Below are 286,648 nucleotides of genomic sequence, written 5' to 3'. Positions count from 1 at the left end.
ACCTGGGGGAGTCCTTTAGTTTTAGGGGTGCTGTGCGCATGTGTAAGAGGTACATGGGGGTGGACATGAGAGGATGGGGGCACAAAAGCCCTGGTCCAACAGGTTTGACATGATAGCATGCTTGGCTCCTTTCCCAAGGCAGCTTGCGCAGCTTGGACATGGAAAACAATGTAAAGTCCAGGAGTGAAATCATGAGAATAATAATTAGTTGTTAGATAAAGAAACCTCCACAGTGCTTCTACTCAAGTGACCCAATGTGGCCAAAACCAAAACAAAACAAAAATGGTCTCACTGTTAAGTGGTTGCAGCCCAGGAAGCAGAAGGAAGAAATGCTTACGGGGAGCCTGGAGGAATAATATTAACGTAACAATAATACTATTAGCTGGAGGAATAATATTAATGTAACAATAATACTATTAGCAGCATCCACGGGACTCATCATTTCAGGCCCCTCATCTACCAATACCTCAATCTTTGTTAAGATCATAAATCAAGCCAGGCAGTGGTGGCACACGCCTTTAATTCCAGCACTTGGGAGGCATAGGCGGGTGGATCTCTGTGAGTTCGAGGCTAGCTTGGTCTACAAAGAGCTAGTTCCAGGACATTCAGGACATACATAGAAACAGTAAAACCCTGTCTCAAAAAACCATAAAAAAAAAAGATTATAAGTCAAGTGGTCTGGTTTTATTTTATTTTTTTCTCTGTGTAGCCCCCTGTTTTACTTTTTTATTTTTTTTTTATTGATATTTATTGAGCTCTACATTTTTTGGTCTGACTTTATGATGTGATATTAGCTACAGCCTGTTGTTCAGAGGACTGGCATTCCTCCCTAGGCAATGACTCCACCCTTCAGTAACCTCGCGAGAAGGTTCTAACACTGGTGACTTGTTCAAAGCCTCGCTTGACCACACTTTGGCACTGTACCGAGGTTGAACTGGTTCACCAATCCTTGCTGAAATTCCTATAGCTTTATAGAGCCTGAAGCTAATAATTCAAAGAGTTCACAGTGGTACCTGTTTGGTTCAAAGCGTCACCCCAGCTGCTAAAATCCATATACCCAAAGAGTCTGGAATGTTTGGGTGGAGATTCCGTTCCAAGTCCCCTCCCCTGGGAGTTGCCTCAGTCCAGACTCCACCTCTGAGAAAGCCCATCAAACAGTGACCCCTCTTCAGAGATACTCAAGATCACTCCCACAGAGTATTTAAACTGCCTTCCAGAGAACAAACACGTGGTTTCCCAGTCTTCCTTCCCCATCTCCTCTCTGAGGGTCTGGAGGGCCACCCGGGAACCTGGCATCCATTAAACCTGGGCTTTTTCTAACTATCGACTGCAGAATCTTTTCAGTACCTTCAAACAGCTCAGAGTTCTAGAGCTGTACTGAAGAGTTTGGTGTCTAAGTGTGGATATGGTTTTTATTTTAAACAAGTAGTTTTATTTTTATTCTCTCTGTGTGTACCAGGTGTTAAGTAAAAATAATAAGAAAAGGGCAGCTCCGCCTACGCAAGAAATCCAATTAGGTCAAATCAAACCAAATCAAAATGTCCAATGTTTTATTAAGAATGACGCTCTCACTTACATAGATATAATCTACATGGGAAGTAGAAAGTGGAAAAAGACAAGATCTCCTGAGTAAATTGTGAGCATGGGGACCTTGGGGGAGGATTGAAGAGGGGAGGGGAGAGGCATGGAGGGGAGCAGAGAAAAATGTAGAGCTCAATAAATATCAATTAAATACACACATACATACATACATACATACATACATACATAAATGACAATCTCAGGTGGCCAAGTGCATGGCAGGGAGACAGGACACAGGGAACCCATACAGACCCGAAAACCACGTGTTTCTCCTCTGGGAGTCCACTTAAATACCCTGTGGGATTGGTCCTGCCCGCCCCACAAGAGGGGTTAGGACCTGGCCTGCTGGGATTTGGAGTCCTTAGCAATGCAACTCCCAGTCCAGGGAGGCTGGGATGGATGCCAGGGGCTGGGGGTTATGCTCCCAATTTAACAGCTTAACACCAGGTGTGTCTGAGAGGATCAGAAAACACTGGGTCCCCTGGAGCTGGAGTTATTGCTGGTTGTAACTCCCGACATGGGTGCTGGTACCTGAGCTGTTCCTCTGGAAGAGAAGGAAGTGCTTTGACTGGCTGAGTCATCTCTCTAGTCCCTGGCTGTGACTTTGTACCAGAAAGGCCACAGGCAAGAGTGACATCATTAGCTATAATGTTTAAAGATCAATCTTTAACATCTGACTCTATTTAACCTATTGGTTGAAATATTCTTGAACTCTGTGTGATTAGATTGCTATTTGAATAAAATAAGACCCATCAAAAGTCCAGGTGGTGGTGGCACACGCCTTTAATCCCTGGCACTCGAGGCAGAGGCAAGAGGATATCTGTGAGTTCAAGGCCAGCCTGGTCTACAGGGCAAGTGCCAGGACAGGCTACAAAGATACACAGAGAAACCCTGCCTCAAAAAACAGACAAACAAACAAATAAATAAATACCCATCACCCACATGGCAGCTTCCTACCATCTGCAACTCCAGTTCTAAGGGATCCACTGATCTTTTCTGACCTCTGAGGGCCCAGGCCTGCAAGTGGCATCCATAGGTACATGCAGGCAAAACAGAATAGTAGATTTAATTTTTAAAAAATTCACAAAACATAAACCAAATCCTTGAAGAACCCAACACAGCTTGGTACACACCTGCTAAGACAGGCTCTATAGAGACCAACCGGAAAGTAGTCCTGAGTCTCAGTAGTTTGCCCCAAGGTTTCAAGAAAGACCACTAACTGAGACCACCCAGGCACCACTCAGGAACAAACCATTCGAATGAAATTCCTGTCATTCCAACTTTTGTAGATAGGATCACTTGATGTCCCTTAACCTAGCATATACCCATCCCCTTTTCAGCAGGGCACCCCAATCTTTGCTACTATAAAAACTCCATTATGCCCAGTTAACAAACCCATTTTAGAGAACCTCTTCAATGTCCCATCTGCCCCTCCCCCTTTTATTGTGGACAAGGTCTTACCCTGGCTGGTCTAGAACTCTCTATGTAAAGCAGACTGGCCTCAAACTCACATAGATCTGTCTGTCTCCATGTTCTCCCAGCTTTTACCTCTTTAAAAAAATATTAGAAGCCAGGTAGTAGTAGTGCATGCCTTTAATCCCAACAGTTGGGAGGCAGAGGCAGATGGATCCCTGTGAGTTCGAGGCCAGCTGGGTCTACAAGAGCTAGTTCCAGGACAGACTACAAAGCTACCGAGAAACCCTGTCTCAAAAAAAACAAAAATAAATAAATGAAATTTAAAAAAATTAGAATGTATTTACATATGTGTATGGGCTCCAGTATACTAGGGTGTGTGCGTGTAGGGGTCAGAAAACAGTTTACAGGAGTTGGCTTTCTTATTCCACCACGTGAGTCTCAGGGATCAAAATCACGTCATCATGTTTGATGGCATCTCAAGGGTCTAGTCTCATTTCCTAGTGCCTCATAATGAAAGTTAAATTTCAACAAGTAATTTAAAGAGGGCAATCTGCATTCAAGCCATCGGAATATACGCTGGTTGACTTTTTTTCTTTTCCTTTCTTTTTTCTTTTCTTTTTTTCTGGCTGTGTTTGTTTGTTTGAGACAGAGTTTCCAGGGTTTTCTGTGTAATAGCCCTGGCTGTCCTGGAACTCCCTCTGTATACCAGGCTGGACTTGGACTCTGACTCTGCCTTGGAGTGCTGGGATTAACAGTGTGCATCACCATGCCCAGCTTTTTTTTTTAAGAGGAGAAAAAAACATATTTAATTTTGGGAGTACCACAAAAAGGGACCTGTCTCCAATGGACTTCATGCACTTAAATGGGGCATGTCTCAACTATGTGACATGTTATGCTGCTATCCTCGGGTTTAAGATAAAGATTCTGAAGCCGTTTGTCCAAATCACACTGTTAGCAGTAATAAAGCCTGGGTCTGCAGCCTGGCCGCCCACCATCCACAGAAGAGGCTCATTCCTAAAGCTGCTGTGTTAGGAGCATGCCGGAAGGTAGAGCCTGGAACGTGAGGTGGCTTTGGGGAGGTCAGTACTCCAGGGGAAGTAGTGCGTCCAGCTGTCTGTCTGTCCAACCATCAGGCAGGTTTCCATACAGATAGCTGGGAAGAATCGGTTGTCATGGTGGGCATAAAGGTGACATAGACGGAGAAGTGACTTGAAACCTTCACACACCACTAACAAACACAGGTCAAAATTTTGCTTCAAACTTGCTACAAGGTGGGAGGTATTCTTAAAAAAAAAAGAGGGGGATAAAACAATTTTAAAATAAGTAAACATAAACCTAAGCAAAGGTCCTGAGTGATAGCTCAGCCCTGAGAGTGCTAGCTGCTTCTGTAGAGGACCTGGGTCTCTTCCCAGCAGGCCACATCAAGCTGCCCTCAACTGCACCTAACCCCAGTTCCTAGGGCACTGACAGCCTCCTTTGGCTTCTGTAAGCACCTGAATGAATCAGCATACTCATAAATATAATATATATGTATATATAATGTATAAAACAAACAACAACAACAAAACCAAACAACTAAGGCAAAGATTTGTCTCTGGGCAGAAATGTTTTGTTTCTTTCTTTACTTTGTGAGTTGGTATCGTTGTAGCCCAGGCTGGTCTAGAACCCACTAAATGTAGCCAAGAATGACCTTGAATTTTAGATCCTCCTGCCTCTAACTCCCAGGTGCTGGGATTATAGGCATAAGCTATCACACCCAGCGGATGAGCTGCTGGGAAGGATCGCACGGTTTCTCGCGTGCTAAGGAAGCACTCCAGCAATGGAGCAAGATCCCCAGCCCCGAGGAGACACATTTTAAAGGAGAAAGTATAAGGCAGTTTTGAATTGTGAAGACTGAATTGGCCAAAGCTTAAAATAGCACATAAATGGCTTCATACTGTTTGCATGTTGACCTGATACTATTTGTAATATTTTTATTTAATTAAAATATGTTTTCAAATGGAATTACTGTGGGGTCCTTAGCTCACTCCAAAGGGCCAGAAGACACCTGATTGGTAATTGCAGAAAACAGCTTTATTCCCAAAAAACCCAGCATGCTTTGAACCCGAGGGGGAGGGTAAGGCAGACCCAGTTAAGCATGCTTAAGGGAATTCCAGCTGTGGTTAAGTGTACTTTGATTAGGTATAGACCCTTCCTGATACAGGAATCATTTCATGATTGGCTCACAGCGCCTGGCCAGCTACTGTGATTGCTGTGTCAGGAGTATGTCCGCAGTGTAGGGGATCTGTCTGATGTGTCAGGGGTCTGTCTACTGTGTCTGGGGTATGTCTGCTATGTCGGGGGTCTGTCTGCGGTGTTGGGGATCTGTCTGCTGTCAGGGGTCTGTCTGCTGTCAGGGGTCTGTCTGCAGTGACAGGGGTCTGTCTGCTGTGTCGGGGATCTGTCTGCAGTGTTGGGGGTCTGTCTGCAGTGTTGGGGTCTGTCTGTCTGCTGTGTCAGGGGTCTGTCTGCTGTGTCAGGGGTCTGTTTGTGGTGTCGGGGGTCTGTCTGAGGTGTCGGGGGTCTGTCTGTGGTGTCGGGGGTCTGTCTGCTGTGTCGGGGGTCTGTCTGCGGTGTCCAAGGTTTGTTTGACTGAAAATAACAAAAACAGTTCCTACTTGTGACAGGATAGGATCCTGATTGGTTGTCAGACTGGACGTACTTCCTGAGGGTCTGGTCGAAGCCAGATGGGAGTCAACAGAGGATGATGGGGTAATAACAGGGGCAGAGGTCTTAGCAAACTGGCCCCAGGGGGGAAAAAACAACTGGCCCTGGGCCTTTCAATTACAACTGTTTAAATTTTATCTTTCAAGTGTAGAGCCACTACAGGTGGATTTCTGAGTTCGAGACCTGCTTGGTCTACAGAGGGAGTTCCAGAACAGCTAAGGTTACACAGAGAAACCATGTCTTGAAAAAATAAGGACAAAAGAAGAGGGCCACTCACAGATATAGAGAACCTATATCTGTGATTCATGTTACTATGTCTACTGGACAGTGCTGGTTAGAGAATCACTGTGGGCTAGAGACACTTTTAAAAAATAGCCAAGGGATGTCTAGTTAAAAGTTACCCAAAGCTTTCTAGGCCTGGTCAAAGGTCCTTGGATTTCTCCCAGTACCACAGTTGGCCAAGGGAGTATCCCCATAAAGGCCTTCTTCAGCCTCTCAATGCCTGTTAAAATCTAGCCATAGTATTACATACCTGTAATACCTGTAATGCCAGAGACAGGAGGATGGCAAATTCAAGGCTATCCTGTGCTACGTGGTGAGACCCTGTTTCAAAACAAAACAACAGTCTAGCAGAAAATTGCTCAAGCCTTTCACTAGAAGACGAGGGTCCCATTCAGACCACAGAGTTCCACTCTGGTTGGGATTTGGGACAGTCTCTGGTAAATCTGTTGCCAATGGTTATGGAAGGCCCAGAGATAAAGCATTTTTAATTTTACTTCCCACTGGGGCTTGACCTGCTGCTTCTCTGAGGTGCAGAAGCATTGCCCTAAATGTCTCTTGCAGTTGGGCCTGGTGTGAGTGAGCTCTTGGGAAGTGGGGGCAGAAGGATCAGGAATTCAAAGTCATCCTAGACCCTGTTGTCAGTTTGAAACCAGCTTGGGCCAGATGTTAATGGCCTGTGCTTTTAATCCCAGCAGGAGACAGAGGTGGTTGGTGTAAATTCAAGGCCAGCCTGGTCTACAAAAGTAAATTCCAGGACAATCAGATTGGTTACACAGAGAAACCTTGTCTCGAAAAACCAGAAAAACAAAACAAAAGCCTAAACTTCTTGGGTTACACAAGGTTCTGTCTCAAAAAGGAACAAAAAGGGACAGAGGATCAGGGCTGGAGAGATGGCTCAGCAGTTAAGAGCATTTGAGGTTCTGAGTTCAAGTCCCAGGAACCATACGGTGGCTCACAATCATTTGTAATGAGATCTGGTGCCCTCTTCTGGCATGTAGAGATACGTGCAGGCAGAACACTATACATCATAAAGAAATAAATATTTTTTAAAAAGGAAGAGAAAAAAAAATGCTTGCTTAGGCTTTTAACCTTGGTGACAGGAGGCAGAGATGTGCCCAGAAAGGACTCTGAAATGCCCTTTGAGCCATGTGCTTAGGGAATGCCACTGGGGAAGCGGGGTCAGGTTCAGGCTTGGTGTGAGGCCAGGGCCCAGCATGCTCCCCGGGGACTCTGGGAACTCTCATTGCTTCAGCCCTCTTCCTTGTGTTAATGAGTTTAGCTCAGTGACCCATTGGGTAGACCTCTATGCTTGCTGTTTACCTGTCCTTTAAGAGAATTTGGGATGGGGGGGGGATGAAAAATAACATACCTTTTCTGGCACTTTACGTTAACATTTAGAACTTTAAATCATCAATCTAGAGAATTACAGATATGGGGCTACTGCTCTTCCAGGAGACCCAGGTTCGAGTCCCAGAGCCCACATGGTGGCTTACAACCTTTTGTCACTCCAGTTCCAGGGACTCGGATGTCTTCTTCTGGCCTTCCAGGGCACTGGGCACTCATGTGGTCCATAGACATACATTCAGGCAAACACATCCCTAAAACAAAAATTTTAAATCTTTGAAAAAAACAAAACTGCATAGCATAGAGTCTCACTTCCGGTTCATCTTGATGTCCTATATACTCTTGCTGCGCCCGCAATTGCTTGCAGCTGGAGGGGGAGGCAGAGATGGCTGGCGTCGCAGATGAGCTTCCTGTGACTCTCCCTTCTCTGCTTCTAATAGGAACGTGTCAGTGGCTCTGTTAGACTAAGCTATCGCTGTATTTGTACTGCTCAAGTAGTTGCCATGACTACTTGCCATGGTAATCTCCGCAGCAAAACAGCGTTGTGTCCTGAGGACAAAAGCCGTACTATGAAAACAAGGTACAGGATTCCACCCTCCCAGCCTCTCCAGTCTGTTCTATAGCCGACCTTGGCCCAGAGGAAAAAGAAAATGGGCTTTCGGCACAGACACATTGGGGCTTGAATCCCCCGCAGTGGCAAATAGCGCTGAACTTGGGAAATAAACCTCTTGGAACCATACTTCCTTTTCCACCAACCAAGGCCAACAACTGCCATCTTAGGGCTCTTGAGAGGATCACATGGGATAAACCAGTGAAATGAACTGGACAGCATCTGGCGTACGACAGACCTCCAATTACTCCTGACCTTCCACGGTACATAGGTAATTATTAAGCTGGCTTCCTGCGATAGCGATTGTGAAGGAAACGAGCAAGACTCAGCAGGTGAAGTGGGTTTACGCGGCTGCCGCCGAGGCAGAGCCTCACGCCGGGAGGGAGGATGCTTTGCACTGCTCTGCGGGAAGGTCAATGGGTTGTTACAAGTTGTGAACTATACCAACCCAGGCCAGTTAAAGTTGAGTTTCATGTTTATTCAGCATCTGGGATGCCGGTGTTGAGGTCAGGCCACCCTGTCCTGGGTTACTTCATGATGTGTAAAGCAGTGTTTTGTCAGACCGTCTACTTTATCAAATTTTGACTACATTTTGAGGATGGAGAATGAAATGAATAACATTGTTTGTCAACTTGACAGGGTCTAGAACCAGCTGGGAGCTGTGGGCCTCTGCACATGCCTATGGGGGGAATATCTTTTTTTCTTTTTCTTTTTTTTTTTCCAAGACAGGGTTTCTCCGTGTAACAGTCCTGGCTGGCCTCGAACTCACTGAGATCTGCCTGCCTCTGCCTCCCATGTGCTGGGATTAAAGGTGTGTGCCACCACTGCCCAGCAAGGGGGATTATCGTGATAACATTAATTGAGGCCAGAAGCCCTGCCCATTGTGGGGGTCACCACTTCCTGGCTGGGGTCCTGGGCTGTCTAAGAGGAGAAAAGGAGCAGTCATGTGGTGGTTCAGCACTCTGCCTCTGATTATAGATGGGATGCGACTAGCAGCTGCTTCGATCTCCTGTTGCCTTCTCTGCCCTCGTGGGCTGTATCCTTGAATCCTGAGACTGAACAAAACCTTTCCCTTAAGCTGTTTGGTCAAATTATTTTTATCCCAACAAAAAGAAAAGAAACTTAGGACAGATGATATCTGTGAGCCTGAGTGGCATCCCCCAGTGGTACAGACTGATAGATGATTATTCTTGGAAGTAGAGAGGGTGCCATCTTAGAAATGTATTGGGGTGGGGCTTAGCGGGTAAGAGCACTGACTGCTCTTGCAGAGGACCCAGGTTCAAGTCTCAGCAGCCACATGGTAGCTCACAACTGTCTATAACTCCAAGATCTGACATCCTCACTTATACATGCTGGCAAAACACCAATGCACATAAAATAAAAATAAATAAGTAAGGATATTAAAAACATTTATTGGGGTGAATTGGGACTGTAGGGGTGCATAAGTATCTCAAGATTAAAAGCATCTCAAAAAAACCAAGCCTGCTAGGGCATTTGTCAGACACATCAGTCTTAAGAAAGATCACTCCCTTCCCTGGCCCCCATAAAGAGGTGGACACCTAGTCCAGCAATGGCAGTCAGGCCCCCTGACCTGCCATCTGGCCACCTGGTGCATGTATCAAGGGACCAACTGGAAGAGACTCCTGACTGTCCCCGGAGCTTCAGCTCAGCTTGGTCCTGTTGTTGACGTGAGATTTGACTCTTATCTCTGTTTAACTCTGTCTAGTTGATTGCCACTGGCCTCATCAACATTTCTCCAAGTCACCCCTTCCATCCAACATCCAACGTCCATCTCATGTGTATTATTCAATGTTTATTAAAAAAAAAAAACAAGCTGGGAGGTGGTGGACACCTTTAATCCCAGCACTTGGGAGGCAGAGGCAGGCGGATCTCTGTGAGTTTGAGGCCAGCCTGGTCTACAAGAGCTAGTGCCAGGACAGGCTCCAAAGCTGCAGAGAAACCCTGTCCCGAAAAACCAAAAAAAAAAAAAAAAAAAAAAAAAAAAAAAGAGAAAAAGAAAAGAAAACAAACAAACAAAAGACAGGATTTTTTTTTTAAATTTAGAATAGCAGTCTTTTTGTTTGTTTGATTGATTGTTTTTTAAAGGGAATTAGGCCTCACGATCATAGGGGCTGAAGGTTCACTAATAGGCTGTTTGCAGGCCGGAGAATCAGAGAAGCGAGGAGCATGACCCAGTCCAAGGCCAGGGGCTGCAGAACCAGCAGCCAGCAGTGCACCCCCCAGCCTAAAGCCCATGGCTGAGAAGCTGGAATCTGGAAGTGTCACAGGTCGTTCCAGATGGCAGTGCCAGAGTTTCCCCTTTTCCTTTCCTGTTCTGCATGGTCATGGCAGTTGGGTCACGGTGCCTGTCCTCACTAAACTAATCCACGCACTGGTCTCTGGAAACACTCTCGCCGACACACCAGGCACTCATCAACCCAGGCAAGCATGCACCCCAAACTAACCATCACACCTCGGCCGGCTTAATACTCTGCTGCCGTTTCACCGCCTTATGTGATGAATGTAACCATTTAAAAGACAATAAGCACGTATTTCAGTTGTTTCTGTAGGTGTCTGCCTGAGCTTCTTAGCTGGGTGGCTCAGGCTCAGACTGCTTTCAGTGTTGTGGTTGCGCCATCAGTGAGGACAACAGTCGTTTTCAGAGTCTGCCTCCAAGCCTGTGCGTTCTTCTTGCTGGCTATTGGCTGCAGATTTCAGTCAGTTTTACCATAAATTACCTTACGGCAGGTGGATTCTCCCCAATCACGGTGTGTGTGTGTGTGTGTGTGTGTGTGTGTGTGCGCGCGTGTGTGTGCGTGTGTGTGTGTGCGCGTGCATGCACACACATGAAAAAAGAGAGAGGGGGAGGTCTTTTTTTTAATTAAATTTATTTATTTATTAAAGATTTCTGTCTCTTCCCCCCACCGCCTCCCATTTGGGAGGTCTTTTTTTGTTTGTTTGTTTTTTTGAGACATGGTTTCTCTGTTACCTGGAATTTGCTCTGTAGATCAGGCTGGCCTTGAATTCAGAGATCCCCACCCTCTGCCTCTGCCTCCCTCCCCAGTGCTGGGATTACAGATGTGATGACAAGGTCTTTGTTTTAAGTTGTTCACCTCATATATTTTGTCGGAGCTGACTAAGAGAATGATAAATCTCAGTAACACAACAGTCAGTCCGGCGTCGTGGGATGTTTGTACACTGTGGGAAGGTGCATTGCTGTGATTGGTGTAATAAAAAGCTGAATGGTCAATAGCTAGGCAGGAGGTGTGGTTGGGGCTTCTGGTCAGAGAGAGAACTCTGGGAAGAAGAAAGGGCAGAGTTGCCAGCCAGAGAAAGCAGGGTGTGCAGGTGGACAGGTCACAGCCACGAGGCTTGTGGCAGGATACAGAAGAACAGAAATGAGTTCATTTAAGCTCTAAGAGGTAGTTGGGAACACGTCTAAGCTTTAGGCTGAACTTTTATAATTAATAAGAACTCTTCATGTCACTATTTGCGAGTTGGCTGGCTGGACAGCCTTAGCGGTAGAGTCAAGGAAGAGTAGATAATTAAACTGGCGCACACCTTTAATCCCAGCACTCGGGAGGCAGAGGCAGGCAGATCTCTGTGAGTTCGAGACCAGCCTGGTCTACAAGAGCTAGTTCCAGGACAGGCTCCAAAGTCACAGAGAAACCCTGTCTCAAAAAACCAAAAAAAAAAAAAAAATTAAACTGAAAACACAGAGACACTAGGAAATATTTGATGGTGCTTCTAGAGAGGATCAGAGAAGGGGGGTGAATGGAAGGGACCGGGGAGAGGGCTCATCAACGGTAAGCGCTTGCTGTGCAGGCATAAGTTTGGATCCCAGCACCCATGTAACAACCATGTTACAACCATGTAATAAGCCATGTGGCCCATGCACGCCTGCCAGCCCGGCTCCACAGGTGATAGAGATGAGGGTCACTGGAGCTTTCTGGCTGCCAGCCTGGTTGAGAAAACCCAATCCTCAGGTTCAGGGAGAGAGAGACCCTACCTCAAAGGAATAGATGGATCTGATAGAGGAGGGCTCTTGACACCCTCTTCTGGTTTCCTCACATGCACACAGGCTCACACAAGAGCAAGCACATGTTTATACACTCTTGCACAGATACATACAAATAAATAAGCAAACAAATTGGGGAAAAAAGAAACTTCAGTGGAACTCAGGAGTGGGTGGTATACACCTGGGATTTCAGAACGCCGAAGGCTGAGGCAGGAGGATAATGAGGTCAGGAGGAAGAGGAGGAGAAGGAGCTGATGAAGCAAGCCGACCCCAGATGAAGGTGATTCCTGTGGGAAGCAGAGGCCAAAGCTGGAGATACATAGACTCTAAACTAATCTAAGCCTACAGCAAAGTAATCTAATTAACCCAAGGCAGCTAAGCCTGTCTGTAAAACATTCACTTATATTAGCCAGTAAATAAACCTCCTTTTTTTCTATGCAGGACTGAAGTGAGCCAAGTGCCTTGTGCATTCTGCCAAACACTATCACTGAGCTGTATTTCCACCTAACACATAAACCGGATCATGTTATTTTCTTACACAACACCTTGCGGCTTCTATGAAGCTCCCTTCGGTAGAGCCCAGGGTCTGTAGCATGCCCTAATTAGAGTCACAGTGATCTCTGCCTCCCATTTCTTTTTACCTTGTTTCTGGTTTTGAGTTTATTATACCTTCTATCCTTGCCCAGTGTGGTGGTGCACACCTTTAACCACAGCGGTTGGGAGGCATAGGGAGGCAGATCTCTGTAGGTTCCAGGTCAGTCAGGGCTACGTAGTGAGACCCATCTTAAAAAACACACTAACAGCCAGGTGGTGGTGGCACATGCCTTTAATCCCAGCACTCAGGAGGCAGAGGCAGGTGAATCTCTGTAAGTTTTAGGCCAATTTGGTCTACAAAAGCTAGTTCCAGGACAGGCTCCAAAGCTATAAAGAAACCCTGTCTCAAAAACAAAAAACTAACAAACAAACAAGAGGGACATTGACAGTGAGTTTGTGAGGTTTAGTTACCCATAAAACAGTAGAAGCCACGAGCAAGATGACCATACTCAACCTCATCAGGACAGCCTAGACACCTAAGACCTAGGTGCAGAGGTTGGACCAGTTTTATCTGCTAATGAGATCCAGGCCTCTGGCTGTTATGGGTGTTTTGTCTGCACGTACTGTGTGCGTCATATACATGCAGTACCCGTAGTGGCCAGGTGGGGGAGGCAGATCCCTTGGAACTAGAATTATAGACAATTGTGAACCACCATGTAGGTGCTGAGACTTGAACCCTGGCCCTCTGTAAAAGCAGCAAAGGCTTTTAACCACTGAGCCAGCTCTCTAGGCCCTTACTTTGTTTTTGAGACAGTCTCACTACGTAGCCCAGGCTGATCCGGTACATTCTATGTTGCCAAGGCTGGCTTTGAGCCTGCACCAATCCTCTGGTCTTTTCACGAGTACTGGGATTGCACACCTGCTCCAGCCTGCCCAGCTTTAGTAAGCCATTTCTTCTGGAGTAAATGTAGCTCATGAGTGGATATTCTGACTTATTAATGGATACGGTAAATGAATGAAAAAAAATAGAATAAAAAGGAAAGGAAAGGACATGACCGCTCCTAGATATGGTGGAGGAGAAAGTTTATCGTAGATAGGTGGGAGAGCATAGTCAGAGGTGGGGACATCTGGGAGAGTCTAGAGTGGACATGCCCAGACTGAACTGTGCCACGGGGTGGGGGAGAGGAGAGGGAGGGGACCAGGTACGGCAGTTAGGTGCTCAAAGGTGCAAAAGGGGCAGGTAACCAAAATGTCTGGATTCTTTAGGGAGTCTCTGGGAAAAAGACAGCCCAGCCCCTGGGCTGGAGAGTTCAGGGTAGAGGGTGAGGTATGCCATCCAAACACTGTAACAGGTAGGGACTGAGGGATGCCGGGAGAACCTGGTGGCCAGGTCCTCTTTGCTAGTTAAATAGGCACCTCAGTCATTTGTCGCTGATCCTGGAAACCCTGTCAAGGAAAGAAGGATTGAGAACTGGGCCCCGGGCTGGCAGGTCTGCAGTGGTCACACTAGGAGCTAGATCAGGCACTGCTATCCGAAGCTTCCTTCTTGATATCAAAGATGGCATTAATTCAGCAGGTATCAATCCCGGTGTTGATCAGAAAGGCGAGCAGAGGAGGATAGAGGGTTGATCTGGAGGACGGCTCTTTGGATAAACAGTTCACTGAGTGCATTGCAGAGGGGCATGCAATGGGGCAGTAGCTACAGTACTGTCTGCAGCACAGGAAAATGGGGCTGGAGTTAAATGTGTAATTTGATATTTGTATTAGACATCCACTTAAAACTCAGTTTCAATGAGGAACCATTTACACACAATAAAATGTACCAATTCATATCGAGAATTTCATGCGTGCTTAAATGTTCGGATCAAATTCACCCCCAATTCCTTCCCCTTTCATCTCCAATTCCTTCAACATCCTGCCATTTTTCTTCATATGAACTCTATCTCTATATCTGTATATGTATATATATATATACACACACACATACATACACATATCCATATATATACAGACACATATATGTGCATACACTATCTATATATTGCTCTCTCCCTCTTTCCCTCCCCCCTCCCCATTATGTCCACTTAGTGCGGTCTGCATGTGCCTGTAGTGTGTGTGAGGCTGTCCACAGGAGCGTGGGAGCCACTTCAGGAGCTGCATTCCTGAAGAAAACTTCTTCTTTCTCCTTCAGCAGCCATCGATTACCAATCACTTCTCTCTCTCTCTCTCTCTCTCTCTCTCTCTCTCTCTCTCTCTCTCTCTCTCTCTTTATTTTTAAGCTTTATTTATTTATTTTTATCTTATGTGCATTGGCATTTTGCCTGCATGTGTGAGGGTGCCAGATCACCCAGAACTGAAGTTACTGTCTGTAAAGACAGTTGTGAACGCCATGTGCTTGTTGGGAATTGAACTCAGGCCCTCTGGAAGAAGTCAGTGTTCTTAATTGCTGAGCAATCAATCCCCAGCCCACCAAATCACTTCTCAGCTAGGGGATATTTTGGGAGTTTTATTTTGTTCTGTTTTTATTATAAAACAGAGTCCTGCTGGGCGGTGGTGGCGCACGCCTTTAATCTCAGCAGTCCGGAGGCAGAGGCAGGCAGATCTCTGTGAGTTCGAGGCCAGCCTGGTCTACAAGAGCTAGTTCCAGGACAGGCTCCAAAGACACAGAGAAACCCTGTCTCGAAAAACAAACAAACAAACAAACAAAAAAAGACAGAGTCCCAGGCTGGAGAGATGGGTCAGTGGTTACGAGTACTGGCTGCTCTTCCAGAGGTCCTGAGTTCAATTCCCAGCACCCACATGGTGACTCACAACCATCTGTAATGTTATCTTGTGCCCTCTTCTGCTCTTCTGGCCCACAGGGCAAGGACTTGGGAGCCTCGTTTCTCCTGGCAGCCCTGAGCAGGGGCTTTATAAGCACAAGCATCACAAATTTGTTGCCAGGTTACAGTTACAATGCTCACCCATCAGAAGTCAAAGATTAGGGACTTTTCTTGTGTGTCCATCGTTATCAATGGACACAAAATGGAGCTTTTCAGTCCAACCAATCAGATACTTGTTCTTTCTGTTGTTAGGAGCAGCCACAGTGTTTTAAAGAACTAAGGAGCATAACAGACTATTTCTATTGCCTAAGGAGGAGGTTGGTCAGCTACTGGAAAGTTCCCAGCTCCCCTAGGTTTGGGCACCTGAACTGTGTTTCACCCCTCAGATAAAATGGATTCTGAAGTCAAAATGACAGTAATTAGGCCAAGGTGCTTTTGTATGCTCCCTTCGTGTCCCATGTTCATGTGGTGCCCAAGGGGGAGTTACAGACAACTCTAAACCCCATATGGGTGCTGGGATTCAACTATGGACCCTGGGTCTTAAGTCCTTTGGAAGCGCAGCCTTTGCTCTTAACCACTAAGCCAGCGTGTCTCCAGCCCCTGCTGTAAGGGGTTTGATTCCCCTTGGAGCAACTCCTTGAGCAACTTCTTTCAGACCCACAGGCTTGGCTTTACTTCAAGGCTCCACCACCTGCCGGCTGTGTGACTCCGAGCTTTGGGTTCAGCGTTTCTTTAAGGGGAGGTTATTAATTAGTGTCAGGGAGTTGTGCAAGGGCCAATCTAGCACTTCAAGCCCTATGCCATCCCATAGTATGATGAATGGCAGTTTTTATGAAATAGGATGATGGTTATCAAGATGCCACTGAATTTCGCAATTAGGTGGAAGGTGAACTTAGAGACCAGTTTCAGTGGGAAGGAGGGGAGGAAGTAGCAGGAGGTGAAAGAGAGCTTGAAAGAGTGGCATTCCAGAGAGTAAAGACCCCACGAACCGCCCTGATACATAGGAAAAAGAAGTTTTTTGACATCAAGCTTTAGAATGAAAACTATGCGTATTTGAAAGGTCAGATTAAAGTGGTTGTGGACAGAGTGGGACTTGAAGATCAAAACAGGCAGGTGTGTGTCAAAAATCAAAGCCTTAGCCAGACCTGGCGGTGCAAGCCTGCAAGTCCCAGTCCCTGGGAAGCAGAAGGAGGAAATGTAGGTGATCCTGGGTTGTGGGGCAAGAATGAAGGGAGCCTGGGCTCCGTGAGAGCCTGTTTCAAATCCCAGGCTGGGGAGATGACTCAGCATGTAAAAAGGCTTGCCATGCACGCCTGACAAGTGAGCTGGAAGCTTGAACCCACAGCGGAAGAGAACCAGCTCTGAAAGCTGTCCTCTGAGCTCCACGCGTGCGTTATGGCGTCCGCATGCTTGCATACACACACACACATACACACACATGCACAATTATTTTAAAAATAACAATAAAATAAAGTAGAATAGAAGCCTTTAGAGCTGGGCTTGGTAGTAGACACCTGTAATTCCAGCCTTTGAGAGGCTGGACTGGGAGGACTGTGAACTTGAGGCTAGTTTGGGGAATTCTTTCTATAAATGAAAAACAAAATAAAAAGCAAACAAAACCCCCTCACAACCGGGCGGTGGTGGCACACGCCTTTAATCCCAGCACTTGGGAGGCAGAGGCAGGCGGATCTCTGTGAGTTCGAGACCAGCCTGGTCTACAAGAGCTAGTTCCAGGACAGGCTCCAAAACCACAGAGAAACCCTGTCTCGAAAAACCAAAAAAAACAAAAACAAAAACAAAAAAACCCTCACACCTTGGGAAGATATTAAGCTCTTTAAGGCAGCTGAGCAGCAGCAAGACACAAGCATTTGAATACTTTCCAACAGGTCCTATGACCACCCCACTTCTTTTTTTTTCTTTTTTTTAAATATTTATTTTATTTATTTATTATGTATACAATATTCTGTCTGTGTGTATGCCTGTGTAGGCCGGAAGAGGGCACCAGACCTCTTTACAGATGGTTGTAAGCCACCATGTGGTTTCTGGGAATTGAACTCAAGACCTTTGGAAGAGCAGGCAATGCTCTTAACCACTGAGCCATCTCTCCAGCCCCACCCCACTTCTTGTTTTTCCCTCCCATGTTGGACTAGGGCTGAGCTGTGTGAATGGCATATGAGAAAAACTATTTCTTATGAACCGTATTGTGTTCTTACAAAAAGTGTATGCTCAAATCCTCCCCTCTAGTGCCTCAGAATGAGACCTTATGTAGAAATAGGGTCATTACAGAGACTGCTGAGTTAAAATGAAGTCATTAGGGTGAACCCTGGTCCAATAAAACTGGTACCCTTTTTAAAGGGGAGAGGACTTGAAACACAAAGACAAACATGCACAGAAGGAAAACGACATGATAGCCTTTAGGAAAGAGCAAGTCATTTGCTTGGAATGCTTACATCTACAATCCAGGAGTACTAAGGCTTGCCAACAAATGCCAGAAGCTAGGAAGAGGCAAGGGAAGGCCCTCCCTAGAGCTGTCATAGGGGAAAGACCCTCCAGACACTCTGAGTTTTAACTTGAAGTCTCCCAAAACTGCAAAATACTAAATCTTTGTTGTTTGATTCACAGTGCTGGTGCCCTAGGAAAAGGAATATGCCACGTTATAGTGCATGAAGGCGCTGTTTCTGGAATTAGAATATGGTGACTGTAGCTCCCATCTCAGATGCGCTGTCTCTTAGAATGCTCCCTCCGGGGACAGTCAGCCACCACAGAGTGGAGACACTCGGGCAACTTACAGCAGGGTCCCACAAGGAAGAGAATTGACTGGCAGTGAATGACCAGCAAGGGACAGAGGAGAGGTGCAGGAATATTCTGAAGGAGCTCTGAAGGAGGTTTCATTCTAGTTGAGAAAATGAATGAGACCACTTCAAGCCAGAACCCGCGAGTCACTTCTGACTTCCTGATTCCTAGGCAGAGGAGGGACATGGTAGAACAGCTGATGAGATGTAACACAGGAGTGGACCAGACAAGGCAAACTGAAGTCACGAGAGCCCTAATCGGGTGACAATTAATTTTTGCAGACCTGAGAGCTAGCGACTCCTGAGTCTGGTTCCCTGGGGAAGGTAATCTGCATCTGGCATGTGTCCAAACGAGTCTTTTAAATGAGAGTAAAGAGTGGAAAAGAAGGAGAAGCTAAGGCAAGAGCTGGAGTTGGTGTTGGCTTAGAAGTGTAGCTCATTTGCTTGAGTATTTGCCTAGCACGCAGGAAGCTCTGGGTCTGAGCCCTAGCACTGAATAAACCAAGAATAAAACCGACAAATGCCTGTAATCCCAGTGGCAGGAGAATTATAAATTCAAGAACAGACTAGAGAGCTGGTTCCATCTTTAAAGACTAGATTCATAACCAAAATGTCAAGAAATTCAAGGTCATCTTTGAATCACGGAGTGCCAGGCCAGCCGGGACATGAGGGACATGAGATCCCGTTCCTCAAATCAATCAATTGGTGTAGATTCATATCAAAAATTGACACCAGACACTATGCACGGCTCTGCCAAGATTTTTTAAGTATTGTCAACAATTTCTGAATTAGTGGGAATTGTTGCTTTCTATCCCTGCTTAAGAAGATATTTTCTTTAAAAAAAAAAGAAGAAGATATTTTCTTTTTTGGGTCTGTTTTGTGTTGTTTTTGTTTGTTTGTTTTTGAGACAGTTTTCTCTGTGAAACAGTCCTGGCTGTCCTAGAATTTGCTCTGTAGACCAAGCTGGCCTCAGACCCACAGAGATCCGCCTGCCTCTACCTCCCAAATGCAGGGATTAAAGGCTCATGCCACTGCCACGCTAAACTAGGAAGCTACTTTCAGGCTCCCTAATGTTAAACTCTGTAGTTTACACCCATACGCATTTGTGTCTCTCTGTGTTTCTCCTTCAGTCTCATGCCTTTAGCGATCTTCTGCTTGTTTTATTTCTTGCCGCCATCCAGACTTCTCCAGCCTTGGTGATAGGGACACTGAAAATTTGTCTGCACTGCTTGAGATCCCTGGGGCCCCTTTAGTGCACAGGAAGAGATCATGTGCCGGTCCGGTCCTGTAGCTGCTTTTGTGACCAGGGCCTAGGAAGGGAAGTCAGGAATCGAGAGATTGTAGGGCAGAAAGATCGTTTTCTGCTGTCACACGTTAGAGCACCTCTGAGGGAGACAGGAGGTGCGGAGACAGTTTGGAATGTCTTTCACATGGTGGCTTCTGCGTAACGGCTCCTGAGACATCAGCTGTCGGTGTCTGGAGGGCTGGAGAGAAGTACATAAACATCCTGAGTAGAAGGTGTTTTCAGCATTACAGTGGTTCCCTATGATTGTCCTAATCAGGCCTCAAGCGAACCCGAGTGAGGCGGCAAGACAGAAGCAGACGATGAAGTTTAGGCAGATCACAGTTGAGTGTAATAGTTGTCCAAGTCTTACTAGCAAATAGTGCTCCTCGTCAGAGCATATAAATCAACATTTCTGCCAGTAAGGATCCAGGCAGCAGGATGCTAGAAGCGCAGCACAGACGACGCCATCTGAGAACGTGAACATCACAGAATGTACTTACACACACCTAGATGTACGAACATGTGTGTGGGCCGCTGCAGGTGACATGGTATGCAGTTACACAGTGTGCCAGTTAGCTTTTGTCCCCTTGAACAAACGAAAGTCATTTGGCAAGAGGAAACCTCTATTGAGGAGATGCTTCCATCTGATTGGGCTGTAGGCAAGTCTGCAGGGTATTGTCTTAATGGTTGGTATGGGAGGGCTAAGCCCTCTGTAGGCAGTACCACCCCTGGGCAGGTGGTTCTGGGCTGTATAAGAAAGCCGACTGAGCAAGGCCTGGAGAGCAAGCCTGTAAGCAGCTCTCCGCCATGGTCTCTGCCTCAGCTCCTGCCCCGACTTCCTTTCGTGATGGACTGTTAGGTTGTAGGCTGAAATAAACCCTTACTTCCCAAGTTTTTGGTAGTGTTTTATTACATTAATAGAAAGCAAACTAAGACACACAGTAAAGTATCTTTAAAAAAAAAGTAAGTCACTGGGTGGTGATAGCGCAGGCCTTTAATCCCAGCATTTGGGAGGCAGAGGCAGGCGAATCTCCTTGAGCTCAAGGCCAGCCTGGGCTATAGAGCAAATTCTAGGACAGGTTCCAAAGCTACACAGAGAAACCCTGTCTCAAAACAACAACAACAAAAAAAAAAAAACAAAAAAAGTTGAGGTATTCTCTTAACCAACAATACTAAATACCTAGTCCTATATTTCCATGATCAAGTACTGTATACTGTACGGTACTGCAGGGCAGGCTTGTTTACTCCAGCATCGCCACGAGCACGTGGGGAATGCCTTGGGAAGAGATGCTGTCCCGGCTAGTACACCTCACTAGGCAATAGGAATTTTCAGCTTCTGTTGTGTGATGTTTCTTGGGTCAAGAAATAGAAACATTTGTTTACCTAAGAGAGAGGGATCCAGGGGACAAAGAAAGGAGCTCACTCAGTTCCAGCTTGGTGAACCAATGAGCTTGCTGGAGTTACTTACAGGAGCATGTGTGATTCAGAGGCAGGTGCAACCCGAAAGCCTCCTCCCCGGTGAGCGGGGTCTTGTGAGCAACCTTCATCCCTCCACTTAGGAGTGTAAATAGGCCTGGTCCTCCGAGAGTCTCCTTGTCAACAATTGCTCTTATTCGAGATGGCAATGTCCAACCCAAAGAGACAACTTTATCATATAGAAAGGGCCACCCTCAAATACTGTAGTCTACAGTTGACAGAAACAAAATGTTTGTATTCTATGACTCTAGTGCCATGGATATTTACGGGTATTTTAAATACTATGTAGTTTTTTTCTTTTTGGCTTTTTGAGACAGTTTCTCTGTAGCTTTGGAGCCTGTCCTGGAACTCTCTCTGTAGACCAGGCCGGCCTCGAACTCACAGAGATCTGCCTGCCTCTGCCTCCCAAGTGCTGAGATTAAAGGCATGCACCTCGTAGGTATTTTTAATTAAAAAAATATTTAACAAGAGAAAGATAAGCTTGTAGGGGTGAATCTGAGTCAGAAACAGACGTTTTTATTTCTCTCTCTTTTTCCTTCTTTTTTTTTTTTCAAACGGTCTCACTATGTAATTCTGGCTGACTCTGAACTCACTATGTAGAGCAGGGTATCCTTGAACTCACAGATACTTGACACCTCGGGCTCAGAAGTGCTGGATTAAAGGGGTGTGCTACTATACCCAGTCACCGTTTCATTTTTGACACAGGGTCTCATTCATTTTGTAGCCCAGGCTGAACTCTAACGCTTGCCAATCCTCTTGTTTCAGCCTCCCAAGGTGTGGGGGTTACAGGCAAAACCCAGGATTTCAACATCCCAAAGAAATTATTTCAGGATAATTATTCTTTTGAGAAGTCATTTGGGCTAGAGGGATGGCTCAGTGGTTGAAAACATGTACTGCTCTTCCGTAGGACCCAAGTTTGATTTTCTGCCCCATTGGGCAGCTCACAGCTGCCTATAACTGCAGCTTCAGGGGATCTAATGCCACTGGCCTCCAAGTGTCCTTGTACTCCTGTGCACAATACCTACACATATACTTTTAATTAAAAATAATGAAATAAAGAAAAACTTTTGGAACAAAATCTGGAAGAAAGTTAACGAAACTTTTTGTTGTTTTGTTTTGACACAGGTTCTCACTATGTAGCCCTGGCTGGCCTGGAACCTGTTATGTAAACTAGGGTGTCTTCAAACTCAGAGAGACTCGCCTGCCTCCAGAGTGCTGGGATTAAGGGCATGTACCACCACAACCATCTTGACATTTTTTTTTTTACTGTCAGAAATTTTAAGAGTTTGGTTATATTGAGGAAACTGTCAAAAAACAAAACAAATAAAATAGACTATCTGTTCAGAGTGAATAGTGTCCTCAGGAATGTATGAGACAAGAAGAAAAACAGTAGACACTTGATTGCACATGATCACGGATATATTGAAGCAAAAATAGTGGAAATGTACACAATTCTACAGAAAAAAAACTCTTGTCACACCAAAATTATGTGCCGAAGGTTGGTGCAGATCTTGAAAGTAGAACTGCGCTTACAGAAGAAACTTAGATGCTTAGTAATGTTACTCCTTTGAAAGTTAGGAGTAAAGATTTAAAAATATTACATCTATCTTTTTTCTTTTTAGATGTATTAACAATTTATTGCATCACAGGGCAGTAGTGGTGCACACCTTTAATCCCAGCACTCAGGAGACAGAGGCAGGCAGATCTCTGAGAGTTTGAGGCCAGCCTGGTCTTCAAGAGCTAGTTCTAGGAGTCAGGCTCCAAAGCTACAGAGAAACCCTGCCTAAAAAAAAAAGCCCAAACCAAAACAAAACAAAAAACAAACAAAAAGAAAAGAAACAAAAAGAAAAAGAAAAAAGAAACCATGCTTAGTCACCATGCTTAGCTACTTTATCAACTCCCTACAGCTTCAGGGAGGGTGTGACCTGATTTCTGGGAAGAGAGAGGCAGCTAGCAGGTGTGATGCAAGGACAATAAACTTGCTCTGACTTCATGATCTTTGCATCTTTTTCCCTCTACTAGAAAAGTTATTTGCTTGGATGTCTTTAGGAAGGGTGCCCATGCACCTAATAGAATGACTTGGGAGAAGAATGTTCATACAAATACGGGTCTGTAAGGAGTTGTCCTCCTTCCCCAGGCATTTCTGGAATGGTATATGTTTTTAGTGTGTGGTGTACATGCATGTGTATGGGGCAGAGGTTAAACTCAAGTGTCTTTCTCAATCACTCTCTGTAGTAATATGGGCGGTGGGGCTGCGTCCCCAACACCCCAGCTGCCTGCTCGGTTAGCTTATGCCCCGAAATAATTACACAGACACTGTATTCATTTAATCACTGCTTGGCCCTTAGCTCTAGCCCTTACTGGCTAATTCTGATATCCCAATAAACCCACCTCTAATAGTCTGTGAGCACCGGTCTTACCGGGAAGATTCTAGGTCGGAGCTTCATTGTGTGTGTCTGCCTGGGAGCGGGGCATGGCGTCTCTCTGAGGCGTCTGCTCTGGAGAGGAGAGCTGTGGAATCTGACCTCACTTCCTCTTCCTCCCGGCATTCTGTTCTGTTTACTCCACCTACCTATGTCCTAACCAATAAAATGGGCCAAGGCAGTTCCTTTATTAGCCAATGACCTTCCTCCATCAACTCTCCAAATTCTGTATTAGGGCAGGGTCTTTCACTTGGTCTCTGAACTCACTGATTCTGCTAGTCCAGCTAGCCTGCTTGCTTCAGGGACGGCATGCTGGGGTTGCAGGTGACCTGCCATGTTGGACTGACACTTCACTTAAGTAGGTGCTGGGATTTGAACTCCTGTCCTGATTGCACAGCATCCCTCTTAGCCACTAAGCTCTCTCTAGTAAGCTTTAAAAATTTTATTTGATAAATATATATCTTGTTTTAAATTCACACCATAGATCACTGTGAGTTTTATTTATTTTTTAATTTTGTTTTGTTATTTGAGACAGGGTTTCTCTGTGTATCTCTGGAACTCACTCTGTAGACCAGGCTGGCCTTGAATTCACAGAGACCCGCCTGCCTCTGCCTCCTTGCGTGCTGGGATTAAAGGTGTGTGCCACCACCACTATAAGCTATAAATTTTTTATGGACCCTCTGATGCTGCTTTTATTTGCATCCCTAACTGACTTGACAAGCTTATCCCCTGTGAACCAGTCAAGGTCCCAGGTGCTCTGAGGTCAGAACTAGGGCTGTGCTTCAGCTTCCTAACTACTAATTATCTCCTTGAAACCCTAGCCGACAATCTGTGACCCTATTCTAGGGACATCTTAAAACTTGAGATGATGCTTGGTGTTACAGAAATAACACTAAAGAAAAGTAGCCTTCTCACTACAATGGCTTTTTTTTTTTTTTGCCAACGTTTCTAGATCTCCTGACCTTACTGGGGGAGGCAGAACGGAGTTAAGGATGTGGAGGGCTTCACTCTGGAACCACATTTTCCATTTTATGTGTTATACAGAAAGGACTGGATAATGGCCAGTTGGATTGAGAAAACAACTTGAAATCTGTTCCAGCAAGTCGGAGCCCAAGAGTGGTACTAAGTTCGGTGCAGGAGCGTTACTATCCACAGTCACTTCACTACCTCATCATGTAAAATCCCTTCGTTAGTGGAAAAACAATTCAGTTCCTTAGCTTTAGAACGAAAGCCCAAATTGAAAGAGGAATTCACTTGAGACTCAAGGAACACTCCCTCCTTGAAGCACATTGGGAAGAACAATTTGCAGGCCTGGTAGTTCAGGTTTGTAATCCTAGCACACTGAAGGCAGAGACACATGGACCTCAGTGAGTTCAAGGCTAGCCAGGGGTGCTTAAGGAGACGGTGTGTGTAAATAAATTTGTAATTTTTTTTTGGTTTCTCTGTAGCTTTGGAGCTTGTCCTGGAACTAGTTCTTGTAGACCAAGCTGGTTTCGAACCCACAGAGATCCACCTGCCTCTGCCTCCTGAGTGCTGGGATTAAAGGCGTGCGCCACAGCTGCCCAGCCAGTAAATGAACTTTTTAAAAAAAAAAAACGGGTGTTTTTGTAAAGCCTGGGTTTCTTTTACCTGGTTAAAAAACAAAAAATCTAAGAGAGCTGTGTCATGGTGACTTTTTGGGGGCCACTCACTGCCCCCACCACCCACAGACCGCCCGCTGCCGTCGACTGGGGGAGGGGCCACCGTGAGGAAGCCCCGCCCCTCGGGGGGACTTCCGGCTCTGCGGTAACTTCCGTTCTCGGCTCCGACTGGGCGTGCCGCCCCTGGAAGTGACGCAAGGACGTTCCTTCCATTTTGTGCACCGCCCGAGCCGCTAAGTGCGTCAGTTGTGGAGAGACGTAGACGAGAGGAGGTCTGGTCTGTAGGGAGGCAGCCGGCTCCGTCGCAGACTACGGACCGCCCCGGGTCCCAGCCGCCAAAGACCCCGTCCGGTAGGTGAGTGGCTCTCTTGGAGGGCAAGGCTTCTCGGATCGAGGCTTCTTCATGGCCGCTCGGGTCGCGAGCGTCCGGGGCTTCGCTCTGTGCGGAGGACGGCGTCTAGAGAGCGCAGTTGATTGAGGTGGGCGCCGGGGCACGACTCCCTCTTGGTGGTGCTTGAGGGGGCCACAAGGCGGAAGGGAGGGCGTTCGGGGGAGGGCGTTTTAGGGGGAACCGGGGCGCTTCTCCCCGCCACCCTTCGGTGCTCCTCCTCCGGCTTGGGACGCCCGGACGCCGGGAGCCGGCCTCGCCCGGGGCCGCTAGGGGCTCCCTTTCGGTCGGCAGGCTCGGCGCTCGGAGGCCCTGCTCTTCTGAGGCCGAGGACGGAGCTCGTCCGGCTCGCTCCTCCCCCGCCGCGGACCCCCGCCGCCGCCATTTTGTGCTGCGAACGCGCCCGTCGCCGACTGCGCATGCTCGGCTGTGGCGTCGCGAGATTCCGGCTTGTGACGCTCGGGGAGGCCGCGGCGCGTGCGCGGCCAGCTGCGATTGGACGGGGCCCTGTGGAGGGCGGGGCCGGCTTCGCCCGCATTTCTCGGCCTTTCCGAACTGCGGCAGATGGGAGGGGGCCGGGAGCCGGCCTCGGAGCGCGGCTGCGCAGCCTAGAGAGGTGGCAAGTGGGCGTTGCGGTCGGCCGCGGTGTGGAACCTGGGGGAGAGGGGGTCGTTTGGGGAGTGGAGTTTTAATTTGAATTTTGAATGCGAAAGGGGCCTGAACTCTTGCCACAGCCGTTGGTAAACGTCTTGAGGCTCTGTATGTATGTTTGACTGCTTGACTGATCCTTCCCCTGTGCCCTTATTGATAGGGTCTCGATTGATTTACTTGCCTAACAGGAAACACTAGCCGGGCATCATGAGTGGCTGTCGGGTGTTCATCGGGAGACTAAATCCTGCAGCGAGGGAGAAAGATGTGGAAAGATTCTTCAAGGGTTATGGACGGATCAGAGATATTGATCTGAAAAGAGGTTTCGGGTTTGTGGTAAGTGTTGCGAACTGAGTTCATTAACTGTCGAGAAGTGGGTAAACGGGCGGTGGTGGCAGCTTGGGAAGGGGAGGCAACGGATCTCTTGAGTTTAAGGATAGCCAGGGCTACACAGAAACCCTCTCTCGAAAAACAAAACAAAAAAGTAGTTAGAACTTTTGTGATGAGCACTGGTTTTTAAATGGATTGAGTCTTTTTTTAAAAAAATATTTATTTATTATGTATATAATAGTCTTGTCTGCAGGCCAGAAGAGGGCACCAGACCTCATTACAGATGGTTGTGAGCCACCATGTGGTTGCTGGGAATTGAACTCAGGACCTTTGGAAGAGCAGGCAATGCTCTTAATCACTGAGCCATCTCTCTAGCCTCCTGGATTGAGTGTTTGTGTAACGTTTTTTCCAGAAAAAATGTTAGTTGCAGTCTTGAGACAGTGAATTCCCTTAGGTAGTATTAAAAATAATGGCGGAATGGGGCTTGTTCACAATCACCCCTTTCTATGTATTGAAGATATACCTCATTCTGAAACTTGTCACGATTTTAAAAGGCTGTAGAGTACGTGTCTAAATGCTGTTTAGTGTCTTACTGTAATGTAAATTTTAGGAATTTGAGGACCCAAGGGATGCAGATGATGCTGTGTATGAACTTGATGGAAAAGAACTTTGCAGTGAAAGGTAGTGAAAATCAGTTTCTATCTACTTCCCCCAGGATAACAGAGGAAACTGTTGGGAGTGTCGGGTAAGCAGTCATAGGCTCTTTGATGTCTTCATAGGGTTACTATTGAACATGCTCGGGCTCGGTCTCGAGGCGGGCGAGGAAGAGGACGATACTCCGACCGCTTTAGTAGTCGCAGACCACGAAATGATAGACGGTAGGTGGTGCGCAAAATAGTCTTAATTAAGCATAGGAACCGTTAGCAAATGGTTGTGAGGCTTGAAGTCTTAGTCCACATCCCGGGAACCCTGAATCTTGGTGGGAGTGCTTGCTTGCTCGAGTCACTGTCAGTAGAATGTTCTGGCACAGACCATCTGACAGTGCTTGTTCTCCTCCTCAGAAATGCTCCACCTGTAAGGACAGAAAATCGCCTTATAGTTGAGAATTTATCCTCAAGAGTCAGCTGGCAGGTTTGTTGAAATACAGTTTTGAGTTATTTTAATGTGGCATTTAAAAGTGTTAATGGGTAGTTAATGTTTTATTAATATTAAAAGTTTTAAATTAATGGATTTAATTGAACTATACTTTTAAACTTTAATTAAATGTAACTGGGGGATGTTTCAGATATTAATATTAGTGATCAATGTAATTGTTTTGAGGTTATTTTTTCCATGTTTTTAAAAATCAATTTTAACCAAATATTAAACCCTTTATTTGCCAGCCTATCTGTGTCGTTGGCCTTATGACGAGGAGTGCCTGTGGGTTATCCTAATCGTTGTCTTGGTCACTCTTGGTTGGGCCTGGTTGACTTTGCCAGTCAGCTCCTACAGTGATCAGTTGGCCACCTCTAGATCTGTGTTTGCCGGTCTAGACGTAATCGATGCACTTACTTGAAGTGCCGGGTTGCAGCGATCCCAGAACGTTGATAACGTGATCTGATCCCTAAGTTGAGAGCTGTCTTCCTGTAACGCTTCCGAATAAGAGGTCCTGGTCGAAAGAGTTGAAAGATACGCAATTAGTTGGTCGTTGGAATCCTGATCGCAGTAAAGTGGTCCTTGGTAACTGCACAAGAGTAAAACATGTCTGCATCGCCAGTAGTCTGCTAATAGGGAGGGCTGTGCGATTAAAGGCTTCCATCGATTGGGTAGTATCCTTCAAGTGGGTGGCGAAGAGCCAGTCGGGCCTATGTCATGAAGGTTTCTCCGACCGCTTAATGGTTTGCTGCTTGACTAGCCTAGGGAAATGTTAATAAAGGTAAAGTAAATTTTTTTAATGACATATGGGGCACAAAATAACTGGTGTCTTTGTAAATGTTTTTTTTTTTTAAATATAAAACTAGTCTTTAAAACATGTACTGTTCCTTTTTGGTTTTTTTTTGTTGTTTGTTTTGTTTTTTGTTTGTTTTCCCCCTCTTGTACTGAGCTCAGTTAGACTAATACTACTATAATGTTAAAAATCGGAATTTCCCTCTAGCATTTTGCTTAAAAGCAATATGCTATTTGCTTATTTCGTGCCCTGGCATAATTTTTGAACTCTGATAGAATACAAGTGTGGTATACGCCATGTTTGTACTTTATCTAACAACTTCTCTTTCAGTAGTCTTGTTTTTATACCGTGTGGTTGTTTGTGTGTCACTTTGCCCTTTCTCTCCTTAACATGATTGTCTTGTGTTAAGGACCTCAAAGATTTCATGAGACAAGCTGGGGAAGTAACCTTTGCGGATGCACATCGACCTAAACTAAATGAAGGGTGAGTATGCACTGGAGTTGAGCCTTTCAGTTATCTGGGACTTTCATGGTGGCATTGCTAGGATCTAAAGTATGCATGTGCTTGATTGTGGTCGTTTTGCATTTGGCAGCTTTGGGAGAAAGTTTTTTGTCAGGGGATTGTTGTTGGTACTGCCATTTAGTAGGGATCTGGCATCCTGCACATCTGACAGATAGTACATGGTAAGACACCTGCAAGCAGTTGTCTGCCTCAGCACTCACAATAATGGAGTGAGCAGGGAATCTTCTGAATGCTTGTCTTGATCTGTGTAGACGCATCTGCATGGCTGTTGGAGATACAAGCTTTAAAGACATTTCTTTCCCTCCCATTTTCAGGGTAGTTGAGTTTGCCTCTTATGGTGACTTAAAGAATGCTATTGAAAAGCTTTCTGGAAAGGAAATTAACGGGAGAAAAATCAAATTAATTGAAGGCAGCAAACGTCACAGGTATTCTTTTGTTAATATTTTTAAACCAAAAACTTTATGTAACTAACTTTTAGAGCTTTATCATACAGGTTGATTTCCCCTTCTTTCTTTCCTCCCCATTTTTCATAGCAGGTCAAGAAGCAGGTCACGATCTCGGACCAGGAGTTCCTCTAGGTCCCGCAGCCGATCTCGTTCCCGTAGGAGCAAGTCTTACAGTCGCTCAAGGAGCAGGAGCCGGAGTCGGAGCAAGTCCCGTTCTGGTAGTAGGTCTCCTGTGCCTGAGAAGAGCCAGAAACGTGGTTCTTCAAGTAGATCTAAGTCTCCAGCATCTGTGGATCGCCAGAGATCCCGGTCCCGGTCCAGGTCCAGATCAGTTGACAGTGGCAATTAAACTGTAAATAACCTGCCCTGGGGACCTTTTTTAAAAAAAACAAATTCCCAAACCATACTTGCTAAAAATTCTGGTAAGTATGTGCTTTTCTGTGGGGAGGGATTTGGAGGGGGTTGGGCTGGATTTCTTTGTAGATGTGGACCACCGAGGGGTTGTTGAAAACTAATTGTATTAAATGTCTTTTGATAAGCCTTCTGCTCACACTTTTGTGACTGTCTGAAGTATATAGTTTGTGTATATTGACAGAGCTCTTTTATAACTAAAGCATTTAATTTTTTGTACTAGAAAAACTTTTGAACATTTTAGTTCATTGTTCAGATATGTTAACTCAAGATTAGTTTAATTACTCAATTAAACTAATAGCTTTGGACACTTTAAAAGAGCTCTAAATTTGCGTGTATATAAAGGCTTAATATGAGTTTTCTTTGTTAGGGTCGTGGGTGTCTTCTCACCCGTTAACAGCTGTAGGACAGACATTAAAGCAGCTGTTTGTTATTGATAATAAAATATATTAAGTATTATACAACTGCTTTTGGTGTTTTCCTCTCAAGAAGTCTTGTGTGTTTATTCTGTTCCATTTTGTGTTAAAAACACAACACATGTAGAACCCTGAAGTAGTGTGTGGGCTTGTTTTTCTATTTGAAGCTAGTGAAAGAGGGCCCCAGGAGCCAGTGAACTGTTGAAAGCTGACAGCTGAGTGGAATGGCAGTTAACATTATTTCTGTTCCTCCCCTGCTGTCTTGTTGTCACCTGACTTGTGTCGTCAATGGGTTACATATCCTCAGAGCACAAAGGGAAGTGCTTTGGTAACACATACCATCCAGTGCTGGTGTTGGCTTGGCTTCTTGATGATAAAAAACAGTTGGCTTGATCGTAATTTCCTAGTGGTCGATCTTAAGGAATTTTTATGTGCTGGTTTGGTTTTAGTTTTGAGATAAGCAACTATAATCATGTTTTCATTAGGTTTTTCAAGTCAAGTTTCTCTGTGTAGCCCTGGCTATCCTGGAACTCTCTTTGTAGATCAGGCTGGCCTCTGCTTTCGATTACTGGGATTAAAGGCATGTGCCATCACTGACTGGCTCTGGCTAATACGTGATTCTATGTTAGTGAGAAAATAAGAAAAATACTGTATAGATGACTGTCTTAACTGCATGTATGTGTGTATACCACTTGGATTCCTAGTGCTCAAGGAAGCCAGCAGGTGGTGCAGGATTCTTTGGAAATGGAGTTAGATATAGGAGCAGCTGTGTGGATGCTGGGAATCAGATTAACTCCAGTCCAGATCATGTGGGATCTGGGAGAGCATTAAGTCGTCTTTAATTGCTGAGCCATCTCTCTAGCTCGGTTTTAATGGGTACTCATTTAGGTCTACTCCCATGTCATTTAATAAGTATCCCTGTGAGAGTGAGAGCCACCCTAGAAGTGTAGGAAATGATTTATATTCATCTTGAAAGCCTAGTTGCCAGGCTTGGTGTGTTTGATAGCAGAACATCTTACTTCAGCTGCATTACCACTTAGGAAATTTAGGGGCTTTTCAAAGGACAAGTTAAGGGCAGCTGTTAGGGATCCAGGATTTCAGGTTCTAACGATCCCAGGTCTATAGACAGGCAACACTCACGCCTGCCTTGTGGACTAGAAGTAGAAAAAATGACCTTGTTTGCCTCCTCAAAGTGGGCCTTTGGGAGTGAGAGTTGTCATTTGGGAGCGCTTGTTAGGAAGGCTGGTGACTTTCTAGTCCAGGAAGAGAGTGGCCATGAAGTACAGCTAATTCTTAGAACATTTCAGTGTGCTTGCTTACTTAGGGACCTGTTGTCATAACACTGGCAGAACACAGCCATCTCTCTTTATTGGCCACCTCGCCTGCCCTTCATGGGAACTGCATTAGGTTGAAGTTTTACATTGAGCACAGACCTGAGGTTTGAGAAGTTATGATCAGTGAGATTCTTTTGAGGCAAGGTTTCACTTTGCCTGTGGGCCTGGCTGATCTGGGACTTGCTATGTGCTGGCTTTAAACTCAGATGTACCTGCTCACTGTCTCTTGTGCTGTGATTCAGTGTGCCAGTCTTAGAATTCTAAGGGAGGTTTTAGTACTAGTTTTTTGGTGTGTGTGTGTTTTTTTTTTTGTTCTTTCACCTATTTCTAAGGATACTGTGAAGTCCCAGTTCAGTCTTTCCTAAATGCTAGATTCTTACATAAGTTAACACATCTTGCAGTGTTAGGACATCATTGATCAGATGAACCCAAAATGTAAGAAAAAGGTTAAGTATTTTGTGGTAAGAGTTGATGCTAGCGTATACCCTAGACTGACATTCACTTTACTATGTAGCCTCAGTTGGTCATTCTTCTATGCTCTCCCAAATTGGTGGTGTTGGACTGCCCCAACATGTATGTAACCTTTCTTTGGTTTGAGATTTGGGATTGCTATGTAGCTGTGCCTTGCTTCGTACACTATAGCTATGTAGCCCAGGCTGGCCTTAAACCTGAGGCAAACCTCCCACTGCTTTAGCAGGCATGTGAGCGTGTACTTTAAAGGGCTATGGCACCATGTTTTTTTGTTTTTTGTTTTAAATTAATAACAGCCCAAATGGTCAGTCGTTTCTTCCTGTTCTGATCCCAGGAATGCTTGTTGGTCTTGCAGCTTTGTCAAATAAGTGCCTTAATGTGGCTGCGGTTGCACCTGATCACTGTTAAGAAAAACAAAAGTAGCTATGTTCAGCTGTATGCAGTGGGGAGTTTGTTCATCTTTCAGTTCTTTTTGGCATCCAAGTAAAAAGTGCAAAATGTTTAGGTATAGAGGAAATATGAGGGTGCAAATATTTTTCTGTGTAATAGTCTCCCCAAGTTTTTGGAGTGCCTGATGCCACTGACAGGCAAGCTGATAGAGTAGTTATGAAGTCATTGTGCTGGCTTGTTTCTTGGCTTCTTAGGAATTTATCTTGCTTCTGATATTTGAAGCCCTTTCATGTGGTGGTGGGTGGCAGTTTTGTCTTGCTTTTTATGTGTTTAGTTTTGTTTTTTTTTTTTTTTTTGAGAAAGGGTTTCTCAGTAAGTAACAGCTCTGGCTGTCCTGGTGTTGTAACACTTTGTAGACCAGGCTGGCCTGGAACTTCTGGGTGCTGGGACTAAAGATGTGTGCCACCACTGCCAAAACACTTTTCTTGAACTTGAACGCAAGTCATGTGCCACAGAAAAATAACAGAAATTTTTTAAGTTAGAACCCTTGTGTTATAGTTTATTTCCTCTTGAACAACATACCCACCAACGGGAAAGTAAATAGTGAAACCAGTATAAGTCAGATACTGCTGTAGAGGGCAGGTGAGTGCCTTCTTCATAAGCATTCATAGCTACTGAAGAGTATGTTTGGCTTGACGGTCTTTCTTCATACTTTAAGGTCGACATTTCAGTTACTGAGCATTGGGATTATAAACATGAACCACTTTGCCCAGTTCTTGTTTATTTTTTGGACAAATAGCAGATTCCATGTTGAATGGGTAAGGGTTCCTGGGTAGGTTTCCCATTGTTATGGCTTCATGATTGTGCTGACAAATTTCCTGGAAGTGCTATACAAACATTCGGGCAAGCCTGGTGGTCCTTTTGTTGCTGCATCTGATCTTCTACAAGGCATTTTAAATTGCCACCTGACCAGAATCCAGGCCATTGGGGGAAGGGCTAGGTTGTGTAGAAGGAACATTCCCATTGTGGGTACCTTTTTCTGGAGCTTCTGGAATAGTATCTTGAGTGGCAGCAGCCTTGTAGGTCACCTTGGTTTCATCTGTGAAGGTAAGATGGAGACTGAGTAATAATGTGAAGGTTTATAAGAATGGCTGCTATAGGCCTGTAGTTGATGCTTGGTTTCCATTGGAGGAAAGATTAGACTGGGTGGCCTTGTTGGGTGTGTCAGTGGGGGTGGGCTGTTGAGATTTCAAAAGCCTTAATGCAGCACCATTCCTGGTTAGCCTTTCTCTGCCTGTTTGTGGTTCAAGATGTAAGGTGTCAGTTTCTGCTCCAGTGCAGTGCCTGCTGCCATGCTGCCTGCCATGATGATTGTGAACTCTTTGAAACTGACCTCCTGTAAACGCTTCTATAAGTTGCCTTTGCCTGGTGTCCAGTATCGTAGTAATAGAAAAGTAACTAAGGCAAACACAAAACTTACTCAGCTACAAATAAAGGAACTTGAGAGGGTATGCTCTTCTCCCATCCCATCCCTGGTGTGTTAGCACCTCAGATGCTTTCACTCGAGCCACTCATAAAGCAAAGTCGTAGAGGAAAGGTGGGTAAATGATAATGACTTCAGTTCTGAAGGAAGGGAAGGCAGGAAGAAGTTTAGGGGAATCTTGACGTTTCAGGCTGCCAACCTCTACCTTCCTCAATCTTTTTTCTTCCCTTCTATGCAGAGTGGTGAGGAACTTAGAAGTCAGACAAGGCAGGGTCTATCCTCCCTGCTCTCACACTTTAGAAGTGGTGGGTCAACTGTTAGCACAGTTTTGGTACTGGGATTTTCAAAATTGGCCTTTTAAAGTAAGGTCTTAATTGCAAATCTATAGAGTGTCACACTGAAGGCTATTACAGGTCTTCTGGAACCGTCTCTGGAATCTGTTGGCTCTAGAGGTGCCATTTATTATACTGCATATTGAAAGGGTAACTACTAGGTAGTGAATGACTTGAGTTGTTTAGATGAGACTCAGACTTAGGCTTTTTCTTCCCCCAGCTGGTTTAGAGCTAAGGCAAGGTTTTAGTGTCCTGTAGTGTACTCTTGGCTTTCCTTTTTGGCTTCTTGATAACCAGGATTACATCTTAATTGCCAAGGGAACGTTGGTGTTTGTAATGGGACTTCCACCAGGCAGAGTTTTCTGTATGTGTTGAGGTACAAACCACAGCTTCTGGGTTCTAGGAAGAATCTCAGCCTTGGTTTTACTGGCAATACGATGCAGAAGAAATTGGGTGATTAGGCAAAATGTTAGGAAATACATGTTACAAAGTATGTTGAGCTTTTTGCTTAAAAGATTGATGAGGGGTCTGGGGGTGTGACTTGGGAATGCTTTCCTAGCATGCCAAGTCCTGAGTTTGATTTCCACTACTGATGACAAGTCTGGACATGGTACATAATGTTTCATTTGATGAATCTCCAGTTTGAGGCTAACCTGAGCTACAGAAAACAAGGTCAAGGGTCTTTGCTTTTGTACATATGAACTACTCCAGTGCTCAGTACCACAAAAACAATGGTTAGAGGATTCGGATGGCAAGGACTCTCAGCAGGTAAAGGTGATCACTGCTAAGCTATCTGACTACATGGGTCTTTGTGCGTGTAAACATGTAAACAAGTACTTTCAAAAGGCCGATTTGTTTATATGTATATGGCTATTTCGATGCATGTCTCTGCACCGCATTCATTATCAATGTAGGCCAGAAGAGGGCATCTCCTAGGACTGGATTGTGAGCTGCCTTGTGGATCCTGTGGAAGAGCAGCCATGTGTTCTTAAATTGTTGAAAGTGCTCTTGACTATCCAGCTGCCTCCAACCACTCAGAAGCACTTTAAGGGGAGGGATTCTAATCTATCTAGGCTTACATTTTGAATGTTCTCTAAGCCACTTGGCAATGGAACGAACACACCTTTAGTCCCAGAATGCGAGAGGCAGGTGGATCTCTTGAGTTTGAGGCCAGCAAGCCTACTCTACAGAGCAAGTTCAGGACAGTCAGGGCTACACAGAGAAACTGGTTAAAAAAAAAAAAACCAAAAAAGCTCTACTCTAGTAATATGTACAAACCATACCAGTTATGTATTTAAGAAGCTTTATTTTAATATTAAATTACTGTGTAACCAGAATGGAATCTCTGGATTCTTTTTTTTTTTTTTAATTTTCGAGACAGGGTTTCTCCGTAGCTTTTTTGGTTCCTGTCCTGGAACTAGCTCTTGTAGACCAGGCTGGCCTCGAACTCGCAGAGATCCGTCTGCCTCTGCCTCCCAAGTGCTGGGATTAAAGGCGTGTGCCACCACCGCCCGGCTGAATCTCTGGATTCTGTTGTATTAGGGCTATCCTGTGTTTTCCCTATGGGGGTGGTAGGGTTCTGACCTCGTTACAGAAAACTGAATACTGTAAGATTGCTGACGCTTCCCAAACAAAAACCCTAGAAATAGCGTAGGTCCAAAGTAGTTTTTCCTATTACAGTGGGGAATGGTCTCATAGTGAAGGTGCTCTTGCTTAGACATAGCAGCCTCATACTGTCTTAATCCTTTGAGGAATATTCTACATGGTGATTTTTCTCAACTACTGAGTACTATTGGTGGAAATGACCCTTTTAAAGTCTTGCATACTCGGTGCTATCCTGGTTTCCTGCTGAACCCTGGTAGCTCAGGTCCAATGTGGCAGTACTCACCCTCGGGAGGCTTGAATTTCTCATAGCACCGAAAGACAATAATCAAGAGAATTCCTTCTGCAAGTTGGAAAATCATATACAGAAGAGGAAAGAAGAAAAGTGGTCCAATGACTTCAGGGGGAAAGGTCACGTTGAGGATGGTAGAACAGAGTTGAACGTTTTGGAATCCTGTTTCCATGCTGATGGTGCGGCTGCAGCTGTGAGGGAGGGAAAATTACTTAACAGGAGGCATTTGGCTGCTGCTGTGCCTGCCCTTCCTGTTTGTGAGCCATTAGACCTAAGCACCCAGCATAGGAAGGTGTTTCCTCCAACAGGCGGTTTGTTGATGTTGAATTGCGTGGAAATTTTGTTTGGTCCTCCTTTATAGAACTAAGTTAAAACTTGAAAGGGACTGGCAGATAATTGAACCTGGGAGCCAGTATCACTCATTAGTTTGTTATGTTAGTCTTACATGATGACAGTTGCACTTTTGCCTATAGACAGCAGGAGATTGTTACATAGCTCTAGCTCCAGAACTTGTCATTAAAAGCAAATGTCAGCCCCACTGTGTATCTTTGAAAGTTTTTCTTTCCTAATTTTGCCTTTCATTTTGTGGATGTTTAAATTTAATGAATACATATTGTTGTTGTTTTGTTTTCTGTTTTTTCGAGACAGGGTTTCTCTGTGGTTTTGGAGCCTGTCCTGGAACTAGCTCTTGTAGACCAGGCTGGTCTCGAACTCATAGAGATCCGCCTGCCTCTGCCTCCCAAGTGCTGGGATTAAAGGCGTGCGCCACCACCGCCCGGCTGAATACATATTCCAAGTGTGTTAATTTACTAGCTTTAGTGCATTTTGAGAGGACTGAGATGACCTTTGATCTGGATCTCCCAGAACTAGTAATACTGCAGCACTGTGGTCATAGGGAGGCCGCCTTTTTGCCTTGTGTGGAATATGCACAGTAATTTGGTCTTTATCAACAAGTTTGTAATAGTGGGTTTTGTGTATGTTTAGAAACAAGTTCCTCGCTGGGTGGTGGTGGCGCACACCTTTAATCCCAGCACTCAGGAGGCAGAGGCAGGTGGATCTCTGAGTTTGAGGCCAGCCTGGTCTACAAGAGCTAGTTCCAGGACAGGCTCCAAAACCACAGAGAAACTTGTCTCGAAAAACCAAAAAAAAAAAAAAAAAGTGGGGAAAATTGTAAGGCGGTGGTTCTTAACTTGGGGGTTGGGGGTTGAAATGACTCTTTCACAGAGGTCACCTAACACAACACCATTGGAAAACAGACTTATGAAGTAGCAATGAGGTAATGTTATGATTGGTCGTCACCACATGAGGTGGTGTGTTAAAGGGTCGCAGCATTATTAGGAAGGTTAAGAACCACTGTGTTTTAAACTCAACAAAAGTTTATTTAGGGTAACGGGCCTCTGGTGTTCCCATAGACCCTCAGGTTGACGACTGTATTTGTGAGTTGGGTTGCACTGTAAAGACCTGAGTTTTGGAGTACCACTTAGCATATAACTTCCATCCTGTATTCTTTCTTGTCAGAAGAGCAAGAAGAGTGGGCAGGGAGGAATATTAGCAGCGGCATTGAAGCTACCCCAGTGCCATCAGTTGCGAGGCAGCTCCAGGAAGCACTATCTCGACAGTGAGAGAGCAGGCTTTGCTGTTCAACCCCCACCCCCACCCCCAGTATCTCAGTTGGCGCCTTTGACCATTTGCCAGGATATGCTTAGCCCTTAAAGGCCCTGAGGAAAATGGAGCTTCAGGAACCTACCGTGGATTGAGCTGGAAGAGGGCAGAGAGGATGTAGCCCAGAAGGAAGCCAGCGAAAGGCATCAGGGAAGAGGTGGCCAGCAGTGGTGGTGTCATGGCGAACACAATGCTGTTGCCCACATTGATGACAGACAGGACTGTGACAGCCACACTGAGGCAGAAAGTGATGATCAGCCCTCCCTGGATATGGGGACAAGAAAAAACTTTTAGAAGGATGGGAGACGGGAGTTGGTACCAGAGGTCATTTTTATTATAACAGGAAAGATAATCTTTACCTCCCATCTTTTTTTTTTGGTTTCTTATGTAAATGTAAACATTTTGCTAGTGTTTTTATGAGTAAACATCAGCCAAGCATAGCCAGACTGCTGGGAAATTTTCAATGATCTTCTGTGGAGGGATGAGATTTCCTGGTCCTATGAAGCTGCTATTTATAAATGACATTTTCAGTCTGTAAACATTCGCATAAGACCCCCTAAAAACACTTTGGAGCTTTTCCTCAGGCTACATTATAGGGAGGGACTTCATTGTTTAGGGTAACAGTTCTCAACTTATGGGTTGTACTCTTTGTGTGTTTGTGTGTGTGTGTGGGGGGGGGTTATCAACTATATGCTCAGCTTGACTCTAGTGTCTATTCCTGTGTGTGGCGTTTACTTGTTCTTTGGAGACAGGGTCTTGGCCTTGTGCTCCTAGCTGGCCATCTAGAACTGTTGTTGTGTACAGGAGGCTGAGAAGGTTGGAGGGTATGGGTAACTTGACCAGTTTCTCATTCTTCTAAGGGCAAGCAATGATGGGTGCCCTGTCTGTGCAGTGTTTCTGTGAAATGCTGGAAGTGTTTGTTTCCTCTTAGTCTCGTAGCTAAAGTTAGCCAAGTTTGCCCTGTTAACTTCTGTTCTCTAGTTGGCCTCTCTCCAGGCTTTTGTAAATCCTAGGCTGTGTGTCTGGCTCAATCCCCATTCAGGCCTTCAGCAGTCTTAAAAGACCACCAGGCTTGTTTGCTTGCTGTTGTTGGACTCTTATTTTGCATGTTACTTTACCTTCAAATATGACAAACTAAAGACAGCAAGCCCTCAGTGGCATCAAAGAGGGATTATAAATTTAATTATACTATAATTAATGTATACTGTGTTCACTTTCTCTTGATGCTTCAAAAGTATTTGTTCCTATTATAATCCCATGAGGTACTATAGAATAGACTTTATTTTACTTGTATAAGGAAAACCTGATGTGTGTGATCTTCACCCACCTCCCACATGTCTTTTGATTAAAGGCAGATCCCTGGGGTGACGCCACTAGGAAGTACTGTGGGCCTCTCTGCTCATCTTGGGATGTGAGTGCCCATCTGACATGAGTTGATGCTGTGATGAACTGCTGTTGCCAAGTGACCCAGCATCCAATCAGAGCACCTAGTGAGCGAGTCAAAGAAGAAAGAGCTCTCCTAAGTAGCCTGTGGTGGTAATGGCTCAGTCACAATGCTTTATTTAATTAAGTAGGGCCCTGAGTTTTCTTACCTTGATGATGTAGGGAACATATTGTGGCTTTTTGGTTTTGAGGAAGATTCCTATGCTACAAGGAATGAGAACCATGACCAGCGATATCATAATGCCTTTGTAGGGCACCTTGTCCTTAAGATCCCCGTCATAGATCCCTTTGGTGTAGATGTACAAGAGAAGAGGCATCATGCCCAAGGCAGTGAAGGAGGAGCAGGTGGTCATCACAATGCTGAGTGGAAGATAACAGGGAGAACAAAGAAAAACCAATTAGATGTTTGAGTACCTTCTGTATGCCAGACACTGTTGGGCTGCATACCTTATCCCATTTTCTTTGCCAGCAAACATGGAGCCTTTTTTTTCCCCAAAAGAGTTTTGACTTAAATTGCACATAGTAACTGTTAGAATAGAAAGCAGACCCCTTGTGCTTTATTGAAGAAGATGCCATTTCAATTTAAATAAAACTACTTTTTTTTTTTGATTGGTGATTGATGTTGGGGGGCCCATCTCATTGTGCATGTCATCCCTGGGCAGGTGGTCTTGAGCAAGGCATGAGGAATAACTTAGGAAACAGCATCCCTCTATGGTCTTTGCTTAAGAAAATGGACTGATAGAAAAGACAGCCACATTGATTGACCAATACGATAGAGTTTGGATAAAAGCCCAACCATGTTTGACTAATAAGAGGTGGTACTAAATAGTATTGGGAGAAAAAAAATGAATGGTTCTAAAAATATTCACATGGAAATGTAAGATTAGCAAGTTCCAGGACAGCAAGAGCTGTTATAAAACAACAAAACAATTCCATGTGAAAGGCTGTTTTTGTTGTTGTTTTGTTTTTTTTCGAGACATGGTTTCACTGTAGCTTTGGAGCCTGTCCTGGAACTAGCTCTTGTAGACCAGATTGGCCTCGAACTCAGAGATCCGCCTGCCTCAGCCTCCCAAGTGCTGGGATTAAAGCTGTGTGCTATTGCCCGGCTGAAAGGTAATTTTCTTCTTTTTTTTTAACCACCTAGTAGTTGTGTAAAGGTAATTTTTTAAAAAAGAAAACATAGGACATATTTATTAAACCTCTGACTAGTCAAGACAAAGCAGTATAGAGTTCAGCATATACGTGGAAGTCCCACGCTGTGAGGAGATAACATTCAAATCACTTTGCAAATCAGTAAAGTTCTTTGAGAATAACCCTGTAGAAGCACAGCCCATCCCATTTCCAGATGAGGACACCCAAGTGACTAGTTAACCTGGAAAAGGTGCTAGGCCTCGCATGACATCCATTGGAAATGTGGTTTGCTACAACTGACCGGTTGGAAAAAATGACAAAGCCCGACAATTCCAAATAAAAAGATGCGGAAAACAATTCCTATGTTGAAGTGTGAAGTCGAACAACTGGGAGCTTCCTTGCTGACGGGAATCCCATGATTTCCAATTCCTGCTTTTCCTATCCATACTTTGACCTGGGAAAAAGAGACCCATGCAACAGGGCTGTCTATAGAAGCAGGCCGTGGAGTCAGGAATGTGTCCCAAAAGGTAAGCGCAGCAAACCACGCGACAGTTCAAATACACACAGTAGGTATTCTATTGACAAGCCTAACTGCTGGCTAGTTTTTGCGTCAACTTGACACAAAGTAGTGTCATCTGGGAAGAAGGAATCTTGATTGGAGAAAATGCCTCCATAGAATTAATTGGCTCGTTGATAAGCCTGTAGGACATTTGTCTTGATTGAGGATGGGGGAAGGGCCCAGCTCACTGTGTGGTGCCCCCTGTGGGCTGGTGGTGCTGGGTGCTGTCAGAAAGCAGGCTGAGGAATCCATGAGGAGCAAGCCAGTGAACGGCTCTGCTCTGTGGGCTGTGCATCAGCTCCTGTCTTGAATTCCTGCCCTGACTTCCCTGGATGATGAACTAGCTGTAAGGTAAAATAAACCCCTTTCTCTCCATGTTGCTTTTGGTCAGGAAGCTAAGGCACTGGCTCTCAGAGCAAATTGCCAAATATATGATCCAACTATATGATACCAAATTGAAAACATGCAAATTCAGTAGATTATCTGTAATAGTTTGAAAATACCTTGTATGTATAGTGATAGTTTTTAAAGAGAACTGAGGGGTGGGGAGAGATGGTCAGGGGTTAAGAACACTAATTGCTCTTCCAGAGGTGATGAGTTCAATTCCCAGCAACCACTATAATGGGGTCTGATGCCCTCTTCTGGTGTGTTTGAAGTACAAAGCACTCTTGTACATAAAATAACATAAACCTTAAAAAAAATATAAAGGGAGAGAACTAAGGCCTGGAAAAATGGTTTAGCACTTAAGAGTGCTAGCTGTTCTTTCAGAGAACCCAGGTTCATTTCCCAGTACCACACTGGGTGGCTTAGCCCCCTGTAGCTCCAGGAGTTCTGACAACCTCTTCTGGCCTCAGCAGGTACATGCATACCCACGGCACACACGTACATTTAAACTTAAACAAAGAGCCAGGAATGATGGCGTCTGGTAATCTCAGCAGTCAGCAGAGGGTTGGAAATCAGAAGTTCAAGGTCATGTTTGACTACACAGTGAGTTCCAAACTAGCCTGGGCTATGCTAGATTCTGTCACAAACAGCAACCTAAAACAAAAGTTTAAAAATGCCCTTGGTGGGGGTGGGGGGTTGCTGGAGAGATGGCTCAGAGGTTATGAGCACTGGCTATTCTTCCAGAGGTCCTGAGTTCTATTCCCAGCAATCACATGATGGCTCACAACCATCTGTAATGAGATATGGTACCCTCTTCTGGCCTGTAGACATAAAACAATGTATACATAATAAATAGATGTTTTAAAAAATGTCCTTGGAGTTGCTGGAGCCAATTCAGAGGTATTCCCTCTGAGGTGTGCTGGAGGGAATGAGATTGAGAAGTGTATGGGTGCTTCTCTGCAAGCTGTTGGTCTCTTGGTAGAAGACTAACTTACAAGTCATGTGCTTGTCCTCCTGTCCAGAGAAATGCTTACTTTGGCTTTGTGTCAGGAGTTCTAGACTGTGTTCTGGGACTTTGTGTGCGTATGTCCCCTTAGATGTGTAGAGCCATGTTTCCAGAACCTCGGGCATTTTCCTCCACAATCATAGATACTGGGGGCTGTCAGAGGTATCACATCCCCAACCTACCGGCACCTGTGACTTGCTATCCTCAGTTTACCCTAAAGGACCCGGATGGGAGGTGACCTCCAGATTCTAGCTCCTAAGATTGGGACCGTTGCAACACTGGGGACCTTGTTTCTGGTTACAGTGGGATAGCATGTTTATGTTTTCATTCTTCCTATATATGATCTTTGTTTTTGCTTTTTCAGACAGGGTCTTATGTAACCTACAACTCCCTGTGTAGTGGAGGGTGACCTTGAACTCCTGATGCCTTCTGTCTTTGCCTTCGTGCTGGCGTTACTGGCGTTACAGGCCGGTGCCACCATACCAGGCTTACTTCCAAGTTCTTTTATTTTGAGATGGACTTAAGCTTTCACCTACCTCAGTCACCCGGGTAGCTGGGTATGCACCGCTGTACCCAGCCCCTTCTTGCTTAAGAATAATCACGTTGCATAGGCCCTGCTTTTTTGTTGTTGTTTTTTAATCTCTAAACTTGATTAGAAAGATGAGAGGTACAAGCTGAGGCCACTGTGAAGTGACCATCCAGTCTCTATGGTGAGGTGGGAAAGGTATAGGAATTCCAGTGGCTTCCCAAGTCATAGTGGGGAACTTGTTGGAATCATGGAGTGATATCCAGGCCTTTTGTCTCCCCGAGGCACTGGCTCTGGGCTCTTTGGGGACCAGCAGGTTACAGGGAGCAGGGGAGTTTGAGGATGGCAAGAGTAGTCAGGGTTGTTCCAAACAAGCTCACTTCTTATAGGTGTTTTTCTCTTCCTGTGTCTTTGAGGAAGGAACTACCCTGTCTGGCTGTCTGGTGTCCCCCCTCAGACTTAATCCATTTGGAAGACAGAATAACTGGGAGAGAGGGCTCTAGCCTGCTCTGGACACAACTTTTGCTCAGCTCTTAAGAGACCGTTGGCAGGTTTCCTGACTTCTGATTCCTAGTGGGTAAAACGGGAGTACTAGGAGTCTCACCATTTACTTCTAACTCTTAAGTGGGACTTAGTGAGCTTAAAGAGAGGCTTCAAAGTAGACCTTGGAGCCACATCTGACCCTTAGACACTGCTTGGTTTGCACAGCCTTTTAGGTACATTCGTATGACTTTTTGATGTTTGAAGTTTTGGAGATTTTACCTAAAGTTGGAGGTTCAATTTTCTTTTGAGAAGCAGAAAACTTAGGGCTGCAGAGATGGTTCAGCCCAGGGTTCAACTCTTAGCACCCACACAGTGACTCACAACCATCTATGGCTTCAGTTTCAGGGGATTCAGTGCAGTCTGCTGGCCTCTATGGACACTAGGACATGTACACAGTGCCCTTACATACACACAGAAAAAACACTCATATAAAATAGAAATAAATATCTTTTAAAAAGAAAAGCAGAAAACTGTGACTATGGATTCCCCTCCTGTACAATACGCATGACTGATCAGTGGGACCAGGGCCTTTGAGCCTGGCAGGCAGCCTCTATTCACTCTGCAGTGAACAGGCTAGCTCGCAAAGCAGCCAGCCAGCCAGCCAGCCCCCGGCCAAAGGTGTTATGCCCTATGACTGTTTCCTCATCTGTCAATGTGGTCAGTTATGGTACTCCCTGCTGTATGCACCTGTCTGCGCCAGCCACCGAAACAAGGATCAGTGCAGGAGTATACTGTGGACAACAGGGTATTAAGAGAATAAGATAGGCTGGGTGGTGGTGGCGCACGCCTTTAATTCCAGCGCTTGGGGGGCAGAGGCAGGCGGATCTCTGTGAGTTCAAGGCCAGCCTGGTTGGTCTACAAGAGATAGTTCCAGGACAGGCACCAAAGCTACAGAGAAACCCTGTCTCGAAAAAACATAAGCAAGAAAGCAAACAAACAACAACAAAAAAGAATAAAATAGTACTTTTGGGGGAGGGGCGCTGGAGAGGGCTCAGTGGTTAAGAGCACTAGCTGCTCTTCCAGAGGATCTGGGTTTGATTCCTGGCACCCACACTGCATCCCATAACCATCTGTAACTCCCGTTCCAGGAGAATTCAGCGCCCTCTTCTGGCCTCTTTGGGCACTAGGCACACAGGCAGTGCAGAGAGCCATACACGCAGGCAAACCCCCACATGCATAAAACAAGTTTAAAATTGACTGTGTTGAAAAGAATATTTAGTACCCACTGTCATTGCTATAGCGCATGTCGCAACTTTTCAGGACAACTGGGATTCAAAGTCTGGCAGGGCAGGAGAATAATTCCCACTCAGCCAGTGGGATTCAAGGCATGGTTAATGTGTATAAGTAGGTCAGTTTGCTTGGGAGGAAGGGACTTTGACAGAAGGTGGCCACAGCAACACCTGTGGCAGAGTCTGGAACTTGGAACCAGAGGCTGGGCAAGCAGCAGCACACAGGGGCTCTGTTCTTGATCTCACCACAAGCTGGGGGTAATGGGAGGCCTTCCACCTTACAGAGCAGCTGATACTGGAGAGGTCTCCTTAGCAGTCACCAGGTGGGGAGAATGGGGCACTTGATTACGCTTTAAAGCTCGCCCTTTGTCCTTCATATGGTCCCCAACCCCATTCGTGTTCTGCGGCTTCCACAGACAACAGGTTCCCTCAGAGTCCCTTCTCTAACTAGTGTGACTCAAATTCCTTCTGCCTCGGAGCTGAGTCTTAACCTGGGGTTCTTGGGACACATAAGATACGACAAACCTTGCCCCTCCCCGTAGTTACACTAGTGTTGCCTCGCCGCAGTGGGAGAGGCTTCTTGGTTGGGTTTCTTTGTAAAGTTCAGCCACAGGCGGGATGCACATGGACCCAAGTTGATAGATAGCTCTAGGTTCCCGGCTTCACCTGACACTGAACATCTCCATTCAGGACAGACCTAGAGGAGACTGGCTTAAGTCTGAGGCTTTGCTTCTGTTAGTGAGTTCAGCTATGGCATGGATGAACCAAGCAGTCAAGAGGGCCTCCTCTGGTAGGCAAGAGTCACACCTGTGTGAAGGACAGATAACCCCACCAAGCCCGAGGAGTCAGGCTGTTCAGGAGAGGGACCTTGCTGGTTTCTGATCAGGATGTTTTGAGCTCAGGCTGCTGTTGGCTTGCTCTCTGATTGTTAGACTAACCTGGGCAAGTGCTGGGACCTCAACTCTACCTGAGGTGTCTTCAGAGGGCTCTCTCCCTACATCTGTCAACTGACTGATGGGTCTCAGCATACCTTGGATGCCCATATACTTGAAGAGAACCTTTGGAGTCTCTTCTCTGCAGGAATTTGGGATGCTCATTTGGTCCAAGTCACCCTGGTCTCCCTGGAATGTTCAGAACCCATATTGCCCCTTCTAGTTTTTCAGCTTCAGAGCCAATACCATGCCACAGTTAGGTGACTTCAGTTCTCGGGGACCCTGGTTGAAATCTGTGCTCCTTTACAACAATCCTTGAGACACTTCTGTGAGTTCCGGGGTGTCTAAGATGCCTCTTGACCAGCTTGACATCTTTCACTTGGTACTTAAAGAGACTCCAGAGCCTGTCCTGACTTAGCATAAGCCTTTGACTATCAGTGCCAACCTTAATCCAACTCCTACTTTCAACTTCCCCCTTTCCTGGTCCCCAGCCCAGACTTCCCCCAGATGATGATGTCTCTGCCTCACCCCATCCCACCCCACTCCCTCCTAACCCTCAGTCCTACCTGAGGTTCATGTCCCCCTTCATGGCCAGGGTGAAGAGGTTGGACAGGTTCCCTCCAGGAGAGCAGCCACAGATGAGGATGGCCAATGCCTCGATTGGGTTTAGACGGAAGACCTTGCCCAGGACAAAGGCAGTGAGGGGCATGATGCCATATTGTGACAACATGGCAATGATCACCCCTTTGGGCTTTAAGAAGTGAGCCTTGATCTTGCTCAACTCCATGGTGCAGCCCAAGGAGAACATGATGAATAGCAGCATGAACACCAGGATGATGCTCAGTGCCATGTCTGTGGCGCGGTGGCCAAAGCCAGGCGGCAGAGAGAAATTGAAGGGGACCGATACATTGTGCACCTCCATCCTCTGGCACGGCGAAGACCACCCTTGTTCTCCGCTGCTGGCCTTCCTTGCCCAGTGCTTGCTGGATGTTTTCTTTAGTTCCCTTTCAGGACAGAGTTTCTGGACAAAACGTAGCTGTGGGCAAATAAAAGATGACGCAACCAGCAGAGCCAGGGCTCAGGTTGTGGCTCCACTCCACGGGGAGGAGAGTCACAGCCTTATCTCCCCGGATTCCCTACCTTGCTCAAGTTTCCCGACCTCTGTGCCTGCTGGGTGCCACTCACACCCAGCACAGCGCTGGTTCATTCCTCTGCCCCCAATTGAGCAAGCTTCTCTAGCGTCTCTGAGACCCACCCAAGGACCTACAACAAACCAGGTCTACTTTTTCCTCTTCTTTTTAGCTCCCGCTTTCAGCCCAGTCCCTGATGCCTCAGGTTGTTTGCCTGGGAAGGTGCCTGCCCCAAGCCCAGTGAATCACCATTTGTGCCCAAGTGAAAGGGCCCACGCTGCCTTTGGTTCCCTCACACAGGCATGGCCCCAGGGCAGTGGGACAGTAGAGGGGCTTGCAGGAGAGGATGTGTTCACTGCTTTGCCCCTGTGAGACCTCGTTTTGTGCCCAAAGGTGTCCTGTGGGGGTGGGAGGGGGCACACAATGAACCCCTGAAAGGCTTACTTACCTCCAGAGGGAAGAACTTTCTGGAGTGCGGTCGGATTCTTGGAAGACTATGCAAAGCACCACTCAGAAGAAACTCTTGTGGAGGCTAGCTGTGCCCGAGGCACCTGTGGCTTGAGAAACTTGTGAGGAGGGAGGGAGGATGAGCAATCTTTTCTTGCTGAGCTCCTGAGGGCTCTACTTTTGCATGTTGAACCTGTGTGTCTCAGGCTGCCAGGTTTGAGGCATGCAATATCAGCAGCACCAAAGAGGCAGATGTGACTGAACTGTACCATACTCCTTCCATCCCTGCCAGGTGTGGGAAACAGTGGCTCTTTTAGAAGCACACTTTTCGAGGGCTTGAGGAAACAAGCTAAACCAGGAGCAGAAGCCAGGAGCAAATCCAGTCCTGGAAGCCAACCCAGTCGGGGCCACTGGCAGATCAGGATTGAGCCAGCGACCAGATCCAGAGTAAGTGATCTCCACCAGAACAGTTCCAACTCCAAGCCAGGGACTTCTGCAGGAGGGGATCCAGACCAGGATTTACAGAAACAGAGCAAAGCTGGCAACCTAGGCCAAAGTAGGCCTGAGACAGCAAACTGCAAGGGAGCAGAGCAAAGCACAGGAGCGCTGAGCTATCTCCAGGAACACCAAGTAACTAACGGGGTAACTAGAACTGTGACACTGACTGTACCCCGAGGAACAACCACCTGAATTTTGGATTCACTGGCACCTAGAAGATGATTCAACAGAATCTCAGACAGCCCCAAACACACCTATTAGATAAAAAGATGAACAGAAAAAGTGAGACCATATGCTACACCACAAAGAGCAACACAACACCAGTAAAACCTAAAGACCCTACAACAGCAAGACATGGACAGCCAAATATGGATGAACCAGAAGAAAATGACCTACAAGAGAATGTTTGAAATTTTTATAGATGAAATGAGAAATTCTCTTAAAGAAATTGAGGAAAAGACAAACACAAAATTGGAAGATACCAGCAAATCTCTTAAAGAAAACCAAGAAAAAGAAATCAAACCTATGAAAGAAACTATTCAGGACTTGAAAACTGAAATAGAAACAATAAAGAAAACACAAGTTGAAGGAATTATAGAAACAGAAATCATGAGAAAAAGATCAGGAACCACAAACGCAAGCATGAATAGCAGAATAGAAGAGTTGGAAGAGAGAATCTCAAGTGCTGAAGATACAATAGAGGAAATAGACTCATGAGTCAAAGAAAACATTAAATCTAACAAAAGCTTAACCCAAAATATCCAAATGTTGAACATTCAGGGCAGTTCCTGAAAGCAGGCAAGACCCACAGGCCAACGTGCTTGGAAAAGGCTCTCAGAGGAAAGGCTAGGATTCTAAGGCCATGCCTATTCTGCTACATATTTTTTCCTCTATAAATCCCATAAATAGACAGGATCTCAGCATATATGTGGCTTAAAGTTAAAAAAAATAAGGTGTACAGTGAAAAGCCAGGCATCCCCTTGTGCTCTGGCCAATCAGTTCCTTCCAAAGATACTCAGCATGTAGTTTCCCCTTATGCTTCTAAGAAAATCTCCACATGCAGACTTATTCTAATATGTCCCAAAGAATGGGATTCTTACTTCAAGAGAGGGAGCATAGAGCAGCAAAAATAGCAGCTTGTATGAGGGCTCAGAACAACTCTGGGAGAAGTGGCGCTTCTTTTCATCAGGAGAGGAGGGGTAATTTGAAACAAATGCAATGAGAATAGAGAATGTAAGTTAAACCCAGAGAATTTAAAGTATCCCATTTACCTAAACTGATTAACAAAAACCTTAGCAAGGACCTTGACTCACAATAAGAGAAGCTTGCTATATGTTTAAGGTTCTTAACAAAAACAGTTCAGTCTAATCCAAAACAGACCAGATTATTTCAGCAATATAACAAAAGTAAACTTGGTATAAAATTATTTTGTGTTTATCTATGACAGTCATTCAAGGTAGCAAGCTGGAATACAACAGGTTCAGCATCAAGACAGACCCGGGTTCAGGAAAAATAAAGAGGCTTTAGAATAAAGGGTCAGAAAACAACAGGCAAAGCCACTTTGAGGCATCAATGGTACACATGCAAAATGTTCTTTAGTCCAAAGAGGGAATGTGGCCACAGGAAAGATAAAGTATAGGCCTTCAGTGAAGCCTGAAGTTCACAGGAAAGGGAAGACCATCCAGGGAAACCAAAGCCCACAAAGCAGATGAAACACCCAGTAACTCCTGGCCAGGAGGCTAACAAGCTATCCTTCAGATTTTCTTGGGAAATTCCTCACACAAAGAGGGAATTTCAAGCTTTGTTCTTAACCCTGGGGAATACAATGAACTCATATGATTAGGCAATATTACTTAATTTTTAAGAGGGCTAGAAAGCCAGACGACTTACAGGGGAAAAGATTCATTCTCCTAGCTGCTGTCTCTGAACTCTATCATCTCCCACACATACTTAGGGCCCTAGTGTTAAATGGCTTGTCTCCTCTGAGACTTTCTCAAAAGGAACACTCAGCTCCATAAATTTCAAGTAAAGCAATATCTGAAACTGTCTTGTCCCATGCTAAGTACATGACAGATATTGATAATTCTTTGTATACTTTCACATAGCAAAGTAAACCCTCAGAGGAAAAGGTTGGCCTATCAGAAGGCTGTGTCTCCAGGGGAAGCTAACATAACATACTGTGAGCATTCAGTGACCTTCTAGCCAGGCAGCACTGGGAATATAAGTTAGATCCAGCTGAAGTTTCTGCTTCAGGTTCACCTTGGCCTCACACATGCCTCAAACGTCAACAAGAACCCAAAAGCCTTTCTAAATGTCCTGCTTTTGTTGTTCTTGTGCCCAGTCTTTCAGGAAAGAGATAAATTATAGAAAATTTTTATAACAGCTCAACAAGCAAAATTAAAACTCCAGGAAGGGCCTCAGGGTAAACAGAACAAATACTTGAACCCTTTCAGACAAGTAGGAAGCTATAGAAAGTAGGGGTATGCAGCCAGACCCCAGACTCTAAGGGATTAGAGGTGGGAAGGGCCAGCAAACATTTAAATATCCAGCGTGTTTTCAAAAGACTAAACAAAAGAGGTTTCTGGCTTGTAGAGATGAAGCAAACAGGCCTGCTTTTTGTCCCGCCTGGCTCCAGCATGGCTAGCTTAGTCCCGGAAATAATAACACGGAAACTGTATTTGAAACACTGCTTGGCCCATTAGCTTCAGCCTCTTATTGGCTAATTCTCACATCTTGATTAACCCATTTCTTTTTTTTTTTTTGATTAAACCATTTCTATTAATATGTGTAGCACCACGAGGTGGTGGCTTACCAGGAAGATTCTAACCTGCATCCGTCTCGGAGAGGAGAGCTATGGCATGTGCCTGTCTCTGCTTCTTTCTCCCAGCATTCTGTTCTGTCTATTCTACCTATCTAAATCCTGCTCTATCAGAAAGCCAAGGCAGATTCTTTATTAACCAATGAAAGTAACACATAAACAGAGGACCCTCCCACATCACTGGCTAACAGCTACCAAGAAAATATTACACTATAAAACACAGGAGCCTCAGGTTTAACAAACTGCGTTGTGTTTAAGTGTTCACTGGAGGTCTGCAGTAACACAGTTTCACACTAAAATGTGTTAGCATTCGGGATACAAATGAGCACAAAGAAACAGGTGTTTAGAGGACTGGAGAGATGGCTCAGCAGTTAAGAGCAATGACTGATCTTCCAGAAAACCAGGGTTCCTTTCCTAGCAGTGCATGGGGTATCTCACAATCCTTTATAACTCCAATTTCAAGGGATTCAATGCCTTCTTCTGGCCTCTACAGATGTTTTATGCATGTGATGTACGGACTACAAGCAGGCAGAACACTCATACACATAAAATAAAAAATAAATCTTAAAAAAAAGTGTTTAATTTGAAGGAAGATGGCCAGAGAGAAGCTCTTCTGGGGATGACAGTCGGGGAGGGGAAGAGAAAGAGGTCCCGGGCCCAAGTCTTAGTAATCACTGGAGCAGGGCTGGGGTAGTACTGTAAATGCCCTATTGAGCTATAGTTACAGAAAACAATTAGAAGTAACAAGAAAGAACATAACAGTATGAATAGAACCTAGGGTCTAAATTCCTTGGCCTGTTAGCAGCATGACCTTCTTCCTCCCCTTCCACTTTACACCTGTCTCTCTTTTTCCTCGCTACCCCCAGGAGAAAAGAGCTGTTTATCATGTTTTCCCTTCCTTGCTACAGGCTCAAATGACTGTGGGCTGAAACAGTGAACCATTGTCTCCATTTAAGTTGCTTTTCTCAAGGACTTTGTCACAATAACTGAAAGCTAACAACAGGGCTAGGAAAGGCTTAAGTTAAAGGTCAGCAGAGTCTTAGTGAAAGGAGTTCTTGGCTAAATATTGGAAGATAGGTTTGTGGACCCCCCCCCCCAAAAATAAACCAGCAAAGATCTATATGATGAGCATGAGACATGATCACGTGTGGTGGCCACACTCCTATAACTCCACCATCAGGAGGCTGAAGCAGGAGGATTCTGAGTTCAAGAGGACAGCCTAGACTATACAGTGAGATGTTGCCTCCCCCACCCCTGCAAAAAAAAAAGCAGTCATGCAAAAACTCAGCATTTCGCACAAAGGACCCTTTAAGGTTATTTAGAAGAGGACTATCTATTCACTTGTAAAACTCTTTCTTCATATGTAAAGGTTCAGTTTCTACTTCCAGTTTATTAGCAGTAGAGCCAGAGAAAAGACAAGGGGATTATGGAAAGTAAAGCTGTTCAAATATGTTGTGTAGCACGAATAATAAAAACCCAGAGACAGATATTGTGGCTCAAGCTGAAGATCAGAAAAGCAAAGCAACCAGCCACTGGTTCTTACCTCTACCTCAGATCAAAATAAGCAATCCTGTCTCCATGAATCCTCAGAGCGAGACTGAGACTTGTCTCCTTCCTCCCATCTTACACTCCTTTCTAGTGCTGGGATTAAAGGTGTGCGTCACCATTGCCCACCCTCTATGGCTAACTAGTATGACTGCTGGGATGAAAGGTGTGTGCAAACAATGCCTGGTCTGTATAGTTGACTAGTGTGGCTGCTTTGCACTCTGATCTTCAGGCAACCTTTATTTATTAAAATATAAACAGTACAGTTTGGGCATGAGTGAACCTGGGACCTCCGAGGGAATAGGCAGGAACAAGACATCTCACAGCTCAGCAGGGCCAGGTGTGAGTCTGGGTCCTCAGAGGGAGTAGGCATGAGCCAGGACCTCTGTGGGTCTGGTCATTTGTCTGGGACATCAAAGGTGATAGGCAGGGACCTGGAACCTCTATGGGTCCAAGCATGAGTCTGGGACCTCTGAGGGAATAAGCAGGACCTCTGCGGGTCCGGGAACACCCGAGCCTGGGACCTCCAAGGCAGTAGACCAGAGCCAGAAACCTTTACAGGTCCAACTCCAAGCCAGGGACTTCTGCAGGAGGGGATCCAGACCAGGATTTACAGAAATGGGGCAAAGCTGGCAACCTAGGCCAAAGTAGGCCTGAGACAGCAAACTGCAAGGGAGCAGAGCAAAGCACAGGAGCGCTGAGCTATGTCCAGGAACACCAAGTAACTAATGGGGTAACTAGAACTGTGACACTGACTGTACCATGAGGAACAACCACCTGAGCTTTGGATTCACTGGCACCTAGAAGATTATTTTACTATCAAAAAAAAAAAAAGTTAAAAAAAAAAAGCCGGGCGGTGGTGGCGCACGCCTTTAATCCCAGCACTCGGGAGGCAGAGGCAGGCGGATCTCTGTGAGTTCGAGGCCAGCCTGGTCTACAAGAGCTAGTTCCAGGACAGGAACCAAAAGCTACAGAGAAACCCTGTCTCGAAAAATCAAAAAAAAAAAAAAAAGTTAAGATTATTTTACTGAATCTCAGACAGCCCCAAACACACCTATTAGATAAAAAGATGAGCAGAAAAAGTGAGATCACATGCTACACCACAAAGAGCAACACAACACCAGTAAAACCTAAAGACCCTACAACAGCAAGACATGGACAGCCAAATATGGATGAACCAGAAGAAAATGACCTAAACAATACCTTCAAGAGAATGTTTGAAATTTTTATAGATGAAATGAGAAATTCTCTTAAAGAAATTGAGGAAAAGACAAACACAAAATTGGAAGATACCAGCAAATCTCTTAAAGAAAACCAAGAAAAAGAAATCAAACCTATAAAAGAAACTATTCAGGACTTGAAAATTGAAATAGAAACAAGAAAGAAATCACAAGTTGAAGGAATTATAGAAACAGAAATCATGAGAAAAAGATCAGGAACCACAAACACAAGCATGAACAGCAGAATACAAGAGTTGGAAGAGAGAATCTCAAGTGCTGAAGATACAATAGAGGAAATAGACTCATCAGTTAAAGAAAACATTAAATCTAACAAAAGCTTAAACCAAAATATCCAGGAAATATGGGACACCATTAAAAGGTCAAATCTTAGAATAATAGGTATAGAAGAAAGAGAAGAAGTTCAACTGAAAGGCACAGAAAATTTATTTAACAAAATCATAGAAGAAAACTTTCCCAACCTAAAGAAAGATATGCCTATGAATATACAAAAAGCTTACAGGACACCAAATATACTGGATAAAAAAAGTCCTCTTGTCACTTAATAATCAAAAACACTAAATATACAGAGTAAAGAAAGAATATTAAGAGCTGCAAAGGAAAAAGGCCAAGTAACATATAAAGGTAGGCCTATCAGAATTACACCTGACTTCTCATTGGAGATGATGAAAACAAGAAGGTCATGGTCAAGAATTATGCAGACAATGTAGTAATATGGGCGCGCGGCGGCGGGGTTGCGTCCCCAAACACCCCAGCCGCCTGCCCGGCTCGGCTAGCTTATGCCCCAAATAATTACACGGAACACTGTATTCTTTTAAACACTGCTTGGCCCATTCTCTTCTAGGCTAATTCTCACACCTGGACTAGCCCATTTCTAATCATCTGTGTAGCGCCCCTAGGTGCGCTTACCGGGAGGATTCTAGCCTAAGTCCATCCTGGGTTGGAGCTTCATAGCGTGCGTCTTCCCTGGAGCAGGTAGCATGGCGTCTCTCTTGCGTCGTCTGCTCTGGAGAGGAGAGCTGTCGAGTCTGAGCTCACTTCCTCTTCCTCCCGGCATTCTGTTCTGTCTACTCCTCCCACCTATCTTCTGACCAATGAAATGGGCCAAGGCAGTTCCTTTATTGCTTAGATATATGACACTCCCACATCACTTCCCCTTTTTCTGTTTAAACAAAAAAAGGAAGGCTTTAACCTTAACATAGCAAAATTACATATAACAAAACAGTTATCAAGTAAAAGTTACATCAGAAACATTTATACATATAACAAAATTGACCTTAAATCTCTATCAATGCAAATTATTCATACCTATATCATTTCCCCCTTTAAATGTAAAAGAACATTTATAAACAATATTTGGGAACATGGGCGCAGTTTTTTCTCTCCAAACTGCTTCCTGCTGAATGGGGGCGCTGTTAATCAGATTATTTAGGGTGTAACCTGTGTGCCAGGTTTATCTCAGTTGGCAGTTGAGCAAAGCAATTTTCTGAAGATGTTCACAGCAACCCTTCAGGAGGACGTGGTCCATCATACCAAATCGGAATAGAAGAAATGAACAGGGTCTCATCCTCTGTGAAAACAAAAGAAGAAACTCCTTTCCAAAGCATCATGTCCTTAGATCCAAATTCTGAAATCATACGCTCATGATATCCGTTCTGGTTACACTTGGCAGCCCATATAATGAAATGTCTCTCTGTACTTAGCTCCTTCACAGTCAAAAATTTTAAAGAAAACACAATGTACATAATCCAGACTCTCTGTGAATTTTCCATCTTTACGCGGCTTATTTTTATTTATATCTATAACTATCTGTACTCTGTCTCTTTAAAGACTTTACTTTTACTTTTTTCTTTTTAAACCATTAACTTTATTCTCTATATTCTTTTTCTTCTCTCTCCCAAGCCTACGTATATTCATCCAACAGTGTGACTCATTTAGTGGTCTGAATCTGTCCTATTGTGAATCTGCAATTTTTTACTATCCAGGAGCACTTTTGATTTACGCCTTTAAATCACTAGACGCTTAAGAATCTAAGCTGTGACATTCCTAGGTTAACTTTTTGCTTTTTGAGCATACATCTGTAGACCTGGAATAACCCTGTAGACCAGGCTGTCTTTGAACTCTCAGAGATCCGCCTGTCTCTGCCTCCCAGGCATTGGGATTAAAGGTGTTTGCAACTACACCTTGAACTCACAGAGATCTGTTTGTCTCTGCCTTTTAGGCACTGGGATTAAAGGCGTGTGCTACCACACCTTGAAGTCACAGAGGTCTATCTCCCTCTGCCTTCCAAGTGTTGGGATTAAAGGTGTGTACTAGGACACAAAACAACTCTCTTCCTTTTTTTTTTTTTTAAGAACTTCAACTTTTAGCTTGCATATATTTTTAACACACAGTAAACCATTTAGAAATTTTCTTTGTCTCTGAATCTCTCTTTACTGTATCTCTGTCTTTTTCTGACCACAAGAGCCTTTAATTTACCAAGCAATATCAGTAGGACTAAAGGCGTGGCTTTGCCGGCTGGATCCAGCCCATTCCTTAGCTTTCCAGCCTCATGGCTGATGTACAGGCTGCAGCCATGTTTATAGCCACAACTGGCATTTCAAGGTCCCTCCAGCCAGAGAGCTACAACAGACAACACTCAAGTCCTCTCTCGGTAGCCAGCCCTCCTGCCTCAAACAGTCAGAGTTTGCCCTGGCAGGATGGCCCAGAAAGCCGGCATTTTAAAACAACACAGGTTTGTTCCTGCTGCTGAGTCAGGAAAATTTCAAAATGGAGGACGTACCATTTTGTGCTAGCTCTGGGGCCACCAGGTAGGAGCGGCACTCAGCACTTTAATTCTGAGACTGAGCGTGCAGCACAGAAATTCTTTTCATCAAGTAACATCCAAATCTGACACGCAGAGCACTGCGCAGTCAGAAAACACGTCTCTGTATGGCGGCAGGAATCCGCCATGCTCTTCCGCCTGCCTAAGCCTGATTCTGCCTTCTGCCCAGGAGCAGGCGGGGAGCTCTGAGTCATTGTCAGGGTCTCAGAGCACTCTCCTTCCGACCCCAAGCGGGAACACAAACATAAAGCCAGAGTTTGCACTGGCGGCACAGCCCCAGGAAGCAGCGCTTTAAGATAAGGCAGCTTTTTTTCTGCTGCTGTTGCCGAATCAGGAAATCTCTCTACAGCACGCCACCAACAAACAGCAAAAATCTGTGTTAAACTCTCTCTCCCTTATTTTTAAGACTTCTCAGGTTTTTTAAGTGGGTTTAGTTAGCCCCACGTCTGGGCGTCATTTGTAGTAATATGGGCGCGCGGCGGCGGGGTTGCGTCCCCAAACACCCCAGCCGCCTGCCCGGCTCGGCTAGCTTATGCCCCAAATAATTACACGGAACACTGTATTCTTTTAAACACTGCTTGGCCCATTCTCTTCTAGGCTAATTCTCACACCTGGACTAGCCCATTTCTAATCATCTGTGTAGCGCCCCTAGGTGCGCTTACCGGGAGGATTCTAGCCTAAGTCCATCCTGGGTTGGAGCTTCATAGCGTGCGTCTTCCCTGGAGCAGGTAGCATGGCGTCTCTCTTGCGTCGTCTGCTCTGGAGAGGAGAGCTGTCGAGTCTGAGCTCACTTCCTCTTCCTCCCGGCATTCTGTTCTGTCTACTCCTCCCACCTATCTTCTGACCAATGAAATGGGCCAAGGCAGTTCCTTTATTGCTTAGATATATGACACTCCCACATCAAGACAAGACGGGCGATGGTGGCACACGCCTTTAATCCCAGCACTCGGGAGGCAGAGGCAGGCGGATCTCTGTGAGTTAGAGAGCAGCCTGATCTACAGAGCTTGTTCCAGGACAGGCTCCAAAGCCACAGAGAAACCCTGTCTCGAAAAACAAAACAAAACAAAACAAAAAAAAGAATTATGCAGACATTAAGAAACCACGGATGCCAGCTCAGACTCCTATACCCAGAAAACCTTTCAGTCACCATAGAAGGACAAAACAAGATATTCCATGACAAATCTAGATGTCACTAATACCTAGCCACAAATCCAACCATACAAAAAAAATTTCCAATTGATGTCCTTAGAAGTTAAAGGACTAGCAAATGCTAACAACTGAAGACTGCATCAGGAAAATGCCAGTGGAGGAACTGCCCAGCACTATGTAACTGAATTTTAACAATGATCACACTTTAATTTAGACCCAAATCAAAGAATAGAAAAGAAAGTCATCATATTGCAGCCTTTTAATGCAATAATTGATGAAAGTGAACATTGCCAATTGATGCTAAAACCCTCATGGGGAAATGTGGTTGGTGATTAGAAGGTTCACATGGGACAGGGTCTCACCCTACAGATTAGTCATCAATTACAGTGGGAAGGCATGTATTGAGACACTGGGTAGTTACTCACCATAACCAGTAACCGGTTCAAATTAGGAATTACTCTATTGAAATAGATTCTTGTTACATGACTCCTAGCACATAAAATATAAGATGTCATTATAGGCACAATGTTGGATTCAAGCCTAACCAGTCTTTAGACCTTGCTGGAAAGGTAAATGCTAGAAAAGGGAGAGAGATGAAATGTAAAGAAACAATGAGACAACTTTAGGACATTTAATAAAAACAATTGGAGGCTGGGCTGTGGTGACACACGCCTTTATTCTCAGTACTTGGGTGGTAGAGACAGGTGGATCTCTGTGAGTCTGAAGCCAGCCTGGTCTCCAGAGCAAGTTCCAGGACAGTCAAGAGTTATACAGAGTAGCTCTGTCTCAAAAACTCAAACCAAACTAACCAACCAACCAAACAAAAAGTTGTCACGTACTTTTTAAGAAAGTAAAATCAATTCACTTATTATTTGTGTGTGTGCACATTGCACATGTGTGGAGTCCAGAGGACAGCTTTGGGGAGCCAGGCCTCTCCCTTCACCTCTATGTGGTTTCCAAGGTCAAACTCAGGCCACAAAGCTTGCACATTAAATGCCTTTACCTACTGACTTCACCTGCCCTTAGCATGTGTTCTTGAATACAATCTGTGAGTGATTATTGAATTGAAAAAAATATCTAAAAACCATTTTCAGGGTAGCTGCAGATACACGAATGGATTGTGTATTAGCTGGTTTGGGTATAATTCTTGTTATGTAAGTATTCATGTTAGTGCTGCTAGTTTCTAAATGTTTCTGTCCTCCCAAAATTTGCATGCTGAAATCTAGCCGCCAGTGTTACAGAAAGGTGGCCTTAAAGTCATCCCTTCATGGGTAGGATTTGTGGCCTTACCCTGGAACCGTATAGGGTTGTCTTGGTCCCCGCCCCCAGCCATGTGAGCAGCCCTTACCAAATGCCAAACACACTAGGTCTTGGATGTCTCATTCTCTGGAAACTGGACCCATGGCCTCGTCCATGAGCCCCACCACTGGGCTACACCTCCAATCCCAAGAAAAAACATGTTTAAACTGTGGGCGAAGTGTTATTGACTAACACTGGGTAAAAGAGGAAAGAAAAGAAGAAGAAGAAGAAATGCACAGAAGTTTTCCTTGTTCATTGTGAGGAACAAACAGATAACTGCTTAATCATAGAAAAATAGAGATAGTAGTTTAATTACAAAAGTAGTAAGTAGAACTCCATGAGCTGGGAGTGGACATAGTTCAACAGTAGGATACTGGTCAGTGTTCAAGAGGCTCCCGGTGGCGTCCTTCGCATGTTGGACTCGACACAAGCTGGAGTGAGGAGAAAGGAGGGATGCTTAAGTAAGGAAATGGCCCCCATAAGACATAAGATCTAGCTCTAAAGCATTGCCTTCCTCTGCCTCCCCAATGCTGGGATTAAAGGCTTGTGCCACCACCACCCAGCATAAAGCATTTAATTAGTGATTGACAACGGAGGACCCAGGTCTAGGTTCTATAGGAAAGCAGGCTGAACAAGCCACGAGGAGCAAGCCAGTAAGTAGTAGTCCTCCATGGCCTCAGCATCAGCTCCTCCTCCAGGTTCCTTCTCTGCTTGAGTTCCTGTCCTGGCTTCTTTCAAGGTAGAAGTGTAAGTTACATAAACCCCTTCCTCTCCAACTTGATTTTTGGTCATGGTTTTTCATCACAGTAATAGTAACCCTAACTAAAGACACTCTGTACCACCAAACAGCCAACCAACCAATCAAAACCCACTAAAAACAGCAACCAGAAAAACCCTTCTGAAAATTGAGAATTACTTACAGAAGCAAAGATAATAGACCACATAGTGTTAGCTTCTTCAAAGTTACAAAAACAGAAGGAGTCGCATATTAATGTGACAAAATTAGGTCGAAGGTGTCTGTCCTGTCAATAGATGTTGATGTAGGTTTAACTCACCTGTCAAGAGAAAACAGATATACAGACTGTATCTAAGTAATACTCCCCTTTATACTGGGATCAAGCAATTGACCAGGTAGGAGAAGGTGTTTTCAAAAAAATTGCTTGTGGGTTGGTGGGTGAGTGCAAGCATGCATGTGTGTATGTGCCTGTGTGCATGCATGAGTGCGTGTGTGTGTGTGTGTGTGGTGAAGTCCAGTTTTTTTTTGAGATAAGAGTCTTGTGATGTAGCCCCAGATAGCCTAGAACTCACTATGTAGTGCAGGTTAGCCTTGAAGTCACTGCCTGCCTCTGCCTCTTACCTGTTTGGATTAAAGGCATGGGTCACCATGCTTGGTCAAAAAAATTGTTTGGTGCTGGGAATTGAAGCCAGGGTTTCTCATATGCTAAGCACGTATTGTGCTATTTAACTACACTCCCAGCTCTGATCACAATTTTATTATCCTCTAAAGTGGAGATGAAGGAAGGCTATTTATAATGCAGTGAGCAATAATTGGATAAATGGTCATCTGCGCATAAAGAGCAAAGTGCAAAATTTACAAAGTCAGAATTATAGGAGACGCAGAGAGGCAAACGCATAGCAGGTGACTTTCGTTGAACTCTTTGATCAATGAGAGATCACTGGGAAAATGAGCTGGCATAGAGGGTCTGAACATATTTGCAGAAACAGAGAGCCTTGTCTCTCTCCTAAAGAACCTCACAACCTTCTCTTTTTTAAAAGTTAATAATATACTATAGTTAAAAAACAGCTTTAAAAGGAAGTATATATTTTTAAAATTTAAGTACTTGTTGTTGTGGTTTCTGTCCTGCCCAGTTCCTTCAATCGTTAAGTCCCAAAGAAATCACACAGAGGTCTACATTAGTTATAAACTGATTGCCCACTAGCTCAGGCTTTTTATTAACTCTTATAACTTATATTAACCCATTATTTTTGTCTATGCTAGCCACATGGCTCAGTACCTTTTTCAGCGAGGCAGTCACATCTTGTTCCTTCTGTGGCGGGGCTGGGACTGCATCCTCCTTCCCAGAATTCTCCTGTTCTCATTGACCCGCCTCTACTTCCTGTCTGATTGTCCTGCCTGTACTTACTGCCTGGCTACTGACCAATCAGTGTTTATTTAAAATATAATTGACAGAATACAGACCATGGTCCCACACTAAGTACTGAGTGCCTGTCTGCATGATTTGTTTGCACTAATGTGTACAGGTACCCTTGGAGGTCAGAGGAGGGTGTTGTATCCTCTGGAACTGGAGTTAGCAGCAGTTAGGAGCAGTCGTGTGGGTGATGGCAACTGAACCTGGGTCCTCTGCAAGTGTACATTTTTGGGAGCTAAGTTATCTCTGCAGGTCCCACAGTTCCCCAAGGCAAGGAAGGTGACATAGTAAACACACTGTATATTATTTGGGTGCAATTGTATGTTTTTTTTTCTGTGTAGCTCAGGCGTGTGTTCTTTCTGCTACCATGCCCTCCAGGTGTCACCATGCCTGGACAGGACTGTCCTTGCTGTGAACGCTGTGGGCTGAATGGAGGCTTCAAAAATCACCAGAAAACGTTTAGTTTCAGAACACTTTCAACTCAGGACTTGAGGCAAAGCAGGAAGACAGCCCTATTTTTTTTCACATACAGGAAAAATCCTAGCCTAGAACTCTCTAGAACACTGTGGAAATGGCCATCTCTGGGTCTGGGGTGTATGGGGGAGAGGGTCAAAGTGAGGTGACCATTTTTGCAGGCCTCACACTTCAAGTGGGGAGCTGGACAGGAGGACTCCAGAGTCATCTTCCAAGCTGAGGGGATAGGGTGTGACTAGCTGGGAAAAGGCAGCCAGAGAAGAGGGCTGAACACAAGGAAGGCTTCCGGTAACTCTAAGCACCATCTCTTAGTTCTCTGGCTGTCAAAAGGAGCTCAGGCCTCTACTGTGTGAGTGGGGCATGTTGGTGAGGGTGACAGGGAAGGAACTTTTCATGAACTCAGCAAGAAAACCATCCTAAAACAAGCTGTACTGAATGGTGATCACGAGAGAGGCTTTGAATTTCGACGGGCATTACTGGGCATTGCACCAAGGACCTCGCACATCTTACACCCTAAACCTTGGCCCCGGTCCTAAGACAGCTAGCTTGTCTTGTTTCCCATGGTTGGACACACTGCTTTTGCTCTCAGGGCACTTCTGAACTCTGTCCCACAAAATATACATACAAATGCCAGACTCTAGATCCAGAAAGCCAGGCCAATGCCAGTTCAGGTGATAGAGGCAGTGCTATTAATCACAAAGGACATGCCCAGTCTCTGAAAGCTGACAGTCCAGTAGATTCTGACAAGGCACAGAGGAGGTGGGTGGCGGGCAGAGGGGGTTGGGTGGTGGTGGTGGATGGGGACACCAGATGTTGCCTGATTTGATGATTTCCAGCTAGAAGAGAGTCCTTTGGTGCCCGTTAGTACTCTGTGCCATGAGTTAGTGTCCTCTTTCCCAGGCATGGGGCTTCCTCATGGCTATGGGCTTTTCTTTAATTTCATCCATCCATCCATCCATCCATCCATCCATCCATCCATCCATCCATCCATTGCTGAATTACCTAGTTAATTCATTAGTGCCAAGGCTTAAACCCAAGACATTGGACATGCCAAACACATGCTCTTTCACGGAGCTTATCCCTTTGTAAAAGTTTCCAGTCTCTTTGGAAAGAAAGAATTAGTACGTTCACTGGGCAAGTTCTTTCTGTTTTTCTGGAATTGCCCCAGCAGGGCTTATTGCCACACTCCAATCCTCCACTATTTAGCCTTCAGGATGACCCTTTTCTTATCACCTCCTGAGTGCTGAGGCTTACACAGGTATGCACCACTGTGCCCAACTGGAGAGGAGTCAAGACAGCTTTCCATACCCCGCGTCTAAGCTGAGGACAGTATGCCAGAAATCCCAGGACTTGGGAGACAGAGGCAGGAGGCCCGGGAGTACAAAGTGTGTGCTCATGTGCCGTTCACGAGGCTGTCTCAGCAGAGGAGAGCTTCACCCCAAAGAGCTTTGACCCTCTTGCAAATTTCAGTGAGTACTTCACGGTCTGGCGGGAGCAGAGGTCATGGGGGTGGGTGTTAGACAGCAGCGAGACCCGGGGGTCAGAAGTCCTCTCCAAACATTGATTTTTCTCCCCTGACTTACATAAAATGAGGTGATTTACAAGGGCTCACTTCAGAGGTGGCAGAAGACAAACAAACATGACATGCAGAACATAAACCTTGCTGCTCAGAACCTCGTCTGCGCTTGGTGCTTCCACCTTGGACTTTTAGGAGCACTGGGGCTCTGTGAAGGGCCTTCTGAGACTCTGCAAATGCAGCTTAGTATTTAATTAAAAAAGTGAAGATTTAGACTGTCTAAACCACTCTAAGTAGTTGATCGGGACGGAGCAGCAATTTCGTAGAGATTATGAGCACGTGTGTCTCTCAGTCTGTCTCAAGTCTCCTCGTGGTGTTCACTTGCAACTGTCAACGTACTGGGTCAGAAGGCTGGAGCCTCCCAGTGCCCAGTCCTGCCTGGAGGCTCAGGATCTGCTCTTCTAGACGTGTTACATAGTAAATTCAATCCAGGCTGGGCTACATAAAAATGAACCGGGCGGTGGAGGCACATGCCTTTAATCTCAGCAGGGGCAGGTGACTTTCTGTGAGTTCAAAGTCAGCCTGGTCTACACACACCCACACCCACAGACACCACATGAGAGAGAGAGAGAGAGAGAGAGAGAGAGAGAGAGAGAGAGAGAGAGAGAGAGAGAGAGAGAGTTTCAGTATAGCTAGGGCTACACAGAGAAACTCTGTTTAGGAAAACCAAAAAACAAACAAAACAAAAAGAAAAAGAACAAAACAGACATTTCTTGGCCAAGGGGAGGAGGTTGGGGCCTAGAGGCAGGAGGATCATCTTGAGTTCAAAGCTAGTCTACATAGTAATTTCTAGGCCAGACTGGATTACAGAATGAAACTCTGTCTCAAACAGAACAGAATAAAGGAACACGATTGTAGTAAAAGGAGCAGTGAGCCGCTTCCTGCCGCCCGGCTCTCTGGCTAGTTTACACCTGAAATAATTACATGGAAACTGTATTCATTTAAACACTGCCTGGCCCATTCGTTCCAGCCTCTTATTGGCTAACTCTCACATCTTGATTAACCCATTTCTAATAATCTGTGTACCATCACGAAGTGGTGGCTTACCAGGAAGATTCTAACCACCATCTGTCTTGGGTAGGAGAAGCATGGCGTCTGCCTGACTCTGCTTTCTTCCTCCCACAATTCTGTTCTCTCTTTCCCACCTACCTATGTTCTGACCAAGCAGTTTTCTTTATTAATTAACCAATGAAAGCAACAGATAGATAGAAGATCCCCCTACATCATTGGAGCTGGGCGGGATGAAAAGCAGGCCTGCTCGCCTCATCTCTACAGAATGGTGCCCAATGTGGGGCTCGAACCCACGACCCTGAGATTAAGAGTCTCATGCTCTATCGACTGAGCTAGCCGGACAGGACGAAAAGCAGGCCTGCTCGCCTCATCACTACACATGAAGAGGGTTTAAACAATGGTCTCAGAACCATGACCAGTCAAGGGAGAGTAAAAAAATCAGATGAAGAGGAAATAAGGTCTCTGCTTCTGTTCCCACTTTCCCACTTGGATTGGGGACAGTCACCTGAGTATAGAGGACGTGTTCTCTCAGGTGTGGCCCAGGAACATTGTTTGAAATCCCAGACCTTCAGTGGTAGGTCCTAGTCATGTAGAGATGGCAGGGTGGTACATATGGGCAGAGAGGTCCCCCCTGCAGCCTCCAGGGCATGCCCTTGGCTGGCTGGCTGGGAAGAAGATAAGAAGGTTCTGTGGCTGAGGGGAAGAGTCATTGTGGAGGGTGAGGGCTGGGGTTCCTCACCTAGCTTGAGGACAGTGAAGTGGGTAAGGCTTGGAAGCAGCGGAGGGCAGAAGAGTAAGTGACAGGGAAGGAAATGGAGAAGAGACGAGATTTTATTCTCAGAGTCATGAGAAGCAGGGAAGATTCTGAACAACGGAAGTGACATCATCTAACTGTTTGACTCTGGCTGCCGGCGTTCAAATTCTTCAGGAGCTTCAGTGTCCCCCATGGCCCAGGATCACAGTGGGAAGGAGAACCCCACATGGAAAGTTCGTATCAGGCAGTTGTGTATCAGTATCTGTGTGGGAGAGAGCAGAGACCCATCCTGGCAGCCAAGGTGTTGAAGTGACTCACAGGCCCGGCACCTGCATTTTCCAAGTGAGATACATGGGTAGGTCCTATGGCATCAGGAGAATGAAAAGATTGCTGCTCGCGGCACAGTCTGTGGATCCAAGCAGAAAAAATCCTGAAAAAAGGTCTGAAGGCATGGGAGTATGAGTTATCCCAGGTGCATCTCTATATTTTTTTTTTCTTAGGTTTCACCTAGTTACTTAGCTTCTCTAGGGTCATGGACTGCAGGTTCATTATCCTTTTCTTTACAGCTAGTATCCACTTATGAGTGAGTACATACCATGTTCATCTTTCTGGGTCTGGGTTACCTCACTCAGGATGTTTTTTTCTAGTTCCATCCATTTGTATATGAATTTCAAGATGTCATTGATTTTTACCGCTGAGTAGTAGTACTCCATTATGTAAATGTCCCACATTTTCTTTATCCTTTCTTTGGTTGAGGGGCATGTAGGTTGTTTCCAGGTCCTGGCTATTATAAATAATGCTGCTATGAACATAGTTGTACAAATGTAATTGTAATATGATTGAGCATCCTTTGGGTATATGCCCAAGGATGGTGTTGCTGGATCCTGAGGTAGGTTGATTCCCAATTTTCTGAGAAACCGCCATACTGATTTGCAGAGTGGTTGTAGAAGTTTGTATGCCCATCAGCAATTGAGGAGTGTTCCCCTTACTTTGCATCCTCTTCAGCATAAGCTATTATTCATGTTTTTGATCTTAGCCCATCTGATTTTATCTCAGAGTCATTTTGATTTGCAATTACCTGATGGTTAAGGATGTTGAACATTTCCTTAAGTGTATTTCAGCCATTTGAGATTCTTTTATTGAGTATTCTCAGTTTAGTTCTGTACCCCATTTTTAAATTGGATTATTTGGAATTTTGATGTCTAATTTCTTGAGTTCTTTATGTATTTTGGAGATCAGTCCTCTGTCTGATGTGGGGTTGGTGAAGATATTTTCCCATTCTATAGGCTGTCATTTTGTCTTATTGGCTATGTCCTTTGCTTTACAGATGCTTCTCAGTTTCAAGAAGTTCCATTTATTTATTGCTGTTCTCAGTGTCTGTGCTACTGGTGTTATATTTAGGATTGAATTCTAGGAAATTTTAATTTCTTTATTTATTTCTTCTCTTGACCCAGGAGTGGTTTTATTGAGCACTGTTCAATTTCTATGAGTTTGTAGGCTTTCTGCAATTGGTGTTGTTGTTAAATTCTAACTTTTAAACATGGTGATCTGATAAAATACAGTGGGTTATTCCTGGTTTTTGTATCTGTTGAGGTTTTCTTTGTTACCAAGTATGTGTCAATTTTAGAAAAGGTTTTATAAGCTGCTGAAAAGAAGGTATATTCTCTTGTGTTTGGGTGAAATGTTCTATAGATGTCTGTTAAGTCCATTTGAGTCATGACTTAATAAATCTGTTAATTCTCTTATTTCTCTGTTAAGTTTCTATCTGGTTAACCTGTCCATAGTGTAGAGTGGGGTGTTGAAATCTCCTACTATTAGTGTGTGAAATTGATGTGCAATTTCAGCTTTAGTAATGTTTCTTTTACATATTTGGGTGCTCTTGTATTTGGGGCATAGATGTTCAGGATGGAGACTTCATCTTGATGGGTTGTTACTCTGATGAGTATAAAGTGTCCTTCTCGAACTCTTCTGATTAATTTTAGTTTAAAATCTGTTTTGTTAGCTATTAGGATTGCTACACCCACTTGTTTCTTAGGTCCATTTGATTGGAAAATCTTTTCCCAATCCTTTACTCTGAGGTAATGTCTGTCTTTGAGGTTGAAGTGTGTTTCTTGTATACAGCAGAAAGATGGATCCTGCTTTTGTATCCATTCTCTTAGCCTGTGTCTTTTTTATAGGTGAATTGAGTCCATTGATATTAAGATATATTAATGACTAGTGATTGTTAATTCCTGTTACATTTCAGTGGTAGTGTTTGTGTATTTTTCTTCTTTGGGGTTTGCTGGTGTGAGGTTATCTGTTGCCTGTGTTTTTGTGGATGCAGTTAGCTTCCTTGGGTTGGAGTTTTCCTTCTAGTAATTTCTGTAGGGCTGAATTTGTGGATAGGTATTGTTTAAATCTGGTTTCGTCATGGAATATCTTGTTTTGTCCTTCTATGGTGATTAAAAGTTTTTCTGGGTATAGTAGTCTGGGCTTGCATCCGTGGTCTCTTAGTGTCTGCAACACATCTATCCAGGACCTTCTGGCTTTCATGGTTTCCATTGAAAAGTCGGGTGTAATTCTGATAGGTATGCCTTTATATGTTACTTGACCCTTTTCCTTTGCAGCTCTTAATATTCTTTTTTTATTCTGTATGTTTTGCATTTTGTTTATTATTGGCGGGGGGACTTTTTTTTTGGTCCAGTCTATTTGGTGTTCTGTAAGCCTTTTTACTTTCATAAGCATATCCTTCTTTAGGTTGGGAAAGTTTTCTTCTATGATTTTGTTAAATTTATTTTCTGTGCCTTTGAGCTGGAGTTCTTCTCTTTCTTCTATTTCTTTTATTCTAAGGTTTGGTCTTTATATGGTGTCCCAGATTTCCTGGATGCTTTGTTTTAAGAATTTGTTGGATTTAACATTTTCTTTGACCAATGAACCAATTTCTTCTATAGTGTCTTCAATACCCGAGATTCTCTCTTCCATCTTCTGTATTCTGTTGGTTATGCTTGCCTCTATAGTTCCTGTTCATTTACCCAGATTTTCCATATCCAGAATTCTTTTGGTTTGTGTTTTCTTTATTGCCTGCATTTCAGTCTTCAAGTCTTGAACTGTTTGCTTCACCTATTTGATTGGTTTTGTGTTTTTTTTTTCCCCTTGGGTTTCTTTGAGAGATTTATTGAGTTCTTCCAATTTTTTGTTCATTTTTTCCTCCATTTCTTTAAGGGAATTTTTCATTTCCTCTGTAAAGGTCTCCATCATCTTCATAAAATTATGTTTAAAATCGTTTTCTCCTGTGTCATCTGGGTTAGGATTATCAAGTCTCCCTACTGTATGACCATTGGGTTCTGGTGTTACCATGTTGCTTTTTAGGTTATTGAATGATTTCTTAATATTTATTTATTTATTATGTATACAGTATTCTGTCTGTGTGTATGCCTGCAGGCCAGAAGAGGGCACCAGACCCCATTACAGGTGGTTGTGAGCCACCATGTGGTTGCTGGGAATTGAACTCAGGACTTTTGGAAGAGCAGGCAATGCTCTTAACCTCTGAGCCATCTCTCCAGCCCCTGAATGATTTCTTGCATTGGCATCTTCCCATCTCTTCCTTCACTTAGTGCCAACAGTGTCTTTGCCTCTTGGTCCAATCCTTGCAGTGGCTGTCTGTGTCTGTGGGAACTGGTCTTGGTCTGCTCTGTACTGTCACTGTCTGTGTCTCAGGGAGCCACTGAAGTCTCTCTTGGCCTGCTCTCTTGGTTCACTCTCTTGGTTCACTCTGTGCAGTCACAGCCTGTGCTTCAGGGTTCCTCTCTTGGTCCTCTCTCTTGGTGTTTTCTGTGTAGTTACAGCTTGTGTTTCAGAGTTCCTCTGAGGTTGTGGGGGATAGGAGAGTTGGGGGTGGAGTGGGACTTGTAGCTTACAGGGTCCCATCGATGGGATGAGGTGGTTGAAGCAGCCTACCTGCAGGAAACTTGCCTGCTGCCTGGCTAGAGAAGCTAAGACAGGTGAGGAAGGGGTCTGGGGTTTTGCCTTGGTATGGTGGACCTAGAAAGTGGGTGTCCCACCGGGTGGGTAGTCACTCACCTCTTGATCCTTTCTGTGAATTTGCAGCCTGTGTTTCAGAGCTCCTCTGAAGTTTTAGGGGATAGGAGGGTTTGGGCAGCATTTTTTTTTTCCTACGTTAAAAAAAGTGGTTTCATTTTCTCAGTGGGAAGATAAGGACAGCAATGTAGGTGCTGCTTTCCAGCTCAACGTTTGCAAATGGCATCCTTTGGCTATGCAAAGATGACTGGAACTTCCTAAGGAAAGGTGTCAGGAACTCTTTATTAAAGCAGCATGGGTGATATATGTTATTTAAAAAATACAGTCCCAGTCTTGATGTGTTAAGTGGTGCACACCTTTAACCCCAGGTCCACAGAGAATTCAAGGCCAGAATGGGCTATATGAGATGCGTTTCTAAAAATTAAACAACCAAAGGAAAAAAAAAAAAGCCCAAGGAAAACCACAAATCAAAATCAAAGCAGCAAAGTAAATACAAACAAAACAAAACAAAAAACAAACCATACATTGAACTAAATTGAAGAGGTCCCAAGGTTGGTTGTCAGCTTCCCAGAAGCCCTGTGTGGTGGTTTGAAAGAAAATGGCTCCCACAGGCTCATACTGAGTGGTACTATTAGGAGGTGTGACCTTATGGGAGGAGGTGTGGCCTTGTTGGAGGAAATGTGTCGTTATCCCTTCAGGTTGGCTGCTGATCATAAATGGAACTCTCAGCTCTCTCTCCAGCACCATGTCTTCCTGCAGACTGCCATGCTTCCTGCCGTGATGATAGAAGCCTAAACCTCTGAACTGCAAGCCAGCCCCAGTTAAATGTTTTACTTTTCAAGGGTTGTTATGGTGTTTTTTCCCAGCAATAGAAACCCTAATGAGGACAGAAGTTGGTACCAGGGGCTGGGGTATTGCTGTGATAGACCAGACCATGAGGAATGTGGACTTTGGGACTTTGATTTAGAAGAGCAGCTGAGTGCTTTAAGTGGGGTTTAATGGGTCATACTTGTAGAAACATGGAAGACAGCGGTGCTGTGGGTGATTTGAACTGTGGGGCCCCGTTCAAGAAGTTTCAGGGAAGAATGTTTGTCTGTGGCCTAGAGATATGTGGGATATTTTGGCTAAGAATATGACTGCTTTTTATCCTTGTTTGAAAAGTCTGTGTGAAGCTAAATTGAAGAGTTTTGGATTAATTGCTTTGGTAGAGGAAATTTTCAAACAGCCTGTTTGTTTAGCTGGAACTTTCCAGCTCTCTCTGCTTGGTCTCTGTTGTGTCTAGAGCACCCTCCCCACCCCATTGAGGAAGACCACCAGAAAGCCGAGTGGACTGGACTGCAAATTGCGAGGTTAACTCTTTTTTTTTTTTTCGAGACAGGGTTTCTCTGTGGCTTTGGAGCCTGTCCTGGAACTAGCTCTGTAGACCAGGCTGGTCTCGAACTCACAGAGATCCGCCTGCCTCTGCTTCCCAAGTGCTGGGATTAAAGGCGTGCGCCACCATCGCCCGGCTGAGGTTAACTCTTTTATTGTAAGTACAAGCGAGTACAGGCAATTACTGGCTGGCCAGGAACTTCCTCTTCACTATCCAGAAACAACAAGGTAGAGAGAGAGAGAGAGAAGTTAAAAATTCCTTTGCGGGGTTAGTTTTTAAAAGGTGCAAACTACAAGGCTTTTTGAAGTGGCGTTTGGCACAGGTGCAAGATCTTTTGCTCCCTCCTCTCCTGCTAAGTCAGCTTTCTTTTATTACCAGGTGGCTGGCTGGGCTGAGCTAAGTGACCTTGTGCTTGGGGAAATCTCCCAGGTGGGACGGGGGAAGGAAAGTGCCGCTAGTCTGTGTTCCTAATTTTAAAACATTCTGCTAGGAAATTCTCATCCCTTTGAGAATAAGCGGTGAGGGTCTATCATTCCCCTCTCCTTTCTGATCCTAAGGGGGCGCAATCCTATGTCTACAGTTCTTTGTCAGCCCTATTGATGTCACCATACATCCCAGTTGTATAAGGCCTGATTGGAGTATACCCTTGTTGTCCCATAAGTTGTATAGCTTTTAACTTTTGTTTTATATATTTGAGTATTCTATTAATAATATAGGGCCCAAAAGTATCAGGAGGAAGAGTAACAGGGGTCCTATCAGGGAGTGGTGAACCAAGAGGATCTGGAATACTAGGCCTCAAACCAACTTTGGTTGGCTTTATGTCGTCGTCTTCTTCTTCTTCTTCTTCTTCTTCTTCTTCTTCTTCTTCTTCTTCTTCTTCTTCTTCTTCTTCTTCTTCTTCTTCTTCTTCTTCTTCTTCTTCTTCTTCTTTGTTAAGCCTTTACAGACTTTTGCCATGGAATCTTTTACAATTTCTGAGTGATCTCTATAGAAGCAGCATTCTTTTTTCCAAAGCTGTGCATAGCCCCCTTTTTTTAGGAATAGCAAATCTAGGCCACTTCTGTTCTGTAGTACCACCTCTGCTAGTGAAGACAGAGACTCTTGTAGGTGGGAGATAGAGGATTTTATTCTCTGAATATCTTCATCTATTGATATACGGAGATTCGCATAAAAACACTGTTGGGTGACTAAGGAGGCCACCTCGTTCCCAATCCTGCTAAGCTGGTTCCCATCAGGATGGCAAGGGTACGGGCTGTAACCAGTTCTCTGTTTTGTCTAAGAGCATATTGGGTAGCTTTACTAAGGCTTAACAACTCTTTAGCAGCGTGGTAAGTTACCCTGGGAACCAGACGTACAAGGACACAAAATCCCTTGGTTGGAGGCAGCATAGTCACATGGGCACAGGGTGTTAGGCCAGAGGACATGCCCACCAGGCATCATTCGCTGGGACCAAATATCCTGATTGGTTGGTGAGCGGCACAGTATGATTGCAGAGGAATAAATATCACTCAGGTACTGTCCCTATACATAGTCCCTGACCTGAGACTTGTTCGAGGGCCAAGGAGGTATTTGACTGCCATTGGCAAGGATCTGAGACTCCCTTTTCTTTCTGTCAATTAGAATTGTTGGTTGGGGACACCACAGCTATTCCTTTATAATAGGGTGGTCTCGTGCTGTAGCAAAGTCAGCAAGAGGCAGTTAGTTCTGGCTTGGAACTATTTAGAAGTAAGAATGACTGTAAACAGGGGGTTTGTACGTTTAGAAGATCTACTAGGTGTAGGGCCAGCATCCCAGCGTGTCTTTAGTGCTGGTAAAACAGAGGTGCTAAAGGTAATTACCGGGGTAGTGTAGGAGTTCCTTCTGTTCATGTGTTTGCTTTCATTGGTTAATGAATAAAGAAACTGCCTTGGGCTTGATAGGGCAGAACTTAGGTAGGTGGAGAAGACAGAACTGAATGCTAGGAAAAAGGGCAGAGTGAGAGACGCCGTGGATCTTCTGCCTGAGACGGATGCCGGGTTAGAATCTTGCCAGTAAGCCACAGTCACGTGGCAATGTACAGATTAATAGAAATGGGTTAAATTGGGATGTAAGGATTGGCAGTGGGGGGCTGGAGAGATGGCTCAGAGGTTGAGAGCACTGACTGCTCTTCCAGAGGTCCTGAGTAATGGGGTCTGGTGCCCTCTTCTGGCCTGCAGGCATACACACAGACAGAATATTGTATACATAATAAATAAATAAATCTTTAAAAAAAAAGAATTGGCAGTGGGAAGCTAGGGCTAATTGATGGGCCAAGCAGTGTTTTGATGAATGCAGTTTCTGTGTGGTTATTTTGGGTGTAAGCTAGCCGGGAGGCTGGGACAAACAAGGGGCCATCTCCCTCATGTAACACGGGGTGGGGGTGGTTGTGCTAAGAAGAGGCATCTTCTTATCTGAGCTGGGGTTAATTACCTTATTGAGGCCTAATGCTACGGTCACGGTCACGGGAGGTATTGCAACAATTCGCAGGGAGAACAGGATCCCTATGTCCCCTTCCTGAAACATACAATTGTAACCCCCAAGTCTTGCCTGCTAACCAGTTAGCTCTTTTCCCCTCCTCAGTAAAGGTGATTGTGATTTTAGATTCTCCTGGTGTGGTACCAGTGAAAGAGACTAGGTCTCTTTTGCTAGTCCGCCACTGGGAGGCGCTGGTTTTACATCCCCAAGCAGCACAGTAAAAAAATTCAGGCCCCCCACAGTGGCGAGTTTGCTTACCCCCTGGACAAATATACCAGTCAGAATGTCTACATGCAGGGTAAGAGTCCCGGAGAGTTCGTTCAGTGTTCTCCCAAGAGTCCTTTGATAAAGCACATAGGTTGAAAGTTACCTGAGGGTACCATGTATCTAGGGGATGAACTTCAGTGGCCAGCCTTAAGGCTGGCCCAGTCTCGGGGTTAGTCAGGGTCCAGGTCAAGTTCCAATGTGTATGGGGGTTTTCAGTATTCCCCGGGCACAGATGAAGTAGCAGGTACCATGTCAGCAGGGGGAACGTCATCTTCAGGTTTCCGTGGTAGCTCCAGCTACAGAGGATCGGCGGGGTGCTTGGAGATCTCCCAGGTCCCGTCCAGAGGCTTCTCTGCCACAGATGCCACAGGTCTGGCATGGGAGTGGTGAATCCAGGTGGAGATGCCGTCCACCTTGAGAGCAGTTGGGGTAGTCAGGATGACAACGTAGGGCCCTTTCCACTGTGGGTCCGGGGACTTGTGGTGGTGTCTGTGGATCAGGACCAGTCACCAGGCTGGAAACTATGGGGCTTGGGAAGAGTGGGATGAGCATAAGGCCAGCAACCGAGGTCAGATATCTGTCTGTATCTGGGACAGCGCCCTCAGGCTCCCTAAAAGGTCCACTTCTTCTGGAGGCAGAACCAACTCGTCCTGCAAGCTAGGCTAGACCATGCATTATCTCAAAAGGAGTCAGTCCCATCTGGTATGGGGAGTTCTTTACCCTGAACAGGGCATAGGGGAGGAAAGTCACCCAATCACCGCCATTCTTCAAGGCTAATTTGGTAAGGATCTCTTTTTAGGGTTCAATTTATTCTCTCAACCTGCCCTGAACTCTGAGGATGATAAGCACAATGTAATTTCCATTCAGCCCCCAGTGCAGTGGCTATTCCCTGGCTTACCTGAGAGATGAAGGCCATTGTCTGACCCTATCATGTGTGGAAAGCCAAACTTGGGAAGGATCTCTTTTAGTAATTTTTTAGCCACCACATAGGCAGTCTCGTGTTTGGTAGGATAAGCTTTAGTCCATCCTGAAAAGGTGTCTATAAAGACCAACAAATATTTATATCCGTATTTACCTGACTTGACTTCTGTAAAGTCCACTTCCCAGTATATACCTGGGAGAGTTCCTCTCATCCGCACACCTCTTGTTCCTTGTGTTTTATAGGAGTTTACTAACTGACATGCTTTAGAGTCACTTACAATTTTATCAATTAGACAGTTTGCTTGTTGAATCTTTAGTGGAGATCCAGAGATGAATTCTCTAAGCTTCCGGGTTCCCAGGTGGGAGGTTCGATGAATTCTTTGGAGTAGGTGCTTCCCTAAGAGTTTTGGAAGGAGCACCTTTCCTGTTGGAAGTCTCCACCATTTATCTTTTTTATAGCCTCCCTCTATTTGGGCAGCCCAGGTTTCTTCATCTGAATTATAGTTTGGCTGGGGAGGCAAGCTACAAGGACTTGGATCAGTTAATATGGGTAGAGTCAGGGCTGCCTCTTCTGCTTTTTGGTCTGCTAGATTGTTTCCCCTAGAGATAGCATCTGTTCTCTTTTGGTGTCTGGACAATGCATTACTGCTAGCTTCTTTGGAAGCCAGAGTGCTTTTAGAAATTTTAATATTTCTTGATAGTCTTTCCCTCTGCAGTGAGCAGCCCCCTTTCCATGTAAATCTCCCCATGGATGTGCAGGGTAGCAAATGCGTACCTGCTGTCCGTGTAAACGATTCTCTTGTCTTTCTCTAGCTGCAAGGCTTTGTTAATGCTGTCAGTTTGGCCCTCTGGGCTGAGGTACCAGTGGGCAGGGCCTCTGCCCAGACTACTGCGTGGGCTGTTGTCACTCAGCCCCAGCATATCTGTGTCCATCTCGCACGGAACTGCTCCCATCTGTGAACCAAGTCTCTTCTGCATCTGTTAATGGCATATCACTGAGGTCAGATCGAATGCAGTACACCTGAGCTAGAATTTCAGCGCTGTCATGGAGAGGAGCCTCTAGGTCAGGGTCAGGCAGCATGGTAGTTGGGTTCAGGGTTGTCGGTGTTTGAAAGGTTATTCTGCTAGGGTTTAAGAGAAGAGCTTGGTAATGAGTTACTCTGGCATTACTTAGCCACCTGTCAGGAGGCTGCTTTAATATAGATTCCAAAGCATGTGGGGTGCATGCCTCAAGAGTTTGTCCCAAAGTCAGTTTATCAGCATCTTTGACCAGCAGTGCCACGGCCGCAATGATGTGTAAGCATGGAGGCCACCCAGAGGCCACAGTGTCCAGTTCCTTAGATAAGTAGGCAACCGGCCTCTTTCACGGTCCAACGTTCTGAGTCAGCACTCCCTTTGCTATTCCCTTGTTTTCATCCATGTGTAAGAGAAAGGATTTATTGATATCAAGGAGGCCTAGGGTGGGGGCCTCCAACAGTCTCTGCTTGATGGTATCAAAAGCCACCTGTCTCTCTGAGTTTTAAGTTAAAATTTTCTCCTTTGTGGCCTCATAGAGAGGGCGGGCAATTTCAGTGTACCCTGGAATCCACAGTGTGCAAAATCCTGCAGAGCCTAGGAATTCTGACTTGTCTCACTGTCTTAGGCACAGGTATTTTTTAACACAGTCTCTTTTCTAGCTTCAGACAGCCATCTCTTACTTCTTGTAGTATATATCTGAGATAAGTCACCTGCTTCCTGCAGATCTGGGTCTTCTTTGTTGACACCTGATAGCCCAATGTTCCCAGAACTGTCAGAAGGTCTCTGGTTCTGATCAGGCATTCTTCTGCTGACCTGGTGGCTATTAATATGTCATCTACATATTGGAAAAGGGAGACATGAGGGTGTAGAGCTCGGTACTCTTCCGGTAGTCTATTTATAGGGTTTGGTGCCCATTGCACCTTGCACCGCAGTCTGTTTTCTAGACAGGGGGCCCTCAGGCGTCAACAATACTGAACTTTTTGCCCCAGTATCCACCATGAATTGGATAGGTTTCCTCTCCACGCTTAGGGTTACCCTAGGCTTGGGGAGGGGACCTAAATTGTTGGCCTTTCCCCTGTCTTCATGCCTCAGTGGTGAGGAGAACTTTTTCCATCTGAACTTGTCCATCCAATATCTTGGTTAGGTTCTTTGCTTGCCTTTTGTCTTGCTCTTCCTCCCTTTTTTTTACGTTCTCTTTCCCTTCTCTCTTCTTTCTCATCCCCTGTTTCCCTCTTATTGTAAACCTTTCCCGCTACTGCTATTAAATCCCTTATATTTTTTCTCCTAGTCTTTCTAATGACTTTCTTAATATCTGGTGCTGCTTGATTGGCATAGGCTAAGATAACCCTTCCCCAGACTCCAGGTTGAAGGAGGAGTATTGTTTAAAAGCCCCCATCAATCTCTTCAGGTATGCAGCCGGGCTCTTTTTCTCACCCTGCTTTACTTCATAAGTTTTGTCATATTAGTGGGCTTCTGTGCTGCTGCTTTTAGACCCCCCAATAGAGCCTGGCGGTAGATACGGAGACTCTCCCTACTTTCTGCCATGTTGAAATCCCAGTTAGGGCATGTTGCTGGAAAGGCCGCCCATGGCTAGCACAGGGTCCATTAGGGGGGCGCTGGTAGGTCCTGGGACCAGCTTCCGGGGCGTTCTCTAGGATCCTGTTTTTTTTCTCATTCGTGAAGAGAACTCCCAACAACTGCTGGCAATCGTTCCACGTAGGGGCATGGGTAAAAAGAACAGTTTCCAACAGGTTAATCAAGTCCTGTGGGTCCTTGAGAATGGTGCATTTTGAGTCTTTCAATTATATAAGTCACTGGTAGCAAAAGGCCAATAATGGAAGGGTTGGTTTCCTGAATCATTAGGAGGGCCAGCGGGCCTGAGGGGGAGGGCCACCGTGGAGTCTTGGTGTGGGGTCTGCCCTCCTGCTACAGGTAGATAGTGCTGGTGGTCCTCCTCCCTCTGCCCCTGACTGCTGGGGGGCTGGGGCCTCTTCCACAGGAACTGTGGGACACTCAGCTGAAGGAAAATAAGGTGGTGGGAAAAAATCTCTGTCTCCTCTGTTCCTCCCTGGAATACAGTAGCTGGCTTTGTTTTATTCTCCTTTGTACCTGCTGGAGTAACCCTAGTCTTAGCAGCCAAGACTTGGGTCCGCTGTGGAACTGAGAATGGTACAATCCAAAGGAGGGGGCCTCCTATTTTATCTATTAAAATGTGACAATATCCTTATATTGGGACTTGGTCAGGGTGACCACCACGGGGGCAGAGAATTATCTCCTCCACTCAGGGGATGGTTGCTGCATCGAAGGTCCTGCCGGCTAGCCATCTGACACTAAACGTGGGCCATTCATCTGTACAAAGGGTGACCCACTTTTTCTTCTTGACAGTTGCACCGTGATTGCTGGTGGTGTCCTGTATATCTTCCCAAAGTGTAAGAGTTAAGCTTAGGGGTGTTGACTGGGCATTCCCCATTTCTGAAGAGGAGGGTTTAAGGAAAGAGCTAAGAAAGATAAAGAAAAAACCAACAATTAACACAACAAGACACAAACAAATTTTAATACGTTCCCTGGATGGAGCACGAAATGGCACTTCCCTCTTCTTCCCTGTGTGGATAGATATATCCAAATATAGTCCTAACAAGCTGCTGAATGTCCAGGAGGGGCTCCTCTTGATTACTTCTTGGTGCCTGAAACCAAATGGCTGCCTCTGACTCAGGGCAAATGACTCAGGGCCAGGAAAATGCCTGCATCTGTCTACTGACCCAGGACTGGGAGAATGCCCACCCCTGTCTACTGACCCAGGATTGAAGGCATAAGTCATAAAACAATTCCACACCAGTTTGGAATTATGATTAATAAAAGGATTATTTATTTAAGGGGAAAAACTTATAGATGACCGTCCTAGACAACAGCTCTCTGCACGACCAGGAAAGGAGTCTAGTAGCCAGAAGCGGAGCTGGAAGCAAGAGAGCGAGCACATGGCTACCGGCTGATTTTTAAAGCAAAAGAGACCACGCCCAAGTGGGCTGGTATCTTAAAGGCTATTGGCTGAAGAAGTGGAAGGAGCTCCTGAAGCACCTCCCCCTTTTGTTTAAGTAAGAGAGTTCTAAACCCAATACAAAACAATATACACTAGGAACAGATATTAAGTATAAGATTAGAATTACAATCAGCATAAACAATATTAAGCAAGCAACATATGTTAAATGTTTTAATAAACCTGTGGCTGCCTGGGCTGAGCTAAGTGACCTTGTGCCCAGGGAATCTCCCGAGTGGGAGGGGGGGAAGGAAAGTGCTGCTAGTCTGTGTTCCTAATTTTAAAATATTCTGCTAGGATATTCTCATCCCTTTGAGAATAAGGGGTCTCTCAGTCTCTTGATCTTAGAAGCCCCAAATCTTTTCTCTCCAAATCCTGACTTCTCAGGAAAATCTCCAACAAAAAAAGGCACCAAAAACCTAGTTCCCCATTCTTGGCAGCAGTGGTAGCTCCTCCCCTGAAGCTGCCAGCAGCCCAAGTCCCTACCCAAAGCATTAGAATTGGGCACAAACCCAGTTTATGGAGTACGCATCATCACCCCTGGCAAACAGGGCATGTAAGCGCCCTGCTTTAGGTCAGACACTTGATTTCTCTCACCTCTTCTGCCCTCTCTGAGGGCTGGAGGATTCATCCGGGAGTTGCGTTGCTAAAAATAAACCTGTCCTTCTACTCTTTCAATTTGGCTTGCTCTGGCTCACTGTGGCAGTGGAGGAACCTACTATCAAAGCCTATTGTCCTAGTGCTGAAAACCTGGGAGGTGTTGAGCTTTCCCACAGGTGGCCCTGGTCCCTTTACCTCCCTCTCTGCCATATGGGATTGACTTTTGACTTATGGAAAGTCACCCATTTCTAAGCCACCGCCTAATGAAGGCACCAGGTAGCTCTCCCGGTCAAGACCCTCGGGATATTCTGCCAAGCCTCGGCCTCACCAGAGCAAGCCTGATCTGTTACCAGAGCAAAGACTATCTTTGTTCCAGGGACCTTTACAGAGGAAACATCCTCCCCAAAGACCACCCCACTGCTTGACCTCGAGCTATCACGAGGAATGCTTTGCCCTAGTCTCTCATCTCTGGCATAGGCTTGGAAATCCGGCAACCCCAGGAAGTCTGTCAGATCTTCTGGGTTTGGCAGCTGACCTCTCTCCCCAGTGACCATGGAGGAACCTGGGGTAGCTGTCTAGGTAGCCAGTAACTGGTTCCTGTCATTTTTAACAGACTTGGAGGCTGCTTGGTCTGCACTTCCGCTTACTTGGGTGAAGTCTGTCCTTCTTAGATGCAATGGTGTTTGAAGACTAGGCTACTGATGGCTTCTTCAGTTTAACAGCCTCCCCCCCCAAGACTGTAAAAACTGTAGCTATGTACTTTGGTAGTTCATTGGTTAAATTTATTGCTTAAAAAAATACACAGGCAGGTTTGTCTTGTTTACAGGCTTCATAGTAAAGGGTAAACAGGTTTTAGATGTCACTTCCACTAAAGGAACACAGAAAATCATTGAAGGTATATCAGAGCAAGCTGCGAAGGTGTAAGAAAATGATTTAAGGCATTTAAAGGTGTTTCAGACGTCTGTCCCCTTGCTGTGCTGTTATACTGGGATTTCGGAGGTTCAGAGTTTTAGCGTTGACAGATGGAGTTCTGATAAGCTGAGGAGCTCTGACTATTTCCTACGCAGTCAAAAGCTCAAGATTTTAAACTCCCTCTGGTTGTCTTCTAAGTACAGACTTCAAGGTGTGTTTCGTCAGCTAAAACCAGACTCTCTAGACGTAGGGAAAAATGTTCATACCTTTTGACCCACTTGCTTTGACACCAGCATGTGAATCTGCTGCAGCTGTTTTACAGACAGCTGCATGTTCCTGGGGAAAGAGTGCTGTTGCTGGATCAAGGAATCTGGCCTGGTGGAGACTGATATCGAGTCGCTCCACACATTGTCTGAAGAACTTGGTCAATGCAGCCAGGGTGTGTCTCCGTCCCATTCTTCTTCCTGGCAGTCTTCACTCTCCCCATGGCTAGCCCTGTTCAGAGGGCTGGTGTTCATAATCTATTTTCTTTTTGTCCTAGCAACTTGCCTTCTCTGCTTCCACCTGGACCAGATTCCTGAGGTCTTGGTGGCAGTTAACTAGATGCTTCTTCACCCATACCTCCCGCTGAGCATGAGCCCACCAGCTCCCTACTCTCCCTCCCCACATTGTCCTATGCCAACAGGAAGTGGCCAGATTTGAACTGGTGTCCATATACTCAAAAAGGTCGGGATGTTCATTTCGGCTGGAGATGTCAGCTCCTTCCCGCTTGGTCTGGGAAGCCCCGTTCCTCTGTCTCCAAACCCTGCCTTCTCACCTGGGAGTTGCTTTGCTCAAAAAGAAACTTTTTTTTTTTTTTTACTTTTTAAATTTGGCTTGATCTGGCTTACTGCGTCATGGGGAAACCTACTATGGAGGTGCAAAGAGCCTATTACAGCCTCGTATTGATTCCCCTGTGTGGCTATTAGTAGTCCCTCTTAAGATTTATAATGAAAAGGAGCAAGCTGAGCAAGGAAAAAGTGCAAAAAAAAAAGGGCATCAGGAAATGATGGAGATAAAGCCTGTGTTCAAGGAGATGAACAGGTTAAAGAAAAGGAGTGAGGCCCCACCCAGCTAAGCTAAGCTTCTAACCTGTGAAGATGAATTAAAGGGGTGGCATATGCCTTTAATCCTAGCACCCCAGAGGTGGTGTGTGTGTGTTTCTGAGTTTGAGGCCAGCCTGGTCTTCCACCAGCGAGAGGGCAGGGTTTGGAGCAGGAGGAGTGGGGCCTACGTGGAGCTTCCAACTGAACAGTTCCCCACTTTCCTTCAGTTTGTGATGTGTATCCTGTGCCATGGTTTATTGGAGGGATGTGCTCTGCTTTTCATCTTGATTTTACAAGGGATTACAGTTAAGAGACTGGATTTTAAACAAGTAAGAGAGTGTTAGAGACTTTGGGGCCTGTAGAAGTTGGACTGAATGCATTTGCAGTAAGACACAGCTACAAGCCTATGGGGATCAGGGAGTGAATGGGGGGTCTGGAGGAAAATGGTCTCCATAGGCTCATAGGGGGTGTCACTGTTAGGAGATGTGGCCTTGTTGGGAGAGGTGTGGTGCTGTTAGAAGGGTGTTGCTGTCACTTCCTGATGCCTGCTGACCCAAAGCCCTGAGTTACCTCTATGGAACCACATTTTCCTGCGCGCTGCCATGCTTCCTGCTGTGAGGATAATGGACTAAACCTCTGAACTGCAGCCACACATCAGTTAAATTTTTAAAAAATATTTATTTATTTATTATGTATACAGCATTCCTTCCATGTGTGCCCACAAGCCAGAAGGGGGCGCCAGGTCTCATTATAGATGGTTGTAAGCCACCATGTGGTTGCTGGGAACTGAACTCAGGACCTCTGGAAGAGCAGTCAGTGCTCTTAACCACTGAGCCATCTCTCCAGCCCCCTAAAATTTTTTTTAAAGTAAGAGTTCCTGTGGTCATGGTGTCTTCTCACAGCAAAGAAACACCAAGACACCTTGTCTTGGACCTGGTGGTGGTGGTACATACTTTTAATCCCAGCACTCTGGGGAGGGCAGAGTCAAGTGGATCTCTATGAGTTCAAGACCAGCCTGGTCTACAGAATGAGTTCAGGACATCCAGAGATACACAGAGAAACCCTATCTTGAAAAATGAGAGAGAGAGAGAGAGAGAGAGAGAGAGAGAGAGAGAGAGAGAGAGAGAGAGAAGAGAAGAGAAGAGAAGAGAAGAGAAGAGAAGAGAAGAGAAGAGAGAGGGAAGACACCCTGCCTGTCTCCACGTGGTTCTGGGAAGGAGTATAGACTGGTCTGTCTCTCTGTTCCCTGTAGCTCCATCATGGCTGGCAGTTAAATAAGTGATTACAGGCATGCCAGGGAAACAAAAATCTTAGCTGCTCTTACAAATACTGCCACTAGATGGCGACATGGCCCCACAGATGGATTCCTCTGGGGGCAGTAAATGGTGTGCAGGCGCTAGTGAAGGACAGGTGTTTTGAGGTGGAGCGCCACTGCCAAAAAAACAGAAGTCTTATAAGTACAGCTCAACTTTAACAAGTTAATGCACTGTGGACAAACAACTTTCTTGTAATTTTTCCCGTGTTTACACTCTGATCATCCGTCCATTTCTTTTAATCTGTTATGTACTGTAGTTCTGAAATAACACATGCATCTCTAGATTGCATAGCTCAGACATCTTCTTCTAAGCTCCAAGACTCTTTAATTCATTCATTCCTTTAATAATATGGCTTTCTCTTAGCCTCTCTGAGGAGTGGATGGGGGTGGGGTGGGGGAAGGCGGGGGAGCAGGAGGAGGGGAGGGAGTGGAGCTGGGCTAGTTATGTGAAATGAGAAAATATCATTTAGAAAATTAAAAATTAATAAAAACAAACAAAAATCAATAGGGCTTTCTTCCTTTCTCATTTAAGGGCTCCTTTTATTTACCGAGGGCCTACTGTGTGTATTTGTATATATTGAGTTCTCTTTATGTCTCACAACGACCTTGTGAAAGAATTTCCATTAGTCCAATTTTACAAATAGGAAAACCGAGGTGGGGGGGCAATAAAGCAGTTGGTTCCAGAACAAGATAGTGGCAGAGATGGTTTGGACTCCCAATCAATCGGCTTCACCTTCGCCTGCCTCTCAGAGCCTTCCTCCATCTATTGATATGTAGGGCTGGATAACTCTTTGGTGAGGAGAATTCTCAGGGCGGTGGCTCTCAGCCTTCCTAATGCTGTGACCCTTTAATACAGTTCCTCATAAAATTATTCTGTTGCAGCCGGGCGGTGGTGGTGCATGCCTTTAATCCCAGCACTCGGGAGGCAGAGGCAGGCGGATCTCTGTGAGTTTGAGACCAGCCTGGTCTACAGAGCTAGTTCCAGGACAGGCTCCAAAGCCACAGAGAAACCCTGTCTCGAAAAACAAAAACAAAACAAAACAAAACAAAAAAAAATTATTCTGTTGCTACTTCACAACTGTAATTTTGCTATGCTTATGAATCCTAATGTGAATATCGGATATACAGGATCTCTGATATGCGACCCCTGTGGGGTTCACGACCCACAGGTTGAGAACCACCTCTCTCTCTCCGCACTGCAGTGTTATGCCTTCCTTTGTCTTTTAAACTGTAGGGATCTCGCTAGAGCTGCACCCGCATCTAGTCTTTCCCATCCCCAAGATGAAGCCTGCTCCTTTCCTCCTCCTTTCTTGTCCCATAGGACCAACCCATTTTTTCGTATTCCTTGGGACTTGCGCAGAAAGCTCTAGTCGTGTTTTCTTTTGGTGGCGGAGGTGGGTGGGAAGCCAGCTTGGTTTGTCACACTCAATACTCAAGGTCTAATATTTGCATACTATTTGCATATTGTTTTCATTAGCTGAAATTCATTCTTAAATTTTCCATATTCTGGGAGTATGTGATATGCTACTCTAGCGATATAAGCAATGCGTGCAAAGCTTCCTAGTGATTTTGCTGTTGTAAATCTGTGTGTGTGTATGTGTGTGTGTGCACACGTGCTTGTGCGTGCATACTTGTGCATTGAACTTGGTGCCACGGCCTGTGCTCTGTGTATTTCCTGTTTGCTAGGCTGGGGTTTAAATCTTTGGCATGTGAGCCAAGTGCTCTGCCACTGACCTAAGGCTTCTAGCAGCAACTGTGTATTTTCTTTATTGATCATTTAAATTGAAATTTCAAGAAGGTTTACTATGTTAATTAAATTAAGCATTGGACAATTTATGCAAATTCTTACTCTATTGTGGGTTAATGCAAATGTCAGCTGTAAAACTCATGGAAAACAGAGCCAGGACTGGGAAAATTGCTCAGTGATTAAGGGTGCTCTGGAGAATGAAGTTAGGATCCCAGCATCCATGGAGCAAACCAGGTGACCCCACAAACTCCTCTCACCCCTCTAACTTGCTCTAAAGAGCAAGGCCTGGAGGATTGCTGGGACTGACTGGCTTCCAGTTCAGCTGCGAAACACGAGCCCAGTGAAAAGTTTTTGTACCCTGATAAACCTTTCTGCCGACGCAATAATCCGAATCAGACCTATTTAAACCAAATTAGAAAAAGCTCAGGTTTATTGGGTACCAACGCTCCTGGGTGGCCTTCCAGCCCCTCAGAGAGGAGACCGGGAAGAAAGATGTGTTTGTTCTCTGGGGGGCAGTTTAAACACCCTGTGGGAGTGATCTTGAGCATCTCTGGGGAGGGGTCATCATTTGGTGGACTTTCTCGGAGGGAGGTGGAGTCTGGACTGAGGCAACTTCCAGGGGAGGGGGCTTGGGATGGAACTTCCAACCAAACACTCAGGTTCCCAAGGAGACCCTGCCTCAAAGAAATGGGTTGACAATGATAGAGGACCCCCACCCCTGCAACTGCCCTATTCTAGCCTCTGCATCTGACCAGGCATGTGAACCTGCACACGTGTGTGTATAGTATGTGCATACACACAAGTAAAAAAAGAACCAAACAAGGTTTAAAGTTAAGCAACAGAATCTGCCACACGGGCAAAGTGATTTTCAAAGGCGAAGCTGAAAGTCAGGACCTGGACCAGGAGCTGTCCGGGGTATGTGGTACCTCTCGCCTTTATGTGTTATAGATAGAGCTCTGCCTACATGTAAACTCAGAGGGGTTGAGGAATAATCTTTTTGTACACTGTGAAGATGAGTTTTTGCCAAAGCGCCCTCTGATTGGTTTAATAAAGAGCTGGGTGGCTAATAGCTAGGCAGGAAAAGAGGTCAGGTGGGACTTCTGGGGACATTATAAGCTGAAAGGAACCCTTTCCTCCCCAGGTTGCTGCTGGTCATGACGTTTATCACAGCAACAGAAATCTAAGTAGGATACCAACTACCCTTCTCTCTCTGTCTGTGCAGGTGTGTGTGTATGTGTGTGTGTGTGTGTGTGTGTGTGTGTGTGTGTGTGACTGGAGACTGAACCCAGGGCTTTGTACACTCTAGGGAAGCAATTGTTTTATCACTGAGTTACATCCTCAGCTCTCTTCTCCTTTTCATTTTGAGACAAGATCTTAAAAGTTGTTCACAGTTTGGCCTTGAATGTACTCTGTAGCTAGGCAGGCCGTAAACTTGGGACTTCAGCTTCCCCTTCAAAGTACCTGGGAGTACAGGCTTTTGCCATTAATCCTGACAGATGTTCCTTTCTCTTGAGGTCAGAACACCTACACCAATTATTTTATATTCTTCTGCATGGGGGAGTCTCTGTTTTCTTTCTAACTTATATTATTTAGTCTAGCATTTATTTATACCAGTATATAATCCTGACTATTTGCATATTTTAGTTAATATAATTACACTTTATTTTGTTATTCACATCACTGCAGATTGGGGTATTGGGAGCTTTTCAGTTGGCTCTTGGATTCCTTCGATCTGTGTCCGTCATTGTGCATGGGAATAGCTTTCTTTACTTTTTGACCTCCCTGTCTTCTCTGGGTACCACTTCTTTCCTGTTTCATTTCCTGCCTAGATTCCAAAGCCAGGAATTCCTGGTGCACTCTTGTCTTTCCACTCTTTGACAAGTGAGTGTCAGAATCTTGGCCACTTTGACTTGTTCTTGTTCAGAGAGACAGTTGAGCTCTCGGTGTGACTTGGTAAGCTCCCATTCTCTGTGGTGACTGCTCTCTTATGCTCAACCCTACTTCCTACACCCTTGGCATCTATTTACTGGACAACTTCCCAGAGCCTCAAGGCAACCGAGCAAAGTAGGAATCATTTCTCCTGTCGTTTCTGCTCTGCAGCGGACTCTGCCCTTCCCGGTTTCTCTCTCCCCAACTCTAAGGCTGGAACCTTGGATGCCATAGGCTGACAGAACTCTCACCTTCAGCATGGCCTCTCCCTTTTCTCTCTTGCACACCCAGTTGGTGGCACTGCCTTGCCTGTTCTCAAATGCACCCCCTCCTCCCCACCCTCCCTGCTTTGCTTTGGCTCTACTCAGCCCCCAACATTTGAAGGGTTGCATTTGACTCCTCATCATTCTGTTGGTCTCTGGATCCGTATGCTTCTTTTAATCCAAAGATCCCCACTTTTCCTTCTAAAATACAAACGTCAAGATCCTCTTCCACTGGGAAAGTCTCAGGGTGGTGACTGACACCTTCTGGCCTATGTTTCTCCAGGCTGATCTAATGGTCCCACCTGTGATACCTGTTAAACTGCAGACAGCTAAGATGACCTCAGAACCAGGGCATCTGTGTTTGGAAGATACTCCAGGTGGGTTCTGATTCCTGGTGGTGTTTGAGAACCATGGCTCTATGGTGTAACCCATGTTTTTTTTTTTTTTTTTCCTAGACAGGGTTTCTCTGTGTAGCTCTGGCTATCCTGGAACTCTCTCTGTAGGCCAGGCTGGCCTCTAACTCAGAGATCCACTGTCTCCGACTCCCGAGTGCTGGGATCAAAGGTGTGTACCACCACCACCTAGCAGCCCAAGCCTTTTATCTGGCTTATAACCGCCTCCTTCCCTCTGCTAGCTCTAGACACTTAGTTTCCATGGACTCATGGCTACTAGATGATGAACCCCAAGCAGAACTCTATAAGGACTAAGGCCAGCTTCTTTTCCTCTGGAGATGCCTGGCCCTTTGTTGCCTGTTGAGAGTCATCTGCCTGGCTCAGAGAAACTAAGACTCAGAATGGTAAAACACAATATAAGAGGGCAGAGCTAAACAGGGCCAGGGCCGGAATCAAGCCCAGGCATATCTGTTGTGGGTGTCTGAGTTTCTGAGCACCCCAGCGTGCTGATCGTAGAGACTGATCCCCCCCATAGCCAAGGCCCTCACTACTTCCCCTGTCTATATCCAAGTTTTAGCTCTGTCTCCTCCTCCTGAGCCTTCTCACCAAGGAGTCCTTGTTTTCTTTTATCTTCAGTGTAAATGAATGTCTGCTCTTCCTAGCTGTCCACAGACCAGGCCATTTCCTCCTTGCCCACCTCCTGCTATCAAGCTGCAAAGGGGCTCAGTAATGGGAGATGGGAGTGGAAGAGGTAGAGCCAGGAGGGGGAGGGAGAGGGAGGCAGAATCAGGGCAGAGAAGGATGGAGTGATGGAGTCTGAGCAGAGGGCCAGAGCCACAAGCCTTAATTTAATCGCAGGGCCCCCACGCTCAATTTAGCAGACACAAGGGCTCCGAATGGGGTCCCTGTGTGGCGGTGGGGCAATCAGTCCCTGCGGTTCCTTAGAAAGTATTAATTGCGGATGACAATGTGTAAACAACGGGGAAGAATGGAGTGTGCAGGTGTGAGCTGCTGGGGCCAACCCCGGGCTGTTTTCACACAAGCCAGTGAGCTGCAGCTCCACTGTGGTCCTTTCCCGGATTAGAGGCAGCGGTTGGGGAACGATTGAGGTGTTGGAGGTTGGCCTGCAGAAGGTGCATGAACAGTGTGGGAGAGCCAGGGGCCTGGGAGGTGGACTGTGGCGGGGTGGCGATGGGGGGCAGTGACTTCCATGCCTGTTCACATGTTCACATGCTCCCCTCATGCTATGTGAACATGTGTGTTTTCTGGCTTACCCCTGAGAAGCCAGGGGCTCTCCAAGATTCAAGGCTAGATAAAATTAAAATGAAGTTGTCAGGTCTGTATAGCATGTGGCAGAGTTGGGTCTGCTCTCCATGTGGGCCAAGAAAGCCGATGCATAGTGGAAGCTGAAGGGACCTACTTGGTCTGCAGCCGAATTCTTCCTTAAGAGACCACATATCAGCTTGGGAAGGGCAGCCAGTGCTGAGGTCCAGCGCTTGATGTGGGAGGCAGAGGGTTGCTCAGAGCCAAGTCTGGGGTTGAGATATTTGAACATCTTTCAGGAGTTCAAAGCTCTGTTTCTTTCTTTTTTTCTTCAAGACAGGGTTTCTCTGTGTAACAACCCTGGCTGTCTGGGAACTTGACACTGTCAATCAACTCCTTCTTGTCAGTTTGTGCTAAGAGTTCTGTCACTTACAACCAGAAGACTCTTAACATATTTTTAAAGAAGAGATGGTATTTGGTTGCATTACTTGTGAAAAACTGTACACATTGCTCCCATTTCTCTGAAGTTAGAGCAGGTGACTGGCGATTTTATAGAAGGCACAGATTCTCCCTCGGGTCTTAGGGAGCCCTTTCCCGGGCTCTATAACAATCCCAGGAGCCTGGGGGCTGTGTGCAGCTTAGTTTTAAGCCCATGATCTTAGCAAGTCAGTTATCCCCTAAGCTATAAATGAGGTGACATGGTGAGCTGACAAAACGGCTCAGCAAGTCAAGGTGCTTGCTGTGCAATCCTGGAGACCTGAGTTGGAGCCTGGGAACCCAAGGATAGGTGAAGGGAGAGAAATGATTCTACAGCATTGTCCTTTGACCTCCATACCCAAGTCACGCATGCATGCACTCCCCCCACCATCATGAATACATACTACAATAACCAATTCTGAAAAGAGATGACCATGTCGTTGTGATGCGATCTGGTGGCTAAGAAGTGTTTACAATTGTCTGGTGACTAGAAGTATTTCCCAAGTTAGAGATGTCAGATAAAATATATGGTGCTTAGTTAATGTGGAGTTTCAAATAAGTAATGAAGAATTTATTTTTGTTTGTTTGTTATTTATTTTTGAGGCAGGGTCTCACTATGTAGTTTTGGCTGGCTAGGAACTTGCTATGTATGCCAAGCTGTCCTGGAACTCATAGAGATCCCTCTGCTTCTATTCCCAGAGTGCTGGAATTAGCTGCCATGCCTGACACAATAAAGATTTCTAAACATATCTTAAATATCACATGAGATTGTATTTTATACTGAAAATCTATTTTTACCCCACAGACAGTTTATTGGGAAAAATCAAAGCCAGTGAAAGGGTGAGAGGTCCTGTTTTAACCTCTTGTAGAAGCTGCTGCCACCAGTAATGATAGGATCCAATGGCAAGGAGGCCATAGAGATTCTGGAGACTCCTACCTCTCCATAGTCTCTTAACCTCAGTGCCCAAGTGTGAGAGAAGACCCACGCCAGGAAGGTGCTGAGGAAACAGCTCTACCCACCCTGTCCTCCTTCAAAGATCTCAGGAAGAAAGGCCAGCATACTTGGCCCTGATTGGCCAATCTAATCCTCAGTGTGAAGACCTGGGCAAAGGGCATTGCTGATGGGTCTATTCAGACCTCAGGGATCTACACTATGAGTCAGTATCTAACGTTGAAACATGATTCAAAACACACAGGACAATTGACTTGTTGGCAGAAGCTGCACCCCAGATAACAGCTGTCCTGCCTCACTCTGGCTAGAGATAGAAATCCTAGCAGACTGGGTGTGAATGCATGAGGAAACCTCTCTTGCCCAGGCTCAGCTTGGGCCCAGACCCTGGGCTTCTCACTACCGAATGCCATCGGTTCCTCCCTAGAAGGCGAAAGGGAGGAGCAGGCAGAGAACATGTTGAGAATCCACCCTCCTGAGGGGAGGAAAAGGCCACAGCTGGGCAGGACACCGGAGAGGGAGCACTGGAACCTTTCTCAGATTCTGGCATGTCATCCTGGAAGTACTCAGCCTGGTGCTACTGCCAAAGACGCAGGCTCCCATCCCACCAACAGCCGACAACCTTTTCTTCAGAGGGGTGCCAGCTGACATCACGCCCACACGCCCTGTGGTTGGTCAGCTTCTTCGCAATATGGCCGCTTAGGAAGTCATATACCGGTGGGTTGTTTTGATCTCCAAGGTGACTGTCCCAGGCACTGTTATACTCTTCCTCTGAGTCTGAGAGGGCCCGGATGAGGTGTAAATTTGCTGGGCCTTCTCCTCCTCGCACCAGACTCACTTGGCCTCTGCAGAGGAAATAGGCCAGTTCTGGGGCCAGATCCACATCTTCATCCTTTTCCTCTTCTTCCTCACTCCTACGCGAGCCAGCCGCTCTTCCGGACAAGCTCTGGGAGGGCTCTAAAGGACCCGGATCCTGCGCTGCTGCTGTTCCGTGATCCCATCTTCTGGTTACAGCATCCTTATGCCCTGTGCAAGGGCTCCTCCTCTTACCAACTTGGGTTTAGTGAAAGTAATTTCTGCTCTAACAATACCAGGGTTTTCAGAAATGGGGCAGTGGCTATCTTTAGAGGGGTACCCCCCTGCTGGAGACAGAATTCCTTCTCTTTAGCTATGACAGATTCCGAGGTTTCGGGAATATAAACCTTCCTCAATTCTGTGAAGCAAAAAAGAAAGCCATATGAAACCTAGGGTGCAACCCTAGCTTACTAGTGAGTCCATAAAGAGGAATTTCCCATTTTCCTACCGAAACTCACCTAATCTAGTAACTGTTGATCTAAACTTCAATTTAACTAGGTAGGTGGCCTGTTCTCTTCTCTTTTCTTTTCTTTTCTTTTCTTTTCTTTTCTTTTCTTTTCTTTTCTTCTCTCTCTCTCTCTCTCTCTCTCTCTCTCTCTCTCTCTCTCTCTCTCTCTCTCTTTCCTCCTCTGCTCCTCCTCCTTTTTTTTAATTTTTTGAGACAGGGTTCCTCTGTGTAACAGCCCTAGCTGTCCTGGAACTCACTCTGTATACCAGGCTGGCTTCGAACTCACAGAGATCTGCCTCCCAAGGGCTGGTACTAAAAGCATGCGCCATTTATCTCAACACCTTATTCCCTCTCTGAGGTCCCTCAGGAATACACTTTCCAGGAAGGTGACTCTGCAACTCATTTTTGTGGATAAGAGAACCCAAATCCTATGGTGTCCTAGGAAGAGAAAGACTGTGTTCAGATTGCCATAAGGCCAGTCCTTTGAGTGAGCGTTTTTATACCGAGTCCCCTGGTGGGCTGGTAATCCACAGATGTCGTAATAACGCTTTGCAGGGTCTAACATCTAGTGGGGACTTGGTCCGTGGCGGCTGCTAACGATGGCAGCACTTATCTGGACAAATAAATAGGAGGTCCCAAGAAGGTGAGGGAGGAGATTAACGGTTATGGGAAGGCAGCCTTTTCACTTCTACCCTGTCCCGCTCTTTGAGCCAGAGGGAAAACCGAGTTCAGAAGCAAAGACGGTGCTGCAGGCAGAGATGGGGGAGGATGTTTCCGGGCATTCAGCAGCTCTTCAGGACTAGGTGTGGATAAGGGGCTTTGAAGGGTTAGTTCTGAGAGACTACATTCCTGGGGGAGGCTCATCCTACTCTATAGGGCGGCCAGAGGGACTGGGAGACTTGACGGGTTCCACACCATCAGTAAGTGTGACAGTGTGCTGTGTCCCACCACATGCTCAGTACTGTGTGCAGCGTGGTCACTGCAGCCCTTTGGGGGTGTGTGACGGGCTCTGCCATGCACCCGAGGATGCTGAGATTTATGTAGTTTACCCAAGGCTATAATATTACAGGGGCCATGATTCAAATGTGCACTTCCATCTTGCAGGTGCCTGGGGGGTGTCAGGCGGGGGGGGGGAGGAGGCCAGGATGACCTTTCCCCTCTGTCATAGTCTTAGGAAGTCTTGCAAATGCCTGCCTCATGCCTTTGATTTGTAGTGGGGAACAGATTTAGGTTCGGCTGTCAATTTGAGAAGCCACTCGAGGATTCTATTTATTTATTTTTTTTAAATAGCCCTCTAAACTGTGGTGTTGGGGAGAAAGCAACTGCTACCACCTAAACACACGGGGGCAACAACCTTAAAAACCACAGCTAGAGGAACGGGTTAACTCAGTTGTGGGAAAGCCCATGATGCTGTGTGTTGCAGCTGTTTAAAAACATCACATTTTCAAAGACTATGAACATACAAAAACGCCCCGATATAAATAAAGACAGGAGATAAAACCACATACACAATGTGACTCCAATTATACAATGATAATTTTATTCATGACTTCTAATGCTCAAAGAAGAGCAAGGGAAAATAGTCTGCAAAGCTGAGGGCTTGCTTTGGGCTGTGACATTAAAGTCTATTTAAATTGTCTTAATTATTCTATCACGCACTTGCCAAATGTCTCACAGATCTGCCCCCCCTCTCAATTTTGGGGTTGAAAGCCATCAAGGTGGCTTCCAAACAAGCATTTTAAAGATGGGAAAACTGAGTTTCAGATCTGGGAAGGTGGCTCAAGCCAATGGTAGACCAGGTGTGTTTGCCCAGCTGGTCCAGGCCCATACAAAGGGATGCACGCGCCTCCCACAGGCATGAGGGAGCCGTGGTAGAGGAACATGGGGAACCTTCCCCCAGGGGCACAGCTGGAGCGAAGCGAGGTGTGTAACGCCCCCGCCCCACCGCCCCGCACTCGAGTGGAGGCTGGGTGGAAGCAAAGATTGGGGAACCTTTCAGAAATGGAAACCAGATGAGCCGTTCAAAGGGGAGCAAATTCTCCACGGCGCCCTCCTTTGTTGCGAGCGTGTGAGGCGGCGGCAGCTGCGCGCCTCGCCGCCAGCCCACGGCTCGATGGGGCGGACACGGATAACTGCATTAGATGCACTCAGCTCTTTTCAATAAAACGCCCTTGTTGGAGGCACAATAGGGGGAACGGGCAGCAACCCCAGGCCGGGCTGGGGGCACCCTGCCTTCCCCTGGAGAGCGGAGAGCAAACTCATTTTTCAGACTCAGCTAATTGGTATTGGACCCGCTGTGCGTTCCAAAGGAGAGGCGCGGGCTGCTCAAGTCCACTGTCACCGGAAATGAAGTCGTCCACGTCCACCCGCGCCGTGGGTCTGCGGACGCAATCCAACCGTGATGCAGCTGGCGTTGCAGAAGTCTCAGACACCCTGGGGAAGACAAGGAGGTGTGTAGGGTGTAAGGGCGTCAGCCCCAAACACTGGGGGAACAGGCAGGTGACAGTTCCAGGTGTCAAACACAATTTCCGGGCTGAAGGACTTCACGTGTGATGACCCAAGTGTTATACCCTTTAAGTGTTTGTTTGTTTTTTTCTCCCTTGAGATAGGGTATCTCTATATGGCCCTGACAGTCCCGAAACTCTCTCTGTAGAACAGGTTGGTTTCGAACTCAGAAATCTGCCTGCCTTTGCTTCCTGAGTGCTGGGATTAAAGTTGTGTGCCATCCCCTTGGCTTTGAGTGGGCTCTCTTTATTTTTATTTTTTTATTTTTTAAAGAATCTTTTACCATCCCCAGCACAGAGATTGCTTTAACTACAAGTGCAGTGTTTACTCACCTTTGCTGATGCCGAGACCCAGGCTGGAAAGGCTTGCTGAATTTGTACAGCTGCAGTTTGAACCCAGGTGCGCATGACTTGAAAGCCGGGTGTTTGCCACTGTTGACATTTTCGCTGGGATCATTCTTGGGAGGGCTGTCTTGTGCGTCTCAGGATGTTTGACAGCATCCCTGGCCTCTGCCCTTCAGGTGTGACCCCCAAACATGTGTTCAGACATTGTCTAAAACCCCCCTGGGCTGCCCCTGTGGAGAGCCGCTGTTTTAAAGTGGTCCAGCCCGCTGCATTTGCTGGTGAGCAAGCCTTCTTTGGGCTCATTAATTTAAACTGTAGGGAACCGTAGGATCCCTCTTGGATTCCTCAACTTTAGTCCTGTGGTTTGTAGTGTATATGGCAGAAGGGTGGTTGAATTAGACAAGTCTAGATTTCATACCGAATCCAAAGCACAAGGCGTTTTGAATTGAGTGTCTGTCAGCATTTTAAGGTCCACACTGGGTCGAGGGTGGACACACACAGTCCCTCTAACTCTCCCCTCATCTCTCTATACTGAGACTGTCCCAAGTAAGGCACATAGGCCACCGCTGGCCCCTGGAAGAGCCTAAAACACGAGGGAAAATTCTGGTGAAGGCGGCATGAAGGAACTGGACACTACCAGGGCAAAATAGAGCCTCACCTGGCGCTGAAGTCAGTAAGGAGAGGACCTCTTTTGGGGCAGTCTGTCGCTGGTCCACCATGCTGGAATAACTCGATTTTCATTCTTGACTGCAGCTTGTGAGCGATCCCCATTTTGCCACCTCCAGTCCCCGACCTACTACAGCCTTCTATGCTGTCACCCATTGAACAGTTCCATTCCCCAGGTCCCAAAGCTTACTGGGGCCTCTCCAGAGGCCAGCCCAGGCTCCAGGGCTACACTGACCTGAGGCTTGCTTCAGATTGACTGCTTTCTTTTCTCGTCCACTGTTGGCCTTCAATGTATCGGAATTCATATTCCCATTCAGTCGATCTGACAGAAAGGCCATCCACTCAGGGACACCTCCGGGAGGTCCTTTCCACCGGAAGGGGACAGATGCCGGGGATGGCCAGAATGTAGGCTTGTCATCAGTACCTCCTGGCTTATGTCTGGGAGAAGGTGCTCAGAGGACCGAACCCTTCGAGTCGGGGAGGGCCTCAGGGAGAACAGGAGAGGAACAGTGACAACACCCAGAGGGTGGAAGGTTAGGGTTTTCTTTTTGGGGGTATGGGGGTTTCTCACAGATAAGTGTACTCATGCCGAGAAGCAAGCAGTACTTATGCAGATCAGCTTATGCTGACAGGTGACTGACAATCTGTTTAGTGTATGCAAGTAAAGCTGGTTAGTAGGGACGGAGCAACTCAGGGTAAACGTTTCAGCTTAGCTTTTTTTGGGGTGGGGGACTGGGGGTTGGTTGACCTGGGCTATGAGAATATGAGAATTGGCTTTATTTTTTGAGACAGGGTGCTTCGGGATATCTGTTCACACTGCGACACCCCAAGACCGTGTTAATAAAGTTAACCTTGAACCAGTGACTAGCTGACTGGAATTAGCCTTACCTAGGAATATGGATAGAGAAGACGAACAGGAAGGAGTAGGGAGGGACTTAGAGATTTTGAGGTCTTTCCGATCTGTGAAGTGTGGAGAGAAGGTCAGTTGGTCGCTCCTCTGTTGCTTCTTTGATCTATCAGGGTTTTCCCCCAATATCTGACTCCCCAGCTTTATGGGTAATAGAACAACTTAGATAAACACAGCATCATGGTCTTTCTGTGGAGCCCTGACTGTTCTGGAGTTGTATAGCTGTCTACATAAACCAGGCTGGCCTTGATCTCACAGAGATCCTCCTGCCTCTGCCTCCTACGCGCTGGGATGAAAGGTGTGCACTACCATGCCCCACCCCTTCACCAACACTATTAATTTTTATAAATAATAAAACTTGCTAACCCCACTCCTACCCAAATCTTGTGAGCTCAGGTATAGTATGGTTTTATGGCTACATTGCTGATGCTTTCATGCAGTGTGGTTCTCAACCTTCCTAATGCTGCAACCTTTTAATACAGTCCCTTATGTTGTGGGGACCCCCAGTCATAAAATAATTTTTATTGCTCCTTCATAACTGTAATTTTGTTAATATTATGAATTGTAATGTAAGCAGTTTCGGAGATAGAGGCTTGCCAAAGGAGTTGTGATCCATAGGTTGAGAACCACAGCTTTTTAAATTAATTAATTTACCTTTTTATTGATTGATTTTATTGAGCTATACATTTTTCTCTGCTCCCCACCTTCTTCTCCCCTTCCCTTTAATGCATCCTAGATCAGCATCAATGGCTCAGGCTGCAAGGACTCCACACTGACTTGGCAAGGTCACAGACAAGGACTTTTTTTTCTTTCCCCAAAACCAGTAGCCTTGACTGTGTAGCCCTGGCTATCCTGGAACTCACTCTGTAGACCAGGGTGGCCTTGAACTCACAGAGATCCACCTGCTTCTATCTCCCAAGTGCTGGGATTGATTCAGCAAAACTTTTATTTATTTATTTTTTTTTTTAGAAAACAAAGCAAAACAAGGTTTCATTTTGTAACCCATTCTGGCCTTAAAGTCACTATCCTCCAGGCTAAGCTTCATGAGTGCTGGAATCACAGGTCTGTTCTGCTGTCCCTAGCAGAAGTTTTGGTAACCGAAGTTCATCCTCATCAGTCTCTCTTCCCCTAACACGTCCATATACATAAAAGCCTGTATAGAGTGCACTCTGTAACACCACCGTTTTCCTCTCAAAAACTCTTGGTTAGTTAGGTGCGGAGCTTCTAGATTCCCCTCTTAGATAGGAGTGCACTTTGGTGGCCATGACTTCTGAAAGGGTCATTTCACAAAAGGAAGACACGAAAATAAGCGTGTGAGAATGTGTGTGTCCGCCATGTGCAACGGCTTTCTTTTCGTCCCTTTGAGTGTCTCCTCTCCCCTGGGTGGTTTCCATTTGCCCGCCTTTTGCTGAGATAATTCACACTCTCTGGCTTCATTAGCCGCAGCCCCCTCCTGCCCTGGGACAAAAAAATAGAACCAAACTGTTCAAAAGAACACATGGAGACCCCATTAATGATGGCCCTAATTGTGCCAATTCAAACCCGTCAATAACTCTAATTAGAACCTGTCTTATAGGAGGTGCTGAATGGGAACACAGCTGCTGTTCCAGACAATCCCCTCTCTGGGCGGGAGGAAAAGAGACTCTCCGTGAGAGAGTTTTGGTGTTGTTATGGAAAGGGTCAGTGAAGGAGGATTAAGACAGGGGAGCGCAGTCAGAGTAAGGAACCTTGAAAAAGTCTTGGGTGTCAGGTCACAGTTTGAAGTCAGGAGACCTTTAGCTTTTCCCCTCAGCTTCCCCCTCACTCCAGCGGAACACCTGCAAGCTGACTGCAAGGGACCAAGGCCACCAGACACATGGACACCACAAGTAACCGAAACACCCGCAAGAAGAGGAGGGGAAACCTTGCCAAAAACTCAACTTAGCAAAACGACACACCAAGGCAAGCCAAACCAAACAAAAACAAAACAAAAGGAAACACCAGAGTCGCCCGCTGCCCCCAACCTGCTTCCAACTTTGTCTATTAGGATGCAGCTGCCCTTTGCTGGGCACGGTAACCAACTCTGCGATTACATGAATTGGTTGCGTATTTGTTGACACTAAGGCAGAAGCCCTTGCCGTTGGGAGAGGCAGATTGCTGTTGTGTTATGACACCCTCCCGTTCCTCTCTGTCTGATTTCCAACCTCCTCATTTTGTTTTCCTGAATCAGAGGAAACGCTATGCCAGCAGACCCATTTCTACAGAAGCTTTCACAGCTCCCGATCAGACTCATACCGCATCTGTTGACTATCCCTGGGCCTCTAAACCCACTGAGTGGATAAGTTTTGTCCCACAATGGGAGAATTTGAGAAATGGATTTCTGGTACCACTTACGAGTTTAATTTCTTCTGGAGGGTAGGAGTGTAATAAGCTTATTAATAAACCTATTATTTGGATCAAGTAGGAATGAGGTTGATGGTTGCTTGGATGCCCAGGCCTAGCTTGGATTTTGGAACTGCAATCATCACTAGTGTGTGCGGACTTTCCAGAGCCATGTGAGGATTAAGAAGCTCATGGGATATTACTATACCCATAGATCTGTGCCTCGCACAGCCATCACCAGAGACGCTTGCCACAGCTGGACAGTGTTCAGAGAATGAAAGTCTTTGGAGCTCAGTCCTAAATGGGATGTCTCCATCAAACACCTCTGCTTTTAGGCTGGGGGTGATGGATGACATCAAAGAAAACAGCACCTTCTAGGCACAGCAGGACTGATGCCCAGATGGACCCACAGACTATGACAGCACACACAGGACCCTCCCAGGTCCAAGCCAGATGGGAGCCTAGCACTGAGAGGGAGAAGTAGACGCAGGGTCCTACCCTTAACCAAGAAGCTATTTGCAATTGATACCTGGTGGGAAAAGAGAAAAACAACAACAACAACAACAACAACAACCCAGTTTTCTCCAATGCAGTGTCATTGGGTACATCAACCACACGGGGGGGGGGGCAGGCTTCACACCCAAGAGGAGTTGCCAACAGAAAATAAACTCCATATTTTGTTTATTTATTTATTTATTTGTTGTAGGCTTTTTGTTTCATTTTGTTTTTGTATGTCTGTCTTATTTTGTTGTTATTTGTTTTGATTTTTGTTTTAGTGGTTTTTTTTTTAATTTTTGAGAGAAAGAAAATATGAAGTTGGGTGGGTAGAGAGATGGGGAGGATCTGGGAGGAGTCAGGTGAGGGGCGAATATGATCAAAATATATTGCATGACGTTTTTTAATTGAAAAAAAAAAAGAAGCTCATGCGATTTGATATGAGCAAAGTTCACCCCTTGGCTTTCCCTGTGCAGCTGCATGGAGTGCAACCCTCGAAATCCTGGCCTCTGGTTTCCTCATTGTGGGCTAGGATACTGTTGTCCTGTAGGGTGGGGAAGGGCAGTGCTGGATCGACCTGCCAAAAGCCTGGCAAGTCTGGCCCCTATCCCCCACTCTGAAGCATCCTTCTACCAGATGGCATCATGACTCTAACCCATCTCTGCTCTCCTGTCACCAGAGGGCTTCCCCGTGGAGGATGGTAGCTATCCAGAATAGCAGCTTCCCTTCCCCACCAGGTACCACGTACACCATTGCTTCCCTGGTTTATTTTTCTTTGTGGTGTTCAGCATTCCTGATAAACTGTGTATGGGTTGATTTGGTATCTACTGTGCTGTTTGGTTGTTTCGTCAAATTGACACAAGCTAGAGTCATCTGGGAAGAGAGAGCTTCAGTTGATGGAATTGCCTCCACCAGATTAGCCCACTACTGCGGGCATTTTCTTGATTAATGATTGATGTGGGTGGGCCCAGCCCACGGTGGGTGGCGCCTGAGCAGGCAGTCCTGAGTTGTATAAGAAAGCAGGCTGAACAAATGGGCAGAGCAAGCCCGTAAGAACAGCACTTCTCCATGGCCTCGGTGTCAGTTCCTGCCTCCAGACCCCTGCTCTGACTTCCTTCTGTGATGGAGTGGTTTTTTTTTTTTTGATTTTGATTTTTGAGACAGGGTTTCTCTGTAGCTTTTGGTTCCTGTCCTGGAACTAGCTCTTGTAGACCAGGCTGGCCTCGAACTCACAGAGATCTGCCTGCCTCTGCCTCCCGAGTGCTGGGATTAAAGGCGTGCGCCACCACCGCCCGGCTTGACAAGTGTTTTGAACAAGCCTTATGACAATGTGCAGGACAGATAGATTCCACAACCATCACCATTATTGTTATAATTTTATCTTGACATCAAGGCCCTTCCACCCACCCGTATCTGAGAGTAGCATGAAGGAGGTGGCGAAAAGGGGGTGTAGGGTTTTATTTAAAAACTGCTCTCTCTCTTAGCGAAGCCCACTTCGGAAGGCAGGCGCCTTGCTTTGCGTGTTGCTCTGCTCTCTTGCTTTCGAAGCTTGCACTTGGTCGTCAGTCACACAGTCACGTAGACACAGGAGGACCACAAATTCCTCACCAACTTTATTCTCTCCGGCTTGAACAGCTGGCAGAGAAGGTCCCTGAATGGTATGTAGGTCATTGTCACCTCAGTGAGGAATCAGATTCCAAGGGCAGACTAAACACTGTCCCCTTAGAGGCAGACAAGATGAGTCAGGAGCGCACAAGCCTGAATCTTCTTCTCTGTTTTGCTCCATTCCTGTGAGTGGACACACTTTCTCACCACGCCAAATGCTGGCGTTAGGCAAAGGGGCTGGAGGCTGAGCCGGCCCTGTGTAGACGTCTGGCTCTTCTGGGACCTGTCTGTCTTGCCTGATGACAGCTATGTATCTGTATGGGTCTGGTACTTAATAACACCTATGACTGCAGACGTACGTGTACATGCACATGTGCGTCTTAGGGAACACATGATACAATGGTAGCTGTTCTTTCTTTTGGAGAATCAAAACAGAATGAGATTTTGAGTGATCTAAATGTCAGTTTCAAGTTCTGGCTTTGACATGGAGTGGTTTGGTAACTTCCTTTCCACAGGAGTAATTGGTGAATGAGGAAGAACAGGGAAAGGGACAGACTTGGTGAGGGAGAGACGAGTCGGTGTGGAGAGTGTTTGTGCAGTGGCAGGGGCAAGGTCCCCCATGCTCTGGCCTACTTCATACAACCGTACCAAGTGCGGCTCGCCCGGATGCGCAGCCCTTCACAGTTTGCAGTCTGTGTGAGGTGTCACTCTGGCTTTCGCTCAGCGGGAGATGGAGCGAAGTGTCAAGAAAGATCTAGACTAGAATAAGATCTAGGGATATAGTGGAGAAACAAAGAGCTTTATTAACAAAGGGCCTCTAAGTGGTGTCCACCATAGGGTAGCCTCCACATCGTCCTCACGGTGGGCAGGACAAGGCTAGGAGGACTTCTGTTTCTGTATGAAGTCTACCTACAGCGACAAAATTGCTTCTTAATGATTAGTCGGAGTGGCTCTTACCGCCTCTTCTAGTCCATCCTACAGACAGTGCACACACAATGTGAGCATAGGTAGCAGCAGAAGGACCAGGAGGGCTCGTGTGGCTCACCTGAGGATGAGTCACAGTGCAGTTGTATCTTATTCAGACTTACCCAATGTCTATCCTCACAAGATGGATAACAGAACAAGGTTCTTGAAAAAAAAAAAAACTTTAAAAAATAAATATTAAAACTGCAAAATAATATCAAATCATACCAGTGGTTGAGCAGATACTTTTCTAATTTCACTTATGACCTTTCCTTATTCCACAGCATGAGGCACAAACAACAGTCTGGTGAAAACAGAGCAGAGACTCAAACAAATTAAAATGACTGTGTGTGTGAGCATGGTGTGTGAGGGTGTGAGTGTGTGTGAGGGTGTGTGTGTGTGAGGGTGTGAGTGTGTGTGTGTGAGGTTGTGTGTGTGTGTGTGAGGGTGTGAGTGTGGATGAGGGTGTGAGTGTGGATGAGGGTGTGAGTGTGTGTGAGTGTGGTGTGTGAGGGTGTGAATGTGTAAGTGTGTATGAGGGTGTGAGCATGTGTGAGATAGTAAGGGTGTGTGTGTGAGTGTGTGAGTGTGTGTGTGTGAGGGTGTGAGGTTGTGAGTGTGAGTTATCGGTATTTGAAGCCAGGGCACTCTATTGTTGAGCTACACCCTCATCAAAATGATCTCGGAGTCTTCTTGGAACAGATTTACTGCAATGATGATCATTACTGATGGATCTTCTCCTAAGTATTTGGCCTTGAACTGTCACCAAGGAGACACTGAAGCCACCATGGTTAATCAAACACATGTTTGGTTTTTGAGACAGGTTTTATGATCTCAGGTTGGGTTCAGATTTGCTAAGACCAGCTGACCTGCTTCTGCCTCCAGAGGGCTGAGAGTGAAAGCGTCGTTGTGCCTGCTAAGCCACAGCTCCAGGGCCCATCCTTTGGCATTTTCTGTATGTTCTTCACGTACTATGCCCAGAGTTTCTACCTGCGTGAGATTTTGCTTGTTTTCACTAGTGACATAGCACCTTCCTGCCCCAAAACATTTACTAGTGTGCACAAAAGCCGTTTACAATGTTGCCATTCTCCCCCTCCCTGCATTTTAACAGTATCTGCCTGGCCCGGATTGACTCTGGTAAGTCATCTAAAGAATGAGGGCTTTTACTGGAAGATCTCAAGTTCAAGGTCAGCCTGCGATCTTTAGCAAAATACAGTGAAAACAAAACAAATTTGATAACAACAAATCAACAACGAAACCCAGACCTTACTCTCCACTAACTAACGCATGGACTCCATTTTATTTGCATCTATTAAAGACTTTCAGAGCTCTTATTCTGTGTAGCTCTTAGCAGGCAGCGAATATTCTGGTATTGAAAAAAAATTTTCTCTAAATATCCTATTCACCAGTGTTTTACACAATCAAATTGTTCTTCCTGTGATTAAAGGAGATAGAGAAACATTTGCTAGAGCCTAGAATCCGGATGGAGCAAGGAGGGGGCCCTGCTAAGCCTGCTCTGGAGGGAAGATGGGGAGAACTGAGCAGACAGGGAACAACATGGAATGAGATGGGGAGGCCTCCCAATGGAGTCCAGGGAGGGAGTAGGGAAGAGGACAGAGCATGGAGGGGGAGGCAGGAAGAGATAGGGTGGGTGGAGGGGTACATGGTGGGAGGAAGGGCTGTGGGTTCACCCCACTCCCTGCTTCTATTAATACAATTAAAGTGTTGAAAATCAGATCTCATGTGGAGCTTTGAACATGAATTTTTCATTACAGCCTTGGGGGTGGGGAGGGGATGGAGTGGACAGGGAGAGAAGCAGAGGCACGTGGTCATGAGAGAGGCAGAAGGCCTCTAAGCCCTACCTAGACCACATGGTCTGTGTGATACTGGCCAGGCCCATTCTTTTGGGGTACACCAGAAGCTCTGTTCTCTTTCTGCATGGACCTCTGCCCTCTTTAATTTTCTTTAGTCCTTGGCAAACCCTGTTTCATTGGTGGGTGCTTGGCAGGAAGGTCCCTGCTGCTGCCCCAGAAAGGCCAGTTCTGCTGTCCACACTGTGAGGACAGTGGCCTCGAAAGACAGGAGAACAGAGACATCAGTACTGGGACCATATGTCCAAACACCCATTTGCTTAGAAACTTGAAGTGAAAAAATTAGCTGAAGAGCTCCAGGCATTCAGGCACAACACTTCTGATCCTGAAAACAATGGTCAGCAGGCAAAGAAAAGCGTGCAGCCCCATCGTCAGCCAAGCCTGCCCTCCCTGGGTGCACCCTCCCTACCCAGTTCAGTTGTCCTGAGAAACTCAAGGTGTCTTGGCCAATGCTAACTGTGGGGTCTCCAAGGCTGAGTGACAGGGCAGTGAGCCAGACATCCTGGGGGAGGTGAGACAGACCATGGACAAACCTGCTCCTTTCCAAGGGTGTTAGAGCAGAGGCTGCAGCCAGGAATACACTGCTTATCTGCTTCGTAGCCTCTTCTCAAGGTCTCTGGTCAAAAAGCCAATCGCCTGCAAGTTAGGCCCAATCTTTCAGCTAGCAGGTGGGCCTGGGGTGAAAACTTAGACTGTACCCCTCCTTCTGTTTTCCCTCCCTCAGGACTTCCTCCGGGATTAGGTTTGTTGTGTGGTCAATGAATTTGTTTAGATTGGAAAAGGGGGCACGTTTCACCTCTTGCAATACAGGGGAGGGGCTCGCCCCCCTGTGGCTTTGTCTGCCACCCCTCCCCCAGCTGATTGCATGAGGGACTTGAGAAACTGAGGGAGGGATGGGGGTCTCACGGATGGCCCTCTCCCTTATAGCCTTCCCTGGGCAGCCTGTTTTCTGGAAGGGGGCCTCCCCCACCCCTGCCGACCGCCTGGGGTTTAATCTCTGCCAGGCCCCCACGCTCTGGGCTGCTGGTGTGTGGTCCTGCACACTGATGAACCTCAGCAGCTGGAATCAGTGAAGAAGGGAGCAGGGACCCAACCCTGGCACTTCTCAAAACAAAATGAATGACTCCAGTTTCAATCAGTTTATGGCAGAGGCTGGAGAATTATATATTTTCAGGGGTGGGGGTGGGGTGGCCATGCAGTGTAGCTTAGACTGGCTTGGAACCTACAGTCTGCTGATGGCAGTGCTGGGTGTTTAGGTGTGATAAAGTGAGTCCCTCCCGAGGTTTCTGCAGAAGGATTTGTGTCAGTCCTTTATGAGGATGGTGGCAGCATCACAGGTCACAACGCTGGACCCAGGGCGGGAGACCAGACTTAAAAGGCACACATAGAGATTGGGCGGCCACTAGCTTTCTCTGCCGTGGAGTCAGGGCCAGGTACCCCCTCTTCTATCAGAATCCAGAGGAGTCGCAGCTTTGGGGCCCATGGTCTATTCTGTTCTACATTACATTGTCATTTTTAGACCAAAACTTGTTAAGTTGCTGTTGACAGGCCTTCCACAGCAGAAGAATCCCCCTGTAAAGCTGGGCGCTCGGTCCCATCTCCCGGCTCTTCTCTGTCTTCAGATATACAGCTGTCTTAGAATCTGTGTCATAGATTGTGCAGAGTGCTGAAGGGTGAGGCAGGTCTCTGGCCTAGGATGGCCAGAGTTAAACAAAAAAAGTAAGAACACCGGAGATTCAGTTTGGTTTGAATTTCAGATAAACAAGGGAATGCTTTTTAGCCTAAGTGTGTGTCATGCTATAAAAGAGAGGTAGATGGTTCTTATGGGGAACTCCCGCTAGTGTCTCTGTTTGGCTGACATTCAGATGACATTCCGGGTGTTGTCTCTGCCCTGCAGCTCTCCACTGGCCCTCTTTCTTGGTCAGTTGTTTTAGTGTTAGCGTGGCCATATACCTGAGAGAACCAACCCGGAGGGAGAAATGGTTTGTTTTCCTCATGGTTTCAGTCATGTGTGTGTATGTGGTGGGGGCGGCAGAGCAGAGCTTACAGCATAATGGCGGGGTTGGTGATGGATGGGTGAGGGAGAGGGGGAGAGGAGGGAGACAGACATACAGAAAGACAGAGAGACAGAGACACAGGGACAGAAAGACAACAGACAGAGACAGACAGACACATAAACACACACACACACACACACAGAGAGAGAGAGAGAGAGAGAGAGAGAGAGAGAGAGAATCACACGAGGCTTGACTGTCTCCTTTCCTGGCTCTGTGGGCTGATGTGGCCTGTGGGTCTGCCACCCTTAGTTCATTCTCTCTGGCAATGCCCTCACCTCTAGATTTGCTTAATTAATCTCCCGAGGGCTTAACCATCCACTCAAATTGACATTCGCTGCAGTCCCAGGCTGGCCTTTCTCTTCCTGTCTCTTTCAAGTTCTCTCTTTTTCTCTGGAGCATTTCCTGTCATCTTGAGATCCACACTCCTTCACGTTTCTGTCTTCCTACACCGCTCCCCCACATCCACTGAGTTACTTTCTACTCGACAACTTTCTTCTTGTTCATATACTTATAGATCCTGGATGGGTTCAGGTTCAGCCTTCTGAAAACTAAAGGCAACTGTGGAGATAGCTGCTGAAGGCAGTGGGGGTGGTAGCTGCTGAAGGTGATAGGGATGATACCCACTGAAGGCCATGGGGATGGTACCTACTGAAGGCCATGGGGGTGGTACCTACTGAGGGTCATGGGGATGGTATCTACTGAAGGTCATGGGGATGGTATCTACTGAAGGTCATGGGGATGGTATCTACTGAAGGTCATGGGGATGGTATCTACTGAAGGTCATGGGGATGGTATCTACTGAAGGTCATGGGGATGGTATCTACTGAAGGTCATGGGGATGGTATCTACTGAGGGTCATGGGGATGGTATCTACTGAAGGTCATGGGAATGGTATCTACTGAAGGTCATGGGGATGGTATCTACTGAAGGTCATGGGGATGGTATCTACTGAAGGTCATGGGGATGGTATCTACTGAAGGTCATGGGGATGGTATCTACTGAAGGTCATGGGGATGGTACCTACTGAAGGCCATGGGGGTGAAAATTGCTGAAGGCCATGGGGATGGTACCTACTGAAGGCCATGGAGATGGTACCTACTGAAGGCCATGGGGGTGGTACCTACTGAAGGCCATGGAGATGGTACCTACTGAAGGCCATGGGGGTGGTACCTACAATTTGGCATTCCTCTCCCAGCTGTGCTCCAGGAACTGTTATTTGCTTCACTGATGTTAATAATTTACCCTTTGTAAGTATAAGGATGATAATTTTTATTGTATGAAAATGTGTAACTTCTAATTTGCTATTTCAACTGTTTTCTGGAATGCGGCTCAATGCCATTCAGTAAGTTTTCACTGTGCGATCATCACCCTCATTCTGAACTTCATCTTCTCAAATGGAAACTCTAGACCCACTAAACCTAGTCCCTTTTTTCTCCAGGCTCCGGCAGCCACCATTCTGCTTCCTGGGTCTAGGAATTTCACAGGTGTAGTCAATGGATTTTTAGAGTCTTTTTGTTTTGAGTCAAGATTTATTCACGCTGTTACAGGGCTGTAAACTCCTTCCCTTTAGAGGCTGAAGCAATCCATTGCTTGCAGAGACCACATTTTGCTTCTCCATTCATTCCCCCCCCCATTGGATCTTTGGATGATTTCCACCCTTTCTTTGGCGAGTGTGAATGAAGTTGCTACGCACTGTAGGGTACACATAGTGATTTGAGCCCCCGCCTTTATTTCTGTTGGGTAGATAGCCAGCAGGGAAATTATTGGATTATATAATAATTCTGTGTTTGAGTTTTCAGAGGTGGTGCCATGCTATTTTTCTTAGCGACTGTATCATTTTACATGTTCATCAGCAACACACGAGAGTTCCCCCGCTCTCCACACCCTTGCCAACATTCTATCCACCCTTGGATGATAGCCATCCATGGTAGGTAGAAATAAGGAAGGCACTTTTAATTACTGTTTTCACATGTGAAATCTGAGGCTCAGGGAGGTGGAATGGCTCGTCCAGCATCAGCCAGCTAGTCCAGGGATGGTATTGGAATCAAAGGCTTGCCAAACTCCCAAACTGGAACTCTTAACTGTTATGTCCCGTTTCCTGTCTGGAATACAATTATCCAAGCACAAACTTTTCCTGTCTTTGGGCAGATGTCTAATTGCACAGGACATCTGGTAAAGGAACGAGTGTAAGAACAAAACACTTCTGAGGAGTTTTTGTGTATTCTTATTGAAGCTATGCCTCGCACACGGGAAAACAGTGATGATGGGTAATTTCCCTTTAATTTACATTTCCTTCTAATAATTAAAAAAATAGTCTGTTCAGCTGGGCCACTCTGCAATTCTCTATCTTAATGTCACATGACCTTCATAATGGCCCATAGCTGCATCCGGGCAAGGCTTTGACCTTGGGAGTATGAAGAAAGGCTAGTGAACCTGAAAGTAGGGGATAAATTCAGCCGGTTGGCCAGAGAGATGCTAGCCCCTCCGAGGCATTACCCAGAGCACAGGTGCAGGAGGCACTTAGCTGCTGGAGAGAAGGCAAGTGGACAATTGTGTGTGGGGGTACCCAGAGTGTAGGTGCAAGGACCCCAGGAAGCACCTACTTTCTGGGAGCAGGAAAATTAGAAGCATGGAGGGGTAGCATCCTTGTGGCCGGCGGAAGTGCAGGGTAAGGCTATGCCCTTGGCTGGGTGTACAGCCTGGCACGCGTTCATAAAATACTGCATGGATCAGGAAGCCCTGGTTAGTTAACACTGCATTTTAGAGCCTAGCTTTCTTTGAAATGCCACTTTGCCCAGAGACTATGCCCCTATTCAGTTGATTCACTGACTTGGATTAAAAATATTTTTTAAAAATTTAAATTTATGTGTATGGGTGTTTTACCAGCATGTGTGCCTGGTGCCTAGTACCCACCGAGGCCAGAAGAGGGCATTGCATCCCTGGAGTTGGAGTTACAGAGGGTTGGGAGTTGTTACGTGGCTGCTGGAAACTGACTGCAGTCCTCTGCAAGAGCGGCCGTTGTTTTTCAGCACTGAGCCATCTCTCCAGCCCCATGCTTCACTGACTTTGAGTGTGGCTCCAATGGAAGCAATGTGACTCCTTCCTCTAGTGCCAGCTGATTTCTTAGAGGGACCCCAAACCATCTGGTTATCTGGCTTCAACCAGGCCGGTGACAGGGTTAGGCATACTCAAGTTGAAAATAACGCCGCCACGGGAGCCCGTGAAGCCATAGGAGACTGACTTAGTCTCTGTGCTCCGGTTTCCCCATCTCAAATCCGGGAGGGATGCTGGGATAATGAGGTTGTCCGCGGACTGAATTAAGATAGTTGTAAAGTACTCCATACATTGTGTTCACTAAGCAAACTATTAAAGCCCATAAAAGTGAAACTTGTAGGAGCGCCTTAGATTTAGATTCATTCCTCCGTGCTGAATACACATGTCAGTCCAGCTATACCACCACGGTCGTTCTGTGGAGGATGCTCTGTCTTCTGAGCAGGAAAAAGTGTCCCAGATGGGGACAGAAGCTGAATTATGCAAGGTGAGGGCCTCACAGCCAGTTGGTGCTTGCTGAATATTGGATGAATCGCCATTTCAGTCAGGATCCGGGGTGGGGGCTGAAGAGGACAGCAGTGACTTTGTCTCTCTGGCCAGGAGACAGCCCAGGAAGGCAGTGAAGTGATCTTCTCTGGCGGAGGACAAAGCTGGGGCAGGCAGAGGGAGTCTTCTGATGTTTCTGTTGCTTTAGGGGTAAGATGCCCTTATTTGGCCGTGCACAGAGCAGGCTCTGCTCTTTGACCTGTGCCCTGGTTACTCAGCTTTCCAAACCTGCCCTGGTTCATTCACAAAGCTGTCCCCTGGGTGATGTAGCACCAAGAGGAGCAGGTCTGAACAGCCCCGGCCCCAGCCTCAGCGTCCCTCTTCCTTCCCGGAGGCCAGTTTTTCTTTTTAAAAATCTCTCTCTCTCCATATGTGTGTGTGTGTGTGTTTGTATGTTTGTGTGGGTCAGAGGACAATTTGTGGGAGTTGTGGGAACAGTTCCCTCCTTCTACTGTGTAGATCCTGGCCATTGAACTCTGGTCATCAAGCTTCATGGCAGGTTGTTTTACCTACTGAGCCATTTTGATGGCCCGCTGAATTGTCTTCCTTCCTTCCTTCCTTCCTTCCTTCCTTCCTTCCTTCCTTCCTTCCTCCCTCCCTCCCTCCCTCCCTTCCTCCCTCCCTCCTCCATTCCTCTCTCCCTCCTTCCCTTTCTTTCTCCCTCCCTTCCTTTTCATAACCTTTTATTTTATGTATATAAATATTTTCATCTGCACATATGCCGCAGTTGTGCCTGAGGCCGTTAGAAGAGAGCATCCCACCCCCTGGAAGTGGAGTTATGGACAATGTGAGCTTCCATGCGGATGCTGGGAACCACAGCAGGGTCCTCTGCAAGAACGAGTGCTCTTCCCTGCCTATCCATCACTCCTACCCCCTTCCAGCCTGTTTCCTCATCATGACCAGACAGTTGAGTTTTCACAGATGCTTATCCCTAGCAGATAGCAAAGCATTCATAATGGTTTTAGAAAGCTCCTTTTACTAACGACTTTCCAAAGCAGCGTTTCTTTCCAACTGTTCTCTGTCACCCTGAGATGGTTCTCTCGTGGTTTGGTTCACTTATTTCTCTGTCTTGACTGGATGGAGTCTATGGTGTGTTTATTCTCAAGGCTATGGAGAGCATCTTTATCAGTGACTTCAGGCCTAAGATGCTTTATTCAGAGAGTGAAGCTCTGTCCCACATCTTGGTGAGAGTTCTCTTACAGGCAAGATCCTAAGACAAAGTGTTCCTGTACAAGCCCTCGACTGGAGATTAGGGAGCCCAGTGAGTGACCGGAGAAACACAACAGGCAGGTAGGAAAGCTTATAGATGGTCCGTTCACAAGAGAGGCACAGATGGCAGCAAGAGGGGCTCCATTCTGATGGGACCCAGTGGGAAAATTCCCTGAAGAATAGTGAGGATCCCGGATAATCTATTCATCGATTCTGGTTCCCATTGTGTGAGGGCTATTCTTACCTTCCAGGTACTTCTGAGATGTCCTATGCTTAGGGTGACACATTTGTGCCACCAGGCACAGAGGAGACTCCTTGGGCCGAGGAGAAGTGAATAAGACATGAACAGTGTCTTCTCAGGTCACCTCAGGGTATTCTTTCTCCTAATTCTTCCATTAGTTGTGTTAATGCCATCAGGGTCCACTGGGGGTTCAATCAGTGGGTTTTTTTTTTGAGACAGTGTTTTATGTGGCCCAGGCTGACCTTGAACTTGCTGTGTAGCCAAGGATGTCCTTGAACTTCTACTCCTCCGACTTCTGCGTCCCAGTTCTGGGATTGTAATTGTTGGTCCCTGCTTAGTGTGTGAGCTGCTGGGAGCCAAACCCAGGGCTTCACGTGTATCAGGCAAGCTTGCTGTCAACTGAGCTGCCTCCTCAACTTCTTAGCTGATTTTTTAAAAAGAGCACTTCTAGTATATAATTAACTTTAAAAGTATTTATTTTTATTATTTTAAATTATGTGCCTGTGTTGTGGGTATGTGTATAAAAATGCAGGTGCCCACAGATTTCAGTACATGTTCTTAGCCACAGAGCCGTCTCTCCAGCCAACATCTAATTAACTTTTAATTTCGATATTGCTTGACTTTTACCTTTAGATCTCTTCCAAAACACAGCAGTAAACTTTACTTATTTTCAAAAGAGGATAAAACCCATCCTGTCTTGGGTCATAGTATTTATGTGGTACTTAAGGACTGGACAATTTGACAGGATCTAGAATTACCTAGGAGACAAGCTTCTGGGCGTGCCTGGGAGAGAGTTCCTAAACTGGGTTAACGGAGATGGGTATACAATCCCCCCTAAATGTGGGCAGCATCATTTCATGGGCAGGGGTCTTGGACTGAGTAAGGAGAAAGCAGAGGACCGGCGGGCATGGCTTTCTGCTTCCTGACCAGGTACCTTACTCTCCTGCCTTTCCTGCCATAGAGGACTGTGTCCCCTCCAACTGTGAGTCAAAATAGACCTGTCCTTTGTCAAGTTGTTTTTGCTGGGTGCTTGTTCACAGCTATGAGAAAATGAATGCTATACCCAGTCCTTTCTTACTATCTGAGACTTTACACACAGAACCTTAGTGTCTTACTCTTCCTGTCTTAACACACTTAGCTGTCATTTAAAATTATTTTCTTTACTTCTCAGTTATTTCCAATGATGCCAAGAATGTCTAAAATGTGCAAAGGGAAAGAATGATAAAACCACCTAGAATGTAATGAATGCACTTTTTCATTAGCGTTTAAATCATCTTTCAATTGTTCACTGTATTGTCTAAAATGTTATATTCCTTTTAAAGCGTGTATTCAATAAGGCCAGATCTGCTTTTTGGCTTTCATTAAACAGAGTTGAGAAATTTGAATTTCTTGTTTTCTGCCTGTTATGGGAAAAAGAGGAAAATCCCTAGAGGAGAGATGTATGTAAATATTAGGTTAAACAGTAGATGAATTCAAAGAGACAAGGGCTTAGGAGGAGAGAGGAAATAATTGATTATCCAAGTGGACAGCCTAGATGATTCCTCTCAAAGTCAAGAATAACGAGCGAAGATTATATTTTTAAGGACAGAGGGAATAAGAAGTGGTCATTGAGTTTGCTCCCTAGAGAGGCGAGTCCTGCTGTGTAAAGATTTGCACAAACGCAAGACCAGGAGAGACAGAGAAGTGAATCTCCAGATGCTCACGGGCCAGACAGCCTGGCATCCACATCAGGAAAATAGCAAAGAGACCCTGCTTCTCAAAGGATGGAAAGCTTGGTCGGTGGCACACGCGAGCTGCTTCCACACACACTAAATAACAGTAATTACGCGTCGGCCAGGTTTCAGGAGTCTTGTTTGGATGACGCAGACAAATGAACACAGAAGAGCAATAGGAAGGACACGCTGGAAGTGATGAGAGCTACATTTGAAGTCTGAAATGTTCTCAGGGCCTGACATCTGATGAATACGTGGTTCCAGTCAAACTTTGGGTTTGTGGCCTCCTCCAGGCACATTACTTCAAAAGTGGGATACAAGTTTGGTTTTTATTATACTTAAGTTCTCATTACCATTTATAACACTGTTTTATTTATTTTCTGCTCTCTGTGGTAGTCAGGTTCTAACATGTTCCCAAGAGCCTGTCCTCCCGGCATTGGCACCTTTGTTCAGTTCAACACAACTGATGGACTATGGCACAGATGAAGAACTCTCGAGGATGGGTTAGAGGGGCCCTTGCCTCCCATTCTAGTTCTATGGTCCCATCACATGCTCTGGGTGGGCAGACAGCTGTGAGCTCTATGTGGACAGGGACTGTGGTTTCCTGGCAACAGCGTGGACGTGCTGAGGTCTGCTAACAACCATATAAGTGAGCTTAGAGCAGCCAATCCTAGATGGCTGTAGCCCTGGCTCCTAAGTTGATGTCAGCTGGTGCTGGCTGCATAATTTAGTGGGAAGAGAGGCTCCTTGTTAATGGAAAAAATTCCAGGCAGCAATGGTAGACGATCAAACCACGTATGAAGTCTCTGGGATTGCGCAGTTGGCCTGCTCTGAAGTTGGACTTGACCATAACTTTGTGAGAACCCTCGAGTCAGAACTGCTCAACTATGCTATTCCTACATTCCTGACCCGCGGAAACAGTGAGGTAATGGTTCTGAGAGACTAAGTCTAAGAAGGAAGTTGTTCTTGAGCAATAGATAACTAACCCACCACCCTTTTATGCAGCCTTCTGTAAATTCGTCACTAAAGGACTTGAGAATGATGATCGGGCTTGGACGGTAGCTGGTGATGACTGTTTTTCATGGGTTGCCAGTGGCTGAAGGGTTAGAGTGATCTCATCAGTCATAGGCCCAGATCTGTCTTCTCCCAGCTCAGTGCCTTTGCACGTGGTGTTTGCTGTGGCCAGACTGTTCTATCCTCCAATACTTACTTTAGCTTAAGCTCGAGAGCTTTTAGATCACAGCCGCTTCTTCAGGAAACTTGTTACTAAACTTGTAGCCCCTTTGCACCAAACTCCCGAAACACCCTGGACCTCTTTGCGGCACCATGGAAACACGAAACTAAAGACTCAACTGCTGACAACTGGTTGCCTAATGTCTACCTTTCTACCTGACTGCAGCTCCTCAAGGTCAGGTATCCGCTTGGTTCCCATTGTACACACAGTGTCTGATACAGTGCCTGGTGTAAAAGAAAGTGTTTAGTTGGGGACTTGCTTACAGTTCAGAGGGTGAGTCTATGACCATCATGGCAGGAGAGCCGCAGCAGGCAGTCAGGCATGGCACTCGAGCAGTAGCTGAGAGCTCACATCTGATCCACAGGTATGGGGCAGAAAGAGTGAGATACTGGACCTGTCTTGGCTTTTGAAACTTCAGAGCTTACCCCGAGTGACACACCTCCTCCAATAAGGCCTCCTAATCCTTCTCAAACAGTTCCACCAACTGGGAACCAAACATTAAAACATATAAACCAATGGGGTTCTTCTTACGGTTTTTTTTTCCCCAGACAAGGTTTTTCTCTGTAGCCCTGGCTGTCCTTGAACTCAGTCTGTAGACCAGGCTGGCCTCAAACTCAGAGATTCACCTGCCTCCACCCCCTGAGTGCTGGGATTAACGGTGTGTGCCACTACCATCAGCTGGCTAGGTGTTCTCATGCAAAGCTTTACATTTCACTCCTGATTCTCAAAGGCTGATAGCATATCATAATGCAGAATACATTCTGTCCAACTCCAAAAGTCCCCATCTTCTTTCACAGTCTCAACACTGTCTGAAAGCCCAAAGTCCAAAGTCTCTTTTCAAGACAATCTCTTAACTGTAACTCCCTGTAAGATCCAAATCAAAAAGAAAATTATATACTTCCAATATACAAAGGCACAGAATATGCAGTACCATTCAAAAAGGTAGGAATGGGGGATATTGAGGAAATATTGGACCAAAACAAGACTGAAACCCAACAGGGCAAACTCCGAATCCTGTCACCCCATGTCTGATGGCAAAGGGATTACAGGGACCTCTGAATCTCCATTTCTATCAGCTTTGTTCTCTGTAACACAATTCTTTCTCTTGGGCGGGTTCCATTCCTGTATGAATTTTGCTGTGCCATAGACTAGGTGCTTCTAAACAATACACACTTAGTTCGCAAAATTCTGCAGGCTAAGAATTTAAGACCAAGGTTCCAGCATGGTTGGGCTTTGTTGAAGCCAGAGTGTCAACTTCTCTTTAGGACCTTACATGGTGGAGATCTGACAGTCTTGAGAAGCAAGCTTTCCTACGACTCGTATAAAGGCATGAATCTCATTCCTGTAGACTCTTCCTTTATGACTTCATCTAGTCCCAAGGACTCCTTGAAATCCTGAAGGGGATAGGGTTTCAAGAGATGAATTTTGTGGGAAGGGCACACATTTAATGCTCAGCATCCATATATATATTTAATATATTTATATTATATTTAATATAAGGGAGTTGAAGACCTTTCATCTGGCAACTGAGCATCACAATGTTGATAGCCTCTACTGCCAACTGTGTCTCCTTCCTTAGTAACCATTTGTGTTTACCTGGATACCTATAGAGCTGCAGTCAAGGAAACAGAATACAGTGTAACTTCTGGCAAGTACATATTCTTCTTTCTCCCTTTTCCATCTTGTTCGCGGGAAAACAGATAGGATAGCAAGGACTTGAGCAGCCATCTTGGGCCACCAGACGGAAGCTGTTTATTATGATAGACTGTCAATGGGAATCTAGATTAGAGGGAGATAAGTTTCTAAATTTTTTTTTTTTTGGTTCTCTTTAAGCAAGAGCCTTGGTAAGGTTAAGCTCTGTGGATGAGCCTCATGTGCAAAGTTAGAGTAATGAATAACCTTAACCGAATTGTAGGCTTAAGCTTGGTATCCCAAACTCCTGACGGAGCTCGGAAGTGCCTTTGCAAGAGTCCTCACCTTCGACATCTCAGCTCAGGGCTGCTGCAACAGCAAAGCAAACATAGAGCTGACATCATCGACACGGTACCAGCACTTTGTTCCCGATCCCCTTCAGGGTTAACCGCTTTCAGGGGTCCTTCCTGCCTGTTAGATATACAGCACCTTGCTCTTTGAGTTCCCATACAATGCAATCTTTACTCTTAGATATGGTCTCCAGGTACCTATCTGTTCCCTGCGTTAAACTGTAGGACAATGTGTGTGTGCCCAAAGATCCCATTTAACAAAGAACATTGTGTTCGCTAGAATGAGCAGAATGTTGCTTTTTTGAACAGGACAAAAAGGGCAGACATTTTCAAGCTGCTGTTCCCCACTAGTGCTACAGACCTGAGTCCCCCAAGACCTAAGTTATGATATAAATAATTATTTTCTTCCATTAAAATATCCTTTTGAAAAGAGAAGTCGCAGAGGGCAGAATGTGACTAAAACTGGACAGGGCAGTTGCCAGGCCAGCTAGATTTATTCTGGGGTCATAAACCTGGCCTCCAGGGCAAGACAGCGTGTCAATTTTACTTTTTTTTTTTTGCTTGGATCACAAGATTGAGCCTGGTTGGCAGGGAGATGCTGTTTAGGACTAGGGGTTCTCTTGGATTTCGGAGTTTCTCTGGGCTTTGGAGGAGTTGGGAGAAAATGTGTCACAAGAATGGCAACCGGAGTCATGACAGGCCCTGCATGCCGACCAGCAGGAAAGAAAATACTCACTAAGCAAAGTAACTGGAAAGCGCTTGCTTGTATTTTAAATTAAGCTACATGGTTGAAGGCCAGCACGATGTCGACTTTTGGACCAGTGACTGTTTGGAAATGAGTTTTCTGGCTGGAAAGCAGCATTTGGGGTTGAGGATGGAAAGCTCTACTGTAATGCTTCCCCCTGGGGGCTGCGTGCTGCCAGATACCAGGGGCCATCTGAACATGCTCGCTGTCTCCAACGGCTTTCTCAATAATTCCAACACCAGCAGGCAGTGGGTCGGCTCCATGACTGTGTGTGCCCAGGTGGCAGAGTCAGGAGAAACCTACAGCTTGCTGCGCCCCCTGTGGGTAAACACTGAAGGTGCACCGAAACTGCCCAGGGTGCTACCGGGACACTTGGGGCTGGACAAGTGTGACGATCCAGCTGGTTAAATCCCCAGTATTCTGTACCATAAGGGCTGTCCCAGGATGGCCCGACTTTTGCTGCTTGATGTCTTTTCTCCTGGTGCTTGGCAAAGCTGAGTCTCCATAGAAGTTCCCAGTGACACAGTAACAGGAGACTCCATGCGACAGAGGCAGGATAGGACTCCAAGAGCCTAGCCTAGAAATTTGGTTCTGTCATCTACTAACCAGATCAGGCCACAGACAAGTCAGTCTCATTGCCCTTGCCCGCTGATTTGCCTGTAAAGTAGGAATATTTGCTCTATGTACTGTGAAGTCCTGGGCTGTTTTCTCCATATGTCATTATAAGGGCTGTTCTCATTCCATCTCCTTTAGTCTTGCCAATGAGACACACCTGGCGTGGATGTCATTTTAACTCCCGTTTTACAGAGGGGGAAACAAACCTCAGATGAGTCCTGTCCAAGGTTTGACCACTAGATGGCAGACCTGGGAATCCCATTCCCCCCCCACCCCCCACCCCGTGTTGATGGTGGGATCTTGCTCTAGTGTCTGATCAAGGCGCTGGCTTCAGCCCTGAAAAATGACACTTCTTTTTAGAGATGTTTTTTATTTTTGTTTGGAGTACCCTTTTTTCTTGCCTGGGTATTTCTGTCTGAGGCCGATGTGGGAGGTGCAAAGTCCTTTGAGCTTTGAGCAAAGTGGTGCACTCCGGTTTGTTGTTCAGGAAGACTGGCTGTATGTAGGGTGGGTGTTGTGTGCAGCCAGATGGTGTGGTGTGGTGTGGTGCGGTGTGTGTGTGTGTGTGTGTGTGTGTGTGTGTGTGTGTGCCCGCGCGCCCTTTGGGAAGCTTGCTCATATAATGGAGAAGAGAAACTGGAAGGGAGCAGAGCTAGTTTTTGTCAGGATCTCTCAGGGCAGTCAGGGAGCTGCGAGCCTGTGCTTTATTGCACTCTGGTTGAAGAAATGGATCTCTCCCCACCATGGGAGGGGCCCAGACGGGTGGAAACCAATCTCCAAGAGCTGGGTTCCACACTTGGAGATAATCATGGGTCTCTTGTGGGGCAGCAGACACCTTATAGCATCGAGGAGCTGATGGTCACATAGCTGTGGCCATGTCCAGGTTGGTCTCTGGGACCATTGCGGGCAGACCTCCAACTCCTGGCTGGTCTGCTTAGGGCCAAGTTCCCCTCTCCAAGACTGGGCTCCCAGGAAAGATTGCTCCTTCCTTGGAGGAGTCTAGGATTTTTGCTCTCACAGACCCTTTTCCTTCATGTCTTGTCCTGCTCCTCATATGAAACTAGGGTTCCTCCGACCGGTTTCTTCAGTGTTGCTAGGCCACAGAGACTCTGCTCCTGGGGACTTTCAGTTCAGATTGGTAAGACAGGGTGCCGGGATTCTGATCCCAGGTCATGTGGACCACAGGGCCACAGGTGTGCGTTAACAGAACCTCAGGAAGCCTCCACAGCCTCGGATGCTTCATTTTTGCCTCCGTGAGACTTCTCTCAGGCAGCCTCTGTGGAACTCGTATGTCACCCACAAGGAGATTTTTTTTTTTTTTGAAAAAAAGTGAACACCCCATTCTTTCTAACAAAGGTCACAGCTCATCCTGTGGGCGGCAACTGGTGGCTTTCCAAGTTGTACCCGCCGGGAAACATTTCTCAAGGTCTTTGTGTCATTTGGAAAACGGAGCTATTTTTCCCTGCCTTCTTCACGGAGCTGTTGAGACAACTCCAGCCTACAAGCTGAAAACCGATAAGTGCTCAAGGTTTTCTTATTAACCAGGTGACCAATCTGGAGGGGCTGAGGTTGCTGGAGGGCTCGGAGGTTCCCAGAGTGGACTTGCCAGGAGAAAGTTACTCTGCATCCCAGCCTCTGCTGGAGTTCAAGCCGACCGGGAAACCAGTGTGCCTCCTAGGTGGGGGGCTGACCACGAACCGCCCCCCTTGTCTCTCTCCCATTGGCTTCCACCTGCCGTAGGGTCGACTGCTACAGGCCTCGCGACCCGTCAGTCAGCCCCGCCGGGCCCCGCCCCTCCCCTCCCGGGGTTTAAAACGGGAATTCCCATGGCCCGGGCTCAGGCATCCAACCTGCTGTCGCCCCGGCCAGGCCGAGCGCAGCAGGCGCCACGCGCAGAGCACACGCTCGCGCTCCAGCTCTCCAACTCCGCCGTTCATGACCGTGACCCCCGGCCGCAGGCTCCGCCAGCCCCTGCTGCAGGCTCTCTTGCCGTACCCCGCCGCCGCCAGGGTCCCCCCTCGCCCCAAGCGCTTTGAAGCCTGCCCGCACCCCCTGCCCGCTAGCGGCTGCCTGGCTCAGCTGGCACCATGCTGTCCGTGCGCGTCCGCCTGCTCACGCCCCACTTGCTGCTCGTGTTGGTGCAGCTGTCCCCGGCCAGCGGCCACCGCACCACCGGCCCCAGGGTAAGTGCGTCTGCCGGCAATGCGCCCACCTGCGCGGGGAGAGAGGTCTTTTGGCCGCTCATCGACAGGAGGGGGAAGGGAGGTGACAGACCTTGTCCCCGACTCTACTGTCTAGTCCCTTGCGGGCCTCTTGGAAAAGTTGCTGAAGTAAAATTTCATTGCCCCTCCCCGCCCCCCGCTGTTTCTTGCAGTACCGACTCCCACGACCTGTCACCGGTGGGTTTTCTTTCCCGAACTTCTCCCGAGTCTTTTCCTTCAAGATCCCGCCCCAACACCAGGCGCCTCCTAGGTCGGTGGGAGCTCGGCCTTGGCTGGAGCAGAGCTTCCCTATGGTGTCGCTGCACTGGTCCCCGCGCTGGCGTTCTTGGCAGGCGGAGGGTGTGTGTGTGTCTGTGTGTGTGTGTGGGGGGGGGCTACTCTGCCTAGAGAGTTTTAGGTTACCCGTGAGCCACACAACGACCCTGTGTTGTTGTTGTTTTAAAAAGCAATCGCTACTCGTAAAACCCACAGCAGATAATTTTAATGCCCCCTCGTGCCGTCCTGGTCCTGGAGGAGTGGCAGGGGTGGGGAGCTGTGAAGTTGGGAGAGCTGCGCAGTATTCCAGGATCTCCTCCCCTGGGTTGGATCGGTTGAACCTTGGTCTGATTGGAGTTTCTGAACCACACGAAATGTGCCAATTCTGTGCACAGGACGGATTGTCCAGGGCATTGTAAAACGGGAACCGGCAGCATTGTGTTCATTTCTGGTCTAGATTATTGCCCTCCCTGCCCCCTCCTATTGGTCTAATAAAAAATTTCACTGCCTTAAAAATGTATTTGTTAAACCACCTAGTGGTTCCTCTGGTAAAACATAAGGAAGGCAAGCTCTGGGCAAACATCAGAGGTAGTCAGATCAGAGCCTGGACCTCCGGGTAGCAGTTTGCCCGCACCCTGGGGGAACCTCCCTGGGAAAGTAGCTGGGACCTCTGAGCAAACAAGGTTGGCTTCTCAACCAAACTGTGCTTTCTTTCCTGGAGATCCTCTGGCCCCATTTCCTGGATGGCTAGCCCCATTACCACCTGTTCCCATAGCAGCTTCTTTATTCCTGGCTTTTGCTATGCGGGAATCATCTTTATAGCTGTCGTGCATGGAGGAAAAGCTTTGCAAAACCTGACTTAACTTAATGACTGCCCAGATGCTGGGCTGATTACATCTGAGCCCACCTATCACTGGGAGATCAGATTTGCAGCCACTTAGGAAAGAAAAGTGTTTGTCCCCGTGTTGGGCCGGCCCTTGCTTTTATGACCAGATGTGCAACAGCAGCAGTTAAAATGCGGCAGATTAGATCCAGGGTGTGTCATAAATCCTCGACAGCATTCCCAAAGCTGGGGCAAGCCAGGGCTGCAGGAGCGACTTTTATGGATGCAGATGAGGATGCCTTTTAAATGAAGCTGATGGTTTGATATGAGGACTCGGAGCTCTTAAATTCTGAGGTCAGGCAAGAGAGAGCCACGGCGTTCCCTCCAATAATTAGGAACAGTCAAGACAGAGACGCAGACCAGAGCACCCCTAGCGCAATCTGGATGCCCGCCCACACGAGGGTCGAAAGGAGAGAGGCCCTCCGACAAATGGTGGGGGGCTTGTTTGCTGCCGGGCATGTCTAACGTCTCAAGCCATATGGCTTTCCTTCCCTAACTCCTGGAACCGGAGAAAGCACCTTTTAGGAGCAAGCTAGGACTTCGGGGCAAACAGATTCTGACTAAGCTTCCCGACCACTTCTTTAGTTTGTTAATTTGACCAACGTGATGGAACATAAGCAGGACCTGTAAGTAGGTTTGCTTACACCCTAGCTCACTCAGTGTCAAACACACACACATTTAGAACATACTAAGGAGACGTGGCTCTTTTTAAAAAAGACTTATTTATTATTTTTAGTTACATGTATATGTGTCTATCTGTAGGTGAATATGAGCCTGTGAGCGTAGGTGCCCTCAGAGGCCAGAGGCATCAGCTCCCCTGGAACTGGAGTTGTGAGAGACTCTACAGGGGTTCAGAGAACTGAACTTGGCTCTTCTGGAAGGGCAGCCAGTGCTTGTAACTACCGAGTCATCTTTTCAGACTGGAAGCAGCTCTCTTAAGCTTCTGGTTGTCTGGTTGCATTTATGGGCAACAGTAAGAGCCACCATTTATGAACATTTGGACTTGGTATTTTATACACTCTCTTAAGAACAAGAGGGGCAGTCTTTTTAGACCCACTGTAGAGTCAGGGAGGTGAAACACGGGGGCTTATTGCCTTGTTTGAATTCCACGTGATGTATGCATGGCTCTGGGAGGTTTTCGTGGATCACATTGTATGCATGAACTGTATTATATTTTCCAGGTAAACGGAAAAATAGTTCCGTGAGAAAATTCTAAACCCCAATACACCAGACGGGGTTGCAGAGGAATCTTTTCTATCTGTATTGATAAAGGGTTATGTTTGCATTTCAACCCTGGCTCAGAAGATACTGTGGCTTCTTGGTGGCTCCAGAAATGTGACTCTGGTTGAGGGCAGTGGAATCATAGGAAGAGCAGAGACATCTGGCTTGTTGAAGAATTCCCTCTGGGCACCCTGAGGTCTCCTCTCTTAATCTTTTGAGTGACAGAGGCTTAAGGATTGCCATCTTTTCCAGCTGGCTTTCTAGGAAACTGAGAACCTGCCCTTTCGCTTTAACTATCTGATTCACTAATTGAGCTCCCTTGAGGCCTAGACCCCGGTCCTTGCCCCCCTTTCTGCTTCCTGCCTTCCTTCATAAAATTCCTGACATTTGTTTGACTCTGGAAACCACCAGCTATCAAGTATCAGATTGGAGGTTGCTCGGTGGGAAGCACCTGATGCTTGGGTCTTGGAGGTCTGAAGAGCCACTTGGCTACCTGGGAAGCTGTGCAGGATTCTTCCAGCTATGGGGAAGGCAGTCACTTCTTTCACCCCTGAAACATTTCCTGAGAAATGTTTCAGGGGAGAAAGGGGAAAAAGGGAGAGGCTGTCTCGGGCTGATAAAGTCTGAGTGATAGACAGGCCAAGTGAGCAGTCTTTGTTTAATCGTCTGTCTACCCTTGAAGATAGGGAATGGGAATGGGGCTGAGACTGAACCCCATCTTCTTCATCTGTGTATCCCCAGAGCTCAGTCCAGGGCTGGCCACCCGGTAGCAGTCTGCTCCGTCAGTGTTTGTGGAGTGAAAACTAAAGAAAATGACATGATCCTGGGTCTGTAGTGAGGAGCCCCGAGCTCCTCTGGTGTCTGAGTGTGACCAGAGCTAGGAGCTTTTAAGAAGTGTGAGAAAGCCTGGGCAGTAGTGGTGCACATCTTTAATCCCAGCACTCAGGAGGCAGAGGCAGGTGGATCTCTGTGATCTGCAGAGTAAGTTCCAGGACAGCCAGGGCTACACAGAGAAACCTTGTCTCAAAATAACACCCCACCTAAAAATGTGAGAAATAGGAGACTATGCAAAAATCAAGGGGTGTGAGTCCAGAAACTGAGTTTATAATTATTTTAAGTATATTCTTTGCTCCCTGCCTCCTCCATCAGGGTCTCTGCGAAGGCTTCTGCAATCCTTAACTTTTGAGTCCTTCGACAGTGAGCATCTTCTCCTTGCCAGCACTGTGCCCCCTCGGGCACTTCATGCCTGATCCTGTCTTAGAGAGTTGCGAGTTCCTTGAGGAAGAATAGGGACCTGATTCATCTGTGAGCTGGTCAGACTGGAAAACACTCAGCTTGTGGGTATAGAGATGCGTTAGACTGTATGGTGATGTCCAGACTGAGCCTCCTCCCCACTGTCATTTGAAATCACTGACTTACACACTGGGCTTTCCGTTTTCAGGTTTTTGTTCTTTGCACAAGCAGTGATTGTAAGAATGAGGCAGAAGAGGCTGAGTGAGCATCTTAGATGGGAAATGAGCTTTAACTCTACTGTAAACATTTATTTCTCTCTCCCATCTGTGTAAATGGAGACTGCGCTCTCGTTTCCTGGCCACCCAGACCTGAATAATTACACAGAAACTGTATTAATTACAACATTGTTTGGCCAATGGCTTAGGCATATTCCTAGCTAGCTCTTACATCTTAAATTAACCCATTTTTATTAATCTATGTGTCACCACTAACGGTAATAAAGCATATTCACAGCATACAGAGAGGAATCCCACATCACATTTGCCAAAAGTAGAACAGCTACTGGGCTGTTTCTTCCCATTGGACTATCCTACCTCAGTGTCTAGCTAGGTCTCGGCTCCACTTAGGTTTTCTTCCTGTTGTCCAATCCTCTCTTCCGTGTAGGAAAATTCACCCGAGATGCTGTGCAAGAACTTGATTTAAACATTTTGGTAGAGCTGATATCTGATACTTAAAGAAATCAAATGGAAAGGGTTAGGGGAGGAAATGTATATTTAAGACGTGCTCGGCACCATAGACGCTTTGCTACCAACTTGTCCCCTGAAGTCGCGGGGTCACACGTGGTGTGGCCTAGCAGTTCTATTCCTAGGCATGCGTGCCTTAGAGAAACTTGGGCTGAGAAGGCAGCGACTGTGTGCCGCTGTGCTGTTATCCCCACGAGCTTGGAAGGAGTCCAGCTCCCCATTAGTAGGGAGACAGATGAGCAAACTGTGGTGAATTCACGCCGTGAAAAATTCTGCTCAGGCCAAGCATAGGAGCAATAGCAACAGGTAAGCTCTTGTCAGGAGATAGTTCAGGAAGTAACGTGCTTTGCTATGGAAATATGGGACTTGAGTCCAGATTCCCAGAATCCATATTAATTAGTCAGATTTGGTAGTGTGTGTCTGTAATTCTGGTACTCCTATCAAGAGATGGGAGGTAGGCACAGGAGAATACCTAGAAACTTTTGGGATAGCTAGTGAGGCATCTATAGTGGCAAGGCGACCAAGTGACCCTGTCCCTCAGAAGACAAGGTGGACTATGAGAACTGACAACTGAGGTTGTTCTCTGACCTCAACATGTACATCTGCACGCACACGTACGCACACACATGGACACATATACACACACACAACAACCACACACACATTGTACATATGCACAAGAGATCAAAGTTGATTTCTCTTAGCAATGCAATATTAAATAAAAGAAACATACCAAAAGAGGCAGTGTGACATCTTTTGTAAATTTATAAATAACCGAAATTAAAAAAACCTTTAAAGAAATACCTGTAGCTACAAAAAAAAAAAATAGAAAATCAAGGTTTTTATATATACTGACTTGGGAGTCATGGGGTGAAGGGGTTAGGTTGGGGGGTACTACATAATTGGCTTTGGTACTTTAGTGAGAGAGGGTGGGCTCCCAGCTCTTTGTCCGCTATTAAAGTTCTAATAGCCGATTAAGTAAAAAGTAAACACAAGCTCTGCATGAATCAAAGGGTGTCATGAACTAAGGGCTCTGATTAATTCAGTTCTTTGCACCCGAGGTCAAATGCTAGTTCTCAGGGTCGGGGGCTCTTTCCTCACTTCTGTTTCTCCTTCCTCTCCCAGATGTGTCCCTATCTAGCATATTCCACGGGGACATGAGCAGAGCAGGCCCAGGTTCCAGCACAAATATGGACATCAGTTGGCCCAGCCCAGGATAATGTTTTTGTATTATTTATTTTTTAAAAGTGTAATTTTCTTTAGTAATTTATAAATTTACAGAAGACGTCACGCTGCCTCTTTCGGTGTGCCGGCGAGGACGGATGCTAACAACGAGTGTCTGTCTGTACCCTTAGCTCAGCCGAGTAGAGCCACCTACCAGCTGGTGTGGCTCTTGAGCTGCCTCTCTGAGTGCAGCGGAGGCCGAGGCCTGTTTCTCATTTGACTGGGGCCTTAGGTCCCACCTCCTCCCTTCTCTCCACTCTGCAGGGGCTGAGTTGGGTGTATAGCCCTGCATACATCAGGTACAGGGTGGCCTTTCTCTCCAGACCACATAGAGATTTATTGTTCAGGCGGCCAAGTTCTGGCATGGCTGCCAGTGGTGAGGCCTGGCAATGGGGAAGGCCCCCTCCTTCTGTGTTTGTCACTGAGCTGTTTGCAAGAGGACAAGGGTTGAGTTGCTGATGAGAAATCGATCGGAGCTGCTGTGAAGCCTGCCAAACAGGGTTAGCATTGTGCACAGGCCGTGCTCTGCACAGCTGTGAGTCACCAGGGGGATGAGAGAATTGGGTCTCTACGGACTCTTCCAGTCGTTTCCATGAAGACCCGAGCCTCACAGGTCATTCTAGAGGAGAATTGGCTTTTCCTTCGCTCTGACATCATTCCACACTCAATTGCTAGATCACAAAATAATCTTCCCTGTGGCCACTGCCTTAGCTTGTTAGGTCTGGAGCTCTGTGGACTTTCCAGTATTGCTTTGGTTGGTTTACTCCTCCCTTTTGGGGGCCCAGTGTGGGGCACCCTGCACTCAGCAGAGAAGGCAGCTCTGATCTTAGCAGAGCTTTCCCCCAGTTAGCCAGGCAATTTGTCAGGTGACTTGAAACGTGACAGATAGCTCATAGCTGCTAGCAAGCTTGCCCCTCTGATAAAATCAGCTTATAGGTAGAAGATAAGATTCCACAAGGTTGATATTCTCGAAGGTTCTGGCAGTGGGAAACCCAGGGGCTATCTTGCATGTGTGTACACACACACGTGCAAGTGAAAGTGGAAGCCGGAGGACAACCTTGGGTTCATCTTTGTTTTTAAGGGTCACTCACTAGTCTGGAACTTGCCAAGTGGATTTGGCTGGCTAGCCCGGGAGGCCCAGGAATCCTCCTGCCTCTGCCTTCCCAATGCTGGGGTTACAAGCCATCATCATACTAGGTTTTTTTTTTTTTTTTTTAAACGTAGATTCTGAGCATCAAATTCAGGCCCTGGCTTGCAAGGCAAACTGGTAGGAATTGAATAACCTACTCAGCCCTGGGAGAATGGTCACTTTTAGTCTAGACAAGCACCTCTCCAGGTCAGAGCTTAGGGTTTAAACTAATTGCTGCGGCTAGTAGTTTATTTATTCATTACTTATTATGTATCTGTTCTCGAATCCCTGGCACGGGGGAGGGAAGTAAAAGCGGGAAATATGCAAATGAGGTACTGAGTGTTGTGAAAGGACAGAGCCATCAGCCAGCTCACAAGCAATGATCGAGGTGCTGTCCGATAGAATGGGGGTCTGATGTTAGCCACACCTACAACAGCCATTAACCACCGGAAATGTGCTTAATAGACCCAAGGGACTGAATGATTGTCGATTAACATATAATAATTACACATAACGAACTTCATTTTTTTTTTGTTTTTTGTTTTTTGTTTTTTTGGATTTTTCGAGACAGGGTTTCTCTGTGGCTTTGAAGCTTGTCCTGGAACTAGCGCTGTAGACCAGGCTGGTCTCGAACTCACAGAGATCTGCCTGCCTCTGCCTCCCGAGTGCTGGGATTAAAGGCGCGCGCCACCACCGCCCGGCCACGAACTTCATTGTGACATGTGCATACATGTATATAATGCGTTGCGATCATATTTACACCACCACAACCTCCTCTTGCACCCCCTCCACTCCTGTGGACCCTATTCCTCTTCCCCACTTTCCACAGTCACCCCCGCCCCTCCCCTTCTCTCCCTGCACCCACTGATTTTAATTCAGTTATTGGCTTAGAGGAGTCGCTTATATAGGTGCATGGGTGGCGATTATTTACAGAACCCTGGATACCTTACCAGTGGTTACACCCTGAAGAAACAGTCTCAGGCTCCTCCAGCTGCCATCAGGGGCATGGTATTTATATCTGTGGGGTGTGTTTGGTACCTTACGGTCCTTTCCCCATTCCATGCCAGAATGTTGCTGGGCCTTGGTGTTGTGTGGGTAATCACAACTGCTGAGAGCTCGAGAAGGCAATGGCTGCGTCATGCCCAGATGAAAGTGATCTGCCACACTCTACCCCATCCCCCGGCTCCCCCTTCTCCTCAATAGTCCATGAGTCCTGGATGGGGGGGGGGAGACATAGAAGTTGGTTTTTGAAGCTGGGTCTCTTGTAACTCAAGCTTTTCATGAGTGCCCTATGTATCTGAGGCCAGCCTCGAAGTCCTGAGCTACACTTCTTTACCCCAAGTGCTGGAGCTGCAGGCGTGCAACCACTATGCTTGGTTCAAAAATTTATTTTCTTGCCCTTTTCAGCTTCTGGGAACTGCTCACAGTCCTTAGTTCATGGTTCCTTCCACCTTCAAAGTCAGCAGCGAAGGTCAAGTTTTTCTCCCCTGGGCTGTCTCCCTCATCTGCTGTCTCTTGTTGTTTAAGGAAGGACCTCGTGATAACACCAGCTCTTCCTGGATGGTACAGACTAATTTTTGGGTTACCCAATGAGCAACTGTGATTCTCTGGCACATGACATAGTCGTATGAGCGATAGAACATAGGCATCTTGGGTGGGGCTTGTTCATTAGGGGTCCAGTACGACTGCCAGGCCAGGGAAAGCATGCGACAAATGAGGTTGTTATTGTGTTCTGTGTCTGCAGTCTCTTATGGTAAAGTTGCTTAATTTTTTTTATGGACTCTGCCTTGCCCAAGAGCAGGTGCTTAGTGAATGTTTATTGAATAATGGAATTTTCAATAAATGCGGATGGTTTCTTTCTTTATAAAGATATACTGGACAATTAAAAAAGAAAGTAAAATGCCAACCAGAATATATGACTGTCTTTGTGCAGAAAGAAGAAAGTCAGTTCACGTAAGAGTCAGAGGGTTGTGCTTTGCCGGAAGTGGGGCTATCACGGGGAAGTTCAGCACGTGCGTGCGATGCATCTTAGCAACCATTAAACCAGGTTCATGTATAGGGAACATCTTCCAATCCTACAGGAAATTAATACAAGTTAAAGCAGGCCTGGGCATGGGATGCTAGTGCCTCTTCTCTGGACCCTCTGCCCAGGGTTGCCTTTGTTTTCTCAGGAGGCTGTCTACCTTCAGGAGTGTTCAAACCTGTAGTCTCTCTTCCCACCACAGCTGCTGGCCACCTTCCTGCTGTTCCCCCCACCCCAAACCCCTGAGCTCATGGCAGGTGCAGCAGCTGCTTCCTCGTCCCTCATATGCCTTGTGGCAAATCTCAGTCCAGGCTGATTCATGGATAACCTGCAAATTTAGTCTACATCATTGTTGGCTGTGCCCATGGCAGGTCTGCTTTTTAAGGCTAGGAGCTATTAGCACCAGGCCTCCTGCTCATTTTGAGCAGGCTTTGAACCCCTCTAATTTAAAGGGGCGTTTTCAATTAACCTCAGCAGGACATGACTATAAAAATTATTTATTGCTACTGGTGGGAATATAAATTAGTACGGTCACTTTGTAGAATTACGGTTGAAGTTGCACACACTTCTTGACCTTGTAACTCTACCCTGTTATATGCCCTAGAGAAATGCTCTTAGACTCTATGAAGAGATGTGTTCAAGGATGTTCATAATAGCATTTGGCGATAGGAAAACATGGGAAACTACCTAAATGACTATCAACAAAAGAATATAACCAAATAATGGACTATTACATAGCACCAAACATGATGATTTAATGATTAAATTGATTAATTTCATTATTAAAAAGGAGCATGAACAAAGGAGCATTGAGGAAGACTACATAGGCCAGGCTACTATTTATATGAAGGTTATTAAAGTTAAGGATATGCAAAAGCCACACATTGTTTAAGGGTACAAATAGATGCGAAAATGTATGAGAAAAATAAGAAAATTATAACACAAAGATCATATTCCTGGATCCCTAGGGTAGAGGGTGAGGACAGAGAAGAATACAGTGGAGGGACATAGGAGACTTTTAAGGAATTTGTATTTTTTTGTTTGTTTGTAACTGGGTTATAAGTACATGGGCTTTAAAGTCCCTTTGTATATGTTCAATAACACATAAGAAAGTTCAAAAAAGATTGCAATGCATTTAGGTAGACCACAATAGAAACTCTATTGATACTGAATAAAAAGCTTAGAAATATATATATATATATATTTTTGCCTGTGCTGTATGTGTGTGTTTTTGGGAGAATGTGTGCATGCATGTGCCACAGTGTGCATGGGGAAACACGACAGTCTTGGGTGGTGGCTTTTCCTCCCCCACTCGAGACAGTCTCTTACTGCTTACCACTGTGTTAATCTCATCTTGCTGTAGGAGCACTGGCATTCCAGGTTCACCAGCTCTACCTAGGCTGCCTTTTACTCAGGTCCTCATCTGTAGTTGCCAAGTGAGCATCTCTCTGCTCCACAACGAGGTTCAAGAACAAAAGAAAGGGTTGCTTCTTTGAGGGACCTGCTGCTAACAGGTGGGGAGCATGCCTCTTCTCTCTTCAGATACACACACACACACACACACACACACACACACACACACACACACATATGAAACAAAAAAGGTTTCTCTGATAAATGGAAAGAACCCAAAGACAAAGCCCGAGTCTATTCTTTACCAAAGTTCTAATGCTATTACCAGGACAACCAGCTTACCAATTCATACTTTTTACATAAAGTTTCCCAAAAACCAACCTTCCCAAAATGCTTACAACTGACATGACATACCTTCTTTTCAAATGCTTCTGGGAAATTTTGAAACACAAGCCAGGCACATTCCACAGGGTTGCAATAAGGAGTTTAGTACACAGAAAAATACTACTTAAATATAAACATTAATAAATGGACCATGAATAACATACTGATGGTTGTTGATGCAGTCTGTCTTTAAAAACTTATTCATTCTAATTTCTCTGATCACCAATATTGCATAATAATAATAATTCCTATACTTATAAGAATCAGACTTGCATTCAGACAAATGGTGAATAATTTTTATTTGGGTCTTTCTTTACTGTCACTATTTGAAAGGATTAAAAGAATAGTAGTTATGGTCTTGTAGAAGGAATTGTGTCACTGTATGTGAGCTTTGAGGTTTAAAAAGCCCATGCAAGGCCACGCCCTCTCACTCTATCCCATGCCCCACCCCACCCCACCCTCCCACCATGACCCCCTCCTGGAGGATCAGAATGGTTAATACCATGCCTGCCTGTGTGCTGCCACGCCCCCTGCCATGATGGTAATGGACTAAGCCTCTGAAACTGTAAGCAAGTCCCCAATTAGATGCCCTCTTTCCTAAGAGTTGCCTTGAGCATGGTGTCTCTTCACAGCAACAGGACACTTACATTAAACTGTTATCTGTTGTTGTTTTTCTGAAACTCAAATTTAGCTGGACATCTTGGATTTTCACTTGTTAACTTTGAAATTCCTAAACTAGTTGCCTTAAGTTTGAAGGAAAAAAAGAAGACTTCTTCTTAATCACCCAGAGAGAGCTAAAGAGGCTGGAGTGAGCAGGGAGGGACACCATACTGCAAGGCTAAGGCACCTGCCCAGAGCTCTGGGGAGGAGGTGTGGTCTCAGAGCCTCAGGCAGGGGAAGAGGGAGGAGGCCAGCAGATGTGGGGAAAGGGTTTGAGTTTGGATGTACATTCCTTCTGAAGAGAGAAGAGGCATGCTCCCCACCTGTTAGCAGCAGGTCCCTCAAAGAAGCAACCCTTTCTTTTGTTCTTGAACCTCATTGTGGAGCAGAGAGATGCTCACTTGGCAACTACAGATGAGGACCTGAGTAAAAGGCAGCCTAGGTAGAGCTGGTGAACTTGGAATCCCAGTGCTCCTACAGCAAGATGAGATCAACACAGTGGTAAGCAGTAAGAGAGTGTCATATATATGTATGTATGTATATATTTTATATTGATTTTTATTGAGCTCTACATTTTTCTCTGCTCCCCCCCTGCCTCTCCCCTCTCCCTCTACCCTCCCCCAAGATTCTCATGCTCCCAATCTACTCAGGAGATCTTGTCTTTTTCTATTTCCCATGTAGATTAGATCTATGTATGTCTCTCTTAGGGTCCTCATTATTGTCTAGGTTCTCTGGGATTATGATTTGTAGGCTGGATTTCTTTGCTTTATGTTAAAAAACCCCCTATGAGTGAGTACATGTGATAATTATCTTTCCATTTCTGGGTTACCTCACTCAAAATGATGTTTTCTAGCTCCATTCATTTGCCTGCAAATTTCAAGATGTCATTATTTTTTTCTGCTGTGTAGTACTCCATTGTGTAAATGTACCACATTTTCCTTATCCATTCTTCGGTAGAGGGGCACTTAGGTTGTTTCCAGGTTCTGGCTATGACAAACAAAGCTGCTATGAACATAGTTGAGCACATGTTCTTGTGGCATAGTTGAGCATCCTTTGGATATATACCCAAAAGTGGTATTGTTGGGTCTTGAAGAAGGTTGTTTCCTAATTTTCTGAGAACTCGCCACACTGATATCCAAAGAGCCTGTACCAGCTTGAATTCTCACCAGCAATGCAGAAGTGTTCCCTTTTCCCCACAACCTCTCCAGCATAAGTTGTCATCAGTGTTTTTGATCTTGGCCATTCTTTCAGGTGTAAGATGGAATCTCAGAGTTGTTTTGATTTGCATTTCTCTGATGATTAAGGATGTTGAACATTTCCTTAAGTGGCTTTCAGCCATTTTAGAATCCTCTGTTGAGAGTTCTCTGTTTAGATCAGTACTCCATTTTTTTTATTGGATTACTTGTACTTTTGATGACCAATTTCTTGAGTTCTTTGTATATTTTGGAGATTAGACCTCTGTCTGATGTGGGGTTGGTGAAGATCTTTTCCCATTCTTTAAGTCTGTTGTTTTGTCTTGTTGAGCATGCTCTTTGTTTCACAGAAGCTTTTCAATTTCAGGAGGTCCCATTTCTTAATGAGAAACTTATTTTTCAAACTGTCAAGGAAATGTCTAAGTGCACATCCAGAGGGTAGTGTGATGACTTCCCATGGAATGCCACCCAGCTTCGGTGACGAACAGCTCCGGGCCAGTCTCCTTTTGTCCGTCATCTTCCTAGTCCCCAGTTCTGATTATTCTGAAGTGAATTTGACATCAGCAAATGTTGTCACTGACTGGATGGCCCAGGGAACCCCACTCCAAAGTGCTCTGTTTCTAACTCTGACTCTCAGTGGACTAGTCGGATGAACTCACATTCCTGTTACCGTATTGTCTGTTTACGATGAGCTGGTTGGGGTGTGAGACCACAGGAAGGGATGCTTGCATTACCTTTAAAAGACTGGGATGGACCAACAAAAATCTAATACAGAGGCAGATCACAGCCAAAGAGTATTAACAGTTCTTTAGTATAATCTAAATAATCAGAGTTCAGATCTTGAACATTATCTCAAAACTTTTTTTTTTTTCTGTTTGCTTCATTCAGGATCTGAATTAGTGCCACATGTTGGGCTCCGAGGCTCCGTCTTTTAAATTTTGTTTGATCTCTGGGTTCTTCCCTGACTCCTTCCTTCCTCCGTAACTTGTTTGGTTGAATAGAGAATCGTTTCACCTTAGATTTCCTGCTTCCATTTAACTCTGTTTTGTATCTGTTTGTCTCATTATTACTTTTGAATTTTTTTGGAGTCAGAGTCTTGCCATGTAGCTTTGGTCCTGTGTGCATGGCAGGCTGCTCTCTATTGTCTGTGATCCTCCTGCCTCATCATCCAACAGGACTGGGACTACAAGTGTGAGCCGCCACATCCAGCTTCCCATTGGGTTTTAAATATGGCCCCTCTGTCCTTTATGCTCCTTGTAAAATCTGTAGGCTTAATTAGATACAAACGGATATGTGTTTGGGGGAATGGGTGTGCACTTCCACCAGGAGACGTGTAATGCCCGCGACAGACATACCTGTGCCATCTACTGTCGTGGTGAGACCTGCTGTTAGCGACCTTTAGAGTTATTGGAACGACTCTACAGAAAAGGGTCTCCTGTTTTGTGTGTTTCTGCTGTCGCTCTGGCATTATTGTGGAGGGGCGGGAGGAGGGGTGAGGCTGGGTGCCATGGTTCCCTTCTTCGTGGCCTAGATGGGCAGGCTGGACTTGACTGCAGAACTGCAGGAGGGGAGCTCTGCCCCAAGGCTGGCCCTGGCAAGGACGCTTCCTGAGTTCTGGGTGAAGCTGAGAGAGCATGAGGAAGTGCCCTGCTGGGTTCTCTTTAGTGAACATGGAGGACTCCAAGGTATGACTAGACCCACTTGTGAGACCTTGGGTTGGTTTGTGGGAATTCATGTTCCAAGAAACAGACAATATCTTTTGGAGCTGTCTTAGACAGTAAAGGTGTGGTGGGCTGAACTGTGACTCCTGCAAGTCCCCTGAAGCCTAATCCCCCAGTATCAGAACGTGAATATATTTAGAAATAGGGCCTGTTAGCTTAATTTTTAATTTTAAATTCATAGTTTAATATTATGCTATATAAAGAAACCTGACATATTACTACACTAATAGAAGAACATTCTTGCAATGTTAATATCTTTATGTAGCAGTGAAAATAAATCTTAGTATAATAAAATTTAAAAATGACAGAGAAACTTAGCCAAGTTAATTATAATAAAATAGGGCCCTTACAAAGGTATGTAAGGTAAGCTGGATTGTTTAGCCAGACCCTCCTTTAATCTGACTGGAGTCCTTATACAAATGGTTCGTGTCTGGGCATGTCACTCAGTTGGTGGAGTGCTTGTCCAACTGTAGCTGGATCCTTAGGAGTGAAGGCAGGTGCCTATGATCCCAGTACTCAGATGGAGGATCTGAACTTCAAGGTCACCTTGGCTGTATCAAGTTCTAGGCCATTCTGGGATACAGGAGGAGGAGGAGGAAGAGAAGGAGGTGACACGCGGAGAGACACCAGGGCCACAGAAACCCTGCAATGGGGCAGTCAATGGGCGGCTGTCTGTAAGCAAAGGAGAGAAGTGTCCGGAAGCCAACCCTGCCAGAACCTTGATCTTGGATTTCCAGCATCCAGCGCTGAGGGGAAATGGTTTTCTGTTGTTAGTCGCCCAGGCTATGGCCTTTTGTTCTGGCAGCCCTAGCTGCCCAGCACAGGGCTTTAAGACTTGTTTACTTCAGCGGTTCCAGAGTGATATTGAATACTTTCTCTCCCTCCTCCCTGCCTCCCTGGAGCCCACTTTATCCCGAATCTAGCATTTCCCATGGCTGCTGGTCATGGTGAGGGAGTGAAAGGGATACCGAGGCCACAAACACAGGGCACATTGGGGTCTCCATAAAATGTAAAGACCTGTGAGTGGAGAGGGTGGGGGGAACGGCGTTGGACATTGGCGGTCAGAGCCAGCAAAAGGGTTGTATTCAAGTGTGACCAGTCCCTTCACCAATTGAATGCAGGTCAAATGACCTCCAAGGTTAGTCCCAGGGTAGACATTTCAAGAGGTAACAGGGGAAAAAAATGTACAAAGACTTTGAAAGCTTTCAGAGTACAATAGATGGGTCCTGTGAAGACTATTCCCGAAGTTCTGGAACAAGGAAATCGTGATCATGTAAGCCCACAATTGGAGGAGTCTCCTAGATACTTTCCCTTTTGGCACGAGGCTGAGGACCCTCTTGACACTCACAGCTAGCTAGGGGCAGATCACAGGACTGTTACCCCCACCCCCACACCCCATCGCTCTGTCCACAACTTTTTCATTCAAAGATGCCCTGGAACACTTAGAAAGCGGATGAGTTCCAGCCAAGAGGAGGAAATAGCTTGAATTTTTAGAGGATATTGTGTTTCTGGGTTGCCCTTGGCTAGTCCAGCCGTTCCCAGCAGTGGGGAGGGGACAGGTGGCCCAAGCCTCAGGCCACAGGGACTCTTCACCTTCTCTGCCGCCTGGCTCCACAGGCACACACTTTCAGTATTCTTGCCTCTGTCAGAGGGCACAGCTGCTGGTTTCTGCAAACATTGTGGGGGAGGAGTAGGTTCAGTCCGGGGCAGCTGGGTCAAGGGGCCAGCAACGCAATTTGAACAAAGAAACGTGGATCTAGGTATCATGCTCATAGAGGTTGTTCACAGCCCAGAGGTGGCTGTGACAGGCCCCAGGGACTGTGCTGGGGGACTCTTCTGGCAATGACTTCAGAAAACCTTAACATCAGGGACTGAACAGCGAGATTCATTGCTTTCACCCTTCTCGTCTTCTCCCTGCCTCTGAAGACCACGGGCACCTTCTTGGTAGCGTAATGTTAAACTTTCTCCCACTGAGGCAGAGGCAGACTTACAGCCCCATCCCGTGCGTCCCTTCTTCTGTGGCTGATGACAGGTGGATCTTCTTTCCTTAAAGCTGTCTTGACAGGGAAAAGGAAATGTCCCTTTGGTCTCATGCTGGGTGTCACGGTGGCCCAAGCCTCTGTTCTTGGCTTGGCTACCCACTTCCCAGTCCCTCAGAAGACACTGGGGCAGAGTGCATTGAGGCCAAAGTGACCCGAGATGAATTCGGTCACAGCTGTGCTGTTTTTCGGTGGTGTGCTTTTGGGTGAACTAATAGAACTGAAAGCTGCCCCACCTTCCTTGTCTGTACGTGGAAGATATTACTAACTTCATTGGGTCATTGTGTGATGTGAGATTCCCTCTGTATGCTGTGAATACCATTGGTTAATAAAGAAACTGTCTGAGGCCTGCACAGGAAATAGAGGTAGGTGGGGAAAGCTAAACTGAATGCTGGGAGAAAGGAGACAGGGTCAGAGAAGCCATGGAGTCTCTGCCCAAGACAAACACTTTGCTGGTAGGCCATGACCTCATGGTGATGCACAGATTAATAGAGATGGGTTAAACAGAAAAGGGGAGGTGATGTGGGATTCCCCTCTGTATGCTGTGAGTATCATTGGTTAATAAAGGAACTGCTTTGGGCCTATGGCAGAGCTATGGGGGAACAGAGCTAGGTGGGGAAAACTAAACTGAATGCTGGGAGGAAGAAGGCAGAGTCAGGGAGAAGCCATGTAGCTCTGCCAGAGATAGATATCAGGACTTTTCTTAGTAAGCCACAGCTTCGTGGTGATACACAGATTAATAGAAATGGGTAAAATTAATATGTAAGAGTTAGCCAATAAGAAACTAGAGCTAATGGGCCAAACAATGATTTAAATAATATAGTCTGTACGTGATTATTTTGGGGGCCAAGCAGCCGGGAACCAACAAACAGCTTCTCACAACAATTGTGAACTCAAATGAGAAGTCATGGCTGGACACTCAGGAAGTATTAATTATTCATAAAAATGATGGATGAAACAAAAACATGAATGATTCTCATAAAAACTCTAGAATTTGTTTTCTTTTGTTTCCTGTCTCTCAGAAATATATAATCTGTGGCTCTATTATCTTCTGCTTAAAACAAACCCGTGTGGGTATGTGTGTGTGTGCATGGGCATGTGAGATAAATAAAATTCTTCCCCTTTCTTTGCCTTAGACAGTTTAGGATATCTTCTTAGATGGAAATCGGTGGAAAAAGGATGCCCCTCAGTGTGGTCTTCCTCCACAGGGAGCGTGGCTGTCTTTTCCTTTGGCAAGTAAACACCCCGTCCTTACCAATGTCATATTTCATTTTTCATGTTCCCTGGCTTCACAGGTTGTTTCCCCGAATTCAGAGTCTGAAGGCAACTGGTGGAGTGGTGGCTACCTTGTTATTTTCTAGGTCTGGGAGGCAGGCTGCCTTTCCAAAGTCCTGTCAATTGATGTGCCCTCCTGGTAACTTCTAGGTTTGGAGATATGGCTGGTGACCACCCAATGCACTCCCAGTTCTGGTCCAAGAAAACTCGGGGGAGCTGGATGGAGGAGCAGGGCCTGCTGCCCACTTTCCCTCCTCCTTGCTCCCCAGCAAGTCTGTCCTCTCCTGGGGGTTAGGATGCTGCTGCAGCAGCAGGGCCTTCAGGCTGCTATCTGGGATGTTTGCAGACTACACTGCTTCTGGAAGTTTATGACGTCTTGTAGCAAGAGTTCCAAAAAGAAATGTGGCTGTGCCAGCTAGACCCACTTTCTTTACTTTCTAGAAACTTTTACTTGAGTGCGTACCATTGCCACTGAAGATGATTATTCTAAGCAGATAATATCTTTTGTTTGTTACTATTTCCTGTTTATTCTTGTTCCATGTTCTTTTTTTATTTTTGGTATTTGTTTTTCTCTACTCTTTCTCTGGTCTATGTGTTTCTACTTGAATATTTTATGTGATTTGTTTTGTCTGTGTGTGCATGTGTGTGTGGAGCTCAGTGTCAACGTCCTGGAGTCTTCTTCACTTACTTCCCCACCTTGTGTTTCCGAGAAGAGTCTCTCACCGAAACAGACCTCCTGAATGACCAGCCTGGCTGGACAGCCATCTCTGGAGACCCTTCAGTCTCTGTCCCCTCAGTACTGGATGACGGGCTGGCACCACTACACCTGACTTTTAATGGGATTCAAACTCGAGACCTCATGCTTGCCCCAGAAGCATTTTCACCAGTTGAGCCATCTCTCAAAGCTCTCCCCTGCCTCCCTTTTCCCTCCCGTTTTTTCCTTGGCCCCAGCGTGGAACCCAGGGCAGTGCACATGCTCATAGTTTCTCCTCTCCAAAAGCCTTGTTACGGAAGAATGTGCCTAGACCTTCCAAAGGGCTACTTCTCCTCTCTCCGCTGGAAATACAAGGGAATTTTTTTAAGTGACACCATTCTGAGAGCCCTGTAAGGCTCCTGGAGGCAAAAACCAAACCAAACCGACCCACTGAGGGGTAGACATCCTCTTTAGCCTATGTCTCTGGAGTTTTAAATTCTGGGCCTGCCCACACAGAGCGGCAAGTGGTCCATTAGTTTAGGTTTTCCTACCACACTGGCTCCCGTGGAGGTCTCTGCCCTGTGAGCCGAGATTCTCTCTACCTGCCTGTCTCTCCAGTTGAGAGGCTAGTGGTTCACCCTGAGACCGCCTTTCTCCGGAAGATCTAAGAAGAGTTGCTGGGTTTCATTCAGATTCTTCCTGGATGCTGGGATGAGTGGAGACCTGTAAGCTACTCTCATGGTCACCATGCTCACCATGTTGATCCAAACACACACACACACACACACACACACACACACACACACACACACACACACTCGGTGCTTAGCAGTGAACCTCAGAGATGTCTTCCCAGTTGCTGCTCAGGGCTGTGCTTTGCAAAGGTTGTCAGTGTGGAAGGAGGTAAGGAGTGATGGGAAGACCAGCTGCTCCTAGCGCCAGCCAAAGCTGCCACCCAACTCCGTTGCTCTGGGGTGGGGAGGGTGGACAGAGACTGTGATTAACTTATTTTCTTCACGTTGAAGCACAAAGCTGAGGTTTCCTGCTGTCTGAACCAGACTCTGCCAACATCTATTGAGCCAGTGTGATGACACTGGCTTGGTTCTTATGTTGTAGGTGTCTATGTAAGCCCCTCACAGGCTAAGTCATTTCATTATGACCACCAACCTTATGAGGAGGCTTCGTGATTATCCCTGTTTTAGAGATGAGGAAACTGAGGCACCAAAAAGCTTCAATATTCTGAGGTGTTCACTTTCAGTGTCTCTGTAGGTGTCCACTTATAACTCAACAACACGAGGAAAGCATAAAGAGGCTGAGCCTGTTTGATTCCCTTTGTGTTCCACAAAACACTGAACCGCAGAGAACAGGGCGCCCATAGCCTGTGTTCACCGTTACCAGTGAGACACAGGACGGCAATCTCAGTGGCTCAGTCCTTCACAGACTCTGTAGCCATGTCAGCCTGTAGCTGGACACCTTTAGCAAAATCTTGACCCTGTTTCCAGGGAGCTGAAATACCACTTGTGGGTCTTACGATACCTTTCACAGAGGGTGTTTGCCAAAGGGCAGTCTAACTCTGCAGGGTGAGAAAAGTGAATGTCTCTAAAGTTCCACAGGCGATTCTTAGGCAAACATCAGCCTAAGACCTGCTTCAGGCTAAAATGGCAGAAGGGAATAACATCTACCAGGCAAGGCCTGTGGCCCATGGCCTGGGCAAATGTGGTTTGAAGGAACGCAAACAATGACGCATTTCATTTGTTCTTGGCTGGGCATGGTGGCGCACACCTTCAATCCCAGCACTCAGAAGGCAGAGGCAGGTGGATCTCTGAGTTAGAGGCTAGCGGGTATATATAGTCCCAGGGCAGCTAAGGCTACACAGAGAAACCCTGTCTTGAAAAATGAAACAAAGCCCCCCAAATTTCATCTGTTCCTATCAGTAACTACTTACATGCACCCAGAAAACCCCTGGGAGAGGAGTCTCTGCTGATGTCTGCCTCTATCCCCAGATCTTACGCTCATAGAGGAGCACCTTGCTTGTGGGCCAGAACTAATCAGTTTCAGAGAGAAAGATTTAGTGTGGTTCATGGCTGTAGAGTTGCAGCCTTGACTGAGCAGATCTGTTGCTTCGGGACTCTGAAGGGAATGGTGGATGGCACTGGGAAACCATGTGGAGCAGCAGACAGCTTACCTCATGGAAGAAAAAGAGGGAAAGAAAAGAGCCGGGGTTCCTCAATCTCCTTCAAGGCCACTCCTCCAAAGAGGTCTGACTTCCTAATACCATGCCGGGGACCAAACCTTTAACACATGGACCTAAATAGGAACCCAGACCTGAAGATAAGCTACAGTATATGGGTCAGCAACAGCCCAAGAGGCAGCAGAGAGATGGATGGGTTTGATTGCTTGGGTCCATGCTCCCCTGACAGACTGCCTCAGGACCTGAGAGCTTTGGACTCAAAAAGTACAGCGATAATTAGGATGGGCGCTGAGACTCATTTGCTCATTCTTTCAGGTTCTGTTGTTGTGGGGGAGGGCCACATTTCTGCAGGTTATACTGTAGCATTTTGGGGGATGCAAATATTTGAGGAGGTGGTGAGGAAATACACTACCTTACTGCAAGCACAGATCTCCATCGCTCTCCCTCACTGTCGGCACAGGCGCCTCCACACAGTCGTCTGAGTTGTCCTATAACGGAGCTGCGGTAGGCAAGGGGGAAGTGGTGTTTGCTCTCTCTCTCCTCTAGGAAAACCACCGATTAAAAGACAAAGCATCCTGATTCCGTTTAGGGTGGGGCGCCTGCGGAAGCAACTTGACAAATGTCTGAGAAAGGCCGCCTTCCGCCAGGCAGGAGGGTTGTGTAAGTGGGTGTTGCAAAAGGCTTTGTTCTGTGTCTTTGTTTCCATATAACATGACGAGTTATACAGTGATGCACATGCCACCCTGCTGGGTAACTGGGACTTGTCAGCGGGCAGAGTTGCATGAGGCATTAGGAGAGGGAAGGTGAAGGCCTTCTGTGGTGGCTTTCGCTCTGTCACCATCTGCGAGCTCTATTGTAGGAAGCATCTGTTGATTTGGCCTACTGAGCATCTCTTTTCTCTCTCCTTCAGGGAACACCCTTCTTCCCTCAGCTTGAGTCCCCATTGCTTCAGTGGACATACCCCAGCTCCCAGTTCCAGTGATCCAGGCTGGGTCAATTAGTGTCTAGGTCAAGGATGGTCATGTGACACAATGTGAGGCATTGGATTTAATCCTGGGACTTTTCATTGAAACCTTTGGGAGAAAGAAGCCGTGGGATTATTACACACTGAAAAAGAGAGGTCGGGAGTGGTTAGTGGTCGGTTTGTCACTAGGAAGCAATACCCTTCCTTGGCATAAAGCTAACCCGGCAAAGCAAAGCCGCAAGAGAAAAGAGAAACTTTCTAATCATATATTGTGAGCCCCTGGCCTCAGCTATGCCTAAGACTCCTTTGAATTTCTCATTTATATGGAGCAGTGACTTCCTGTGGAAGGTTAAATAAGGCACCTTTTGTCAAGAGGTGACACCTATTTCTCCATCTCTGGGTCCTAATCACTGGACCTCCAGGGAAGAGGGTTATTTCTCTACCTCTGAATTTGAGCTGTCTTCATGATGTGTGGATTCCACTCCTAGACAATGGTGAGAGTAACTTACACATAACGGTGTAGATTATGGAGACCCAGCCTCAAAGGTCTTCCTGCTTCTGCCTTCACCCTCTTTGTTCTCGTCCCTGAGACTACCAATCAGGAAAGCCAATGTAGCCAATGTAGCCTGCTGGAGCAGGGAGGACCCTGTGGAGGAGAGCTGCAGTCCCCAGCCACTGTTTGTATCAGCTGCTATACATGTTGGAGAAATCATCATGGACTCCTGGCCTCACCGACTCTCTGGTTGAATACAGTTGCATTGGCGAACCCAGATGACCAGCGCATGTTCCATCCCATCAACTCTGGAAACCAGAGTTGCTATTTTAAGCCGATGGTCTTGAGTGGTGCATTGCGTACCAATGAGTAACTAATGCACTTCCTTTTTCTTTCTTTCTTTTATTTTTTTTTGTGGTGTAAGTCACTTTGATTTTTCTATTTGATCATTTGTAACAGTGTTCTGACTGTAGTAAATTGGACCCCAAGATGTGCTTTTGTAAACTTATTTTGGCCTCTAAATGAAACCAGCTGCCTTGAGAACATGTGTGCATGCACATGTGTGTGTGTGTGTGTGTGTGTGTGTGTGTATTTGGTAGAATCCCTTTCTTGTTTATGACTGTACAACTCATCTTATTGACAATGCCACAGTCTCTGGGAGTGTGTACTTCTCTAGTGCATGCTCCCGAGGGACACTATTCAACTTTTTCTACTGGTCACTAATGGGATTTACTCTATGGCATTCCTCCACTTCATTGGTAGATTCTTCTTGTAGGCTTCCACCCCGCAGAGTTCATTTTGAAGTTGCCTGATCTATCCTACACTCCCTCAGAGAGGTGGAATGTCACTTTCAGAGAAGATGGCAGATGCAGTGAAATCACATGGGCTCGTGAGTTAGACATTAATGGTTTTAAAGCCTAACTCTGTGACCTGCTAGCTGAAGGCCTGGTATATACCATTTAACCTGCGTAAGTCATTGCTTCCTTCTAGGAAAAATGGTGATATTTCTTGATGGGGTTGTGGTGAACAACTCATTAGATAAGCAGAGGGAAGACCTGGTAGGCAATATTGGTGGCTACCAGGAAAGACTAACCACATATTGGAACAATATGCTGTTAACAGGGTGGCTAGGTGGGTGTGAAAGGGTCATGGTAGAAGGCAGGGGGAAGATGTGATACCTACTTCCCTTCCACTGAGGGGACTTCAGAAATTGATGGAGTCATGAATCACACTGAAGATGAGAAGCAGACTTGATGAGGCCCAAGGAAGGAGTGTTTTGGATATTACTAAATTTGAGGCACCTTAAGAAATGAGTACCTTAACCTTTATTCTAAGTCAGATGTACACCACAAATTCGCGAAGGGGAGTTGAAGTCGTCTGTGTGGATAAAGTTGGCCAGAGTCACCCAGCGATCAGAGTTTGAAGCAGGGAGTTTATACCAGGGAGTATAAGAAGAACCCCGGGAGATTAGAGCAAGCTCCACTCAGTGGTGTCACACTGATACCCTCCTCCCCATGTGCTGCTCTAGGGCAGTGTTGACTCTTCTGTCTGAGAAGGTCTTATGTCTATTTCCCATGACCAGAAAGAGGTCATCACTCCATTGGGGGTGATGCTGTGAGTCTTGAAACTTAGGTACTAGGAGAAGATACAGCTTCTCCTGGTTCTAGGATATTTGTTTTTGGAGCCTTGAATAGAGGGAAAATCTGGGGCTTCCACGATTTGAAGAACTCAGGTCAAAGTGAGAAGCTCTGTATAGGTGTTCTGGCCAACAGTCCTGCCAGAGGTCCTAATGATAGCCAACATCAGCAGCTGCTGGTTAGCATCAGCAGAGAACTCTGTCCCCAGTCATGAATTCACCCACAGCCTGGGAGCGTCCATAGATCTGGGCTAAGCCATCCCTTCTCTGTGTCTTCTAAATTCCTGGTCCTTAGACTGAGCGTTATGAAACGGTTGCTTTAAATGACTATGTTTTGAGATAATTTCTTATAGAACTAGATAAGAGGGACCAAAGAAGAACAGGGCACATCCAAAGAGATGGGAAGATAAAAGAGAGGGAGGGAAGCCTCAAGTATGCCTAGACAGCTAAGATCTAAGAGCCAGTATCAGGACACCAGCAGTGACCTTATAAGGAGCACTTTGCTGGCTATCGGGAGGTCAAGGCAGATGGCCGTGAGGGAGAAAGGAGGAAACTGAGGGCAGTGTACTTTTTCCAAGTTTGTCCATGAAACCTGAGACAGGAATGATGAGATGTGATGGGGATGAAGGTTAAAGAACTCTCTTTAAAGGATGACAGAGAGACATGATAGATGAGTGAGACTGGAGATGCAGAAAGGAAGGCTACTTATTGGAGGGATAGCCGGAGGGTAGGAGAACTTAGGTGCAACTAATCCCAGTGATGTAGATACGGTCTTGAGCAACTGTGGTGAAGGCGGAAGAAGAGCTCCCTGGTGGTGGAGACAACCATTTCTGAGGTCGAGAGTTATATCTGCTGGCTTCCGCAAGGAACAAGCAAAATCCCCTCAGAATATGGGCTTGACAATAGCAATAATATGTATGTTGTCAATTGTATGTCATTTATTTATGTGTGCATGCATATGCGTGTGGAGGTCAAAGGGCACTCTGTGGTAGTTGGTTATCTCCCTCCACCACGTAGGTCCTGGGACTTGAACTCAGGTCATCAGGCTTGGCAGCAAATACCTTCTACACTCTGAATCTTCTCACTAGCCCAATTAGTGGCAGTCACTGAGGACTTGTATTAGTGCTTTGATAGCCAAAGTTAAATAAATTCACAATTTATAAGATCTACTACAGGATAATCGTCTTTTGGCTGTATATTGATAAATTCTTCCCATGATGTTCTTACAGATCTTCTGTTATCTTGCTTGTCTACAGAGAGCGTGTTCTCTCCGTTAAATACAGGGTCAGGCTTCTTAGTTGTCTCTTATTTGTCCTTGTTCCTTCTTTGGAGCTGTGCAGAACAGTAGAATCTCACATTCCATTTTTTTTCTTATAACTAATGCATGGAATAGAAATTAGAAGAGAATTAAGATGAGTTTTAACTAGACTAGGTATCTTAGGCCCATAGAGCTGCTATGGCAAAATACCACAGCCTAGTAGTTTATCAACAACAGAAGTCTGTCCTCATGGTTCTGGAGGCTGAGAAGTCCATGCTGAAAGAGAAAGTAGTTTTGGTGCCTAGGAAGGTCCCTATCTTCTTACACTAACTTCAAGGGGTGAAGGGGGATGAGATCTCTCTCAGTTTCCTTTAACGAGGCTACTAATCACATCCACAAAGGCTGTACTCATGTGATGAGTCGCTTCTCCAAGGCTCCACCCCCTAATATTGTCACCTTGGGGATAGGGATTTGAATGTGTAAATTGTGGAGGGACACAGACAGAACACAGCAGTGGGTGAATGAGCTCTGGAACAAACATCTCTAGAAATAGGCTGTGTGTGTTTTTTAAAGGCTTATTTTATTTTTATGTGTGCGCTTTGCTTGCGTGCATGTCTTGCACCGTGTGTGTGTGTGCTTGGTGCACTTGTGTCAGAAGAGGGTGGTAGAACCCCTGAAACCAGAGTGATGGACAGTTGTGAGCTGCCACGTGGTTGCAGGGAATTGAAACTTGGTCCTCTGCAAGAACAACACACATTCTTAACAACCGAGCTATCTCTTCAGGCCCCAGGTAGTCTTTCTGACATGGGTCAGTTCATAACAGGTACTGTGTGGGAGGAAAAAGCTAGGTTACAAAACATGTTGTAGAGGCCTACTGTACGCAGACAGATACAGAGAAGGCTCGTAGGAACAGCGATGGTGGGAGGGAGCATGGCGGAAAATTAAATTTTCCATGTTTAAAAGGAACATATACTTGTAGTGTGAATGCACACAAGCAATAAAATAAAGCAGTCACTGCATGTTTGCTCAAGGGTTATCTATACGTGCAGCTAGAGAAGACGAGACAGTTGCAGCCTTTGCTGAGTTGTGCTTTTGTCCGGGCGGCTGCTGCTCTAGAGGACAGTGGGAAGGGGACAGTCTCTGGTCACAGGAATGGCTGTGTTTAGACAAAGCAAAGGGGAGAAGCTGGCAGGATTCCCGAGGACCCGGCAGCAAGGCTACCAGGCCTGGACCCCAGCATCCTCTTTGCTCGTTCTGGTTCTCTTGCTTCCTTGCAAACTGTCTAGCTTGGATGAGTCTCTCAATCCGTCAGAGCTGTGGGTTGTATGGGTGCTGGACTGGCCTGCCGGTGTCCTCTGAGAGGTCTTCCTGTTGGTGCTGGAGGCTGGAGGAGGGAGAGGACATTCTGGCTTACTGTGGCAACCTCTGCAGTGGCCATTACAGCTCAGGGCCCATGGAGGTCAGAAGAAACAGCTGCCTTTTCCTGTTGTTATTGCTTTATTTAAATATTCTTTCTCTTTTAAAATTAAGCATTGGGGCATGTATGTGTGTGCCTGTACATGTATGTTTGTATAAATGTGTGCATGATACCAAAAGCTACGGAGAAACCCTGTCTCGAAAATAAAAAAAAAGTGTGCATGAATATGTATATTTGTGTGTATATATATGTGTGTGAATATGTGTGTATGTATAGTTGTATGTGTGTTTCTGTGTCTATGTGTGTAAATGTGTGTATGTATATTTGTGTGTATATGTGGTATGTATACATGTATGTATATTTGTGAGAGTGTGCATTTGTGTGTATATGTATATATATTGTGTGCATATATGTGTGTATATTGTGGGTGCATGTATTTGTATGTGTATGTATACATATGTATGTGTGCATGTGTGTATTTGTGTTTTTAAAAAATATATATTCATATATATTTGTGTATATATGTGTGTATGCATGTGTGTATATTTGTGGGTGTGTGTATTTAGAAACTTATGTGGAAGAATTCTTTTCCCATATGTTCTTCTGAAATGTCCCTTTCTACTCTTCAGTTCCTTCCCTCCCTCCCTCCCTCCCTCCCTCCTTTCCTCCCTCCCTCCCTTTCTTCAGTTTTCACTATTGGAGACTGAACTCAGAGCCTCACAGATTTAGGCAAGAAGAGCTTTGACACTACCCGGAGGACTTCATTTTCATCTGTGCTGAAGCCCATGGTGATGGTTCTCTTGTTCCCTGTATATGTGTCTCATTGCCCTGTTAGGCTAAGGGTGGGTTCTTTGAGAGTAGGTGGGGCTGTATTTCTGACTGCATCAAAAGAACTCAGAAGATAGTGAGCTGTCTTAGTGTCTTAACTCCAGTTTTGCCCTTTTGTGAAGGCCAAATTAGCAATAGCATCAAGCAGTCTTCACCACAAGACGGCTCCTGTGGGCCTGGGTTGCTGCACTTGCGTACTCTCTGATAGGCTCTTTTACCCTGGTGTGCACAATATTGCCTTATGATCTGAGCCTGTGACATCTGACAGCGGTGACTGGATGAGCCCTTCCCTGTGTGGTGACTTCCTCCAAGCCTACTTCGCTTCCAGTGGACTTCACTGCGATTTCACAGGCAGATGCACCCAGTGCTTCTTATGAAGCTGGAAAGTCTGGCTGAGGAGGGAGGCACCTGCAGCTGAGTGTAGCCCTAGGAAGCACAGTTTCTGTTGGAAGCTATGCAAAGGTTTTTTTTTTTTTTTTTTTTTTTTTTTTTTTTTTTTTTTTTTTAGAACCACGATGTATCTTTAGTGGATGCCTGCCGAGTTTTTTCTTTTAATGAAGAGCTATTTATTGGAAAACAATCTTAGATTTTGCTTTATATTGTGTAAAAAGTTTCCAGGTACTTTCCAAGGGCACTCTGGAAGGTAGGAACAATTTTTAAAACACAAGAAAGCTCTCTTCTCATTGGCCAGCCATTTAATTAGTTGTTCGTTGTTGAGCCCAAAAGGATTCCAGGTGGGCATGAATGAGGACGGGATGAGAGAGCAGAGGCTCATGGGTCTCAGTTACTAACACTGGCCTGCCTTAGTTATTACTCAAGGGAGCAGGTGGAGACCAAGTTGAGTCTGTGCTCACATAACATGCACACTTTTGAGCCCCATCCCCTGGCCTGGAACGTGGCGTCAGGCCACTCATCTTGCTCCTGTGTTAACTTAGGATTTCGGCTTTGCACACAATGGCTCCAGACAAAGGGAATTAGGGAGAAGGAGGACTTAAAGTGGTGTGAATGTCTCAGGAAGCAAGGCCTGGGTTAGATCTTCCACAGACTTGCCAACGGGGCCTGTTATCACTGCCACTTAAGAATAGGCAAACCAAAGCTCAGAAATGTTGGGGAAAGTGCCTGGGGGTGCCTTGGAAGAGTAGATCTGAACCCAAGGCTGTCTAGTTACAAATTCACCATGGCTTCCCGTCAGCAGGTGACTTACTTACTCCTGACTAGAAGGCTCAGGTTACTGGATAGGTGGATGGAAACCAGCAGCCAGGAAGATGACTTTCTGGACAGGTTTTATGGTTCTGGCAACTACAAGATGCTGTGGACTATGGAAGGCAGCTGAAATGATTTATGCCTGAAGGATCTCTGTGTGTGTATGTGTGTGTGTGTGTGTGTGTGTATGTGTGTGTGTGCGTGTGACCAAAATTCTCCTATTGCAATAAACCTTGGATTTTAATACCCCAGACTTAGCAGTTGTGTAAGGTTAAGGGACACAGACTATGTTTACGCAGAGGAGGTATTAGGGCAAACGTGTCCCTAGTCAGAATCTCTCCTGAGCGGATAGAGTTTTCCATGGCCTGACTTGCAGGGATTCGCCTTCGACATTGAAAGCTTTAGGGTACATTGTTCCCTGGAGGTCCTCAAGGAAAGCTGTTAGGAAGCCTGAAACTGGGGCTCCGTAGGCATGGGTCTGTTGATTATATTATTGCCAGGGAGTTTCCAAGGACGGAGACTGTTATGAGCTATAGATTTAAGACTGACACATTGAACAGTATCCAGACTCCATTTTCCCCTGGGCAGATCCTCAAGTCCTGGGAGTTGGGCAGCTGCAAAGGCCAGTAGCAGGGAGTCACCATGGAACTCGTTGCTAATGTTTATGCAGTGACCGGTATGGAGCAGCATACAATATAGCTATTGTTCTGTGTTTCGGGAGTGCCAAGAGTGGCCGGTGTTAAAATGTGTCCAGGATTTGGATGGAGACTCCTCTCTTCCTACCGCCGCATTCAGCTCTGGAGAGCCATCAGCCACGCCTGGGGATAGAGGGTGGGGGTGGAACAGACGGAGTAGATGCTGAGAGTAGGTCCGAGGTGGATTGCCTAGAAGAGCTGTGTTATCAAAGGACCATTCTTTTCAAACATCGCAGCTTACATACAGTGAACGAGGCAAACTTTCTGGTGGAAAGGTCTGTGGAGGTTTTGTTTTTGTTGTTTGTTTTTGTGGTGCTGGAGGTTAAACAGAGCCTTGTGCATGCCTGGGAAGTGCTTTACCACTGAGCTACACCCCCAGGCCCTTGGTCTGTGGATTTTAACAATACATGAGGTTGTGGTAACTACCATAGCCCAGGGTTGGAACACTTCCATGGTTATTCCCCTCTCTCTCGGCTTCTTTTAACTAATCCACTTCACCTAACACCTGGTAACCAGCAGTCTGTCTCGTGTCTCTAGAGTTTGGCCTTTCCCACAAAAATGTCCTGTAAATAGGATTAGGTTGTCTTTGGAGTCTGGCTTCTTCAATGCACCAGAGGCTGTCCATGTCATTGCGTGTGCCAGATTTGCCCCCCCCCTTTTCACCACTGGAGCTTGAACCCAGGGTCTTGTGTGTGTTAGACAAGTGCTGAGTCCCAGCCCCAGCCCATTAACTCATGCCTTTCTATTACTGGGCAGTAGTCTGTGGTGTTTATGTAAGTTTTACCTACTTATCAGTTGAAAGTTGTTTGGTTCATTTCCAGCTTCTGATGATGCTGAATAAAACCACCAGCAACATCCATGCATAGTTCTCTCTCTCTCTCTCTCTCTCTCTCTCTCTCTCTCTCTCTCTCTCTCTCTCTCTCTCTTCTCTCGTGTGTGTGTGTGTGTGTGTGTGTGTGTGTGTGTGTGTGTGCATGGGTGTATGGACAGTATCCATGTATGTTTGGAGTTGTGCACATGCACACGTGTGCATGACTGTGTGGAGGCTCATGGGAGATATCAGAAGCCCTCTTCCATGGCTCATCTATGCTATTCATTGAGGCAGGGTGCCTCAGTCAAACCCAGAGCTCACCCATATGTTAGTCTTGTTAGCTAGCTTACTCTCAGGATCTGTATCTTCCAAAGCTGGAATTTATAGGTAAGCTGCTGGCATTTACGTGGATTCTGGAAGTCTGAATTCTGATCTTCTTTCTTGTAAAATAGCCACTGAGCAATCTCTCTAGTTCACTTACCTCATTTTTTTGAGACAAGTTTTCTCGCTGAACCAGGAACTTAACAATTCAACCAGACTGACTGGACATCAAAAGCCCAGGGACCCCCTGTCTCCCCAGCACAGGAATCGCAGGTGCCTAGCTTTGCTCACTAGTGCCAGGGATCTGAATTGAGGTCCTCATGCTTGCGTGGCCATCTCCCCAGCCCCCAGTGTACAGGTTTTTATATGAAGATAAGTTTCATTTCTCTTGTGTCAACATCTTGAGTGAGATTGCTGGACCACATGGCTAGTGTTTGTCTAGCTTTATGGGAAACTGCCAAACTTTTTTTTTTCAGAGAAGCTGTACCATTTTTGGTTCCTACCACTATGTATATGATTTTAAGTGACAGTATCGAATGTAGAGGGTAGGGCAAGCATGAAAAAGCAACAGGAACCTTGAGATATATTTGATATCGTTGCTTCACAGTTTTATTTATATTTATTTTCAGGGTTCGAAATAGGTGTATTGGCGTCTCACTGTGGTTTTAACTCGGATTTCTATTTAGATGTTTTTGATGTTTCTAAGTGAGCTCCACGTATGCAGTCAGTGTTTTCAGGACTGGAAGAAACAGCCAGCCAGATTACACTGAACTGTATTTTTGTGTATGGAAAAAACATTTATCTGTCAAGTTTGTGTATTTAAAATTTACCACAATTTTTATTCCCTTGTTGTGGTGTTTCTTTATATTTTAATATACCCTGAGCCTGTGGCATTTAGGAATGGTGTCTGGCTGCCATTAACAGATCCCAACCGTGGAGGAAGCATAATTATACATAATTCACATAAAGGAATTCCAGATGTGGACAGCTTAGGGCTGGCAAGGTGGTTCCACAAAATCGTCAGGGACCATTTCTCTCTCTCTCTCTCTCTCTCTCTCTCTCTCTCTCTCTCTCTCTCTCTCTCTCTCTCCTGTTACTTTCCAGACAGGAGAAAGACTTGGAAGATTGGAAGAGACTCTTCCCTTTTTTTCCCTTATGGTGGGAGAGACATACTGACATACTCCCCTCTTTGTGCAGGTTCTCTCTCTCTCTCTCTCTCTCTCTCTCTCTCTCTCTCTCTCTCTCTCTCTCTCTCTCTCATTCTCTCTCTGAGCATGTCCATTCCACAAGTGTCACCAATTTTTTATTCTTTATTTTTGAGACAGGGTCATCCCATGGTCTGGAACTTACCAATTAGGCTAGTCTGGCTAGCCAGGGAACAGCAGGGATTCACCTTTCTCTACTTCCCCAGCACCGGGATTATAACAAGCACCACCACGCCTAAGCACCACCACGCCTAACTTTTTTTTTAATTTTAAATCTTTCATGCATGAGCCATGGGAATTGAGCTCAGGTCCTTGTGTTTGCAAGGTGAACACTTTACTGACTGAGCCTTGCATCCCTCCACCTTCCTCACTGTGATCCTGATCAGGCTGTGGTTTATAATTATTACCCAGTACATTTGACTACTTTCTGCTTTGGGGGAAATATCTAGGGATTTACTTATTTCATTAGGAAATAGCTAGGCCTGTTTACTTCCAGTGAAAACTCAGCTGGGAGAAGTATGCTTCTTTAAAAAGTTCATTTGAAAACTGGAAGCATCCAATTAAAAAGTTGCAGGAGGGATGATAGGAGCTGGATGTGGAGACACTGATTGTGGGCAGCTGGATGACGAAGGAAGAGTCGAGAACAAACTTGATGAGAGCCAGAGGCCAACTAGTGTGGGGACAGAGGCTCTGTGCCATTCCCAGCCTCTGACATCTTGAGCGTGTAGGTTGACTGATGGATTGTGCAGGGACCTGGTGGGTTTTCCTGCCCACATCTCATGTTCTGCCTCGGTATGCATGTGTATTGTGTACTCTTGAAAGCCTCCTTGGAAGACCAAATGAAGCAAAATGCGAATGCTCTGAGATCCTTATACTAGAGCTGCTAGGTAAAATACAGTTACCTAGTTAGATTTGAGTTTCAGATGCATAACAAATGTTTTAAAGTGGACGCATGTTCTAGATTGTTCATGGAACATACTTATGCTCAAAAATCTCAATGGGTTATCTGAAATTTTGATGGACTAGCCAATGTGTATTTTCTTTGCTGAACTGGCTAACCCTGTAGTGTGTCAGAGGGAGGCCCTGATCTAGCTGCTACAGTAGAATCCTTTTAAAGGAAGCAGTCTTGCTTGATACAGTGACAGAAACACCTGGGGGATCTCTGAAGCTCTTCTGAAGCAAAGAAAAGTTTCTCCCCTCACAGCCTCTGATTAGCCAACTCAGCAACTCTTTTTCTCATGTTGACATGGTCAGCCCTTTCCCCAGTCAGCGGTCCTCAGAGTGTGGTCCTTGGATCAGTACCATCATCATCACCTGGAAATGTAGACCCTGTGAATCAGAAAGTCTGGGATTGGTGCTCAGAGCTCTGTCTTCCAAGTATTGGGTGTGTGCAATTCAGATGCATCCTAAGGTTGGAGATGCTGAAGTGAACAGTCTGTAGACTTACCGTGGAATGGAATAGATGGAAAATGGTGTAGGCTCTGTGGGTTAGAGTCTTTGCTGAGTGCTTTAGTGGAAGAGAAGCCACAGTCATGTGAAAGAATGGTGCGGCTGTGTCATAAGGTAGTGGTAGGTCTCCAAAGAATGGGGAGCAGGGCCAGATTTGTCCTTCCTGAGGGGTTTTCTGGCCATCTGGCAATGAACGAAACCTGAGCAGCTTCTCAGCCTGGTGAAGTAGCTTCTGTCCTCTGAGAGGCCCCAGGTTGCCAGAAGCATCTTCCCATCTGTGACTCTGATACTCGTGAATGAGACTATTCTTGCTGTTCTCATTGGAATTGTTTTGTTTTAGTAATTGTTTTCGTTAAATATTTAAAAACATTCTGACAGTTTGATTAATACATGCAAGCAATGTACCTTGAACATATCCACCCCCGCTTCCAAAATCCCCACAAAACACCATTGTCTCAACTTCATCTCCTTTTATCTTTTTTAAAATCCCACTGAGTCCAGTAAGTGCTATCTACCTGTATATGAGGTGGGGTCATTCACCGGAATTTGGGCAGCCCATCAAAAGTGGTCACATCCCCAAATAGAAGTGACACCCCAGCAGCCATTCAGTGCCAATAGCTTCTCAGCTATAGTTGGAACCTCGCGAGTCCCTCCCTCATCCTTGATGAAATGTTGCTTGGATTGATAGGCCTTGTGTAGACATCCACAATTGCAGTGAATCTGTGAGGGCACAGTCCTGTCACGTCCAGGGGACAGTATCTCACCACTGTCCTCCCGGTCCTGTAGATCTCACATTTCCCCCCTCTTCTGTGATGTTCCCTGAGTTTTGAGGTTGATATAGATGTCCTATTTAGGGCTAAAAAGTCAGCAGTCACTTATTCTAAACCCTGTAACTAATTACAAGTTTCTGCTTTAACTACTGCCCCCACCAAACAAACAAAGAAACAAACAAAAACAAACAACCTTCTCTGGCAAAGCTTGAGAGCAGCACTAATCTTTGGGTATAAATATAAATATTTAGAAGGTGGTTTGAGAGCATTTTCATTTAGCAAACACCAATGGTAGACTCCCTAATCCCAAGACCTCCCCAGTCATAGGGTTATGTTCAGGCTTAGAATATCCGGCATGATACTCTACTCTTGTGGACTAGGTCTCAAAGCCAGTCCCAAAGCAGTTAGTAACTTCAATAATCTTCATGGCACGATTTCACCAGTGGACACATTCTGCCTGCCAGGTTGGCCTCGTCACATGCAGGATCCATTGCTGGGTAAGACCATTGAGGACTTTTCTTCTTCACTGACCTGCATACCACCTTCTGGCACTAGGGAAGCCAGCCAGTAGGGAGAACCTTTTCAGGCAGGTGTGGTGGCATATGTCTGTAATCTCAGCACTCAGGAAGCAGAGGCAAGCAGATCTCTGGGTTCAAGGCCAGCTTGGTCTCTAGGACAGCCAGTGCTACACAGAGAAACCCTATCTCCAAAAATGAAAAGAAAAAAAAAAAGGAAAAAAGACCCAAGCCATTTCTATCTTTGTCTATGTCTTGCAATCCAAGCAGAATGTATCTTCAGCAATAGGGTTTTACACTCAAGTTGTCATTGGTAACCAAGAGCAATGACCAATAGCATATGCTGTTTTGGGGTCTCCTGGGGCCTCCTTGACCGTGACACATTTTTGTAAGTAATTTGGCCTTTTTCCTTTGCCGCTCTTAATATTTTTTCCTTATTCTGAATGCTTTGTGTTTTGATAATTATATGGCGAGGGGATGTTTTTTTTTGATCCAGCCTATTTGGTGTTCTGTATGCTTCTTGCACCTTCATAGGTATATCTTTCTTTAGGTTGGGAAAGTTTTCTTCTATAATTTTATTAAATATATTTTCTGGACCATTGAGCTGCACTTCTTCTCCTTCTTCTACTCCTATTATTCTTAGGTTTGGTCTTTTTATTGTGTCCCATATTTCCTGAATGTTTTGTGATGAGAGTTTGTTGGACTTGCTGTTTTCTTTGATCAGTGTGTTTATTTTCTCTATGGTATCTTCAGAATCTGAGAGTCTTTCTTCTATCTCTTGTATTCTGCTGGTTATGCTTGTTTCTGTAGTCTCTATTCGTTTACCTAGATTTTCCATGTCCAGCCGGCCCTCTGTTTGTGTTTTCTTCTTTGCCTCTATTTCAGTTTTCAAGTCTTGAACTGTTTCCATTATCTGTTTGATTGTTTTTCCTTGGTTTTCTAGGGTATCATTCACTGATTTATTCAATTCTTCAAACTTTCTGTTATATTTCTCATCCATTTCTATAAGGGCGTTTTTTACATGCTGTTTAAGGGCGTCAATAACTTTCATGAAGTCAATCTTTTCTCCTTCTTGATTAAGGTGTTCATGTCCTTCCGTTGTGAGGTCGCTGGTTTCTGGTGGCTTCATGTTGCTTTTCAGTTTGTTGGGCGAATTCTTGCCTTGGCGTCTGCCCATCTCTTCTTCCAAATACTCCCTTATGGATCTTCTTTTACCAGATCAGGTCTCCTTGCCTACCCAACGCGGCCTCACCAATGTTGGCTCTCCTGGCACCAAGGGATCAGGTCTCTGTGCCCAACCCTGGCTCGTCCCAAGGCTGATTCTCCCCACTGCTGGTTCTCCTGGGGCCGAGAGATCAGGCCTCCGTGCTGGTTGGGCAGCTCGCAAACAAAGCGCCTACCCTGCTGGGTGCAGGCAGGCCACAGAAGCAAAGGAACTGCAGCCCGCCTGGACGCAAAAGAGGGCGGGGGGGGGGGGGGGGGGGGGGCACAAAGGGGGGGGGCTCTGGACGGAAGCTGGGTGGGCCAGGAAGAAAGAGGCAGTACCCAGGGAATAGAGGTCCTGCAGAGAGCCCAAGAAAGACAGGAGGCCAAGGGACCCCCGAGATCCCTGTCCCTGGCTGGCGCTGCGGGCCAGAAACTCACCCCAACGCTGGTTCTCCTGGGGCCGAGAGATCAGGCCTCCGTGCTGGTTGGGCAGCTGGCAAACAAAGCGCCTACCCTCCTTGGTGCAGGCAGGCCACCGAAACAAAGGAAGTGCAGCCCGCCCGGCCGCCCCCGGACTGGGACCCAGCTCCCAATGCCACGCGCCAAAAGAGGGCAGGGGGGGGCCAAGTGGGGAGGGCTCTGGACGGAAGCTGGGTGGGCCAGGAAGAAAGAGGCAGTACCCAGGGAATAGAGGTCCTGCAGAGAGCCCAAGAAAGACAGGAGGCCAAGGGACCCCCGAGATCCCTGTCCCTGGCTGGCGCCGCGGGCCAGAAACTCACCCCAACGCTGGTTCTCCTGGGGCCGAGAGATCAGGCCTCCGTGCTGGTTGGGCAGCTGGCAAACAAAGCGCCTACCCTCCTTGGTGCAGGCAGGCCACCGAAACAAAGGAAGTGCAGCCCGCCCGGCCGCCCCGAGGACTGGGACCCAGCTCCCAATGCCACGCGCCAAAAGAGGGCAGGGTGGGCCAAGTGGGGAGGGCTCTGGACGGAAGCTGGGTGGGCCAGGAAAAAAGAGGCAGTACCCAGGGAATAGAGGTCCTGCAGAGAGCCCAAGAAAGACAGGAGGCCAAGGGACCCCCGAGATCCCTGTCCCTGGCTGGCGCCGCGGGCCAGAAACTCACCCCAACGCTGGTTCTCCTGGGGCCGAGAGATCCCGTGACACATTTTAATAGCCCATGTTTTCTGGGATAGCTTTGTCCATTCAAGCACCCGCCCACTAGAAATTTGCTTTTGTGTACCCCGGTGCCACCCTTCGCTAGCCCCTTTATGCTTCCATTGTTTTAGAAGATGCATTCACACATTTTTTCCTCAACCTTCAAGCACACCTGCCTGCCTTCTTCTCTCCCAGTGGGTAGCACTGCTTTCTGTCTCATAGAAAACAGAAGAGAATTTATGTGGGCTGCCATTGCTGTTCTTCAGAACCGACCCATGTCTATATCTAAGTCTTTCCTCACCATGGGTGACCGGGTGTTTTATCAGTCTATACCCTTCTATGTCTGCGACGAATCTCATTTCTTGTGCTCACTAAGGACACTGTTGTAGTTGCACAGAATCCAGCAAGAATCATCTGTACCCTACCCCAATTGCTTGTATCATCACTCAGTCCCACAGCTTGCGGAATCAACTGCGCTTTAATTTCTCCCGGCTCTCTAATCTCTCTGCTCCTTTGACAGGGCCACTCTCTCAATTGGCTGTCCCTGCTCATGTCCCACGGTCACTTGCTTCTCTCTTGTCTCGAGCCTATCAGGCTTTTGTCTCCACCATCTTCTTTTCGGAAGCAGATTGCATCACCTGTGACCTCTGAGCTGATTAGCCTGTGGTCAATGTGTAGTGCACAGTGTTCTACACCTGCGGCGGCACGTGGCATAGTCAATCCCCACTCCTTCATAAGATGCACTCCTCACTCACAGGCACATCCTTTCTTGATTCTCTTCTGCCCTCCAGAATATTCCTAGTCACTTTCATTTGCGGATTCCTCCTCGTCTCCTGCTTCTTCTTTATTTCTTGGTTTCTTCTCATCTCTCCCTTCTCTAAATGTTGGGATTCCATCTTGTTTCTTCCACCATTTACAGTGTTCCACCTATCGACGTTGGAGTTTTTCTGAGTTCAGCTCTATGGAACTCTCTACTCCTTTACTAACTATGGCCTGGATAACTTCTGTATGCAGTTATCTCAATCTATGCCTCTAATCAGAGTGTTTAGTATGTATCCATACAAAAATAGTTAACAACTACTACCTACCTCTCCTTCTTCAGGTTTCCGAGACATGGTTTCTCTGTGTAGCCCTGGCTGTCCTGGAACTCACTCTGTAGACCAGGGTGGCCTCGAACCCAGAGATTCGTCTGTCTCTGTCTCCCGGGTGCTGGGATTAAAGGCCTGCGCCACTGCCTCCCGGCTCATATTCACCTTCCTACTCAGATATTTGTATGGATTTTTAATAGCACCTAAAACTTAAAATGAAGCTAAAATTTTTTACCACCAACCCCACCAGACTTATTTTCTTTCCCCCAACTCCTAAGTGACAGCTTCATCTTTACAATGGGATGAAGCCTTTGTAGCTGCAGAAGAGAGACCCTTTCCTCTGTCCTCTATGGGTACAAAAGAAACAGACAGGATAGAAACAATGTATGGGTTTATTACATGGTGGGCTACATTACAGGAAATAAATACTAGGAAGCATAGAAGCTTGTTTACCCCCAGTGCAGTGTGTAGGCAATTTATGGCAGAGCAAGTGACTTCTGGGAAAGATGAATGAGCCTGCAAGAGAATACAGGTGATGGCCTGTCACAGGTATGGGCACGACGCTTACCTGTCCTCTTCTGCTTGCTGGTTTCATCTTCCCTGGTGATGGCAGAATTCGTGACAATTGAGCTCCCTTTGGAGGTTCTGTCTGGAGATAGATAACAGAAGTTCAGCAGGGTGGTGGCATGCTATTAATCCCAGCTCTTGGGATGCAGAGGCAGGAGGATCTCTGAGTTCGAGGACAGCCTGGATTATAGAATGAGTTCCAAGATGGGGGGAAAGCCCCTTCATGCACTGACTGTTCCTCAACTTCTCTATGTTTGAAGTCTCAAGTAATATTTTGGGGTGACATTTCTTTCCTAAACTCCTTATTTCCGACATTGGAAACTCTATGGAAGTTCTGCACATTAGAAGTTAAGATGGAGTCTGTGGAGAGAAAGCAGGTTGGAGGCTGAGCGCTAAGAGGCTTGAGAATGGGCCAGCCCAACTGTGCAGCTGGGTCTGCTTCAGGAAGTGGTGCTGCAGGTGGGTTTCCAGCCAGAGGAGAATTCTCTATGGTGCAAGCAAACTGTTTACATAGAGGCGTTTCTATGGAAACAAAGGTTAATGTTGGAGCAATCTGCACTTTCTCAGTCTGTAGTGCAGCGAGCTGAGAGATTTCTAGATGCTGGGCTCCAAGCATCTTCAATGGAATAAAGGAAGGCAGGGACAATCGGAAAGATTTCCCCAGTGCACTATCTGAGCAGCCTGGACATCAGCAGTCACGAAGCTGGTCCATCATAACCTGCATCGAGTTGTTCAGCTTCAGCTTCCGTTGCTCCAAGAAAGGGTAGTTTTATTTTCAATAATTTCAAGTCAGAGGTGTGGGGAAAAAAATACTAGTTTGGAGGATCATTGTGGAACTGGAAGAATTAAGGGTCCTATCCTGTTTAAGTATAAATTAGATCTCTAGAAATAATGGGTTAGTATTTTTATTTTTATATGTGACTCACGGGGTCAGAGGGAAGAATTAAATATGGGTGCATTATATTTTTTCCCTAACATAGCTTTTCTCTTGGTCATCTCTCTCATTTATTTTTATTACAGACAATCACAATAGACTGCTCTTTGAAAAACAACTTTATTCTCATTAAACTTTGCTTGATTACTTATGATACATAAGTGCTACAATACTGATAATCAGCTGCATGGACTGTTATTGCTGCAACTTAGAAAACTCCGTGTGTGTGTGTGTGTGTGTGTGTGTGTGTATGTGTGTGTGTGTGTGTATGTGTGTGTGTGTGTGTGTGTGTGTATGTGTGTGTGTGTGTGTATGTGTGTGTGTGTGTGTGATATTTCCCTGTGTGGAACATGAAAAGGTATGTCATGGTACATGCATGGAGGTCCAAGGATGACTTCAGGTGTCGATCCTTGCTTTCCGCTTTGTTTGAGAGAGGGTCCTTTGTTGTTCAACGCCATGTATACCAGGTGATCTGGCCAACTAGCTTCCAGGAATTTTCCTGTCTCTCTCTCCCTTCTTATTGTGGTAGTATTGGGATTACAGATGTATGTGTGTTCTTTATGTAGGCTTTATGTAGGTTCTGAGGATTTGAACTTAGTTCTTCATGCTCGTGTGGCAATCACGTGATCCACCAAGTATCTCTGAGTCCTTTTGCAGTTTGTAACAAAGACTACAGCCTGTGCTTTTGAACCCCACTGAGGCTAGGAAGCCAAGTCTAGGACTCTTCAAATTTTACCTATACAACTCTAGATTTGGGGGAGTGCCTGTCTTCTTGGGGTTCCTTGTAATATCAGAGTTTTCTCGGCCTGCTAGGAAGAAACAAACATTCCTTACCCACTTGTTAAGGAACCATACAAACTGAGTATTTGAGAAAGCAGAAGGACATTTTTGGCCACATAAACTTCTGGAGTGGTTCCTTAAAATTGTCTGCTCTATCAGAAGATGATGTTCTAGTCAAAACCTCACTAATATTTCCAGTTGCATATTAGGACAACAGACTCATATTGAACTCATATAAGTTAATATGTTGCTGTAAAACAAGGGCTCAGACTGATGGTCCCACAATCCTGGAGAGAAAAGGCAAGGAGGGAAATCAAATGTCTCAGCTCTGGGCCGAAAGCATCCTTCACGTTGCTGTAACTCACCTGCAGCCCTAAAGGAAAATGTTTCTTTATGCCTGGGAAACAAAACGGAAGGAGAACCAGCAGTTCTTCAAGCAAAAATTTCACAAAGATTTCCAACCCTTTGTGCATTGAGCTCCATGTAGTTCTCCTTCTCCTGGATGTTGGGGTGGCGGGTTTGTCAGTTGCTTTCTGTTAAAATTTTGAAAATTCTTACTCAGCTCAATGGTGTGATCTTAAAGAGACTAGAATCTGACATTCCAGGGTCTTTGTCAGAGTATGTTTTATGGCTGTCTCTAAAGAATCGCAAATGCCATCGGAAAGGAATCAAAACCATACCCGGATGATAAACAGCCAGAATGGTCAGAATTAAAGATCTCATAAGAGTCTATTGTGATTATCTATCCACAGGGTCATTTGGCTATTTGGCCTACAACCTTTTAACATATCTAAATCTTTAGGTTTCTGGTACTTTCAGGTCAACTTTTGAAATTTTTTTGTTATCATATCAGCAACATATATGGAAATATAATTTAAAGAAATTATAATAGCATTTGTCTATCTATCTATCTATCTATCTATCTATCTATCTATCTATCTATCTATGATACAGTGTCTCATGTAAGTTTTCACTCTTATAGGATGAGATGGGCCATTTGGGTTTCCCAGGAGAACCCCAAGTTATTTCAAGATCAAGAGAGAACTTAACTTAGAATTTGATTTTAGGAAAACTGTTGTAAATGTCAAAAGGGCTTCTAAAGTCAGAGGTCCCTTTATCTTTAACTAGAGCAACTTGATTGACTTAATTTGGACTTCAAGGTCAAATATAGAATTGTCTAGTTATTGGAGAAAGCCTTAGTCGGTTGATAGAAACAAATTTTTTTTAAAAATAATCAGACTTGATAAAGGATATCATGAACCACAGAAAATCACCACCACCGTCACCACCACAATCATTACCACCGCCACTAACAACACCCACCACTACTACTATCGTCAGCACCACGACCACCATCATCATCATCATTTTTGAGATAAAGTGTCACACCGTAGCCCATGCTGGTCGAGAACTCACTATGTAGCCCAGGCTGATCTCACACTTAGGGTAACTCTCATGACCGAGTCTCCGAAATGCTGGGATTGTAAATATGGGCTACTACAGCCGCTAGAATATTATTTTGATAGGACACACATAAAAATTTCAGGCAGACCACTCAGAGGTGAAAGAGAAAGAAAAATATTTGTGCTGTCTATAAGAGTTTTCATTTTATAGAGAATACTAAATTCTAATAGTTTTAAAAACCCTAATGCTCAGTGAAAATATAGGAAACAGTTTGAAAATGTCATATATCAGCATCTCATAAATATTCATTCCATAATTTCTAGAGATACATGCTTCCTCATAGGACAATTTTCCTTTATTAATGATGCAAATATCTGCAGCTCCTTTGCAACAAGCCAGAAATAAAAAAGTGAAGCCCTTTGTTTAGCAATTAATGTTGGGGAATTTCATCACTTTCGGAAATGATGTCAATATCCGATGGATATCTCTCAATTAATTGAACTTAACAAAACTTCAAGGGTGCGGTTGCCAAAGAGATTTGGCAAAAATTTCACCAAGCATGAGACACAATCATCCTAGAGCCATTCACCTGAAAACTTTTATCCCACTTACATCTTATTTATTTGTTCTTAACAACGTGCTTGGGTTACTTATGAGCATTGTTTTCTCATTAGTGACTTTCATAGCTCATTCCCTGGGCAAGGGCCCTGCAGGTAAACACACAGGATTTTCTCTCACAGCCCAGAGACACCAACAATAGTGAACTATCCTGATTTACACAAGTCATGTGAACCTGGAAAGTATTGGGACGACTTCCTTTATTCCAGCAGTTATAAGCTTATTCTTTTAAGCAGATTTGAATTAAATCGCATGCACATCTATACACACACACTGACATAAACATGCATATACTGAGAAGCATAAGATGCAGAGCGTTCCTTTTAAAGTTTTAGCCATGAAACAAGTCAATATAAAACACTTATTTCTAAGGACAGTTGGATCCAATTTGTGGTTCTGGAAAGGGCACAAATTAAGAGAGCGTGGCTAAAGGTCTTTACTAGCATTGGGCCTATCAGGCTTTTATTTGTTACTTTACAAATAGTTCTAATCCCCCCTTCCTTGTAGAATTATCTCACTGAAGTTTGCAAATGGAATGGAGTTTTAGGTAAGGTAGGGTACGCCTTTTCAATTTCATGGGCATAGAGAAAGAACGCAGGTTTCCACAAGGAGTTTTGAGGGTGTGTTGCCTACTAGATGTCCAAGGTGTTCAATATTTACATTTTTCTTATTTTTCTTAAGTGCAGGGCACTTTTGTTTCCAATAGCTTGAATTTCTTATTTTACAATTTCTGCAAGCCTTTTGAGTGAGAAGATGAGGCTGGAGGCCGACTTGGAATTGCTTCTAGAAGCACATTCCTTTAAAGACTCAGTTTGTGAGACAAGAGCAATTATTTTTAGTTCTCCGAAGAATTTGCTTGCAGCCCGAAATGTTATCAAGGAACAGATCCCTTTATCCAATTGCGTTATCTTTACTTTGTTCCTTAATATTAGGGTGCACATTTCCAACTAAGATGGAAATCAAAATATTTCTCTATTCTAGGGTTATATAGCTGTTCTTCTTTGGAATGTTCTCATAAACGACTTTCGTTCTTTCTGTGTGCATAGTTCTACGCTTTGGTTTGAATTCAGAGGAGGGGAACCCAGGAAACTGAGAGTGCTGTAGGGTAAAGGTCAGAGAAGGAAAGAGGGCAGAGAAAGTGGGTTTGAAGGATTTTAAACTTAGTTCTAAGTCAGGTTTTTTTTCTCTTGCTAAGAGCATCTCTAAGACCAGCCCTTATCTTCCTTTTGTGCGCCCTTTTTCAAGGTGATTGTCCCCTGGGGCTCCTAAGAGATTTCTGAAACTTGTTTTAAAACATAGTAAGCTTATTTATTTTAGAAGTGACTCAAAATAATGAAGTCTTTTCATGGAAACACTAGGAGGAACTTCCCAGATTTAGAATACAATGGCTGTAAAGTGCATTTCCCAAAGAGGGTGCGGACGCCACAGCCCCATGGTCCAAAGTGTAGATAGATTAAGAAGTCGGAAGCCTTCGTCACCACTGGGGGCTAATAAGTGTGTTTATGAAAACCGACTTTGGTCTCTGCTGGAATGTGGGGTAATACTGGTCACTCACCCACTGATTTGTCACGCTGGCCAGGTGGTATTGAGACAGGAGGATCGCAGCACTAACCATGAAACACAGAGAGGAGATAAAAGACCCTGTAGACGAGACTTCATAGGAAGACCAGCTCCCCTCTGAGCCGGCATGGTGGGGCAGAGAGAACGTTGCATGTCGTTTTATAGCTTGGGTTCCTCTCCTATTTGACTAGCTGCTGAGGCAGCTGACTGGTGTCTTTAGCTGGCAGAGACCATGGTGAGTGGCCGCACTTGTCAAATAGCCAAGTTTTCAGAATATAAAACAGGACGCAAAGAGAACTCCATCCAGTTTTTTGCCTAGTGGGACTGTCTTCGTTACTTTCCTATGCCTGTGACAAACACCATGACTAATGCAACTTATAGAAGAGAGAGTTTATTGGAGGCTTGCTATTTCACAGGGTTAGAGTCCACGACCATCATGGCGGGGATGTGGCAGCAGGCGGGCAGGCATGGCGCCCATGTAATCCCATGGGGGCCATTCTCATCAAAGCCCTTCAGGGAACTGCCACAAAATTGGTAAGACGTTGGTTTGGTGAGGACCATAAGCTCCATTCCATAGCTTATAGCAGTGGACCTGAGTGACAGGTGCCTGTGTTTTTGCTTTCATTTCTCTACGACACGTGGTGTGGATCATAGTTATAGGAAAACTAGGATTACCTGTGTGAGGAAAGGAAAATTAGAACCTTCACATGTTTGAAACCCTGAAGTACCTACACCAGGAGTTGAACCCATACAAATGCCTTCTTCTGCTAATCTAAATTTGTAAGGGAGGAAGATAAGGAGACTCGTAGCATCCTTAGCTGATGGGTTGTATGATGGAGATCCAGGTGACCGAGCTCATAAAAAGTCTTAGTTTTTGCTTCAGAGGGACAAGAACAATAGCCCCTTCCACCTCCCACTGTCATAACTGTAGGGTGGTCGATATTCTAGCTACCATGCTGTGTCATCGCTCTCTAGAACCTTTCCCTTGTGTTGCTTTCATTGGCTAATGAATAAAGCTGTTTTGGCCAATGGCATAGCAGAGTAAAGCCAGGTGGAAAATCTGAATATATGTATACACACACACACACACACACACACACACGGAGGGGGGGACGGACGGACGGAGAGTAAGTGGAGTCAAACAGACACCAGCCAGTCAGTTGAGTGCTAAGCAAACAAGACGTGTAGAAAATGAGGTAATCTTTCATAAGATCACAGTTTCTATCTGGGAGACTGAAGAGGCCTGTGGGCTCCTTTCCCCACTTCCATACGCCTAGACAGGGCTGTCCATGAGCCAGAAATGTGGTCCTTTTTGGACACTGGTATCTTGTTCTTGGACTTCTCAGAGACATTTCCAAGCCACCGAGATGTTTATAAGTGTCCCAAGTGATGGTAGTCTGTGGCAGCATCACAGCTAGGCTAAGGTAGGGAGAGAGAAGCCGGGACCTAGAGCACTGCACAGAGCTGCTGTCATGGACTATTTATTGTAACTGGGCAAACATATGTTACATTTGTTTGTGCAGCAGAATATTACCTTTATGTGAAAGTGTGTTACATTGTTTCTGTTGCCTTTGTTAACAACGTAAGGACGTGTTACATTTGTTTCTGCTGCCTTCCTTAATGATGTAAAGATGTGTTACATTTGTTTGTGCTACATTTGTTAACTATGTAAAGATACATTGCATTTGCTTTAATTAAATAAAATTAACCTTGGCTCAGAAAAAAAAAGAAAAAAAAAGAAAAAAAAAAAAGAAAATGAGGTAATGCCATGACCACATGGCAACACATAGGCTAATAGAAATGGGTTAATTTTTTTTTTTTTTTGAGACAGGGTTTTTCTGAAGTTTTTGGTGCCTTTCCTGGAACTATCTCTTGTAGACCAGGCTGGCCTCGAATTCACAGAGATCCGCCTGCCTCTGCCTCCCGAGTGATGGGATTAAAGGCATGCGCCACCACCGCCCGGCTTAGAAATGAGTTAATTTAAGATTAAGTGCTAGCTAGAAATATGCTTGAATCATCGGTTAAACAGTATTATCATTAATATAGTTTCTGTGTGATTATTTGGGTCTGGGTGGCTGGGAAACAAAAGCCCAGTCTCTGTTTACACTCCCTACTCCCCAGCTAGTGACTATGGCCAAGTAATAACACTTTCTCATGTCTCAATTTCTTCATCTTTGGAATATGTAAAAAGAATCCATTTTGCAGGGCTAAGGAGATGACTCAGCCAAGAAGATGCCTGCTGTGCCAATATTCATATTTCTAGCATCCTTGTAAAAGCATCATAGGCAGTGAATGTCTGTAATCCTAGTCCTGGGGCCCTGAAGTGGGAGCAGAGATAAGTGGACCCCTGGAGCCCATTGGTCAGTCTAGCTGAATCAATGGGCTCCGGGTTCGGTGAGAGACCTTATGTTAAACAATAATATAAAGAATGATCAATGAAGATACATGATGTTTGATCTCCACATGTATTCCATACCCCAACATGCACATGTGCATCCATAATATACCTTCTCCATCTATATACACACATATAAAAATGAAATAGTACCCATTTTACAATATAGTTAAGAGTTAAATGAATACACAAGGAGAACGTGAGGAACAGTGCCCAACAATAGAATTTGTTGCTGTTGTTTTCCTTCCAAGAGGTAATACTTTCATGGCTGTTCAGTTAGCCATTGGTTGTGGCATTGAGAAACACATCTTCTTTGCCCTCTCTGGATGACAGCATCAAGAAGCATCTCCAGTAATTCTTGGGGCACATAGTGCAACCTGGAAAAGTATACAGGCCTAAGGAAACTCCCATTTCTTTTTCTTGTGGATAACTGAGTAGGTGGTTGTGTTGGATAATTTTATGTAAACTTGACAGAAATTCAAGTCATCTGAGAGGAGGGAAGCTCAAGAAAATGTCTCCATAGGATTGGGCTGTAGGCAAGCTTGCAGAGAATTTTTTTAACTAGTGATCGGTGAGGGAGGGCCCAGGCCATTGTGGGTGGCACCATGGCTTGGCTGGTGGTGCTGGGTGAAAGCAGGCTTAACAAGCCATGAAGAGCAAGTCAGTGAGCAGCCCTCCTCCATGGCCTCTGCATCAGCTTCTGCCTCCAGCTTCCTGTCCTGTTGGAGTTCCTATCCTGACTTCATTCAGTGATGAACATCAATATGGAAGTGTGAGCCTCAAATAAACCCTTTCCTCCCCAACATGTTTTTGGTTATGGTATTTCATCTCAGCAATAGACACCCTGACTAAGACAGTGGTCCAGGGTTTGGTTCTTGCTTCTGCCAGGTAAGCCTGTGGTATTGCTGTCATCTTGGACAGTATTCAGTGGACAGTATAGCTCACCTGCGGGGAGGGTGGAGGGCTGTGGAATCAGGTTTAAAATTTGTAGAAAAGTGTAGGGTTTTCTCCCCAAGGCTGGCATTACCCACTGGGAAATCCTGTCGCTCGTTGAGACTCATGGATGTGCTAGGATTCTACAATTTCACATTCTGGAATGGAGAGATACTTAGAAACTCAGGTGTTTCACGAAAGATGGGGAATAAAGCCCGGATTCCTGGTGAGCTCTCCCAGCCCTTCCTTTCCTCCAGCTCTCTCCCACTTCTCCTGCTCCGAGTCTTGTCCAGCCACGAGGTCAGCACTGCCCTCCTCACATGCACCTTGAGCCTTCTCCTCTTTGGACTTTAAATAATGATAATGCTTTTTATTTTAACCACAACAACGATTACTTCCATTCTAGTATTTACCAAGACCCAGATGGTACCAGGCACAGAATACTATTATAACCTACTTATATTGGCTTGCATTGCATGAATAAGCAGAGGAACTGAGATACCCTTGACCCAAGCCCAAGATTACTTGGCTTGCGAATGGGAAGCTGGGCCTCACCTCTGAATAGCTTGAAGCTGTAGTGGGAATAGGGTGGACCTACAAGGACCCTGTTTCATTCATTCTTTGGCTCTAACAACATCAATGGAGATCTGCCAGGAGCAGTCTTCAAAAACTTAATTTTAATTATGCAATTATTTAACAATAAATTTGGATAACATTTAGTGGATGAAGATTTCCTAATCTTAAATTAATATAACAATCTGTTCTAAATCATCCTATTAGCACTAATACTTTTGACCCCTGCTCCCTTGGTTTGAAATCTGTGCACATTGGGTCTTAAGTGGAAGTGGGGACCATCCCTTATCCATTTGTTTCCTGCGAGGCAGTGAACACATTCTCTCTAGTGGCTGCCTAAGCTGTGGCTGTGGATTGGATCTCATGAGAGCAAGGCCCAGAGACTCTAGAGGGGACTCCATCTCAGGCTGAAGGTCATCAAGTCCCTTGCAAAGGTACAAGGGCCAGTGAGCCCCACATGCTCAGGAGAACTTACATTCTGCGGGGCACACACTGCCTGTGCACCCCAAGGGCTGTGCTGTGATAGTCCTTGTACTAACAAGTGACCCCCAAATGTGCTGATCTGCCATTAGCTTCTGATTCTGTGAACCCCTGTTTCCATTGACCCCTGCTGGAGATTTAAGGATAAGTGATTTAGGGGAGACAGAGTATGTAAGGTTCTTACTGAGAAGACCGCTTTCTCAGGACTGTTCAGTGTTCACTACATCGCTGAGTGACTACATCTCAGCAACCTTTCTCCATATTCCAAAGATCCTCTGCACAGACTTCAGTACCACGCCCTCCCAAATCCCATCCAAATATTCCTTTAGCATGCTTGCCCTGGGCTTTCATTCTGCCAGACCCAGAGTCAGTAGGGAACATCACGAGGACCATAAAAGTGACGTAACTGCTGTCACAGGAGAGTTTGCAGCCCTTAGGGGAGAAGTAGAGTTATAATCACACACGTGAAATAAACTTCACTGACACTGAGAGCCATGGAGATGTTCTTTGCCTTGGGGCTTTGAACTGCTCAGGAGGGTCTTGGGGTGAAGGCCTGGGATGAAGAGGGAGGTAAGAGCTCCAGGCAGAGGGCACAGACCGGAGAAGGCAGTGGTTGCAGGTGGAGGTAGAATTTGGAAATTCAGCCTTTCCTTTCCCTCTTCTCCTCTCCCTCCACTTCCTTCTTCCCTCTCCTCTCCCCTCTCCGTTCCTTCCCTCCTCTCTTCTCCTCTCCTCTTGTCCCTTCCCCTTCACTTTAATTTCTCCTTTTTCTCTTCCTTCTCCACTTTCTCATCCTCCCTTTCTGTTTCTGAGATAGAATCCTATGTAGCCCAGGCTGGACTGAAATTTATGCTCTTCAAGTCTCTGTCTGCCGAATATCGAGATCACAGTCAACCACACTGCCTCCCCCTATTCCTTAAGTCAGTCAGTTAACAGTTACTGTTCTAGGGGGGTTGTGCCACTGCATCCTGGCTCCCGAGACCCTGAATCCTTATAGTGAGGCCCACATTTGGTTGCCTAGAACCTATGGTCCCCCTGGTGGCTCAAGAACTTTTTGAGTACCCAGGCTATGAACCAGCTTCTTGTCACAGGGCTGGCCAGGGGCTCCTGAATTTGGAGTTTGCATCTTGTGTAACCACCTGGGGAGAATGAGGTCATCGAGGGGGTGGGGTCAGTGTGTGTGTGTGTGTGTGTGTGTGTGTGTGTGTAGTAGGGCAGTGAGAACCAACAGAACAGACCCTATGCGTCCCCAGTCTTTCTTTGCTAGGTGAGGCTGGGAGCTTTCTTTACTGTACACTCTCCGTTCAAGCCCCTTGCCTAGCTCACAGAGGGCTCTGTGGGTGTTTGAGTACACGTAGCAAAACTATGTCCATGTAGCAAACCCCTTGTGCTGTTTCTGAAATCCAGACACCTCATGGGCTGGGGTGGCGAGATTACGTGAGACAAGCTGTGACAGCCTGCTTGGCTCTTCTCCCTCACTGGGTTTTCTTTCTTGATCTCCTGTGCTGTCTCTTCCTTCCGTCTTTCTTGTAGTGTATGACTGTCCTGGCTCCTCAGTGACCATCGAGACTCTTCCCCGAGATGATTTCACCAAATCTCTCATCTTTAAATACAAGCTCTGGTGGCTCTCTCTAGCTCTGGCTGCTAGAGTCTTACAGCCAACTTCTTATTTGATACCCTCCCCCCCTTCAGTGTTGTTTGTGTTGCAGACAGAGCCTGAGGCAGAGATTCTGATGCATGGGATTTATTGAGGGCAGGAGAGAGAGAAGGGCAGAGGGGAAGCAGGGTAGAGTGAGGATACTTACGGATTCTAGTGCCGTCATGTCTGGTCTTGGTCGGATCTCCTGGAGGGAGGTGGTCATGTAGCCTCTGAGGTACCCTCTAGTGGGGTGGCTCCCATTATCATGGTAGAGAGAGCTGCAGGACTTTCTTCACCTGGAGGTGGAGACAGCCTGCTGGAGGAAGGGAGTTGATAGGATGCTGAGAAATCTACCTTGTTGCTCTTCCCTGGCAAGCTTCTCCTTCTCTTCCTCCCCCTGCCTCTGCTATCCAAGCAAAGAGCACACTGCTCTCCCGTTTGCTCAGATTTACCCAGAGGTCACTCTTGGTTCCGTTTTCCCTTACTTCACCCCTGTACTTGTTCCTTTAGGAAGTCTGTTACATCTGCCTTTGAAGGTTATTTCATCTGCACGTGTCCTGTGTTTCCACTTGTGCCTCCTGTGATAATTCACCTTAATTGTCAGCTCGCGTGGAGTGAGGAGTTGGATTGGAGATGGGTAAAGCACACCTCCAAAGTGTGTCTGTGATGTGGTTTCCAGAGACTATTCACTTAGGCGGATTCAGCTAATGAATAAGTTAATCCCTTGAAGGATTTGTAAGATAGTATTGTGACAGGTAAAAGGGAGGCCTAGTTGGAGGAACTAAGTTTCTTGGGGGGGTGGAGATGCCCTTGGTCCCTTCCTGTAAGTCCGGGATACCGTGATATGAGCTACTTTGTTCTGCCACACTCTCATACCATGGCACCCTCACTGTGATGATGAGCGACCTCTGAGACCAGATTCTACAGAAACCCTTCCTTAACTTGTTCTTGTGATAGGGGACGAACCCACTGCCTTAAGCGGTCAGGCAAGTGCTCTACCTGGAGATACGTCTCCCACTTTTAAAGTTGTTTATGCCAGGCATTTTGTCACAGTGACGAGAAGACTAGTAAACCATTCCGCTTGAAATTGCTAGTCCTAATATCCTATTTGACCCCAAAGTTGTTTTTTTTTAATTGACAAATTTTGCCTATGTTTTTCATACGATATTTTGAAAAGTGCATGCATCATGGGATGGCTAATTGGGCTAGTTAGCATGTATATTAACTCACAGACATGTGGAAGCTACTCTCTCAAGCATTTTTCAAGACCACAGTCTATTGTTACATATGGTGCTGTGTTGTGTAAGAGATGCCCTGAGCTTCCTCCTGCAAGTGCAAGTTTGACCACTCCTCATCCCCGTAGTGTTTGCTTCTTTGCTTCTCCTTCATCAGCGGCTGGGGGATATTTATGTGCGATCGCAAGCATGCTGTCCTTCTGGATACAGCTCATCAGTTCCTTCTCGTGGTTCTTGGGAGAGAAAGTCCAACTCTTCCTCATGGCGGGTGTCAGTCCTCAGCAATCTCTCCCCTCATCCTCCCCTGACTCCTTCCGAAAGATAGGCTATACTCAAGTAGGCTGTGACAATTAGATTTGTGCATGTTTTCTCTTCTGCCTGAAAGGAAGGAGCCATGAGCTTCCTTGTTTATGTGTAGCACTTAAGTTGACTTTCATGTATGTATTTAACTGTTCTCTGTCCGGCAAGGGAGCCTTTCCTCGGGCTCATGATCCGGTAGTTGATGGTTCTCTTGCCCCGTCTTACTGTTTTCAGGGCACAGTTACTGTCTGAAACTGTGCTGCCCATTGGTTTGTGTGGTTATCCGTCTGTCCTGACTCCCCGACATGTCAACTGAATCTAGGGACTTAATGTTTCTGGCTCACTAAGCGCAATGGCGAGCACATAGTAGGCTCAAGGATTTGCTGGCTAAACACCTGCTCCCCAGGAGAAGCAAATGGAGGCAGAGCTGTGAGAATGGACAGTTCTCTGGGCCAAGTCAAGGTCAACAAAGCTCCTTTCAGAAGGTTAGCTGTGGCTTAGAGGGGTTTCTTTCTCAACCCCCTTCTTATCAAAACTAGCAGAGCAGGAAATGAAACCCAGCTTCCTGCTAGTTCCTCCGACCACCAGAAAAGATAGAGAACTCTGGGAAGTGTTGAGTTCACACAGAACAGTTTCCTGGATTCTTCCAGACACCCTGTCCCTGGGATATGCTTCACTCCTCTTAAGAGCCCTCTCTGGACCAGATCCAAGGAGCCAGTGGTAAAGACGCGCAACTTCTGGCTTGGTAGAGCCACAACTCTGATGGTGTGGAGCTGTGTGTTCAGGAACACGCATCACTCAGCCATGTTCTGATGACAGCTGAAGAAGGGGGAACAGGTTTTCCTTGATGGGGTGATATTGAGGGAAGGACCCCCCCCCCCCCGTCAGAACTCTGGATTATGTCTGGAGAAAGGGAGCCAGGAAGAAGCTTATCCAGAATGCATTGTACTTTGTGACCAGCTGGGTTGGTTCTCTGCAATTATTCTGTGCTGGGGGCCAGGGTGACCCAGAGCTTCAGGTCAGGCTGAGGGCAGCACAGACTTCTGGGCCTGCCAGGGCTTAGTTTCTTGGAAAGTGTTGGTGGAAAGTGGGGTTCAAGGGGCCCAGCGGCTGTGGGAGAGACTAGGTTCTCTCCCTCTTGGCTTTGAACCTCTATAAAGGGAAAATCAAATGCTCTTCTCTTCAGAGACAACCAAACCCCATTTCTTTATTTCCTTTATAAAATTTTGATTGAGGCCAGGTGGTCATGGCACGCGCCTTTAATCCCAGCCCTTGGAAGGCAGGCGGATCTTGGTGAGTTCGAAGCCAGCCTAGTCTACAAAGTGAGTTTCAGGACAGCCAGGATGGTTACACAAAGAAACCCTGTCTTGAGAAACAAACAAACAAATTGATTGAAATTTTTCTACATGCATATAACATGTTTTGGTCAAGTCCACCTGTCCAGATTCTCCCCCTACAGCCCCCCCTCACCAACCCCACATCCATTATTACCACCACTATTCCCTTTCAACCTCATGTGTTCTCTAGTTTTAAACCTGTGAATTCTATTTCGTCCTTTGTGTAAATATGTACATGGGGGTAGGGGCATCTCCTGGAGCCCAGGTTGACTCTCAGGGACTGAACCCTTGAGGGACACTGACTCCTCCCCTCCCAGGAGCCATCAATCACCAATGGTTCTTCAGTTAGGGGTGGGCTTTGCTGGTTGCGTCCACACTGGGATTTTGTCTGGCTCCATCTTTCGCAGTCCTGTGCATGATGTCACGACTGTTGTGTGCTCATATGTGCAACTGCCAAGCTTTGTCCAGAAAACACTGCTAGGCTGAAGTCATCCATTACTTCCGGCCCTTACCATCTTTCTGCCTGTTCTTCTGCAATGACCCCTGAACTTTGGGAGCAGGAGGTGTGTTAGAGATATCCCACTTAGGACTGAACAGTCTGAAATTTCTTACTCTCTGCATCTTGACCAGCTGTGTGATGTGGGATTCCCCTCTGTATACTATGAATATGTTTTATTACCATTGGTTAATAAAGAAGCTGCTTTGGCCTATGTCAGGGCAGAATAAAGCCAGGTGGGAAATCCAATAGAGATACAGAGAGTAGACAGAGTGAAAGGGACACCATGTAGCTGCCAAAGGAGACAGATGCTTGAACCTTTCTGGTAAGCCACAGCCTCATAGTGATACACAGATTGATAGAAATGGGTTAATTTACGGTCTAAGAGCTAGGTAGGAATAGGCCTAAGCCATTGGTCAAGCCATGTTGTAATTAATACAGTTTCTGTGTGATTATTTGGGTCTGGGAGACTGGGAAACATAAGCTCAGTTTCCGTCTACAGTTGTGGGTCTTTGCAAAAAGAAGCTTCATAGAGAAGGGTTGAGGGATGCACTCATCTGTGGTTATAACAATAAGTCTTTAGGAGTCAATTTAATACTGGATTCATTTAGCAGAACAGTAGTGGGTTCTCTTCTAGGGTTTGTGACCTACATAGCCTTGGGTTGTTGGCCCTGTTAATGGTGGCAGGCATGAGTTCTCTCTTGTGTTCTGGGTCTTAAATCCAATCAGAAAGTGGCTAGTTACTCCCATAATGTTTGTGCCACTATTGCACTAGGGGACCTTTTTAGTCAGGCCAGTTGTTATTATAGCTCACAGGGGAGCCCCAGATCTGCCCCGTGCATGGCCATATTCATCAATCTGCTCTTTTCCTCATGCAATCTGTTCCTCACACGGACCTGTACCTGCCTTGGCCACTGTCTTCTTCCCTGGAGCAGGATGGTAACATAGGTAAGGAAAATCCAGAACTTGGTGCAGAATGGTGGGAAGTGTGCTGGAATTGTCCACCTTCCCTGAGAGCTGTGGTCTACGATTCTTTTCAGGTGTGTTCAATCTATGGCCTGCCACACGGCACAGTTTCCAGGACAGCTCTGAATGCAGCCCAACACATCTGTAGATGATGCCATGTCGTAATATCAAACGGTTAGACATCCCTTCCAGTTTACATGGTGACCACAATGAAGTCAGCTGGCCTCCCTAATATTCAGTTCACAGCCCGGGATTGTTTCTGGGCTGCTGCCAGAGCCTGAATGTGGTATGGTTACAGTGATGATGGCAATGACTAACTAATTCTGAGAACTTAGTCTACGCCAAGCATGGTCCTGCATTATTTGTGTGACTTTACTTGGACTCCACTTGGCTCAGAGCCTCCTTGTGGGGCAGTTCATTCTGCGGGTGTGAGAGCTGAGGCACCGACAGGCTGAACGCACGGGAAAGCACACGCTAGAGCTCGAGTCGGAATCCCTGTGTTTGTTTCACGTGACCCTACCTGGCTAGCCTGCAGAGTGTCCTTGCTTTGTTTACCCTGGACTGACTTTCAGTGCTTCTGCTTTATTCTGGAGCCTTCAGGGGGATGGGGCTGGCTTTTGGAGAGCACCAGCCTCTGAGTACTGGCTTTGCGTCCATGCTGGAGCCCCAATGCTAGACTGAGGGGCTTGCCCATTGCTGTGGAGTGTATGGGGTTAGCAGGATAGGGAGGTGATAATGGAAAACCCTCAGAGGAGGTGTGAGTTTGCTGGGACTGGGTTCTCCTCCAGTCATTGTTCTGGCTTTCTGAAGGGAGGTGGGAAGGGCCTGGTCTTCTTGGCCTGCTCATACCTGAACAGCATACTTGGTAGAACTGAGAGGCCAGGAACTTCCAAGCTACTTCAGCCAGGGCTAATGGAACAGAGTTTCCTTATGTCATACAAAGTGAAGCTGAGTCCTGGAGGAATCAGAGCAGGGGATGAACAGATGGGTGGAGAGGTCAGGACAGGAAAGAGGCTGACAGAAGAACTGGGCAAGAAGGGAAAGGAGGGATGCTAGGCTCTGGGCAGGGGGATTCCTGCAAGAAAGAAGGGCCTTCAGGAGTAAACTCCAGGAGCTGGAGGCTATCTACCTGTACACACTCCACTCTGCCACTCAGAAAGCTGGTACTGGCCAACTGCCCGCCAGGCCGGGAAGTAGAAGGTTAAGTTGACCCTGAGCAGCCCTCTTCCTCCTCCTCCTCCTCCTCCTCCTCCTCCTCCTCCTCCTCCTCCTCCTCCTCCTCCTCCTCCTCCTCCTCCTCCTCCTCCTCCTCCTCCTCCTCCTCCAGGAAGCAGCCTGTGTCCAGCTCTGATTTATTTTGAGACTTTTTTTTTTCTTGTCTGAATCAGAGATGGTTTTTCTTGGCAAATTACAACTTTTTTTCAGAAAGAAAAATGCAGTCTCCTCATAGTCTGGGTCAATGTAATCCCTTGTTTGTTTATGCAGGCTCAGTGTGTTGAAGGCCAGGGCCAGAGCCAGCCGGGGTGAGGGTCCTGCCCAGAACAGACAGCGTTATAGTGGGATCTGCAAACTCCAACTCTCTGCACCCTTCTAGTTCTTGATGGTCTGGAGGTTGGGTGCTGTCGCCTTTCTCTCGGTGTGTGCTCTACCTTGGGCGTTCCTTTTATTAGGCTCTTAGTCTTGTTTCTGGGCTCTTTATTTCAGACTGAAAGTGAAATAAGAGCCTGGGGGAAATCGAGGCGAATCCAGAATTCTTCCAGCTTTATTTTACCCAACTTGTGTGGCCATCTGAGCCAGAGATATAACGTCACATATTGTCACAGGACCAGAGCCACTTAACTACGTGTCTAAGTACTTTCTCTGTGCTCCTCCTCTTCCTTCTTAGGTTTTTGGGTTTTTTGTTTTTTTTTTTTTTGGACATGGATTCTCTGTGTAGCTCTGACTGTCCTGTTGACCAGGCTGGCTTTGAACTCAGAGATCCGCCTGCCTCTACCTCCTGAGTTCTAGGATTAAAAGGCCGCCATCGCCTGGCTAGTTTGTGTTCACTCTTATTCTGCCCTTTTCATAATTTTCCCAAGACTGTTTAGGAAAACACATCTCTCTTGTCCCCAGGTGTTACAGTGGACACTTGGGGTACAGCACAAGAGGGCATGGGTGTCTGGAAGTCTGTATTCTGAAGGACAACTCTGGGGAGGCCTGGATCCCTCAGAAGAGCCTCCCCAGGAGTGGCAAGTTGATAGGCCATACAGGAAGGGACCTTCTTAAGGTGGCATCTCCTGACTTTGTAGCAACTGGTCAGCACCTGCTATGACAGTGCTCCTTAGAGATGCTGACCTGTGAGAAGAGGCAGAGGAGGAAGGCAGCTGGAGCACTTCCGTGTGCTCACGTTTTCCTCTTATGCTCCCCACTCCTGTCCTCACCATCCAGTTGTCACTCAGGGCTGTCAAGGAACTAACAAACATAGCTACCATCTACCCAGTGTTTGCGGTGTGCACGGCATGCAGTTTCTGGACAGGGCATTGTTATTAGTTTGCAAAGGAAGAACCCAAGGCTCAGAGAGGCTGCGTGATCTGCCTGATACCACTCAGCTAGTGAGTGGTGGAACTGGAGTTTGAGATTCTGCTCTTTCTAAAGGTCATGTTTTTGAATCTCATGCTACATTGGCTACAGAACTGTCTGAGAAACGGAGTACATTCCGGGACATTGGGGTGTTTGTTTTAAGTAGATCTTTTGGAAGTCATGTGAAAGTTAAGTCTGGGCTCAGGGAAGCCAGGGGATTGAGGGCTTGGAGGGTTCCTTAGGAATCAAGTTCTCAACGAGGAAGAGAGAAATTTGATTTTTAGTAACTGTACACATCAGTCAAGAGCATCTTAGGTCTGAATTCCACACAAGTAGGACACCTCTGTGGTAGCTGGAGCTCGGATGGCAGGCCTGTGGGGATGTCTCAGGACATGGTACATGTGGGATCTTGGACAGAGGAGTGGGACTATTAATGGGTGTGGGCAATGCAGGATCTTGGATAGGCTTGTGGGGCTCTTTCTGGTGTGCTGTAGAGATTAGTGGTCCCTAAGTCACTTTTTTTTTAAATGAAGAAACCCTTTTCTAGGTGAGCTGGGATCAGTCACTGTTTGACATTCAGTCTGACCTGGTAGGAAGATGATCACCACACTTGTGGAGACGTCCTTGTTAAGGAGGTAGAGTCCAGAGCTAGGTACCCATTTCTATCAGTCAGGGATCCCTAGAGGAACAGAACTGATAGAATATACCTGTATCTGTATCTACATCTTTATCTATCTACCTACCTACCTACCTACATATCTACCTGTATCCAGAGAGTATTTATTAGAATGGCTTACAGGCTGTGGTCCAGCTAGTCCAACAACGGCTGTCTGGCAACAGAAAGTCTAAGAATCCAGTAGTTATTCAGTCCACGAGGCTGATTGTCTCAGCTGGTCCTCAGTATGTACTAGAATCTGAAGACGTAGGCTCTCATGCCAGTGGGAGAATAGACTTGCCAACAAGAGTGAAAGCAAGCAGGCGAAGAGCACGCTTCCTTCTTCCATGTCCTTCATATGGGCTGACAGCAGAAGCTGTGGCCCAGGCTAGGTGGATCTTCCCACCTCAAAAGATCCGGACTGAAGGTGGATCTTCTACTGCAAAAGATCCAGATTAGAACTGGGTCTTCCTACTTTGAACGATTTTATTAAGAAAAAAAATCCCTCCCAGGTGTGCTCGGCTGCTCGGGTCTTAGTTAATTCCAGATGTGCCTGCTCCATCTGCCAGTTTACAGCAGGGGATGCTGAACACACCCCAGTGCTCCTCTTGTCCTTGTTTCTTGGTCACTCCTGGTTCTCCTCATCACTTGCTCCTGCCTCCCATGGTCCCTGCTGACTGCACCTCTCATCAGGTCTGCACCCACCCCTCACACCTCTCCAACCCTGTTTCTGAACCATTGCAGTGAGTCCCACGAGTGTGTTCTGAGTCCCTTCACTTGTAAAAGACCACTTACTGTGCCCGTTTTCCAGGCTGAATAGGTGTGCTCTACTGTGAGGCGAATCTGAGTCCTTTCTTGGGGGAAAGTTATGTTTAAATGACCTGTAGCAAGCTATAGTTTGGGCAAAGGCCTCTTCTTCCCCACAACAGACAACTTGGGTGGTGCGAAGTGGCCAGCTGTAGCCACTTCTGGGTTAGGTGGCAGTAGCTGGGCCCCAAAGCTGGACTTGGAAAGGTAGCAGGTCTGAAGAAAGAATCCTGGGGACATTAGAGAGAGAATCAGGGGAGGACATCTTTGGACCTTGAGAGATGGGAGATGGATTGAGAGTAGCCTGCTGGCTGGACAGGGGAGCTTTAGGAACTCACTGTACTCTCACCCCCAGGGCCCAGGATGTTCTAGGCCTGCAGCAGGGAATGCAGGAGGTGACCCAGTTCCTCTGCATTTCCTGAAGTAGGCCAGAGCCCAAGAGATTTCCAGACTCTTCCACTAAGCCTTCTTCCATGCTGATGTTTTCTTTCCATCCTCGCTGCCCTGGGCAGCTCAGGCCCCTGTCAACACCTCATGCTTGTGTTCAGGCCAGCGCCTCATCACTGGCCATTTTCTGTGTGGTTCTCTGTCCTCTTTGGTTCAAGTCTTTCCTATGGCTAGAATAAGAAGCCAGAATCACCAATTTTGTGAGAGGTTTTCTTCCCCGAGCTCCCTGATCTGGGGACCTTCTGGTCCTTGGTCTTCTTCTAGTGTTTTGACTCTAGCCAGTCAATCCTTCTCTGCATCCCGTTTCCCTCTCCCCCTCCCTCTCTCCCCTTCTTCCTCCCTCCTCTATCCTCCTTCTGTCTCTCTCTTCCCATCCATCTCTTCCTCTTCCCTTCAGTTTGTGACACTTCATCAACATGATCTTCCTCCTCTCAGCCACAAGCATAGGCCATGTTCATGCTTCAGGGTGTAGCCACTCCTTCTAGAGGGCTCCTTTATCACATAGCCCCCCATCTTTGTATTTCTGACCCAGGGCTCTGGGGGCCTTTGGGCAGTTCATTGAGGAAGTAGTGTATGGCTCTTGCCTGTTGGTCCCTCCTCTCCAAGCAGACCACTGGTTTCTGAACCCTCTTTGACAGCCTAAGGCAAGCCCTGGGTCAGGTGTCGAAGGCATATCCAAGAATTAATTGGTGAATTGACCAACAGGAAATAAATTATAGTGTGAGGGATTTAGATTGGACTTAGGGAAGGATTTGTAGAAAGTAGTCAGCTGTCGTGGGAGGTGGTGGCAGTGCTAAATAGGCCTTGTTTGCGAAAAAGAATTCAGTGTCAGCAGTAGAAGTGTGTCTGCAAAAGGAGACTGGGGGACAGAAAGAGATGGAACAGGTTTAATGTCCAATGCCCTGGAGCTCTATGCTTATTCTCCAGCTCCCAACCCAGAGAGGGTTGCCCTGCTGCCTGGGCTCCTGTAACTCCTGAGCTCAGGTCTGGGTGTGTTGGGCTGCCCGGCTTACAGGAATGGGCACACCTCATCCCTAGGGTGTCGGCCTGTGGGCCAGGAACCTTTAAGGTGGGCCTGAAAAGGTGGAGATGTTGGGGTCTGGGCCAGCTTCTGCCCCTGTGTAACCTCCTGTGGAGTGCCCAGGAGAGGGACTGGACTCTGTTGCTCAGTGCCTTGGGCGTTGTTCCCAGTGGCATGCTTAAGGGTAACCTGGGTACCATGGTGACATAGCTTCATGGTGGTTTCCCCAGAGCTGTCATTTCTGGCAACCCTGTGCCCCCTTCTGTCTCCTGGGGTTGGAAGAGAAAGGAACTGGGAATCAGGGAAACAAAGCGCCCCTTTGGGTTTCCCGAGCCACATTGTTCACAGTCACAGCTCTCGCTTCTGTTTTAAGTGGCTAGATTAGGCCATTCAGGGTTTGTTTCACACTGTAGTAGCTCTGGGACCATTCCTTTCATGGTGACTTTGTGGGTCTCGGAACTCCACTTTGTGCTGGAAGACGGAGAGAACTGTCAGGCAGGGGTGGTTGTCTCCTGCACACCCCACCCAGAGCTGCGATGGGCTTGGCCGTGGCAGGACAAAGGCATCCTGTCAGACTAGACGTGTTGGAGGTGCTGGTACCCTTCCTGTTTCTGTCATTCCCTGTCACCCCACAAGACCATCTGAGCAATTCTGGGATGAAATGTCAGTGATTAGTAGGGGGAGGATGAGGAGATGGCTCCCTGGATAAAGTGCTTGCAATGAGATAGAGTTTGAATCCTCAGCTCCAAAATAGATGCTGGGTAGATGTTGCAGCTTGCTCTCAATGCTGGCATGCAGAAGGCAGGGACAGGGAATTCTCAGAGCAAGAAAGCTTGTTAGCCAGACAGGCAAGCTCTGGGTTCAAGGGAGGGACCCTGCCTCAGCATACAAGGTAGAGAGGGATCAAGGAAAATTATCCAACTGTTGTGGGAATTCGGTCTGACATGTCAATGGTGTTGGGGTGACTAAGCCCTATGGGCGTGGTCTTCTCTGGGTACATGACCGCATAAGAGCTAAGGAGCCAGGGTCATGAGCCCTCCCTTGGACCGGGATGATGTGGGACTGGCAGAGCTTGGAGTTCCTTTGGCCCTTTGGGAAAGAGATTATGGTACAGCGGCAGAGATCTGGTTGCCTGGATTCCTCCTTCTGTCTTGTAATAACTGTGCATGGATTTGATTTAATAAAAGGTAAAACAGGCCCCAGATTTCTTGCTTTGTCCAACAACCTCTAGCCAGCCCTGCCCACCCCCCACAAAGGTACACAATGCACTCCCCGTCTTGCAAAAGACTAGAGAAGCCTGAGAAGTAGTCTTCAGACTTCTTGAGGGCATCCAAACTTTCTTGCATACAAGCAAGTTCAATTCTCAGAAGCCAGATGCTGGGGGAACTGTAATTATAAGTATGTGTTGAAAGACGAAAATTGAAGCTGTTCTTTGAGCTGTATATATAGAATAATACAAGTGACCCCCAAAAGAATAAATGTTGCTGCAAAATACTTTTTTTTTAATTGGATAGGGAGGGTTTAATTCTGTAACCTAGGCTGGCTTGGAACTCACTTTGTAGTCAAGTCTGGTTTCCAACTTGTATAATCCTCCTGGCTCAGCCTCTAGAGTGCTAGGATTATAGGCTTGAGCCACCATACCTGGCTGCAAAGTACATCTTTAAAATAAAGGCTTTTGCTTTTCCATGCTAGAGCCAGAGCCCAGGGCATCACAGTGGTAAGTGAGTGCCCTACCACTGATTGGCACACTCCCACAGCGAGGTTTTGTTATCTTAATTTTTTTTACTTTAAGCCAGAGATTCTTGTGGGATCCAAAAATAAAAGATAAATATTTATACTGGTAATATTAACTAATTGTAAGATTCAGGACAGCAATTGTAGGACTGGAAAGTCATTATCACCGTGTCTACAATACAGAAGTCATTCCCACTTCAGTTAGCAACATTGTATTCTTTTTTAATTCGAAACTTTTTGAAATTTAAAATAGTTTCCATTCCTTTCTGCTATGGTACTTTCTACTCCCATGGGCTGAAAAAAATCATTGTGTTGTGGAATTAGAAAGAAACATAATCACACAAATATGAGCCACGGAGAAAACTGTCCATTTCTCAAAATAGCCAGAGTTAGCTTTGTTAGCAGACTCATCCCTGGGATCTTCACTAGCTTTGGGGAGAGTGTGTTGACTATGGAACACAGTTTGGAGACTCTAATTTGGTTGGTTAGTAGCAGTCATAGCATAATCACACCTAAAATTTACCAGACATTTGTATGCGCTGACACACATTTGATGTCTTCAGAATAACTGTCCACTCCGGAAACTAGTATCGTCGTCTTAACAGATGGGGAAACAGAGGCACATAGTGGGATGTATCCTGACCAAGGCCCAGGGTCTAAGAGCAGGATTTCAGGTCAGGTCTGCTTCAGTAAAAAATAATAATGATAATAAAAAAAGAAAAACAACATCCCACATCTTTAACATGTGCCTGGCATTTCCTGGCAGCACAAAGCCTTCCCAAGTAGTAACACCTTCACCACTGTGCCTGCTAACAATGGTCCAGATGATGAACAATTAGGGTACTGAGTTCGGCTGACATCCAACCCTGCTCTGTTCCTGGCCCGTGAATGAGGACGATCCCTTTCTTCCCCATGGGAAAGAGAATGGCAGAATTGCCTCTGAGGTTTGTCTGTCACATTGTAGGATCAGCTCATTCTGGAGACAGAGCAATCCCAGTCCAAACGGGGTAGGGCGGGGGAGGGCAGAAGAGGTGGGGTGGTACCGGCCCACAGAGATGGAAGCATTGGATTCCTGGCAAGTCACTGGTGGAATTCAGGTGCTTAGGTCCGAAAAAGACTCAGAATCGTCACTTCATCCTCTATTTCTCCTTTGCACCCCTGCCTTGGAGCTAAGGATCGGATCTGGGGCCTGGTTCAGGCTAGGCAAGGGCTGGACCACTGAGCTCCGCCCACAGCTTTCCTTTTAATTTCTGTTTGTTTTTATATTTTCCAGGCTGGTTTCAAACTCGGTATATGGCTGAGCTAGTCCTTGAATTCCTGATCCTCCTGCTTCCACCTCCTGTGTGCTGGGATCCCAGAGATACAGCACGCTGTCTGGCATGCTGCCTCGCCTTGTTTGGGGTGGATGGTAAGGATAGGGAGAATGCTATTGCTAGGGTTCTCAGCAGTTTATCTTTCCCACTTAATTATGCAAGGATATAACCATATCAGAATAAAAACCTGAAGCTCCTGAGCCTCATGTAGTCCAGGGCTGGGGACTAGGTCTCTTGGGTCATGCTTTGGTCTCTGATATCAGGATGTTATGGAGTCACAGATCTGGGTTTAAATCATGACTGCTTTCGTCTTGAGAAATTGCTTGATGTCTCTCAACTTTTCAATCCGCAAGATGGCATACAAAATGTTGCCTTTGTGGGATTGGAGAGATGTCTCAGTGGCTAAGAGCATGTGTTGTTCTTGCAGAGGACCTGGGTTCGATTCCCAAGACCCATACGGTGGCTCACAGCCTTCCGTAATTTCAGTTCTAGGGAATCCAGCGGCCTCTCTGATCTCCTCAGACACCAAGTACTCATGTGGCACACAGATATACACTCAGGCAAAACACTCATGCATAAAATAAAATAAATAAATCTAAAAACGTGCCCTCTTGGGTTGTCAGGATTCATTAAAATCATTTACTTAAAGCCCGCAGCCTTGTGCCTGGCACATGGAAGGCATATAGTAAATGCCCCGAAAATTTATTTCGATTGTGACCTCTTCCTCTCCAGATCCCTTGTAGAATGCTTTGAAATTTTAGCCCTGCAATTAGCTGTTTTATGGTCCAGGTCAGATAAATCTAGTCTTCTTTCTTGAAGCTTCTGTACTGATGTGTGATGTGTGGAGGCTGTTTTCTGGTGGATGCTCAGACCCCCCCCCCACGTAGATTTAGGTCTGGCATAGAGAATCTATCAAAACCCAAACTGCTTCTACTCTGTATAACATCATTAGGCACAGGGATTATCTTCTATGGAGATAAGGTAATATTTAAAAAAAAATTTTTTTGAGGGGTTGGAGATATGGCTTAGCTGGTAAACTGTCTGCTCTGTGAACTCTAGAACCTGAGTTTGAATGCATAGTACCCAGGTGAAAGGTCGCCATGGGGGTGCAGATCTGTAATCCCAGCACTGGAAAGACAGATGCAGGAGGAGGAGGATTCCTGGGGTTTGATTGACAACTGATCTAGCTGAATTGGTGAGCATCTGATGCCAACACGCACACACACACACACACACACACACACACACTCCCCCCCCCCCATTTTCCTTGTAAAAACCAGTTTCTGTCATAGGGTCAAGTGCTCTAGCATACCTTACCTTCGCACCGTCCTCTTGGGGGCTGGACTGGGAGGCAGTCAGCCCTGGATCCTGACAAAGTCTGGATCTGAAACGCTCGGGCAACCCCTGCAGTCTACCCGGTGGTCCTCAAGTTCTACTTTCAACTGGTTTTCTGGTTTCTCTTTAGATTAGGCTTGACCTGCTCTGTGTATGATCAGGACTGGAGTCAGAAGGGTCCTTGTGTGCCCAAGAGGAACTTTCACCAAAGACTCTGCCATGTGTGAGTGTCTGGTTCGTCAATGACCTGAGCTCTTTGCCTGGGACGTGACTCAGTAGCTTAGCCATACCAAGTAACTAAAAGCATCCACATACACTTGGAATATGGACGCAAGGATTGTGGAGACTCACCGCAGTTCAGGAGGGTCACATGTGCTCTTTGCTATACTCAGTATCTGGCCTGTAGACTGAGAATGCTAAATATTTGTTAAGTGAATGAACGGGACAAACTGTGAGGCTAGAGCGTAAAGCTACCTTGCGAAGTTTGAATTATTCTGCAAGGAAGTACATACAGAGGGACTTTTGCTCCAAGGGCATCTTTAGGACTAGATAGTCTTCTGCTTCTCTTCCACGTCTGGACCCAGTGCTGCTTGTCCACTGAGGTCTCATTTTTAACTATGTGATTTTCATGTCTTTTCCATCTCTCCTGCTGGCAACCTTCGCTCTCCATCTCCACGTCTAGTGTGATGGCTGATGTGCCCTTGAGGAGCTTCTGGGTGCTCCTGCCAGGCCTTCCCATTACTCCTTTGGACTGAGAGACAGGTCATCCTAACTCTGGTAAGGTGTTTAGTGTTGCTTCTGTAGAAAAGGCCATGGCAGGTGGACCCAGTGATGCCTGAGACAGCTCCCGGGCTCACAGAACTAGTGACATCATGTGGGGAAGATTCTGTCTGGCTCTGCACCAACTTCACGAGAGCTATTGTGTATGATGCCCTAGGATGAGAAGCTCAGTTAGTTTTCTCAAGACCAACCAAGCCCTCCTTCTCTTCCTATGTCAAGTTTGGAAAAGTATCTTCCAATCCCTGGCTGTGGATGGACCACTGATGGTTGGACTTTGGTGATCCAGAAGTGAACCGGAGTTGAGGAGAGATTGGACTTGGAAGCAACCCATATTAAAGGCAGCATGGGTCAACCTGCCTGGGGTTTTGTGTTGGTCTCTCCCACTCTCGTCCTTGTACAATAGGCACGTTGTACAAAACTTGGAGACGGCAGAGAAGTGCAAAGAAGTTATTGAGCCCATGTTTGTTGGATGCTCTGCCCTGACTTTCAACTTTGTAATGTGAACTTGCCCTGGTTAAAATGCTTGAGAATTCCTTTGGAAGCTTCTCGAGAATGTTCAGTACAGAGTCTTTGTGGGTGCTGTCTCTGGTGTCTGAAAGCAACGAAACTCAGAACTTTGGGAGAGATTGGTCTTGCTTGGTGCCACTGCAGGCTCCCCTGAGCAGCTTCAGCTCACCCTTGCCTTTTCATCCTTCCGGGACTGCTTGACAGATGGGACCTGCTAAGTGCAAAGTTAATTTCCGCCAGGCTGTCTAATCCCTTGTTTGTGGGCAACTGGAACCTTCGAGTTCATATGCCTAGAAGACATTAAAAAAGGTCTTTGCCAAAAACATCCAGGTTTCCATTCTTCAAGGAAAGATGCTGTCTCTGGCCAAGAACTCCAAGGCTTAGGGCATGGGAGACTGGTTCTTACTCTTCAGGAGTGGGTTTGCTTTGATTGCCACAGGTCACCCCCACCCCCACCATTCCTGCCTGTAGAACTGGTCATGGTTTTATTTACTTTTCCTTGGCCCAGTTTGGGTCAACAGGATTTCTATCCTGCTCAGAACAGCCTCACACTTGTGTGAAGTAAGACAAACCCCGGCCCTGGACAGCTGTAATCAATCCTTGTCTGGGGACACAGTGGGGATTTTCAGCCGGAGATGGTCTAAAAGCCCCAGGTTTACTGTGGCGCATGGCAGTTTCACATGGGGCAAATGGTTTCTTTGCTTTTGCCTCTTAGTGCCTCTGTGGGCCTTTTGGTGTGCTCATGTGGATATATACACATGTTCATATGCACACAGGTGCTCCTGCATTGGGTGATCTGAAGCTGGGCTCCAGTACCCCAGGGTTTTAAGAGGACTGTGGGGATTTCAAGAGAAGGAAGCGAGATTTACACGTGTGCCCCCCGGCCGAAAGCCCTGATAAAGCTAGCAGAGCCTGGGATTTCCTCTTCTGCTCCCTTCCTTCTACTCTTGCCCAGGGCTCCGGGCTGGAAGTGAGAGGATTTCTTTAAGTGCTGTGGATAGAGCATAACCCCCTGGTTATCCTCTTTCCCAGTGAAAATACTCTACCGTGCAGTGGATATGAAGAGGAACCTCTCTGTGTGCCCCATGATTACGCCTTTGTAAAATGCGTGCCAGCGACGACCCTGTGACACCGGATGCATACCAGCTTCTCCATTCAGTCATGGTAGAACCATGAAACCATTCCCAGGGGTTGAAAAAGTGTGATCCCCCCGCCCCGTCCCATATTCTGTCACCATTCTTTTTAGGCTTTATGCAGGTCTTTTATTGTGGTGGGCTAGAGTGAGGCCAATTGAGACCCCTGTGTCAGTGAGAAGAGTGAGCAGTAGAGAGGGGCCTGTTGTTCAGTTTGTGAGCAGACACGTATCTTCTCAGGTCAGAAAGGGGACAGCAGCGATACCAAGGGTGCCAAGTGGTGGACTTGAGAAGGCCGAGGCAGGATGGGAGAGGAGTATATGTCAGGGTAAGTGGCCCAGTTGACAGGACGCTGTCTGGAGGTTGCTGTGTTAGGGCTGGCAGTAGGAAGACCATGGGGTGGGGACCCACCTGGCAGGGCCCAGTGAAGAAGGGACCAGTAGTGTCTGTGACTTCTGTGAGTGTCATGAGGGTTCACTAAATATGCTCTCTTTTCACCTCATGTGGGGACCATATTGCAACTTCAAAGAGCTTGCTTCCAAGGGCACAGATCCCCAAAGGACAGGAAGACAAACTTCCATTGCTATTGTTTTGGATGTCCCAAAGAATCTTCCCTGAGTGTTCCGATTGTGTGTATGTGTGTATGCATATGCGTGTGTGTGCTCACACATGCGCACGTGGCCACGTGTTCATAGAATGGCTATTCCTATGCTTCAGTTCATGGACAGGCCCTTTATTTGAGAGACTGTTAACTCCTAACTCTTGCAGCCCTCCCCTTCCCTCTCTGGAGCAACCCTCGCTAGCTACCTTTCAGCTGCATGGTGAGTTACTGGGGCATTCTCTTTCCTAGTCATCCCGGAAGCATAACAACTATTCCCCATGCAGTCATTTCGGAGAGCTTATCTCTGCATTGAAAACGGCTCCGACTTTGTGGATGGCTTTCCTACACAGGGCTCTGGCAAGTTCTTCCTACTTTCAAGGCTGCCCCTCTGAATCTCATAGCTTGCTAAGTAGACCTGGACTCCCTTGGCAACTATTCTTCCTGCTGGTATTTTTATCTCTTCAACTTGTGGTTACAACAGAGTGCTATACTGACATTTATTCCAAATTGCAAAGATTTCAAGACTCTCAGTTGTTCAAACAGTCCTTTTGTTCCTTACTTTGAGGTGATTTAGACACTTCCACGAATGGGTCACACCTTTCCCCTTTGCCCAACGGACACTTATTGCTGGCTGCACCATCATAAGAATGTGTAGGTTATATGCCGGGGGGAACTACTTACCAGCCGCTGCTAAAGCTGTTGATTCAGGTGCCAGAGCGGCCTAGACTTCATGCCGAGGTGGGGACAGGCCTCTACATCATTTCTGTGTCTCTTTGTCACGTAGGCTGAGACAGCTCTGTGGGTGCTCAGAGTCTCTCAATGGGTCTTTAATCTTTTCAACACCCCTTTAGGCTTCCATACCTCCCATTTTGCTCAGAATCTATTCCCATGTAATAGTGTCTATTCCTCATGTAACCAATACTGTTTGTTTCTGAATTCTCCAAGCTGCAGGGCTCAGTCCCTGCTCAGAACCGAGCTGGATTGGGATCAGCTCTGGTCGTCGTCATTGGTCCTGACTAAACCCGCCGTCTCCCAGGTGTGAAACACATGTTACGTACCGCTGGGAGTAAACACAATGGTGGTAGGCTAGAGCATGGCACGACAGGGACAAGCGGCGCTGCCCGGCGTTGCCAGCAGTCTGGATGCCCAGTAGCATGGTAGGTATTTCTTACTAATGCTCCAGGGAGTCTTGGAACACATCACTGGGCAGCGCTTGCTGCAGTTCTCAGGATAAACTTGAAAGCAGCCCTAGCCATGGTTGAATAAGCTGTTCCTGGAGAGATAGAGCCAATTTAGCAAGCCTTTATTGCCAAGTGTGTGTCATGGGGATCAAGGGCAGGGCACTTAGAACAAAGCAGGCCCTCAGGAACACCTTCACTGTCCTCTTGGTCTCCCCACAATCTCTTGGATGACCCCAAGTACTCGGCCGCCCTATGGCTCCCTGCTCATGCTATCAATTTAATCCTAACTTTCTCCTAGTGCTAGCGGTCTGATGGGATTAGAAAACCTGGGTCCTGGGTTCTGTCCTCTGTTTATTTGATTTGAAACATGAGTTTTTATTTGTGCTGTTGGAAGAGTGAGTGACGAGGAAGGGGTGGGCACATGGCTTTTTGCAGCTCTTGTTTCTTGAGTTCTGTTGGCTGGTATTTAGTGACTGGGCCTTTTAACTAGGTAGTTAGTGACTGGGGATGGTGATCAGGAAACAAAACAAATGCTTTGCTTCTTTGTCGAAAAGGTTTGATGCCCTTTTGGTGCACAGAGACTGAAACCCGAAGGGAGTTGAGGCTGTGAGACTCTTTTCACCCAGTAAAAGGCAGGCTGATAGCATTCCATCGTTCCCTTCCTGGCCTCATGGAAGCCCCACAGGGAATGATGGAACGTTGCCTAGGAGACAAAAGACCCTTCCTCTGTAGAAAGCTGCTCAGTTTCTAGAGCTCTTAGGATGACTGGTGGCTTCAGACTTCTCCTGGTGCATTGCTTGCTTTTTAGCCTGAGACAACCAGCTCCGAGGGAGAAGGCGGCACATTAGGCTTCAAAAGTCAGACTTGCTGTGGCGAGTCTGAGGCTCTTGGAGGTTGCCCGTGGCTTCAGGTTTGACCCTTCATAAGCCCAAGCACACTCCATTCTTTTCATTTCTCCCTCTGCCGTGATCAACCTCCTTGTTATTTCTTCCCGGCCCTGCTGGATATTTCTAGAACTCCGATCTAATCTGGTCCTTTACTTCCCTTCCATGACTGGCAGTTGTTTAAAGGTGAAATAAAAAGAAGCAGTTTTGGGTTTTTAGAGCCCTGTAAAATGAATGCCATGCTCAACATGGCCCTAGAGTCTTACTTCTTCCCCACAAGGTCATTTCTGAACTGTAGCTTGAAATCAACTTGCTCTACCCTTGTTCCCATTACTTCAGGTTTTTTGACAATGCTGTCTACTTGTAGAACCCCTTCATGACCCAGGTTTCAACCTCCTTCCTAAGAAATCCTCCCAGATCTTCTCAGTTTGAATTCATCTCTCACTGGGGACTCTCTAGAACCCAGGCAGCTGCTTTGTCCCCAGAACTCAGTGCAGCCATGGGATGTCACAGACACCTAGCAATTCTTCCCTGACCAGATACCTTCTTTTCCCTTCTCCGCTTCCCTCTCCCCCTCTCTTCTCTGGAAGAGTTAGCTGGGGTCTTGGATCTTTGGCATCCCATTTTTACACATCGTGTTGTTTTGTCTGCTTGGGACCGGTCTCTGCCTCCTGGATGCTGGTTTCAAAATTACTGTTCCCATGGAGTTGGCTGCACCCATGTCAGCCTTTGCAAGTAGATTATCAGCTTTTGGGCCCAAAGCCTGCATTCTTGTTTATTTTCATAATCCCCAGTGTACGTAGTGTGATGCCTTGTGATTAAAGGATGTGGATGGAGATGGCTAGAAGCTTCTCTGAGTGCCGGTGGTGGGGGCTCTGAGGAGCCTTTCAAAGCCAACGTTCTTAGGAACTATTTTTATTTAGTTTTGTGTTTTATGTTTTTCTTCTTTTTGTTTATTGACATGTAAGTTACCTGCAGTGCAATCGTTGTTTTTAGGCATGTCCTTCTGTGAATTTTAATAAATCCATAGCTGTATAGCAACCACCACCATCCAAGAGAGAGAGAACATTTCCACCCTCCTTCTTTTCCAGGTCCTGGCAATCACTGATCCGATTTCTGTCTGTTTAGTTTGGCCTTTTCCAGAACATCGTAGAAATAGAGTCATTTGCTCTGTTGATTTTGATTCTGTATTCTTTCACTTAGAATAACAATTCATTGGAAATCTGACTACCTAGGTCCTGGCTCACATTACATGTCTACTGCTTTTGTGGCTGGCATGGGGTATGGCTTGTGGGGTACAGATGTGGTAGTATAAGTTGCAACATGGTATCCTTCCTAGCTGCTTGCTCAAATCTGCTGAGCCCCACATTGTCCTCCCTAGTGTCCCCTGGTGAAAGTGTCTTCTTTCTGGCTTTGGCTCCGGATGGTCACAGCGGAGTAGGGAAGCTAGCTGGGTGGGTGAAGCGACCATTAAATTCTTCCCTTGGGGAGGGGGTGGTGGTGGGGTGACAAAGGTCAGGCTTCTCCTGGCTAAAACAACAGAAGTGGTTCCAGCTGCCCCACAGCTGGAGGTGTGTGTGTGTGTGTGTGATGTGTCTGCTTTCCCTCAGCAGTGTGAAAAGCCCTTTAATGGGGGTGTGCTGTTGTCAGGTTGGTGATGGAGGTACGCGGAGGAAGAGCAGAGCAGCAGGCTGCCAGACCTCCCCTTCCCTTTGACCTCTCTTATCGCCATTCCTCCATCTCCAGCGGCCCTACTCTGAAGCTGCTGGCCAGGGCTCTCCTTTGCACCTGTGTAAATGCAGTGGCCATGGGGTCAGGGAAGGGTGAGCGAGAGCTTGCTGAAGTGGGGGTGTGAGTTTTACCAGGGATGACGGATTTGATGGTGGGTAGGTGAGTGATGCTTTAATGGGAGGCTGCTCTTTGTCTCAGTGATGCGGCCCCAGAGGAAGAAGCCAAGGCCTGCCGATACAGATGGAAGAGCAAGGGGCGAGAGGCAACTGGTCCTTTGGCTGGAGGAGAGGAGATGGCAGCTAGACCCCACTTTGAGCATTTTGTACAATGTGTTTTGGTCCCATTTCGTCCTCTCTCAGCTTACAGACCTCAACTCCCAGGCCCATACCATCCCCACTTTTCTACCCACCCAACTTCGTGTTCTCATTTTCCAGAAAAGCCCAGTAGTCCAGTTTGTGCTGCGTATACACTCCTGGATGTGTGGTTTTTCACTGGAGTGTGCCCACCTACCATGGACTACACTCTTAAAAACCAAACCAAACCAAACCAAACCAAACCAAACCAAACCAAACCAAACTGACTCTCCTCTCCCAGTAGCTATTAATTACTAATAACTCCTCAACTCGAGGTGTAACTACGCCCAACCCATTTCTCCATGGCTGGGGTTGGGTCTGGCTTGAGTTTGCACAAATCTTGTACATACCGTCACTACTGTTGGGAGTTTCTATGTATCACTGCCTAATCGGGTCTAGAAAAGTTTCTTTGTCGTCGTCATCCACTGCTTCTGGCTTTTGCCTTCTTTCTATCCCCTCTTCTGCAACGATTTTGCAGCCTTGGGAGAAGAGAGTGTGATTTAGATGCCCCACTTTGGGTTGAGCTTCTCTGCAGGTTCACTAGCCTCTGTGTTAACCACCATCTACTGCCAATAGAAGCGTCTCTGATGAGGGTTGAGAAATGCATTAGTCTATGGGTACAGTGCCTGTGTCATTAGGCGTTAGCTTGATACTATGTACATTTAGTGGGGTAATAGCAGTAGGTTCCTTTCTAGGGCCTATGACCCATCTACGTTCTGTTTCTTGGCCTGATAATGCTGTCAGGCATGGCTCTCATTGTGTGCAGCAGGACTTAAATACAGTTTGAAAGTGTTTGTCTCTCCCGTAATCCTCATGCCACCGTTGCACCCGTGGGCACGTCTTACTGTGCCGGTCATTATTGTCGTTTTGCAGGGTCCCTAGTTGGATAAGACTGATGATTAGTCTTGTCCCCTGGGAGCATGCCTAGGGCCTTTCCACACTATGAAACCTAGCCAGTAGTGGCGAGTGCCAGTTTGATTTCTCCATGTTCTCTGACTCAAGCATGTAATCTCTTCCGCACTAGAATCTTGCTGTCAAGTTCTGGAGGAAAGGCAACAACAATGGCCTGTGATATTTGGGGGTCTATGGGACCTTACTTGTCAATAGCTCTAAAAGAGCCTACTCATTCCCAGAATGGGTTGTTTTCTTTGTTAGCCTGTATTGGCTAGTAGGGGCATTGTTGCCTTTTATAGGGTGACTTCATTTTAGTGCTCTTTCTATGTATCTCTCTCTATGTATCTCTGTATGATACATACATACATATCACACATTTATGTATACATATATATGTATGTATCTCTATGGATATGTGTATGTGTATATGTATATCTATGTTTCTATAGTATGTTTCTCTGACTTAGTGTTTGCCCTTTTGTCCCAGGCATTCACTCCAAGAGGACCATTTTCCTTTTTGATAGCAAATTTGCCACCAAAAAATGCTAAAATCTTGAGATGACCTTTGAGGAAAACACTCTTCTTTTAAGGAAGCCCCTTTCCCTTCTAAAGCCCCGCCCTCCTCTCTCTGCCAATCAAGGGTTCAGCACGGCTCTTGCCCCTTGGCTGGCCTCTGCTACTCCTACACTGAGCACTGAGGGTGCCAAAGGTGTGAAGTGAGAGGGTCTGGCCGCTAACCCCAGACCTCGGGGACTGTATTACTGAACTGTATTAGTTCTCTCGTGCGTGCTCTCCTCCCCATTCATCCGCTCAGTGATGCTACTGTAAGGCCTGTTTGGGTAAGCGTCCTGCTGGATAGAGGGTGACCAGTGGCGTGATACCCAGTTCGTAGGTTCTACTTGTGGGGAGATTTCAACCTGGTGTACAAGAAAAGTGCAATTAAATGGGTCATTTAATCATAGGCCCCTGTGAAGAGGAGAGGGCAATATGGAGGCTTGCACCCAGGCAGTGGTATTTGTCCTGGGCCAAGAGGAGGACGTGGGAGACTATGAGGCAGAGACATGTTTCAGGGAGGGTGCTCAGCACGTGCAGGGTCCTGAGGCAGGAAGGGGCGATCCAGCTGTCCTATAACTGTGATGGGCTCCTCATTTATCCAGCAGGCACATGGTAGGGTTGGTCACCTTCCCTTCCTCCCAGGAAGGTAAAGTGAGCCCTTGCGGACATAGATAATTCCCTGTTATTGTCTGCATCTGTGGAAAAGTGAGTTCAGCGCATCAAAACCCTGACTTAAAAAGGAGTCTCTTTCACCATCTGGCCCTTGTTCTCCACCAAATGCATGTGTCCAGCAGCTGTCAGAGAAGCCAGCATGCTAATGATGCTGGCTGCGCAACTGTCGGCTTCCCACCCTGACATAGACTCATCGCCGGCGCAATAGCCAGGGCTAGCTCAGGTTCCAGCCCAACTTGAGGGTGAGATGTCTCCTGTCCAGGATGGCACAGAGACTTCTCTCAGGTCTCTCTAAGGAGAGTGAAGCCATGCTCACGGAGCCTGAATCTCATGACCGTCTAGTGACTCCTGCTTTGGGACAGGCACACTGTCTCAGCCACAATGGCACACACCTTTCAGTGACTTGGGAGTTTTCTTTTTTCTTAAATTTTTGCCGCCGGGGGTGGGGAGAACATTGTTTTGGTATGGACTTCCTTCTCTGGTAGATGTTCTGTAAAAGAAAGGAAAGAGCTGTTTGTACATTTGAAAGCTTTAAACTTTAGGTTAGAGAAGAAGCATCTCTTTTTACAATAAGTGATGGAAAGGGAGCAGCTCCTACCTTCTTCCTCCTCCTCCTCCTCCTCCTCCTCCTCCTCCTCTTCCTCCTCTCCTTGTCCTCTTCCTCCTTCTCCTCTTCGTTCTTTCCTCTTCCTTTTCTTCCTATTGTAGAGAGTGTTTATTTGAGGTTTATTGTTCCAGAGGATTAGAGTTCATGACCACTGGGATGGGGAGCATGGTGGCAGGCAGGCATGGCACTGGAGCAGTAGCTGAGAGCTCACATCTGATCCACAAACACTAGATAGAGATAGATAGATAGATGATAGATAAATAGATGATAGATAGATGATAGATAGGTAGGTAGGTAGATAGATAGATGATAGCTAAGAGCTTACATCTGATCCACAAACACGAGATAGAGAGATAGATACATAGATAGATAAATAGATAGATAGATGATAGATAGGTAGATAGATAGATAGATAGATAGATAGATAGAAAGGCATGTGGGATGGCACAAGCCTTTTGAAATCTCAAAGCCCTCTCTCAGTGACACACCTCCTCCAGCAAGGCCACACATGAAAGGATCTTCTTATCTATGACATTTTAGGTTGAAGTTTGATATTTATCTCTTTAGTCTTCAGACACATATTGAGCAATTGCTTTGGGTTAGACATTGTGTTATTCCTTACATATACACAGAGAAATAAGGCTCAGCCTTTTATAGATATGTAAGCTGATAAATGTTAATGCAGTATTGAGGATTTTTGATAGGTAATGATCACAGTGCAGTAAGATCTCCAAGGATGCTAATGCTCAAAATATGAAAGTGTTTGCTATTTAAAATTTTATTTCATTAAAGTCTATTTATTGATATAGGTGGGAGGGGGCATGCCTAAGGAGGCCAGAGAACAACCCGTGGAGTCCTTCTCTTCTCCCATCACGTGGGTTCCAGAGACTGACAGGTTGTTATGCAGGGCAGTAAGTACCTGCCTAGCTCTCTTACGATTCTGTTTGATGCTTAGATAATAACTTCAGGGGCAGTGTGGAACTGGAACTTAATGGGAAGGGAAGGCCGGGGTCCGAGTCAAACAGGTGAGCGGTAAAGGACTAAATGAGTCACGATGGATATGAGAGTCCTAGCCAGCCCTCGGCTATTCCAGACATCCCAGATAAGGTCAGCAAGGGGGGGAAGCACAGTGCATGGTCCAGCATCAGCCGAGCTCCTGGTCAAACGCAATCAAGCTCACTACCTCTGCTTCTACTCTGTGGAGCAGAAGAACCTCCCAGCTGAGCCCTGCCAGCCTGCAGAGTTATGAGCAAGAAATTGTCCAAAGCTATTAAACGCAGGGGTAGTTTGCTTTGTAACAATGGATAAAAAGGAAATGAAAAGGAGCTGTGCTATATGTGAATTCATGGTGGGGGGAGCCTCAAATTAGTTTGGGTTTAGTTTGTGATATTTGAGTGTGCTATTACAAGGAGAGATGCCACTCCTATTCCGTAATGCCGGCTTCATTCTCCCAAACCCACTGACTGGATTGTTTAGTATGGCTACCTCTTTAACAATAAAAAAATCTCTGTTATCAGATAAACACCTGTTTAAAAACCTAGCTGGGGTGTGAGGCTGGAGAGAGCTCAGTGGTTAAGAACGCTTTCTGCTTTTCCCAGAACCACACACCCAGACACACACACACACGCACGCACGTGCGTACACAACACAACGATGATAAAATAATAAAATTGCAGGTGGACGTTAAGTCTAGGGAACGGTTTGCGTTAGAAAGCATTGGACATCTCCTCCCAGACCGAACCTTAGGCTGGCTCTGTTGTTCAGTACGTTGTCATGAAGGCTTGGCAGCCAGTCAAGTCTGACACAGCTTGCGGTGTTGGGGTGGTCTCTTCAGGCAGAAGCTGTGGCTGAGGTCTTTGACTCTGCTCTGCTGGAGACCAAAGGCAGGGACCAGCGGCTGTGCATTTCAGATGGAAGGGATGATGGGTGCAGCCTTGGATTTTTTGTCTGCCCTCATTCCTCCCCACGACAGAGGAAATCTCTGGTGAGCAGCTTTTCTAACAGGAAGGGTGGCTTGTTTATGTGGATGTCAAGTGTCGGTCCCCCTTTGCAAGTGTGAGCCCCATACAAAATGTTTGGAATTATCCAGTCCCCAGGGAGAGCGGGGGAGGGACAGTTTCAGCTGCACAATTGTCCTGCCCCCCTTTGTTGGCTTCTATATTATGCAATCATATTTAACAACATTATTAGTTTGCTTTTCTTGTCTCTTGGTTAGGAAAGAGTTGGGTTTTTTTTTCTTAATTAGAAATGTAGTTTTCATCCTTAAGGGAAATGACTAAGTGTTTGGATCATTGGGGGAAAATAATTGACCCTGCTGCCATCACCAAAAAAATCTTGCCAATCAATGACAGTTGCTTCAATTCTCCTGAGTGTGTACTGTGAGCACTAACCATAAACATGGTTTGATTCACTGATTCCAGCCTGTACCTGCAGGATGGGAGTAAAGCTACCCTCATGACTTTGTTTGGACGATGACAGACAAGTTACTGCCCATTTTCAGAATGCAGGAATTATTGTCAAGATCTTTCTTTGCTTTAGTTCAGTGAGTCTTAGCCTGACTCTAGGGAAAACTCACTTGAGATTGAATATGGTCCTGCACACCTAGGAGGCTGAGGCAGGGAGAATGCAAGGCCAAGGTCAGACTGGGTGATGATAATGAGACCCTGTTTCAGAAAACACAAGCAAAAACTCAGTTCGGGACTATTCACCTCCTCCTAATTTATTTATCCATGGCTGGACTATTGCCTATGGTAGCTACAATCCACGCATAGTCATCTGGAGTTAAACACAACTACGTGTTTGGTCCCTTAGTTGCATTTGCTATGTATCGTGTGCTTTTTGTGGCCATTGTATTAGATTAGGCATGGACACAGAGTATTTGATAATCAAGAAAAATTCATTGGAACCTTTGTAGCACTGCAAGCTTCTAGGATCATACCTCCTCTTAGCTTCACGGCTCACGTGTTGTGTGGTAATTGCCTGCCTGGCGTCTTATTCTAGAGCGGAAGCTCACCACGAGGAGGGGCTGTGTTGAGTGTGTTGCTTCCTCCACTAGTGTCCCTCCTCACCCCGACTTCCTGGCTACAGACTCAATGGGCCGATGGGAGGAGCACCTCGTTCTGAGTATTGGAGGATGAAGGGTGCTCTCTTCTGTGAGGGCAGAGGTTCCCTGTTAAAGCCTCATTTTATAGAGCTCAGCCTGTGTTTTGAAAGCAGTCACAAATACACACAGTTCCCAAAACACACAAAAACGAGGGTCTACAGTTGATTGAAGATGGTCTTTAGCCACTGCCCTATGCTGTCCCTGAAGATTTTATAGCACCCCCGGGGCCAGTAAATTTGAGACAGGAATCTTGTGGGAGCCCTACTGACACCGAGACCACCTCCGTGGACCGGGAAGGTGGGGCTCAGAGGTTCTGTAACCTGTCTGTCTGCACACAGAGTGCTCCCCTTGTTGTCAGGCTGGTCTCTGGCACAGCTGCCCTGAGTCTCTTTTGGCTCAGAACAAGCCATTTCCAACTTGAATTTATGACCTGCAGTTCAATGCCACGGTGACGCCTGTAGCTGTCTTCTGTGAGCGGCAGAGCAGACAAGGGAACCTCTGCTAGTTTAAAAAGACACATTGTCTCTTCCTCGGTGGGTTCTCTTAAAAGGAAAACCACACTGTTTAAATATCAAAGATGAGCGAAAGCTAACATATGATTTAGGTGCTGTTAGCTAATTTGATCCTCACAGTAACACAAGGCAGATATGTTAGTATCTTCATTGTTGGCAGATGAGAAAACATTGTCGCGGGGCCAGAAAACACAGGCAACTCCCCCAAGACTCAACAGTGTCTGTGTGGGTGCTGGAATCTATGCCCATGGTCTGTCTCCATGCTCCCAACTGCCAGGGTACACTACACTCACACTACAGACCAACACAGCAGGCCAGAATACCCTCCTTTTTGCAAAAATCCGGCTCCAAGTCAACAACTAAGAGCCTCACATGCGATCATTCTGCCCTCAAGAGCCTCTGTTCTGAGGTGACATCAAGACAAAGAGCTCTGGGCCACCTCTGTCTGCTGCATTGTCATGAGGAGGTCAGAGGAAAAGACATGGCTAGAGGAAGTCAGGGCTCAGAGCCTGGTGTTTGGAATCTGGGAGAGGAGGCTAGGCCCAGTGCTATACAACTCAGTTCTGAGGTAATTCCACGTGTGAAGCACCTCTCATAGCTACACTGGTTCCACAAAGAGTCAAGCAGTCCAGCCTTGCGCTTAGATACTTGGATGTGTTTACCAGCAAAACAGATTAAATTCTTCTTGTCTTGAAGCTCCAAGTTGGGGATCCCATTGTCTATCAAGTCACACAAAGTCATCTCAGACCATACAGGAAGCAGGAGTTGTGAGAGATTGTGATGGGGGCTCTCCTTGTCTGGGAGCATCGAAGAAGCCTCTGAAAAAAGAAGGTGGAGCCCAAAGGCAGAGCAGGGTGAGGGCAGCTAGATGGAGGAGGGGCACCTCTGAAAACGGAGCTGGCTAGATGATCAGAGAGGCTTTGTAAGCAGTGGTAAGCAGGGGGCACACAGATGCCAGCACTGAGGCCAGGGAGGGGCCTGGGGTCGTATACTGTCAACCTGGAGCATCCCTGGTCTGTCCCAGGGGCAGCTGGACACCTCAAGGGTTTTAAGCAGGGATCTAGGGCGAGGATGGTAGGCAGAGGCCACGGCTCCCTCCATCCCCATTCAGGCACATGCAGTGTGGCAACCAAAGGCTTCTGAGATACCAAACCACATTGTCCCTCCTCACCACTGTCTTCCTACGTTGAGAGTCACACCCTCATACAGGGTCCTGGTGGGACTCTGTAGCTGGGATGTGTTCTGTGGACCAATGGACACCCTGGGGGTCATCAGATGTATGTGGCGGGCAGTTGTTGCTAGCATTTGCTTTTTGTGGTTCTGTGAAAGTGTCTTCAGGCTCTTATTTGCTTGCATCACACAGTGGGACTACAGTACATCACACAGTGGGACTACAGTACATCACACAGTGGGACTACAGTACATCGAGACAGACCTGTGCCCACACCTCCTACCATCTCTGCACCTGGTACAGTTGTTCAGTCAACACCAACAGTACCCATTACCCACGTGTGCTCATGACCTTGCCTTCAAGTTCTACTGAGAGAGCTTGTAGCAGCAGCAGGGGTTCTCAACCTGAGGGCCATGACCCCTTTGGGGGCTGCATATCAGATATCCCATAGATCAGATATTTACATTATGATTCATAACAGTAGCAAAATTACAGTTATGGAGTAGCAAAGAAATAACTTTATAGTTGGGTATCACCAGACATGAGGAACTGTATTAAAGGGTCACAGCATCAGGAAGGTTGAGAACCATGGGACTACAGTGTCGGCCCAGGGCTCTGCTGTGGGTCCCATTCCAGGTCCAGCTGGTCTCATCAGGGGCCACTGGGTGGAAAAGTTCATAGCTTGTACTCGAGCAATCACAGCTGTTAACAGTGGTACATGGACAACCATCTCTGGTTTGATAAGTCTGGAAGATTCACTGTCAAATGTGCTTCTCAGTCTTGTTACTAATCGCTGTGCGGCACAACCACAGAGTGTACCAGCTCCAAACAGTGGATTTGCAGGGCCAATTCCAGACTGTTTCAGGACTGGGCTCAGCTGGGTGATCCTTCTAATTTTCATCTCTGACAGCTGCAGTCAGTTGACAGCTGGATCTCGCTCATCCCGAGGTCTATCCACGCACACTTCCTGTGCCTGGGCTATTTTTTTTTCTTCCTGTGCTTTGCACATGTGTCGATCATAGAGGGAATTCTGCAAGAACCTAGCTCTATGACTTTAGTGGCCTCTCCAAACTGGTCAGATAAGTAGCTGAGAGCAGTTCAGCTTTAGATTGGATCCTACAGCTCAGTAGGACTAGCGGTGAGCACTTTGTAGTTACTTTTAGGTCACTGTAGAACTTGGGGAGTTGCTGCACATGGGGTTTATTGACGGTGACTGAGAATCCTGATCCTAAAGATTTCTGCTTCACTCACTGTTTCCTAGGCTGACTATTATCATGGCCAGTCTTGAAATCAGGAAGTACTTTTCTGCCAGAAATTCACTCAACTTATATGTACTCCCCTGGAGAGCAATGACAGATGATAGATTTTGGGTTCAATGGTATTTAATACATAAAGTTTTCTGCACAGAAATTGGAGACTGAGATCTGCTTTTAAGGAAAAGCCTAAATAGTGGTTGCGAGAGCCATGCCTTTGGGTGGAGAGGATGACGGTCTTCCAGGTCACAACTTTGATTTTATTTTCCACAGATTTAGGCTTGGGCTGAGATCCCCACTCTTCAATGCTGCGTGACATTGGTCCAGTCACACCTTTCCGGGCTGCTGTTTCCTTATCCACAAAGTCAGGGTAGTTGTGAAGTCTGACAAGATCCTGCATGTGGATCCCTTGGCACAGCCTGTTTATGGGCAGTCAATGGACCTCGCTATCCTTAGGATGTGACAGGAAACCTTCATCAGATAGATTTGGTGTCTGCTTGGTTCCTGCATCTCTGGGATTTTATAGCAAGGTTTATCTGGAATTTGCTTACTAAGGACAAGCCAATACTGGAAGCCATGGGTCTCTCCCTATTTTATTGCAAAAATAACCTCTGTGCCATTTCATTTTTTTTCTCTTGATGTAGTTTCTCATAAGTGACCGTGATCCTCAGTGCAACCTCCACTGCTCCAGGACTCAACCCAAACCCATCTGTGCCTCTGATGGCAGGTCCTATGAGACCATGTGTGAGTACCAGAGAGCCAAGTGTCGGGACCCAGCCCTGGGCGTGGTCCATCGAGGGAGATGCAAAGGTGAGTGACCACACTGAGCTGTGAAGGATGCCAGCTGGGGCTGCAGCTCCTGCGGCATGATATCCTCATTGAAAGCTTGAATGCTTTTGGCTTACTCTTCTGTCCCTCTGTGTCTTCCATCAGTGTGAGGGGAGGAAGGGAGCGGTGCCTGAAGAGATGAACACTTCCCTGCTTCAGACACTGCCACCAGTGAGGAGCGAGGGTCTCTCTGGCCAGTGTCTTGTTTGTGGTTTTATTTCAAGATGGAGACCCAGTACATTACTGCTGGCCCTGGGGTAGGGATTCCAAATCGTTGGTTCATGGAAGTGTTTTCTTTGGACTGCTTTAAAGCACAGAAAGTATTTGAGATAACATTTATAAAATTGGGAGATCAACGACAGCAACAAATCTGGCTTTCTGTTCCTCTCTTCCAAAGTCATCAGGTCTGGTACTATCCGGTTTGTTGGAGCAAAGCAACACATAGCCAGAGCTGAGATACTTGCAGTCCCCAGAGCGGAGCTTGCTTTCTGGTTCACTACCATCCTCAACCCTCCTTCGGGTTTCTGAGCTCTGCATGCGGTCCTACTCAGACATAATCTGTTGCTTTCTCGAGTCCTGTAGCTATTTGAGCTTGTGACCCTCGATTGCTTAAAGCCAGCATAGGAAATGCAGAGGGCCAGCAGGTTGTCCCAGATATTTGATTTTCTCAAGGAAGCGAGTGCTAGCATTGCTGTGTAGCCCTGACCAGCCTGACACTCACTATGTCGCCTAGGTTGACTCCAGGCCTTCCATCAGAGCCTTCCTAGTACTGGCATTACAGGTGTGCACCATCACACTCCTCTCATAGTTCCTGGATTTATTGGCTTTAGAAGAATCCTGGGAGAATGACTGGAAATGGAAACCAGCCCTCACCTCATGGGCAAAGGGACATTTGAGAGATAGATAGATAGATAGATAGATAGATAGATAGATAGATAGATAGATAGATAGATAGAAGCAGAGCCTGGGCTAATATGCTTGCTTCTCTTCTACTTTTCTGGTATTGCATTAAGAGGATGGTGAGCTCGAGTGGCCATCTTGAGCACAGGCCCTGCGCTCTCACTGCTGATCAAGCTGGTAGCATGCCGCCCCTCCCCAAGGCGGAGGGTTTTGCTCAGCGTTCCTGCCATGGGGCAGCCATTTTGGGCCCTGGCTTCTGTGTGGAATCCAAGGGAAACATACGATGTCCTCCTCTCCCCGTTTAGATGCTGGCCAGAGCAAGTGTCGCCTGGAGAGGGCTCAGGCCTTGGAACAGGCCAAGAAGCCTCAGGAGGCTGTGTTTGTCCCAGAGTGTGGTGAGGACGGCTCCTTCACGCAGGTGAGGTCTCAGAAGGGTTTCTCGGGTTGCTTGCTGGACTGAGGAAGAAGGGGGATGTCCAGAGAGCACTAGGGTCATTTGGCACCTTTACTTTCTGCCAAGGGCTGGGCGAGTGGCTCTTCAGCTCCCTTCTGTATTGTCTTTCCCCTTGTGGGCCCTCCACGCCACTCCTCGCACCAACTGGCAGTGGGCCCTGACAAGATGCATGGGAGTCTGAGCCAGGAAACTGGTATGGCTGGGTCTTCGTCCTCCCTGCTGGCTGTCTTTTCTGAGGGCCAGACCTGCATTTTTTTTTTCTCTTCTGTCAAATGTGGGTTGATTATTTTCTCTCATCCCTGCCAGTTTCTACAGGCAACCCCAGTATTCCCTGCACTATTTATTGCTGCCCCTCCACACACTCTTGTCATGTACCCCCCTTGAATGAAACAGTGCCCTCTTTGAGCACGAAGTGTACCATGGCTCCTGGACTGTGTGTGTGTCCAAGCACACGCACTGAGATGCTCAGATACTCTTTCCATAGTTCCAACGTCTCCGGTTTGGTTTCCTGTCTAGTGCTTTGCATAAAAGCAGGGGAGGATACATTTCGTAGTAGCTGTGGGACGGTAAGATACAGCTTCAAAAAGCTTCTAGGCTGCTCCCTAGGGCGCCCTGGAGTAGGGAGAGCCACAGGACACAGTAAACTTAGTCAGGTTGGAGATTTGTCCCTGTGCCTGCCCTGCCCCTCACCTCAGGGTCCTCTGATCCATTTAGAGGGAATCTACCCTTTCAGAGTTAGAAGTGACAACTTCGGGTTTTAAAAGCTTCTCTGTAAGTCTGGATGGGGGGGGGGCACAGGGTGGGGATGGTCAAAGGGGCTTCAGATTTCACTTCTTGGTGAGGTCTAGGGCATTATTGATTTCAGACCAATACCCTCTTGGGTAGTAACATAGAGAGGTGATTGATGGGGGTTGGACTTCGACGTTGTTAATGTTTCTCAGTTGACTGAAACCTGTAACCAGTCTGGAGAGCAAGGCTGGAGAGAGCACAGGGATAAAGTGACCTTGGCCATCAGCCCTGGGTGAGGTACTTGTTTTGACTTCCTGTTTAAAGCTTTGCACAGCCATGGGAGGTAGCGTCATTATCCCTATTTATGGAAGATGAATGCACCATCATGCCTTGGAGGGGAGAGCTGGGTTCAAGCCCAGAGCACATCCAAAGATCTCTATGTTCTGCTGCTCTCTGAACTGGCAGACTCAGAGGAGACTCTGAGGAGCGCACCAGGAAGATGTAGTCTAGGGCCGTGGTTGGTGCCCTTACCTGGTTGGGGCTGACTGTCTGGGCTGGAGGCCAGCTCACATAGACAAGTTACCTAGGTTCTCAGGGTGCTTATCTGAAAAAAACAGAGACGATTATCTGCACGATTGTTATGTTATACATATGTGATACATTATTATGATGTCATGAGCATTGTATATTACTCTTATGTTCTGCATGACATATTACTATTATTAGTGGTTATTATTCCACTTCCCTTGTAAGGCTGTGAAGAGGATTAAATGAGCTAACACAAGGGAAATACTTGGAACATATGGGCGTCATGTAAGCATTTACCAGCGTCCTTGTGATTCCTATCTCTACTGTGGGTCTCCAACTTAGATCTCCCCAAGATCTCATGGCCGGCACTACTTAAGAGTTGGGGAGGGCTCCCAAAACCTTTGGGTAAAGCTTCCCAAGCTTGGAGATTCATGAGCCCCCCCCCCTTTTTTTTAAAAATCAATTTTGAAGTTTGCTATTTGTTCTAGTAAAAAGAAGGTGGTGACCTCTGTCTGTATTTGAAAGTGCATCTGAGAAGCCATACCCTCAGAGGGGAAATCATTTTGGGCTGAGACCTGCAGGAGAAAGGTGATGGGGAGCGGGGGCGGGGCCGGAGCTGGGTGCAGCTGCTCTCTCCCATCTGCAGGCTCGTGTAGTCCTGAATGTGTTGCTTATGGGAGTGGTTGACCTCTGCCCTCCTGATTCTGAAGTGTTTGCTGTCTCATGACAGACAGCCACTGGCCAGCTTTTGTTCTGGTGAGGCCGGGCCCTACCAGGTGGTGTTTGCTTAAGGAAAGGAACTTGCAGATTAGTCCAGGCTGACTTGCTAAATGAGAGCGCCCTGGAGTGCAGACTGTCAGGTATCCCTTGCCCCTATGACAGGCTAAGCACTGCCATGTGTCCACAGTTCAGGCTGGCTCACCTTGGCGGACAGCTCCGACAGCCAGGCAGTAGATCATCCCGGCTCGAGTGATTAAATGGAAGTATCTCCCCCCTCCCCCGCATCAAAGATGCTGCAGTAACTTCACAGAACTGCCATTCTGAGTGCGATTCAGCCACTGGGATGAGCAGTGTGAGAGAGGTGCCTGTCTCCTTCCCCCAGGGCCATCATCACTCAACCAGCTCCTTTTATCCCCCTAAGACCAAAGCCCAGAGACAAGCTCCGTTGCTCTAATATTCCTTAGGATATTGGCATGTATGTTTCCTGGAGTTAGTAGCATTCCGTGGTCCTGGGAATTGTTACAGATGTCACTCTCCTGAAGAACAAGGAGAGAATGGTGGGACTCGGTGAGGACTGGCTTTATCTGGCATGAGGCACAGCTGGAGGCCACATGACTGAGTTAGCGTTAATGAGGCTCATATGGGGACTCTGTGGCTTCTTCCTTTGTCTCCCCTTGTCCTCTTTCCTCACTACACCCAACCTCAACTCACACATGGACGGCTCGTCTTTGTTTACAGCAGAGATGTTACATGTTCATCGCTGTACTTAGGGCAGTCCTAGACCATGAAATCTAACTCTGAGGTTCCCATTCAGACACAGGTATTTTTGCGAGTGCATGGTTATGTCTGTGTTTTTTGGGCATGTGTGTGTGCAAGCACAGGTATGTATGGTTGTACATGCATGCATGTGTGCAGGCCAGAGGAAACCTTGGGTGTTGTTCTTATTGGAATCATCCACCTTGGGTTTTGAGGCAGTTTCTCACTGGCCTGGAACTCACCAGTTAGCTTAGGCTGGCCTGTAAGCCCTTGGATCTGCTTATCTCTCTGCCCCTACAGCATTGGGGTCACAAGGGCATGTCACTGTGTCTAGCCTTTTTATGCAGGCCTTGTGGTCAAACTTAGGACCTTGTACTTGCAAGATTGAAGCACTTTAATGAACCTTCTCACCCCCCACCCATGATGTCAGTATATGTTCAAAAATTCAAACCTGTTTTGGAAGTGGTTTGTCTCTCTGGTTTCTTGAATGCATCGTTGAGATGTGGGGTTCAGCTCTTTGGGGACCTGGAGTGAAATCAGTTGCTCCAGGCTTTGTCCTTCATGGTGGTGGTGTCTATTTCTTCTCTGGGTACTGGGGACATAATTCCTAGTATCTGTCTGTCCCTACCAAGGTCTCTGTCAAGTGTTTGTCCACTGCCCAAGTGGTTTAGCTGAAATCTGTGGTGACCGGGAGTTGAATTGCCACCATCAGGAAGTGCTGGCGGGAGTTTGCCAAGCGTCATTCATCACCGAATGACAATGATGGTCACTGTTGAGTGTGCCGGTGCCAGCCAGGGTTTTATACTCGCCGATCTTCACGGCAACCTTTCCTCCGTAGTTATTAGCGCCTTTGTATAAAGAAGGGCTGGGTTTTGGAGGGAGAGAGCAGCAGTTTGAGGTCACTGAGCTGGAAGGGGTTTGTCCTCAAGCAGATTAACTTCAGGGCTCCTCTCGGGCTGGTTTTGTGCAGAAGCGGCCTTGCACATGCATTTCATTTTCACCCCCATTGTTAGCCCGCAAGTTCCCTCTCTTGTTGCCCAATCAATCAAACACACATTTAAAAAAAAAGCCCTTTGATTATGGAAATTTTAAAAAAAGTACAAAAGAGGAGGCATAGCAGTATAATGAGCCCCATGTACCCATCACCACTTTCAACAGTGACCGACACATGGCCAATTCTGTTTCATCTTTGCCTCATTTTCATCTCCCATCCCAAACTGAGTCTCTTCAAAGCAAATCTCCAGACACAATATCTTTTTATTCCAGGCAGGCAGGCAGGCGTTCTGAGCTCTACTGTGTTTTGGGCTATGTGCTGGTTGCTATGAGGGATTAAAAAATGTGACCCCTGCCTTATGCAGAAAAGATAGCAAGCCACGTGACAAAGTAACTGTGTAAAGATTGTGTGTGTGTAGCTGGAGGTTTATTTTTTAAAGTCCTCGTAGGAGTCTACTGACTAGAATTCAGGATGCATTTCGTTAATGAGAAAACAAACACAAATTAATTTTTTTAAATGTGTAGCCCAGGCTGACCTTGAACTTGCGATCCTCCCGCCTCTGCCTTCTTTAACAAGGCATGCACCACCACAACCAGCTACATTTTTTCTTACAAACTCCTTAAGCTGAAAGGAAATGATACATATTAACCTTAATGACAAAGAACTGGTCTTATATAGGTATCACTTGCAATTGGAAAGGAAAAAAACCCTAGTGAAATGTGGTCAAGAGATACCAACAAGGAAGGTATGAGCGATAAGGCAACAGCCTGTAACCACCAAGGCTGGGAGGTCACGTGATGAAGGCATTTGTTCCATGCATCAGGCCCTGGGTTCAGTCCCTGGTACCACCATAAAAAAAAAATGAAAATGGCCAATAAGTGAATATATGAATAATGTAATCTTCTCTACTCATTAAATTATATAATTAAAATTATTAATATTAAGTATTAAAGTATATCAATCAAGTGAGGACAGTGTTGGGGAGACGGCTACGTGAGTAAAGCACTTGCTTTGGAAGCATGAGGACCCAAGTTTGCTCCCAGGAACCCAGATGAAAAGCAGGGCGTGGTGGCGCACTGGTAATTCTTGCCCTGGGACGGCAGCAGAGGAAGGGTCCCTAAGACTCGCTGGCTGGCCAGCCCAACCTACTCAGCAAGAGTAGGATCAACAAAGGACCCTATCTCAAAAAGCAAGGCAGAAGATATCTGTTTTAATTTGGGTTTCTATCGCTGTGAAGAAACACTGTGACCAAAGCGACCTGGGGAGGAAAAGGTTTATTTGACTTCCACTTCCATAGCATTGTTCCTTATCAAAGGAAATCAGGACAGAAAATCTCAAATTGGTGAGGAACCTGGAGGCAGGAGCTGATGCAGAGGCCACAGAGGGGTGCTGCTTTCTGGCTTGCTTCTCATAGTTTGCTCAACCTGCTTTCTAATAGAACCCAGGACCACCAGCTCAGGGATGGCACTACCCACAATGGGCCAGGCCCTCCTAAATCAATCACTAATCAAGAAAATGCCCCACAGGCTTGCCTACAACCTGATCTTATGGAGGCGGTTTCTCTCCTCTCCTCTCAGATGACTTTAGCTTGTGTCAAAATGACATAAAACTACCCAGTACAGCACTGACCTGACTCACATATATATACCCAACAGGAACACACACACACACACTCACACACACACATGGGGGGGAGAGGAAGTGAGAGAGAGAGAGAGAGAGGTGGATCATTTTGTGTGTCAAACTTATAACAGTGGGAGAAGCCAGCAGCATTCAGGGTTGAATGGAGGGAAATGGTTTACCCCTATACTGCTATTGGGAAAGTCAACTGGCACCTGTTTTGTAATGGGATCCTTTTGCAATAGGGTCAGAAGGCTTAAATGGGCTCACATTTGGAGCTTGCAATTTTACTTCTAGGAATTTATTCCAAGGAAATAATTTTATTTTTAAATTTTTTTCCCCAAGGAAATAATTTTAAATGTCTGAAAATGTTTAGGGACAAAGGATTTCCCATTTTGTTTTTAGCAAAAACTTGGAACTGACCTAAATGTTTAATACCAGAGGATTGTCTAGACAAATTATGGCCAAACCCATCATCGTCTGCCGTAAAATATGTGTTGTAGAGATATATGTGTATATGCGTGGGTGTTTAATTATTTCCTAAAAGAATTCTTTCATAGTTACGTTGAAAAAGAATGTTGAATTCTTTTCTAAACAGTAGCGTTTTTTAAAGGAAACTTATTACACTCTGAGAACCAATGATACAGAAATATATAGGGCAGGAAGATAAAATGAGAGATCGCATCCTCCTAAAATAGAAATTGTTAAGTCTGTGACCCTCTCCACCTTTTGGCTTATGAAGTAATTTGTCATTATTTAGGACAAAGTAGCACAATAGTATACATTATTTTGTAACATTTCTTTAGTTATATTGTGAGCCTCTTTTTAGTTAAATTGCATATGGCTTGCCTCTTAAAAAAACTGCTATATTTTTATTTATTTATTTATTTATTTATTTGGTTTTTCGAGACAGGGTTTCTCTGTGGCTTTGGAGCCTGTCCTGGAACTAGGTCTTGTAGACCAGGCTAGTCTCGAACACACAGAGATCCGCCTGCCTCTGCCTCCCAAGTGCTGGGATTAAAGGCGTGTACCACCACCGCCCGGCAAAACTGCTATATTTTTATTTCTTTGTATAATGGGATGAATCCTGGGAAATCAGGGATAAGATTTTTGGAAGGTATGTACTGGGCCAAAAGAAGGTCTATTTTGTTTTATTTTTAAATATTTTTTTACTTGTTCTTTGACAACTTAATGCACACACCCAATGCATCTTGACCATATCCACCTCAACCACCCCCCTCATGCTCCCTTTAGGCCCTTCAACATGGCCACTCCCACCTTCATACCCTCTTACCTCCCTTCCTCCCTTCCTCCCTTCCTCCCTTCCTCCCTTCCTCCCTTCCTCCCTTCCTCCATTCCTCCCTCCCTCCCTCCCTCCCTCCCTCCCTCCCTTTCTCCCTCCCTCCCTGCCATGCTGTTTTTTTATTACCATAGCTCTGGAGTATAGCTTGCAATCAGGTATGGTGAGTCCTCCAGCTGTATTATTTTTAAGCAGCATGGCTTTGACTGCCTGGGATCTTTTGTCTGTTCAAATGAGCTTTCAGATAGTGAAAAAGTACAGTAAAATTTTGATCTGATTGTATTGGATACGTACCTTGCTTTTGGGAGGATGGACATTTTTGTAATACTGATTCTACTTATCCATGAACATGGAGGCCTTCTTACATCCTGGCTCTTCCTCAACTTCTTTCTTCAGTGTTTTAAAAGTTTCATTGTAGAGATATTTTACATCTTTTATTCCTTGTTAAATTTTTTGAGACCATTACAAATGAAATTATTTCCTTATTTCTTTCTTAGTATGTTTGTCATTGGTATATAGGAAAGCTGCTGCTTTTTGTGTGTTAAATTTTATATCCTGACATTTTGCTGAACTGTTTATCTGCTCTAAGAGTTTTCTGACTGAACCTTCAGGGTCTTTTTAGTGTAGGATCACATCATCATCTGCTCTAACTTCTTCCTTTCTTATTTGTATCTCTATTTGCTTTTTTTTTATCTTATTGTTCTAGCTAAGACTCTAATACTGTACCAAATAAAATCAGAGACAGTGCCCTTGTTTCTGATTTTAGTGGAAATGCTTTCAATTTTTTCCACTGAGATAAAGTTGGCTATAGGTTTGTCATATGTAGCTTTTGTTATGTTGAGTTATTTTCTGAGTTTTTCAGGACTTTTAACATGAAGGGATGTTGGATTTTGTCAGAAGTCTTTTCCACGTCTATTGAGACGACCATATGGCATCTGTCCTTGAGTTCACTTATGTACCTTATAACGTTTATTGACATTACATATATCCAAATCATCTTTATAGCTCTAGAATAAAGTCAATTCTAGACAATAAAACCATGGTGAATAATCTTAGTTTCAGGCACTTTTTTTTGAGAATTTTTGCATCTATGTTCATCAGGGAAGTTATAGTCCGTCCTTCCTTCCTTCCTTCCTTCCTTCCTTCCTTCCTTCCTTCCTTCCTTCCTTCCTTTCTTTTTTTTTTTTTTGCTTCATCTTTATATGCTTTTGGTACCAGGGCAATACTAACTCTGTCAGAAGAGTTTGGGAGTGTTTCTTCCTTTCTAGTTTTATGGGATAGTTTGAGAAGTATTGGTGTTAGTTCTATGAAGGTCTGGTGATATTCATCAGTGAGTCCACCCGGGCCTGGGCTTCTTTACTTGGGAGATTTTTTTCATTCCTGCTTCAGTCTCATTTCATATTATAGATATGTTGAAACTGCTCATCTTGTGTTGGTTTCATTTGGTTATTTCATTTCATTGGTTATTTAATAGTCACCTAGAGATACATCTATTTCTTTTAGATTTTCCAGTTTAGAGGAATATATATTTTTAAGGTAATATCTAATGACTTCCTAAATTTCAATGGTATCTGTTGTAATAGTTCTCCCCTCATCTCTAATTTTATTAATTTGAGTTTTTCCTTGCTCCCTTTTGCTTAGTTTGGCCAAGAATTTGTCAACATTGTTTATATTGTCAGAGAATAGATTTAATTTCACTGAGTCTTTGAGTCTGTCTTTGCTTTGTTTCCATTTTGTTGGCTGCTGCCCTGATCTTAATGATTTCTTTCTACCTGATGATTTTGGGGTTTCGGGCACCTCTGTCCTACGACTGGAGGGAAGGTATTCCCAGTTTGGTGCTGTGTTTTCTATTGGTCAGCCTATGGCTTTTTGAATAAACAGACTCCTTTGTGTGGGATAACTCCAATTAAAAATACAGTTTAATATATTAAATATATGTATTTATATGTATGAAGCTTATAAAATAGTAGGTTTTTGGAAGACGTTCTCCAGCATCCTTAGGGTTCGTACTTAAACCCATTTCTTTTTACTTTCCTTTCCCCCTTTGTATCTCCACTCCCTTAAGGTCATTGTCCCCTTATTCAGAAGTTCTCATCCTTCCTAATGCTGTGATCCTTTAATACAGTTCCTCATGTTTTGGTGACCCCCAGCCATAGAATTATTTTGTTGCTACTTCATAACTGTAATTTTACTACTGTTATGAATTGTAATGTAAATATATGATATGTAGGATATCTGATATGCAGCCCCTGTAGAGTCACAACTCATAGGTTGAGAACCACTGCTCTATGTATAAAGAGGGTCTTTATGTATGCCTAAGTACTGAGTGACTTTATCCAACTCCTGATTTCTTAATGTAGGTGCTTAGACCTATGAACTTTCTTCATGAGCTGTTTTTATTGTGTCCCACAGATTTCAGTATACTGTGGTTTCATTTTCATTTGATTCCAGGAATTTAAACATTTTCTTCTTAATTTCGTCAAGAACCCAATCCTCTTTCAATAGTGTCTTGTTTAGTTTCTGTGAGTTTGTGTATGCTCTAGGGTTTTGCTTGCTGTTAAGACTTGATTTGTCATCTATTTTGAGTAAGTTCCATGGGCTGCCAAGAAAAGTGTGTAATCTGCAGTGTTTAGATAGAATGTTCTGTAGATTTCTGATGTCCTTTAATTAATATAGTTCTCTTTTATTATTGTTGAGAAGACCTGTCAGTTGGAGAGAGTTGGGGTGTTGAAGCCCCCTACTACTGCTGTGCTGGGATTAACTTGTAACTACATGTAATGGTATTTGTTTTATGAAATTAGGTGCACTGTGTTCTAGACATATGTGTTTAGAATTACGATGCTCTCTTGATGGATATTCCCTTAATCAGTGCAAAGTGACCTTCTCTTTTTAGTTTTTTTAAAAGCCTATTTTTTTTGATAGAACAATGACACCTACCTGTGTCCTAGGTCCATTTGCCTGAAATACCTTTTTCTATCCTTTCACCCTAATGTATTATCTGTCTTTTATGGTAGGACCCATTTCTTGGCAGCAGCAAGTAGATCTTGTTTTTTAAAAACCCCATCTGCTAGTCTGTGTCTTTTGATTGTGAGTTCAGACTATTACTATTCAGTGTTATTATTTAATAGTGTGCGTTGATTTTTTTGTCATTTTGTTAATTTTATAGTATTTGATTTTTCTCTCTTCATCCCTTGCTTAGCTGTTATTCTAATATGGCTTATTCTTTCCTGTGGCCTCATGAATGGGCCTGTGGGGTTTTTTTTTTCACTCTGAGTCAAGTATCTTATGTAGGGCTAGCCGAGTGTCATTAATTCCTTTAATCTGTTTTAATTTTTCTTCAATTATGACAGATAGCTTTGCTGGGTATAATAGGCTGGGTTGGCTGTTGTCTTTCAGAACTTGAAATCCATCACTCCAAGCCCTCCATCCTTTGCAGTTTCAGCTGAGTTATCTGGAGCTATTACGAGGGGCCTCCTTTCTGTGTTGCTTGGTGCTTCTTTCTTGCGGCTTTCTTTGTTCTGTATATTTAGTGTTTTTATTATAACATAATGAGGAGAGGTTCTTCATGGTCTTGCCTGTTTGGTGTCCTAAATACCTTCCGTATCTGGATGGACATCTCCTTCCTCACTCTGGCAAATTTTGCTGTGATTCATGTTCTATTCCTTTAGAGTGAGATTTTTCCTCTTCTCTGCTTATTGCTCTTGGACCTGGTATTTCAGAATCTTTCCCATGGGTATCTTCTCAATATTTTCTCCTTCTTGATGTTTGATTGTGACAGTCTTTCATCTTGTCTTCAGATCAGGTATTCTATGCTTGTCTTAACCCATCTGTTGCCGAGGCTGCCCATGACATTTTTCACGTTTCCTGGTTTTCTTCTGGTGTTTTAGATAGTTTTTCCTTCAGTGTTTCTTTGGTTGGATTCCTCTTCAGGTCTTACATGACCTTCACTGTTTTATTCAGCTGTTTGCTTGTGTTCTTGATGAAGAACTTATTCCGCCTTCTGATTTCTTTACTGATAGTTCTTATTTTGAGTTCTCTGTCTGGGATTTCATTTACTTCACTCCTCCTATATGCAATCACTGTAGGGTTAGTAATTTTCAGAAGAGTTCTACTTTTTTAGTGTTTTGTGTTTCTTATCTTATTGTGTTGGGATTTACATATCTGGGGATATTTCATTGCTTGATATATTTTCATTACTTTTTAATGTTATATTCTTTCAGTTGAAGTATTTGTGATGCTCAATTGGGACTTGGACTTGGTGAAATTGATAATGTAGCTCAGAAAATAATTTCCTGAGTTCAGGAGCTCTGGGTGCCTGTTGTGAACTCTGTTGCCTGGATAGAATAGTAACCAAGAACAGCCATAGTAGCTGGATATACCTCTCTGCAAATATTGTAGTAGTCAACGTTTGTTTATCCTGATGCAGGATAAACAACAAGGATAGCACGGAGTAGTCTCAGATTTTAGTAAATAAGATTATGATCAGGATGGAAGTAAAATGAATGAGAATAGGGATTATATGTTATAGATTAACTTTGAAAAGAATAAGATGGGAAAAGTAGTTAGGAGGAGAAAGTTGGGGCACTATTAGGGTCTTCATTTTAGAGTTTGCTAGAGCTATGGGAGGCTAAGAAGTAAAATGAAGTGGATGTAAAGATCAAAAAAAAAAGAGAACGAAATGTAGAGAAAAGAGGGGAAGTATGAGAGACATGAATGAATATGTAGCAAGGAATGCCTTGCGGTAGCCTGGGTAGAGAAACAGACTCAGCAGTCCTAAACCTGACTGAGCAACTAACAGACAGAAGGAAAGGCATCATGAGACACTTATGCAAGAGTGGAGATTAAATTATAGAAAATAAAAAAATTAGAGGATTTACTGAGCAGCTTGGCTCAGTGTAAGGACTTGAAAGAGGCTCTTCTCTGTGCTGTGTGTGGATTAGTGAATAGGAGCAGTTGGCCTTTGTAGTCTGTGTGTTCTGTGCAGTTTTGTTGTGTCAAGAAGGGGAAACTGAAAATTCCTTCTGGTAGTGTGTGTGTGTGTGTGTGTGTGTGTGTGTGTGTGTGTGCGCGCGCGCGCGTGTGTGCATGCATGTGTGTGTCTTTTGCTTGTTTGTTTTTGAGTCGGGATCTTCGTAGCCTAGGCTGGGCCTGGAACTGGCAATGTACCTGAGAACGATATTGAATGGGTGACCTTGAATTTCTGAACCTCTTGCCTCCACATCAGGAGTGGTGTGTTGGGACTACAGGCATTTGCCACCACACCCATTTTTATGGGGTTTTGGGGAATCAAACCCAGGTCGTATGCACGCTAGGCAAGAACTCCACTAGCTGAGACACACCCTCCCCCAGTCCAGGACGTTTGCTCTTTAAGCCACTTAACACAAACATCCCAAATTGCTTTCTGTAATATTCAGCAGGGGTGTGACAATTATGAGTGACAATTATCAGGTACAGTAGCAAGGTATTTCAATTTTTGCATTGATTATATTTTTAATATCATTAAACATGAAAACCTTGCACTATGTTGCTTCAAGGTGAAATGGCGTGTTTTATTTCTCACCTTTGAGCTCCCTGTTCCAGGAACAATTTTTCTTAATAAATTCTGGAGACGACTTTCCCCATTTTCCACTCATTCTAACTACTGCTCTTCCCAGCAGTACATATATAAGCTGCGTCAGTGCGTATATTGACTTTTCCTGAAAACAGAGGTCTCAAGAGCTGTAATTTCTTCTTGGTGATTGCTTTATTCTTTTTTCTTTTTTAAAGATTTTTATTTATGCACATTGGTGTTTTGCCCTGGAACTAGAGTTCCAGACAGTTGTGAGCTGCCATGTAAGTGCTGGGAACTGAACCCAGGTCCTCTGAAAGAGTTGTCAGTGCTCTTAACCCTTGAGCCTTCTCTCCAACCCACAATTGCTTTATTCTGAAGTTGGAAACCCAAACAGAAAATTGTTGACTCTTTGATGAAGAGAGCAGGTTCCCTTGTGATTTCTTCAGCACCAGAAGATGCGACACTTGAGGACCTAGAGTTCTTCCTAGTTAGCACTCTCAGCCACTCCCACGGTACAGAACTTTCTTCCTAGAGACCTGTTGCAGGACCAGTTCATTCCAGGAACAATTTGCTTTACCTTGTGGGCTCTCATCTTCCGGACTGTTAGAGTCTAGTGGAGATATCAATCCATCCCATGCACTGTGAGCCTTTATTTACCTGGGTTGATTAAACACTGACAGTCTGGAGTGATTAGTCTCCCTGCGGACAGGACATGTCTAATCTTACTTTTTAAAAGACATGTATGAATGTTTTGTTTACATGTATGTGTGTGTCATATGTATGCCCAGTTCCCTTGAAGGTCAGAAAGAGAGTGTTGGATTCTTTGGGACCTGGGTTATGGCTGGATAAAAACAGTCATTTGGGTGCTGGGAACCACCTCAGGGCTCTTGGAAAGAACAAGTGATCTTAACCACCAAGGTATCCGTCCAGCCCTGATTTACCCAATCTTTGTTGAGTTTCGAAGTCCTCAGAGTCTGGAGGCAATGGTCTTTTGTCTTGCTGGGGTGGAACCATATGTAGCAATGGCATAGCTAAGTGATGAGAACAGAGTGTGTCGGTAAGCTGGCTCTTCGAGAGCCTCTCCAGCCACAGGCAGATCCCTGGGCACCCCAGACAAAACCAGTTCTTAAAAGTGGGTGGCGCTCTGCATTAGATCTGAGCCTTATGGCCAGGTAGAATGCTAACTTTCTCTGTCTGTCTGTCTGACCCTCCCTTCCATCTCTCCCACTGGTAAACATTCAAATGCTAAGAGGACCTAGTGTTAGGCAAGTTGTTGCTTTTCTTTTTGGTTAAATGTTCAATGAGAAAATTGTAATGGTTATAATTTGAACATTTATGGATAAGACTTGTTTTAAATGTGTTTTTTTGTGGTTGTTGTATTGCTTTTGTTCCAAGAAACCCAACATTACACATGAATAATGTATACGTATGTATATTCGTAGTCACTACTAAACAGATGTTAGTTGTTCCCCCACTTTAGTTCCCAAATCGATGAGTTGTGATTTAAGAGAGTTGAGCTGGTCTAGAGGTTGGCGAAGTGATCTGTAGTCTCACTTCCTATTGTTTTAAAAAGGTTTATTAAGATGCACTTTGCACACTGTAAAACGTATCTCTTTAAAACACACAGCAGAGTGATTTTTAGTGCAGTCACTGGGCTGCACAACCATTGCCCACATCTATTGCCAGAACATCCTCATCACCCAAGAAGAAATCTCAGCCCTTTAACAGCCCTGTACAAGCCCTCTCCTCAACCCTCGACAGCCACTAATCTACCTTAGATTGTTAGGGTTTGCATGTTCTGGACAGTTCATATAATGTGTGGTTCTTTTTTTAATGGTTTCTTTTTAACCAGCCCATTGTTTTAGGGTCCATCCATGTTCTTTTATTATCTGGTACCCCATTTCTTTTTGTTTATTCATCAGTACCTTTGGGTAGTTTTGACTGTGGGGAGGTTATGAATAACACTATTGTGTATATTGGCACGCCTGTTTATATGACATGTGCTTTCAGGAATCCTAGTACATACCTAAAAATAGAATTGCTGGGTCATTCACTTCCTACTGCTCCTGCTGTTGAGGAATCACCAGGGTGTTTTCTCTGGTGGTCACACCATTTTACGTCCCCCCAACAACACCTGAAGACATTCACTTCTCTGCCTATACTTGGTACCGTCACGGTTTCCTATGACTTGGTATCTTGTTATGCTCCTCTTTTTCCCCAGTAACTAGTGCTGAGTCTCTTCAGTTATATATGATGTCTGCTCAATTCCTGTCCCCATTTCTCAGGCCAGTTGTCTTTTTAGTATTGAGTTGTAAGAGTATTTATGCATTCTATGTATACAATTTAAGGTTAATTAACTGACTCCTCCCCTCCCCCTTCCTTCCATCTTTCCTCTTTTGCTTATGCTTTTGTTGTCGTAGCTTTGAAACCATGACCTTATCCAAGGCAACAAAGGTTTACCCTTCCATTTTATGCAAGTTTTATTACTTTGGCTCCTACATTTAGGCCTCTGATCTCTTTTAAGTTAGTTAGTGTGGGGGAGTCGGGACCCAGCTTCACTGTTCTGCATGTGTGTGTTCGGTGACCTCAGGACTGCATAATGAAAAGACTGCTCTCCTCCCTCGGTTATCTCACTGTCCTTGTCAAGGACCAGTTGGCCATAAATGCGAGGCCTCCTTTCTGGCTTGTTTCACTGGTCTTTGTGTTTGGTGTTGTTCAGCTGTAGTGACCTTTGAAACACTCTCCTTCCCTTGCAAGTGAGAGTGGGATGTGTAGGGTGGATACCAGCTCTTCACCCCAGGCTTGGGCATCTAGGATGGGGATGCTCTAAAACTTGTAGCCTGTGTTGTAGTCCAAGATCCTATGTCAATACCAGTATTCTTGGGTTAGTATTTCCAAGGGAAGGGAAGCATCTGGAGAGAGAGAGAGAGAGAGAGAGAGAGAGAGAGAGAGAGAGAGAGAGAGAGAGAGAGAGAGAGAGAGGCAAATTAGGGCAGGAGACACCAACCTTGACCATGTATCTTTAAGAGATCTCATTATTATTAAGCTAATTCTTTCTTCTTTGAATCTACTAGCAGAGAAGAGATTTCTATTTAAATTAGCAAGTGTTTTGGTTACAGCAAGGCTTGGTGCCTTTGAGGGACATTGTTCTGATTAGTTTGTCAACCTGACACAAGCTAGTGTCATTTGGGAAGAGGGATGTCAATGAGAATATGTCCCTACATATTAGTCTGTGGACAAGTCTGTGGTTTATTTTCCTGACTGATGGTTGATGTGGTAGGGCCCAGCTCTCTATGAGGCTGAGCAAGCCATGGCTGCACTCCAGTGAGCACGACTTCTCTATGGTGTCTGCTGTAGTCCCTGACTCCAGGTTGCTGCCCCTGAGTTTCTACCCTGACTTTCCTCAGGGATGGAATAAGACCTGAGAGTTATAAGTTGATTTTGGTCATGGTATTTCATCACAGTAATAGAGACTAACTGACAGACATGTTGCTGCCAGTTCAAGCGGAGCATGAGGCTTGTGGTGGCTCCTCTCTCTACCCTGGCATTTGCATTGCTTGCTAAGGTCATTAGTACATGGAGATCTGGGAAGATGCCAAAGTTGAGGCTTTGGTGAGAAGCAGGCAGCAGCCAGCTTTCTGAAGTCAGTCTCTCTTTCATCTTTGTGCATGAGCTCTAGGTAGCACATAACTTGTAAGCTATCTAAGTTTCATACTTAGAAGCGCAGTACGGTAACATTTGTAAGTGGTAACAGGAACAGTGTCTGATCTGTTCTTGTGTAGCAAGGGTTTGCCCAATCCTCCACATAGGGTAGAAGCCACCACCTTCATCTTTTCAGTGGAGAGCTGGCATTCCTGGACACCTGTCAGAGCAGGGTTGTGCAGAGAGACCAAGGAGGTGGGGGCGTGCATTGTGCTTGGGGAACTGTGTCCACTTGGTTCTGTGGGACCTGCCTGTTCCAGCCTCTGCCCTGTTCTCTTCATCAGACCTGGCTGTTCACCCTCTTCAGATTGGCAAGCAGGCAGGGTCTGGGAGCTCTCTGACTGGCATCAGGCTCCCCAGAGTTATTGGGGAGTTCCCTTCTATCACTTGTCTACTGTGAAAGCAACAGCAGGTTTCCCTGGGAGGTATCTTCAGCTGCTCTTCTGTGGGGGGCTGGCGTTGGGAGCAAAAAAGAAGATGGAAGCTACCTACTTCTTTAGCCTTTGCAGTGCTTGTGGGGTATAGAGGATCTGTGTGGGACTGGGGTCCTTAGTCACTCTCTACTCTCATTTCTTTTTCAGACAGCAGCGACCATCACCGTACGATTTTCTTACTCATATACTGTGTCAGACTGTGTTAAATGCCTAACACAGTGACTTATTCCATCCTCACTACAACCCATGAGGCCAGTACTCTTACCGTCGTGTCTTAGAGACGTGGAACCTGACACTCACAGAAGCCATGTAGTTTGCTTAGGGTCATACGACCTGCAAGCGGTAGAGTCCGTATTCCAACCAAAGTGACCTGATTCGAGCTCAGCTCCTCACTGTCTCCACAATGTTGCCAAACTAGGGCACACTCGGGAGCACTATGGGGGGGACCACAAAATCATGTCACATGAATGATACTCAGTGAAATCAGAGATGTTTAGTGCAGAGGTGAGAAGAACCAGGAATAAGTGAAAAGAAGATGGGCAAAGGGATGTATGAGAGACATTGTCACATCTTTGTCTGTAAATGACAATAATTTTTGGTATAGCTCCAGAGGCGACCCAGAGGTGAGATATCTATCTATCTATCTATCTATCTATCTATCTATCTATCTATCTATCGTATATGTACTTATATTCATATATATTAATATTCTGACTCAAAATAGGGGAGAGCTTTTTGCAGGTTGAGAAATGCTTAGATGGAGAGACAGGCTCAAAAAGCCTTAACTTCTTATTTGGGGACACTGGCAGACAGAGACCCCAAGAACATCCCATAGGGATATGGTGCTACCTACCCTCAGGGGCTGAGGAATGGGGTTAAACTGATGACCTCAGAGGAGTTAGCCTTCAGTTCTTAGGATTTTAGGAGGTAGTGGCTAACATTCAATGAGGTGGCTAGATTCACACAGATCAGGCCCTTAGTCAGGACCTAGTCAAGAAAGTTCTAGGTAAAGCCATCATCTCTCACACACTTAACAGCAATAGGGCTATTGCTGCTTTACTGTGAGTTCACATAATATGCTAGGAAGGGACTGGAATTTTTCTGTGTGAAAGGAGAGAAAGATCAGAAAACCAGCAGAAAAGTTTAGTTGAAAGTCGAGTCAGCCATGAGAATACTGAAGGAGTTCTCGCTTTTGCAGCTCACCTTTGGCCTATCACCCGCCAGATGGGTCAGTTCTGACCGGAACAAAGCCCTACACATGAGAGGTTTTCTTCTTGGTTATTTTGGAAGTGTACAAACATTTTTGATAGTTCCCTGCTAAATGCAAAAGAATTTAAACGAGTAAAAGGTATACATTGGCCGTTTACAAACTGTGGACCGTTCTGGGCACTGAACAGAGCAGCAAGACTAGAAAGAGTGAAGTTTCTCAGGTCGCCGAACTCCCAGTGTGCTGTTTTAGAAGATGTTTTTACGTGGCTGTAGGAAAGATGTGTTCAAAACTTTCTGGAAAATGCACCTAGGAAGATCCTTCACTATGGACCAGCAAGAGCAGTCTCGACAGTTCCAGCTGAGTGTCGGTCGTAAATCCACACCTTTTCTAAGCTGCAAGAGCTTGTAGAATCCTAGATCTGTTCAGATAAAGGGGACCGCAGCGGTGTCTTTGTTGTCTTTGTTCTCTCCCATCACTCACTACTCATGGCTCCATTTCGTTGATATACATCAAGCAGCATCCACCTTCTGCTTGCTTGTCATCTGCCGCAGGAACTTTTATTACCTCAATGACAAAATTCATAATGCATGTTGAGCTGCTCTCAAGTGGAGTGGCCTTCACAGGCAAGCCCTTCGTATTGAGTTGGGAGCTCTCTGTTTATGATTTCCAGCACATGGCCCCATTTCTGTCTATGGGAGTCACAGAATCTCATTTCCACAGGTAGATTTGAAGATGGGTACCATCATGTCTTGTGACATTAGCCAACAAATATTCCTGTTTGCTCTGGACAAAGCCCTTAACTCCACACAACCCACTTCCATGCTGTAGGGATTTGTGTCTCTTTCCTCATGTTTCTTTCTTCTGAGTCCCATCTGCATGGCCCTTCTGACATCACACACACACACACACACACACACACACACACACAAACTAGACCCAGGATTTCAGCTATTCTTAGAAACTTGGGGGCAAGTGGCATTGTCTTGTTCTAACTAATGTCCCGTGGGCAGCCTTGACATATCATAACTCACTAAAAATGGGGTCAGCAATGACTCCCATACTTGGAAGGATTTGAAATTACGCTCTGTGCTTCTTCCCTTAAATTCTGGTGGAATTCCTCGTTCCCCAACAGATAATCCTTCCTAGACTTGGCACAGAGTCAGAGACCATGTCTACCGCCAAGGAATAGCTATGCTTTGAGGCTGTAGTCTACATCTTTTCTGTCAAAAGGGAAGGGAAAAGGACAAAATTGACATGGGCCAAGCATATCCCAACACCAACGTGGTGCTAGGTGCTTTATAGGCCCTGCTGCTGGGAGGACTTTGTCTTCTTGGTAACCTACTGGATGGTGCCTTGTTTGATAGCTGGAACTCCGAGAGTAAAGTGCTAAGCAATTTGGACCAACAAGCAGATTAAAAGGAAAAGCGGTCATATTTCCACTGTCAAAAGTTCAGTTCAACTCTTTTCTTGTAGAAGATGCCTGTACCCACCAGAGTAATCCCATCATCACAAGTTCAAGATGATGTGTCCAGACTATCTCTTTACACATAGTCCTTGTTTTCCATCTTACAGAAGAGGGACAGGAGATAGTTGGGAGGGGGGGTTGGGAGTGAGAAGGTCTGGTGTGTGGGAAGAGATCCCAGTAACTTGTCCTTGAAGTTGTGAGGCAATTCAAGGTGGATTTTAAGAGATACAATTTGAGAAAACCCTTTTGGGGGGAGGGGGCTTGTTGGAGGCAAAGTATTTTAAATAGAGAATCCAACGATAACCTAATATCCGGAGTGTAAGAAGTAGGATTTGGGCACAACAAAGACATGAAGCCAAGGTCCATGGTTCATTACACCATGGTTCATTTAGTTTGGCCACTAAAAATCCATCAGAACACTGGTACCATCAAAGGCTTCTAACACAAAGGTCAGAGGGGAAGCCCCTGCTTCAAGACAATTAGGATTGCTACAAACATGATCTTCCTTGTACAGATGAAGTATCCACCAAGTTAAGATGAGGAGAAATTGTACAGTGGCAAAGTCTCCTGACCCAGTTTTCCTCAATATTTCAAAAAATACTTGACCAGAGAACACCATTGTCTCTGGCAATTCCTATTCACATTCCATAGTAATCATGTTCATCATACGTGCAAGGCAGAAGGAAAGGCACTGGTAGCATTCTCCTGTCACTGCTGGAGTGGGCATGCTCCAGAAGGAGTAGATTCCCAGAGACGTGGGTGTGTGTTAGGAATCAAGGCAGAAAGACCAACAGCAAAGGCTTCTCTGGAAGGTGAGGTCCCAGGCTCCTGAGAAGCTTCCAAAGAAGAGCTTCCCCATCTGCCTTCCCTGGCAAAGAACAAGGCAAAAAAAAAAAGACTCAAGTCTCTAGACCTCAGCATCTATAAACACCTCCTTTCTCCTTCTCCCCCTAGACTGGTGGCCAGTGGCCATATGTGCTGGCTAGTTTTATGCCAACTTGACACAAGATATAGTTATCTGAGAGGAAGGAGCCTCAAATGAGAAAATATTTCTGTAAGGTTGGGCTGTAGGTATTTTCTCAATTAGTGATTGATAGGGGTTTTGGGTACTGTGTGGTCCTGGGTTCTCTAAGAAAGCTGCCTAAGCAAGCCATGAGGAGCAAGCTAGTAAGCAGCATTTCTCCGTGGTCACTGTATCAGCTCCTGCCTCCACGTTCCTACCCAATTTGAGTCCCACCTTGGCTTCCCTCATGGACTGTGGCTTGGGATATGTAAGCCAAATAAATTATCTCTTCCCCCAGGTTGCTGTTGATCATAGTGTTCCATCACAGCAATAATAACCCTAACTAAGACATCATGGAAGTCCCAAGGTATTACCAACCTCCATAAAATCCCTCTGATCCATCCTGGAGGGAATGCTTCTATCCAGCTATTCTCTCTATGAGAATCACTTCCCCATCTGCCTCCCTGGCAAAGAACAAGGCAAAAAAAAAAAAAAGACTCAAGTCTCTAGACCTCAGCATCTATAAACACCTCCTTTCTCCTTCTCCCCCTAGACTGGAGTAGGGATGAGAGCCACACATCTTTATCTTTGGGCCTCTCTGAATCCTCACTTGTAAAATGTTTGGGTTAGATTGGTGAACTCTGAGGGTTTTTCCTGTTCCTTGGTTTCTGAAATGTTACGAAGACAGGGATATCAGGACTCTAATTTCCTGGGCTATTACTAAGTAGTTAGAAAATTTACATAAATAATTCTTCCGTGAAAGGCTTTCCAAAGAGAGTAACTTTGAGGCCCAAATGAGGAGATGCAGAGACCACTAGGGACTGACAAGCTGTTGTCAAAGTCGAAGGTGGTATTTTCCACTCGGGGCTTGGCACCTGGGGGTGTCGGTTGCCATCTGCCTCTCTGTTTTTCTCCACACTCTCCTCCCACTTGTCCTTGTGAGCTGGTGTTTTCTCTGCCCACTGGTCACTCATTTGCCTTTGTTGGAAGTGCTGGCCTCCCACACTCTCGCTGGGTGGTCAGGAGTTAGAGTAATGTTGATGATTCGCAGGCTTAAAATAATTTCAGATTTGTCTTCCTTTGGGTGGAGGTTGAACTGCAGTATACCCCTGGCCTGTTTATGTAAAAAGACTTTTTGCCAATGATATTAAAGCACATGAGTCAGAGATGGAACCTATTTATCTAGGAGCACAGTGTTTTAAAGTTGCTGGAGGAACCCATTATATCCAACAGGACCCTGGCAGCAGAAGCAGAAAGTAGCCTTATTTTGGATGGCGTACACTTTGTCCCCAAAGAAGGACCCTCCAGCTGACACTCCAGCCTCTGCAGGATACTCTAGAGAGGGCTGGGAGCCATTTTCTGACAGTCTGAGTTTTGACAACTCTATGACAAGGTACTAGGAATGGCCACTGGCCTTGTCAATGCCTCTTGGCCTGGGCACTTCCTGTTCGTTACAGGTCAAGAGACAGAGAGTATTAGTTACTAAGTTAAATTATAAATTTGCAAGGGGAGCTAGACCAGGTACACTTTGTGCTTTGATTGTGTCTAGCTAACTTGCAGTTCAATAGAACTTATGCGTTTCTCTGGACCAGGATTCTTACTTCCTGGGATGTTACTAAGGAGTTGAAAATTTGCATAAATAATTCTCCTATCAAGGACTTACCAAGAGAGTGGCTGAATGCATCAAACAACTATTTCTATTTAAAATAAACTTCCTCTCTGCCCAAACTTCCTCAGACTTTGCTGATTTCAGATCCCTCATTCCCCACACACTGGTCAGATTGTGCTCTTTGGTTCTTACCAGTTCGGTTCTGGCCTTTTAAAATGAATGGGTAGTTTACATATATACCTTAAATATTAGAATAAACAACTAAGTATTTTTTTCTTTTTATATCTGTGTGTGAGGCACATATGCCTGCTTGTGCGCACGCGTGTGTGTATGTGTGTGTGTGTGTGTGTGTGTGTGTATGTGTGTGTATGTGTGTGTGTGTGTAGATTTGATATTGAAGTTGGGAGTCTTCTTTGGCCACTTCTCCATTTTATTCATTGAGGCAGAGACTCTCAGTTGAATCCAGAGTTCATGGATACAATTAGTCTAGCTAGCCCTGGGATTCCTTGACTTTGCCTTCAGAGGGCTCGGATTACAGATGGGCTGCCCTCCCCACCTATGGACACCAGTGCTGGGGCTCAGAACTCTGGTCTTCATGTTTGGTGCTTCCAGGGCAAGCTCTGTAACCACGCAGCCTAAAACAGCTAAGTTCCACTGGTCCTGTCCTTCATTCATATTACACCATCAGCTCCCCGACAACTGAGATGGCTGTTATCACTATTATCTCCCCCTTTAAAATACACACAGCTATCCGAGCTTAGACTGACGGGATAGCTGCAGACTGCCCCCCCCCCCCCCCCCCGCAGCTTCTGTTCTGCAAACATCGAAAAACACTCCAAGGCAACTTAAAATCTCTCGGTTCGAATCATAGGTGATCAGTTGCCTTAGGGTTCCTTCAGCAAAGAGGTCTTGCTGAGCTACCTCAACGAGTCCCTCAATCTGAGACCCCACTAGAGTCCTTGGGTTCTATTTTGCTCCCTCCTGCCACCTCCTTTTAACACAGCTGGGGTTATGCCCCAGACCTCAAAGGAATGGGGCAGCATTCCTCATTCGCTTGTTATGGAATTTGGAAGCAACTCCCAGCCTGAAGATTTTGGTGATTTTGTTTGTTTGTGTGTTTGTGTGTGTGTGTCTTTTCCTTGTAGTGTGGTGGGAAGAAAAAGCTGAGGACCTGGAGGAGAAAGGATTGTGTTTGGTTCTGTGGGCCTGGCTAGAGGACTGACTAGCTGTGCCCATGTGCACACAGGCAGACAATGGGTACACTGAGTAAGAATGTGGCCTGTGGACCCTTGGGCCCTGAGGTCAAATGGTGTCCCCTGAAACAGAGCTCTGAGCTTTGCCTTTTATTCATGTGTCCGGTTCTGCCCCAGTAACCTCAGGCGGAACTCTGCGCATGCTCAACCATATTGCAACACACAGCATCCGGCCTGAGGCACAGCCTTGGATGCTGCTTGGTGCACAGCCCTTACGTGAGAGCCTCAGCAGTGGGCTTCCAGTGCTTAGGAGGGAGTCAGCTGGGCATCTCAGGCCTTGGGACAGTTCCCCAGAGGTGACTGTTGGCCAAAGTGGAGGAAGCAGCCAGCCAGATCCCATTAGCCCTATTTCAATGCGGCCTCTGGGTAGGAATGCGCTCTAGGAAGCCTCCCCTGCAGGGCTTATGTGATCTGCAGTGAAGCCAAGTTTCCAGAGGCACTTTCCAGCCTCACCTGTGGAGGTTACTGGAGGCGGTCTGGCCCTTGGGGAGACACCTGGCAGGTGTTCCTGGCGTGACTGAGAACAAAATCACTGCTGTGGCCACTCCAGCCCTCACCCCGTGCCAGGTGTAAGACTACCTCACCAGGGCCCCCAGCTTAGGCAGTCATTGCCCACAGTATACAGAGGAGGCTCTAAGAACTGGTGATGCACCTTATCTGTAACGGGCCAGACAAGGGTTCGATCCCTGGCCTGTCATGATTTCTTTCTATTCCACCGTTAATCTCACTGGGATAGTGCTACCAAGACTGTGACGTTGATGGTGGGTGACCATCTCGGGTGTCATCGTGCTATAAGGTGAAGAAGGAGCAGAATGTGGCTTGGGTTCCTGCGCTAGACAACGTCCCTGCAGAGATGTGAGCGAGTGCTCCATTCGACAGCAACCGTGTTACCTGTAGGAATAAGAGACTGTTTTGTTCTACCCTGACACCTGTGGACAGGCTCTGGGTGAAACAACTTGGCAGGGGGAACTTATTGTGTCTGATACCCACACAAGAATACAATACTTTCCACAGCTTTTTTTTTTTTTTTTTTGCCTTAGTGATAACTTCTGGCTCCCAACCAAGCTGTCTGCATTCTCCTTTTACCATCCCTCCCCCCTCAGTTTGTACGCAGTCACTGCCTGGCCTCAATTTCAACATGTCCTTGATCCCAAATGACACCCCTCCCCATTTTAATATCTTTACAATGGGCACACATCTTATCCTTGAGATAGACACTTAATGTGGTGTGGCCTTTTAAATTGATGTTGCATTTTAGAGTCAATGGGAGACCGAGAATGGAGGAACTATGGGAGTCCAGGCCTTCATTCAATCCATCAGTCACCTGCGGTAGATGTCAGCATCGTACTAGATTCTGGGGACTCTGAAAGAATGACTTTGCAGTCGTTGAGGTTTTAATTTAGAGCGGCAAGATGGACCTGCCAGATCAACAGCGGCTCAGGCTCACTAGCTTGCCATGGGAAGGGCTTGGAGAAAGCAAGACTGGCTTTGAGTATCATGGAGGGGAGCAGAAGGATGAGGAAAAGGTTGGGAAGAGGCAGCCTAAGCCGGTGTTGCAGATAAACGGAATGGCTGGGGCCCGATAAAGGCTCAGAACCAAGAGAAATGAGGCTGTGTTTGGGAATATCAAAGGGCTCACTGTGGCCAAAGTGGAGGGTGTTTGTGGGGCTTTGGGTGTAAAAATGACACCAGAAGGATGGGCAGGGACAGATTGTTAGGGTCCTTTAAGTGTCATGGAATTTAGTTTAATCTTTATCTCGAGCCCAAAAGTGAACCACAGAGGAGCTTTATGCAAGGCAGTCTGTCTTGATAGATGGTTAGTAATTCTGCAGAGAAAACAGACGCAAGAGGGCAGTGGGTAGGATGGGAGAAGGTGGGTAAGGTAACAGCTGTTGGAGGATATCAGAAGCTATTCTGGGAGAGTGAAAGAAGGCCTCATTTTAATTAACCATTCCCAGACTGCAGCTCTGATCCTATAGGCTTGAGGATCACCCCGTGGTGCTAGAAGCTGGGCTTCTGGCAGAAGATCCTGCAGGCACAAGGGGGCTCGGTGCTTGTCTTGGGAGAGCTGTGTTCTCACAGGACAGGCTTATGTTGCTTACCTCACTGTGTTACTTATGAGCAAAAAAACTTAGTGTTTGTCTCTACTTGTTCAAGAAGGGCCCCATCAATCCCTAATGGTGACATTGCCACAGATACTTGCCAGATTAGTTTGCGGCTCGGGCGGTTTTACAGCTGGATGGCATACAGAGCATATGCCAGCTCTGGGGGGAAAGTATGGGAACTGGAGAAATATATCCCAAGGGAACCACAGTGGACCTTTCTCCATAGGCTATCAGATGCTAACTGGAGTCATGAGAAAGAAGCAGGTAATTGCTGTGGGCTGCACGCAAGGATCATAAAGCAAATATGACATCGATGCTGGGTCCACCTGTCTGTTCCACCTGGGAGAGATGTCCTGGGACAGACGTGGGAGTGGGAGGTGGGAGGAGATTTTCTGATGCTCAGATGCTTGGACACACAGCAAGGGATGATTGAGTGTGACCCGAGACTCACAACTCTCCTCCTTGTCCACTTTTCTGAACAGGTGCAGTGCCACACTTACACGGGGTACTGTTGGTGTGTCACCCCGGACGGGAAGCCCATCAGCGGTTCTTCTGTGCAGAATAAAACTCCTGTATGTTCAGGTACCGTAGGAAGGGGTGGGAGGAACGGAAAGGGCTGAAGAGAGACTTGGTTGGGCCCTCAATCTTATAGGCAAACCTTTAGCAGGGCGGTGTGGGAAACAAGCCCAGGTCAGAAGGTTCCACTCTTCTTGCTCCATAGTTGGCTCAGTGAAGAGTGTCTATCAGTGTATGCTTATTTATTTTGAGTTTTTGTTTCTGGTCCAGCATTCTTTTTCTAAGTATTGGCTATAGCCCCTTAGATCTGAGATGACATTCATCTAGGATTTTGTTGTTCTTTGTTGCCTGTGGTGGGCCTTGAAGTGTATTATTGGTATGGTTTTGAAGTTATGTGAGAGTTCAACACCAAAGGTTTCGGTGATTGATTAGTGATGTCTGTCATGGACACAGGCAAGGAGAGTATTAGCTTCTCTCCCACATCTGTGCCATCCCTGAACATTGTACCGTAACAGCAGTGGAAGGTTGTCCTGACAGTGAACCATGTGTCTGGCTGGTCGTCTGTAGACACCAAGTGTCCTAGCATCTCCTTGTATAGATTAGTGGGTACTAGATCTGGAATGGATCTGACATCCTTGTTCTTATGAAGCATTTCTGATAATCAGGCAAGTTTGCTAACCATCCATTGGGTTAATCTGTAGCATAGAAAAGATTACGTTTCTGCTCCCAACTTTGTAAGCTTACAGAGTTTGCTGTTAGGTCAGTTTTATGTGTTTGTGGCTATGGATCCACACAAGCCCCATGTTTCCCCCTCATTAGTAACTTCCTTAAGGTCACCCTCAAAACAGGCATTTTTAACCCATCCACTATGTGTGGGACTTGCATTTTACTTATTCCCAAGCAAAGTATTAAACATTATGCTAAAATGTAGTTCCAGAGGCCCTCTATCTATGGTAAGTTTTCCCTGGTTTTTAAATTTTTAAAATAAAATTTGTTCTCTTTTTTTTTTTTTTAAAAAAAAAACCTGGCCCATCTGTTTAAAAAGGAAAGCAAGTGGTACAGGCAATAGGACTGTATGTAAGAATGTATGTTAGGGATCAAAATTTACAGGCCAAAAGGGAAGTTTACTTTATTTGTGGTTTACACAGAAACTGGAAACCTTAATTGGGTTAGGGCGAGGAGGGGCAGAGCAGGACTTGGCCCTCCTTGCAAATGACCTGGAACGCTTTGTTTAAAGCAAACAAATGTACTAGACACAAGCCCCCTTCAGGATAACAGAATCCTCACAAATCTAGAGCATGGAGAAGGAGTGTAATGTGGGCCAGGACAGTCAGGATTCTCACTTTTCTCTCATGGGCAGGATCTCCACAGAGGTCTTTCTGTGGAGTGGGTTCTGTCTTTGCACATTTGATTTGGGTTCTAAGGAGAAGGCAGGCGCCACAGAGCCAGCCCTGGATGATGCGGGCACGCGGCATCGCAGAAGAGATGGGGCAAATGTTTGGCCAGCATACAGGTTGCCCCCCTCCTTGAAGAACAGGCCTTGTCTAGAAAATTGTTTCCATGCCTCAGACTGTTTGGCCCATTCAGTACAATTGGGCCAACAATTTTCTACTTAACGCAGATGGAAAATCGCCGATTTCCTGCCCTGACCAGCAAGGGGTGTCAATCATGGCATTTTCAGTAAGAGGGGGTCTCACCAGTTGGCCCTGGTGACTGGATATGGGTCAGAGCATGGAGCTGGTGAGGAGAGGAGGTGCGCAGGGGTGTATAAGTGGAGGACAAACACTGGAATGTTTGAGTTACATGGATGTTGAGTTTTGTAAAAACTCGGTCAAGATTGGTTCCAGGGAACCTGGGAATCATAGTTCATCTCAAAACAGTCTGGGTTATCAGTGACATTGACGTTAAACAAACCTCACTTGACATGCATGTGCACACTAACTTTGTATATAATATCCCCGGTGTGTATACAATACATATATACATGACCATGTGCTCATGACATCAGGCTTTGCCAAGTGTTTGATGGAAACCAACCACAGTGCGATCTGAATGTTGTGCTTCTGTTTCCTCTCTCGTCCAAGGTCCAGTCACCGACAAGCCCTTGAGCCAGGGCAATTCAGGAAGAAAAGGTGAGTGGAGTTCCATGCTTCGTCTAAACGTTTGCTTCGAAAGCCAGTGTGAGCAGGGGTTCTTAGCTGAGAGAGAAGGAGCCTGGGGTGACAAAGAAACGCGTTTCACGTTTCCAGTGTCCTCCCTGAAGCACTAGAGGTAAGGAGGGCCCAGACAGTGGTGATGACCCAGCTGTCACTGTTTCTGAGGAAGGAGTAAGAGTGTGGGGCACGGAGCTGGGTAGGGACCCTTATGGGAGCGCCCCATTGATCTCTGCTCTCTGGGAAGTTCCGTTGGCCAACTACCAACAGATCCAGCACTCATTGGAAGAGGAGGATCAAGGTAGGGTACTCGTGTCCTCTCCTGACATTTTCCTTGGTGGTGTGTTCCAGTACATACATCTAGAATCTCTTTCTGAAGACCAGGCTGACTTCATGGGTATGCAGCCAATTTTCTTGTCCTTAAATTCTTAACCATGTTGCTTTGATGGCAAGAGGGTGGTAGTGTGTACACGGACCAAGGAGACACATATCCCATGAGTGTCTGCTGCCTTGGTGGTGGCGTGCACATGGGCCAAGGAGACACATATCCCATGAGTGTTGGCTGCCAGACCTTGTCATCTCAAAGCATCACGTAGTTTGTAAGATGTTTACAATTTGGCTTCCATAGCAAGCTTAAGGGTTTGACTCTTTTGTTTAAACCTAGAAGAACACTAAACAGCAAATTAAACACTACTATTGCAAGTTGAGAGAGAAGAGAGAAAGAGAGACTTTGGTAGAGAGGGGGTAGAGAGCTTTCTGTTTTAAACTTCTGATGACAATTTTACCCTCTCCTTTTAACAAGGGCCCACATTTTTCTTTGAGTTGGCTTCGTCTATTTTATACAGCTAGTATTTGTCTGGGGGCTGTTTAGTGGACCCTGGCCTGCAGCCCGGGTCCCTTCTAGCTTGGAAGACAGTGAGGCCCAGGGCTCACAACTGCTGCTCCTGAGATAGTGCACACAGCGATTTTGTCATATGTGCAGGTGCTGTCAAGTTCCCCTCTACCTCAGGCTGAAGTGGGGGCTTCCCATCTCATCTATGCTCTGGAAGCTGCGTGCTCCTGAGAGTCCCTCAGTGGGGAGGGTACTCTGAGCCAGTGTGTAGTTCACCGTGTGCCACACAGAGGCAAGGGCAGCCACTGGCTTCTACCACTGCACAGAGGGTGGGAGTTAAGGATCAGAGAAGCTGTTGTCCTGCAGTTGTGGTCCTCCAAGAAGGGGAAGGTGGTATCACCACTGACTAAAACAATGGGCTCACAGGTGGGTGGCTTCTCTTCCCCTGAAGAAGGAATGTGGGAAGAAGGGAGCAGATACCTTGCCTGGTCCTTCCCAGAGCTGGGGATGCAACCGGGGCTGCTGTGGTGGGACAGTGGGCATGGGGGTAGGGATGTCTCTGTAGAGACCTGAAGTCACCAGGACTGCCAGTGGCATGTGCTCAGAGGGTTTGGGCATAGGAGCTGCTTTCATTCTGCCTGCCGCAGGATGAAATGCCCCAGGAGCCTCGCATTTGTTTCTGGGTTGTTTCTGAGGACCTCTTGGCTGAGAAAATCTGTTGACAGGCCTGTGAAACTGACCACCCATCAGAACTGATCCTTCCCATTGAAAGGAATGGGGGGAGGGGCGAGGAGCTTATAAAGCCTGCTGTCCAGAACTGCTGCCTGGGAGATAGCAAGGGCTCTCCTAGGGGCTGTGGCCTTGCCCTCCACGGGTAACAATGACAGATAGCTCGTGGTCACCCCGGCACCTTTTGAGCTGGCTGGGAGAGGGCAGGTGGACTGCAGATGGCATTTCAGGAGAGAGCGGTGAACACCCTTTGTCCCCTAGGACCAGGGTCAGCCAGCAGATCTGGAGGAGGCATCAGGGTAAGGCAAAGAATAAAGCTCCCCCTAGGGTAGTGGTTCTCAGCCTTCCTAATGCTGTGATCCTTTAATACATACCATTCCTCATGTGGGGGAGACCCCCAACCCTAAAGTTATTTCATTGCTACTTCATAACTGTAACTTTGCTACTGTTATGAATGGTAACGTAAATGTCTGATATGCAGGCTACCTGATATGCAACCACCAAAGGGGTCACGATCCACAGGGTTGAGAATCGCTCACCTAGTGGGAGAAGTTACTATCAGTTCCCAGTTCTTCGCTTCCTTGCCTTACTTCCTCCTGCAGGGTTCTGTGGAGGCACAGAACAGGGCAAGTGGCTTGTGAGTGGGGTGTGTTTGGTCCCCCTCTCCTCTGGAGATCTGAACTCTGCCCTGGGGTCTCATTTCCCCTCCACTTGGAGGATCAATTTAGGTGCAGGACCCGCTTTCCTTTGTCTGCCATGGGCGTATGGAGAAGGCAAGTTTGGGCCACCTGTCGGAAAGGCCACTTGAAGTCACACCTGCCTAGGAAGGCCGAGTTTGAATGGGGACAGGGTGTGAGAGGGCATTTGTAATATCCTGTGTCGACCTGCAGAGGTTCCTCTTTCAGCTTCACTTAAGAATGGAATGTGCTCTGCGGGGCCGCAGGTGGGACCACACAAAGGCCCCTTGTCTGAGCCCATGCCCACATGTGGCTTCTCCCAGAAGGCATCTCTCTAGAGTTGGGGCTTGCCAGCCAAAGGACTTTGGCCCGGCCCCTGGGAGCGTAAGGGGTTTGGTTGGAAAGGAGGTGCGGCCATGGGTCTGTGGGTGTGAGGGATGTGGGTGCGAGGGATGTGGGTGCGAGGAAGGGATGGGAGAGCTTCTCTCTTCCCCCAAGTCTCTTGCCCTCTTGAATATGCCCCACTGATGGGCTGCGGAGGATCAGTTCTCTCTGCCTGGAAAGGATGAAAAGATGCATTGTGCGACCGACCGCTCCGAGTCTGGTCGCCAGCCAGGAATTAGGCCTTGGAAGGAGAGGAGGAGAAAGGCAGGGTGCAGGGAGCTGGGGGTGAAAGACCAGAGAGATAGCGTGAGGGAGGGAGGCCAGTGCCTGACCAGGCTGGGGGGTCTGGGTTCACAGGTGTGGGGCCCGAGGGAAGAAGTGGGGGAGGGGGCACTGTTATCTTCCCCAGATGCACGTGCTCAAGGAGGGGAGGAGGGTCACAACTTGAGACTATTTACTTAATCCCCTGGAATGTCCCCTCTTCCCTCTGTTCTTTGTACCCCTTGCATTTAACGGACTCCTTTATGGGCACATGTGTGGTAATTAACACATGCGGTGTGGGTCCTGGGCCATGTGTTTGGGTTTCAAATATCCATTGATCTGGGGCAATCCCATCCTGCTGCCCCCTCCGCTTCTCCTCTGGTCCTGGTCCTTGAAGACAGATGGGGGTGGTGTGTGTGTGTGTGAGTGTGTGAGTATGTGAGTGTGTGTGTGAGTGTGTGTGTGAGTGTGTGTGTGTGAGTGTGTGTGTGAGTGAGTGTGTGTGTGAGTGTGTGTGTGAGTATGTGAGTGTGTGTGAGTGTGTGAGTGTGTGTGTGAGTGTGTGAGTGTGTGTGAGTGTGTGAGTGTGTGTGAGAGTGTGTGTGTGAGTGTGTGTGTGTGTGTGTGTGAGTGAGTGTGTGTGTGAGTGTGTGTGTGAGTATGTGAGTGTGTGTGAGTGTGTGTGTGTGTGAGTGTGTGAGTGTGTGTGTGTGAGTGTGTGAGTGTGTGTGTGAGTGTGTGTGAGTGTGTGAGTGTGTGTGTGTGTGTGTGAGTGAGTGTGTGTGTGTGTGAGTGTGTGAGTGTGTGTGTGTGTGTCTGGGCATTGGTGCACACATACACTTGTGTGTGTTTTATTGACACCATGGAGGTATATCTGAAGAGAGGACTGGGAGCCCAGGCAGTCCCTCTAGCTCGGAGGCTCTGCTGCTCAAACAGTTGAAGGCTGCCGGGGTTGAGAGATGGACTGGTTTGAGGTTTCCACTGATGTAGTGCAAGTGCAGGTGACTGGGAAGCAGGCTGTGTTTCCTGCCGCCGATTGCTCAGGAGCAGCCTGTGTTGAAGCCTGTGGGCTTTCCCGACATCCCTTTTTGGGGTTGAGATATGAAGAACTGCAGGCGTGCTTGCAGGGGCTGCCTGGCTGCACCGCCTGTGCGGTACCAGGATGACAATTCTCGGCCTCTCAGAAGGGGCTGGGGAGTGAGAAAGGATGGTGGAGGGGAGGACCCCAGACAGCATGTGCAAAGTGGCTTTTAGTCGTTCTCAGGAGTGCCGCCACCCCCTCCCCGCAGCTCAGAATCCCAGAGTCCTTGGAGCTGACGCTGCTGTGACAAACAGCAAGTGAAAAATGAGGGTGGTCAGAGAAAACTTTCCAAAATTTTCTCATTTTTCTCTGAGATGTCTGGTAGTTTGCTATTTAACAAAAGTGATTAAGAGGCAAAACCAAGAAGAATCTCTTCTTAAATTTTCCTTTAGGGAGTTCTGTATTTGTCCAGCCAGTCTCGGAATAGGGTAGAGAGCTCCTCCCAAAGTCCAACTCACCTTGAGTTGGCAGGGAGTTCTCTCTAATCCCTTATTGGCCACTCCACAGTGTGTGCCTTGAGTAAGGCGTGAGTCACATTTATTTCCCCAAGGTCTCTGTCTATGTCTCTATTTTTGGATGCTCTTGTGGAGTCTGGTCTGCAGAATGGTGCCATCCTGGGACCTGTGCCCCTCACGAGGTGGATCTGAATGTACAGCTGGGTGATTTAGGGCAGGGGTTGGTCCCAGGTAGATTGGACACTGCAGCCTTCAGCCTTGGTCTCACAGTTGGGGGCAAGAGCAGTGAGCACACCAGAAGGAGGTGTGCCCCAGTTCCCTAAGCCTGGTTGAGGGATATGTGCATATGATTTTAACCTGTACTGCATTTAAATTTAATAGTGGAGACAAGCAACGATTATCTGCATATACCCACTCTAATACTATCCTGCTGAACAGAAAAATGCAATCTCCAATGCAGGGGATGCATGTTGCTGCTGCGTCCTATGCTCTATGCCACCTTAGCAGAGCTGGGTATGTTAAATGCCAGCTTTATAGAGCTCAGTTTCAAATGGTGTGCACAAATGAGCATGAATGCCCGTGCACACACAATGCCTGTCTCCTTTCCACAGTTGCCCATTTCCCCTGCTTGGCCCCAGTCTCAGTCCCCTGCCTCATGGCTCAGCCCTTACTCCAGATGGCTGAAGGAGTGCCAGACCGAGTCTGAATCCCTGTCAAATCACACCTCCAGGGACTGGAAAGGAATCAGAACTTAGGGATCTGGGAAGGCTTCACAATCGCTTGCGTGTTTGAGTCCTTGGCGATATTAGCAGCTGTTGGTACTTATGAACGCTGCTTTTATTGGGTGAATGTTCATTTGGAGCTTGCTAGGTTGTGTTTGTTGCAGCCACTGAGGCTATAGCCGTGAGTGAAAATGTTCAGAACTCCAGCCTCACTGGGTCGGCTCACCCACATCCGGTCTGTTAGGTTCTCGGCCTTTTGTGATGGAGACGATTTTCAAATGGACTTGGAGCTTCAAGGGACCAGCAGTTTCTAAGTTCTTAGAGCGTGCCACTTCTCCAGGGAAGAGAAGGTGGGTGGCATCTTCCAAACAGCTCTGACTGGTAGCTGTTTTTTATCATTCTGCTGAGACGGGCAGCCTGGAACGAATAGAGACCATTAACAAATGCTTGCACGCTTTGGCCGATGCTTCTTCCCAGAGCCCCTGCGGTCCAGGTAAGAGAACTCAGGCTAGTGGGAGTAAGTGTGCTTGCTCATTGGTCCAGAGTGAAGTCCAAAGTTGAGAACACGACGTCAGAGACAGCCAGGAATGAGGCTATGAGCTTGGATGTGTCTCAGGATCATTTCTTTAGTCCCAGCTCTGAGGGCCACCCAGCTCCCGCAGTGACAGCAGATGCACTGTCATTCCCAGGTCTCACTGGGCTGATTCTGTACCTGCGGGAAGGAAGGGATGAGATGCAAAACTGCTTATCATCACATTTCCATGCAAAGGAAAGAGATCAGAGTAGATAAAACACTTTATTTTTTTTAAAGAAAAGGTGACAGAACAATTTTTATCTGCTTTAAGACATAAAACTGTGACAGTTAAGACCGTGTGGTGTTGGTGGAACAGCAGCTAGACCTAAGTGAATGGAGAATAGAGAACCAAGAAATAGCTACACCAAACTAGATGTCTGATGACAAAGACACTTCAGTGCAGGAAGGATAGGTCACCCAGCCAAGGGTACTATAGCAACTGGCATCCACAGACCAAACAAACAATAGAAAGACAGAGGCTGGAAAGATGCTATCTGCTCTTCCAGAGGACCTGAGCTCAGTTCCCAGCACCTGCAGCATTAGGTACCTCCTAATACCAGTAACCCCAGCTTCAGCCAATCAGACACTGTCCTCTGGTCTCTGTGGACACTTGTCCAACACAGACACATGTGTAGATGGCTAATTAAAAATAGAAAAACTCAACAAACAAACAGAAAAATTGGAAAGTTCTTAAAACCTCAACCTAAATGTTCTGCCTTGTAAAAAATTAATTCATAGTGGATCATAGTCTGAATTGTGGAACGGAAAGCTGTAACAACTTTTTAAAGAGTCCTCGTGAGAAATTTTATCATTCAAGATGTGCGGGAATATTTGCAAAGCTTATGCCGGAAGCAGGGCTTGTGTCGAGAACATACAAACAGCTCTATAAACTCAGCAGTTAGAAAAGCTTTCAGTGAACGAGTGGACAGGGTATATGCACAGATGTGTCACCAAAGCAGTCCTGCAGAGGGCTAAGAGCTTGTGGAAGATGGTCAAGGTTATAAGATATGCAAGTGTAGACCACGGTGAGCTGACACGGTTAGAAGGGTTAAGAATGATCCTCGTACTAAGTGCTGGTGAGGACTTGAATAGAACAGTCACAATGGAAGATGCTTGGAAAAATCCTCCCCTCCTCTTCCTCTCCCTCTCCCCATCTCCCCTTCACCTTTCTTTCCTTTGTTCATTTGATAGAATCTAACTATGTAGCTCAGGATGAATCTTTGGTTCATGAGTCTATGGCTTTAGCCTTCTAAGAGCTGGGATTAGAGGTGCAAGCCACCATGCCTAACTGGAAGAAAAAAAAATCTAAGCATATACTTAACCCTAATTTATCAATTATGTTTCTGACCAATTATTTTAAGGAAATAAAGATCCTTAAGATCTTTATTTTAAGGATCCACAAAAATCACCCATATGTAATATATAACAGCTTTATCTATAATGTCAAAATAGAGACAACCCAAATGTCCTTCGGCAGGTGAAATGAGCCTGGTCACATATGCAGTACAGATGATACTGAGCAGTATATGTAGCAGCAACTCCAGAAGGTCTCGAGGGTACTGTGCAAAGTGTGCTCCTGCAAACACGCATGCGCACACACAAACCTGATTTCAGATCAGATACTATGCAATTCCATTGTTACAACATTCTAGAAATGACAAGACATGATAAGGTGGAGGACAAGTGAGGAGTTGTGAGGTGTGGAGGAGAGGAAGCCCATGGTAGCCCTCGAGGTGATGGGATCGTTCTGTATGAGTCTGATGTGACCTGAATCTGTACATGGATAACATAATTCAGAGCTGCACACATGCAGACAGGTGCACGGGAAACTGCTGAGGCCTGGATAAGGATGGACCATGCCAATATCAGCTTCTTGATTTTGTACTATAATCTTGAATGACATAATTAGTCATCCTTTAGCATCCATACGGGGGGGGGGGGGAAGCGGGATTGGTTGTAGATCTCCCCTATGTATCCTAGCCTAGATTTGAACTTCTGATCTTCCTGCCTCTCCCTCCCTAGTGCTAGGATATAGGTGTACACAAAAGACTTAGTTTATGCAGTGCTGAGGACCAAACTCAGGGCTTTGTGATGCAAGGCGAGCACTCTACCAGCCGAGCTGCATCCCTAGCCTGTGCTAAAGTCCTCATAGAAACTGGTATATGACGTTGTGTTTACGTAAATTTAAGCACATCTTTTCATGACAAAAGTTTTTAAAAAGTTAGTTCTGAGATCTGTGTGAATCTGGTCTTCAGCTGACTCAGTGTTACAGGTAACTTCTCCTCTGCTTCTTCCTCTGCCTCTTCCTGTTCCTCCTTTCTCCTCAACTTCCTTTCCTTTCTTCTTGTCTATCTCTCCTAGCATTCTTAGCTAGCCTTGGGATTTTGTTCTTATTCAGAGGGATGCATGACTTGAGGGTATGGGGAAAATGCTTGTGAAAGCCAGCTTTAAGCTTGTTCTTAAGTTGAAGAAGAAGTGTTTGGGTGGATGGAAACCTCTGTAAATAGACCTCTCACTCTCGAGCGAGTTTGAAGTGCCCAGACACTTTCTGCTTTCATGGGTCAGCACAGGGACAACGTTCATCCATCTTAAAAGAACACCATTAACCAGGCACCATGCCTCTCCGGAGATGCTGAGGCTAGCCAGCTCTTTACCTTCCCGGTGTGATCTAGGCCAGCTTCCTAAGAGACTTCTGTAATCAAGATGCCCGAAGAAGTCACCTTTACTTCCGTACTGAACCTTGAATCACATAAGTTTGGTGCCTGCACAAGCAAGAACTTCTAGACTTTAGTTTATTCCCACAAGAGATAGACAGTGGTGTAGTCAAAGCAAATAAAGGAGGATTGCAGTAGTTGACGTGGTTTGAGATGAGTTCAGAATCTGAGGGAACTTGGGCTTGTTGAGGAACCTTCCAAATCTCAAGTTGGGGTGGGGGGTGTTGTGGAAGTTGCTGGGTTTTTTTTCTATTTTTTTTTTTCTGATTGCTCAACACTCCACCTCGGGAAACCCCAAGAGATGCCATTAATACAGATTCCTCCTCTGGCCCCTTTGACACACTTGCTTTTGAAGGACCTGGAAGAGAAAGCTCTTTGTATGTGGTCAGAATAAACTCATTGTACACCCGGACAATTAACTCCTCAATGGACTTGCCAGTCCCTTCAAAGGGCCAGGCCTGCTTCCCTGGATCTCTTGGGCTCTATTCAGTCCCTTAAGCACACCAATGTTTTGGGGTTTTTATTTTGTTTTGTTTGTTATTCTGAAAAGTCTTTCCTTGAGAATAGTCAGAGCGGATCAACATTGTCTTCAGCCCAGCATTTATCTCCCCTCGCCAGCGAATGTCAATCAGAAATCAAAAAGCCAAACAGAGGAGGCTTTGAACGGTGTCATCGGGGGTCGAAGTGACTTCCAGCTGTCTGTGCGTGGGCCAGGCCTTCTCGCAGGGGAGGAATTGTGCTGCCACACACACCCCCTGTCTTTATAGGCTCCCAGAGCCCATGCAGGGGCTGCACCTGCAAGGACAAGGCGGGAGTGGGGGCTGGGCAACCTTGGAAGGCCAAAGGCAGTGGCTCTGGGGCTGGGCAGTTTCCAAAGCTGCTTGCTGCCTCCGAGGCCTGGCTTGTGCTGGAACTTGCTTCTCCTTTCATCTGCCTGAAGGCTTCCTCCTTCCTGGCTGATGGTGCAGGTGGGAGGCGGGAAGCCACCTGCCAGAAACTGAGCTCTGTAAGATAGAATCCTGGGATTGTGGTTGCTGGTCCTAACTCACCCTGGAAGAATCCTCTTGTTTGCCTTATTTGTCTGTTTATTTTTATTTTCTAATTTGTATTTTTTCTCCCTCTCTATAAGAAAAATTATGTTTGAAACCCTCCTCTGTTTGAAACACTGTTTCTCTATCTCTGTCTCTCCTTAGTCTGGAAGACATTTTGAAATCAAGGAGAATAAAATCTATTTGATCTCAGAAAGAAAGGAAGGAAGGAAAGAAGGAAGGAAGGAAGGAAGGAAAGAAGGAAGGAAGGAAGGAAGGAAAGAAGGAAGGAAGGAAGGAAGGAAGGAAAGAAGAAAGAAAGAAAGAAAGTAATCAAGCAGAATAAGCTCCAGGCATAAAATTATCAATACATAAGTAAACAGAGATTTAGATATATATCTTTAAAATATATGAGTGTGTTATCTTCCTCTCCAATTTAACCAATGACCTAGCTGCTGCCACTGGGTGCTTTTTCCACTAGTGACTCTGACACCCCCTCATTTTGGCTCAAAGGGCTTTTATTGAAATGTAAGCAGAAAAACAAACAAGCACCCCACTCATTCTAAGTGTAAAAATCCAGTGAATTTAGCAAATTCCTAGAGTCACTCAAATATTACCAGAGACAATTTCCATCGCCTCCCTGCACAGGAAGTTCTTCTAGTTTATAACTGTTCCCAGCCTCAGACTCAGCATCCATGGAGCTGCTTGCCTTCTCGAGGCACAGACTTTTGTACATCTGTGCTGTCCAAATGCGTCCTACCATAGGCAGGGGTTACAGCTTGTCTTCCATCTATTGTGTTTTCAAAGGTCATTAGGTGTATATTTTCATGTTTTAGTATTTACTCCTTTCTATTGCTGAATAGTGTTCCTTTAAATGGGCATATCATAATATGCATGCTTACTGGTTGATAAACATTTGGATTGCTTAAAACTTTGAGACTCTTTGGGTCAGTAAGATGGCTCAGTGGGTAACGGGGTTGCTGCCAAATCTGCAGCCCACGTTCATTTCCCTGGAACTGACATGGTAGAAGGAGGGAACAGACCCCCATAAGTTGTCCTGTGAATTCTACTCGGCATCATGGCATACATGTGCCTTCCTCTTCCAACAAATACATACATACATACATACATACATATAAAAATCCAAATTAAAAGCTTGTATATTTGCTATATTTGAGTAATGCTACTACAATTGTGTACATGTCTTTCCTAGAGCATTTCTCTTTCATACGTCCCCAGGAGTGGAATTTGGGCCTTGAAAATTTAATTGGTGTTCATTTTTTTAAAGAAATTGCCAAATCATTCTTCAAAATGGTTGCCTAGTTGTATATTTCCACCAACGGTGAACAAAGAGTTCCATTTTCTCCACTTCCTTGCCAACACTTGTTATTTTCTGTCTTCTATTTTAGCCTTTCCTGGTACTTAGTGGTATTTTGGGGGGTCTTTGGGTTTGTTTGTTTGAGACAGGAATTTGTTTTGTAGCCCTAACTGATCTGAAGCTCACTGTGTAGCACAGGCTGGTCTTGAATGTGTACTAATTCTTCTACCTTTGCTTTACAAATGCTGGGATTACAAGCAAGTACCTTCATTGTGTCTATTTGTACCTCCTATGATAAATGACATTGTACATGATTAGTGTGTTAACTATCATCTCTGTGTCTTTGGTGTATATGTGTGTACATGTGTGTATGTACATGTGTGTATGTGTGTACATGTATGTCTGTGTGTGTACGTGTGTGCGTACGTGTGTGTGAAATGCTTATTAAAATATTCTATTCTGCCAAGGTTTAAAATAAAGTTGTCGTGTTATTGAACTGTAAGGTTTATATAATTTAAAAACTTTGATAGGAGCTTAATTTCACAAATCCAGTCTCAAAAGTAAGCAATTCAAATAAGAATGTTAGTACATACGGAGCCGAGGAACTCCTTCAACAGTAGTTTAGGGTTGTGCACACCCACAGAGCACCAGTGTCCTGACGCCTAGTAGGCAGGCATCTTTCGTGTGTAACAGATGATACGGCTGCCCAGACAGAGTGAGAGGTTTAGGTTAGGCCATGTACGGATGTCAACAAGGGCCAGTGTGAGGTCCCCCTAGGGATCTGGAAGTCCAGTGTGGGGCCTGGTGCTTCTCCAAGGATTGCCAGTAAGCAGAACGGCTGTGGACCTTGGACCCAAGCCTTGAACCTATGTTTATTAAAAAAGAAAACCAAAACGAAAACCTGTGCTTATTTGGTGGGTCAGAAACCAGGTGCCCAGGTGCCCGGAGATGATGGTTGGAAGGTTCTGTTGGATTTGGCGTGGCTTCCTGGCTTTGGGGTGTGCTGGCACCTAGACTTTTCTCACTCCATAAAGCTTTCCATCGGGGCCTCTCTGCACAGAGCAGCTGTGCCTCTTCACCCTCAGTGACCCTACCCAGCAGGAAGGCTCAATCTCCTGCCTCAGCTTCATGCTCGGTGGGCTTCCGTGCCGAGGTCTGAGGTTCCCCAGGAAGCCCTCCCTTGTTCTCTGCAGACCTTCTCTGCCGATGGCTAGACCAGGCGCTCAGACCCAGGCTCTCATCTGGATGCCAGGAGAAGGAGGCAGGCTATTTTTAGCTATCTTGCTCCAGACAGAGAGCTAGCTCTCATGTAGACTTTTTAGTGTCTACATCAAATGTGAAATATCACATACCCTGTTGGATCTGAACACTCACTGTTGACTTCTGACCTCTTGCTCTTCCTTTGTTAGCTCTAAATGGAGCCACCCTGCACGGAGGGGCTGAGTAAGCTGTGCTGAACTAGTCACACTGAATGCTGCATCTGGCAGAAGTGACCAGACTAAATGTCACTGCGGCTGCCAGGGGACGCCACTCAGTGGCTTGTTGAATTCAATGGAAGGAGGTGTTACTAGAGTCGGGGGAAGTGGTGCTATTTTAAAAAAAATGACATTGTGTAGCTCTGTTTGGTGCTTATTCTCCCTCAAAGACTTCTAGATCAGCTTACATGGTTTGATGTAAAAAGATGCACATTAGGGAATCCAGTTTGAGGCAAATACGATATTCAATGTGTTTAAGTACTGAAGCCTCTTTCTTCTCTGTCTCATTTCTTGGGATGGTTGTCAGATAGTCCGGGTTTGCTTTGGCCCCAGTGAGAGTTGGGTCTTGGTGTCAGCACAGGACAGTGATACCAGGGTCAGGTGTCACTCACAGGACTGTCAGATTGCTGGCTTCAGTCTCTAGGGAGGGTGTGGGTCTCCAAGGGTTGACACCAGCAAGAGATCTGAATTATTCTCTCCCTCTCTCCTCTGCTAAGATCCAGGGATGGGGGGGGAGGTCAGGGAAGACACAAGGATGTGGGACACTGTTATTACTGGTGGTCTGATTGGTGTCTCATGGATTATCTGAGAGCCAGGGTTCTCTATAAATAGTTAATGCCCAGAGAACATAGCACATAGCGTTCCATTCTAAATGATCTCTGGGGGGTCTTGGTAGGAGAACAATGTGGTGTAATCATCAAACTGACTGAAACAATAGTTCTCAACCTTTCTCTTTCCCTGAGGGAGAAAACAAAGAAAATCTCTAAACTAGTCTTGAGATAGACAGGATAACCCCCTCCTTCTTTACTGGGAGTGGGTGGGTGGGTGGAACAGTGGCTTCTTGGGGACTGAGAAAAATGTACTCTTTTTACATATATAGTACAAATGGGTGTACACAGCACAAGATTTATTATCTTCTATCCACTAACATTTTCTTAGGAGGTGAGTGGAGAAAATGGTCTAAAAATAACTCCTTCAAAGGGCAATAATGAAAACGGTTGCAAAACACGTCTCTAAGCTGAGGGTTTTGGGGCTTTGATGAAAGCATACTCCTGGCAGGTAAATAAACAAAGTCTATGTTAACTCCTGACACATGGAAGTTCCTCTTGCTCTGCAGAAAGAGCTGCCCAGGGTACTGAGTGATAAGCACTGGGACATGGCTACTGGGAGCATCCCACTCCCATCATTGGTGATAGAAATGTCAAAGGGAGGCCTGGGTGATCTCAGCAATTTCCTGTGTTGTTTCCCTTCCCGTTCGCTGACCTGCTGCTGGGAATTTCAGTGTGTGCTGCTTCGCCGTGTAAATGTTCACTGGGCGGCCCTTGACCCTCTAGTGTGCGGGAGAGAGCAGTGCTTTCCAGCACCTCTATTTAAGGCAAGGATGGAGAGGCAGCTAGGAGCCTGGAAGAGAGTAGAGCTCTGGTCTAAGCTTTTTAGCCAGGGCCCTTAGGAAAGGTTCTAAACAGCTTGTCTTGTGCCGGAGGATGGGAATTAAAGGGGAGACACCAGGCTCTCAGGCCATAGGGCTGTCAGTGTTAGCCTGCCTAGACAAAGCTCAGGCCGCAGGCTGCAGGTGTCTTCCCACCCTACTCTGTTGTTGGGGCGTGGAAGGCTGGAAGACTCCTACAGAATCCTCAGCTTTATGAGACAGGGACCTCCATTGCTGTGAGTCCCAACTCCTTGTGAGTCCCCTGGATGAGCACATACCCGGATTTGCTTTATCGTGTCTCTCTCTGGCTCTGCTTCTCTCCTGGCCTCTTCCTCCTTCCTCTTCCTTCTCTCCTGGCCTCTTCCTCCTTCCTCTTCCTTTTTCTTTGACCTTGTACAAACCCCAACCAGTCAACAGTTCTGGAGAGTAGATAGCATTTACCTCAATAATGGTAGTCTCTTTTCGTTTCTTTTTAACTCTCAATTCAGATGATGGCTCTAAGCCCACACCCACGATGGAGACCCAGCCTGTATTCGACGGCGATGGTAAGCCATCATTTCCTTTCCATTTTATATGTTTCTTTAACTCTCACTATTATTTTTTCTTTTTTCATTTCAGAATTGGGTAAGATATTAGCTTTACATGTTTGTTTAAGTTCCCATTATCATTTTTTTCTTTCTTGATTGTAATTTTTTTCCCCAGCGTAAGTTGGTTTGTCCCAACCTTTTAAAAAATGCGAAGGCTCCAAGTGACCAGTGCAGAGTCTCTACTTCTGGAACGGCCCTCTGTTCCTCCCAGGCTTCCAGCCTTAGCCCAATGTCCAACAAAAACATGGTTTAGACAGACCCTCAAAGCTGCCAAGACCAGGGAGTCATGGTGAGAAAGGCTGGCGAGGGCAGTCAGTCTTCGGGAGCACGTGACTCAGAACTTAGAACTGCCCACTCTGTGCCTGGGCTGGAGGAGGGGTAAGATGGAGGTATAGGATTGTCTTCCTCCCAGTACAACCACTAGAGAGCTTCATGAACTAAGCCCTAGGTCCTGGTCCTAGAACTAAGTACAGTGATAGATACTTAAGGAAGAAAGAGTTGGCATCGTTTCGGGAAGAGTTGGGAAGACACGGGACTTGAGCTTGCAAGCAGAAAGGAAGAATCAGGGTATTCCAGACAGCAAGGACTGGCCAAGAACAAGGAAGGAGGGAAAGGTAATGGGTATGGGCCACCATTAGAGAAGTAGGAGAAAGAGATTGGCAAGTGGAGGTGGCTGGGTGAAGGCACAGGGATTTGGGGAGTTGCACTAAGACATTTGGGAGAAACATTCTAGGTTAAGGGCGATAGTGGATGTTGGCCAAATAAAGGCTGAGAGTCCCTGGAGGCAAGGCTAGTGAATTGGAAGTGCTGGGGCGCAGAAGCCTGGCCCGTGTTCAAGGCAGGGGGCACTTGGGCTTCTTTTCTGCAGGGAGTTTACCCAGTGCTCCAGATTCCTGTGACAGGAACAGGAAGTTTGGCAGAATAAGGTTTCCAGAAAGTGTGACAATGAAGTTCAGCTATCAGTGTACAACCTATAGCAAGATTTCAGCCGCACTCAGCGGAGAGTATCTGGGGCACGAGAGTAGAACAGAGAAATGAAACAAAACCATGCCACGGCAGCATGGATGGGGATGTGCCTAGGGTAGGCTCAGCTCAGTGAGATCAGAATCCACAAACATCCCGTCACTAGAAAACCTGAGTCCTAGGGGATTGGGTGCAGGATGCAAATATGACACCTGGGAAGACCGTCTTGCTGCTGTCATTGAAGATCTGGCTGCCACATGGTATGTTCAGGATCAGGATTTCCACATTCTCAGTCTGCTTGGTGACCCTGGTACCGAGAGCCTGCAGGCACCCTGGGGCGCCCTAGATGAAGGAGCTTGCTGTGTGCTCAGCTTGACTGTGAGAAGGGGTTGGAGTATGTGTGAGACTCACTCCTCTCTCCCCACACAAAGCAGAAGCCCAGCGGGCTGAATCTGCCCTGCTTCAGCTGTTTCCTCTAAAATGGTCTCTGCGGTGTGTTTGGCATCCGTTTGTTGATTTATCCCCTTTAAATCTTCTCCCAGGGAAGCAGCTGAGAGGGACTTGGCTTGGCCCGTGTTCCTCACCTCCTGGGATAATATTTTTATTCCTTGATGGAGTGGCTTGGTGCCTCTGAATTCTGACGACTCTGTGTCCCGGCACAGGATGCCCTGGTTGTCTCTTAAAAGCTGGGGGCGAGAAGCGCTTCCGTCACAAGGAAGAGACAGTGTGTTGGCACTGGTATGAGGTTGGTGTGCCAAGAGGGAGATAGCTAAGCTTTGATGCGTAGGCCTCTAAAAAGCTTGTTACAAGTCTGGGTTACACTCTGTGCTGCTTACTTCTCTCTCCATGTATGTACACGCTTTTTTCTCTCGTTTTTTTTTTTTCTAGAAATCACAGCTCCCACCCTATGGATTAAGCACTTGGTAATCAAAGACTCCAAACTGAATAACACCAATGTAAGAAATTCAGGTAAATAATCTTCCTTCGATTGTGTATTTATTCAACTCGTGGTCCCTAGGAGCTCCATTGCTGCCCCATGACTACTCCTCATATGGGTTTGTTCTCTTTTCTGCTTCCTTCCTTCCCTCTCTCTCATCTGCCTTCCCTTTCCCTTCCTCCCCCCTCTCTCTTCTTTCTCCTCTTCCTCTTCCTCTGACTCCTTTTCTGAGACAAAGTCTCATTATTTAGCTAAAGCCCATATCAAACTAGTGACTTTTTCACTCCAGCCTCCTCCCAGCGCTCAGCTGGGGTGGTGTCACTCTGCCCGGCTTTATAGTGTGGTTTGGGATGACTTGTATCTTCTTCATTTTCTGCAGCTATAAAATAAGGAGTCTGATGAGTGTGTCTCTTCCAGCTTTTGTTTTCGTCTTTTATCATAGCCAGGATCAACTTTTATGAGTAGTTGATCTGTTAGGATGACAAATTTTGTCAAGATGTTTTTAGTATTTTGATTGACTTTCTAAATGCCACACAGGAGAATTTGAAAGGAGCAGGCTGGCCATACAAAAGCTGGGCTTTAAGCTTCGACAGAGACTTAATTCTTCTGTTTTGAGGCATTCAAGCTGCTTACAGTCATGCCCTTCCTGTTTTGGTCTTCTGAGGTCTCAGGAATGGTCAGGGTTTTGGCACTGCCTTAGCAGAAAGGTGATGAATTGTGAAGAGCGATCACATTCGTAGGGTTTACTTGAAACATGATTTGCCACCAACAAAGATCAAACCCAACCAAGTTCACTGGCCATCGATCAAGACTAAATATTCCCCAACAGAAAATGTCCTAGCAGACCAGAGCTGAGGTATTGTCGGGGAGGAGCGTTCTTTCGCTTAAGCCATGGTAATGAGAACTAGCTAGCACTTGGCATAATTTATGTGCTTGGCTGAGTCTAACTTAGCCATATCCTTCCTTTATTAGTGTCAAGGACTAAGGACAAAGGATTCCTGCCTTTGAAGGGGCAGGCAGAGCTGTCCTTGGCTCCTCTACTTTACTCCTGTACCGGCTCTGTGCTATAGGTGGCGGTATGGAGGCCAGAGTTCAGGGAAGGAGACAAAGAGGTGAATGGTGGGCTGGTCAGTGTTTCTCCGTGTGATTGGCTTACTGTTTGATGTAAGATGGAGGTATAGGATGAGATAGTGACATAAAAGAGGCCATGTGAACGGCCTTGGGCAAGATAGAACAGTCAGCAGTTAGAGCACAGGCTTTGGAATTTGCAAAACCTAGGTATAGCACACAGAGAGTGACTCTAGCCAGAGAAATTCCCTGGGCCTTAGTTCTTACCTACAGTGCAGGGCATGGTCTGTCTATCAAAAGGCTCGCCACATTAATGTCTGTGTGTTTTTTTGACTGTTGCCTGGCTAGATGATGAATTGTTAGGTGCATGCATTTATTACCGTTCACATTGATGATGACAATACCATGAGGCTTTTGGTGGTGCTATGCATGCTATGACCCAGTGGATGCTATGTAGGTATTTTCCCACTGACATATATCTGTATCTCTTGATTTTGGGGATAGCGCCTTGATATATAGTCCAGGGTAGCCTGGAACTCACGTCTTCTTACCTCAACTTCCTGAGTGCTAAGATTACAGATGTGTGCCACCATGCTTAACCAATGACAGGGTATTGCAGTTAGACTGGAGGAAGCAAGGGACACATGTCCTTCTGAAGTGTGTTCTCTGAGTGTATTAAAGTGACAGCATCAGGTTCTGATTGTGTCCCCTACTGGTTTATGTAGTTTTCTGTTGTACGATCATAGGATCATGTTGAGAAATTGTTTCTAGGCAAGTACAAACTATCTTGCTCTTGTTGTTGTGGCCCGGCCTCTTTTGTTTCCCATAGTTGGTGACTCTATAAGGTTAGTATATAGAACAGGATAGTTGCGGGAGAGTTAGTTGCTCTTTAGAGGAGACACATCAAGGAAAATGACTAGGCTTTGGTTTCAGTAATGGCTTAACAGATTATAATATTCTAAGTCATTATCACCTGGCCATACTGACTGATACCTGTCAATCTTATTGATGGATTCAGATATAAAAGACATGGTTCTGCGAGAGTATTTAGCAGGTAAGATGGCCACCTGACTGTTTGTGCAAATAAAGTTTTAATGGGACACAGCTACACTGCTGTTCTTGACCATTTTTACCCACGAGACCAGATTTGAATCGCTACCCCAGAGCCTGGATGGCCTGCAAAGCTTAAGATATTTACTTTATGATCTTCCACAGAGAACATTTTCTGGCCCCTGGTATCCACAGTTGAATAGGGTGTTTGAGTGGGAGGTACATGCCTAGGGTTGTCTTACTCAAGGTTTTTGGCCCCTACATAGAGCAAGCAGACGTAGGAGCTGTGACTCCTGAGGAGTTTCCTGATGCTCCAGGTAAGCCTGTACCGTCCTAGGAAGTCCTGGGGCCGCTCACAGGTGCATCATCTCACACGGACCATTCTCAAGCTTGACCATCCTGTTCCGGGGTATGCGATCGCAACTCATTGCCAAGGAGGCATCATAAGGTCTGGATTTTCAGGCAGTAGAGTAGGGTATCTTTCACACACCAGCCACATACTGGTCGAAGCATGGTCTTTGGAATCAGATGGATGTGCACATCTGGTTTCCCAGACTTGACTTTCCTTACCTTGGAAAGCCAATCAGCTTCTCCGAGTCTTGCTTTCCTTATATATAAAACTAAGTTATTGCCCTTCGGGATTTTGTGAGGCTTCAGTTTTAGACCTGTAATTCATGGGTTTACCATAAGTGATTTAAAAGGAAAACAAAGCGAAGGAAGCTGCTTTGGTGGAGTGTTTGCTTGTCCTGTGCTCCCCATCCTCTCATGTTGGCACATTCGGTCAATGACGCAGGCAGACATCCTTTGATGGACTTGCATATGGTCCATGGCTTTAGGTGAGGACTGGAGCTTTAGAGTTATGCGCCTGAGGCCATTTTTCCTTAGAGTTTGATGGAGGATTCTGCATTCAGATGAACTTCAGACCACGCTTGGGGATGTTGGAGTCAGACTCTGTGAAGTACGCCTGGGTGAGAGCTCATCTTCTCAGCCTTCTCCCAGAAGGGAAAAAAAAAGGCAATTCCAGTTTCTTTTACACCCCAAACATCCTTTTTTCACACTCAGACCCTGTGACGCCAGGTTTGTTTTCTGGCCTGGGGACTGTTGATGTTGGAAAGGTTCCACTGGGCGCCTGAAAGTTGTGCAATAACATGACACACACGCCTGAAGACATATCCAGTCTTCTCCCCTCCTAGAGGTTCTGCTCTTTCTGGAAAGCTCTGCCGTGTGTTCATATGGCCGCTATGGCCTTTTGAGTCCTTGGCAAGTTTGGCATATCCCAATTTGTCTTTCTGATCCTCTCTTCCTTGACCACCTCCCTCATGCCTCACCTCCCAAGTATCCGTGGCTCCAGGAATCCTTTCTGTATCTGGGAGGATGATGTTCCTAGCCAGCTAACACCCCAGATCTTGGGAGCAGCATGTCCTAGTAGAGTGCTGGCCAGAGCTTCTGCTGCTTTTTCAAGGAAATGTGAACTCCTGCTGAGGTTTTTTTTTTTCATCCAGAGTTTCGTATCATGACATTTCTTAAAATACTCGACATTTAAAATATGTTCAAGTCATATCTATTTATAGAAGAAGGTAAAGCAATAAGACAAATAACAAGAATTAGCCTTCATCAAACCCCTTTCACCCCCCTAGGTCTAAGCTGACTACATAAAGATACTTTATAAGCTTATAAGTCTTTTTTGTCTCTTTATAATTTCTGTCTTTTTGTTTCTATATGACAAAATACCATGCTTCCTCTCCCGAGAAAGTGCTATCTCTCAGGAACTGGGGTCATGGATGTGGCCACCATGCTTGCTGTGCACCATGGCAATGCGCCAGGGCTGCAATGTTTCCTTCTGTCCCGGAAGCCCAGGCTAGTGATCATAGCCTCTGGATTTGTCTCTGCATCCATATCTGTTCATTTCCTTGCTTTTTGTCTTCCTTGCAAAACTCTTCCCTGATGCGATCAGGGTACCCAGAACCTGGCCCCATGAGTTAAATTCTAAAGCCTTTCCTTTCTTGCCTCCATGATCGGCATTTGTGTCTCTGTGGATGAAGCAGTTTATGGTCACTCTGTTCCCTGGAGACAGAGCTGCCATTGAGGACCCAAAATGGAAACACGGTTCTTTGACATTTTTCAATAAAATAAGATTCTCATTTTTTTCTTGCATGAGAATATCTTTCTGTGTTTGCTCAAGGTGTGGTCACATGTCACAGGTAGACCAGTTGACAGTATTCGTGCCCTTACTCATTTGGGCAACGTTTTTCTTGTAGGCTGGGTGCTGGGCCACTGGCTACAGTTGAGATTGCTTTCCCACCCAGGACATTTCTGCTGGGAGAGCTGCTACGACTGGGGTTTGGGGTCATGGAGGCAATGGCACCTCCTGACTGGATCCCCACCCCCACAAGTCTATACTCTTTGCCCAACTGGAAACCGTGGGCTGATGTAATGACCCGAGGCTGGAAAAATAAACAACTTGCAAGGAAACCAGTGGTAGCCGTTGTAAGCAAATACCCCACAGCCACCTGGAATCTCACACATGACGTGATCGGGAGGAAGAATGAGTAATCCACCAGCATTCGCAACGGGGACGGGCCTGGGCTTGTGTGCATTTAAAATATCTATATAAAAACACATCCTGTTACTGGCCTTCTTGCTGTCTACCCTTTGGACTCATGAAGATGCTTTGGTCAATCATGGCCAATAGGGTTGAGATGAGGATGGGGCCAGATGGTCTTCCAGGGCTTTCCCTTGGCAACAAAGGCTTTGCCCTTTCTCTACTGTTTTCCTTTGTGGAAAGGAAAGGTGATTTTCACTGGGGGCCTGGGAGCCAGGTCTATGGTCCAGTTTGACCTTGCTTTCATATTGGCTTTCTTGGTTACGTTACTCTGTCGCCCCACTGTCTGTTTCTTGTAGTGTTGGAATGGGAAGCATGTAGTCACAGGATTCAGTCTTTGGGACTCCCCCTACTAGCAAAAGTTTTGTTTCTAGAAGTGAATTCATATGCAATTTGATGTTCGGTAACAAAACCATGTCCCAATATTTTCCTTTTGTCCTCAGTTGTTAATAAGCTGCAATCAAAGAGCTTGCTCAGGTATCGTAATTGGTTTCCTCCCAGTTTCTGAAAGTCAGTGATGACTTTGGCTTTAGTCCGAGACTCTTCATTATGTGTTTGTGAAATGACTGCAGGATATCGGGCTGTGCAGTTTATCAACACACGCATGCGATGTTAGTATTTTGGGAGGAGGAAGAATAAAGTTATACTTAATTTTTATAAATTAAAAAAATCTCTCTTTCACCCTCCCTTTTGTCTGTACTCCTTTCTTCCTCTCTTGCTTCAACTTGAATTTTCTATAATTTAGTTCTTCTAGCACAGAGCCTGCAGGTCAGGGTCAGTGAAACTACCAAGAAAAACTGGGGAGGGATAGGCTACTACTTCTTGGCACTTGTCACTGCAGAACAGCTGTGAAGGATTTCTTAGAACCTTTGGAGGAAAGGGCATCTCTCCTGGCTTTGTGGATGAGTCCATAGAGGTGGGGTGTGAGGAGGGTGACGCTTTAGGGGGAAGTTGAGAAGAAAGATGTTTATGTGCTAAATTGGGGCAGTCCGTCCCAGAAGAAACAGACTCTACCCATCCCCCCTCCCCAGGAGCTCAGTATCTGTCTGTGTGGGAAGTGGGTGTTTACCACTTCAGACCATGGTGAGCCATGCATGGCCATTTTAGGTTCTTCAGAGAATCTATTTACACAGGCTGGTTGTACTGTTTTCTTATATATCCTTACTCATGACTATTCCGCCTAAGAGCCTGTTTATCCTGGGGGTAGAGCTGCTCCCAGCCAGCCTTCGGGATGTGGGATGTTAGTTCTGCCTGAAGGTGGGACTTTGGAGGCACAGCAAGCTTGCTGTGGTTTGTGGACCACATAGCAGTTTCTCAAGAAGTATGAGGTACGAGGGACAGGCTGAAGACTCCCAGCATGCTTACCCTTGACTCAACTCTTCCAGGCGTTCAACTTCCGGTGACTTAGGCAGCTAGGTCTGGATTAGCCTCCACAGTATAGGAAGGTGTGTGCTTGTTCTGACTGAACTGTGTGGGCTGTTAGAGGAAGAAGCGCCTGAGACGCTTCCAGTACCACCCCTGACTTTGAAACTAGGAAACAGGAGTCCAGGTAGCCGAGGGCTTGTGCAGGGCTCTTGGCCCATCAGCAGCGGTGATACACTAAGGCCTGAGAGGGTGGGAGGGCAACACAATGAGTGTGTAAGGAAAGGGCGTACCAAAGGCAGGGCCGGTGATGTGCTCCTCTCTAGTAGATGATGAATGCTTTGTCAGGGATGTTGCTTTGGAGTTCCGGATGTTATTATAAAAAGCAGACAGATTATTTAAGATATCTAAATATAGTTAGAGACATAAATTTCCTCTGTAGGTTGTGTACCCCCTTATTGCATGGACCAGGGCAGACTGCTCCCACAACCTGATCCTTGGCCAGCCATTACAGGCCAGTTGAGGAGCCAAGCTGAACACAGGTATAAGAAGATGAGCCGTACCCCAGATGCGACGGAGGACACTGCCGCCTTGGACCAGATAGTTATAATCGCACCGCCCCTCTCACCTTACTCTGGCACCAGGTTAAATGTCCTACATATATTTTGTGGTGTTAGGTATCTGAATCTAGGCCTCGATCATGCTGAGTAAGCCCCACGCCACTGAGCTACAGCTTGTCTCACATATTAGTACATCTTACCTTCATAAGCACCTGTAGGGCACAGGTAGGGGCTACTCTACTTTTACAGGTGAGGAACCTGGGACTTTGAGACTGTCCAAGGTCAAGAGCCACGTGGGGGAAGCCAAAAGGTCTGTCCTTGTGACTGCTGTGCTATACTGCCTCTATTCTGACTGCTGGCGACATCTATGAAGGCTTCCACTACGTCAGTCCCTCGGGTGAAGTGCACTGGAGTTGGAGCAGTGGACACTTACTGTTGCTTCAGCCACAGGGCCCTGGAAGCCCAGGTCTCCATTAACCCCATCTTTGGCTCCTGGAGCATTTCATCTGAATGTCCCAAGTTCCTTCTGGCTTGGGGAAACAGCCACCCAGTTGAGATCATACAGCGTCCCAACTTATCCCTCTGGGGTAGAGCTGAAGGTGGTCCTTTGTTAACCAGTTGGCCCATCAGGGGTCCTCCCGAACACTCTCCAAAGTCCCTCCCAAGGTAGGAATGAGGATGAGGGATGATGCTATCTTTTATTTTCATTCTGTTTTGTGGCAGACTATGCAGAAAGAGGACTTTTTTTTAAAGATAGGGATGAGGAAATCTATTGCAACAGAAGAGGTGACTTTCTTAAGTTTATGCAAATTCGGATTCTGATACCCCACCTCTATCCATTCTGGTCTGAACAACCAGAGGCTGATTTTATTCTGTTAGTAGGTGACTTTTGCTCTTCCTTTGCCCCAGCTGGGCCTGTCTTCTGGGTGCTTGCATTCCTTAGCCGATGGTCAGTCCTGGGAGCAGTGGCTCTGTGGAATCTCCCTCTCTGTGGGGTTCTCAAAACCACACGGATGACTCCAAGTCACAGGATATGGAGAGCTGGGAATTGGCTGTGACCAAGTGGCCCTCACTGACAGAGGGGGTGGAAAACTCGTGGTGAGATGGCAGGCCAGCTTGGCAAATGGTGCTTGGAAAAATTATCCTCTGAGGGGCACTTAGCCCCTTCTGTGAAAAAATTGCAAAGTCCCCAGTGAGGCGATAACCTATTCACATAATTGGCTTGAAACCATAGGTGCCAAAACCCCAAGTGGCTGAATAAACAGAGCGTCTCCGTGATGTTCCATAAATCATTCCTAAAGGTTATGACTCCATCAGGGCCCTCCCCTCAGCCCCCACACCCACAGTCCCCACCCCAGCCCCTTCAACAGTGAAGTCAGCCCCTTAAGACCCCAAGCCCACCTTTTTGTCCTTCTCCTGCTGTTCCACTCTCCACCAAATCCTCAGCTGGTCCCAGTACCAGACACCCACGTGTTGTCAGACCTGGAGAGACCTGCGGTGGGGGTCGCACCATTCCTTCCGCCCCTGGAATTTCATCTCGCTTTTAGAAAGGTTGTTTTAAGTGTATGGTTTGTTATTGTGGGTCACCGGTCAGCATTTCATTCATTTTTGATAAGAGACGAGATGGGCGGGAGGTATTTGAAGAGGTTTCAGGGTCGTTGTTGTCGACACAAGGCCAGTGTTTTCCTTAATATTCTTGGCCCAGCGAAACGATTCCTTTTGCAATGAAATACAAGCAGGCTCCTCTCATTTTCTCAGGCTGAATCACCCTTTATTGATGTTTATCCCCATAAGAAATTTAGTCTCGATGGTCTGAGGGTTGAGCGTAGCGTTTCCCAGGATGAGTTGGGGTCAGAGATTCTTGTTCCAGCCCTTGCAGTCTCATATAGAACAGGCTGGCATTTATTCCGCTGTGGGTGGGCCCCATTTCTGGAGCACTGGTTAGAATAAAATTCTTAGACTAAATATCCTTCATGGATTCCTTCTCTGTGAGAGTCTGTGGTTTTCTGAGTGAGGAGCAAACCAGAGTGGTGGGCAGGAAGGATGTGATGGAGACCTGGTCCTTAAGCACACTGGTGGGGTCAGAGTACAATGGGTAAGGGGCACAGAAACTCAGCAGGAGCCATGCTGTGCCTTAGCCTCCTTCCAGGGAAGAGCCCTCAGAGATAGCTTCAGGGATGAATGGAGGAAGACCTTGAGTGAGGATCGCCCAACAAGTCATGGTTAGCTCTTCCTGATTCATCACGTGTTCTCAGAATTGTTCTGGCCTTCTCAGGGACTAATGTGATATCAGACTAAGGTACAAATATATCCATTTAATAGCCTAGGTTCACATATGTCCCCAGCACTTCTTTTTAACCTCCGCCTGAGCCCCAGACTTTTTTTTTTGTCACCCAGAATCTTGCATTGGGTCCTCCTCTCAAAGACATTGTCCCCAGCCTTGCTAGTATCCTGCTGTCTTCCGTTGCCTATCTCAAGGAAGAGAAGCAATTCTGTCAGGATGGCCAAAGTAGCTCCTTAAATAACCACTAGGTTTTTATCAGGAGAGGCCACATCCTTCACCAGGGCACCCTTCCAGTCTACAGATTTTGTTTGAGCTATGAGATAGGATCTATTACATAGCCTAGCCTAGCTTCAAACTTCCCATCTCTCTGTCTTAGCTACCCCGCTCCCTCCACCGCTTCTCTGTGGTGGAATTACAGATGCAAGTCACCACATCAGGCTCATGACTCCTCCCTTCCCCTCTATGTAGGACATCTTTCCTGAAGTCCTTACGATGCTCCTTTCAGTACATCCGTTTGTATGGGCAGCCTGACCCTGTTGTCTGACCCAACACTATTGAGCTGTTGTGACATGAGCATCCACAGTTGGTTTTGGTTACAGCAGGTTGTTCTGCATAATGTGGGCCAGCCTCATGTGGTCAGTTCCAAGATTTAAGTGAAGAGATTGGAGTTTACTGAAAAAGAAAAAAGGAAGAGGAAGAGGAGAAGCAAGGTGAGAAGGAGGAGGAGGAGGAGGAGGAGGAGGAGGAGGAGGAGGAGGAGGAGAAGGAGAAGGAGAAGGAGAAGAAGAAGAAGAAGAAGAAGAAGAAGAAGAAGAAGAAGAAGAAGAAGAAGAAGAAGAAGAAGAAGAAGAAGAAGAAGAAGAAGGCAACAACAACAGCCTGGAGACTGCCGTGTGAAGGCCCTGCTTTTGTGTCCTACAACTGTGGGCATTAGCTATTGATCTTGGTCCAAAATTGCCTCATCTTGTGTACCTGCATTTCTACCTGACTGATTTGCCTATGTATTTTAGATTTGCTATATCCTTAGTTCATGAACCTAGTCCTTAAAAATCTCCCTCTCATCGTGTGTGTGTGTGTGTGTGTGTGTGTGTGTAGAACCTTGGGTGTTACAGTCCCTCTGCCTCCTCTCTGTCTACTGTCTACTTTCCCCGCCTTGAAATTTGTTTTGTCTCTCACGGTAAAGCTCACAGTAAGGTCCGCCCACTGGTCACTGATGACTTGACTCAAAGGTGCAGAAGTGTTGATTACCCAGGAGACTCAGCTTCCTCTTCCCTTCCTCCTCTCAGATCTTCCTTCTCTGAAAGTCAATAGCCTGAAAGCAAGACCAGCCCAAATCCTGTAATGTTCATTTGTTGGCCATTTTTGCTTTTAAAAAAATATGTAAAAATTAAGAAAAGACAAAGAAGGAGAGTCCCAGAATAGAGGATAAACTCTGGGCTCCAGTGAACACTGGGGATTAGCTGAGACTTGGTCTCATTCGAGCTCTCCTCTGCTCCTAATTACCGTGGGCAATCATGAGACACAGACCTGAGCCAGTCCTAGCAGATAGAGATGTCCTCTACGCGGATCCCAACTTGGCTGACACACGAAGACCTGGGCTCTGGGCCCATAGACAGGGTTGATATTCATCTAGCTCATGCTGGCCTTTCCAGCCCTGTCTCCAACTTTGCTCGCTGCTGTTCTCTGCTGGTCCCATTCTCTCCCATACCATGTGTGACTGGGGAGAGACACACTGTGTGTCTTCTGATGGCAAGGCCTAGACTTAGCGCCTTCCCAACATGAGATGCTTTTCCATTGTGTTTCTTCTTGAGGTTCCGTTGCCAGGTGGAGGGTGACTGAGCTCTTTCTGCTCAGCGCCATCTCGGGGGCAGGTTTGGGAAGGGCTGTGTGGAAGTGTCCAAGTGTGTGTGGTTCCATCCCCTTGTTCGCTCTTCTCTGGTGTGCGTTATATCTTCCAGGCATATATGAGCAGCCGTGGCCCATTCTCATAGTTACTGGGTCATACCTTCGTATCTTATCTCTGTTTCCCAAGTTTTCCTAAGCAGAGATGAGGCGTTTCAGAGCAGTGTGCATCTGAGTCAGCAGAGCTCCTTGATCTGTGAGTTAGTGTTGCTGAAGGGACCTTTGAAGTCATCCTGGCTTGCATTCTGTAAGCCAACCTCTGAGATAACTCGTAGAGGTAGGTGGTAACCCTCATTTGGGAGGTGACGGAGAAGGGGAGAGGGTAGCTCCAAGGATAGAGTCCTTCTGGGTCCTCAGATATGTAGCAAGTCTACTTAGGACTTACTAATTAGTATTTGTATCACTTTCAGGCTTGCAGGGGCTACGAGAAGCCCTCTGGCGTAAGGTGACACAGAATTAAGCAGGTCTAGCTAGATATTTGGCACCCGTTGTTAAATAACAAGCTACCCCAAACCTACTAGTGCAACCGATAAATGAATTGTTCTTGCCAGTGTGTCTGCAGTTGACAGTGTGGCTGTCACACAAGTTTTACATGAATTGGCTCCTCAGCTCATCCAAGGGGAGGACCAATGGGGCTGGAACATCCAAACTGACCTCAGCCATGTGTTCCAGCAGGCTGTGCTATTTCTCTTTTCCCTTTTGTGTGGCCTCTGCTCCTCCAGCAGGCTAGAGTAGCCCCCTTATGTGGTGTCCTTAGGGCTCATTGACAGTGAAAGCAGAAGCTACAAGACCTCCAAAGGCCTGGCTTACTCTCCACCATCACCACACTGTTCTCCTGTGTGTTAAAACCAGTCAGCTAGAGCCCACGTGGACTGGCCAGCGCAAGAGCACAGAGACACAACCGTCGGAGACAGTGACCCTGGAGGGTGAAGTCAAAGAAAAGCATAGAACAGAATAAAGCTTGGGTTAGCCTGTAGCCATGGAAGATGTCACTGTAGGGATGTAAAGAACACAGCTGGGCTAGGCTGGGCTGGAATTCCACCTCTGCCTCCTCCTAACTCTGATTATTATTATTATTTAGATAGAGCTTTGTGTATCTTAGGCTAGTCTTCTGGTCTTCCTGCCTTCGTCTCTTGAGTGCTGGGATTGCAGGAATGCACCACCACGCCGTTTCTGGAGTGCTAGGGATCAAACCCAGGGCTTCTGGCATGCCAGGCAAGCATACCAACTGAGCCACAGCCTCAGGCCCCTAATTCATAATCTTGATCATTTAGCCAGACTGTGTCTCTGATGTTAGTACCTATCTTCAAAGATTGGAAGCAGTGCGAATTGAATTAATACTAATAGAGCTCCTCTCGTCAATCTCACTCTAAGTACTCAAATGCTTTCTCTTTCACTCGCCGTATAGATCTATAATGGTGGGTGAGCTACACATTTGGTTTTCGGTTTTCTAGTTCTGAGACAAAGAGACAGAAATCCTGAGGGCCAAGCTTTATGCGCTTAGGTTGAGAGGGAATGATCGCTCAGAGGGAGGGGTGTGTGTGAACACATTTGCTCTTGAATGGAGCTCTTGGAGAGTCTTCCAGGTGCCTGTCCTGGAGGAACCCAGGTCAAAATAAGTGTGTTCTCACTGTAGAGCAGGTGCCTAAGGCTAGCAAGGTGGACTGGATGTCTGCCATCCTCCAGGAGAGTCCAGGTCTTCCATCTTGGAGTGAACTTGAGAAAAATGCATGCTCTCCAGAGTTTGTTTTCTTCTTGTTTACAAAGCTGGGGTCATAATAGTGCCCAACATGGGTGGGCTAGGAGGTCCAAGTCCTTCTTCTGCTGGTTGGTGCGTTTCATCCGAGGAATTAGTTCTAAAAAGCCATTTTAAGAGATCTCTTTTTTTCCCCTTTCTGGAAGACATATTGCCTATTTTTCACAAATGTTCGGTACTGTGTGTGTGTACATATTCATATGGGCGTGGGGGTGAGGTGCACATGTATGTACTCAGTGTGAAGGCAAGTGGTCAAAATCAGCTGTCCCCCTGGATTACTCGCTGTCTTATTATTATTATTATTTTCTTTGAGACAATGTCTCTCACTGAACATGGAGCTCGTCTGGGATGACTGGCCAATGAGCTCCAGGGATCCTCCTGCATCTGCTCCTGTCCCACCGATTGGTGGAGCTGTAGAATTGTGGTGCCTATGCCAGGCTTTTTATATGGGCGATGGGGATTTGAACAGAAGTCCTCATACTTGTGTGGTAGGCATTTTACCTACTGAACCATTGCCCTGGCATTGCTGTGTTTTTCTTACAGGGCACCCAGACTTTCAGAGTGGATGTTAAAGTGATAAATCCTATATTTAGTCTTCTCTTTAATTCCACACTAATTTGTATTTTTTATAGATTTAAGAGCTTCCCTTTTTATGATTTAATTATCTATATGGGTTCATAGAAGCTGACAGTAAACCTTTAAGAATTTCCAGAACTCCATCCATGGGGTCTGCCCTTCTTCCTGCCTAGCTCTTGTCCCGACTTCCTCCAGGTTTCAGGCCTGCTGGTGTGAAGTTAGGTTCATCACGGCTGCTGTGGAAGGGGGAGGAGTTCCTCCTCTTCCCCTTTGCATCTTGCTATGGTCTGATTTATGGCTGGAGAGGCTGGCCTTAGAGAGTCCTGATTTAAAGACCCTGTCAGAGGTCGTTACACGAGCGTGGTGCCCGTAAAAGCTGCTTTCCTTTGCCTTTGTTTCTTGGTCAGCTCTTTCATGGCATGAAATATGAGGTAGGAAAATGAGGCTACCAAATTGGAGCTGGGAGAGCTCTCCCAAGGCTCTGGTGTAATCCCCTTGAAGTTGTATTGGTGTTTGCCTGACAAGATCTAAGGAAGGTGGAGGCGTTACGTTTGGGGGCCATATGGTTTGTACAGATTTTATTTTTTTAAAATGTTATTTGTGATAAGGAAACAAGCTCAACACTTTACTTTCTAAATGATTAAAATAAACAAAAATTTAAAATCAAACAATAACACTTCCTACCTCCAAAATAAAACCCCCAGTCAAAGAAAGAAAGAAAAAAAATCAGGAAGAGAAGCCAGGGTGATTTAATGGGCAGGGTTTCCAGTGAAGGGCCCTGCAGGAGTGAAGGCTTCTGTTAGAAGGCTGCATCTGGCGTAGGCCCCCAGTTACTGTCTCTGGACCTGGCTATGGAGAGACTTGGTTTGGCTGTTTGGACATGCTTGCGTGTTCCTGAAGCTACCAAGTACAGACACCTTCTGCCTCCACTGTTTCTGTTCCTGTCTGATAGAAGAATCTGCCCACTAGCTTTCTTTCTTTGTCTACCTGTATTGGGGGGTGAAAGGAGACAAGGCTGGCTCTTGTTGCTCTTCCATTTGGGTATGGAACATCACCTTGGACAAGGGTGGTGGTCTCTGGGTTCTGTCCTGACATGCCTGGACTAGGGAGTCTTTCTACTGCCTCTCCTGAAGCCTGTAGACAGCGTATCTAGGCAGGGAGGGACACCTCTGAAAATGGAGGAACATTCCAGTTCCGAAGCAAACTGCTACTTGGAGAAGTAGCCCCGAAGCCCTGGCTGGTTTGCTGCTACATGCGATCCTCTTTGGTGAAAGCACTGATGAGCCTCTGGCAGTGAAGACGCCCATAGGGAGGCTCTGGCCCGCTGAGGTTTTCACCTTGGCAGCATGCAAGTCATGGTTGTCTGGGAAGATCCATTAGTTTCTTGGGGACAGGACTGGTCCTGGCTATTTATTATGGATACTGGACCGAAGGAGGCATGATCGTCACCAGAAGCTGCATCTTCTCTTACAGAGAAAGTCCACTCTTGTGACCAGGAGAGGCAGAGCGCCCTGGAAGAGGCCCGGCAGAATCCCCGCGAGGGCATTGTGATCCCAGAGTGCGCCCCTGGCGGGCTTTATAAACCGGTGCAATGCCACCAGTCCACGGGCTACTGCTGGTGTGTCCTAGTGGACACGGGGCGCCCAGTGCCTGGGACATCCACACGGTAAGACCTCTTCTCAGAGCATCACACGGGGACCAGCTTATGCTGTCATGGTTGTCAATGCCCTGCTTCTCAGAGTCAGGTCGTGGGAGACAGACGAGGGTCTAGGGACCTGGGTTCTGACCACAGACCTGTTCCGAATTTCTAACTGTGGACCTTGGAAAACTACTTCAACTCTCTCAACCTCAGATCCCCAACGAAAGGCTTGTTGTACCACCCAGGTTATGAACAAAGCCCTATATATCAAAAAAATAAAAGGTCCCATGTGCAGATTGGCGATGGCATTGTTATCACGCTTGCATGGCTAAAGTGACATGCCTAAACATGTCTCAATGGGAGCATTTATGCTGGATCATCTTGTAGCTGCTGGACAGTTCAGGGACTGTTTTAGTTTCCTCCCCAAGGGCTCTCGGCTTAGTGGTCACACAGATCATTCCCGGGCGGTAGAAGACTCAGTTCCGACCCCCCACCTCATTTCTCTGTCTCTCCTCCCAGCTATGTGATGCCAAGTTGTGAGAGTGAAGCCAGAGCCAAGAGTGCCGAGGCGGACGACCCCTTCAAGGACAGGGAGTTGCCAGGTAGGGGGACACTGCCCTGCTACGGCAGACACCTTCGTTCCTCTGGACTTCTGGTCCCCTCGCCGTGCAGAGGCCACTCTCTCCTCTACGTCTGTTTTCCCAACTGGCAGCGTAGAGCAAGGCATGCTGGGAAGTTCCATCATAGGAGTATAGACCCAGAAGCCATAGAATCTGCATCGGGAATTAGTCCTGTGCCCTTGAGAACATTGCTCCCCTTCCCTTGCTCTTTCCTCCTCCTCTTAGAAATATAGTCATGCTCTTAAAACTCTGTCCCTGGAATTTGATGATGATTCTCCTTCTTGGTGAAGTGGGTACAATATTTTGAGGTCTGTGAAACAAAGGTAGCTTACAAGGCGTGGCTTCCCTGAGGGGTCTGGGTGGCATCTGCCACCTGTTCCGCGGGATGCTTTTATGACAATCCTTGTTGATGCAGCATGGCCACTAGGGGTGACATGAGATATACTGGCAAGAGCCTAGGGCCCCTAAATTGCCACTAGATTGGGTTTCCCCTTATTTGTAGTGAACTCTGAGTCACAGAAAGAATTCTAAATACAGGATATGTGGATTGCAGACTCTTCCCTGCAAGTCCCTCTTTTTCTCGAGAAAGCCCAAGCACGGGGATGCTTTCTCCCAGGCGATTCTGTCTTAGACCCACACAAGGAGCATCGCTGGAGAAAATACCCCCACACCTCTGCAGAGGTGGGAGCCATCCAAGCTTGTGCTCATTAGCAGTTTTTACTCAGTACCAAATTAGGTCTCTACTGATGGGAACCGGTGCCATCTTCCTATTATCCATCAGGACTCCAAAATGAGAGCTGGGAGCAGGGAGTCCTGAAAGTCCGGGACTTTCCATGGGAAGTCAGTAGAAATCACTCTCATGAAATTGCAGGCCAGGGTACCTTCTTCTGGCCACCCCTCAACAGGGTGAGGATAACTATTCTACTTTGTGCCAAACGTGGTTTAACCCAGTGCCCAGGGACATGAGGTTCACAGAGTAAAGGAGACGAGTCATGTGACGATAAAGGAAGGCATGCACACAGAGATTCAGGAGAAGAGGGAGGCACTGTGGGCATGACAGCAAGAACCCGCTTTAGGGTCTACACTGCTCTAAGAGATCATAATTAACTTGAGACCTCGGGCGGGGCTCAGAGAAAGAAGGGCCTAGCTGCTGCAGTGGTAGAGGCGGGGCTGTGGCTGTGCAGGTGAGTAGGGCTCTCATCGCTGCAGTGGTGGGGGGCTGTTTCCCCAGCAATGCTCATCTTTGTGGCGTGGATCTGGGACAGGCACACCTGTGAGGAGACTTAGCCATGTTTGGGCTTTTGCTGAAATAGTGAAACAAGAATAGGAATTCATGGAGGAGTCTAATTATCATCTCAGCTGCGAAAAGATGGGCAAAAAGAGGCGTTTTAAAAAAAATTTTTGGTAGGTCCACTCAAATCATCTGGCACCATGAGGATTCTCTTCCTCCTTTTTGCTTCCGCAATGCTTAGTTCTTGCCCCTAGAGCGGTGTTTTTCATATGAACAGTGCCTATCTGGTTATTATCTTGGGTCCTTCGGCTCGGCACATTATTGTGAAGTCTGTGAGGCCAAGGACCTCATCTGCTCTCTCCCTAGCATTTACATGGTGCCTGCATTGGTACTCAGCAGGACGTCGTGGGATGGAAGGAAGCTGATAGCCTTATTATCCTTTGGGTCTGGTGCTCCCCTGTGAATTAGGCATAGGGGAATGGCGGAGGCTTGTAGCAATCGTTTGAGCAGTGAACACATCCCCAGTCTTTGGCTGGACAAAGACTCCAAGGGGGTGGTGCTCGAGGAAGCTGTTGCCTTGGTAAGTGACCTGGATTCTGCCTTTAAATCTCCTCTTGTCTTTTAGGCTGTCCAGAAGGGAAGAAGATGGAATTTATTACCAGCCTGCTGGATGCACTCACCACAGACATGGTTCAGGCCATTAACTCAGCAGCGCCCACTGGAGGTGGGAGGTGAGAATGTGAGCGAGACTCAGGTGCAGTACAGTGTAGTCCTGGACTCTTCAGATAGGAAGGGAGGCTGGGAGAGAGGTCAGGGGCTGGAAGCCTGTTCTTCTCCAGAGCCTGTGCCCACAGCTTTGTTCTACTTGTCGGTGAAAACTTTCCTGCTTCTCGGTCTCCGAAATTTTTGATCTGCTTTCCTCTAGCTCTGATAACAGGGTTGATTTGCAGCCATATCAGAAAACTTCCAGATATTTTACCCAAAACGGGGAACATAAGAGAGTCTTTTCTGCAGTAGTGGGGATTGAATCTGAGGCTTCACAGATGCCAGGCAAGCATTCTTCTGGAGATACATCCCCAGGAGTGAAAATTCTTAAAAGCAGGAAAGGTGGTGGGCATCAGATGCGGACAGGGCACCCAGGCAGAGTGGGGAGGACCACAGGCATTAGTGATTTCTTTTCTCCCCTGGGAAGGGAGGATACGTGTGTCCCTTTGACCTCCTGGCAATCACAAAGAACTGTGGACATTAGAATCTCATCTTCCCGTAGACAAAGTGGACTTGTTTCAGGAGTCAGTATGGTAGCAGGAGTAGCACCAGAGCTGAAACACACACATTCTCTGGCAGCCAGACTCTCTGGAGCCAGCTGATTTGGGCCCATTGTGCCAGTGGTCGAAACATCCGTCATGCACGCATCCATCATCTGAGCACTCTTTGAAGTATGTCAAGTCCTTGACCATGGTATCCAGGAATAGGAGGATGTCCCTCCCCTCAAAGAGGACAGAGGAGTGAGTATACTAGATCATAGACAGATATTAGACATATCTAATGTGTGGTAAGTGTAGTTTAGTATGGTTGGGCTGGGGGATGGAGAAAGAGGAAGAATAGGAGAAGCAGAAGGAAGATGATGGAGCGATAATGAAGAGATGGAAGAGGATGGTAGACTCCTGGTCCCAGGCTCTGTGAGACACGCGAAGGAAGACTTGCACTTACAAAGCCAGAGAGAAGGCGTAGCAGGGGCAAGAGGGGTCCGGAAGGAAGAGTGGGGGTTTTAGATTCCGTAAAGCAGCAGAAGGGGTACCAAGGCATGGTGGTACCAAAGATGGGCAGCATGCACTGGGCTTGTGTGGCTCACCAAAGGGGCCCTGATTCCCCAGCATCTCCCTGGAAGCAGAGCTGCTGCAAAGAATGACAAGGACTCCAGTTCCCTTAGAAAGACAAGTGTGGCAGTGACCACTGGCTGGGATTTAGGATGGGGCCTTGGACCATGATCACAGCTGTAATGGTTTTGCATCCCCAGCTGGACAAAGTCAGCCAGCTGGAGAATTCCACTTGCATTGCATCAGAGTTATAGCGCTCCTGGTCCAGGTGTGTAATAATCTAAATTCCACCAAAGGACGAGTTAGTAGAGAAATGTATGGGCGTGTGTACAATGAACTAGTTTTTCGGTTTCCAGTAGGCAACTGTGTCACACTGAGGACACTATGCTTAAGTGAAATAAGTCAAAGGACAAGTGGCCATGGTTCCACTTGCGTGGGCCAAACCTGAAGAGTCAGGGTACAGAAATGTGCTTGTCAGGGCTGTTGGGAGGGAGAAATGGAGGTTTGCTTGTTCATTGATTGATTTATTTATTTTTCATCGATTTTGAACAATGGCCTTGTTCTTGCTGTGGTTCCCCTGCCTCTGCCTTCTGAGGGCTGGGGTCACAGATGTGTGCAATGATACCTGCAGAAATGGGGACATTTTAGTCAATAGTCGTCACATTTCAGCCAGTCACGATGGTTAAGTTGTCATCCTGGTGATGCTTGGTACAGTAGTACCATGCTCTTATTATCCTGTTAGGAGCATAGAGTTCACGATCTGGGATCTCACATAGACAAAATTTTAAAAAAAAGTGTACACTGGCTATATTTCTTTAAACTACTTGTCTGGGTGCCTAATCTGAGCACTTCAGGGTTCCATGAGGTCAAGGCTGGTTTCTGGTAATGGCTTTGTTTCCTCTCACCTGGGGCATGCCGGCCAGGCCTCCCTCTCAGGGAGCACAACACAGAATCTGAGAAAGATGGAGACAGGGTCTGACGGGTCATGGATGTGAGCTGCTCCAAGGCTTCCCGCAGTGTCAGCAGCTCACATCTGAAATAGGGGCGATGCACCCAGTTGTCAGGGGAGGGGAAGGCTTGAGTGTTGCAAATGCACGTGATAACATGCCTATCAGCGTGCAATTGCCCGGAGCTTGCTCAGCAACAGCTGTGTGATGAAAACCCAGGCACAAAGTGCAGTTGTCCCTTTTTGTCCTCTGTATCCCTTTTCATGGATTCAGGTCTTCACAACCAACTGTAGACCAAAACAACTGACTGGAAAATTCTAGAAAGAAAGCAGTCTATAAGCTTATGATAACTTTTATTATGATGTTTTGTTATAATGATCTTAGTATTGGTTATTTCTGCGGCTTCATGTATACATGTTCTTCATTTGTAAATTAGGATTTGTCATTTTATATATATATATATATATATATATATATATATATATATATATATATATGAGGAAAAACCAGTGCATTTAGAGTTCTGTATTTTATGTTGTTTAGAAAAAGGAAAGAAAACATAAATAAGGGAGAATGCACAGGCACAGAAATTGCAGGTCTGGGTGGGACTGTATGGGCCAACCCACCAGCTCAGGGGTTCTGGCTGCAAGTTCTGTCTAGGCCCTGTAGAAACACCCCCTCTCCTGGCTTCCACAGGGGCCACGGACCTAGGGCTGTATGGTCTTAGCTGTAGGAAGGGGATCATAGACAGGCCCCACCACCAAGGGAAGTTAGGATCGGTGCTCTCATGTCGCAGGACAAAGAGATTTTTACAGGCAATAAAAACCAGGAAATTTACAATGTCTTTCATACCAGTGTATCCTTAGGGAAGTATGTGAAAAAATTAACTCCTCTTTTAGGTGTAATTTTTAGGGTCAAGGAAGTTTTTAAAAAACACTTCCCCAACCACGGTTTTCATTTTAAACTTTTATTAACTTGCTCATGCTTGGTTGTGACAGGGTTGAGAGGTTTGGACTATTTGGGTATGTGTTACCCAAGGGCTGGATTTTTAATCAACAGGAAGACAGCATAGACCAAGAAATAGTTTAGAAATCAGGCAAGAGAGTGGAGTGAAGAAGGAAGAAAGTGGGCAAGCATTGCACGGGGCGGCACCAGAGTTGCTAGTCCTCCTGGGCTCTCCTGGATCTTCCCATTGCATTGAGCAGAAGCCCCAATTTGTACCCGAATGGCCCTCAGGAAGATCCTGCTGGCCTCTTGTTCTCGTTCCCCTCCCACTGTCATGGTCCTTCCAGCTTCCTTCCACAGGTTACACGGGCTGTCTTGGGACCCTCACACTAGCTGCCCCTTCAGTCGAGAATGTCATTCCCCTTTTCTGGTGACTGTCTGGTAAAGTGACAGACCCCCTTCTCAGAGGTCCTTCCCTGCTGTCTTCCTAGAATTTAGGTCCCATAGTAGATACTCAACATGTGCCGACGGATGCTTAGCCAAAAGGATGGGAGATACAGTAGACAGGGGTAGACCTGATAGTTAAGTTACTATTGCAAGTCTAAATGTAAGGCTGAATGCAATAGGGAAGCTCATTGTGATTCTTTTGTGAGCAGGGCCCCCCAGCACTCTGCCTCAGTCTGCTGGACTTGGGATGCTGTATAGACAGACACTTGCCAGCCATTCTTCTGTGATGGAGGGACAGGGGCACGGGGCTCTTGGAGATCAGGCAGCAGATCTGGAATAGGGCTGATGAAGCGAATCAGGAAATGCAGAATTCCAGGATGTTGGACTTGGGTTGGACTTGAGAGCAAGGGTTGCAGGCATATCCGAGGGTAAAGAAGCCATATCCAGCCCTTCCCTCTTGGGGTTTAACATTTAAAGCAGGGCATCAGTGGATACCAGTGGGAAACAGTGCCTCATGGAGACTGTGGGAAGAAGGGAGAGAGAATGTTTGGGTGGCATAGAAAGTCAATCATCCCCTCCCCCAACTCATCAGACATGGTGTTTGTTGTACATGGCTTTGTCCTGACTCTTACTTCCCAGCCTGCCCTTGGTATAAGCTCTATGCTTGTTCCCGGGGGGCATCTGAAGAAAAGGGCACTGTCCCTAGCATGGAGGAAAGGTAGATACCCAGGAGACTATATTATATAGCCAGTGTGATCACAGAGGCCGGTAAGAGGTTCCAGGACTCAGGGCAGGGAGGGCATGCGAGAGCTGACAATAGAGGTGACATTTCACTTACACAGGGGGAAAAGCCTGACCCGGTTGTACCAGGAGTGAGGGCTTCTCAGCAGGGGAGCATGTGGGCAGTGGGCGATGAACGAGGTGGGGCAGATGGAGGGAACGGCAAAATGGTATGATCAGATCTGGGGTGCGGTGTGGACAAGTAGGAGATGGCGCTGCAGAGGTGGACAGAGCCCGAGTTGTGTTGGGCCAACTGAGTCCTGCCAGAGGCATCAGGGACCGTGGTGGTGGAGAGCACTTTTGAATGACCATCCTGATGGTATTGTATTGCAAAACCAGGGGAAGTTACAAGGGGACCAGGAGAGCAGTTGTTAGCAAGAGGGTGATGGGAGCACAACTCAGTAGTGAGGGATGACTGACTGAAGAATCCTACATCCAATAAATGGATTTCTCAAGACTGGGTAGATTCTGGGAGAGGGAGAGAAGAAAGTGCCAGCTTCCCCTTCTGGCCTCCTAGCCTGATTCAGTGGCCAAAAACAGTGCTGCCCGAATCTAAAATTAGACAGTGTAGAGTTAGTTGGGTGTCTGTGGAAGTATCTGTGACTGGGACACCCGCGGGGGCACTGCAAACTTCTTTCAGACCGTCCGCCTAGAAGGAAGGCTATTTATCTAGGTGTCAGTGTCTAGGGCACTATAGGGACAGCCAGCCTTGTCTGTGTGAGCCTTCTACTCCCTCACATGTTTCCTAAGGAGAGAGCGGGTGGAGTGGTCTCATCCTCTTGGTTCAGTGCAGTTGGTGCTTGCTGATGGCTTTGCAAAGAAGAGTCTGGAATGTGGCTGACTTGGCATTTCCCAGCTCCACCCGCACAGCTGCTGGGGCTTGGACCCGGCTCCAGATGGGGCTCAGCCGGTCTGCTTGGCTTGGCTCAGGACTCCTGGCCAGCCTTCCTTACCTTCTCTAAAACTGCTTAGGACAGCAGAACTGGGCCCCAGATCTTGGCCAAAGCAGGTTGTGGTAAACGGGCTTGGCTCTTCCAGCTGTGTGTTACAGCCAAAACCTGCCAGGGCCAAGGCCACAGAATCAAAACTGAAAGTGCTGCAGAAGGATGCCTTCACCACCCTGAAAATTGGGCGAAGGCTGAGTGTGTCTGTTCAGGGAGGGACCTGGCCCTCCTGGGTTTCCCTATCCCAGAGGGCAGAAGTTACTAAAATAGGCCAGAGGCAGAGTCACTGAGCTACTATATCCTGAATCTAGAATGAGGTGTCATTTGGGTGTAGCTTTTCCACACTACAACTGAGAAAACTTGGGCATTCTACCTACTCAGGTATCCATTTCAGAAGAACTTCACCCATGGAACGGGTCCTTATAGGCATCAGTACATGCGGATGATCTTAAAGAGCTGCTGGCAGCACCAGCATAGGGTTCCAGCTCCAGTCTGCGGAACAACTCTGAACCCAGCAGTCCTTGGCCCCGGTAGGGTGTGTGTATATATGTGTGTGTGTGTGTGTGTGTGTGTGTGTGTCAGCCTATGCTATTGTACCGGCTTAGACGTCTGTAGAAGGATGCCTCCAGAGAGCTGTTGAGATGGCTGTGAAGGAGAAGGTGAAGACCCGAGTTGGATCCCGAGCATCTCTAGGGTGGAAGGAGAGAACTGACGACCTTGGGTTGTCTGCAGACTTCCGTGTGTGTACTGTGGTGTGTGCACCCGCACTCGTGTGTTCACACACACATGAATGAATGTCAGAAAAGAAAAATGCAAAAGGTTGTATTTCAGAGAGGTGTGAGAACTGGAGGGGCCGCTGGGACATGACTTTGAGGTCAAAGGTATAAATGGCAGAGTCTGTGCTGTCAGGGTCTCTGGCAAAGGGGGATTGAGAGGCTCCTGGAAAATCTGGGGGAGACCTTATATTCTGCCTCACCTCTGTCTAGCACTCCCCTGCAGTGGGACTCTCAGAACTGCTCATTTCACAGAGGCCCCTGGTGTCTTTACTTGCACGTGCTCAGTGTTGGTCTGGCTATCCCAGAACTACTGATAGATCAGAAGTATAAAGGTTCTTGGAGTTTGTTCTGATAGAGATATTGGGTTCCCAAGTTTGCCCCTGCTGTCACCAAGCTTTGGCTAGAATTGAGGTTTTGGAATTTAAGGGGACTTGTGGAGATCAGAAGGGCTCAAAAGCAATGCCTTGTGATCTCTGGGATGGAGGTGGGGATTGGGACAGAGCAGAGCCCTTAGTTCCTACATGGTAGACTGTGGGTTGGGGCTTGGAAGGAACTCAGAAGGCCTCTCCTGAAAAAAAGGGGCCTGTATATAGCCCAGCATTCTGCTGTGGACTGGCAGCAGACACAGTGTGCAGGCTTGCAGTGGGGAGTCAGGGCTGCTCTGCACTGGGATGTCTTGATGGGGGAGCAAAGAGGGGGTGGAGGAGAGGCAGGATGGCAGAGGCATGGGGCCCAGGTGATGATCACCCCCTGGCCAACTCAGAACTTGCATGGTAGAAAAAAACTGCTTCTTGGTGCAAAATAGCCTCAAGGTGTAGGTAGCAAGAGCTCTGATCACAGACTTGCAGAGAACAGACAGTCGGACAGGAGGGCGCTCCTGGAACACGTGTTGGAGGGAGACCGCCTTCCCTGGCAGGGCCTCTGGGTGGGATGACCTCATTCCTTCCCGTCTCAGCGACCTAGACTTTATTATTCCAGCCTTTAGGTAGACATTACGCTATGCCAAGCCTAAAGGTTAAAGGAAGAGCTGCCTTTGCCTTGGGGCTCTCACAGCTCCCTGACTGCCCCGCCCACAGAGAGCCTTCTGGAGTTCTTTTCTCCAGAGCCGGGAGGGGGGCTCCCCGATGCTCCCCTTCCTGCACCCTGAGCATCCCTTCAGAGTTTCGGCCTGCCCACCCTGTGCATACTGCAGGGCAGTCATGAGAGCGGGTGCTGCAGCTAATAAAGAAGAAAAACACTTAGACACAGGTGGTGACACCCAGCCGAGAACACCAGCCGGCTTCAGACTTCCTGCACCTGGCTTCTATGGCAGATTAAGTCAAAGACCAGCGACAACTCAGTGTGGCGCAGTCACACTTGCCCTAAGGTTCTCTCTGGGTGGAAGCTGTCAGGATGAGGTCCTACTGATATCCTTCTTAGAATCCAGGATGCCGGGGCATTTACCCAAGACGGAAGCCACCTCATTAAGAATGGACAGGATGGTGGCTTTTTTTTTTTTTTTTGTTTTTTTTTTTTTTTTTTTTTTTGGTGATGCAGCTTCTGTTTGCTTGAGCTTCTTGTCCCTTGGGAGTTGCTGTGAAGCAAGATGGGGTTTTCCAGCTTGTTCTTGGGCAGGGATGAGTAATGATCCCCTCCTTTCTAGACCAGAAAACAAACCCGAGAGGGATGTGGGATGTCACATCGTCAAGTGCTGTGGATGTTTCTTTGCATCCTCAGTGTGTGCAAACTAGGATACTCATGTCTCTTTTCTTCTGCTCAGAAACTCCGACCAACCCCTCTGTAACTGACCTATCATTGACTTTAAACAATATAAATATTAGTGTCTCTTTGACTTCTCTGAGTAAAGATGGTGCATGAATAATTAAGTAATAAATGAAATAGGTGGACCATTGCATGTATTTATACATATAGATACTGGCCTTGTAATTTTGTGGTTGCAGATATGGACTATGTCAAGATATGGTCATCGCTTTGTATCTGGGTACAAGGCATGTTCCTGGTCACTCTAGTTTCTCTAAGAATTGGCAGGGGCTCTGGTTGGCATATCATCTACTAAACCCACCCCAGACCTCCTGAGTGGAAACCTTAGGCTGTAGGGACTCACCCTAGATCTAGAGTTTGCTTGCTTTAGAATTTCTGTTTGGGGTTTAGAATCTCTGTTGGAGGTAGGGTGGGGGAGGGGTGGCTCGGCAGGCAAAGTACAAGCAACAAACATGAGAATAGAGTTCAGGTCTCAAGAATTAATGTAAATGCTGGGAGCACATCTGTAATTCCAGCATTCAGAAGGTGGGCACAGAGCTAGACCATCTGTGTAGGCAAGATGCGCCTTTAACCAAGAGACTCTGCCTCAATGAGTCAAGTGAGGGAGTGATTAGGGATGACTCCAGAAACGAATCTTGGACTTCCACACGTAAGCACAAAGCCACCGGTCGTGGGGGCATCACACATCCCTTGTGCCCATTGTCATATTTTGGATTCTGCTCCTCTGAGTCTCAGCACTGGGTGTGTTGAATACTCAGTGCTGGCTCCCAGACACAAGTTCAGGAAAGCATCCTGTTTGACAGTGATCTGTGGGTCAAGAGAAGGACAGTTTAGATTCTAGACATGGTTTCCTCAGGTGGATTAAATCTCCGTAGTCTGTCTTGAGTGCCTATCTGCACAAGAAATAATCCTGGTTATTTCAGAGGGTGAGGCAGCTAGCTCAATGAAATGAGATCACTTAGAGGCCCCTAAGGAAAGAACTGTTGCTACCTGATGGCTGGTAGCCCAGCATAAAGATGGTCTCGGTTTGGTCTCTGGTGCTGCAACAGAAACACTCTGGGCTGGGTAATTTATAAAGGAAAGAGGTTTATTTTCGTTCACGGTTCTGGAAGTCCAAGAGCATGCCAGCATCGGCTTGGTTTCCAGTGAGGGCCTTTTCCAGCTTCAACTTACTCGTGGTGGAAAACAGAAGTAGGAAGTACAAGTGAAGATATGGGGGCGGGTATCTGCATCACGGCAGCCTGCTCTTGTGAGGACTAACCCATTCCCGTAAGGGCTGACCCAGTCTCTTAGGAAAGGGTCTATCTACCCTCACTCCCCAACACAAACACACTGTAACTTCAGTATGAGTTGGCAGGGACAAATGCCTAACTGTAGCAAGTCCCCTGGCATTGGGACACTTGGGAGAGAACCTTAGCGGGGTGGATGGTTCTTACAGGATCCTGAGTGGTGCTCTCTGGGTTGGGGTTGTCTGTCCGTGGCCCAGGTTCTCAGAGCCAGATCCCAGTCATACCCTGGAGGAGCGAGTGGCACACTGGTACTTCAGCCAGCTGGACAGCAACAACAGTGATGACATCAACAAGCGGGAGATGAAGCCCTTCAAGCGCTATGTCAAGAAGAAAGCCAAGCCCAAGAAATGTGCCCGGCGTTTCACCGACTACTGTGACCTGAACAAGGACAAGGTCATCTCATTGCCCGAGCTGAAGGGCTGCCTGGGTGTTAGCAAAGAAGGTGAGTCCTAACCCCCGTGTGCCTGTCCTGGGACAGGGACCAAGGGCTGTCCTGAGGAATGAGGTCCTAGGCATCAGTGTGTTCTTCACTGGCTGTTTACTGGGCGAGGGCTGTACTTCAGGGCCAGCTGCCTGCTGCAGCCGTAGAATTGACTGATAAGGTTCCTATTCCTACACAGGTCACTGAGGAGATAGAGTACGTAGTTGTTCACGTACTTTGTGATCAGTACTATGGGAATGTATTGGTTAGACCAGACCTCACTCATAATCATAGCTCAACTTAGGAGAAATTGCTTATCTTTTATCTTGTCTGTGGAGTAGGGCAGCATAGTTCCAGACTGTGTGTGTGTGTGTGTGCAAACACGCGTGCATGTGTGTTATATGTGGGATGTATGTGTAGGAGATAGACTAAGAATAGGGACTGTTCTATATACCTCAAGGAATCAAACTGAAAATGACCCTGCTGCCTTCATCAATGGGCCTTCAGGGTCACGATGGGGGTCTGATTTATCTTCCTCCATCACATAGAGTAAGCTTGGACATGCGAGGTAATTCTCTAGGACAGTCTCAGAAGTGTCCCGCACATAATTTCTCATAGTTGATGGACCGGAACTCTGTCACTGGGCTATAGCAACCATAGGGAGGATGGCAAGAGACAAGGTAAGGCTATAGAACTCTTACCTTGATAGTGAGGAGTCCCTGGGTCGGGAAGGCCCACCCAGGGACACTAGGAACTGAGTGAGAGATGTCGGGGCCAGACCCTGTCCCACTGCATCCACTTGTTGTGCTGGGAGTTCGGGATGCTTCTCCAACCAAATTCAGCCAGAAGCAGGGTGTAGATTTGAGTCATCTGAACAGTTTTTCCCAGAGGCCCCTGAGGTGTTTCCTGCTTCTTGCCCAACCTACCTTCCTGACCTCCCCTGACCCCCATTCAAAGGTGACTGGAGCGCCTGTGTTTGCACATATGATTGTGACTTGCCTGCACGCATCTGTAATTTGCATGTATTTCTCTGGCATGTCTCTGTGAGCATGCCTGTTTAGGTACCTATCTAAGAGCGTTTCTATCTGTGTGTGTATACACGTGTATGTGTCTATGCCTGCTTTAAAAGTTATTAATATTTTTGTGCGTGTATGAGTGTTTCCCTCCGTGTATGCATATGCCTGGTGCCTGCAGAGGCCAGAAGAGAACCCCTTGGAACTGTACTTACAGACAGTTGTGAGCCACCATGTGGATGCTGGGGACTGGATCTGGGTTCTCTTGCTAGAGCAGCAAGTGCTTTTAAAGTCTGAGCTGTCTCCTCAGCCCTTTATGCCCTATTTAAATATTTATGACTAAACATGTGTGTACATATTGTGTGTGTGTACGTGCCTGTGCGCACGTGTGTGTGTGCATGCATGCGTGCGTGTGAGTGTGATAGAATGGGTTGAGCAGAGCATTGAGACAGGAGGCATGTGCAGGGGTACCATTAAGGTTGGGATGGGAAGCTGTGTGGATGGAAAGCCCACAGAGAGCACAATGGGATCCCTCTCTCCCCTCCATTCCTCCATACAGCGCAGCACACACCACTTCTGGAGTTTAGGGTCCAGAGCTCTCTGTTGCTCTGCAATGGAAGAGTCTGGACGAGGTAGAGGGACAGTGGTTTGCACTTGTGAGACAGCCATGTTGCCAGTGCTTGGCTCACCCACAGGACTTTGAAGTCTAACTTCTGTGTCCTCCATGAAGAGGACCCAGAGTGAAAAGACTGTTTCTTGTGAGCAGGCCAGCCTTGTCTGGGCAAGTCAAGAGAGCGGCCAGAGAGGTATCCGCGGCAGTGGGGCGCAGATGTAGCCTTGTTGTCTGGGCCAGAGAGGAATCCAAGGCAGTGGGGTGCAAATGTAGCCTTGGGGTTCTGTAAGCAGAGGTAAGGCCTGCTGGGAGCTGTGCATCCAGTGCTCGGACAAGGAAGACAGTTTTCAGGCCTATGGTACCAGCAGGAGGACCTTGGAGAAGCCCAGGGAAGAGTGAGGCCCACTGTCTAGACAGAAGTAGAGATGTCAGTATGAGCAGAGGCCCCGACATCAGGTTGATTTGACTCTTAAATTCCAGCCCTGTCAGTTCTAGCTCTGTAATTTGACAAGGTAGCTCACCTTTCTGGACTTCAGTTTTCTTCTCTGTCAAACGGAGGAAGTAGTGTCTACCCCGGATATATGATATGAGAAGTTAACAAGGTAGTGCAGGTGGAGGGTGGGGAAGAGTTCGGGTGCTCAGTGAGCACACAGGAGCTGTCAGTGGCAGAGGAATCTACCCTTGAGTCAGAAGTGCTGCTAGCAGCCCAGAGGCTTTCCTCGGCTGGGGGGGGGGGGGGGGGGAGACACAGCCATGTGACTGGGTGGTATGTGGGCGCCCAGACACAGGTCATCTGGTATTGTGTGGTGCCCTCTGCTGGCCGGAGAGGGGCTTGCATGCCAGGTGGGAGTCCAAGGTAGGGGAGGAGAGGGCATGGTTCTTGAGGAGTGTAGTTTTGGGTTTGAGGAACCAGAATTTTGGAGATGCCACATGAACACTGCTTCTTTTACCTTCTAGAACTCTCACTGGGGAGATGAACACCCTGGCAAGCATAGCAGAGCCTGCTGACATTTGGAGGCCTGGGCGTCTTGATTAACTTGTCTTTCCCAACCCATACAACACATTGCCAGGATTATTGTCACTGTCCTGTAAGGCAAGCAACATGAGGACTAGGGTCTCGGTGGCTTAGAAGTCCCAGCTTTCCCTTGGGCTCACGCTTCTCTTCTCCCTCAGAGGTTCCAGAGCATGGGTCCAGTGACTGTCAGCCCATACTGGGTTTGCTACCTCCCATGAATGCTGTGCCATTCTGGTTTCTTAGCTTCCTTTCTTTTATATACATCTGCTGAGGCCCAGGGATGTGCTCCTGGCTTTCCATTTTGTTTTGTGGCTCTCGACTGATGAAGCAGGGCCAGAACGGCCTCAGGTCTCCTTTCTATGTACTTCCTGTGTTTGCCATGGAGAGCTGCAGCCGCAGAGAGGAGCAGAGTAAATGTGGACTCTAAGGTCATGCCGCCCGGCTCTGCTTTCTCCCATCTGCGTGACTTTGGCCTGCTCTTCTTATAGTCCTAGATTTGTGACCTCGTCTGCAAACCTGGATATACCAACGTCTACCCTTATTTAATCTGTCTGGGGTCTTAAGAAATGTTGGGAGATGCTGAGCTGTGGGGTCATACAGTCTATAGATCAGCGTGGGCTCATCAGGACTGAATCCCCAAACCTCCATGAATTCATCTGGTCCTTGGGACAGTGCTGCATGGGAGGCAGAGTAGAGGCAGCAAGGGTGTCATCCTAATTCCATCTTCTGGTCCTGTCCTGTGAGGTCCAGAGCTGTGCTCAGAGACACAGGAAAATGGCCGGACTCCTGGTATGTTCCTCCTTTGGGAGATCACGTCTTGAAGGAGCACTATGGCTAGCTTGCTGAGCTGCTTGGCAGCCTGTGCACAGGAGGGGGTGGTAGCTTGGTAACCTGTGCACAGGTGGGGTGGTAGCCCTGTGCACAGGATGGGGTGGTAGCTTGGTAGCCTGTGCACAGGACTGGGTGCTAACAGACTGGCTCTTGGACCTTGCCTAAGTCACTCTGAGCCTTTGCCTCCAGATTTGGCAAGTGAAGGGGCTAAGGTCCCTCCCACCTCTGATGTTATAGGACCCAGAGATCCAGAACCAAGAAGATTATAGCAATGGTCACTAAAGTCATTCTTAGCTCATAGTTGAGGGGATTCCAAAGAGACATCCCAAGTGGTGATCCACAGTGGGAAAAGGAAAATGAAAATAAAAGGTCTATTTATTCTCTCTATTGGTGCCTGCCAGCATGAGTTCAAGGTCAGCCTGGGCTACACAGAGAGGGGGCTGCTTCAGCTTAAACAGTGACAATGACATCAGGAGTAGCAGCAGCAATAAACCAGAGAGACACCTGAGCCTGACCTAGAGAATCGAGACTCCAGTTCAGAGGTGGACAATGGCTTACGGGCAGAGTATGGCAATAAGCACCCACGGAACAGGAGCACAACCATGCTACTCCGGCTCCTCCCCCACTTCCATCGCTTCTGAAGGCAGAGGGGACAGGGGCTCAGACACAAGCTCTGCCATCTCTCTGGGTCAAGGTCTCTCTCATGTCATATGTTCCTATTTGTTGCAGGTGGTAGCCTTGGCAGCTTCCCCCAGGGAAAACGAGCAGGCACCAACCCATTCAGTAAGTTGCCTTCTTTCTGGCCCTTCCCTCTTTCTTCTCTGGTTCCCCTGCGTCGGAGGAAGATGGCGTCAGTGCTAACAGGGTTCTGTCACCCCCACCTGTCGCAGACACCTGCTGTTCCCTCCAGGCTGAGGTAGTGTGATCTGGCCAGAACACACCCTCGTCGTGTGCTTGTTTGGCCGGCAAGGTTTTGGCAGTTCCAAATTGACTCCAGACTCTGTGAGCTGACGTGCATGTCAGAAGACCCTGGCAAGCGGTGCCCCGCCCAGTCCACACCCAGCGTGCAAAGGCTGGCCTCGTGTAGAAGCTCACTCATGTAGCTGAACGTTTCATGTGCCCGGCTCTAACCTCCGGCTGATCTCTCTTTTCTTTCTTCACTCTCCCTTCCCCTCCCAGTTGGACGCCTTGTCTAAGAAGCCGAAAAATCAAAGGGCCAGTGGAGAGTTCCAGGAGACAGGACCAAGCATCAGACACCTAGCCTTCAGCGCTGCCCACACCCAGCCACAGCCCATGTAACATAAGTGGTGCCCGCCATGTTTGCACTTTTAATAACTCTTTTGTGTGTGTTTTGTTTCCGGTTTCATTTGTACACACCATCTATCTAATACCACAGCTGGAACAGGAAAGGGAAGAAAGGCCGCTTATTCTCTCTTTGGTTAAGTTTTTGGATCTGCTACTGACAAATTTTAGGTTATTGGGGAGGGGGGTTGTTACTGGGGGTGAGAGGAAAGAGATTTATATACTGTATATAAATATATATGTAAATTGTATAGATCTTTTGTACAGGCATTGGCATTACTGTTGCCCCCTCCCTCCCCTTCCCTTCTCTGGACTCATAGTCCAGCCTTCTTGGACTGTATCCTTTGCTTACCTGCGTGGTTTCATTGGAGAGGGACTCTGTGAGAGTGGATGGGGGCTCTGTGCTTGTTCTGTGGACAGCATCTGTTCTCTTCTGGGTGGGAAGAGGATACTGTTCCATGCCATCTGCTGCCAGAGTCTACTCACTTGGCCACTGGTTGGGTATGAGCGGAGCCCAGCTCATGTGACAGCCAGCATGGACTTCAAAATTCTTCAGTGGCCCACGTCCCCTCCTATTGAGATCCCTTGGTAGTCTAGGGTAAATAACTGAGCACATAATGTTGAAGGGGTTGAGTTAGGCTACTTCAAACATTGCCACCCATGTCTAGCACCTTCCCCATGTAGGCACCAGAGGAGACACACCAAACGTGTGAGGAAGGGGCACCCAGCAGGGCTTTCCTTTAGCAGATGTTTAGCATCCAAGTGTTGTCTTGAGTTTTTGTCCTGCCTGGTTCTGTCCTCCCACCAGGTCCCACAGCTGTTCAGCCCCAAAGAAGTCACACAGAGGTCTGTATTAATGATAAACCGATTGGCCCATTAGCTCAGGCTTCTTATTAACTCTTATAACTTATATTAACTCATTATTCTTATCTATGTTAGCCACATGGCTCGGTACCTTTTTCGGCGAGGAAGTCATGCCTTCCTTCTTCGGTGGATGGGTCATGATTGGGGAGGAATGGGCTTCCTCCTTCCCAGAATTTTCCTGTTCTCATTGACCCTCCTCTACTTCCTGTCTGGTTGTTCTGCCTGTACCTCCTGCCTGGCTACTGGCCAATCAACGTTTATTTAAAACATAATTGACAGAATATAGACAATTGTCCCGAACCATCCAAGAGAATGTTGAAGATGACAAGCTTGCCCCAGGCCTTCTGCAAACCCACAGGAGAGGGTCTGCAAGCGTGTTTCTTCCAACCCTAGTGTCAGACTGGGTTTACTTCCTTACTCCCCCTCCATCTCTCACCCTCACCCACTGGGTCAGCCCCCACTGTTGACCAACCCTGGAGTTGGTCTTCTGGGTCCCTCAGCTTCCCTCGTGGACTTCTAGACCTATGGACCAGTCCTAGAAGTAAAATTTATGTGGTGTCCCTTCCTTCTGCTTCCCCAGGAGGAATAGGAGGAATAATCCAGCTACAGGGGAATCTAGATTTGTGCACAGGGAGTCACTGGGATTGCAGAGTAGCCACCCAGCCTTCAGGACAGACAAGCAGCAGCTTCTGTCTAAGTGGTAGGCTGATTCAGATAGTCTTCCATCAGAACATCAAGTGACCCTTAGCAGCTGTTTCCATGGTCAGTCATGGTGGCAGTGAGGGAGGTCAGGAGCTCAGGGCTGGTGCTTTCGTTGACTTGCTCTTGGCCATCTGAGCTTGTCTGGTATTCTATCTCAGTTTCCCCGAAGGGCTTCTACCATGCTAAACCCTATTCTGTCTTGGGTCTGGAAGGCACTGGCCTCGTACATGCTGCCCAGGTGTGGGGACCACAGCCTTCTCGGCACTTGATTTGATGAAGTCTTGGCTACAGAAGGTTCCTGCTGTTCTGCAGAAAGTCACACATGTTGTCCCATGATGACCAGTGACCGTGTCCTGACATGGTAAGGTGGAAAAGAAGCACTTTCTTGGAGCCTTGACAGAAACAAAAAGCCCACAGTGTGCGGGACTTGGATGGCCCTCACGGCAGACTCCAGCCCCGTTTCCTGGCCTGAAGAAAACATGTACGTGGAGAAGCTACCTCCATGTGGGAGTTCAGAATCTGCCCAGCTCTCTTCTCTTTCACAGATGGGTGCAGGCTGTGCTGTGTGGGTTTCCCTTGGGAGGGAGGGAGCAAGGGAAAGTATTTGTAGCTTGTTTTATAAAAAATAAAAATGACTAAAACCTTGGCAGCTTGTGCCTCTTTCTTTGGGTGGCCTCCTCTGAAGGAAAAGCCCCATTTCCTAGACGGTTTCATGGTGTTCCTGGCCTAAGCGCTCAAGGTCTGATGCCGGAAAGCCGAGCCTGCTGTTAGTGGGACACCAGCAGGGAACACAGTGGCCTCGAGGTGGTGTGTACTCCCTCTTACCTTCACCCTTGGAGATGCCCCCGAAGTATCTCCATTCTGGGGTCTTTCCCTTAAGCCGCAAGTGGAATGTGGCTGGCGGAGATCCGGGGGCAGGACCCCAGACAAGCTTGTTCTGTGGCTTCAGTCTGGTGATGATGGCTGTGTTGATTATGCCTGGACCCTGGGCTGGAATGCAGACGAAAAGCTGCACCTCGGTGGGGCTTATGCAGGCCAGATCCCAATTCTGTGTGGCACACATGTGCGAGGCTGCTGGTGAACTCTGCAGAGCAGAGGGCTTTGGGATGGATAGGGCTTGTGACGTGCACAGGGCCAGAATAGGGGCCATGTGCTGGGTCCCCCGGAGTGGGATGTATTTCTTCTCACTGTCTCCCCATGCGAGTCTGTCCTTGGAAATAACCTTTGCCATTACCTACTTGAACATCTTCTCTGGATTTTTCTGGCTGTGCCTTGGGGCTTTGTCCTCTGTGGGTCCACAGAAGATAATTTCCCTTGAACCCCTGCCCTAACCTTTCCTCCTGATAGACTTCCCTGGAAAAGGATCTGAGCCTTTGATTGGCCACACAGTCCCTCGTCATCTGGTACCCCCTATCCAGTTGCTCTCCAGTTTCAGAAATGAAGTTTCAGTTTCAGGGCCACGGGGATAGCTGGGTTGCTGCGCACTTACACACCAGATGCTGTGTCTGCTGTGTCCTGTGCATTGTCATAGGTGATAACATAACTTCAGTGACTTGGGCAGCCTTGTTCCCGGTCCTAAGTGTGGACTCAGGTCCAGGGGGAGTAAAGGGATGGAAAGGTAGAATCGGTGTCGTCTTCAGATTTTCTGGCTCCAGGCCCTGAGCGCTGCTGGTTCCCTCTCAGCGGCTTCTGCTCCCCGTACTGCTTGAGCCTGGCCTGCATGGGGAGGGGAGTTCATTTTCTCTCTGAGCAATGAAGGGTCTTACATAAAGCTGCTCTTATGCAGAGGAGTGCCGACTGCCATAGGCTTCAGAGAAGTGAGGCCAGCACTTCCCCTGCAGGAACTCCTGGAGCTTTCAGAGTTGACCTGACCTCCAGCAGAGAGTCGGCCTGGCATAGAAAGGGACAGGCCTGAGCTCACATTTGACAGCAAGGTGAACGCTTACCCCTGCCCCCTGTTCCTCTGCCTTCTCCAAGACAGCTGCGTCAGGAGCCAAGGAAAAGGCACAAGACAGGTCCATTCTGCTTTTGTCTCACCACGTTCCAGAGCCGTGCTCCATGTCCACAAGGAGGGAACAGTGGAGACATATTCAGCAGGAAAGTCTAGAGGTTGCTGGGGCTGGCTGTTCTTTTAGGACAACTGAGTGCTGACAGAAGATGGGGTTCCAGGTTTCCAGAGATAATTCCTGCTTCCCAAGAGGGTGCAACCTGACAGTCCTAATACCTTTGTATGTATGTATGTATGTATGTATGTATGTATGAATGGATGGTTGTATGGGTGATGGATGGGTAGATAGACATATAGAGACATACAAAAATCAAAACAAAAAAGTAGAGAATTAGCAAAGTTAGCTTTCTGGCCATTTATCCCCAGTTTCTAACTGACCTGTAAGATCATGGCTATGCCATTAAGGAGGCTCATATCTTTTCTATGAGCCTTGGCATTTTCTTGCTGCACAAGTGGGGACAGGGGAACTGAGGTCTTCATGAAGTACCACCAAGCCCTTCAACCCTTTAGCATGGATTTCCGTTATTCTTCTGCAATTTTCATGGCATGCTAAGGAGGCCCTAACCTTGGTCACATCCTGCCAACCACTGACTTCTCTTGCTGGGTATGTCAGCCAGGTGCCTCTGGCCACTTCTTGTCAACAGAGAGCAGATCAGTCTGGATGACTCCTTGTGCTCTCCACTCCCACCTCTAGCAGCCTCCTTCATGTAGTCTCGGCTTTGCTCTGTGCCATTTCCCCTCTTAACAGGATAGATTCCCCAAAAGCCCTTTTGCCCATATCCTCTTAAATGGACTATTGATTCTAGTTAATGGTTGATGATCCTCTATGTGGTAAGCCAAGGCATGTCCCCAAACTCAAGGCCACCCTTGAACAACCTACGCACTTGACAGAAGGGTGTACTGCACACTGGGGCACAGCCTATCTGCAAGTTGGTTGTCAGTTGCCAGACTGCTAATACAACTCAGCCAGGAGAGAGCGGAATGAGGTCAGTGACACACACTGGCTCAGGTAACACTGGAGAAGAGTTGACTGAAGACTCTGATGCCCTGTGTCACGCACGGGAAACTTCTGTGTCTTTTATAGTCATTAATGTGATCCCCACCCTATTGAATCATCTTCCATTGTGTAGCGGCTTCCTTAATGATAGCCAGGGTCGTTTCCATGACATTCCAGTCATTTCAACTACTTACAAGGGCAGTTCCAATCAATTGTACAACTCAATATCCAACTTGCTTCAGATCTTCCTCCCTTCCCAGGCCTAGAACAGTGTTCTGGTCCACGACTGCAAGGAAAACAGTGGAGCAACAGTCTGGCTCTGAGCCAATCGCTCTTCTGCTTTTCAGTTCTTCACAATTGGGTCAGGAGGAAGGAAAGGAAGAGAAACCAGGAGGGTCTCTGAGTAGTGTATCTCTCTGTGTAGCCTGTCTTAGTTAGGGTTTTTCTGTTGCCGTGAAGAGACATGACGACCAGGGCAACTCTTACAAAAGAAAACCATTTTATTGGGGGTAGCTTAAAGTTTCTGATGTTTAGTCCGTTATCATCCTGGTAAGACATGGTGACGTGCAAGCAGGCCTGGTGCTGGGGAAGTAGTGGAAGTCCTACAGCTTGACTTGCAGGAAGTGGTCTAGCTCACCGTGCATGGCTTGAGCATATATGAAGCTTCAAAGCCCACCTCCGCCATGCCACACTTCCTCCAACAAGGTCACACCTTCTAATAGTGCCAGTCCTTTTGGGGGCCACTTTCTTTCAAATCACCACACAGCCACTTGTTGGTTTAACACTATCTTTCTTCTCCCATTGTGCCAGGTGTCCATAGACTTAGAGGTCATACAGTGTAGTAATAGGGGCAGCAGGGCTGTGTCCCCGCCACCCGGCCACCTGCCCGGCTAGCTTTACCCGAAATAATTACACAGACACTGTATTCATTTAAACACTGCTCTGGCCCATTTCTACCTAGCCTCTTCTAGGCTAACTCTCGCACCTGGACTAGCCCATTTCTTATCATCTGTATAGCACCGGTCTTACCGGGAAGATTCTAGCCTAAGTCCATCCTGGGTCGGAGCTTCATCGCGTGCATCTTCCCTGGCGTCTGCTCCGGAAAGGAGAGCTGCGGAGTCTGACCTCACTTCCTCTTCCTCCAGGCATTCTGTTCTGTTTACTCCTCCCACCTATCTTCTAACCAATGAGAGCCAAGCAGCTTCTTTTATTTTAACCAATGACCTTCCTCCATCAATACAGAGTGCATGCCAGATCCTACAGTAGGTGTACCCACTGTACAGGTGTCCATAGACTCAGGGGTCATCTGGAGCACACGCCAGGTCCTGCAGTAGGTATCCCCACTGTACAGGTGCCCATAGACTTAGGGGTCATCTGGAGCACATGTCAGGTCCTGCAGTAGGTATCCCCTTTGTCAGGTCGGCCTCATTGGTATGGGCAGTTTAGGTTTTGTGTGGCATCTTCCATATTTTTTCCACATGAATATCCTCCATGTCAGCTTTGTTCTAGGGCTCCAGCTTCTGCTTCCTACTGAGATTGTAGCTGTATCAGGCTCTTCTGGGATGTCCATTCACCAATGGGAACCTTGCCCACCCAAGTCCTGCCAAATACTGGACATTCAGGCTGGTCTGCAGCTGCTTCCTGTCTTGGATATTTCATCTCCCTCTCCTCTGAGTGTATAGATGAGGCTGATCACCAAGACTGCTGCGTGGGGGTGGTGTTGGTGCTGGTGTTGTTGTTGTTGGTAGTGGTGGTGGTGGTGGCGATGCTGGTGGTGATGTTGGTAGTGATAGCGGTAGGGTGGTGGAGGTGTTGATATGGTGATGATGGTGGCAGTAGTCGTAGTGGTGATGCTGGTGGTAATGGTGGTAATGGTGGTGGTAATGCTGCTGGTGGTGGTGGCTGTGGCAGAGAGTCCAGTTGGGACATGAGGTGCCAAGCTTGCAGCTGTGGCTATGTATGTGAAGAGCTGGTGGTTCTCCTGGGAAGCTTTTAAAGAATTTCTCCTGTAGTTCTGGAGAAGACTGGGAATGTAGATCAAGACCAAGTGGCAACATGACTTCAACAGTCAGCTCCATTAGGAGTTGTAAAGATATTGGTGGGAAAGGGCTGAAATAAGGTCATTTAAATTACCGATGTAGAACTGGGTACCTTACCCAACAAGCTATACGTTGGTCTTGTACCACAGCATCCCATCTTCAGAATAGAGAGATACAGGGAGAACAGTCCAATCAGGTCAAGAATGCACCTGTGGGTGACATAAACAGCTGTGTTCCCTCTGTCTCAAACACTCTTCAGGAATTTATAAATGAGAAGACAAAAACAGAAACAACCAAAACCCCAAAACCACAAGGTTAACTCAAGAATGCCTCTGTGCAGTGTGCTAGCCAGCACTGTTCAGACCTGGACAGAGCCATGCTCTAGCACTATTGGGGATGATGCTCTGTCCGGGCTAATTTTGGGTCAACTTGACACAAGCTAGAGTCATATGAAAGAAGGGAACCTCATTTGAGAAAATGCCTCCATAAGATTCAGCTGTAGGGCATTTTCTTAATTTTGATTGATGGAGGAGGGCCCAGCCCATGGTGGGTGGTGCTATCCCTGGGCTGCTGGTCTGAGTCCTATAAGAAAGCAGGCTGAGCAAGCCATGAGGAGCAACCTCCCCTCCCCAAGCCAAGGCCTCTGCATCAGCTCTTGCCTCCAGTTCTTGCCCTGCCTGAGCTCCTATTCTGGCTTCCTTCAGTGATGGACTACAATGTGGAAGGGCAAACCAAATAAACCCTTTCCTCTCGAGCTTTGCTTCAGGTCATGATGTTTCGTCTGAGCAATAGTAATCGTAACTAGGATGCCCTCACAGACTGTGGTGGATGGAAATCCTCTCAGAGGACAGACATTTAGACACCTAAGTGTCCTATATGTTCACTCTGGCTTGATTTATGTATCTAATTATGAACTCCTACCAATATCTTGCTAAGTGACTAAGGCACTATGATCTGGGTACCTGTCCCTTCCAGAACACATGCTGAAGCATCCTCCTCGGAGTTGTTACAAATCAGTACTATGTGAAGTAGAGCCTCTGGGAACTGCTCAGAATTAGATGTTAGCAAGTGGTGAAAGCACCCACAAGTGTGTTCATGGTCTCATAAGACAAAGAAAGGCAGGAGAGAGTAGGTTTGTACTGTTTGCCCTTTGCCACCTAAGGACTCTGCAGACAGTGTTTCCATCGGCGAGTTGGCTCCCATCAGTATGGCCCTTGAACCTTGGACTTCCCGGCCTCCATTAGTGGAAGACATTCTCTTGTATTTATAAGATATTCAATCTATGGCATTTAGTATAGCAGAAATAGAAAACAGACTCAGATATGAAGAAATCTGGGCAAGGTGTGAATTGAGACCCACAGTATGAATCACAGTGTCCCACATGAATGCCCACCAGAGAGTATCCATAGTGGTCTATATTCTCAGTGATCATCAGATGGACCAATGAGCCATGAGCACCAGCTGGCCTCTTTCTTTAGCCACCCTGATACTTGTCCAGTGCACCAACGTGTGGATGGCAGCAGAGTTGGAGGCTGTATTTTCATCATAATGAAAGAATAAATAGCTACCACGCAATATAGAAGCAAATCCACTGCCAAGCAGTTGTAAAAAAGATGACAGCGTGACATCCAGTTCCCACTGAGGTAGAAGATAGAAAGGACTGGAGACATGGCAAAAATAATTAAGTTCAAGTGCCAGAATCTAAACATTCTGAGGAACCAAAATAGCTGTCATTGGGTCAAGCCCTTTCCAAAAAACTTAGGAAGAATGACTCATCCTCTTTGTGAGTACATGACAGACGGAACGGCACTGGTATTCCAGAGACAGCGTGTACCTATATTCATTGCGAGATTAGTCACAATATCCCAAATACGGAAGCAGCCTAAGTACGTGTTGTTGAATAAAGGAATGAATAAATTAGTGGAGTATTACTGTGGTCGTTTCTGTCACTTGACACAACCTAGAATTTCCTGGGAAGAGAATATCCAGATTGTCTACGTTGGGCTGTCCTGTGAGCATGTTTGTGAGGGACTTAGTTATGTTGGTTGCTGTGGGAAGAAGACCCAGCCCGCTGTAGGCAGTGCTATTCCTTAAGCAGGGGCTTCTAAACTGTACAGAACTGGAGAGATGAGGCTGAGCACAAACAAGCAAGCAAGCGAGCAAGCATTATTCATTAATTTCTCTCTGCTCTTGACTTTGGGTGTAATAAGGACTAGCTATTTGAGGTTCCTGCCTTGACTTCGCCATAACGATGGACTGTAATCTGGAATTATAGACTAAATCAAACCTCCTTCTCCCCTAAACTGCTAAGAGTATTTTATCATAGCAACAGAAACAAAACCAATACTCAGCTTTAAAATGAAGGACATTCTGCTGTGTACGATATGGAGGAACTTAGAAGAAATGGGGCTAAGTGAAAGAAGCCAAGCACAGAAAGACAAATGATGCATGATCTCACTTACATACAGAATGTTCCTAAAAATCCAGATTAATGGAACAGAAAATTTGAATAGTTCTATCAATGGCTGGGGTGAGGGCTATGGGGAGATGCTGGTTAAAAGGTCCAAACTTGCAATTATGAATGCTTAGGTTCTGCAAACCTAAGGCATGGCATGATGACCATTGTGAATAGTATATGGAACATAAACTTCAAATTCCCTGAAGGTAGAACTGAAGTATTCCTATCCTACTAAAGAGAGACTATACGGGGTGATGTACACACACATATATTTATATGATATATATGTATATATATGACATGTGTGCACAATATAAGCTTGATTGAAATAATTCATATTGTATACACACACCAATATATCTAACACATTATGCATTATACATATTTTTATCTATATATTAAACTTCAAAAAAATAAAAGAAGGAAGCTTTATGTTTATTAGGAAAGGCTAAATTCACTATTTATAGTATTAGCCTGAGTCTCTCTGTTATGGTTTGGGCTTTGTATATGATATGTCTCTACCAAAGTGCTTTTTGCTTGGGGAAGATTGAACCCAGGCTCTCACACACACTAGGCAAGTGCTCTACCACTGAGCTACATGTCCATAGACCTCACAATGAGGCTTAACTCCTAACATGCCAGTACTGAGGGGGTACCGATAGGACTTTTAGGAGGTAACTGGGCTCCAGGTGCTCTGTCATGAAGGCATCAATATGGTTCCTGTGGTAGTTTTGGGGAAAATGGGTTATTATAATGTGAACCAGTTCTTTGATTCTCTCTGCTCCCCCCCCCCACACACACATGGATTTTTCTCGCACGTGCTCACTTGCCCATTCCTTTCTCAGCCATGTTGTAGAAGCTAAGCAAGTGCCAGCAGCACTGTGGTCTTGATCCGATAGAAACGTGAGTTGAATACTTCTATATAAAGCATTCAGATCCAGAATTTTTTTTATAGCAGCACAGACCCCAGACACACCGCTCTGAGTGTCATGTGACATACTTATCCGGGTAGTTTTCCAGGAATCCTTTTGAATGCCATGATCCCAGAAGATGTCTTTTTGAATTCCCTCGGCCTGGGGCCAGATGGCTTCCCATCTTTAATGATCAATACAAATGATTTCATCAAAGTGAAATTCCCCTGGTCGGCCCTTGAGCTTCACAGGTGCATCACCCTAAGCAGCTTCGTTCAGGAAGATGAGGACGCGGCAGGTGAGAAGACATTGTGGAGGGGCCAGAGAACCAACTGCTGGCTGGCTCCCAATTGCCAACTGGCCGCCTTTCTGTGGGTTTCTTTCACCGGCTACATTCAGCTTGCTGTAATTCTAGCCTCTTCCCATCCTTTGTTCTGGTGTCTGTTACAAGAGGTCATGATATTCTGGAACAAGCACTCTGAGCAAAATTTGGAATCAGACCCATGTTTCTGCCTGATCCGCACCGCCTGTGTGCTCCAGGCTAATCATATAACCACTTGTAACCTGCTTGACAGAAAAGAATAATATCTACCTCTTATCAGACAAAAGTGGTGTATATTAAAGGCTTCGAAAACTGCGTAGACACAGGTCATACTGCTCTTGGCCATTAATATTAAAATATCCGTTCTTAATCGCAAAGGCATTGTGACAGGACAATCATTTACTCTAAAAGATCCTTTTGCGGTTTGGAGAGGTTACGGGCGGCGAGCGCCGGCTAAGGATTGTGTTTCACAGTCTCTTTTGCATTTGAATGAGTAAAAGTGACTAGCTCTTACTAATTGGATATGAGCAAGCGCGGCACGACTTGGGAGCCGAGGCAGTTAGGTACAGGCACACCACCTCCAATTTACTTCCCTTTTGAGATGACTGGAGAAGACACACGGGGACGGCACTTACGGAATGACAGAAATGGAGCCCCTCAGTCATCACGTGGAAAAGAGCGTTACCTGCTGACGAAGGGCATCTTCCTTAGATCACTGCATGAGTGGGGAACAAACTTCCTTTTCCCTAGCTACTGAAATGCTGGGGCTAATTTATTATGATAGCTTGTGTGTCCTGAAAACAAATGAGGTAAAGGGAGGAAGATGTGGTGGCTCCGCGTGCGCACACTGGCTGGTAGTGCCAGCTTCATCCTGATGAATGCTCAGCCTGTGGATGCCTGCAGTGTTGCCAGTTATGGCTGTCAGGCAGTTCTGTACGTAACCTCATGCTCCCCACCCCCTTGTGTCTATGTCCTAGAATATCAATATTAATATTGGAAGGAATTGGCTTCAGAAGCCGTCGGCTGCTGTGAGCCAGGAGAGGCGTTCACTCAATCCAGAGAACTAGTTGTGTCTAGACTCCCATTAAGGTCCTGTCTCTCTGTGGACACCAGCCTTAAACCTCCTCCGTATTCACTAGGGGTCATCCGTAGATGGACTTCAACCTCTCTCCACTAAGTCCAATGTCTGGGTGATCTACAAGTGACTCTAAGCGGGGAGACATGAGCACAGATGGAGGTTATGCTCCTGTCTCTCCCATGGAATCAGCTAGAAGACATTTCTTTTTCATTCTCAGCTACCAATGAAATAGAGTGAATCTTTAGCTCAGATCTTCCTGCTTATTTATCCTCTCTCCCTACTTATCATCTATCTGTCTGTCTGTCCGTCTGTCCATCCATCCATCCTCCACCTAATCTATCATCTATCTATCTATCTATCTATCTATCTATCTATCTATCTATCTATCTATCATCTATCTATCTATCTATCTGTCCATCCATCCACCCACCCTACCCACTCACCTACCTATCTATTGTATTCTAGTTATCAGTGCTTTGAAGGGCTTATATTCTCAAATCTGCTTTCTTAGCCCAGTTTTTTTTTTTTTTTTTTTTTTTTTTTTTTTTTTTTTTTTTTGGTTTTTCGAGACAGGGTTTCTCTGTGGCTTTAGAGCCTGTCCTGGAACTCGCTCTTGTAGTCAAGGCTGGTCTCGAACTCACAGAGATCCGCCTGCCTCTGCCTCCCGAGTGCTGGGATTAAAGGCGTGCGCCACCATCGCCCGGCTTCTTAGCCCAGTTTTGCCAGAAATTTAAGCCTAGGCAAGGATTAAACTCCACCATGCAAAAAGATAAGTGATATGTATTTATTCATTTTGGTGGTGGTAGAATTCTCTTTTTATTCCTTTTCTTTTCTTTCCTTTTGCCTTTAACAGAGGACCTTTCCTTGGGCTTATCCTTTCTCAGATATACCAGCAGGTAGCAGCTAGCGTCCACCTGCATTTTTTCTTCTTGAGCTCCATGCCATGGTCCTATCGGGTTCCTTTTTGTCTGTCTTTCAATGTTGAGTCCTTTCACCAAAGTAAATTACTATACATTTTGCTTTAAGGGCCCATTCTCAGTGAGGTCCTTCCCAATTCAGGACCCAGTCAGTGTTGCCACATGACTGTGTCCTGTGGCTCTCTGCTCATGCCACACTCAGAGCACATGTGTCACAGGGCCTTTTTCATGTTTGCACCTAACTGTGCACAAACTTCATGGGCTCCTTCCACTCCATAGCTTTCAGAAGGGCACTAACATATGTGTGTAATTCTTACCTCCTCATTTTCTAGGACTTGTTTGGGCCTGGAACAGGCTTAAGTGCATAGCTAACTATCCACACATTTTCCACTCACCTCTTCACATGCCCTCTCTCTCTCTCTCTCCTCCCCTCTGTCTCTCTCTCTTTCTCTCTCTGTCTCTGTCTCTGTCTCTCTCTCTCTCCACACACACACACACACACACACACACACACACACACACACACACACACACACACGGTAGCCTCCACAAAGTTTTATGTCTTCTGGCAATGCCCTTCTGGGTATGGAGAGTTAGTTGTGGTCTCTCAAT

At 46.4% G+C, this 286,648-nt stretch overlaps 3 protein-coding genes across 11 annotated transcripts; 2 read left to right on the top strand and 1 right to left on the bottom strand.

The window, feature by feature from the left end:
• The first annotated feature begins 7,699 nt into the window (after positions 1–7,699).
• Positions 7,700–30,065, top strand: Srsf5 (serine and arginine rich splicing factor 5). Of its 8 annotated transcripts, none has more exons than XM_075947515.1 (8): positions 7,700–8,210; positions 26,157–26,301; positions 26,906–26,976; positions 27,075–27,173; positions 27,357–27,426; positions 28,632–28,705; positions 29,059–29,169; positions 29,281–30,065. In XM_075947515.1, exons 2-8 carry the CDS (start codon positions 26,176–26,178, stop codon positions 29,537–29,539), a joined length of 810 nt encoding a protein of 269 aa, XP_075803630.1. In that variant the 5' UTR covers positions 7,700–8,210; positions 26,157–26,175; the 3' UTR covers positions 29,540–30,065. The 8 variants fall into 8 exon arrangements, with proteins under 8 accessions (XP_075803630.1, XP_075803625.1, XP_075803628.1 ...); XM_075947510.1 differs by having other exon boundaries at positions 8,104–8,210; positions 29,278–29,730; XM_075947513.1 differs by lacking the exon at positions 7,700–8,210 and adding an exon at positions 25,146–25,280.
• Positions 30,066–32,741: 2,676 nt separating this feature from the next.
• Positions 32,742–46,337, bottom strand: Slc10a1 (solute carrier family 10 member 1). The gene is made up of 5 exons (XM_075948224.1): positions 45,903–46,337; positions 39,176–39,386; positions 37,669–37,847; positions 35,916–36,112; positions 32,742–33,311 (listed from the first exon to the last, which is right to left on the bottom strand). The coding sequence occupies exons 1-5, from the start codon at positions 46,256–46,258 to the stop codon at positions 33,166–33,168; spliced, it is 1,089 nt and encodes a 362-aa protein (XP_075804339.1). The 5' UTR covers positions 46,259–46,337; the 3' UTR covers positions 32,742–33,165.
• A 70,216-nt stretch (positions 46,338–116,553) lies between these two features.
• On the top strand, positions 116,554–275,955 carry Smoc1 (SPARC related modular calcium binding 1). Of its 2 annotated transcripts, none has more exons than XM_075947688.1 (13): positions 116,554–116,897; positions 196,838–197,003; positions 198,227–198,339; positions 223,837–223,936; positions 225,955–226,002; positions 240,191–240,247; positions 242,141–242,221; positions 256,823–257,015; positions 257,508–257,590; positions 259,465–259,570; positions 268,743–268,987; positions 273,168–273,221; positions 273,618–275,955. In XM_075947688.1, the coding sequence occupies exons 1-13, from the start codon at positions 116,802–116,804 to the stop codon at positions 273,632–273,634; spliced, it is 1,359 nt and encodes a 452-aa protein (XP_075803803.1). In that variant the 5' UTR covers positions 116,554–116,801; the 3' UTR covers positions 273,635–275,955. The 2 variants fall into 2 exon arrangements, with proteins under 2 accessions (XP_075803803.1, XP_075803802.1); XM_075947687.1 differs by having other exon boundaries at positions 116,666–116,897; positions 240,158–240,247.
• The last annotated feature ends 10,693 nt before the right edge of the window (positions 275,956–286,648 follow it).

The sequence above is a fragment of the Microtus pennsylvanicus genome, chromosome 14 (assembly GCF_037038515.1).
Source record: "Microtus pennsylvanicus isolate mMicPen1 chromosome 14, mMicPen1.hap1, whole genome shotgun sequence".
Lineage (NCBI taxonomy): Eukaryota > Metazoa > Chordata > Mammalia > Rodentia > Cricetidae > Microtus > Microtus pennsylvanicus.
The sequence above is the reverse complement of the archived record's forward strand: the minus strand, read 5'-3'. Positions and strand labels throughout refer to the sequence as shown.

What these genes read in the sequence shown, in the direction of transcription:
- Slc10a1 (XM_075948224.1), bottom strand. Translation starts at nt 46,258, where the DNA reads ATGGAGGTGCACAATGTATCGGTCCCCTTCAATTTCTCTCTGCCGCCT. An exon ending in AAGGGGGACATGAACCTCAG is followed by an intron (nt 39,387 to 45,902) that starts GTAGGACTGAGG and finishes TCTTCCACTCAG; the next exon opens with CATTGTGATGACCACCTGCT. An exon ending in ATGTTCCCTACATCATCAAG is followed by an intron (nt 37,848 to 39,175) that starts GTAAGAAAACTC and finishes CCCCATATCCAG; the next exon opens with GGAGGGCTGATCATCACTTT.
- Smoc1 (XM_075947687.1), top strand. Translation starts at nt 116,802, where the DNA reads ATGCTGTCCGTGCGCGTCCGCCTGCTCACGCCCCACTTGCTGCTCGTG. An exon ending in TAAAACTCCTGTATGTTCAG is followed by an intron (nt 223,937 to 225,954) that starts GTACCGTAGGAA and finishes CTCTCGTCCAAG; the next exon opens with GTCCAGTCACCGACAAGCCC. An exon ending in CAAGGACAGGGAGTTGCCAG is followed by an intron (nt 257,591 to 259,464) that starts GTAGGGGGACAC and finishes CTTGTCTTTTAG; the next exon opens with GCTGTCCAGAAGGGAAGAAG.
- Srsf5 (XM_075947510.1), top strand. Translation starts at nt 26,176, where the DNA reads ATGAGTGGCTGTCGGGTGTTCATCGGGAGACTAAATCCTGCAGCGAGG. An exon ending in AAAGAACTTTGCAGTGAAAG is followed by an intron (nt 26,977 to 27,074) that starts GTAGTGAAAATC and finishes ATGTCTTCATAG; the next exon opens with GGTTACTATTGAACATGCTC. An exon ending in CCTCAAGAGTCAGCTGGCAG is followed by an intron (nt 27,427 to 28,631) that starts GTTTGTTGAAAT and finishes TCTTGTGTTAAG; the next exon opens with GACCTCAAAGATTTCATGAG.